At 45.0% G+C, this 288,358-nt stretch overlaps 1 protein-coding gene across 2 annotated transcripts; it reads left to right on the forward strand.

Annotated features, from left to right (window-relative positions):
• The first annotated feature begins 572 nt into the window (after nucleotides 1-572).
• On the forward strand, nucleotides 573-231,581 carry ARFGEF1 (ARF guanine nucleotide exchange factor 1). 2 transcript variants are annotated; one of them, XM_069731468.1, is made up of 39 exons: nucleotides 573-932; nucleotides 68,851-68,881; nucleotides 84,097-84,253; nucleotides 86,161-86,307; nucleotides 88,832-89,011; nucleotides 90,421-90,688; nucleotides 90,917-91,030; nucleotides 96,402-96,562; nucleotides 97,212-97,345; nucleotides 102,382-102,616; nucleotides 105,471-105,570; nucleotides 105,671-105,810; nucleotides 110,312-110,420; nucleotides 111,714-111,915; nucleotides 113,794-113,905; nucleotides 131,653-131,858; nucleotides 133,249-133,333; nucleotides 135,364-135,535; nucleotides 138,711-138,862; nucleotides 138,978-139,106; nucleotides 170,602-170,760; nucleotides 173,100-173,250; nucleotides 174,237-174,327; nucleotides 176,088-176,128; nucleotides 176,275-176,444; nucleotides 177,992-178,143; nucleotides 181,284-181,456; nucleotides 183,728-183,888; nucleotides 199,490-199,620; nucleotides 200,998-201,127; nucleotides 205,246-205,381; nucleotides 207,022-207,160; nucleotides 208,089-208,146; nucleotides 209,171-209,303; nucleotides 209,652-209,791; nucleotides 213,310-213,478; nucleotides 220,514-220,652; nucleotides 229,985-230,102; nucleotides 230,202-231,581. In XM_069731468.1, exons 1-39 carry the CDS (start codon nucleotides 836-838, stop codon nucleotides 230,433-230,435), a joined length of 5,556 nt encoding a protein of 1,851 aa, XP_069587569.1. In that variant the 5' UTR covers nucleotides 573-835; the 3' UTR covers nucleotides 230,436-231,581. The 2 variants fall into 2 exon arrangements, with proteins under 2 accessions (XP_069587569.1, XP_069587570.1); XM_069731469.1 differs by having other exon boundaries at nucleotides 574-880.
• The last annotated feature ends 56,777 nt before the right edge of the window (nucleotides 231,582-288,358 follow it).

Here is a 288,358-nt window from a genome sequence, read left to right on the forward strand (position 1 = left end):
TGACAGCGCTGACATCACAGGAGTGGATGCTTTTGTATATTTCTGAGGCTGGGTATATTGGCAATATTGCTATCGCGCCCTCCATTATGGGGACTGTATACGATGCTGATAGTTTGGGTGGGATGAGGGTCTCGGACAGGGGCTGATCATCCAATAGCTCAATCCCAAGTCTCCCGGGACTGTCCTGAATCTGCAATCTATGCCCAGAATCTCAGACAAACCTGGTGCCCAAACACTGCCCCCATTGTGTGTGCCCAGAGGAGCTGTGTGATTGCGGAGACCCCAGTGCTGGGCATGGTAGATGCCGGGGTCTGGCGGTCACTTCCCCATTACAGGACCCTGTGTTTCCATCCACTGACAGAGAGCGGAGATCCTGAAAATGGCGACGACAAGTGGTGTCACAGGGCGCAGAGCAGCGCTGCCCTACGTGTGACCTCAGCGCAGACACCGGCAGTCACTAGCGGAGGTGGCACGGGGGCCCCGGCCTCCCCTCGGCCCACCTCCCCCGGTCCCGGCCCACCTCCCCCGGTCCCGGCCCTCCTCCCCCGGCCTCCCCTCGGCCCACCTCCCCCGGGTGTTGCTGCAGTGTCTGCTCTGGGCGGGTCTGCTCCTGACGTCGCTTCCTTCCAACATGGCGAGGAGTGGAGCCGAGCTTCCCTGAGCACCGAGCCCCGTCACTGACAGCCGCCACCGGATCTGCCAGCGTCCATCCCGCCGGTGACAGGAGCAGCCCGGGCTGTGATGGGGCGGCCCCCACCCGGAGACGAGCGCACTGTCCGACATTAGCCGGGAGACAACGCAGCCGGAGGAGGCGATTACACAGCGGAATCACAACATGTTCCTGACCCGCGCCCTGGAGAAGATCCTCAGCGACAAGGAGGTGAAAAGGGCGCATCACAGTCAGCTGCGCAAGGCGTGCGAGGTGGCGCTAGGTGAGCAAAGGGGCGCAGGGCTGTGAGGAGGCGACAATGGGGGACACGGTGCCCAGTGCCCAGTGCCCTGTGTGACGGGCGGGAGGAGGGGCCGTGTGGGGCTGACAGGAGGAGAGGGCAGTAGTGTGATAGTGACAGGAGGAGAGGGCACTAGTGTATGGTAGTGACAGGAGGAGAGGGCACTAGTGTGTGGTACTGACTGGAGGAGAGGGCACTAGTGTGTGATAGTGACAGGAGGAGAGGGCACTAGTGTGTGGTGCTGACTGGAGGAGAGGGCACTAGTGTGTGATAGTGACAGGAGGAGAGGGCACTAGTGTGATAGTGACGGGAGGAGAGGGCGCTAGTGTGTGATAGTGACAGGAGGAGAGGGCGCTAGTGTGTGGTAGTGACAGGAGGAGAGGGCACTAGTGTGTGGTACTGACAGGAGGAGAGGGCACTAGTGTATGGTACTGACAGGAGGAGAGGGCGCTAGTGTGTGGTACTGACAGGAGGAGAGGGCACTAGTGTATGGTACTGACAGGAGGAGAGGGCACTAGTGTGTGGTACTGACAGGAGGAGAGGGCACTAGTGTGTGGTACTGACAGGAGGAGAGGGCGCTAGTGTGTGGTACTGACAGGAGGAGAGGGCACTAGTGTGTGGTACTGACAGGAGGAGAGGGCACTAGTGTGTGGTACTGACAGGAGGAGAGGGCAGTAGTGTGTGGTACTGACAGGAGGAGAGGGCACTAGTGTGTGGTACTGACAGGAGGCGAGGGCAGTAGTGTGTGGTACTGACAGGAGGAGAGGGCACTAGTGTGTGGTGCTGACAGGAGGAGAGGGCACTAGTGTATTTTAGTGACAGGAGGAGAGGGCACTAGTGTGTGGTGCTGACAGGAGGAGAGGGCACTAGTGTGATAGTGACAGGAGGAGAGGGCACTAGTGTGATAGTGACAGGAGGAGAGGGCACTAGTGTATGGTAGTGACAGGAGGAGAGGGCGCTAGTGTATGGTAGTGACAGGAGGAGAGGGCGCTAGTGTGTGGGGCTGACAGGAGGAGAGGGCACTAGTGTATGGTAGTGACAGGAGGAGAGGGCGCTAGTATGTGGTGCTGACAGGAGGAGAGGGCACTAGTGTGTGGTACTGACAGGAGGAGAGGGCGCTAGTGTATGGTAGTGACAGGAGGAGAGGGCGCTAGTGTGTGGTGCTGACAGGAGGAGAGGGCAGTAGTGTGTGGTACTGACAGGAGGAGAGGGCACTAGTGTGTGGTACTGACAGGAGGAGAGGGCACTAGTGTGTGGTACTGACAGGAGGAGAGGGCACTAGTGTGTGGTGCTGACAGGAGGAGAGGGCAGTAGTGTGATAGTGACAGGAGGAGATGGCACTAGTGTGTGGTGCTGACAGGAGGAGAGGGCACTAGTGTATGATAATGACAGGAGGAGAGGGCACTAGTGTGTGGTGCTGACTGGAGGAGAGGGCACTAGTGTGTGATAGTGACAGGAGGAGAGGGCGCTAGTGTGATACTGACAGGAGGAGAGGGCACTACTGTATGATAATGACAGGAGGAGAGGGCACTAGTGTGTGATGCTGACTGGAGGAGAGGGCACTAGTGTGTGATAGTGACAGGAGGAGAGGGCACTAGTGTGATAGTGACGGGAGGAGAGGGCGCTAGTGTGTGATAGTGACAGGAGGAGAGGGCGCTAGTGTGTGGTAGTGACAGGAGGAGAGGGCACTAGTGTGTGGTACTGACAGGAGGAGAGGGCACTAGTGTATGGTACTGACAGGAGGAGAGGGCACTAGTGTGTGATACTGACAGGAGGAGAGGGCGCTAGTGTGTGGTACTGACAGGAGGTACTGACAGGAGGAGAGGGCAGTAGTGTGTGGTACTGACAGGAGGAGAGGGCACTAGTGTGATAGTAACAGGAGGAGAGGGCACTAGTGTGTGGTACTGACAGGAGGAGAGGGCAGTAGTGTGTGGTACTGACAGGAGGAGAGGGCAGTAGTGTGTGGTACTGACAGGAGGAGAGGGCACTAGTGTATGGTACTGACAGGAGGAGAGGGCGCTAGTGTGTGATAGTGACAGGAGGAGAGGGCACTAGTGTATGGTACTGACAGGAGGCGAGGGCGCTAGTGTGTGATAGTGACAGGAGGAGAGGGCACTAGTGTATGGTACTGACAGGAGGAGAGGTCGCTAGTGTATGATACTGACAGGAGGAGAGGGCACTAGTGTAGGATACTGACAGGAGTAGAGGGCACTAGTGTATGATACTGACAGGAGGAGAGGGCACTAGTGTATGATACTGACAGGAGGAGAGGGCACTAGTGTATGATACTGACAGGAGGAGAGGTCGCTAGTGTATGATACTGACAGGAGGAGAGGGCACTAGTGTATGATACTGACAGGAGGAGAGGGCGCTAGTGTGTGATAGTGACAGGAGGAGAGGGCACTAGTGTATGGTACTGACAGGAGGAGAGGTCGCTAGTGTATGATACTGACAGGAGGAGAGGGCACTAGTGTAGGATACTGACAGGAGTACAGGGCACTAGTGTATGATACTGACAGGAGGAGAGGGCACTAGTGTATGATACTGACAGGAGTAGAGGGCACTAGTGTATGATACTGACAGGAGGAGAGGGCACTAGTGTATGATACTGACAGGAGGAGAGGTCGCTAGTGTATGATACTGACAGGAGGAGAGGGCACTAGTGTAGGATACTGACAGGAGTAGAGGGCACTAGTGTATGATACTGACAGGAGTAGAGGGCACTAGTGTATGATACTGACAGGAGGAGAGGGCACTAGTGTATGGTACTGACAGGAGGAGAGGTCGCTAGTGTATGATACTGACAGGAGGAGAGGGCACTAGTGTAGGATACTGACAGGAGTAGAGGGCACTAGTGTATGATACTGACAGGAGTAGAGGGCACTAGTGTATGATACTGACAGGAGGAGAGGGCACTAGTGTATGATACTGACAGGAGGAGAGGTCGCTAGTGTATGATACTGACAGGAGGAGAGGGCACTAGTGTATGATACTGACAGGAGGAGAGGGCGCTAGTGTGTGATAGTGACAGGAGGAGAGGGCACTAGTGTATGGTACTGACAGGAGGAGAGGTCGCTAGTGTATGATACTGACAGGAGGAGAGGGCACTAGTGTAGGATACTGACAGGAGTACAGGGCACTAGTGTATGATACTGACAGGAGGAGAGGGCACTAGTGTATGATACTGACAGGAGTAGAGGGCACTAGTGTATGATACTGACAGGAGGAGAGGGCACTAGTGTATGATACTGACAGGAGGAGAGGTCGCTAGTGTATGATACTGACAGGAGGAGAGGGCACTAGTGTATGATACTGACAGGAGGAGAGGGCACTAGTGTATGATACTGACAGGAGGAGAGGGCACTAGTGTATGATACTGACAGGAGGAGAGGGCACTAGTGTGTGGTACTGACAGGAGGAGAGGGCACTAGTGTGTGGTACTGACAGGAGGAGAGGGCAGTAGTGTGGTACTGACAGGAGGAGAGGGCACTAGTGTGTGGTACTGACAGGAGGAGAGGGCACTAGTGTGTGATACTGACAGGAGGAGAGGGCGCTAGTGTGTGGTACTGACAGGAGGTACTGACAGGAGGAGAGGGCAGTAGTGTGTGGTACTGACAGGAGGAGAGGGCACTAGTGTGATAGTAACAGGAGGAGAGGGCACTAGTGTGTGGTACTGACAGGAGGAGAGGGCAGTAGTGTGTGGTACTGACAGGAGGAGAGGGCAGTAGTGTGTGGTACTGACAGGAGGAGAGGGCGCTAGTGTGTGATAGTGACAGGAGGAGAGGGCACTAGTGTGTGGTGCTGACGAGAGGAGAGGGCGCTAGTGTGTGATAGTGACAGGAGGAGAGGGCACTAGTGTATGGTACTGACAGGAGGCGAGGGCGCTAGTGTGTGATAGTGACAGGAGGAGAGGGCACTAGTGTATGGTACTGACAGGAGGAGAGGTCGCTAGTGTATGATACTGACAGGAGGAGAGGGCACTAGTGTAGGATACTGACAGGAGTAGAGGGCACTAGTGTATGATACTGACAGGAGTAGAGGGCACTAGTGTATGATACTGACAGGAGTAGAGGGCACTAGTGTATGATACTGACAGGAGTAGAGGGCACTAGTGTATGATACTGACAGGAGGAGAGGGCACTAGTGTATGATACTGACAGGAGTAGAGGGCACTAGTGTATGATACTGACAGGAGGAGAGGGCACTAGTGTATGATACTGACAGGAGGAGAGGTCGCTAGTGTATGATACTGACAGGAGGAGAGGGCACTAGTGTATGATACTGACAGGAGGAGAGGGCGCTAGTGTGTGATAGTGACAGGAGGAGAGGGCACTAGTGTATGGTACTGACAGGAGGAGAGGTCGCTAGTGTATGATACTGACAGGAGGAGAGGGCACTAGTGTATGATACTGACAGGAGGAGAGGGCACTAGTGTATGATACTGACAGGAGGAGAGGGCACTAGTGTATGATACTGACAGGAGGAGAGGGCACTAGTGTGTGGTACTGACAGGAGGAGAGGGCACTAGTGTGTGGTACTGACAGGAGGAGAGGGCAGTAGTGTGGCACTGACAGGAGGAGAAGGCGCTAGTGTGATAGTGACAGGAGGAGAGGGCACTAGTGTGTGGTACTGACAGGAGGAGAGGGCACTTGTGTGTGGTGCTGACAGGAGGAGAGGGCACTAGTGTGATAGTGACAGGAGGAGAGGGCACTAGTGTGTGGTACTGACAGGAGGAGAGGGCACTAGTGTATGATACTGACAGGAGGAGAGGGCACTAGTGTATGATACTGACAGGAGGAGAGGTCGCTAGTGTATGATACTGACAGGAGTAGAGGGCACTAGTGTGTGGTACTGACAGGAGGAGAGGGCAGTAGTGTGGTACTGACAGGAGGAGAGGGCACTAGTGTATGGTACTGACAGGAGGAGAGGGCGCTAGTGTGATAGTGACAGGAGGAGAGGGCACTAGTGTGTGGTACTGACAGGAGGAGAGGGCACTAGTGTGATAGTGACAGGAGGAGAGGGCACTAGTGTGATAGTGACAGGAGGAGAGGGCACTAGTGTGTGGTGCTGACAGGAGGAGAGGGCACTAGTGTGATAGTGACAGGAGGAGAGGGCACTAGTGTGGTACTGACAGGAGGAGAGGGCACTAGTGTGATAGTGACAGGAGGAGAGGGCACTAGTGTGTGGTACTGACAGGAGGAGAGGGCACTAGTGTGTGGTAATGACAGGAGGAGAGGGCACTAGTGTGTGATAATGACGGGAGGTGACGGCACTAGTGTGTGGTAATGGCAGGAGGAGAGGGCGCTAGTGTGTGGTAATGACAGGAGGAGAGGGCACTAGTGTGTGGTAATGACAGGAGGAGAGGGCACTAGTGTGTGGTAATGACAGGAGGAGAGGGCACTAGTGTGTGGTAATGGCAGGAGGAGAGGGCACTAGTGTGTGGTAATGACAGGAGGAGAGGGCACTAGTGTGTGGTAATGGCAGGAGGAGAGGGCACTAGTGTGTGGTAATGACAGGAGGAGAGGGCACTAGTGTGTGGTAATGACGGGAGGAGAGGGCACTAGTGTGTGATAATGACGGGAGGAGGGGGCACTAGTGTGTGATAATGACGGGAGGAGGGGGCACTAGTGTGTGATAATGACGGGAGGTGACGGCACTAGTGTGTGATAATGACGGGAGGAGAGGGCACTAGTGTGATAATGACAGGAGGAGAGGGCACTAGTGTGATAATGACAGGAGGAGAGGGCCGTGGTTTTGCCGCGGCTTTTTCCGGACACTTCCCAATGCATTTTGGAGTGGGAAATCTGCAAAAAAAACGGAAAATTAATGAACATGCTCCGGTTTTTACAGCGATGCGTTTTTTTCGCGGAAAAAAACGCATCATGTGCACAAAACATGCAGAATTCATTCTAAATGATGGGATGCTTATTGTATGCGTTTTTTTTGCGGGAAAAACCGCGAAAAAAACGCAACGTGTGCACACAGCCTTAGGGGCTTATCTACACCATTCTGTAATGCTGTAGATAAGCCCCCGATGTATCCTGAAAGAGGAGAAAAAGAGGTTAGATTATACTCACCTGGGTGGGCGGTGCGGTCCGATAGGTGTTGCTGTCAGGTCCGGGGCCTCCCATCTTCATCAGATGACGTACTCTTCTTGTCTTCACATTGCGGCTCCGACGCAGGCGTACTTTGTGTGCCCTGTTTGGGGCAGAGCAAAGTACTGCAGTGCGCAGGTGCTGGGCCTCTCTGACCTTTCCTGGCACCTGCGCACTGCAGTACTTTGCTCTGCCCTCAACAGGGCACACAAAGTACGCCTGCGCCAGAGCCGCAGTTTGAAGACAAGAAGAGGACGTCATTGTAAGAAGATGGGAGGCCCCGGACCGGACCGCAACACCCGTCGTACCGGGACCGGTGAGTATAATTTATCCTCTTTTTCTCATCTTTCAGGTTACATCGGGGGCTTATCTACAGGATTACAGAATGCTGTAGATAAGCCCCTGATGCTGGTGGGCTTATCTCACCTTCGATGTTGGGGGTGACAGGTTCCCTTTAAGATGCCAGTGTCCACAATGTTTTGAATCAGTGTTTGGTCTTTTTTTACGAGTGTCATCAGTGCTTTTCACGGATGGATAAATAAATTGCAAAGCTTCTCCTATACTTTGCTATGTTAAAAACGGATGGCACAAGGATGGCGCACGGACTGTATACTGATGTCATTCGTGTGCTGAACGTGTTGTATATGGATCTGTAGACTTAGGCCGAGGTCACACTGGCGGCAAGTTGCGGAGTTGAAAAGCTGCAAGTTGCGGAGAAGGCTGATGGTCTCAGTGTGCGTATATCGGACTACACTCGGATGACATCAGAGTGCAGGCCGATGGTTTACATGTACCGATAGACTTGTATGGGTGCGCGTGATCTGAATTTCAGAGTCACTCGTAGCATTCTGCAATTTTTTTTATTTATACATAAAATAATCTTTATTTTTATATAGCGCTAACATATTCCGCAGCGCTTTACAGTTTGCACACATTATCATCACTGTCCCCGATGGGGCTCACAATCTAGAATCCCTATCAGTATGTCTTTGGAATGTGGGAGGAAACCGGAGTGCCCGGAGGAAACCCACGCAAACACGGAGAGAACATACAAACTCTTTGCAGATGTTGTCCTGGGTGGGACAAGGCTGCTGTGCTAACCACTACGCCACCGTGCTGCCCCTACATACATTTTTTTTTCCCCCCAGAATTGGCATGAGAAACAAAAATCCCATATCAGTTGCCCCATTTTATAACATTGGATCGACTGCTATCCGATAAACTTAGCAGATAGTATTCAGCCGTGTTATATGCTCATGTGAGCGAGCTCCAAGATGCTAGCCGTTTGCAATCCATGTGTTGTTCTTGATTAACATTGTAATGAATAGGAGAAACTTTGCAATTTTTTTTTCATACAAGAAAATCACTGATGAAACAAGGATCCAAAATACTAATCACGGATGTCTGAATGAGGCCTTAGGTTATGTGCACATGGTGGCTTTTAAACCCAGGCAAATGTGCTGAATTTTTCAAGCAGGAGATGATGAAGGAAGATTTTTCTATATATATATTTTTTTTGTTGTCTGTGAATTTTCTTGCAGATCGTACTATTGAGGCCGCGAGGCTCACGGCGGAGATCCTGAGTGCACATACCCTAATCGTTTCATGTTAGTTTGTGAATGAGTCTGTATTCATACCTGCGTCCACGTATTTATTTTCCCCAAAATCACTACTAAAAAATGTTTTAGCTAAGCAGTGATTGTTAAAAAAAACTGCAAAGCGGCCGCAACATGTGAGCACAGACTTGGAGCCAAGGCATCAGTTTTTCCCTTACGGGTGTTGTCTGAGTTTTTCGCAAGATGGCACTTTTCTGGGGCCCTCAATTGACGCCTCTGTCCAAATGCCAGTTTCAGGCCTTGTTCATACGTTTGTTTTTCACATACGTGTTCTATATGTTCACACAAGGAGTTATTGGTGAGTTTTTGACACTGTATTTTCAAAATTATTATGTAACCTAATTTACATAATGGATGCAGAAATGCTGCAGAAAATCTGGAACATGAAAAATGTACCAAATACTCATTGTGGGAGTGTAGCCTTATGCCACGTTCACACGTTCAGTATTTCATCAGTATTTGTAAGCCAGAATCAGGAGTGGGGTAACAATACAGAATTGGTGATGTGTTTCTATTCTACTTTTCCTCTGATTGTTCCTCTCCTGGTTTTGTCTTAAAAATAAACATCAAATACTGAATGTGTGAACGTGGCCTTATAGTCTTAGGAGCTATTCACACGTCCATGAAAAATTACAGAAGCGTATGATTTTCATCAAAGTTCATAATCATCAACCCATACAAGTCTACGGGTCCGTGAAAATCAGCCAGCAAATGGAGGCCAATCGTCAGTGTTCTATGCCATATTGAATTACTGCAGCTAGTGGAAGGTTTTTTTTTTTTTTTTGTTTTTTATATGCGCGTGAGAAAAATCACTGGCGGACAACCTCAAACCCCTTTTCGTCAATTTCTGCAAACGTCAAATACTTATAGGAACTATGTGTATGTGCGAGTGAGGAGCGGACAGCACTCGGCCCGAACATTGATTTATTAATGAGCCTCTTACTTCTATGTGTGATTTTCTGTGAAAAGAGGGCATTGCAGCCTTGATTTCTGGACTAGATTCCCCCCACCCTGGTCAATGGGTCCATGCTCAACATGGGCACTGACATAAAAACTGATGGACAATCCTATTTTATTTCTGAAGAAACAGATGAGTTTTGCCTAGCTTTTCAGAATGCAGCCAAATAGTTAATTTTCTGCTTAATTAAGCAAAAAACACAATGATGTATCCCTAACGAGAGAAGCTTTGCCTTGTGGTCCTGAGAAAATGTTTGTATGGACTAGTGCCATGTGGTGGTGAGCAGCGCGTCCCCACACCCTGCGTACAGACTGTGCGGATGTGACGTCCCGGAGGGAGTACGTTACCCTTCATAGGCCTGAGGTAACAGGTGGAGCAGGTTGTGGGATGAGTAATGTGCGGCTCCATGACGACGACGGCGTCTCCTTCACCTCACCCAAGACCTAGTTTCCTTTATGACCAAGCAGCTCTCCATACTGAGACATGACACTGCTTATGTCCTCACACTACCAAGTGCTTGCACAAGGTGTAAAGATCAAATACGACTTATTGGCTGTGCTTCACTTAGCCTTTCAGATCAGGTACAATACAGACTGAAGGCTATGTTCACACTGCGCGCCTTTTCAGCCGTTCAGAAACCACAAGCTTTCAAGCCGAAGCCGTCCAAGGAAACTCTCCCATTTTTCTTCTGTATCGATTTTCTACAGATTTTGGAAGAGTTTTTGTTTTGCAGCTACTGGACTTTGCTTAGTTCGGAGATCGTTCCTTCAGGAGCTTCTTCGGAGAAGTGACTCGCTTTTCTCTCACCAGGGCCCCAATTCATCAAAGCTCGTAAACAGCTGCAAAGTTTTGGCGTAATGTGAGGCTAAGGCTGTGTTCACGCGTTGCGTTTTTTTCTCGTTTTTTCCCGATAAAAACGCTATAAAACCGCAAAAAAAACGCATACAATAAGCATCCCATCATTTAGAATGAATTCCGCATGTTTTGTGCACATGATGCGTTTTTTTCCGCAAAAAAAACGCATACCGCACAAAATCCGGACATGCTCTATCTTTTTCCGTTTTTTTTTGCGGATTTCCCACTCCAAAATGCATTGGAAAGTGTCTGGAAAAAACCGCGGCAAAAACGCGGCAAAACCGCGGCAAAAACGCATGCGGTTTTCTTGCGGATTTCTTGCAGAAAATGTCCGGAATGCTCAGGAATTTTCTGCAAGAAATCCTGAACGTGTGCACATAGCCTAAAATTTCGGAGCTGGGACGGGAGCGTGACAACCCCTGCTCATCAAATTCTTAGGTTTTTTTTAGTTGCTCCAGTACTGCAAAAAATGCTGTAAGTAGAGATCAAAATGTTATATCTGTCCTAAAATGGTACGTGCTAAATAAAAACGTGTTTCCCCACAGAAAATAAGCCCTCCACAGCTCTATTAACCGAAAAATGAAACGTCTCGGGTCTTGTCGTAGTGATGAGGAGAATCATATTGCCTGTATATTTTTCCCACACCAAGTTTGCTATGAAAGTAATTCCCAAAAAATAATGTCAGAATTGCTTTTTTTTTGGGCAATTTTTCTATGCTTGGAATTTTTTTTCTCCTGTTTTCCAGTGCACTTGTGTGGTAAGAAATGAATGGTGTCAAAGGTACAACTCGTTCCTCAAAATACAAGCCCTTGGCTATGGCGAGAGGGGGTTAATGAATCAAAAACCTCTGACCCCAGCACTACTCCCCCCAACTCATCAAGACTGGTGGGAAAAATTCTGGACGGTTGGGATCCAGGTGTTTTTTCAAATTCCATAAACTTCTCAAATCAACCACAAAGTGCATTTCCCTAAGAAATGAATTGTAAGTGTTTTTGAGGGGGATTTTGGAGTGTCTCTTTTCACAAACTCCTCCTATAGCTTTGTTGCACACGATGTGATTTAGGCTACTTTCACACTAGCGTTGTTTGGCCTCCGTCGCAATACGTTGTTTTTTCTCCATAGACTTCCATTAGCGACGCATTACCACACGTTGCATCCGTCGTGCGGCGGATGCGTCGTGTTTTTGCAGTCCGTCGGGACTAAAAAACGTTCCATGCAACATTTTTTTTGTCCGTCGGTTCCGCTTTTTCCGACCGCGCATGCGTTCCGCCAAGCATCACGGTGGCTAAACATGGTTGTGTGGATCTTGCCTGACTTGATGTTCACCACAGATGTCATCTTTTGCAATACCAGGGTTGATGTCGCCAGTATCACCACAGCATTTATGCAGCGCCTCGGTGATACCAACACAATTTAGTGCAAAAATTACCTCATGATTTTGCTGTGGAAATCGCGCAGCGAGAACGTCCCATGTGAACATGGTGCCGTTGGGTGTGGTCAAGGGGCTTACCAGTGCTCCTCACTGCTTTTTAGAGGGGTCTTTATTCCCCATTGTGGTGTTCTGTGTTTCACGTGCCGCCATATCTATTTAGTGCCTCATTTGAGATATGGACGAGGTTTATAACGCACGGCAGGTGAATGGAATCAGGGAGAGGTCGGAAGAGGGAAGGAAACAAAGGGACGCTCCGTGCTGTACCTTCATTTAATATGCATGCTTGGTATCAGGTGTAAGAGGCCGAGGTGCTCTGTAAACTCGAGGGAGGCACATCAATGGGGTGGGAAGAAAAGGCTTTGTGAAGGCCGGAATTTGGGAAGGAGCAGAACAAACAATGCTGCTTTTATCAGCTGCTCTCATACCCAATGTGCAGCCAGATTGCAGTAATACAAGGATAAGGACGAGCGTGCGGATGAAATCTGGGGATGTTTGAGGCTGGCGTATGTAGGAGCGCTGCAGTAACTTGGGGGGGATATATATGTGTGTTTTTTTTTTCTTCTGCAGGCCCTAGAGCAGGAATTCTGGGAATGAATATAAGGTTTGCGCGCTCTGTTGGTTGGAGACGTTGATGTGATTTTTGTACAGCGCTGCAGATATGTTGCTGCTATATGGAGATTGTGTATTTTCCACAGTGAATAAGAAGCTGAGTGTCTCTGCTGCATGTGTGGATGTTGTATGCAGGTTTATTTCTAATCTGGTTGTGTTTCTTCCCAGCGGAGATTTATATTAACAAGTGCTTACTGTGTGCCCAGCCCTTCCTAATGCCGGTGATTATTATGAGCAGCAGACACAGCTTAGTGCCGTTCTGTGGCTCTAGTTTTACAATAAATTGGAGTTATAAATGGCCCTTTTCCGGTGTTAGGAGCAGAAAATAGGAAGAACCCATAGAACGTACACTGGGCATACAGAGACATGGTGTGAGGAGGAGAAACGCATCAATAAAGTCATATTGTGTTACCAGGTATTAGTAACATAGTTATTAAGGTTGAAGGAAGATGTTAAGTCCATCTAGTTCAACCCATAGCCTAACCTAACATGCCCTAACATGTTGATCCAGAGGAAGGCAAAAAAAACCATGTGGCAAAGAGTAAGCTCCACTTTGGGGAAAAAAAATTCCTTCCCGACTCCACATACGGCAATCAGACTAGTTCCATGGATCAACACCCTATAAAGGAATCTAGTGTATATACCCTGTAACATTATACTTTTCCAGAAAGGTATCCAGTCCCCTCTTAAATTTAAGTAACTAATCACTCATTACAACATACGGCAGAGAGTTCCATAGTCTCACTGCTCTTACAGTAAAGAATCCTCGTCTGTTATTATGCTTAAACCTTTTTTCCTGCAGATGTAGAGGATGCCCCCTTGTCCCTATTTCAGGTCTATGATTAAAAAGATCATCAGAAAGGTCTTTGTACTGTCCCCTCATATATTTATACATTAACATAAGATCACCCCTTAGTCTTCGTTTTTCCAAACTAAATAGCCCCAAGTGTAATAACCTATCTTGGTATTGCAGACCCCAAGTATTAATACAATGGTTATTAGTAAAGAGTTATTTCACCGATTTTATGTTGTTCCTTATCCATATATAATTTGTTGATCTCTGGAGTTATAACTGCTAGAACCCTGATAATCCTGAGATTGTGGCTCTGGGACCGTGTATGGATCTCTGCAGAGCCCTAGAAAGAGGATCGGAGGTGCGCACATGCTCGGTGCTCGGCCTCCCCTACATTCATTGCAGAGTGAGGTGCCATCTCTAGCAGAGCCATAGTGGAATCAGGTTCCCAGTGGTCATACCCCCATCGATCCATACGTTATCCCCTATGCCATAACCTGGGACTTGTTCTAGGATAACCTTCCTTCTGCAGCAGTCCCAAACAGGATGTCCAGGGGCTGTCAGTGCTTTATTGGAGATTTACTTTCCAATATCTTTAGTGTCAAAGGTTGTGGATTATGGTTCTCTAGTAAATTCTGTCCTCCAGATGGGGAAAATCTTCCTCTAATAGTCTAATGCTATGTGCTCCAACAACTTAATATGATGTGATGGAGCAGCTTGAAGAACACCTCTGTCTAAAACTGAAGGTGTTTAGAGAAGCAGTAAGGACCCTCATTATATTTTTCATAACTATAAAAAAATCTAACAGGTCTAAGGCTCCTATTAAACTATATACAGGTGCTTCTCATAAAATTAAAATATCATCAAAAAGTTAATTTATTTCAGTTCTTCAATATAAAAAGTGAAACGCCTATATTATATAGTCATTACAAGCAGAGTGATCTATTTCATGTGTTTATTTCTGTTAATGTTGATGATTATGGCTTACAGCCAATGAGAACCCAAAAGTCGTTTTCTCAGTAAATTCGAATACTTTATAACACCAGCTTGAAAAGTGATTTTAATATTCCAAATGTTGGCCTACTGAAATGTATGTTCAGTAAATGCGCTCAATACTTGTCAGGGCTACTTTTGCATCAATTACTGCATTAATGTGTCAAGCCACTCATGACCAATAGACAAGGCCAGAAGCGTCTTACCTGGGCCAAGGAGAAAAAGAACTGGACTGTTGCTCAGTGGTCCACGGTGTTGTTTTCAGATGAAAGTAAATTTTGCATTTCATTTGTAAATCAAGGTCCCAGATCCTGGAGGAAGAGTGGGGAGGCCACAATCCAAGCTGCTTGAGGTCTAGTGTGAAGTTTCCACAATCAGTGATGGTTTGGGGAGCCATGTCATCTGCTGGTGTAGGTCCACTGTGTTTTATGAAAACCAAAGTCAGCGCAGCGGTCTACCAGGAAATTTTAGAGCACCTCATGCTTCCCTGTTCCGACAATCTTTTTGGAGATGGAAGTTCCATTCTCCAGCAGGACTTGGCACCTGTCCACACTTCCAAAAGTACCAATACCTGGTTTACAAACAACAGTATCATTGTGCTTGATTGGCCAGCAGACTCGCCTGACCTTACGGCCCCACAATCCTTATATACGGTATAACACGGCCATGAGAGCGCACGGCCCCACAATCCTCATATACGGTATAACACGGCCATGGGAGCGCACAGCCCCACAATCCTCATATACGGTATAACACGGCCATGGGAGCACACAGCCCCACAATCCTCATATACGGTATAACACGGCCATGGGAGCACACGGGCCCACAATCCTGTTATACGGTATAACACGGCCATGGGAGCGCACGGCCCCACAATCCTCATATACGGTATAACACGGCCATGGGAGCACACGGGCCCACAATCCTGTTATACGGTATAACACGGCCATGGGAGCACACAGCCCCACAATCCTCATATACGGTATAACACGGCCATGGGAGCACACGGGCCCACAATCCTGTTATACGGTATAACACGGCCATGGGAGCGCACGGCCCCACAATCCTCATATACGGTATAACACGGCCATGAGAGCGCACAGCCCCACAATCCTCATATACGGTATAACACGGCCATGAGAGCGCACGGGCCCACAATCCTCATATACGGTATAACACGGCCATGAGAGCGCACAGCCCCACAATCCTCATATACGGTATAACACGGCCATGAGAGCGCACAGCCCCACAATCCTCATATACGGTATAACACGGCCATGAGAGCGCACGGGCCCACAATCCTCATATACGGTATAACACGGCCATGAGAGCGCACGGCCCCACAATCCTCATATACGGTATAACATGGCCATGAGAGCGCACGGGCCCACAATCCTCATATACGGTATAACACGGCCATGAGAGCGCACGGCCCCACAATCCTCATATACGGTATAACATGGCCATGAGAGCGCACAGCCCCACAATCCTCATATACGGTATAACACGGCCATGAGAGCACACAGCCCCTCAATCCTCATATACGGTATAACACGGCCATGGGAGCACACGGGCCCACAATCCTCATATACGGTATAACACGGCCATGAGAGCGCACGGCCCCACAATCCTCATATACGGTATAACACGGCCATGAGAGCGCACGGCCCCACAATCCTCATACGGTATAACACGGCCATGAGAGCGCACGGGCCCACAATCCTGTTATACGGTATAACACGGCCATGAGAGCACACAGCCCCACAATCCTCATATACGGTATAACACGGCCATGAGAGCGCACGGGCCCACAATCCTGTTATACGGTATAACACGGCCATGAGAGCGCACCGCCCCACAATCCTCATATACGGTATAACACGGCCATGAGAGCGCACCGCCCCACAATCCTCATATACGGTATAACACGGCCATGAGAGCGCACCGCCCCACAATCCTCATATACGGTATAACACGGCCATGAGAGCGCACAGCCCCACAATCCTCATATACGGTATAACACGGCCATGAGAGCGCACAGCCCCACAATCCTCATATACGGTATAACACGGCCATGAGAGCACACAGCCCCTCAATCCTCATATACGGTATAACACGGCCATGAGAGCGCACGGCCCCACAATCCTCATATACGGTATAACACGGCCATGAGAGCGCACAGCCCCACAATCCTCATATACGGTATAACACGGCCATGAGAGCGCACGGCCCCACAATCCTCATACGGTATAACACGGCCATGAGAGCGCACGGCCCCACAATCCTCATATACGGTATAACACGGCCATGGGAGCGTACAGCCCCACAATCCTCATATACGGTATAACACGGCCATGAGAGCGTACAGCCCCACAATCCTCATATACGGTATAACACGGCCATGAGAGCGCACGGGCCCACAATCCTGTTATACGGTATAACACGGCCATGAGAGCGCACCGCCCCACAATCCTCATATACGGTATAACACGGCCATGAGAGCGCACGGGCCCACAATCCTGTTATACGGTATAACACGGCCATGAGAGCGCACGGGCCCACAATCCTCATATACGGTATAACACGGCCATGAGAGCGCACAGCCCCACAATCCTCATATACGGTATAACACGGCCATGAGAGCGCACGGCCCCACAATCCTCATACGGTATAACACGGCCATGAGAGCGCACGGCCCCACAATCCTCATATACGGTATAACACGGCCATGGGAGCGTACAGCCCCACAATCCTCATATACGGTATAACACGGCCATGAGAGCGCACGGGCCCACAATCCTGTTATACGGTATAACACGGCCATGAGAGCGCACGGGCCCACAATCCTCATATACGGTATAACACGGCCATGAGAGCGCACAGCCCCACAATCCTCATATACGGTATAACACGGCCATGAGAGCACATGGCTTTACAATCGTATATGACGTGATGAAGCCAGTATATGGTGCAGAGATTTATCCTCGTTGTCGGCCATAGACCCGATCCAGTATGTTAGTCAGCTGCAGTCAATCCCAGGATCGGGTTTTCAAATTCTTTTTATGTTTTGTGTTCTGCTTCAAATACCTTTTTGCTCTTTGATTAGTGAAAGCTGCTTAAAAGACTGCCCCTTCATGATCTTTAGGATGACCCAGCCATAAAAAAGCAGGTAATTTTACCATGGATCGTCACGTTTTAATATTTCAAAGTTAAAGGGGTTGTCCACCTTTTGAGACCTTTTTATTTTTTCCTCCTTAAAAGCATTCGTTTGGGTTTAAAAATTATTTTGCATTTTGATTTCATTAAAAATTTGCTTTGTTTTGGCTTTTGCCTGCTCTTTGTTTCCTGCACATTCAACTTCAATGTTATCTATGGCAATTAGTCAGCTGAGAGGAGCTCAGAGAGACAGATGAGGATACAAACTGCCCATCAACTATCCTAGTGAACTGATAGATTCTCAATGGGCTCATTCTGCAGCCAGCAATACAGTACAACACAAAGGCTATAGACGGCCAACAGTGCAACATTTTAATGAAATTTAACAGCAAACCTAATTTTTAGCTCCAAAATTTACGAAGGAAAATGTTCCCCAAAGCTGTATAACCCCCTTGAAGACTGTATGATGTGGCAAAATTGCTTTAAACTCACCTTGCACATGGCCATTACTATCAATTCCTTTGGGAGTTTGTAGTTACGATTTTCAGTTGTCTTGGCCATTGCGCTTGTCTCTACTCTTGGGCTATGGGCTAATTCACACATCCATATTACAGTCATATTTTCTCAACCATGTTAGAGCATTCTAGACGTTACTGCAGGTCGCATTTCCCGAGGTCAGGCCAGTAATTGAGCCCTATAATATATGGCCGCTATATGGGCTTGTGAACTTTCCGTTAAGGCTGTAGGCTTTTTCTAGTTACTTTGCAACTTCTTGATTTTGTAATTCAAATCCAGTATTCTCTAATGGCTTCTGACTCTGCCCCCATAAGATCACTGCGCGGTATGGAAGAGCTGAGCGATGCTTCCAGCTTGGCCTGACGGCGCACTGCAGAAGACGTGTCTAAACATTCCAGACGGATAATATTCGCTTGGGTCGTCTTTACTTCACATTTAGGATTGGTGTGTCCTTGAGGCACAGCCATTATGATAATTAGGAAGAAGCTTATGAGACACCCATGTACAATGCTCACAGGTTTCGGGCAGTCAGACATATGACAGGAGAGTATCCTCTTGCATCTGGAACTATCTGGAAGCTTAACACCTGAATGCCTTTCAGAGAGCCACAAAATAAAGTATATGTGAAAGTCTGTCCTGGTGACACTGTATTTCTTGAAAGTATTTATCCATGCTTGGACTGGCCCACAGGAGAACAGGGAACTCCTCTGGTGGGCCCCTGTGCAGGAGTGGGCCACCACCCTCTTATATGAGCAGCACTTGGCACTAGATACTTGAATCAATATGTACAGACAAAGGCGGCATCTTATTCATGTAGCCATCCACGCAGTTCATGTTAGAGGAATTTGTGATTTAGGATAATGTCACATTTTCATTGTCCAACATTGTATTCATCTATAGGGCACCGTGCTTGCTGAAAGTCCGAATGCTGGATTGGTGCGTGATGAACTATCATACATAGGATGCTGTGATGTCCCATATAGATGAATGCTGTAAAAATATTCACGAAAGATGGGTGACAGACGACTTTTTGAGCAATCACACCGAAGTTATAGATCATCCAGCAGTTTCATGGCTCTTCTTCATTATTGTATTTTCTTCTTTTGTCTCAATGATGGACCCACTGTGATTTCAAAATAACATGGGCTTTTTTTCATACATGGTGTTTTTTTTTTTTTTAATGCATGTTTTTTTTTTCGTGCAGTGTCTCACAGTAACAAGATTAATGAGCTTTCTAAAATAACATTGATGCGTTGCATCACTTTTTTTATGTCTTTTTGACATGGTTTTTCTTTTTTTTTAAATGCGACATGTTAATTTCATCAACATTTTCACTGCCGTTTGTTTACATAAAAAATAGCTACATAAAAATAGCTTAGCATGAAAAAGAGGGACAGCATAGTACAACCCTTCTTCTCACTCCCCCCAGTACAAGATTTATTGATGTACAGATGCACAGCTGTCTACTGAGGCGCTTTTTGGTAAACAACAGTTTTAGTTTTACCTACGGGTACTTATATGAATAGATTTTTGGGGTTACCCACTCTAGAGCAAGCAACATAGAGTTGACCATGTGAAAAACACAGGCTGTCCAAATTAATGCAGACAAGCGCTTTCTAAACTTAAGTCAACCTGTCTGTGTCTTCACAAAAGTTGCATATGTCACATGCGGTCATTTTAACAAGTTTCATCCTTGGGTTCAGATGTTTCCCCGTCTTTTGATTCAGCCTGTCTCATCTGTTCCCTTTCAAGCCAGGACTCTCTTTGTTCACTTGTCTTGGCTGTTACAGTTTATCTTTCTTAGCTTTTGGATTAACTTGCCCAATAGATGGTTGTTGTTTGGGCTGCATTTTATAAAACCGTTCTTAGTATTATGACCCTTAGTAATCACTAATATATTATACTAGCTATTGAACCCGTTCTACGCCCGGGTGGCGAGCATTTATATTGGTATATGGTCTCCATCCTGGTATGTGCTGCTCCATCCTGCGTCCCCATCCTGTCATGCGCTGCTCCATCCTGCGTCCCCATCCTGTCATGTGCTGCTCCATCCTGCGTCCCCATCCTGTCATGCGCTGCTCCCATCCTGCGTCCCCATCCTGTGATGCGCTGCTCCCATCCTGTGATGCGCTGCTCCCATCCTGCGTCCCCATCCTGTCATGTGCTGCTCCATCCTGCGTCCCCATCCTGCCATGTGCTGCTCCATCCTGCGTCCCCATCCTGTCATGCGCTGCTCCATCCTGCGTCCCCATCCTGTCATGCGCTGCTCCTTCCAGCGTCCCCATCCTGTCATGTGCTGCTCCATCCTGCGCCTCCATTCTGTCATGTGCTGCTCCCATCCTGCGTCCCCATCCTGCCATGTGCTGCTCCATCCTGCGTCCCCATCCTGTCATGCGCTGCTCCATCCTGCGTCCCCATCCTGTCATGCGCTGCTCCTTCCTGCGTCCCCATCCTGTCATGCGCTGCTCCTTCCTGCGTCCCCATCCTGTCATGCGCTGCTCCCATCCTGCGTCCCCATCCTGTCATGCGCTGCTCCCATCCTGTGATGCGCTGCTCCCATCCTGCGTCCCCATCCTGTCATGTGCTGCTCCATGCTGCGTCCCCATCCTGTCATGTGCTGCTCCATCCTGCGTCCCCATCCTGTCATGTGCTGCTCCATCCTGCGTCCCCATCCTGTCATGCGCTGCTCCCATCCTGCGTCCCCATCCTGTCATGCGCTGCTCCCGTCCTGCGTCCCCATCCTGTCATGCGCTGCTCCCATCCTGCGTCCCCATCTTGTCATGCGCTGCTCCCATCCTGCGTCCACATCCTGTCATGTGCTGCACCCATCCTGCGTCCCCATCCTTATGTGCTGCTCCATCCTGCGTCCCCATTATGTCATGTGCTGCTCCATCCTGCGTCCCCATCCTGTCATGTGCTGCTCCATCCTGCGTCCCCATCCTGTCATGTGCTGCTCCATCCTGCGTCCCCATCCTGTCATGCGCTGCTCCATCCTGCGTCCCCATCCTGTCATGCGCTGCTCCTTCCTGCGTCCCCATCCTGTCATGTGCTGCTCCATCCTGCGCCTCCATTCTGTCATGTGCTGCTCCCATCCTGTGTCCCCATCCTGTCATGCGCTGCTCCATCCTGTGTCCCCATCCTGTCATGCGCTGCTCCCATCCTGCGTCCCCATCCTGTGATGCGCTGCTCCCATCCTGTGATGCGCTGCTCCCATCCTGTGATGCGCTGCTCCTATCCTGCGTCCCCATCCTGTCATGTGCTGCTCCATGCTGCGTCCCCATCCTGTCATGTGCTGCTCCATCCTGCGTCCCCATCCTGTCATGTGCTGCTCCATCCTGCGTCCCCATCCTGTCATGCGCTGCTCCCATCCTGCGTCCCCATCCTGTCATGCGCTGCTCCCGTCCTGAGTCCCCATCCTGTCATGCGCTGCTCCCTTCCTGCGTCCCCATCCTGTCATGCGCTGCTCCCATCCTGCGTCCCCATCCTGTCATGTGCTGCACCCATCCTGCGTCCCCATCCTTATGTGCTGCTCCATCCTGTGTCCCCATCCTGTCATGTGCTGCTCCATCCTGCGTCCCCATCCTGTCATGTGCTGCTCCATCCTGCGTCCCCATCCTGTCATGTGCTGCTCCATCCTGCGTCCCCATCCTGTCATGTGCTGCTCCATCCTGCGTCCCCATCCTGTCATGTGCTGCTCCATCCTGCGTCCCCATCCTGTCATGTGCTGCTCCATCCTGTGTCCCCATCCTGTCATGTGCTGCTCCATCCTGCGTCCCCATCCTGTCATGTGCTGCTCCATCCTGCGTCCCATCCTGGTATGTGCTGCTCCATCCTGCGTCCCCATCCTGTCATGTGCTGCTCCCATCCTGCGTCCCCATCCTGTCATGTGCTGCTCCCATCCTGCGTCCCCATCCTGTTATGTGCTGCTCCCATCCTGCGTCCCCATCCTGTTATGTGCTGCTCCCATCCTGCGTCCCCATCCTTATGTGCTGCTCCCATCCTGCGTCCCCATCCTTATGTGCTGCTCCATCCTGCGTCCCCATCCTTATGTGCTGCTCCATCCTGCGTCCCCATCCTTATGTGCTGCTCCATCCTGCGTCCCCATCCTTATGTGCTGCTCCATCCTGCGTCCCCATCCTTCTGTGCTGCTCCAACCTGCGTCCCCATCCTTATGTGCTGCTCCATCCTGCGCCTCCATTCTGTCATGTGCTGCTCCCATCCTGCGTCCCCATCCTGTCATGCGCTGCTCCATCCTGCGTCCCCATCCTGTGATGCGCTGCTCCCATCCTGCGTCCCCATCCTGTCATGCGCTGCTCCCATCCTGTGATGCGCTGCTCCCATCCTGCGTCCCCATCCTGTCATGTGCTGCTCCATCCTGCGTCCCCATCCTGTCATGTGCTGCTCCATCCTGCGTCCCCATCCTGTCATGCGCTGCTCCATCCTGCGTCCCCATCCTGTCATGCGCTGCTCCCATCCTGCGTCCCCATCCTGTCATGCGCTGCTCCCGTCCTGCGTCCCCATCCTGTCATGCGCTGCTCCCATCCTGCGTCCCCATCCTGTCATGTGCTGCTCCATCCTGCGTCCCCATCCTGTCATGTGCTGCTCCATCCTGCGTCCCCATCCTGTCATGCGCTGCTCCCATCCTGCGTCCCCATCCTTATGTGCTGCTCCATCCTGGGTCCCCATCCTGTCATGTGCTGCTCCATCCTGCGTCCCCATCCTGTCATGTGCTGCTCCATCCTGCGTCCCCATCCTGTCATGTGCTGCTCCATCCTGCGTCCCCATCCTGTCATGTGCTGCTCCATCTTGCGTCCCCATCCTGTCATGTGCTGCTCTATCCTGCGTCCCCTTCCTGTCATGTGCTGCTCCATCCTGCGTCCCCATCCTGTCATGTGCTGCTCCATCCTGCGTTCCCATCCTGTCATGTGCTGCTCCATCCTGCGTCCCCATCCTGTCATGTGCTGCTCCATCCTGCGTCCCATCCTGGTATGTGCTGCTCCATCCTGCGTCCCCATCCTGTCATGTGCTGCTCCCATCCTGCGTCCCCATCCTGTCATGTGCTGCTCCCATCCTGTGTGCCCATCCTGTTATGTGCTGCTCCCATCCTGCGTCCCCATCCTTATGTGCTGCTCCATCCTGCGTCCCCATCCTGTCATGTGCTGCTCCCATCCTGCGTCCCCATCCTTATGTGCTGCTCCATCCTGCGTCCCCATCCTTATGTGCTGCTCCATCCTGCGTCCCCATCCTTATGTGCTGCTCCATCCTGCGTCCCCATACTACCTCTGACCCGCTCGGCGCCGAGTGCTGGGGGGCCTGAGCAGGCGGGGACACCGGCGCGCTGTGGGGGTCAGGTGCCGGTATCGCCGCGAGCTCAGGCCCCCCAGCACTTACTATATTCACCTGTCCTGCGTTCCACCGCTGAGCGCCGCCATCTTTCCGGTCTCCTGGCTGTGACTGTTCAGTCAGAGGAGGGCGGCGCCTGTGCGCCATCGCGCCTTCTGAACTGAAGGTCACAGGCCGAAGACCGGGAAGATGGCGGCGCTCAGCGGTGGAACGCAGGACAGGTGAATATGGCCGATACTCGCCCTCCTGGCGGTCCCTGCTTCTGTTTTGGAGATCGCGGTGTGCGTTCAGTGTGAACGCACACCGCGATCTCCTGGGAGCGTCACTCTGTGAGGCCCAGACTGCGCCGGCGCTTGCGCCTGTGCAGTCTATAAAGGCTTCGGACAGAGTGACGATCCCAGCGTTATATTATAGATATATAGATAGATATGTATATATATATATATATATATACTAGATGGTGGCCCGATTCTAACGCATCGGGTATTCTAGAATATGTATGTCCTCGTAGTTTATTGCCCAGCCACGTACTATATTGCCCAGCCACGTAGTATTTTGCCCAGTCACGTAGTATATTGCCCAGCCATGTAGAATATTGCCCAGCCACGTACTATTTTGCCCAGCCACGTACTATTTTGCCCAGCCACGTACTATTTTGCCCAGCCACGTAGTATATTGGCCAGCCACGTAGTATATTGGCCAGCCACGTAGTATATTGGCCAGCCACGTAGTATATTGGCCAGCCACGTAGTATATTGGCCAGCCACGTAGTATATTGGCCAGCCACGTAGTATATTGGCCAGCCACATAGTATATTGGCCAGCCACGTAGTATATTGCCCAGCCACGTAGTATATTGCCCAGCCACGTAGAATATTGCCCATGAGCACTGCTGAACCTGCCGCATCGGTCTGGGACGGGAGTCATATCCCGGACCACCGAACACCTCTTGTGACCACGCTCCAACAGCACTGCCGACCCCCCCCCCCCCCAGTAAGATGAATTTGGATGGTAAGAGGGACCCCCATTTGACACATTTATTTTTTTTACCCTATTTTCCTTCTGAAAATTTGTGGTGCGTCTTATGATCAGGTGCGTCTTATAGTCTGAAAAATGCGGTATACATAGATGGATACATAGATATACTGTCCATTAATTAAGTTGTGTAATACTTAGAAAATTGATGTTTTCATTACTTATTTCACCCATGCCGTGTGTGTATATATTGTATGATACAAAATCCAAGAAAAAAAAACTGAGGATAAATCGGTAATAAATAGTAATAGTACATGTATATAATGTAGGGTACTTGGTTAACACTATTTTGATTAAAAAAATCCTAAAAGCCATCCCACCGCGACATGGTGTAGGTTATTGGAACAAAACTGTCCTATCCTGTCTCTGTATATAACCTCACCTTGTGTCAGCCGACCTCAATATAGATGGGTCAGAGCAGGATCCAGGCCTGACTGTTCAGACACCCGCTCATGGGAAGCTATATGGAGGAAATGTCTAGCTGGAAAAGGGGGAGCCAAGCCACTGTTTGTACAGAGTACAAGAAAACAACAGGAAAACCAAAGAAATGAGCCGAAGCATAGGTTGGTAAACGTGCAATGTATAGGAGCTCGTTCACACTGTGGCCATTTCAGAGACAAACTACAAGACAAAAACAAAACAAAATGAGCATGTACCCTGTAGTAAGTGAGCAGTAATAGTACATGATAAATTGGGTACTTGGTTTAACACTATTATGATAAAAATGAGTAAAAGCTATCCCACCGTGACAAGGTGTATCCAAATTATCTGATTTTAATTTTCAGTCTTTGTAGAGCCCCACAGTGAAAAATCATGTTCACATGGTAGGGAGAATGAGCGCAGGAGTTTGCACATGTTCAGTACTTGCAGCAGAAAAATTGATGTGTTGGCCGGAAAGCTGCAGCATAAGGTGCGTGCATTTTCGTGTGATTTTTGCATGCGCTCCCTCCCCCCCATTCATTGGTATGGATGAAATCTGGAGCAGAAACGCAGAGCGAGCTGATATGCTGCAGAAAAACCTGCTGCAAATCTGCAAAGAAAAAATAATCAATGTGAGCGTGAAACTTCAGGAATCTCATTTACTTTGCTGGTACTAGAAAGTCCTTCAGGATTTGACAAATTTTCACAGAAAAAGGTGACGGCCTCAGTGTGTGAACAGACCCTAACAATGAGGTATTGCTGGTAAATGAGTGTACTTTATGTCTGCTGCTTCCTAGGACCCTTTGCATTACGTCGGGGTCCCATTTGCGTATGGCATCCGATAATTCCTCTCATTTGAGAGCATCAGATACGATATGCTAATGATACTCGGCTCCAGCTCGCCTGATCCGAGCGTCAGTGCTCTGTGCTCCGATCCTCTCGCCTGAGAGAATCACAGCACGGGTATGGAGGAGATGGAGAAAGTGCGGTAATTTCTCCATCTCCTCTGCTGCCAGTGTCGGGTGATATCTGAGTGCAGTGCAATGTTTCACACGTGCCCATAGACTTATCGCATGTGGCAATGGGCCCTTACACTGAAAGTAGTAATTGGCCAAAATTTTTCACCTTTTTTTTAGGTCTTTTTCGGAGCTGTATATTCATGTCCAGAACAGGATCAGATGCCGTCTGGGGTGTGCAGGCAAACCTAATTTGATGCAAAAAAATATATGATTTTGGGGTTCGATATCTCCATCATACAGAGTAAAGCTGTCTGAATTTTGAACGACTGGTGACGCTGCCGGGCAGCAGTCGGCTCGGCCTTACAACTACTGTAACTGGTTAAGCCCTATATTTGGTCTACATATACAATAAAGAGAATCTATTACCCGAGTTGTCATGGCCCCTGCCATCCTCCCTAATATTTATGAGCAGTGGCTTTGCCACCCGTCCGTCCGCTGACTGTCAGCCTTCTCCCTGTGCTTAGAGTGCAAGCAGTCAGTCATCAGCAGCAGAGCCATGAATCCTGCATACAACCCTCTTCTCTCAAAAAACTGTTCATGAAAATTAGTAAATAATACAGCCCTGTAATGAGTGTTTTGTTTTTTTTTCTTTTTCCTTGAGATATGGATGCACTTGTCAATGGGTTGTCTGGGATTGGAGCACAGATGTACTGTAGTGACTGGAGATGAGCTGTAAGGCCAGACATTACCTGTGTACAAGGTGCGGCAATGTTTTGAAATAAAGCAGCCATGTTTTTCTTCTCCTAGTATGCAAGTGGCTTCTTCAGAGGAAGATAACTGGATCCATAGAGCTACTTAAGGTACCGTCACACTCAGCGACGCTGCAGCGATGCAGACAACGAGCCGATCGCTGTTTAGGTCGCTGTAGAGACGTCAAACACAGCAGCTCCAGAACGATGCAGGAGCGATCCAGTGACGTAACGGCGACTCACTTATCGTTCTCGCTGGTCATTAGCTCCATGTAAAACATTGCAGGCATCGTTGCTTTTGCTGTCAAACATGACGAATCACGCCGACCTGACGACCAAATAAAGTTCTGGACTTCTAGCTCCAACCAGCGATATCACAGCGGGATCCAGATCGCTGCTGCGTGTCAAACACAACGAGATCACTATCCAGGACGCTGCAACATCACGGATCGTTGTCGTTCTTGTTGTAAAGTTGCTGAGTGTGACGGTACCTTTAGACTTTAGGCTGACTTAATATTCTATGTGTGTACACATTTTTTGCAAAAAACGTATCAACCAAATACCCTGTTTTTTACATCTTTTACTAGCACTTGCGGATTACTGCAACATTTTTTCAAACTGAGTGTTTTTGGTTTCACTATTCTCTTTTGTGTCTTCAGGTTTCTTGGTGGTGTGTGAACATGGTCATACAGACTTGTTCACTGTGCAAGTAGCCCATGTGTTCCTGTTCCCTATGTGTGTACAGCTGTATGTGTGCTCTTACCCCTCATCAGTACAAAATCGGAGACTGGTTGGGTGAGAGGTCTTTGACGATGAGTAAAAGGGAAATAGTTAATCAACAAAACCACCGGTCTGCCATATCTGCCTCTTCCTGGACAACCCCTTTATTTAACTTTCATTAAGGTCCCATACACATTAAAGTCGTCAAACCCACCTATGTCTGCAAAGTCTGTGTATGGGGGCCACCCGACTTTCCACCGGCCCTGATATTGGCTGAAATAAGGGTCAGGCTGTTTGTCTTTTAATCCCCTACCTTTGTGTTATTCAGGAGATAAGCTGCTGCCAAAAATGTCTGACATGGGCTTTCTTCGCTTTCCCCATTAAAAACTCACGAGTGCTCGGCCGAGCTGAACATTGTGTTTGGGGCAGTTGGGAGCAATGGCCGATGGCCAAATGAGTGCGCGACTACCTGCTACCGAATGTGTGTCGTACCTTAATTCTTGGCATGGTTCCATGGCTTTATTACTGGTGTTATCTACTGGATCATGTCTCCACTATTCTGTGTACGTCTCTCTGTATTACACAGCATTTACAGTTTAGGTGTGGACAAGGCGTCTATTATAAACTTCTTCCCATAGAAATGTCGTCATTATTATCTACGTAGAAGTATCTACAGCTTGATCAAAGAATAATTTCCGCGCTGCCTCAAAGTCCACAGCGTGAGGTCACGTGGAGCCATCTTGGCTTCTGTTCTTAAGGTTGTGCCGAACTTTTATCTCAGTCGCTAATCTGTCATTTTGTTGCTTTGCCCACAGTAAGAGATTAATGTTCAACTGCGTTATGTGAGGGCTGATATCTGATTCCTATGTATAGCAGTTATTACCTTTGTCAGTCAGAAGATTGCACCCATTGTTAGCTGTTATATTCAAAGAACTTGTCTACGGAGGAAACATTTTCTAACAGTGCTACAAATCGGTTAAACAGGAGCCAGACTTGTGGTACATTTTTTTTTATTTGTGAAATAACACTAAATGCAAACTTTAGAAACATAATTATGTATCTTATAGGACGGATAGAGAGCTGCTTTCCCCCCCCCCAACTTTATCAGTTATTTTTGGTCTTCAGAGTTCTTTACTCACTAAAACTGATGAAATCTGTTTGCAGTGAGGGATCAAATTACAGCTGCTGCTGCCTATAAAAATCTATGGAGAGGGTAAGGCTACTTTCACACTGGCGTTTTTTGCTAGACGTCGCAATGCGTCGTTTATGGCAAAAAACGCATCCTGCAAAGTTGTTTGCAGGATGCGTTTTTGCCCCATAGATTAACATTAGCGACGCTTTGCCACACGTCGCAACCGTCGTGCGACGGTTGCGCCGTGTTGTGGCGGACCGCTTTTAACGTTTTTTGCTCCCGACGGACCGCTTTTTTCAACCGAGCATGCACGGCCGGAACTCCGCCCCCAGCTCCCCGCACCTCACAATGGGGCAGCGGATGCGCCGGAGAAATGCATCCGCTGCATCCGTTGTGCAGTGCGTCAAACGCTAGCATCGGAATCTTTGCCCGACGCATTGCAACGGGGAGATTCCGACGCTAGTGTGAAAGTAGCCTAATCTGGAGTAGAGAGAAGCAAAGGGAAAATGCTGAAGCTTCTAATAACTAGAAACTGCGTAGAGAAAAACTACAGGATAGAAGTCATATTGGCTAGAAATGATATTTCTCATGTGCGCAGTTTATCCTAATAAGTTACTTTAGGCTATGTGCATGCGTTCAGGTTTCCTCGTTTTTTTCGCAATTAAAACGCGATAAAAACTCATTAAAAACGCATACATTATGCATTCTATCATTTAGAATGCATTGTGCAATTTTTGTGCACATGATGCGTTTTCTGCGTTTTTCCCGCTATTCTATGCATTTGGAAAAAGCGCAAGAAAAAACGCATCAAAAAGGCATAAAAAACGCAAAAAAAGCGCATCAAAACCGTGAAAAAAAAACACACAAAAAACGCATGCGGATTTCTGGCAGAAATGTCAGGTTTTTGTCAGGAAAATTTCTGCCAGAAATCCTGACGTGTGCACATAGTCTTAGAAAAAGAGGGGGAAAAATTTAAAAAAAAAAAAGTAATACTGACCGCACCGATTCGCCATCGTTCTCATTCTGATCCTCCGCCAGTCTCTGCTGACACGGTACAATGACCTCAGCAGTCCTGGGAAGAGTTGAATTCATCCCTTCTTACACACGGCGTGATATCCACCTGATCTTCAGGGCTACTCATGACCTGTCGGGGTTTTATAGATGATGCCCTTTTCTTTTTTTTCTTAGTTGTTTTCTGTTCTTTTAATGTAAAAAATTACCATTTCATTACTGGGTATTACTGAATTAAATAAATACTTGTGCACATGGTCATGTTATGGCAACGTGTTTTTTTTTTTTTTTAGCTATAGGGCAGCCGTACAGGTGCAGGAGATCCCTTATTGATCTCTAAGTACCGTCACACTAAGCGACGCTGCAGCGATACCGACAACGATGTCGATCGCTGCAGCGTCGCTGGAGAGCTGTCACACAGACAGCTCTCCAGCGACCAACGATCCCGAAGTCCCCGGGTAACCAGGGTAAATATCGGGTTACTAAGCGCAGGGCCGCGCTTAGTAACCCGATGTTTACCCTGGTTACCGTTGTAAATGTAAAAAAAAAAAAAAATACTACATACTTACATTCCCGGTGTCTGGTCACGTCCCTCGCCGTCAGCTTCCCGCACTGACTGAGCGCCGGCCGTAAAGTACAGGGGTGACGTCACCGCTGTGCTGTGCTTTAGGGCTGGCCTGCGCTCACAGTCAGTGCGGGAAGCTGACGGCGAGGGACGTGACAGATACCGGAATGTAAGTATGTAGTGTTTTTTTACTACAAGCGGCCCTGCGCTTAGTAACCCGATATTTACCCTGGTTACCAGTGAAGACATTGCTGAATCGGCGTCACACACGCCGATTCAGCGATGTCAGCGGGTGATCCAGCGACAAAATAAAGTGCTGGACTTTCCCCAGCGACCAACGATCTCCCAGCAGGGGCCTGATCGTTGGTCGCTGTCACACAGAACGATTTCGTTAACGATATCGTTATGTGTGACGGTACCTTTAACTGTAGTTACTTCAACAAGAAAAAAAAATTGTGATCTTTTTCTCTGGAGATTATCTTTACCCAACTGAGGCTGTTTGGCAGCACACAGCGCGTGCATCTTAGTGCAGTCATGTACTGCCATACTGTGCACTGTGTACTAATCCTTTTGTATGTAATGACTCCTGTGGTGATGGCACTTCTTTCTCAAGTATTCACTATAGAAATAATCACCTAATTCTATAGACTAGGGCTTCCGGGAGATTTATCAGCTGGGGCAAAGGAAAAAATGGAGTGGTTTTCCATAATAACCGTTCCCCATTTCTCCTCGAATTTCCCAGCGGCCCAGTGAAATGTTAAAGCCTACGGTAAATCTAATTGGTTACTGTGGGCATATCTTCCACTTTGTCATTATACCTGTTTTGATAAATCTCCCCCAAAGTTGAATGATTTTGGCATAAATGCAGAGAAGTTTCTTTTTTGCCTTACTTGTGCCATCCCTTTTTAGTAAGCTTTTAAAATGTAAAAAACAATAAATCAATTTGGCCAGATTTTACACTCCATTAAGGCACTGGAGTACAATTGTGCCAAAATTATGCAACATTTCAACAAGTCTGGAAGCAGAGCTAAAAAAATTACATGGTCCTAAAAATGGTGCAAAAGCCATTATAAATCGGTCACTAAAATAAAAAATGACTTGACTTCCAAACTTGAATATAATGTTATCACCTTTGCATTAGATGGGGCATATACAGTTAGGTCCATATATATTTGGACAGAGACAACATTTTTCTAATTTTGGTTACAGACATTACCACAATTAATTTTAAACAAAACAATTCAGATGCAGTTGAAGTTCAGACTTTCAGCTTTCATTTGAGGGTATCCACATTAAAATTGGATGAAGGGTTTAGGAGTTTCAGCTCTTTAACATGTGCCACCCTGTTTTTAAAGGGACCAAAAGTAATTGGACAGATTCAATAATTTTAAATAAAATGTTCATTTTTAGTACTTGGTTGAAAACCCTTTGTTGGCAATGACTACCTGAAGTCTTGAACTCATGGACATCACCAGACGCTGTGTTTCCTCCTTTTTGATGCTCTGCCAGGCCTTCGCTGTGGTGGTTTTCAGTTGCTGTTTGTTTGTGGGCCTTTCTGTCTGAAGTTTAGTCTTTAACAAGTGTAATACATGCTCAGTTGGGTTGAGATTAGGTGACTGACTTGGCCATTCAAGAATATTCCACTTCTTTGCTTTAATAAACTCCTCGGTGGCCTGGGTTTATGTTTTGGGTCATTGTCCATCTGTAGTATGAAATGACGACCAATCAGTTTGGCTGGATTTGGCTGGATCTGAGCACACAGTATGTCTCTGAATACCTCAGAATTCATTCGGCTGCTTCTGTCCTGTGTCACATCATCAATAAACACTAGTGACCCAGTGCCACTGGCAGCCATGCATGCCCAAGCCATCACACTGCCTCCGCCGTGTTTTACACATGATGTGGTATGCTTTGGATCATGAGCTGTACCTCGCCTTCGCCATACTTTTCTCTTTCCATCATTCTGGTAGAGGTTGATCTTGGTTTCATCTGTCCAAAGAATGTTCTTCCAGAACTGTGCTGGCTTTTCTAGATGTTTTTTAGCAAAGTCCAGTCTAGCCTTTTTATTCTTGATGCTTATGAGTGGCTTGCACCGTGCAGTGAACCCTCTGTATTTACTTTCATGCAGTCTTCTCTTTATGGTAGATTTGGATATTGATACGCCTACCTCCTGGAGAGTGTTGTTCACTTGGTTGGCTGTTGTGAAGGGGTTTCTCTTCACCATGGATATTATTCTGCGATCATCCACCACTGTTGTCTTCCGTGGGCTCCTGGTCTTTTTGCATTGATGAGTTCACCAGTGCTTTCTTTCTCAGGATGTACCAAATTGTAGATGTAGATTTTGCCACTCCTAATATTTTAGCAATTTCTCGGATGGGTTTTTCTGTTATCACAGCTTAAGGATGGCTTGTTTCACCTGCATGGAGAGCTCCTTTGACCGCATGTTTACTTCACAGCAAAACCTTCCAAATGCAAGCACCACACCTCAAATCAACTCCAGGCCTTTTATCTGCTTAATTGAGAATGACATAACGAATGGATTGCCCACACCTGTCCATGAAATTTGGCACGCCCCCCGAAGAAGCCACATTGCGAAACGCGCGTCGGGGCCTCTTGTCCACACACGGCAGCAGCAGCAGCAGCAGGTTGGTACATGTTTTACATCGCACCGGATTTTTGTACAACCTTCTTTCCCCTTTAGCTATTTGGTAGGCATAGGCTGTGGCACTGTCCCCCTTGCTGTATATACAGGGGATCCTTTAGCATTATTTCTTCAGTATATCTGTGAGTATGCCAGGATAGGGTGAGATTGCACTCTATACCATCCGGATCTGAGCATTTGATTCACTCGCTTTATTTCTCTCTTGTACCACCTTGCTGCCTGCTTATACGCTCTTCTATATATTTATTTGATTCGGAGCCTTCTCCTCCCTCCCCTCGGTATAGTGGCCCATACTCTACTATCACAACTTTGTGTAATAGTCTGTGTTAGGTTCTTTTCAGGCCTTTAACTTGAAGTCTCTATACCCGGAGGATCACTCATGTGTATATATATATGTATGCATGGTTTGCTGATTTGATATTATTGATCTACTCCATTTTTCATTAGCTGTTAACCGTGTGTGGTACTAGGTTCACCCTTCTCTTCATTATTGCATCTTTTACTTGTATTTTTATACTTATGTGTTACATTTTAGAAACTTGGTTTTCAATAAAAGTTGTTATATTTTCGTAGCTCTGGTGTCCATTATTTTCTTGGTTGTCTAGTAGTTTAATATGGCGGAGCATATACGTTTTTTGCTCTTTGTATAGGTTTTCTGTCCATGAAATAGCCTTGGAGTCAATTGTCCAATTACTTTTGGTCCCTTTAAAAACAGGGTGGCACATGTTAAAGAGCTGAAACTCCTAAACCCTTCATCCAATTTTAATGTGGATACCCTCAAATGAAAGCTGAAAGTCTGAACTTCAACTGTATCTGAATTGTTTTATTTAAAATTCATTGTGGTAATGTCTATAACCAAAATTAGAAAAATGTTGTCACTGTCCAAATATATATGGACCTAACTGTAACTTCAGCTGGAACCTCCACCGATCCTGAGAACAGGGGCTCAGAAGGACCCGTGTGGATGGAGCGAGCGGTGGTCTATAATGCGCACTGCTGCTCATTCTAATGGGAGTGCTGAAGAGAATCTGACACGGGGCTCAAATGGAGACCTCATCTGAGACCCTGACCGTGACCTCTTCCCGCCACCTCACTGCTGCAGGGTTTAGATTGTTCCTTGGTTGTTTGTTGGTTGTGTCCGCCTAAGGCTGCTTTCACACATCAGGTTTTTTGTTTCAGGCTAAATCTGGCTCTGGGGGAGGGGGGGGGAACTGGAACCGGAAAAAATAAAAACCGGATCCGGTTTTTCCCCCATTGACTTGTATTTGCGCCGGATGTCCCAGCGTTCCTTCCGGTTTGATGCCGGATCCGGCGTACACTCGATTCCGGCGTCTGGGAAAAACGTCTGCTGTAACGTTCTTTGTCTCCAACTAAAAAGCCTGAAGTGCCGGATCCGGCGCTTCCGGCTGTTTGCTAAAATGGAAGACTATGGGAGCTGGAAGGTGCTGGATGCAGAAAATGGCGGGTCCGGCAGCCTGATCCGTTTTTTTAAACTGAGCATGCTCCAAATTTTTTTTTATCCAATAATCTAAATAGGCTAGCCGCTCCCGTCAAAAAAACGGATCCGTCGCATCAGTTTTCCACAATCTGCGCCGGATCCAGTTTTTCCAACATTCGCCGGATTTAGCCTGAATCAAAAAACCTGATGTGTGAAAGTAGCCTAAGTTTCAGGTCGTGTGTCCTAAACATGTTGCAGAATGTCAGTTTTCCACCTTGGGGTCTAAAGGTTTCGCTCACTGTTCTTCAGATTAAATGCTGCATATTTTGAGGCTTGATATGTTTCCAATAGAATTGGGTTGTTTTTGTCCATATGCTAAGGCTGCTCATCGGAGCAGAACGTTGTTACAGCCGTCTCTCCCTGGTTGTTTGGGTATTAGGTATGCATGGTAGGCGCTCTGGCAGGGCCGTCCGGAGAGGCTTCTCCTCCTCATTATTGTGTAGACCCCCAGCTTCTTATAAATATGCCGATTAGTGCTGGATAAGCATATTGGACCTGCAGTAATGTAGCGGCATGGCCAGCTCTGTTTATAGTGAGAACATTACCAATATTAGTCAGTGAGTGAAGCGCAGCACTACCAATGCCTATGATTCAGGAGAGCACAGATGGTGCTGCCACTTAGTAATGCATGTTGTATTAACACTCAATCCTCAGGAGCAGCGCTCCACGCCGGGCGCAGCTGTGGGCCACATTCTGCATGGAGTAGTGTGTATATAATGCACATAGGTTGGGATCCATCAGCGATTACACTGTGCATAGGTCCTGTTACTGCGTGTCCAGCTAATATGTCAGATGGAAAGACCCCAGCAATTGCCAGTTCTGCCTCATTTGCCTGTGTGTTCAATAGTACCAGGGTACCCAGATGGCCTTGAAGGCTTCCAGTGGTAACGCGGTGGCCCTGTCCGCTATCGCTGTACACCATACTTTTCTACATTTTCATGTCGGCAAGCAATATTATATTACATCTACAGTGCCTTGCGAAAGTATTCGGCCCCCTGAAACTTTTCAACCTTTTCCCACATATCATGCTTCAAACATAAGGATACCAAATGTAAATTTTTGGTGAAGAATCAACAAGTAGTGGAACACAATTGTGAAGTTCAACAAAATTTATTGGTTATTTTAAATTTTTGTGGAAATTCAAAAACTGAAAAGTGGGTCGTGCACTATTATTCGGCCCCTTTAACTTAATACTTTGTTGTGCCACCTTTTGCTGCGATTACAGCTGCAAGTCGCTTGGGGTATGTCTCTATCAGTTTTGCACATCGAGAGACTGAAATTCTTCCTTGGCAAACAGCTCGAGCTCAGTGAGGTTTGATGGAGACAGTTTGTGAACAGCAGTTCTCAGCTCTTTCCACAGATTCTCGATTGGATTGAGGTCTGGACTTTGACTTGACCATTCTAACACCTGGATACGTTTATTTGTGAACCATTCCATTGTAGATTTTGCTTTGTTTGAGATCATTGTCTTGTTGGAAGACAAATCTCCCTCCCAGTCTCAGGTCTTTTGCAGACTCCAACAGGTTTTCTTCAAGAATGGTCCTGTATTTGGCTCCATCCATCTTCCCATCAATTTTAACCATAGTCCCTGTCCCTGCTGAAGAAAAGCAGGCCCAAACCATGATGCTGCCACCACCATGTTTGACAGTGGGGATGGTGTGTTCAGGGTGATGAGCTGTGTTGCCTTTACGCCAAACATATCTTCTGGCATTGTTGCCAACAAGTTCGATTTTGGTTTCATCTGACCAGAGCACCTTCTTCCACATGTTTGATGTGTCTCCCAGGTGGCTTGTTGCAAACTTTAAATGACACTTTTTATGGATATCTTTGAGAAATGGCTTTCTTCTTGCCACTCTTCCATAAAGGCCAGCTTTGTGCAGTGTACGACTGATTGTTGTCCTATGGACAGACTGTCCCACCTCAGCTGTAGAACTCTGCAGTTCATCAAGAGTGATCATGGGCCTCTTGGCTGCATCTCTGATCATTCTTCTCCTTGTTTGAGATGAAAGTTTAGAGGGACGGCCGGGTCTTGGTTGATTTGCAGTGGTATGATACTCCTTCCATTTCAATATGATCGCTTGCACAGTGCTCCTTGTGATTTTTAAAGTTTTGGAAATCATTTTGTATCCAAATCCTGCTGTAAGCTTCTCCACAACAGTATCACGGACCTGCCTGTTGTGTTCCTTGGTCTTCATGATGCTCTCTGTGCTTCAAACAGAACCCTGAGACTATCACAGAGCAGGTGCATTTATACGGAGACTTGATTACACGCAGGTGGATTATATTTATCATCATTAGGCATTTAGGACAACATTGGATCATTCAGAGATCCACAATCCAGAGATCCACAAGGAACTTCTGGAGTGAGTTCGCTGCACTGAAAGTAAAGGGGCCGAATAATATTGCATGACCCACTTTTCAGTTTTGCAATTTCCACAAAAATTTAAAATAACCAATAAATTTTGTTCAACTTCACAATTGTGTTCCACTTGTTGTTGATTCTTCACCAAAAATTTTGTTTTTGCATGTTTGAAGCATGATATGTGGGAAAAGGTTGAAAAGTTTCAGGGAGCCAAATACTTTCGCAAGGCACTGTATATTGTTTGCGATGTTGGGCAGAGTCGGTATCTGCATGCAGGTATAACACAGCACGGGTTTCAGTTTGGAACAAACAGGCCATTCAAAGGAAAATGGCAGAAGAAACAATGCATGCTGGGGAGTGAGAGCAGAGTCATTTTAGCACCTATAGTGCTGGCAGTATTCTGTTGAAGTGGAATCACCCACCCAGAGTGACTGGCAAGTTAAGAGTTTTAGAATCAAGACCAGGAGATAGGGAAAGGTTTCTATAGCACCTTGTTCCTCACACCAAAACCGGACAGCTCGCTGAGAGCAATATTCAACTTAAAGGCACTAAACCGCTATATTCAGGTGGAGAGCTTCAAAATGGAAACTAAGAACAGCAATAAAGTACTTGACCCGGACTGTTACATGGCAGTAAGAGATCTTTCAGCTTACTACCATGTGCCTATTGCTGGCCCACATCAACAGTACCTAAGATTAGTGGTAAACATTGCAAAAATTCCCAGCTATCTGCAATACCAATGCCTTCCCTACGGGGTGGCTATAGCTCCGCGTATATTTACAAAAATTATTTCCGAAGTAGCGTCTTTTATCAGAATGGAAGATATAATACCGGTACCCTATTTGGACGATTTTCTTGTAATAGCAGACAACAAAGAAAATTATGTAAAAACAGTCACGAGAGTGCTGGAGGTACTGACCAAGCTAGGCTGGATAGTAGACCTAAAAAAATCAAAATTAGTCCTAGCTCAGATTCAAGAATTCCTCGGGATCCAATTAGATTCAGTCAAACAAGATTGTGTCCTCCAGCAGAGGAAAATTCAAGCCATTCAACAAAAAAACTGTTCCAACTAGGACAGCCCATTTTGCTACGGAAGGCAATGTCACTCTTGGGTGTTCTAACGGCAACAATCCAGCGACCCGGTGGGCGCAAACCCACACGAGAGAATTGCAATGGCAGATACTATCCGAGCAAACGAAAAATCCATACAACTTGAATCGGAAAATTCTTCTATCACCAAGAGTTCAAGACTTATTAAAATGGTGGCTGAGAACAGAAAGTTTAAACAACGCGATGCAGAATCCAGTGGTGCTAACTACCGATTCCAGCCCATGGGGGTGGAGAGCACGCCTAGAGGGTCAAGTCCTACAGGGTCAATGGGGGGCCTCAATGAGAGCAGCATCTTCCAATCTAAAAGAACTGTCAACGGTGAGACAAGCACTTCTTCATATAGGAGAAAAAATCCAGGGAAAACATGTGGTGGTGTTGTCTGACAACAGCACAACTATAGCCTACGTAAATCGGCAAGGGGGCACAAGATCAGCATCCCTTATGGCAGAGGCCAAAGAACTGTTCATATGGGCAGAAAACAACCTTCTTTCCCTAGCGGGAACATACTTGAAAGGGTCAGAGAATCTGGTAGCCGATTTCTTAAACCGTCACATATTAAATCAAGGAGAGTGGTCCCTGAACCAGGAAATATTTGGGAAAATCTGTGCCAGTTGGGGCAGTCCAGAAATAGACTTGTTTGCCACAAAAGAAAATTGGAAGGTGAGGAAGTTCTACTCTCTGAACCCAAGAGAACACCCAGAGGGAGCGGATGCACTTCTGTACCGATGGAACTTTCGTCTAGCATATGCGTTTCCCCCGATACCATTAATCTCAACAGTCCTAAGAAAATCCAGGAAGACAAGGCACAAGTAATCCTTGTCGCTCCCTTTTGGCCAAAAGGGCATGGTTCACGTGGCTCAGACGCATGTCTATCTCGGACCCATGGATCCTTCCGGATACTCCGAACCTCCTACACCAGGGACCAGTACAACACCCTCAAGTACACAGGCTCCATTTCACCGCCTGGAACTTAAGAGGGGGCTCCTACTAGCAAAGGGATTCTCGAACCCTTTGGTGACCACGTTGCTCGCCAGCGGGAAAAAGGTCACGTCAGACAAATAGCAGAAAATTTGGCAGAAATTCCTGGAATTCTCGGGGCGACAATTGTCCGAGCCAAGAAATTCCGGTAAAAGGAATTCTAGAATTTCTTCAAAAAGGGTTAGAAAGGGGGCTATCTACTAGCACCTTAAGGCTATGTGCATACGTTCAGGTTTTTATGCGTTTTTTCTGCACTAAAAACGCTATAAAAACACATACATTATGCATTCTATCATTTAGAATGCATTCTGCATGTTTTGTGCACATGGATGCGTTTTTTTTCTGCGAAAAAAACGCATCGCGGTAAAAAAATGAGCATGTTTATTATTTTTGCAGATTTTCTGCGTTTTTCCCGCAATTATATGCATTTGGGAAAAAAACGCACAAAAACGCGTCAAAAACGCGTGAAAAATGCGGTAAAATCACGGTAAAAACGCATGCGGATTTCTGGCAGAAACATCCGTTTTTTGTCAGGAAAATTTCTGCAAGAAATCCTGACATGTGCACATACCAGTAAAGTGCAAGTCTCTGCCCTGAGTGCATTGTTTGATCAAAAACTTGCTGACCACCCTTGGGTCTATAGGCTCATCCGGGCCTCCTTTGCAGCCAGACCCTCAAAATTACTACCTAAGGTGGCTCCCTGGGATCTAAATTTAGTTTTAAATGCCCTAACCTCCCCCTCCTTTGAGCCTCTCGCTTCCATTTCGATAAAGGCCTTAACCCTAAAAACGGTCCTCCTGGTTGCCCTAACTTCAGCTCGACGTACCTGCAAGCTGCAAGCTATTTCAGTAAACCCACCTTACACTACCTTTCACGATGACAAAGTGATTATTAAAACTGACCCGGCCTTCCTTCCAAAGGTCAACTCAAAATTCCATAGAGACCAGGAAATAATCTTGCCCTCATTTAGTCCTCAACCAGAATCCCAGGGAGAACAAACCTTCCATTGTCTTGATGTCAGACGCTGCCTGCTTCAATACATAGAAGCCACAAAAACTTGGTGTCAGTCATCAGCTCTTTTTGTCTCCTTCCAGGGGACAAACAGGAAAAAAGGCCTCAAGGTCAACTATTGCACGGTGGTTGCGTCCAGCTATTTCACTTTCATATTCTTCCTCTGGTCAAGTTCCTCCACTGGGTGTTACGGCTCACTCCACACGTGCTATTGCTACATCCTGGGCAGAAACGGCAAATGCTTCCGTGGAACAGATTTGCAGAGCGGCAGTATGGTCTTCACCCTCCACCTTCTTCCGACATTATAGACTAGACTTAGGTCTGTCAAAACTTTCTTTTGGGAGGAAAGTGTTATCTGCTGTTATCCCACCTTAAGAGTCTTTCTATTTCTTCCTCTCACATACGGTGCTGTCATGGTGAAGGGAAAAAATGATAATTACTTACCGGTAATTTGATTTTCCAGAACCATTGCAGCACCGCATTAATTCCCGCCCTATCTTGGTGATGGTTATGTGATGCAAAAAAAAAAGAAAGGAATATACATATATAGAAACAAATAAGTGACTATGCAAAATGAATGTAACATACGTGTGTACTAACAAGGCGGTCATCTTCCATACTCTGAAACAAACTGAGGAGGGAGGTGCAGCCCCCTTCTTTTATCTCTGCTGCAGTTTTCCTATTCCTGGGGGCGGATACCATCTCTCACGTACGGTGCTGTCATGGTTCTGGAAAATCAAATTACCGGTAAGTAATTATCATTTTTTTTCTCCTTCAAGATTCTCATATCTTCAGTTGCACATGCGGTGATCCTGTCAAGCCAAGCTGGACAGTCCTGGGCAAGCTTCTCCCATTCGTTGACGTTGACTCCCAGGTTTTTGAGAGAAACTTTAAGGCAGTCTTTGTAAGTTGAGGGACTGGTTGCTTTCCCTGACACCGTTCTCCGTACAGCAGTTGTTTAGGCATTTGACTGCATAGCATTCTGACCACATGTCCAGCCCACCTGGCTTGGGCTTTCAGCAGAAGAGTGTAAATGCTGCAGAGCCCATCTTATTCCACAATTGTCGTGGACATTGTCTTCCCACCTGATGTAGAGCAGTCTGTGAAGACAGCTCAGGTGAAAGTAATTGATTGAGCTGTTTGTCATACTAGCTGTAAGAAGTCCAGTCTCCTTGGCATAGAAAAGTGGTAAGGACCACAGCGTGGTAAATCTTCAGCTTAGTGGTAAGACTCAGTCCCCTTCATTCCCAGACATTCTTATGCAGTCTCCTGAAAGCGATGCTGGCTTTGGCAATTTTGTTGTTAACCTCAGCATTTATGGTAACTACACGAGAGTGTGTACTGCCCAGCTAAGTGATGTCAACCGCTTTGAGGTTGTGCTCCTTCACTGTAATGCATGGCTGCTGGTGTGATTATCCTGAAGCAGGTTGGTACATAACTTCAGACTTTCCAGTATTGATAACGAGACTGAAGTTGTCACAAGCTTGTGAAAAACGGTCCATTTCATACTGCATCTGTTGCTCTGTGCTGACGTTTAGTGCGCAGTCATCAGCAAACAAGAAATCTTGGATAACAGTCTTATGCACCTTTTGTAGCAGCCTTCAGGCGTCTGGTGTTGAATTGCTTGCTTTTTTTTTGTGTCCCTTTCGGGGGTTTTTTTGTGTGTCCCTTTCTTTTCGTATATTAGGGTGATATAGGGACTCTAGGGATACCGACGTTGAGCGGGGGCACCATATCGGCAACAACTAGGGTGCCAACCTCCGCAGTCAGCTAGGGAATCATCTAGGACCTACTAGGGTGAAAATAGTCTCCCCTCCCTAAAAAATAAAATTCTTAGTCATTTCACATTTTATATTCTAGGTTCTTCAAAGTAGCCACCTTTTGCTTTGATGACTGCTTTGCACACTCTTGGCATTCTCTTGATGAGCTTCAAGAGGTAGTCACCGGGAATGGTTTTCACTTCATAGGCGTGCGCTGTCAGGTTTAATAAGTGGGATTTCTTGCCTTATAAATGGGGTTAGGACCATCAGTTGTGTTGTGCAGAAGTCTGGTGGATACACAGCTGATAGTCCTACTGAATAGACTCTTAGAATTTGTATTATGGCAAGAAAAAAGCAGCTAAGTAAAGAAAAACGAGGGGCCATCATTACTTTAAAGGGAACCTGTCACCTGAATTTGGCGGGACTGGTTTTGAGTCATATGGGCGGGGTTTTCGGGGGTTTGATTCACCCTTTCCTTACCTGCTGGCTGCATGCTGGCTGCAATATTGGATTGAAGTTCATTCTCTGTCCTCCATAGTACACGCCTGCACAAGGCAAGATTGCACCACTGTGCTCTGCTTTCCGGCTGGCCGGCGCTCACAGCCAGTGCAGAGAAGCAGAGCGCCGGGGACAGACAGCGGAAGGTAAGTATGTAGTGGTTGTTTTTTTACTTTTGCGATGGTAACCAGGGTAAACATTGGGTTACTAAGCGCGGCCCTGCGCTTAGTAACCCGATGTTTACCCTGGTTACTAGTGAAGACCGCTGAATCGGCGTCACACACGCCGATTCAGCAATGTCTGCAGGAGATCCAGCGACGAAATAAAGTGCTGGACTTTCTGCAGCGACCAACGATGGCACAGCAGGATCCTGATTACTGCTGCCTGTCAAACTGAACGATATCGCTAGCCAGGACGCTGCAACGTCACGGATCGCTAGCAATATCGTTCAGTGTGACGGTACCTTTATGCATGCGTAAGATCTTCAAAAGAACCACTCAAAGCAAATAGTATCAGGATCCTAGAGAACAACCAAAAAACCAAAACGCAACAAGGATCCTTAAAATATAACTTTTAATATTTAAAGCTAAAAAAGTTTGTTCCAATATATGCAACAAAGGTATTACAAGTTATAACCCATGAAAGTCAGATACAAACTACCTTACCCTGTCTGGTAGCCTATTCTCAATCACTACCTGACAGCGGAGGTTGGCACCCTAAGTTTCTGCGGTAGGCGCCCCCGCTCCTCGACGACTGGCCCTAATAGCCCTAAATAGACCCTATATTCCCTAAAAAAGACGTGTCAAATCTATCCACCCCAGAAAAAATGAAAGAAATATAAAAAATCAAAACACTACACAAATGAAAGTAGAAAAAAATAAACATAGCAGAAAAACAGAAAAATTTTTTTTTCTTGATCCGTCGAATCAGAGAGTCCCTTAAATAGGGATATTTGGAAATGTCACTGCCAAAGGGGTAGAAATAACACCCATGTCTCTTTAATCCAGAAAGATATCAGCGGGCCACACCATCACATATATATACTTCAGGGTGATCATGTGCTTCTGTACATTCAATGATGTTTCCCAAAAAGGGACATATCCAGTATAAATACCCCCCAAAGAATGAAAGAAATATAAAAAATAAAAAAAACTACAAAAATAAAAATAAAAAATGAAAAAAATAAACACCGCAAAAAAACACAAAATTGTTGTCTGCCAGAGGAAAAAAGTCCCTTAAAGGGAAATAGTCCAAAATCACATCCCAATAAGTACAAATACCAATGTCTCGTTTATCCATAAAATATCAGCGAGCCACTCCATCCCGTATATTTTTACTTGCAAGAAAAAAATAATAATAAGTATAATCCAGAAAATAAATCCAAAATCAGTCCAATGACTCCCAAATAAATGGATTTCACAAGAGGACAGTGGCCCACCTCATACCAGAGACATCCCAGCAAAAAGAAAAAACAGAGGACCATCAAAGCCGGTTGAAAAAGTTGTCCCAAAGACACCCCATAGTTCAATACTGTATCCAACGCTTCTACTCATCTGCGTCCCAGAGGCGTTGTGGGTGGTAATGCGATCATCCAGCTCCGTTAAGACTTCTGCCGGGATGTCCTCCCTATTCTGCCCGACGCGTTTCCCCCCCGTGAAAATCCTGGGGGTTCATCAGGGGACATGGATCAATGCCACAGAGATATCAAGATGCATGAGCGTAAGATCTTCCTCTGCTTACTGTTACTGAATGAAAACATTGATTCCTGAGGCTGAACTGACCAGCAAATCTCTAATAAAACAACATTGACATAACCGGTGCTCTGTGATGGAAAAAGTCTGCCCTAAATAGGGCTGCTCAGACACCCAGGCGGCTGCAGAACTTGACTGATGCTTCAGTCCAGTGGGGAGCGACCCTATGCCCTGGGCCGCTTGTGCGCAGGTTAGTGACTACAGCTTCCAGTGACTCCACGCCAGCTGCTTTGCCTCTCCATCATCGGCACAGGACTTTGAAGCATGGTGATTGAAGTCATGACTTGCACTTGACTTAAGGTACCTTCACACTCAGCGACGCTGCAGCGATACCGAAAACGATGTCGATCGCTCGCTGTTTGATCGCTGGAGAGCTGTCACACAGACAGCTCTCCAGCGACCAACGATGCCGGTAACCAGGATAAACATTGGGTTACTAAGCGCAGAGCCACGCTTAGTAACCCGATGTTTACCCTGGTTACCATCGTAAAAGTAAAAAAAACAAACACTACATACATACCTTCCGCTGTCTGTCCCTGGCGCTGTGCTTTCCTTCACTGACTGAGCACAGCGGCCGGAAAGCAGAGCGGTGACGTCACCGCTGTGCTTTCCGGCTGGCCGGCGCTCACAACCAGTACAGAGAAGCACAGCGCCGGGGATAGACAGCGGAAGGTAAGTATGTAGTGTTTGTTTTTTTTAACTTTTACGCTGGTAACCAGGGTAAACATCGGGTTACTAAGCGCGGCCCTGCGCTTAGTAACCCGATGTTTACCCTGGTTACCAGTGAAGACATCGCTGAATCGGCGTCACACACGCCGATTCAGCGATGTCTGCAGGGAGTCCAGCGACGAAATAAAGTTCTGGACTTTCTGCAGCGACCAACGACATCACAGCAGGATCCTGATCGCTGCTGCGTGTCAAACTGAACGATATCGCTAGCCAGGACGCTGCAACGTCACAGATCGCTAGCGATATCGTTCAGTGTGACGGTACCTTTAGATTAACCCTGCTGTTCTGTTCGGTCTGGGGAGACCTATTTTGAACTTTGGTATTTTTTGGGGTGTTCAAGATGCGGTTCTGAAACTTGTGGTTGATTGACTTAAATGAGGATGGGTCGGTCAGCCACGGGTTTCAGAGCCGCATCTTGAATATTTTAAAGAATATTGAAGTTCAAAGTCGGTCATTTTTGACCAACAGAACAGCAGGGTTAAATGAGGAAAAGTTGCCCAAGTCTTCAGCCTCCCTCTCTTCCGTACCTATCGATTTCCAGTGGCAAGAGCTAGTTGAGACAACTGGAAATGGGTCAGGCCAATGCAATGGATGGCCAACAGTGTCCTATATGTGCCTCACTGCGCCCTCTCAGCGCTCTATAATGTTTTGCTGTTTGTTGAACCACTTTTCTGTCCGTTGAATCCTAGATAGTTTCTTTAGCACATTCCGCCAAATCTAGCGTTTATATGCACAGGTAGGCAAACCCTTAGTCACTGTGGGCTTCAAAACCAACAGCTACCCTCACCTGGTTTGGCCCGCCTGCCGAGATGGTGTTCCAGAGTGTACCCACTGTGGCATGCTAGCAGTTACTTGGAGGTACAGGTGAGCGGTCAGTACCAGATGACGACCAAAGACAGGTGAGCTGTACCTCCACCAGATGTGCCACCTCTATCTGGACACCCATTATACCCTAAGGGTACTGGTGGCAGCTTTGTTTCGCAGTCCCATGGCTAATGACAACGAGGCAATCTACCATGCATAATGCCAGTGGATTCAGACAAGGATAAAGATAGTCTTTCTAGAGATCTATTGGGATCTCAGATGTTGGGCCCCACAAATCCTATCTTTGTGAAGGATCCTCAATCCAAGGCAGTAGAGCAATCCAAAATCTATGGGACCTTTTGTCCTCTGATTTTAGGCATACCATCCTATAGTATGTTTTTGTTGGATGAAAATCAAAGTTTACGATTTTATTGAAGTGCTGCTAGTTTTTAGATTGCATTAAAGGTGATGTGCGACCCTCGGATGGTGTGTATAGTCTCCTCTGTGACTCCTGGTAGATTATCCATCACCCCTCTTCTGCCATCTCTGCAAATGTAAAATCGGTGTCCAGGTGGATCACACCGCCGCAGCTTCCTGCAAACTCAATTTACAGACACAAGTAATGGTGCTGACATTTCTTACAAGTTTTTAATTAAAGTGAATGGTGTGATGTTCTAGGGAAGAGGAATCAGAAGTTAATAACCGATCTGTGGAGACCTTAATTAAACCTGAGCTGATTTCAGTTAACACATCAGAAATGAGCAATTTGCTTATATTTACTGGATTTAGAAGGCCTTGCAGGAATTTTGGGGTTTAGTTACATGATGTCTGACACGGCAGTCGCAGGTGAACATGATATAGAATATTTAGGTGCCATTAAAGATTTGACGCAGAACCACTGCTATATACAAATCCATAGTCCAGATCTTTTCTCCATTGTCATCTTGTGGTACAGGAATCGCAAGAACGGTGGCACGAAATATCCTGCATGAGTGAAGCACTAGTGAGCATGTGTGACCTTCACTCCGTTAACTAAGTGGTAGAGTTCCCTGATTAAAATAAGAAAACCCTATACTGGCCTCTCGCATAGGTGCTGTTTCAGCCATGTTAGCCCCAGGTCTCCCAATTCTCACATTGGCTGCAGCGCTCAAGTGACATAGCAATCAGCAGCCTGTAATCGTTGGCTGCTTCCTAATGTTTTGTTGAAGCAGTCGTCTGCCCTGACGGGACATTGATTAGCAGCAGCTGATCAGCATCCACCAACTGGCTGCAGCGCTCACGCGACGTAACAATATGAAGCAAGCGGCGGGAAGCGCTGTGCCACCATCGTAGGACCGGTATAAGGTTTCCTTATTCGATTCAAGTCACTTGGGCAATTTAAGGTGGGATTGTCAAAGTAGTGAACAAACGTTGGCCATCTATCGAACGATTATTGATCTAGTCGGATGGCAAAAAGTAGAGGTCAGAAAGGTTCGGTGATTGCATGATCAGACTACATAGAGCTTGTTTGTTGTCTGTTACCTAGGAAACACATCTGCACTGGAGCTGTAGGAATAATACAAGAAGCCTTTACCAAATGGCAAAATTGCTTTATTTTTCACTTTAGAATGCATTATTACAATAAAAAAAGGAATTGTGTGTGTGTGTGTGTGTGTATATATATATATATATATATATATATATATATATATATATATATATATATATATATATATATATATATATATCTCTCTCTCCTAAGCTCACTTATAATACAAATAAAAAAGCCCAATGCAAAAAGGGTAAATGCTACAATATTTACTGTAAACTTGGTGCCAAAATTTGAATAGGATTTTGGCACAAAAAATATATATATTTTTAATGTGTCTATGCTTAGCCCTAAATATATTTTGTATATATGGAGCTTTAGTTTTTGTAGATGTTAATGTATTTTGGGTACCTCCACATTGGATGTATGTGTATCTGCTGTTTATTGTGAAAGGTGCTTTCTGCGAGGTTCTGCATCATATGTGGACATGCTGCAAAATTGTGATTTCGTGAAATCTCATCCACATTGCTGATACTATAGAAAACCTGCAGCAATATCCTGCTAGTGTGAACAAGCCCTTAGTGTTGCATGTGGGATCTAATTTCTTCCTATGGGAACAGGAGAGCATTTTTCAGAAAGAAAGGTTGTGGAACAGCCTTCCTGATGGATGGAGGCTTGTGTCTTTCCATGGCTCCTGCACAGTCTTCATCAGTGACCGGTCCTCTGCTCTGCCTTGTGAAATTCTAATAACCAAGCATTTAATTTCCTCTTTGCTACCTGCTTTTATTATCCGCGCGCTCCTGCACATGAAGGGAATATATTAATATACTGGGGAATTGCTGTTTATGTGCGGCGGGTACTATCAGGATGTCTGGGTCCGACTATATGGAGTCTTTATTTTCCTCACTGACCACTGGAGTTAGGAAAACGAATGGACATGATAACGAGTCCGCGTTGTTAATAAATGAATAGTCTTGTCCTATTTCCGGCGGTGTCTTTGTGGTGCGGTAACCGTACTCTGGCTTCTTATTAGCAGCCGTACAGGACACAGCCGTGGTGCATTATTCATCATTTTCCTTTTTAGCTTGTCACTTCTCATATTCGTGCTGGCATCCGGCTCTTTAGAAGCCTCTTTTCTATATGTTGATTGCATTGTTCTGTTTTACTATTGGCTTTTCTCTAGGAGAAACCTGAAATAATGACACTTAATCACTAGTACTAAATACAAGTCCTGTAAAATTGTTCCCATCCGTTTAATATACTAAAAAAACAATTACTCGTTGAGTGCTTGCTGTAATTTCTGGACCAAAGAACTAGAATGTTTGCCTGGGTGACCAGAAAAATGTAATTTCTAAAAATGTAAACTGTGCCACACTTGTCTATGGGTTGTGCCTGGTACTGCAGCCCGGCTAAATGAGCTGTATTAGCAAACGCAACCTAGTTATTGTAATCCCTGCACGCTGGGCGAGATCATCTAAGCTAAATACACTAGACATCTAGGAGAACATGTGGCAAGAAAAACAACAAGCCTTGCCCCACATTTGTTAAGGGTTATGGACTTATTTTTTTTTTTTTAACAGGTCATCGGAAAAGTGGGACTGCTTAAGAAGGGGTATGATATCACATAAAAGAGGCACGGCTCAAAACATCAAACTCTGCACATAAGCCAAAGAATAGATGGTGCAACAAACTTATCATCCAACATGAGCCACTGAGGTTAGCTTGGTGCATTTTCAGATAGTGTAGTCTAAAAATTAGGGTTCGTAAACCTGCCCCCGTGTGTCAATATTGAGTTTAGTCTATTACTGTATGCAGAAAAATAGTGCCTTCTAGCGATAGGCAGGGGTTGTCTCATAAAGGAATATCTACACCTGCTGACCCCTATTATCGTATATTACCTGTCCGCTAAAAAAGAAAAAACTGTATTCAACCCCAGTCATAGTGGTAATCTGCAGGTAGAAAAAAGTTTTGAAGATGCATTCCCATGAATATATATATAAATGTCTATGATGTGTCATGTGAGTGTCTTCATATTCATGCCCACTGCCTTCTCCGGGAACCAGGGCTGTTCTGCTCCTCTTCTCAGTGACATCACCACTCTTCAGACTCTTCAGGTCACATTGCGCTCAGTATGACCCAGAAGTGGCTTTATAATGTAAGTCTATAAAACATCAGAACGAGCCTCCATAGGATTGCATTGTAAAAGAGACTCCCGGCTCAGAGTGACCCGGAGAGCCTGCAGAGTAGTGACATCACTGAGAAGAGGAGCAGAACGCCGCTGTATCCCGCAGGAGGTGACGGTGGGAGAGTTCAGATACACATATACACAGAATTAATGAAGAAAAGTATTCATGAGCATTTCTTTAACGGGCCTCTATAAGTACAGAATGACTGTGCAAACCAAGTCCAGGCGCTCGGTACATCACGATTGGGCCAATCATTTTTGTACACCTTCCCAGCTGCTTGGATTCCCTCTGACTAGCACAATGCTACCACCATTGATTAGTTGTAGTGGTCACATGTCCATCCAGACAGACCAGGAGGTGCAGAGCTGAGGTCTTTCTACTTACTGCTCCTTTCAGATGGACACGTAGAATTGGTGACCAACACTTCACCATCACAACAGCTGAGATTGGCTGCAGTGTTCCCTTGTCCATCTTAATGGAGCAGTAAGTACAGACTAATGGGTCACTTAGGGAGCAGCAGCGAGCAGTAAGGTATTGCTGGTTTTACTTTATACTGTTCTAACAGGTTGTTTTTTTTCTTATGTAAGTTGGTGGACAACCCCTTAAAATCTGCTGTGTATACAGCGATAGACTGATGCAAAGCAACCTGTGTCTGCTGGTGTGCTGGCAGGAAAGCTGGGGGAAGTTTGGTTTTATGGAGCTCCCCTGGTACGTTCTACAATAACTCACAATAGAGTTGTACTGATCATGTACGATTATTAGGGAATTGCTATACATGCGATTTCCCCATCATAAATTCACATCCGCCTGCATTAGACTTCTACGCGCTTTTGTGATTTAGGCTACTTTCACACTAGCGTTAACTGCAATCCGTCACAATGCGTGGTTTTGCAGAAAAAACGCCTCCTGCAAAAGTGCTTGCAGGATGCGTTTTTTCCCCATAGACTTGTATTGACGACGCATTGCGACGGATTGCCACACGTCGCATCTGTCGTGCGACGGATGCGTCGTGCTTTGGTGGACCGTCGGGAGCAAAAAACGCTACATGTAACGTTTTTTTGCTGCCGACGGACCGCTTTTTCCGACCGCGCATGCGCAGCCGGAACTCCTCCCCCACCTCCCCACACCTCACAATGGGGCAGCGGATGCGATGAAAATCTGCATCCGCTGCACCCGTTGTGCGGCGCAAACAACGCTTGCGTCGGTAACCTCAGCCCGACGCACTGCGACGGGCCGAGCCCGACGCTAGTGTGAAAGTAACCTTAGCAGCTGCCAGTTTTTTTTTTTTTACCAAACTGTTGGATGGTAAAAAATCTGTGATCGGTGGATGTGAATCCAAAGTGTCCGCCTGCGTCTGGCTTATTTCCATAGTTAGTCTTATTAGGTGTCGGATGTGTGCACGGTTCGGGTTATGGTCCCACCCTGCGCCCTGCGGCAGTCTGCATTCTGCCAGGTACTCTCCCTTTGTAGCAATAGTGGGAGATGATGTTCCTCCATTCGACCAGCAGTATATTTGCCTGAGCGGTAAGAAAACTTCCATGGTTTGTATTGTCCGATAGTGGAAACACAGGATATTCCTGTTTTCTTAGAACAGGATCTTGCTTGTATATTCCATACATTACATGTATATTTAATCTGCTTCATCTCCCCTTATAATTGTATGGCATAATAATGAGGTTAATTAATTTGTTCTTACATCTCCAGGTCCCTTAACAATTCAGAATTTCGGCAATTACCATGGTGGCCCAGCCCTTGCTAATGCAGCCATCATGGAGGCCGCACTGTACAATTATGCTGCAGAACTCGCCTTCATGGTGTTACAGGGAAAAGGATGTTTATGTATCTGGCATAAATTTAGAAAACCGTTTACTGGGTCATACCGGGAAAGGAGCAATAAACATAGAAAAGAAAGCAGATTGTTTGTCAGTCTGCAAGGTTTTCTGCATGTTCCTGAAACAGTCTAAAGTCCTGCAGAAAACAGGGATTTCTAGATTCCCAAGGCTAAAAAGAGCAGTCATAGAAAATTATTTTTATTTAGGAGTTATTCAGATATTGTTGGAAAAGGATCAGTATATTAATGTGCTCTATACTGCAAATCAGACAGTGTTCACTGTGCGCGCAATTAGGCAATTTGTATTTTTCAAGATTGATTTTTATTGATCAAATTGACTACAGTGCTGTTGGTCAATCTAAAAGGTCAATAAAACCAGAATTCTGAGTATTTAAGAAGGCAAATGGTGAGGTTTTGTCTTTCTAAGGCCACGTTCAGTATTTTTAGGCCAGGAGTGGTGGAACAATACAGAACTGGTTATGTGGGCAGCACGGTGGCGCAGTGGTTAGCACAGCAGCCTTGCAGCGCTGGAGTCCTGGGTTCAAACCCCACCAAGGACAACATCTGCAAGGAGTTTCTATGTTCTCTCCGTGTTTGCGTGGGTTTCCTCCGGGTACTCCGGTTTCCTCCCACATTCCAAAGACATACTGATAGGGAATTTAGATTGTGAGCCCCATCTGAGACAGTGATGATAATGTGTACAAAATGTAAAGTGCTGCAGAATATGTTAGCGCTATATAAAAATAAAGACTATTATGTGTTCCTATGATAATTTTCTCTGATTGTTCCTCTCCTGATTTTGGCTTACAAATATTGAGCTAATGTACTGAATATGTGAACATGGCCTTAGGAGAATGTGTGTGCAGAATTATTGGACAACTAAATGTAAAACCTAAACTTTTTCGTCTGAATTGTTTATTTTCATCTGTTAACCTCTTAACGACCGACGATACGTCTTTTAACAGCGGCAGTTATGAGTACTTATTCCTCAGCGTCGCTTTTTAGCGCTGAGACAGTAGGCATGTGCCAATTGGAGCATATGTTACCTGTAGTGGTGTGCACGTGGATATCCCAGGCATCTCTCTGCCCCGACGCGCGTTTCGCACTGCTTCTTCGGAAGGCGTGATTAATTGGTATTAATTTACTTCTGGTATAAACTGTTTGGACAGCACCAATCACATCCTCCCAGTCACTGTTCAGAGAGCTGTACTTTTTTCCTTCACTGTAAATCTCCCATTTAATGGGAATCTATCAGCAGGTGTTTGCTATTTACCCGTTTACCCCCAAGGGTGGTTTGCACGTTAATGACCGGGCCAATTTTTACAATTCTGACCACTGTCCCTTGATGAGGTTATAACTCTGGAACGCTTCAACGGATCCTGGTGATTCTGACATTGTATTCTCGAGACATATGGTACTTCATGATAGTGGTAAAATTTCTTTGATATTACCTGCATTTATTTGTGAAAAAAACAGAAATTTGGCAAACATTTTGAAAATTTTGCAATTTTCCAAATTTGAATTTTTATGCCCTTAAATCACAGAGATATGTCACACAAAATACTTAATAAGTTACATTTCCCACATGTCTACTTTACATCAGCACAATTTTGGAGCCAACATTTTTTTTGTTAGGGAGTTATAAGGGTTAAAAGTTGACCAGCAATTTCTCAACACCATTTTTTTCTTAGGGACCACATCACATTTGAAGTCATTTTGAGGGGTCTATATGATAGAAAATAACCAAGTGTGACACCATTCTAAAATCTGCACCCCTCATGGTGCTCAAAACCACATTCAAGAAGTTTATTAACCCTTCCGGTGTTTCACAGGAATTTTTGGAATGTTTAAAAAAAATGAACATTTAACTTTTTTTCACAAAAAATTTCCTTCAGCTCCAATTTGTTTTATTTTACCAAGGGTAACAGGAGAAAATGGACCCCAAAAGTTGCGCCATGTTGCGTTTGGAGAGCCCCTGATGTGCCTAAACATTGAAACCCCCCACAAGTGACACCATTTTGGAAAGTAGACCCCCTAAGGAACTTATCTAAATGTGTGGTGAGTGCTTTGACCCACCAAGTGCTTCACAGAAGTTTATAATGCAGAGCCGTAAAAATAAAAAATCTTATTTTTTCACAAAAATGATCATTTTACCCCCAATTTTTCATTTTCCCAAGGGTAAGAGAAGAAATTGGACCCCAAAAGTTGTTGTGCAATTTGTTCTGAGTATGCTGATACCTTATATGTGGGGGTAAACCACTGTTTGGGCGCATGGCAGAGCTCGGAAGGGAAGGAGCGCCGTTTGACTTTTCAATGCAAAATTGATTGGAATTGAGATGGGACACCATGTTGCATTTGGAGAGCCCCTGATGTGCCTAAACAGTGGAAACCCCCAATTCTAACTGAAACCCTAACCCAAACACACCCCCCAACCACACCCCTAATCCCAACCCTAACCACACCCCTAACCCTAATCCCAACCGTAAATGTAATCCAAACCCCAACCCTAGCCCTAACCCTAATGGGAAAATGGAAATAAATATATTTTTTAAAATTTTTCCCTAACTAAGGGGGTGATGAAGGGGGGTTTGATTTACTTTTCTAGCGGGTTTCCTAGCGGATTTTTATGATTGGCAGCCGTCACACACTAAAAGAAAAAAAAATTTTTTGCGTTACCACATTTTGAGAGCTAAAATTTTTCAATATTTTGGTCCACAGAGTCATGTGAGGTCTTCTTTTTGGCGGGATGAGTTGGCGTTTTTATTGGTAACATTTTCGGGTACCTGACATTTTTTGGTCGCTTTTTATTCTGATTTTTGTGAGGCAGAATGACCAAACACCAGCTATTCATAAATTTCTTTTTTGGGGGGGCGTTTATACCGTTCCGCGTTTGGTAAAATGGATAAAGCAGTTTTATTCTTCAGGTCAGTACGATTACAGCGATACCTCATTTATATAATTTTTTTATATTTTGGTGCTTTTATACAATAAAAAAACTATAGAAAAAATAATAATTTTTGCATGGCTTTATTCTGAGGACTATAACTTTTTAATTTTTTCGCTGATGATGCTGTATGGTGGCTCACTTTTTCCGCGACAAGATGACGTTTTTAGCGGTACTATCTTTATTTATATCCGTCTTTTTAATCGCATGTTATTCCACTTTTTGTTCGGCGGCATGATAATAAAGCATTGTTTTTTGCCTCGTGTTTTTTTTAATTTTCTTTTACAGTGTTCACTGAAGGGGTTAACTAGTGGGACAGTTTTTTATAGGTTGGGTCGTTGCGGACGCGGCAATACTAAATATGTGTACTTTTATTGTTTTTTCTTTTATTTAGATAAAGAAATGTATTTATGGGAACAATATATATATTTTTTTAGGATTTATTTTAAATTTTTTTTATACATGTAAATATTTTTTTTACACTAAAACATTGCCCCGGCGGGCGGGGGGCTCGGCATCATGTTATAGTGTAAGATCGCTGATCTGACACTTTGCTGTGCACTGTGTCAGATCAGCGATCTGACGTGCACTCCTGGAGGCTTCCCGGCGCCTGCCACCTCTGTCTGCAGGACCCGGATGCAGCCCCGTGGCCATTTTGGATCCGGGGCCTGCAAGTACAAGACGGTAGGAGACCCTCGGAGCAACGTGATCACATCGCGTTGCTCCGAGGGTCTCAGGGAAGCACGCAGGGAGCCCCCTCCCTGCGCGATGCTTTCCTATACCGCCAAAATACTGCAATCATGTTTGATTGCAGTTTGCCGGGGGTTAATGTGCCGGGGACGGTCCGTGACCACTCCTGGCACATAGTGCCAGATGTCAGCTGCGATAGTCAGCTGACTCCCGGCCGCGCTCCTCCCGTGAGCGCGGCCGATCGCTATGATGTACTATCCCGTCGGTTTGCATACGGGCCCACCCCACCTCGACTGGATAGTACATCTAATGTCTGAAAGGGGTTAATCTGGAGACCACAGGTAGGAGCTGAGATACAGATTTCAGCAATGCCTCTTATTAAGCTCCGGGTTTTGTTAGCTTACAGTGATTGTTTTAGCACCAGTAACTTATCATTGCTGTGACTAGCTGGTCAGGTGAGCCCTGGTCCGACACAGCCCTTCCTGTGATAATCACCTCACTGTCTATGGACATTGTATATACAGAGCCTGGTGTGGGCGGGGGCAGCTTCCTTAGCTCTGCTTCACACTAAATCTAAAAGCTCTCTGTCAGAATGGACCGCAAAGTAAACTTAGTGATACATCCTTGGATTCAGCTTTTCTTTGTTATATCAGGCTGCTTTCAGATGAGGAAGCAAAAATCTGCTGACAGATTCCCTTTTATGAAATGCCAATTAGTTCTCAATAGGGTCTAGGTCTACATCTGTAAGGCTTTTACTGGCAGCAGTAGAGCCTTTGATGCTGCGATGGAGCATTGTCCTGCATAAAAATCATGGTTTTCTTGAAAGATGCAGAGTTTTCCTGTACCACTGCTTTAAGAAAGTGTTTTCTAAAAACTGGCAATATGTGGGTGAGTGGAATTGGAGCCCATCTTCAATCTGAAATGGTCAAGCTAGGTCATCTTTAATAATACCAGCCCATAGCAGTGCCCCACCTCCACCTCGCTGGCGTTGAAGTGAATATCTGTCTGTGCAAGTTACTAATCCAGCCATGGGCCCATCCATCTGGTCTGTCAACAGTCACTCCCGTCTCATCAGTCCATAAAACCATTATAAAATCAGTCTTGAGCTATTTCTTGGCCCAGTCTTGACATTTGAACCAATGTGTCTTGTTCAGTGGTGTTCAGGTCTTCCTTCCTTACCTCGGCCATGTCACTGAGCACTGACACCTTGTACTTCGGGTCCTCCAGGGAGGTCGCAGTTCTGGAATATGACAGTACGGTAGGATAATTGCTTCACATTTGGGTTCTTCTCCAATCCTTGGCAGTTATGCACATTTTTTTTCTCAACCCATTTTTTGCCACACTGTTCACTACCGTAGTTGCAGCAAAACTGTTGATGGTCCTGTTCTAAGATATTGGGGCATGATCAACTTTAAGAGTGCTGCATCCCCCCGTGAGATTTTTTTTCAACTTTTTGACTTTTCAGGGTCGGTGAAATCTTCTTTTAGCCTGTTTTACCTGAGAAAAACAAGCTGCCTAATAATTCTGCACACCTTGGTAATGGATGTTGTATCCTTAGTCCTCATGCCCCTCATCTCACAAACACATCACCTGATCTGCTTCACCCAATAAACATTCAGGTTTATTCAACTTGGAGTTGGAAAATCTGAATAGAAATGATGATCTGGTCAAAGTACTCATTCTAGGGGGGAGGCTCCTACTGCAGCTTGTTACCTCCGAGACAGACGCAGAATGCTGGGGAGAAGGGGAAACATGGCTGATCTGGGACATGAGAACGTTTCATTAGATTTTATATAAGAGATTGTTGTTGGGCTTCCCAGCAAGAGGACACTGATCAGCCTCATTGTTACTCTTCTAATTAGTGGGGGTGGTACAAAGCGGAGAACCCCTTTATTGAATGTCTTCGGCCGTAACCTAGTTGAGCCTGGTGGCAAAACATAGTTCACCACACACTGCTTCCTGCCTCCAATAGGCAAATACGACCAAGTACGTCAGAGCACATGGACTCCGCCTGCATCATTGCTGTCAGTGGCTGTATAGTGGCTTCTCATGGCAGATGCTTTTATACAGAAGCCCCCTTTGCAGATACACAGGACACCGGGATCAGGCTGGAGCGGAAGCTAGTTGTCTCGCAACATCTCTTTTAATAGATTTTTTCACAATCCTAGTTTTTATTTTATTTGTTTTTAATAATTGCAGTACTTTAGGTACTAGCTTTCATCACTTTTACTTTTCTTTTGCCAGAGTGGTAATTTTCCAAATATTGCTTTTCTAGCAATGTCTCAGTAAGTCATAGAACAGATTTTTTTTTTGTTCATGCTGCATATGCAAAAATGTTTTATTTTGTAGATTATATAAAAAGAAGGAACAGTTGTAAAATGCTGGTTTCTGTTAGATGTTACAGTGGGTATTAAAATATATTCTCAAGTTATTAAATTGATTTGGTTAACTTGAAAATAAGCAAATTGGCATTGCTTTTTTATCTGCTGTCATACTCCTGCTGTGACAGCCTTTATCTTTCATAATGTATTGTTGGTTTCCATGGAGCTCAGCCACCAGTGCCTGGGGAGACCCTGGCAGAGAGTGCATAGTTGGTACCTTCCAGGACAGGAGTCAACTCCTAACATCCCAGTCAGCTCTCACCTCCCTATAAGCTCCTGACAAGCTGCTTTTGTAAATCTTGCAATATCACTAGCCTGTCTTATTATGATTAGTTTTTGGAAATCGGTTGTCGATTCAAGTCTATGGAGATTTGTTAAAATGGCTGATATATGTTTAGAATCCTTTTTTCATAGATTCTTTGCTAAGTGACATTGAGAATAACGAGTTTAGAGTCTACCTCCTTTTAGGTTTTTAAAAACGGGTGAGAGAAAATCAAGCGAAACAGATGCCGTGAGGGATAAGAACTGAAGCTGATGTGTGGCCTGAATTCAGAGGTAAAGTTTGTGTTCAGTGAAGACAGATTGCTACATTACTGAGAGAGCTGCTACTGATTAGATAGAAGGGAGGAGCTCTGTGTCTAGATCCTCCCTCCTCCCATCTACATAGAATCTTATCAGTAGCTGCCATCATCTCCTATATAGATGGGAGGAGCTAGAGACAGAGCTCCTTACCTTCTATCTAACCAGTAGCAGTCGCCATCTCCTATAACGATGGGGGGAGCTAGAGACAGAGCTCCTTACCTTCTATCTAACCAGTAGCACCCACCATCTCCTATATAGATGGGAGGAGCTAGAGACAGAGCTCCTTACCTTCTATCTAACCAGTAGCAGCTGCCATCTCCTATAACGATGGGAGGAGCTAGAGACAGAGCTCCTCCCTTCTATGTAACGAGTAGCAGCCGCTATCTCCTATAATGATGGGAGGAGCTAGACAGAGCTCCTCCCTTCTATGTAACCAGTAGCAGCCGCCATCTTCTATAATGATGGGCGGAGCTAGAGACAGAGCTCCTCCCTTCCATGTAACCAGTAGCAGCCACCATCTCCTATAATGATGGGCGGAGCTTGAGACAGAGCTCCTCCCTTTCATGTAACCAGTAGCAGCCGCCATCTCCTATAATGATGGGCGGAGCTAGAGACAGAGCTCCTCCCTTCTATGTAACCAGTAGCACCCGCCATCTCCTATAATGATGGGAGGAGCTAGAGACAGAGCTCCTCCCTTCCATGTAACCAGTAGCACCCGCCATCTCCTATAATGATGGGTGGAGCTAGAGACAGGGCTCCTCCCTTCCATGTAACCAGTAGCAGCCGCCATCTCCTATAATGATGGGCGGAGCTAGAGACAGAGCTCCTCCCTTCCATGTAACCAGTAGCAGCCAACATCTCCTATAATGATGGGAGGAGCTAGAGACAGAGCTCCTCCCTTCCATGTAACCAGTAGCAGCCAACATCTCCTATAATGATGGGAGGAGCTAGAGACAGAGCTCCTCCCTTCCATGTAACCAGTAGCAGCCGCCATCTCCTATACTGATGGGAGGAGCTAGAGACAGAGCTCCTCCCTTCCATGTAACCAGTAGCAGCCGCCATCTTCTATAATGATGGGCGGAGCTAGAGACAGAGCTCCTCCCTTCCATGTAACCAGTAGCACCCGCCATCTCCAATAATGATGGGCGGAGCTAGAGATTGAGCTCCTCCCTTCCATGTAACCAGTAGCAGCCAACATCTCCTATAATGATGGGAGGAGCTAGAGACAGAGCTCCTCCCTTCCATGTAACCAGTAGCAGCCGCCATCTCCAATAATGATGGGAGGAGCTAGAGACAGAGCTCCTCCCTTCCATGTAACCAGTAGCAGCCGCCATCTCCAATAATGATGAGAGGAGCTAGAGACAGAGCTCCTCCCTTCCATGTAACCAGTAGCAGCCGCCATCTCCAATAATGATGGGGGGAGCTAGAGACAGAGCTCCTCCCTTCCATGTAACCAGTAGCAGCCGCCATCTCCAATAATGATGGGGGGAGCTAGAGACAGAGCTCCTCCCTTCCATGTAACCAGTAGCAGCCGCCATCTCCAATAATGATGGGAGGAGCTAGAGACAGAGCTCCTCCCTTCCATGTAACCAGTAGCAGCCGCCATCTCCAATAATGATGGGGGGAGCTAGAGACAGAGCTCCTCCCTTCCATGTAACCAGTAGCAGCCGCCATCTCCAATAATGATGGGGGGAGCTAGAGACAGAGCTCCTCCCTTCCATGTAACCAGTAGCAGCCGCCATCTCCAATAATGATGGGGGGAGCTAGAGACAGAGCTCCTCCCTTCCATGTAACCAGTAGCAGCCGCCATCTCCAATAATGATGGGAGGAGCTAGAGACAGAGCTCCTCCCTTCCATGTAACCAGTAGCAGCCGCCATCTCCAATAATGATGGGAGGAGCTAGAGACAGAGCTCCTCCCTTCCATGTAACCAGTAGCAGCCGCCATCTCCAATAATGATGGGAGGAGCTAGAGACAGAGCTCCTCCCTTCCATGTAACCAGTAGCAGCCGCCATCTCCAATAATGATGGGAGGAGCTAGAGACAGAGCTCCTCCCTTCCATGTAACCAGTAGCACCCACCATCTCCAATAATGATGGGAGGAGCTAGAGACAGAGCTCCTCCCTTCCATGTAACCAGTAGCAGCCGCCATCTCCAATAATGATGGGAGGAGCTAGAGACAGAGCTCCTCCCTTCCATGTAACCAGTAGCAGCCGCCATCTCCAATAATGATGGGAGGAGCTAGAGACAGAGCTCCTCCCTTCCATGTAACCAGTAGCAGCCGCCATCTCCAATAATGATGGGGGGAGCTAGAGACAGAGCTCCTCCCTTCCATGTAACCAGTAGCAGCCGCCATCTCCAATAATGATGGGAGGAGCTAGAGACAGAGCTCCTCCCTTCCATGTAACCAGTAGCAGCCGCCATCTCCAATAATGATGGGAGGAGCTAGAGACAGAGCTCCTCCCTTCCATGTAACCAGTAGCAGCCGCCATCTCCAATAATGATGGGGGGAGCTAGAGACAGAGCTCCTCCCTTCCATGTAACCAGTAGCAGCCGCCATCTCCAATAATGATGGGGGGAGCTAGAGACAGAGCTCCTCCCTTCCATGTAACCAGTAGCAGCCGCCATCTCCAATAATGATGGGAGGAGCTAGAGACAGAGCTCCTCCCTTCCATGTAACCAGTAGCAGCCGCCATCTCCAATAATGATGGGGGGAGCTAGAGACAGAGCTCCTCCCTTCCATGTAACCAGTAGCAGCCGCCATCTCCAATAATGATGGGAGGAGCTAGAGACAGAGCTCCTCCCTTCCATGTAACCAGTAGCACCCACCATCTCCAATAATGATGGGAGGAGCTAGAGACAGAGCTCCTCCCTTCCATGTAACCAGTAGCAGCCGCCATCTCCAATAATGATGGGGGGAGCTAGAGACAGAGCTCCTCCCTTCCATGTAACCAGTAGCAGCCGCCATCTCCAATAATGATGGGAGGAGCTAGAGACAGAGCTCCTCCCTTCCATGTAACCAGTAGCAGCCGCCATCTCCAATAATGATGGGGGGAGCTAGAGACAGAGCTCCTCCCTTCCATGTAACCAGTAGCAGCCGCCATCTCCAATAATGATGGGGGGAGCTAGAGACAGAGCTCCTCCCTTCCATGTAACCAGTAGCAGCCGCCATCTCCAATAATGATGGGGGGAGCTAGAGACAGAGCTCCTCCCTTCCATGTAACCAGTAGCAGCCGCCATCTCCAATAATGATGGGAGGAGCTAGAGACAGAGCTCCTCCCTTCCATGTAACCAGTAGCAGCCGCCATCTCCAATAATGATGGGAGGAGCTAGAGACAGAGCTCCTCCCTTCCATGTAACCAGTAGCAGCCGCCATCTCCAATAATGATGGGGGGAGCTAGAGACAGAGCTCCTCCCTTCCATGTAACCAGTAGCAGCCGCCATCTCCAATAATGATGGGGGGAGCTAGAGACAGAGCTCCTCCCTTCCATGTAACCAGTAGCAGCCGCCATCTCCAATAATGATGGGGGGAGCTAGAGACAGAGCTCCTCCCTTCCATGTAACCAGTAGCAGCCGCCATCTCCAATAATGATGGGGGGAGCTAGAGACAGAGCTCCTCCCTTCCATGTAACCAGTAGCAGCCGCCATCTCCAATAATGATGGGAGGAGCTAGAGACAGAGCTCCTCCCTTCCATGTAACCAGTAGCAGCCGCCATCTCCAATAATGATGGGGGGAGCTAGAGACAGAGCTCCTCCCTTCCATGTAACCAGTAGCAGCCGCCATCTCCAATAATGATGGGGGGAGCTAGAGACAGAGCTCCTCCCTTCCATGTAACCAGTAGCAGCCGCCATCTCCAATAATGATGGGAGGAGCTAGAGACAGAGCTCCTCCCTTCCATGTAACCAGTAGCAGCCGCCATCTCCAATAATGATGGGGGGAGCTAGAGACAGAGCTCCTCCCTTCCATGTAACCAGTAGCAGCCGCCATCTCCAATAATGATGGGAGGAGCTAGAGACAGAGCTCCTCCCTTCCATGTAACCAGTAGCACCCACCATCTCCAATAATGATGGGAGGAGCTAGAGACAGAGCTCCTCCCTTCCATGTAACCAGTAGCAGCCGCCATCTCCAATAATGATGGGGGGAGCTAGAGACAGAGCTCCTCCCTTCCATGTAACCAGTAGCAGCCGCCATCTCCAATAATGATGGGAGGAGCTAGAGACAGAGCTCCTCCCTTCCATGTAACCAGTAGCAGCCGCCATCTCCAATAATGATGGGGGGAGCTAGAGACAGAGCTCCTCCCTTCCATGTAACCAGTAGCAGCCGCCATCTCCAATAATGATGGGGGGAGCTAGAGACAGAGCTCCTCCCTTCCATGTAACCAGTAGCACCCACCATCTCCAATAATGATGGGGGGAGCTAGAGACAGAGCTCCTCCCTTCCATGTAACCAGTAGCAGCCGCCATCTCCAATAATGATGGGGGGAGCTAGAGACAGCTCACTGAATACAGATTTTACCTCAGAATTAGGAATATTGATAATGATTTACCAGATTTGGAAAAGGAAGCAGCTTTCTCTGATAAGATACTGTATATTACAAAGTTGCGTATTTTCATGTGTATAATTGATTTATGTGATAAAAACGATTGTAAACGATCTGGAAGTAGCAGCGCTTTGGACGCAGTGTATGTTTCCGTCTATAGAGCGCAGGTGAATCCGCATGTATTCACTGAAACGTGCGGATTTAACACATTCTATTGATGTAATTTCTCTTGCGAAGACTCGCGTCTCCGTAAGAGAAATTGACTTGCCGCGGTCCTGAAAAATGCCCGGCATGTCAGTGTGCGCAGGTAATCCGCGGGGTCTGTGGATGCATAGTGTACATGGAGTTCCTAGAAGTCCCATCCTCTCTGCTGTAACATCTGACCGCTGCGGGTTTGATGCTGCAGCTGGTATCGATATGTTTGGCTGATGGCCTAATGTGTATGAAGGGCACATGACAGTTGATCATCGGGGCAGGTAACCATCCAGAATATCTGATTTCGGACTGCCGATGCTTTTGTGCTACTGGTGAAGATTTGGTCCTGTGGCCAGTTGAGCCTTCCTGTGCACAGGAGAACTAGCCAAGATGGCTCCTAGCCGAATGATTGGCTGAACCATCGTGTCTGAGCCATCTAATGTGTATGGGGCTTACCTCTGTGTGGCGCCCTCAGAGCGGATGGTTGCAGGAACTACCTGTCACCACATGCACAGAGGACCAGAGTAGAGCGTGCTGGGATTCTTCTCAGGTCGGGGTGCCATATGTCTCATGTGCACTTGTATACCAGTGGCCATGCTCCAGGCTGTCCTTTAGCGGTGCATTGCATTGCACACATGGACATAAAATACACCTGTGTGAATGAGACCTAAACATATAAGGGCACTATCCATACGCACAGAATATTCAGGCTCGCCACTGGCGGAGTGTGGACGGTATTGCGGCTCATATCAGTGGGTGTTCTTATCCTGCCAGTTTCACATTAGTGTTCTGCAGGGCTGCGGATGGCAGCCTTCTTCTTCCGTTAGGCCCTGCCCACTGCCACACCTCTTCCTTCAGCTCCGCCTACGTCTGCATGCGTCCTGCGTACCCTATCTTTAACATTGGGTACACAGGCCATGCGGATGTATGCGGTTGCCTCTGCATGCATCATTTTGACGCTGCACTGACAGCAACAAAATGCAACACATTACGTTTGATGCAGTTCAGCTCAGCGTCAAAACGACGCATGCGGAGACATCCACATACATCTGCATGGCCTGCGTACCCAATGTTATAGAAGGGGTACGCAGGACGCATGCAGACGTAGGCGGAGCTGAAGGAGGCGGTGTGACAGTGGGCGGGGCTTAATGTAGGAAGAAAGCTGCCATCCGCAGCCCTGCTGAACGCTAGTGTGAAACCAGCCCAATAGAGTTGGTGTCTCCATGTTGTGTCTTGTTTACCTTGAGGAGCAATTCTCTCTGTGGCCTTCACAATCTCCGGCTGGAGTAGTCACTCCCAGGTACAGACTGAGGGCATTTGTTTGTGGCTAATCTGGCACACAAAAGGCCAGTTATTTTGCCCAATGTTATACTGACGGCGTGGATCTCCTCCATGTATAAGCAGAGCTGTTACTAAATTCTGTCTTTGCTCAGCCATGTAATCATAGGGGAAAGATTATTTTCTTATGACTTTGTTGTTCAGAATCAGCTGTAGTCAAATGCTGGACACTACATGGAAATCATGGGGAGCTTTATTCTTGGGGCTCCTTTATGGCTGCCACTTCTGATACTGATAAAGAACCTGACAGCGAAGACATGGTGGCCGAATCACAGGCAGCATATATTGCCTATATGATTTCAGCCTTTTATGTTTTGACTCTGAAATGCTGCAGAATTTCAATGTCAAATATAATGAGAATAATGTTATTTCTGTAGCACCAACTTGGGAAGGGCAATAAGTGAGTAGTTATATTAGTTATCTGAGCCCTGTTTGTTGGGCTCTCCATGCATGTGTTGTGCCTGTCACACAGCCGCGCCACATGTAGCTGCGGAGCCGAACAACTGATCAGCCGGAGTGATCCAGAAGCTGAGTTCCTTCTTCAGCTTATTCGGTAAGCGCTATATCTTGCTGAATAAGCCAGGACCCGAGCAATTTGCTCAACTCTAGTCCAGGGTAATGCTTTCCATAAAACTGGTGCAGCATGAGAGAAGCCTTAAGGTACCTTCACACATAACAATTTCGTTAACTATATCGTTGCAACGTCACGCTTTTTGTGACGTAGCAACGATCCCGCTAACGATCTTGTTATGTGTGACAGCGACCAACAATCAGGCCCCTGCTGGGAGATCGTTGGTCGTTGGGGAATGATCAGGACCTTTTTTTGGTCGCTGATCACCCGCTGTCATCGCTGGATCGGCGTGTGTGACGCCGATCCAGCGATGTGTTCACTTGTAAACAGGGTAAATATCGGGTTACTAAGCGCAGGGCCACAGTGGCACAATTCTGGTGTAATTTGTAACAAAAAAAACGGCATACGGCAGAGAGTTCCATAGTCTCACTGCTCTTACAGTAAAGAATCCGCGTCTGTTATTATGCTTAAACCTTTTTTCCTCCAAACTCAGAGGATGCCCCCTTGTCCCCGTTTCAGGTCTATGATTAAAAAATTACACAGGGAAAAAGTAATGACACTAATTTAACACATCATATAAAAGCCTTTGTTCGCGATGACAGCTATAAGACGCATCCTGTATGGAGAAACTAGTCGCATGCATTGCTCAGGTGTATTTTTGGCCCATTTTTCCACACAAACACTTTTCACATCCTGAAGGTCCTGTTGGCTCCTTCTATGAACTCTGAGCGTTAGTTCCTTCCATAAATGCTCTATTGGATTCAGGTCAGGTGATTGGCTGGGCCATTCTAGCAGCTCTGCTGCTGGTGCACAGGGGCGGCGCTGGCACTAGTTCAGTCACCATATGTATAGAGCAGCGGCTGTAACTGCACACTGATGGCCAGGCCTAATGCTGATCCTGCTGTCAGGGCCGGGGGTGCAGTTACAACCCCCCGCTCACTATACACAGCGGTGATTGAACCTGCGCCATCGCTGCCCCATGACTGAATCTGTTCTGCCAGGAGGAATAAAGATCATTTCCTTCCAGTAGCAGGGCTCTAAAGTGTGGATGCCAGGACGGTTCAGAATGCTATTATCCTGCAGATTAATGCATATATATAGGTTAATAGCATTATCTTAGGTGACTGGTTCCCTTTAAATGTTTGGCTACCTTATGAATCTTGTGCCTTACTACTGCGGTTTTTTCGTTAGGCTACATTCAGATGAGCGCTGGACATTGTAGACCAGTCATGTCCTGACATTATGGTCATAGCTGCCCCAAATGAAGCTCCGTTTGCTCTTCCACATAGTGGGCGGGTGCAGGTCCTGTCTACATGCACCAGTCTGGTGCGTAAATGTGAGAAGACTAGCACATGCTGCAGTATGTTTCCACTTGGTTCATGTCACTGCATGGTTAGGGCCCAATTCATCAAAGCTTTCATGCTGATGTAAAAAGGTTTCAGAAGTCGCGCCCACCTTCAGGACAGAGGTGGGGGGATTGCCATGATCAGTGTCGGTGTTTGCTGTGTCACAGATCTTACTCCAGCAGCGAATGGAGTAGGATTTGTGGTGAGGCGGGCAGAGAGATGCTCCTGATTCATGAAGAGGTGTACGTTTCTTCATGTATCGGGAACCTCTGACTCCAGCACATCTCATGAAGACCAGTGTGAATTGCGCCGGTGTAGAGGAATCTGGCCCTTATTGTCTTCATTGTTGAATCTGACTAAGATTCCAGCTTATTTTGTGCTCCTAGGGGTCATATGCCATCACTTATCACATACTGAGCCGGGAAGACCCCTTGTATCGCAGGCGCTATATGCACACAACCCATCCAATCTGGGAGTCATTCAATGCACCTAAAGCTACTGAAAAAATAATAAACCCTGGCATTTGAGAATTGTATTATTGAAGGTGTTTTCCCCGCGTATTGTGCAGATTTTATCTATGGGATCTGAAAGCCGAGTCCCTACAATAATAATGGAGGGTCCATGTTACTGAGATCTCCCTGGTAGATGTCAGACGAGGCCACTGACTCTTCTATAGGAGTTGTGGACATGCTGGATATGAGAGATGAGGAGGAAGCGCTATATAATATATTCTGTATCTATCATAGGCTCAGGAGCGTGACTCCTGGCGGTGAGCTTCCTGCCTGCGTAGTGATGGGCATGCCCCTGTATGCACTGAGGATGTATATCCTCTCCCTGCCCACCTTCCATAGGGGACACCGCCATCATCTTCACATGAGTTTTGCTTGTTGATCACATAGCAGCAGACAGTGCAGTGTAATCCCTGTGACGGCTCTGCTGTTAATTACAGATGATGCTGACAAGTGCGGAAGGAGTTTGGGATCATAACCCAGTGCCAGAACCACAGACATTTCTACAGTCTGAAGATTACTGTGATCGGGTGTGTGATCATCCGTTGACATGTCCATAGTGTAACGGCTCGTACACATGGCCGTATTTTCAGCCCAAGTTCGATCTGACAAAACATCGGCTCACACTCTCACCAATGTTATTCTATGGGGCAGTGCACATGTCCGTTTTTTTTGGTTCCCTCAAATCGGATTAATTAGATGTGATATTGGAATCACACTCTGCCATGCAAGTCATTAAGTGCTTGGAGAACATTGGATTGCACTTGGGTGTCATCTGAGTGCAGTCTGAAATTGTATTTCATAATCTTCTCCCCATCCGAGAAAATCTGATCAGAGTGTGATTTGCATAATCAGTCCGATTCTCTTGGATCAGGGTGTACTGTTGTCTGCACCTAACCTTAAACACCATATAGTCGGTATATTAACCAAAGTGCTTCTCTGCAAGCACTAAATCATAAAGCATTGTCTGAATAATACCACGGTAGTACCACTACATGGTGATAATGCCACCTTTTTTTTTTTTTAAATAATTTTGTCCTATATTGAAAGTCTTGAAACCTTGCAAATCACTTTATTTTGGTATTTGTCTTCATTCCGGTAAAAATAAATAAATAAATTGCATGTACATTGTCATTTCCAAACCCTTGCTGTTCGGCCGGTTTTCTTTGCTTGCTTTCAATTGGATTGCTACCAGGACACACTCATTTGGAGTACAGATGATGGCAGTGAAAAGTTCATCGCCTGTGTCTCCCAATGAGTCTTGCTCTTATCTGAGCAATGTTCTGCAGCAGCATATTCCCAGAGTCAGTGAGACGCCTGTGCTGAGCTGTACTGATCACTGCCATCATCTGTGCTCCAAGAAGGATATTATAACACCAGTGCCACTGAAGGCAGATAAACTGGGGAAAAGCCGTGATTATAAGCTACCCATATACAGGACTGGGTGTGCGGGTTGAGTACAGGGGTGGGCATGCTGGGGTAGGGGTGGGTGTGCAGGTTCAGTACAGGGGTAGGGATGGGTATGTGGGTACAGTGCAGGGGTTCGTCGTGAGGGTGCAGGTTCAGTACAAGGGTGGGTGTGCGAGTTCAGGGGTAGGGGTTGGGCATGTGGGTACAGTGCAGGGGTTCGGTGTGCGGTTTCTGTACATGGGTGGGGGGGTAGGGGTGGGTGTGCTTCTTCAGTACAGGGGTAGGGTTGGGCGTGTGGGTACAGTGCAGGGATTCGGTATGTGGGTTCAGTACAGAGGTGGGTGTGCGAGTACACAGGTAGGATTGGGTGTGGGTACAGTGCAGGGGTAGCATTGGGCATGTGGGTACAGTGCAGGGGGTTGGGGTGTGAGTACAGCGGTAGGATTGGGTGTGGGTACAATTCAAGGGTAGCATTGGGCGTGTGGGTACAGTGCAGGGGGTCGGTGTGCGGGTTCAGCACAAGGGTGGGTGTGCTGGTACAGAGGTAGGATTGGGCGTGTGGGTACAGTGCAGGGGTAGCATTGGGCGTGTGGGTACAGTGCAGGGGGTCGGTGTGCGGGTTCAGTACTGGGGTGGGTGTGCTGGTACAGAGGTAGGATTGGGCGTGTGGGTACAGTGCAGGGGGTCGGTGTGCGGGTTCAATACTGGGGTGGGTGTGCTGGTACAGAGGTAGGATTGGGCGTGTGGGTACAGTGCAGGGGGTCGGTGTGCGGGTTCAGTACTGGGGTGGGTGTGCTGGTACAGAGGTAGGATTGGTCGTGTGGGTACAGTGCAGGGGGTCGGTGTGCGGGTTCAGTACTGGGGTGGGTGTGCTGGTACAGAGGTAGGATTGGGCGTGTGGGTACAGTGCAGGGGGTCGGTGTGCGGGTTCAGTACTGGGGTGGGTGTGCTGGTACAGAGGTAGGATTGGGCGTGTGGGTACAGTGCAGGGGGTCGGTGTGCGGGTTCAGTACTGGGGTGGGTGTGCTGGTACAGAGGTAGGATTGGGCGTGTGGGTACAGTGCAGGGATTCGGGTTCAGTACAGGGGTGGATGTGCGAGTACGGAGGTAGGATTGGGCGTGTGGGCACAGTCCAGGGGTTCGGTGTTTGGGTTCAGCACAGGGGTGGGCATGTGGTTATAGTAACACTGCAGCCCCTCGGTCTGTGGTTGTACATGCAGTAGTTTGTGTGGCTAGCATTAATCTTTTATTTTGTGTTCCCATCAAATGAGGGAGAGGCGCACTACCTCTGCAGGAATACTCCTCTCCGGGGACAGATCTGCGGAGCTGGAAGCCTCGTGTTCCCAAGACGGCGCAGTAGTCTGAGTCACCGCACATAGTCCGTTATTCGAAGCCCTTATCCCTGGTGACACTGAGCGGTAACAGAAATAGTCTACATTCTCGGTACTGAGGGGATGTTTTCCAGTAGTAAAGGACAGATCACAAGGAGCATTGATTGTGTGATGAGAGCTGCGGCCGGTGTGGGCATTGTCAGTCGCAGACCTCCCTAGTGATCGATGCTTACACGGTATTACACCGGACAGATAGAAGTGGTGTCAGGCACAGGAGCTGACCAGTGATGGCTGACTGTCTCACTGATGTGGCTCTACCGTTGATCATTTTCCTTCCTATTTGATTGCTTTTTATATTGCTTCCTTTTTTTTCTAATTTTGTTCTTTTCTTTCTTTACAGAGGAGATCAAGTGTGAAGCAGAAAAACAAAGGTATTCTATACTGTTTGCACTTTACAAGTTTTAGGGCCCAATTCATTATTCCATTTGTGCCGGTCTTTTGTTGTCTTTGGTGGTTTCATCTTTCCATTTGCACCTTTTTTGAAGTCTGCTTTGGGTTCGCCTTTTTTTTCTTTTTTCTTTTTTTTGTGTATTTGCGGTTTAGAGTTTCCAGATATTTTCACCATATTCATCACAAGTCGCAAATGTTCTCCAGAACTATTCCACCCCAACCCCCTGGTGATTTTTGTGTATGCTAGTAATTTTTGATCAATTTTGAAAAATGGTTAAAGGCAGGTAAAAATTATTATTTTTTTATATATATTTTTTTTATTTGCGCAATATTCTTTAGGTTTGTGCAACATTTTGATGAATTTGGAGCAATAAATGTGAGAAATAAACACTGGATAAAAAAAAAAGTGACATAAAAAAACAAAAAATCAAAATGATGAATCCAGGCCCATAGTGTTTTTTTTTTCCCTAAAATTAAAAATAACCTCAAAATATCTGTCCTCAAGTTGTTCAATTTATTATTTAATTAAAGGGGTGAGGTATGCAGTATGCATACTCCCAGGCAGAACCTGACAAGTGGGCACACAAGGGTAAGGAGCGAGGCCGTATGCACTAGAAAGGTTCTGCCCCGGAGTATGTGTATCGCACACCCGACCGCCATTCCTGGGGCAGAGAACGGTGAATCCTCGCAGCACAAGTGCACGCTGGGAGGTTTCACAAGTCTGCAAGACTTTTCATTTTAGACTGGACAGCCCCTTTAATCATAAAGTTGGGAGCCATGCCCCGTACAGGAGTACTTTACCTAATGAATGGTAGGTCATACGTGGACTAACTGGCAAGGACTAAACATGGCGCTATTATGTGACCTTTGGCTGTACATGATGACAAGTGAGGAGACACGTGACCTGATCGGATTATGCAATGGTTATTTTATTGTGGTGCAGAACACAAAGGAGTAGTCATTGCTAGAGTTGAGCGACCTTGACCTTTTTAGAGTCGAGCCGGGTTTTGCGAAACCCGACTATGTCCAAAGTCGGGTCGAGTGAAATCGGCCGATTATGACGTAAAGTCGGGATCGACCGAAACACGAAACCCAATGCAAGTCAATGGGGCAGCATAGTCGGCAGTGAGTGGGGGCCAGGAAAACACCTAGAGTACCCATTTTAATGTCAAAACCATCCATTCTTCTTAATGAAGCTTGTCAAGCGTAATTTACGTTATAATAATTGGAAGGCATTTGAAATTGGGGGTCATTTGGCTAAAGTTGTGGGGGGTAGGGCTGGTTCAAGTAATTAGTGGGCCCAGGAAATCTGGACCACGTCACGGCAGTGGAGCAGGGAGAGGTAAGTATTTCAACTTTGCAAGTGCTGTGAACCTGAGCAAGCAGGGGGGGCCCACTCGTTGGCATTGGCACTGGCACAGGGCCCCTCAAAGTACAGCGGTGTGTTTGCACGGCGGGGGCGCCTCCCACCGGCAGCAACACTTTTGCGTACTATGAGAGGCCCTGTGCCAGTGACGTCGCCAACTAGTATTCCTCCCCCCACCTGATGAAGGAACCTGCACTTTCATCTGCACCTTCCTCTTTGTCCCCGTGTAAGGTGGTATGGTATGCGGGAAGAGCAACCTGACTTTCAGCAGGGTCACAATGTTGTTGTGTAGCGTGCACGGGGAATGTTGCGTTATGGGTCAATGTACCAGCAGACTCATCTATCACTGGCTGGGCAATGGGCACGATGAAGTGGAAACACAGATATAGGCCCAAAGAAGAAAGTGGGCTAAATGCAGTTCAAAATTGGTAACACAGGAATAACCAGGGGGCATTGCAGTGGAGGACAACTGGAATGAGAGGCTGACACAGAGAGTAGGGCCAAATCAGTAAGTAGTCGAAATGCAGTTCAAAATTGGCAACCGTAGTAAACAGGCGGCACAGCTTTGTTCAGTGGAGGAGAACAGCAAGGAGTGGCAGACACCGATAGTAGGCCCCAACCCAACTAGTAGGCCAAATGCAGTCTAACATTAACAACTACTTAACGAGCGCCTGAAAACGGAATTTCAGGACAGGAAACCAGGAGAACAGCAAGGAGTGGCAGACACCGATAGTAGGCCCCAAACCAACTAGTACGCCAAATGCAGTTGTTCCATTTAACCACAATTTAATGAGAGCCTGAAGATAGAAGCTCAGGAAAGGCAACCTGGGGAACACCTTGGAGTGTAACACACCATCTCTCTCCACCCCATACCCATTTTGTAGGCCTAATGCTGTGTACTTTTCTACAACTACTAAACGAGAGTCGGAAGACCGAAGCAATGGCAAGGAAACCTGGGGAACACCTTGGAGTGTAACACACCATCTCTCTCCACCCCATACCCAATTTGTAGGCCTAATGCAGCCTACTTTCCGACACCTACTAAACGAGAGCATGAAGATCGAAGTTCAGGAAAGGCAACCTGGGGAACACCTTGGAGTGTAACACACCATCTCTCTCCACCCCATACCCATTTTTTAGGCCTAATGCAGTGTACTTTTCTACAACTACTAAACGAGAGTCGGAAGACCGAAGCAATGGCAAGGAAACCTGGGGAACACCTTGGAGTGTAACACACCATCTCTCTCCACCCCATTCCCCATTTTTTAGGCCTAATGCAGCCTACTTTCCGACACCTACTAAACGAGAGCATGAAGATCGAAGCTCAGGAAAGGCAACCTGGGGAACACCTTGGAGTGTAACACACCATCTCTCTCCACCCCATACCCATTTTGTAGGCCTAATGCTGTGTACTTTTCTACAACTACTAAACGAGAGTCGGAAGACCGAAGCAATGGCAAGGAAACCTGGGGAACACCTTGGAGTGTAACACACCATCTCTCTCCACCCCATACCCAATTTGTAGGCCTAATGCAGCCTACTTTCCGACACCTACTAAACGAGAGCATGAAGATCGAAGTTCAGGAAAGGCAACCTGGGGAACACCTTGGAGTGTAACACACCATCTCTCTCCACCCCATACCCATTTTTTAGGCCTAATGCAGTGTACTTTTCTACAACTACTAAACGAGAGTCGGAAGACCGAAGCAATGGCAAGGAAACCTGGGGAACACCTTGGAGTGTAACACACCATCTCTCTCCACCCCATTCCCCATTTTTTAGGCCTAATGCAGCCTACTTTCCGACACCTACTAAACGAGAGCATGAAGATCGAAGCTCAGGAAAGGCAACCTGGGGAACACCTTGGAGTGTAACACACCATCTCTCTCCACCCCATACCCATTTTGTAGGCCTAATGCAGCGTACTTTTCTACAACTACTAAACGAGAGCATGAAGATCGAAGCTCAGGAAAGGCAACCTGGTGAAAACCTTGGAGTGTAACACAACCTGTCTCTACACCCCATACCAAATTTGTAGGCCTAATGCAGCGTAGTTTCCACCAACTACTAAACGAGAGCCGGAAGATCGAAGCTCATGAAAGGCAACCCGGGGAACACCTTGGAGTGTAACACAACCTCTCTCTACACCACGAAAGGGCTGATTCTTAGGAAGGAAGGCTGTTGTAAATAAGCATTGCGCGTCCGAGGGTGATTATATTCTTATTCGGTATCTACTCACCCTCGGACGCGCCATGCTTCTTGATTTGTAATTAATGTTTATTTGCAATGTGCTTTTGACTTACTCAATTATTTTTTTAATTATTGATTTTATTAAATTAATAGTTTAACATCTTATTGGAAATAATTTAAAGGAGACGCGACAGGACAACACTCGGTGGATGCCATATCTGTGTTAACAACTCCAAAAAACTTTCAGTTAACTTCTTGCAGGAGAAAGAAATTGTAGCTGTTGGACCTTTGTAGTACAGTTCCAGATATTTGTTGTGTGTTTGTTTTGATTGTTAAAATGTCTGCATTTGAGATCTCAACACGATCTTATTTTTTATAATCAAATTAATTTTTTAAATATTTTATTAGGTTGGTTCAAGGGGTACACGGGCCGCAGTAGACAGGTCAGTGGAGGCCTAGTGGAAGGAGGGACCGCAGATGCGCCACTGTTTCACCCATACACAATTAGTAGGCCTAATGCAGCGTAGTTTCCAACAGCTACTAAACGAGAGCCGGAAGATCGAAGCTCAGGAAAGGCAACCTGGGAAACACCTTGGAGTGTAACACAACCTCTCTCTACACCACGGAAGGGCTGATTCTTAGGAAGGAAGGCTGTTTTAAATAAGCATTGCGCGTCCGAGGGTGATTATATTCTTATTCGGTATCTACTCACCCTCGGACGCGCCATGCTTCTTGATTTGTAATTAATGTTTATTTGCAATGTGCTTTTGACTTACTCAATTAATTTTTTAATTATTGATTTTATTAAATTAATAGTTTAACATCTTATTGGAAATAATTTAAAGGAGACGCGACAGGACAACACTCGGTGGATGCCATATCTGTGTTAACAACTCCAAAAAACTTTCAGTTAACTTCTTGCAGGAGAAAGAAATTGTAGCTGTTGGACCTTTGTAGTACAGTTCCAGATATTTGTTGTGTGTTTGTTTTGATTGTTAAAATGTCTGCATTTGAGATCTCAACACGATCTTATTTTTTATAATCAAATTAATTTTTTAAATATTTTATTAGGTTGGTTCAAGGGGTACACGGGCCGCAGTAGACAGGTCAGTGGAGGCCTAGTGGAAGGAGGGACCGCAGATGCGCCACTGTTTCACCCATACACAATTAGTAGGCCTAATGCAGCATAGTTTCCAACAGCTACTAAACGAGAGCCGGAAGATCGAAGCTCAGGAAAGGCAACCTGGGGAACACCTTGGAGTGTAACACAACCTCTCTCTACACCACGGAAGGGCTGATTCTTAGGAAGGAAGGCTGTTTTAAATAAGCATTGCGCGTCCGAGGGTGATTATATTCTTATTCGGTATCTACTCACCCTCGGACGCGCCATGCTTCTTGATTTGTAATTAATGTTTATTTGCAATGTGCTTTTGACTTACTCAATTAATTTTTTAATTATTGATTTTATTAAATTAATAGTTTAACATCTTATTGGAAATAATTTAAAGGAGACGCGACAGGACAACACTCGGTGGATGCCATATCTGTGTTAACAACTCCAAAAAACTTTCAGTTAACTTCTTGCAGGAGAAAGAAATTGTAGCTGTTGGACCTTTGTAGTACAGTTCCAGATATTTGTTGTGTGTTTGTTTTGATTGTTAAAATGTCTGCATTTGAGATCTCAACACGATCTTATTTTTTATAATCAAATTAATTTTTTTTATATTTAATGATGTTGGTTCAAGGGGTACACGGGCAGCAATAGACAGGTCAGTGGAGGCCTAGTGGAAGGAGTGACGGCAGACAGGCATCAAAGGCCTAACATTGGGCTGGCTGTAGGCAAGTTAAAATTGGTTCCAGGGGAACACGGCCATCAGTGGCCTGGTCAGTGTAGTTGTAGTTGAAAGAACGGGACGCAGACAGGCTTCGAAGGCCTAACATAATAACATAGGGCTGGCTGTAGGCAAGTTAAAATTGGTTCCAGGGGAACACGGCCATCAGTGGCCTGGTCAGTGTAGTTGTAGTTGAAAGAACGGGACGCAGACAGGCTTCGAAGGCCTAACATAACAAACTTGGGCTGGCTGTAGGCACTTTTAAATTGGTTCCAGGGGTACACGGGCAGCAGTGGTCTGGTCAGTGGAAGTCTAGTGGAAGGAGTGACCGCAGACAGGCTTCCAAGGCCTAACATAACAAACTTGGGCTGGCTGTAGGCACTTTTAAATTGGTTCCAGGGGTACATGGGCAGCAGTGGTCTGGTCAGTGGAAGTCTAGTGGAAGGAGTGACCGCAGACAGGCTTCCAAGGCCTAACATAACAAACTTGGGCTGGCTGTAGGCACTTTTAAATTGGTTCCAGGGGTACACGGGCAGCAGTGGTCTGGTCTGTGGAAGTCTAGTGGAAGGAGTGACCGCAGACAGGCTTCGAAGGCCTAACATAACAAACTTGGGCTGGCTGTAGGCACTTTTAAATTGGTTCCAGGGGTACACGGGCAGCAGTGGTCTGGTCAGTGGAAGTCTAGTGGAAGGAGTGACGGCAGACAGTCTTCGAAGGCCTAACATAACAAAATTGGGCTGACTGTAGGCACTTTTAAATTGGTTCCAGGGTAACACGGCCAGCAGTGGCCTGGTCAGTGTAGTAGTTGTAGAAAGAAGGGACCGCAGACAGGCTTCGAAGGCCTAACATAACAAAAATGTCAAAACAATGGTATTGTCAGTGCCAGGCATTGAAGGATGTCAGCGCCTAGACTACACATTGGTGAAGCTGTGAGAGATAATTTTGCTAGTGGTAGAGCACTGTTTGAGCTGGGGGGGGGGAACTGTCTTGTGGCCGGCGGTACAGGCACAGGGCCCCTCATATTACAACGGTGTGTCTGACGTTGGGTGCGCACCACCACCGCCAGAGACACTTTATTGTACTATGAGGGACCCAGTGACAGTGCCGTCGACCAAAAGCGGCCACACCCACCTCTTCAGACAAACAGCACTCTCAAGGGTCCAAGCGCAAAGTGGCGATAGCACGGCCCCGTGTGGGGAGTTTGGCCATTTCGTGAGGTGGAAACATGTCGTATGCTGGACAATCAGGTGAAGAAAATTACGAGATTGGAAAAGTCATTCAGAATAGTCCACAGGCAAGACCTTTTCATAGGAAAGCTAGGTGTCAGCCGGGCAGGGTGGGGCAAAAGATTTTGAAATCCAGTTGTGGTTCATTTTAATGAAGGTTAGATCATCTACATTTTGGGTAGCCAGACGAGTCCTTTTTTCTGTTAGTATTGAACCTGCAGCACTGAATACTCTTTCTGATAGGACACTAGCTGCCGGGCAAGCAAGCTCCTGCAATGCATATTCTGCCAATTCTGGCCAGGTGTCTAATTTGGATGCCCAGTAATCAAATGGGAATGACGGTTGAGGGAGAACGTCGATAAGGGATGAAAAATAGTTTGTAACCATACTGGACAAATGTTGTCTCCTGTCACTTTGAATTGATGCTGCAGTACCTGTCCTGTCTGCGGTCATAGAAAAATCACTCCACAACCTGGTCAGAAAACCCCTCTGGCCAACGCCACTTCTGATTTCTGCCCCTCTAACACCTCTGGTCTGCTGGCCCCTGGAGCTCGTGTGAGAACGATCACGGGCGCTGTGTGCAGGGAATGCCAGAAGCAAACGGTCAACAAGAGTTGATTGTTTTGTTGCTAATATTAGTTCCAAGTTCTCATGTGGCATAATATTTTGCAATTTGCCTTTATAGTGAGGATCAAGGAGGCAGGCCAACCAGTAATCGTCATCGTTCATCATTTTTGTAATGCGTGTGTCCCTTTTGAGGATACGCAAGGCATAATCCGCCATGTGGGCCAAAGTTCCCGTTGTCAAATCTGCGGTTGTGCTTGGTTGAGGGGCAGTTGCAGGCAAATCTACGTCACTTGTGTCTCTCAAAAAACCAGAACCCGGCCTTGCCACGCCACCAATTTCCCGTGCCCCCGGGAAAGCTTCCTCATTAAAAATATACTCATCCTCCTCATCCTCCACCTCCTCTTCGCCCGGTACCTCGTCATGTACACTGCCCTGACCAGACAATCGCTGACTGTCATCAAGGCTTTCCTCTTCCTCTGGTGCAGACGCCTGATCCTTTATGTGCGTCAAACTTTGCATCAGCAGACGCATTAGGGGGATGCTCATGCTTATTATGGCGTTGTCTGCACTAACCAGCCGTGTGCATTCCTCAAAACACTGAAGGACTTGACACATGTCTTGAATCTTCGACCACTGCACACCTGACAACTCCATGTCTGCCATCCTACTGCCTGCCCGTGTATGTGTATCCTCCCACAAAAACATAACAGCCCGCCTCTGTTCGCACAGTCTCTGAAGCATGTGCAGTGTTGAGTTCCACCTTGTTGCAACGTCTATGATTAGGCGATGCTGGGGAAGGTTCAAAGAACGCTGATAGATCTGCATACGGCTGGAGTGTACAGGCGAACGGCGGATATGTGCGCAAAGTCCACGCACTTTGAGGAGCAGGTCGGATAACCCCGGATAACTTTTCAGGAAGCACTGCACCACCAGGTTTAAGGTGTGAGCCAGGCAAGGAATGTGTTTCAGTTGGGAAAGGGAGATGGCAGCCATGAAATTCCTTCCGTTATCACTCACTACCTTGCCTGCCTCAAGATCTACAGTGCCCAGCCACGACTGCGTTTCTTGCTGCAAGAACTCGGACAGAACTTCCGCGTTGTGTCTATTGTCGCCCAAACACTTCATAGCCAATACAGCCTGCTGACGTATGCCAGTAGCTGCCCCATAATGGGAGACCTGGTGTGCAACAGTGGCAGGTGCGGATGGAGTGTTTGTGCGACTGCGGTCTGTGGACGAGCTCTTGCTTCTGCAGGAGGACGAGGAGGAGGAGGAGGGGGTGCGAACGGCTACAGACAACTGTTTACTAGACCGTGGGCTAGGCAGAACTGTCCCAAACTTGCTGTCCCCTGTGGACCCTGAATCCACCACATTTACCCAGTGTGCCGTGATGGACACGTAACGTCCCTGGCCATGCCTACTGGTCCATGCATCTGTTGTCAGGTGCACCTTTGTGCTCACAGATTGCCTGAGTGCATGGACGATGCGCTCTTTAACATGCTGGTGGAGGGCTGGGATGGCTTTTCTGGAAAAAAAGTGTCGACTGGGTAGCTCGTAGCGTGGTACAGCGTAGTCCATCAGGTCTTTGAAAGCTTCGCTTTCAACTAACCGGTAGGGCATCATCTCTAACGAGATTAGTCTAGCTATGTGGGCGTTCAAACCCTGTGTACGCGGATGCGAGGCTAAGTATTTCCTTTTTCTAACCATAGTCTCATGTAGGGTGAGCTGGACTGGAGAGCTGGAGATCGTGGAACTAGCGGGGGTGCCGGTGGACATGGCAGACTGAGAGACGGTGGGAGATGGTATTGTTGCCGCCGGTGCCCTAGATGCAGTGTTTCCTACTACGAAACTGGTGATTCCCTGACCCTGACTGCTTTGGCCTGGCAAAGATACCTGCACAGATACAGCAGGTGGTGCGCTAAATGGTGGTCCTACACTGCCGGAAGGGATGTTGCGTTGATGACTAGCTTCATTGGCCGAGGGTGCAACAACCTTAAGGGACGTTTGGTAGTTAGTCCAAGCTTTCAAATGCATGGTGGTTAAATGTCTATGCATGCAACTAGTATTGAGACTTTTCAGATTCTGACCTCTGCTTAAGGAAGTAGAACATTTTTGACAGATGACTTTGCGCTGATCAATTGGATGTTGTTTAAAAAAATGCCAGACTGCACTCTTTCTAGCATCGGATACCTTTTCAGGCATTGCAGACTGAGCTTTAACCGGATGGCCACGCTGTCCTCCACCAGGTTTTGGCTTTGCCACGCGTTTTGGGCAAGATACGGGCCCGGCAGATGGAACCTGTGGCGATGTTGATGCCTGCTGCGGCCCCTCCTCCTCCTCTGCTTCAGAACTGCTGCCGCCTGCACCCTGTTCCCCCAATGGCTGCCAATCGGGGTCAAGAACTGGGTCATCTAATAACTCTTCTTGTACCTCCTGCGCAACTTCGTCTGTGTCACCGTGTCGTTCGGTGGTATAGCGTTCGTGATGGGGCAACATAGTCTCATCAGGGTCTGATTCTTGATCAGCACCCTGCGAGGGCAATGTTGTGGTCTGAGTCAAAGGACCAGCATAGTAGTCTGGCTGTGGCTGTGCGTCAGTGCACTCCATGTCAGATTCAATTTGTAATGGGCATGGACTGTTAACTGCTTCACTTTCTAAGCCAGGGACGGTATGTGTAAAGAGCTCCATGGAGTAACCCGTTGTGTCGCCTGCTGCATTCTTCTCTGTTGTTGTTTTTGCTGAAGAGGACAAGGAAGTGACTTGTCCCTGACCGTGAACATCCACTAACGACGCGCTGCTTTTACTTTTACCAGTTTCACGAGAGGAGGCAAAAGAGCTAGAGGCTGAGTCAGCAAGATAAGCCAAAACTTGCTCTTGCTGCTCCGGCTTTAAAAGCGGTTTTCCTAATCCCAGAAAAGGGAGCGTTCGAGGCCTTGTGTAGCCGGACGACGAACCTGGCTCCACAGCTCCAGACTTAGGTGCAATATTTTTTTCCCCACGACCACCTGATGCTCCACCACTACCACTACCCTCATTACCAGCTGACAATGAACGCCCCCGGCCACGACCTCTTCCACTAGACTTCCTCATTGTTTTAAAAACGTAACCAAACTAACGTTATTTGTTGCAGTCACACAACTTACACGGTGAGCTATAACTTCAGTATGATTTAGCTACCCCTTTACAGGTTGGTGAGACCACAGCGAAAATCAGGCCCAATGTTACACACTCTTTTTTTGGTGGCTGCAAATTAGAGAGATGCCCCACACGCAGGACTGTCACTGAAGCACAAATGTTAATATTAATGTCACACTATTATTTTTTTTTTATTTTTATTTTTTTCAGGAACACTTTAGAAACCCCAAAAAAAAAAAAAAATAGATTTTTGCAGGGAGAATTTAGAAAACAAATGTAACAAACTATATGCTTTCTATGGGCCACTGAGTGAGAGATGACGCACACAGGAATCAGGAGTGGCACACAAGCCCAGAGGCCAATATTTTTCTACCAATGATTGATGGAGTTATTTTCTCTGGTAGATTTTGGAACCCAAATCAAGGAAAAAAAATATAGGCTTTCTATGGACCACAATTGGAGAGAGAGAGAGAGAGATGGCACACCCAGGAGTCAAGACTGGCACACAAGCAGAAAGGCCAATATTAATCTCCCATTTTTTGGGGGGGTTTGTTTTTTTTTTTTCAGGGAGACTTTAGAAAAAAAAATAATAAAAAAAATATGATTTTATCAGGAATAATTTAGAAACCAAATAAAATAAAATGATTTTTTCAGGGAGAATTTATAAAACAAATAAAAACAAAAATAGGCGTTCTATGGCCCACTGACTGAGAGATGACGCACACAGGAGTCAGGAGTGGCACACAAGCCCAGAGGCCAATATTTTTCTACCAATGATTGATGTAGTTATTTTCTCTGGTAGATTTTGGAACCCAAATCAAGGAAAAAAAATATAGGCTTTCTATGGACCACAATTGGAGAGAGAGAGAGAGAGAGAGAGAGATGGCACACCCAGGAGTCAAGACTGGCACACAAGCAGAAAGGCCAATATTAATCTCCCACTGTTTTTTTTGGTTGCTTTTTTTTTTTTTTTTCAGGGTGACTTTAGAAAAAAAAATAATAAAAAAAAATATGATTTTATCAGGAAGAATTTAGAAACCAAATAAAATAAAATGATTTTTTCAGGGAGAATTTATAAAACAAATAAAACCAAAAATAGGCGTTCTATGGCCCACTGACTGAGAGATGACGCACCCAGGAGTCAAGACTGGCACACAAGCAGAAAGGCCAATATTAATCTCCCACTGTTTTTTTTTTTTTTTTTTTTTTTTTTTTCAGGGAGACTTTAGAAAAAAAAATAATAAAAAAAATATGATTTTATCAGGAAGAATTTAGAAACCAAATAAAATAAAATGATTTTTTCAGGGAGAATTTAGAAAACAAATAAAACCAAAAATAGGCGTTCTATGGCCCACTGACTGAGAGAGAGAGAGAGATGGAACGCTTAGTACTGGCACACAAGCCCAAAGGGCAATATTAATCTCCCTTTTTTTTTCAGGGAGAATTTCTAAAACCCCAAAAAAAAAAAAAAATAGGCTTTCTATGGCCCACTATTTGTGAGAGAGATGGGACGCTCAGGACTGGCACAGATGGCACGCTTAGGACTGGCACAGAAGCCCAGAGGCCAATATTAATCTCCCTTTTTTTCTGGGAGAATTTATAAAACCAAAAAAATATTTAAATAGGCTTTCTATGGCCCACTATTTGTGAGAGAGATGGCACGCTCAGGACTGGCACAGATGGCACGCTCACAACTGGCACACAAGCCCAGAGGCCAATATTAATCTCCCTTTTTTCAGGGAAAATTTATAAAACCAAAAAAAAAATTAAATAGGCTTTCTATGGCCCACTATTTGTGAGAGAGATGGCACGCTCAGGACTGGCACAGATGGCACGCTCACAACTGGCACACAAGCCCAGAGGCCAATATTAATCTCCCTTTTTTCAGGGAAAATTTATAAAACCAAAAAAAAAATTAAATAGGCTTTCTATGGCCCACTATTTGTGAGAGAGATGGCACGCTCAGGACTGGCACAGATGGCACGCTCACAACTGGCACACAACCCCAGAGGCCAATATTAATCTCCCTTTTTTTCAGGGAGAATTTATAAAACCAAAAAAAAAAATTAAATAGGCTTTCTATGGCCCACTATTTGTGAGAGAGATGGCACGCTCAGGGCTGGCACAGATGGCACGCTCACAACTGGCACACAAGCCCAGAGGCCAATATTAATCTCCCTTTTTTCAGGGAAAATTTATAAAACCAAAAAAAAAATTAAATAGGCTTTCTATGGCCCACTATTTGTGAGAGAGATGGCACGCTCAGGACTGGCACAGATGGCACGCTCACAACTGGCACACAAGCCCAGAGGCCAATATTAATCTCCCTTTTTTTCCGGGAGAATTTATAAAACCAAAAAAAAAATTAAATAGGCTTTCTATGGCCCACTATTTGTGAGAGAGATGGCACGCTCAGGGCTGGCACAGATGGCACGCTCAGGACTGGCACACAAGCCCAGAGGCCAATATTAATCTCCCTTTTTTTCAGGGAGAATTTATAAAACCCCAAAAAAAATAAAATAGGCTTTCTATGGCCCACTATTTGTGAGAGAGATGGCACACTCAGGACTGGCACACAAGCCCAAAGGCCAATATTAATCTCCCACTGTATTTTTATCAGTGAGAATTTATACACCCCACAAAAAAAAATACAGAAAAATGAAAAGGCTTTCTATGGCCCACTATGTGAGAGAGATGGCACACACAGGGATGGCACTCTAGCAGAAATGCCAAATTGCCAATCTTAATCTCCCACCAAAAAAAAAAAAACAGGGAATGTCCTACAATTACTATCTCCCTGCCTGCAGTAATCTCAGCCAGGTATGGCAGGCAGCAATAAGGAGTGGACTGATGCACAAATGAAATAAAAAGTGTGGACAAACAAAAAAGATAGCTGTGCAGAAAGGAAGGAACAAGAGGATTTGTGCTTTGAAAAAAGCAGTTGGTTTGCACAGCGGCGTACACACAGCAATGCAGCTATCAGGGAGCCTTCTAGGGCAGCCCAATGAGCTACAGCGCTGAGGAAAAAAAAAAAAAAAAACTTCCACTGTCCCTGCACACCGAAGGTGGTGTTGGACAGTGCAAATCGCTGCAGCACAAGCGGTTTTGTGGTTAATGGACCCTGCCTAACGCTATCCCTGCTTCTGACAAAGCGGCAGCAACCTCTCCCTAAGCTCAGATCAGCAGCAGTAAGATGGCGGTCGGCGGGAACGCCTCTTTATAGCCCCTGTGACGTCGCAGACAGCAAGCCAATCACTGCAATGCCCTTCTCTAAGATGGTGGGGACCAGGACCTATGTCATCACGCTGCCCACACTCTGCGTTTACCTTCATTGGCTGAGAAATGGCGCTTTTCGCGTCATTGAAACGCGACTTTGGCGCGAAAGTCGCGTACCGCATGGCCGACCCCGCACAGGGGTCGGATCGGGTTTCATGAAACCCCGACTTAGCCAAAAGTCGGCGACTTTTGAAAATGTTCGACCCGTTTCGCTCAACCCTAGTCATTGCAATAACCTCGAAATTGGTGATCCAAACATGGAAAAAATGTGTGATCTTAAAGGGAATCCGTCAGCAGCTGAAGATAAGGACGGAGACCGATTCCCACAATGTGTCGCTTAGTTTACGGGGTGCAGTTGTGATAAAATCGCTGTTTTTCTGCTGCAGAGCTCAGAATGCTGCACTGTGTATAACCTCTCACACACTTTCTGTGTATATTGACTGCTGCTCATCAGTGGAGGGGGCATGCTTGGATCAAGAGGCACGATGCACCTAGTCCTGTAGTGATAATCTGCAGAAAACCACAGATTTTTATTGCAACCGCACACAGCCTAGTAAGTGACACTTTCCCGGAATCAGGGTATCAGTCCCTACATTATGCTGCTCTTGGATTACATAGAACCTGCTGACAGATTCCCCGTTAAGATGTAACCTGAGGAATCCCACCATGTTTCCCTGCAGAATGTATTGAGACCTCTGGCTGTCTTCTGATCATATCTTGTACAGCGTTGGCTGACTGCACACACCACTGAGCCACAGTTCACACCACGTTGTTGTGATTTTCAGCCACGTCACATTTTTAGGACAAGTTCCCATGATTATACTTTTGGTCTGAGTGCTGCCTGTATTTAAAAACCACAATGGACAGCATGTGGACCAATGTTATTCACTGGAGCAGAGCAGATTTCTAATACACTAGTGTGAACGTAGCCTTATATTATAGGCAAAAACAACTGATGCAAACGGAGGCATTTTATAAAGCAGGTGTATCTGTGTGTTTTTGTTTTTCTTATACATGTACATTGTATTTGTTTTCTTTTTACTGATCACTGATCCGTTCTTTTTAAAAGACCAGTGCTGATGGGGGAGTACGAGGACCACGTGACTTGTTTAAAAACATGAAAAAAAAAAAACAGATGTAATCCGTTAGCCTCCATCTTTCAGTGCAATGTAATAAAAACATCTGCTTCTTTTTTTTATTTTTTTTTTAAATGGTGAAAACCCAGAGTTTATTTCATTTTTTTTTCTATCACCTGTTAAAACAAAATAATACGCCGAATAAAATATTTGCAGAAACGTATGTCATTGATACCCATGTGACTGCGTTTTCCCGTGATCTTTTATATAAATACAATCAAATCTATTCAAATATTTTTTTACAGTAGAAATGGATATGTCCAGATGCCACCCAAACGTGGTGTGAACCAGGCCTTCCGGGCCCAGTTTGGTAGCAGCTGGTGTATTGGTTGCCGGTTTGGCTTCTCTCTGTATTGGAGGCTTCCTTGGTACGGAAGCGCGGGTGACATGTTGGGCATAGACCGTGTGATGGCGCACATACAGAGGTGGGCTGCGTATTAATTGTCACTTATTTTCTTCCTATTCTCCCAGTCCTCCCCAAGGAGACGGAAAGGCCGGGTCTAGTACTCTCCCACCTGTGAAGTCCAAGGCAACTTTTATTGAAGCCGACAAATACTTTTTACCCTTCGAGCTTGCATGCCAGTCCAAATGCCCGCGGATTGTAAGCACGTCTCTGGATTGTTTGCAGGTCTGTATTTGGCTCTAATTTATTCTTCTGACTTTTTTTTATTATCAGTCAGAGGAGTCTGTCATTTTCTTTATGATCACAAGAGCAATTTCCGTGCCGGTTAGAATGATAAAACACAAGTGAAAATACACTCCAACCTCCCCTCCATATACACTTTAAGTTGCAGAGAAAAAGTAACTTTAATGCTGTATGCAAATGTGTTGTCAGGTGCTCTGAAGATGGTCCTAACTTGGCTAATGTGCGGGGTCTCCACGGAAAACTCCACCGCACGCCTCCCCATTGGCTTTGATTGAAGTTTGTACGGTTCTCATAGGTTGTGTTTTGCAATGAAGTCTGCTCAGGTAGTCACATCTGTGATGTGTCGGAGTCCTGCGCATGGACCAGGCAAGGTGCTCATGGACCAGGCAAGGTGCTCATGGACCAGGCAAGGTGCTCATGGACCAGGCAAGGTGCGCATGGACCAGGCAAGGTGCGCATGGACCAGGCAAGGTGCGCATGGACCAGGCAAGGTGCGCATGGACCAGGCAAGGTGCGCATGGACCAGGCAAGGTGCGCATGGACCAGGCAAGGTGCGCATGGACCAGGCAAGATGCGCATGGACCAGGCAAGGTGCTCATGGACCAGGCAAGGTGCTCATGGACCAGGCAAGGAGCTCATGGTGCGTGTATGGAAGTATGAAACACCTGGGGGAACTGCCCGTGTCAGACACGACCGAAGGCTGCCACTAGGCCTTTCAGCTCATTACATTCCCATATTGCTGCAAACTGCGCAGCAGAAGAACTGGCTAATTGTAATACACTCCCCAACATTGGAATCGTAACGCCAAGAAGGAAACGTTGTGGCATTATGAGAATCATGGGATGGCTAGACCTGATAATGATATGCAAATGATGAAGAAAGCAAAAGCAACATCTTCTTAACATCTCAGTTTATCCAGTATTGAGTCGGAGCGCCGTGTGCAGGAACATGACATTTCTCCAGGAGCTGTTCATCAGCATGACTACTCCAAGCCGCATGTTGCCTGTGCTCCTGCGAGCAGCCTGTGGGGCCTAAACGTGCTACCATGGGCTTCAGCGTCTGCAGACTCGACTCCCATCAAACATATCTAGGACGTAATAGACCAGCAATGCCAAAGGGAACTGCCATCCTGATGATTTGCCTGCCCATTTGCATTATTCAGCATTCCAACAGACAACCATTAGAAAAGCTCTTCAAGGACCTCTTTTTTTTCTTTTTTTTCTTTTTTTAACCTAAATATGTTTGTACTGTAGTGTGAATGTATGTTCGCCCACCGTCGTCTTCTGAGATCCAGCGCCGTTCTGCTTCACCTCTCGGTGACGTCACCGCTCTGCAGGCTCTCCAGGTCTCTCTAAGCTCTGAGTGAGCCGTAAGTCCCTCTTACACTGTTAGCCATTGGTGTCTTGTGCCCCTCCAGACACATCCATTATAGTCACCTCTGGGTCACACAGAGCTCAGTGTGACCTGGAGAGCCTGCAGAGCGGTGACGTCGCTGAGAAGAGGAGCAGAACAGCGCTGGATCCCGGAGAAGGCAGCGGCACACGAGTATGATAACACACAGACACTGCACTACATGTACAGATTTAGGGGGGGAAAGTTCAGTGTTCATGGGAAGACCACCCTAATAACCTCACTGATGGCAGCCATGGTGTGTAGGTATGGGGATTTCTGTGTGTGGTGCTCATACTTGATGAAAATGGGAACAACATTTTCAAAACCTCTCAATATTAAGTATCAATTCCATGTTGATTAACACATCTATTTACCCTGTGATTTCCACAATTCCAGGACTTTCCAGAAATTCATATTTTAAATTTCTCTATTCTAAAATCTGTACGATTTTACGCATTGTAGGGTTGAATGCTTACAATGAGTATTTTTTTTCCCAGAAACTTATTGCATATGGACACTTGACTGGCAATGCTCCCGATAGCACAACACCCGGCAAGAAATTAATCGACAGGATTATCGAAACTATATGTGGCTGTTTCCAAGGACCCCAGACAGATGAAGACGTCCAGCTGCAGATCATAAAGGTGGTGTACCTGGTGTAAATGCTGCGGCTTCTCAGCTCCGGTCTGTAGCTTATGATCGCCTAAAGTGAAGCAGCTTTTCCAAAAAGATTTTATTTTATTTTTTTTTTTCAAGAAAAGCTCAACCCGTTTTGCTCTGTCTCCTGGGAATCGTGGAATGAAGTGTAGTAATACATATTTCATAAGAATGTGTGTTTCTCTGTTCCACAGACATCAGGTGTGAGAACTGCAGCCGTGATGTGCTGTCATTTCATACACAGCGCAAAACCCCCTCCTCTTCTCCGCGTAACAGAGCTGCGGATATCATACAGACAGAAGCAAACGATTGTTCAACTCTGTTAGCGAGAGTTACGTTTTGATCACAGTCACAGAGAAGAGCCTCTGCATTAGCAGGGCAGTACAGCTGAGAATGCTCCTCTGGGGAAGGAAGAAGGAACAATATTATCAGCTGCCAGAGGGGGAAGGAGACTGATTTTGAACACAAGCTGTCAGAAACACTATTGGGCAAACATAGAAACCTTTTTTCTGTTAAAGTTTTATTTCCTTTTTACCGGAAACACTAGAAATTACTCAAAGATGGCTATTAATAGATGTTGGGTACAAAAATGATCATATTATACCCCCTTTAATGAATGCATTACTAATGATCCCCAGGATTGTGTGCTCTGAGGCTTATGGCCCAGTTTCTTGCTACAGTTGTGGCCAAAAGTATTGACACCCCTGCAATTCTGTCAGATAATACTCAGTTTCTTCCTGAAAATGATTGCAATCACAAATTATTTGGTATTATTATCTTCATTTAATTTGTCTTAAATGAAAAAACACAAAAGAGAATGAAGCAAAAAGCAAAACATTGATCATTTCACACAAAACTCCAAAAATGGGCCAGACAAAAGTATTGGCACCCTCAGCCTAATACTTGGTTGCACAACCTTTAGCCAAAATAACTGCGACCAACCGCTTCCGGTAACCATCAATGAGTTTCTTACAATGCTCTGCTGGAATTTTAGACCATTCTTCTTTGGCAAACTGCTCCAGGTCCCTGATATTTGAAGGGTGCCTTCTCCAAACTGCCATTTTTAGATCTCTCCACAGGTGATCTATGGGATTCAGGTCTGGACTCGTTGCTGGCCACCTTAGAAGTCTCCAGTGCTTTCTCTCAAACCATTTTCTAGTGCTTTTTGAAGTGTGTTTTGGGTCATTGTCCTGCTGGAAGACCCATGACCTCTGAGGGAGACCCAGCTTTCTTACACTGGGCCCTATATTATGCTGCAAAATTTGTTGGTAGTCTTCAGACTTCATAATGCCATGCACACGGTGAAGCAGTCCAGTGCCAGAGGCAGCAAAGCAACCCCAAAACATCGGGGAACCTCCACCATGTTTAACTGTAGGGACCGTGTTCTTTTGTTTGAATGCCTCTTTTTTTTCTCCTGTAAACTCTATGTTGATGTCTTTGCCCAAAAAGATCTACTTTTGTCTCATCTGACCAGAGAGCATTCTTCCAAAACGTTTTAGGCTTTTTCAGGTAAGTTTTGGCAAACTCCAGCCAGGCTTTTTTATGTCTCGGGGTAAGAAGTGGGGTCTTCCTGGGTCTCCTACCATACAGTCCCGTTTCATTCAGACGCCGACGGATAGTACCGGTTGACACTGTAGTTCCCTCGAACTGCAGGGCAGCTTGAACTTGTTTGGATGTTAGTCGAGGTTCTTTATCCAACATCCACACAATCTTGCGTTGAAATCTCTTGTCAATTTTTCTTTTCCGTCCACATCTAGGGAGGTTAGCCACAGTGCCATGGGCTTTAAACTTCTTGATGACACTGCGCACGGTAGACACAGGAACATTCAGGTCTTTGGAGATGGACTTGTAGCCTTGAGATTGCTCATGCTTCCTCACAATTTGGTTTCTCAAGTCCTCAGACAGGTCTTTGGTCTTTCTTTCCTCCATGCTCAATGTGGTACACACAAGGACACAGGACAGAGGTTGAGTCAACTTTAATCCATGTCAACTGGCTGCAAGTGTGATTTAGTTATTGCCAACACCTGTTAGGTGCCACAGGTAAGTTACAGGTGCTGTTAATTACACAAATTAGGGAAGCATCACATGATTTTTTGAACAGTGCCAATACTTTTGTCCATCCCCTTTTTTATGTTTGGTGTGGAATTATATCCAATTTGGCTTTAGGACAATTCTTTTTGTGTTTTTTCATTTAAGACAAATTAAGTGATGATAATAATAACAACAAAGAATTTGTGTTTGCAATCATTTTCAGGAAGAAACTGAGTATTATCTGACAGAATTGCAGGGGTGTCAATACTTTTGGCCACAACTGTATGTGTCTACCTTGGGATTTCACATCTTTTAAGGATTTAAGGACATGGTTGCAAGCTGTTGTAATTACCTTGATAAATTAATGTTGGCTTAGTTATGTTGAGTAATGGCAGCACTGGCACATCCAGACCACATTGGTAATATAGCGGGCGCTTTCTTGTGCAAATTCTATTTTATTTAATTTTTCTTTTTGCTTAGGCGCTGCTCACAGCTGTTACGTCACAGCACATCGAGATTCACGAAGGAACTGTGCTACAAGCAGTGAGAACATGCTACAACATCTACCTAGCCAGCAAAAATCTGGTCAATCAAACCACGGCCAAGGCGACCCTGACACAAATGCTCAACGTAATATTTGCACGTATGGAAAACCAAGCGGTAAGTGTCTGAAGTGGTCGTGCCACCTGCAGGACAACAACCCTGTTCTGCATCTCAGCGTCGACCCTCAGATCAGTTATTGCTTGTACGTCTCCGTTGCTCTGGATTCCTCGTCTGTTCTTCACAAGCGCTGAATTCTGTATAATCTGAGGACTGATCAGAGCAGGCGGATACTTGTTTACATCTCTTTAACTTCTGGGCAAAGAAAACCTTAGAAATCATGGTCTAGACAAAGAAGAGTTTCTCGTCTTCACATCTTGGCACAAAATGTCATTTTAGCCTCAAATTTAAGGTGTCTTCTTTAAAGGAGCAGTGAATCTCGTGACGAAAGATGAAAATATAGAGGATATCAGGATTTTTTTTAGTTTACCTGAATGAAAACCGAAAAAAACAAAATTTAGGATGTTAAATGGATTTTTCAAAAATGTTAAAATGTCTGAGGCCAGTGATTGGCTGCAGAGGTGATGTGAATGTATGGCCTGTCATCATCCCGGTGGGAGAAAACATACATAGCGCTACAGGAGGTAGTAGATATTATTATTATTTATTATAATAGCGCCATTTATTCCATGGCGCTTCACATATGAAGAGGGGTATACATAATAAAAACAAGTACAATAATCTTGAACAATAGAAGTCACAACTGGTACAGGAGGAGAGAGGACCCTGCCCGCGAGGGCTCACAATCTACAAGATATAGCAGGAGAGTTACTATAGTTTTTTTAATTTAGCTAATATCCGTGTTTTAGCCTAATTTTTGATAATTTTGGACACCACCGTTAATTTTCTCCAGCCCTTTCATTTTTCGATGACAAATGCCCGTGGGTACAGGGCTCATCCATGGGAGGCAAAGCTTCCCTCACATTCAGACTTGCTGGATTGGTTGCTGAGTTTCTCTGTGGATTCTCCACTATATGATTTTTGAGTTGTCACTTGGCGTTGGGCGTCCATAGATCAAGATAAAAAGCAGTGATGTTGTATTTGCCTCGATTTTACTAAAAGCGATTTTCACTTGACATTAAGGGAATGTGCACACGTTCAGGTTTTTTCGCGTTTTTTTGCGATAAAACTGCATTAGAAACTGCAGACATATGTATCCTATCATTTAGAATGCATTCTGCAATTTTTGTGCACATCGCGATAAAAAAAAAGCAGCATGTTCATTAATTTTGCGGTTTTTTTCCGCGTTTTTCCGGCTATTCTATGCATTTGGAAAAAATGCAAGAAAAAACGCATCAAAAACGCGAAAAAAACGCATGCGGATTTCTCGCAGAAATGTCAGGTTTTTGTCAGGAAAATTTCTGCCAGAAATCCTGACGTGTGCACATAGCCTAAAACATTTTATTTTGCCTGTGTCCAAAGAAGCTAAAATCCAAAAAGTGTGTGTAATATGTGACTTCCATTTTCAGCTCCAAGAAGCCAAACACATGGAGAAGGAACGGCACAAACAGCAGCATCATCTGCAGCACTCGCCGCTCAGCCACCATGAGCTGGAACTGCCGCAGATGAGGCACATCATGGAGCAGCCCGATCAGCTAAGCCGGGAGCAAGAAGCTGAAATGGACCGCCATCCCACCTATGTAGAAAGCACCCTCCAAGAAGAAGCAGAACAGGAAAATGGCTACCATACTCAAACCACAGAGAAGTCTGATGTGGATCAGTCTGCACACAATGAAGGTAGGAGGCCAAAACCTTCCTCCAGCCCATGTGTGTGGCTGTGGCCATGGGATGTCATGTATGTAGAGAATGTTTAGTAACTAAACTTTGCTATACTCAAGATTTACGGCAAGCCCTGTTCATTCAGTTACTAAATGTAGCACAGTTGGAGGCAACCAATCTGCATAAAAACCTACTTTGTGTTTTTTTAGTTGTATTTTAACCTCTTGCATGTATTTTTCTTCTTAGATCACGGAAAATCAAATCTGGTTGTAGCGGTAGATGGTGGTAATGAGCATGAAGAAAATGCCCAAACAGTCATTCAGAGTATAATCGAGGAAATGCTTCACGCCGTAGTAGGAGGTAAGATCTGATAGAACGCTGTTGTGTTAGTCTGTAAAGAGGACCTGTCACTTTCTCCCAAAAGTTGAGTTAAATACCTCGCAAAAATCCCTGAGCTTCCCTGATTCTGGCACTTTTTCCCCATTTTTCCTGCTCGTCATCGCTTCATTGTAGAGACATTCATATTCGCTGCTTTTGTAGTGCAGTATATGAAATCTAAAAAAAAATGCCTGGAAAGTCTTGTTAAATTGAGATATATATATAGATATACCGGTATATAGATATATATCTATATATATATATATATATATATATATATATCTATATACCGGTATATATATATATATATATATATATATATATATATATATATATATATATATATATATATATATATATATATATATATATATATCTCTATATATATATATATATATCTATATATATATCTATATATATATATATATATATATCTATATATATATCTATATATATATATATCTACAGTGGGGCAAAAAAGTATTTAGTCAGTCAGCAATAGTGCAAGTTCCACCACTTAAAAAGATGAGAGGCGTCTGTAATTTACATCATAGGTAGACCTCAACTATGGGAGACAAACTGAGAAAAAAAATCCAGAAAATCACATTGTCTGTTTTTTTAACATTTTATTTGCATATTATGGTGGAAAATAAGTATTTGGTCAGAAACAAAATTTCATCTCAATACTTTGTAATATATCCTTTGTTGGCAATGACAGAGGTCAAACGTTTTCTGTAAGTCTTCACAAGGTTGCCACACACTGTTGTTGGCCCATTCCTCCATGCAGATCTCCTCTAGAGCAGTGATGTTTTTGGCTTTTCGCTTGGCAACACGGACTTTCAACTCCCTCCAAAGGTTTTCTATAGGGTTGAGATCTGGAGACTGGCTAGGCCACTCCAGGACCTTGAAATGCTTCTTACCAAGCCACTCCTTCGTTGCCCTGGCGGTGTGCTTTGGATCATTGTCATGTTGAAAGACCCAGCCACATTTCATCTTCAATGCCCTTGCTGATGGAAGGAGGTTTGCACTCAAAATCTCACGATACATGGCCCCATTCATTCTTTCATGTACCCGGATCAGTCGTCCTGGCCCCTTTGCAGAGAAACAGCCCCAAAGCATGATGTTTCCACCACCATGCTTTACAGTAGGTATGGTGTTTGATGGATGCAACTCAGTATTCTTTTTCCTCCAAACACGTCAAGTTGTGTTTCTACCAAACAGTTCCAGTTTGGTTTCATCAGACCATAGGACATTCTCCCAAAACTCCTCTGGATCATCCAAATGCTCTCTAGCAAACTTCAGACAGGCCCGGACATGTACTGGCTTAAGCAGTGGGACACGTCTGGCACTGCAGGATCTGAGTCCATAGTGGCATAGTGTGTTACTTATGGTAGGCCTTGTTACATTGGTCCCAGCTCTCTGCAGTTCATTCACTAGGTCCCCCCGCGTGGTTCTGGAATTTTTGCTCACCGTTCTTGTGATCATTCTGACCCTACGGGGTGGGATTTTGCGTGGAGCCCCAGATCGAGGGAGATTATCAGTGGTCTTGTATGTCTTCCATTTTCTAATTATTGCTCCCACTGTTGATTTCTTCACTCCAAGCTGGTTGGCTATTGCAGATTCAGTCTTCCCAGCCTGGTGCAGGGCTACAATTTTGTTTCTGGTGTCCTTTGACAGCTCTTTGGTCTTCACCATAGTGGAGTTTGGAGTCAGACTGTTTGAGGGTGCGCACAGGTGTCTTTTTATACTGATAACAAGTTTAAACAGGTGCCATTACTACAGGTAATGAGTGGAGGAAAGAGGAGACTCTTAAAGAAGAAGTTACAGGTCTGTGAGAGCCAGAAATCTTGATTGTTTGTTTCTGACCAAATACTTATTTTCCACCATAATATGCAAAAAAAATGATAAAAAAACAGACAATGTGATTTTCTGGATTTTTTTTTCTCAGTTTGTCTCCCATAGTTGAGGTCTACCTATGATGTAAATTACAGACGCCTCTCATCTTTTTAAGTGGTGGAACTTGCACTATTGCTGACTGACTAAATACTTTTTTGCCCCACTGTATATATATATATATATATATATATATAATTTTTTTTTTTTTTATTTTTTTTTATTTTATTTATTTATTAGGAATTATATAAAAAATCAGGAAGTCAGGATGCTGAAATATATCTAATGCGTTTCAACCACTCGGTCTTAAAATACACATGACCAATTTAAAGCCACTCCGCAAAGATAACAAACAATTAGTCAACATATCTATAAATTATAGCAAACCAGTGAAAAATTGCACCTTACTAATAAATATACATTATATAATTGTGGAAACTCATGCCCTGGGGGCCTCTATACTTCATTTATTATTCATGTTGCTTCTATCTTTAGGTTTATTAACTCTCAAGATCCAAACCACTGGCAAGAACTTCTGCAGTCCCGGAAGTATTAGTAGACATTTTTCTTATAAATATCAGAGATCCGTCCTGCAATTCTGCTTTTCCATTTCCTATTAGTGCCTCCAATATACATTGAAGTTTATTGTGTGCAGATAATCCCATAAACATGAGTAGTATTACAGGTGATAAATGAGCTGATTTGGAATATTTGACATTTTTTTGTGGTTAGTTAGACCTGTTTTGGTAGTGAATTTGCCCACATTGCACTTATTGCCACTGAATTTAAAAACAAAAAAACCCTGCGTGACATAGCCAAGTTCTTATTATAGGTATTTGTACTAGCAAACAAACTTGGGGAGAACTATCTCTAAAAGACCTCCTTTTTTTGGCTAATACTCCTAAACTTAATTTGAGGATCTTTTCCAAAACATTATATCAGTGAATGTCGTAATAGAGATATGAATTGGGGAGCTGAAAACATTTTTTGCCGTTATGTGAAATCTTTGCTTTCAGTTGAACTGAGCATTTCTTCAGTCTTCTCTGAAGGTGATCGCTTTCACCCCTACATCCCAGATGCTGCTCGGCAGCGCCTGTGACTACTAGATCACCAGCGTAGCTGCCGAGCTTAGATTGGCAGTACCTGGGAGGGAGGGGTGAAAGCGTTCACCTACAGGGAATACTATAGAAATGCCTAGTTGGGCTGCAAGAAGAGATTCCACATACTGCGCTTCAGAACAAACAAATGTCAATATCTCTGCAGTGGAGTAACGCAGAGCAGAAAGCGGCGACACAGTCAAGGAGCCTGGACAAGTTTACAGGGTATTTTACGCCGCTTTTTTGTGCTGGTGACTGGTTCTCTTTAATATTGACTATATGTGGGTGCTCTTGTTCTCTTGAGGCGCCCATACATCTTCCGATACCGTTTCCTTCCCCCTCCATACACAGGAAGGCTCTTATATGCGTTCTCTATGAAGAGAGGGAATAAGGTGCTGTCAGACATCTCTGATGGCAGCTTGTCTCTTGTGGGAAGAATGGATCCAGTAACTTAAACCCCCAGCTGCCCAATTCATAAGTTTAGCACCAAACATTTCTGAATTTGGCCTACTTTCTGTTTGTGTCGGGTCACTTTTAAGGCCCATCACTATATTAATACCTTCGTTATTTGCAGCACATCATCCAGCATAGTCAGGGCAGATGTTAACAATAACGATGATATTTTCCGGGCATAAGTAAGTGTGATGAGCTGCCTACACGTGCCTTCTGCGACTGCTGATTGGCTTCTAGATTGCCGATTGGTTCTCCTTTTGTGGTGTAAATTTACCTTACGTACGTTTTTTTTTTAGTATTTTACTCTTTAGACCAGTTTCTCTTAATGTAACTGGAAATGAGAAGTTGCTTGTTACGGCACTTTGCCAATATGTGGTTGCTTTCTGCTCTCGCTCCCAGTCATAACGTGTCCTCTGCACCTAATTGGGTTAGTACATTTGGTAAAAGCCCTGACCAAGTGGGTAGTATCCACATGATAGCCCACAAACTCTCTGGACCCGCAGTGCAAACTTCACCTTGTCTGACCAGGAAGGTAACGATTGGGGAAAACAATCTGCCCCTGATAATATAAAGAACACTATATACGTCCTTGGTTAATGCCTGTGTTTGCGCTTCTGTTCCCTATGTCACTGCTGCAGGAATATGCAGTTTTTCAGTCATGGGATTCTAAGATCATTTAGATTATTGGTTGCTTACAGCACATTTTGTTCCCATCCATTTATTCCTGAGTGCACTTTGATGACCTATTCCAGGCCGACGGGTCCAGAATCCTGAGGACCTGGCCATTACCTGTCACTGCAGGTGTATTTGAGTTACACTTTGTGCGTTATTTTTTATTTGATGTTTAATAATGTTCATTTCTTATTTATTTTTGTTTACCCCAGTGGTCTGGAGTTTTAGGGATCTGAACTTGCTGTTGTGTTAAGCCCCCAGCATTCGATACTTTCTTCCTAGGCATACTGTCCCAAATGTGTTGCATCAAAATAATAGTTATGTTGCCCCCCGACACCCATTATAAAAAGAATGAATACTGAAAGCTTTCCGTTTGTTTGGCCTTTCTTTAACTTAATCGCCAACAGATTTTCCCAGGGTTCACATAAGGGCTATGACGCAGTAGTCACAGCGTAATATTATTATCCATGTTTTGAATCTTACAAATCTCTATTTTGCCATTTTAAATAGTATCTTGTCACCAGGTTTACCAATATAAGCTGCATACATTATTAAATCAGTCTTTTAGACCTGATGAGGCCGGTTTACTTACCGTTAAAGGGGTTTTGCGCATAGTGTTCTGGTTTTCAATTGCCAGCGCGTCGAGTTGAAATCATAAAATCAGAAGGTGCTCTCCCTCCCCTGGATCCAGCATCTGCTCTCCGCTGCTGCTTCAATCTTTATTTCATTGGCTGCAGTGAAGAATTCACAACTCCATTGCACATCACCGCTGCAGCCAATCACAAAGCTCAATGGATGTGCCGATATAGGGGACTTGAGTGTAGTTGCGCCAAATTTTGTGTGTTTTGGGAAAGTTGCTGTTTGTGAGAAGATTTCAAATCACTCACTAAACTGCACAAGCAAAATGGAAAACAAAAGAAAAAAAAGAAAAGGTGCAAATAGATTTATGAATTGGGTGTAAATAAAAAAGGCGCAAAACATACAAAACTAGACCTAAAACAGGCTCAAAGCCCATGATGAATTTGGGGCCTTGGACTTATGAGCGCTGACCATTTTTAGGTACAGCCTAGGATTATACAGTATTCCCATTTTGACACGGACTCACAACATAAGTACACGAGACTCTTCGTGTCTAAGAGATAAATATAAAAATGTATTCAGTTATATTGTAAAATCTGGTGAATTCATTAGACTGGCATTATTTTAATACACTTGCCTTTACTCCACTTTGTGCCCAGGTGATGAGACTGTCCATAATGAATGTACTGCAAGAACTACTGAAGACAGCAGCGATGGGGATGCTATTCATGCCAATGGCATTCCTGGCACGCCGATATCTATGGCATATACTCCCTCTCTACCGGATGACCGGCTTTCCATCAGCTCCAATGACACTCAGGCAAGGATGAGTTCGCTTTGCTGAAGTCCATATTCAGGAGACAGCGCTGCTGCAGATTTTGCTATTGTAGCTGTGCCATTTGTGGGATGTTACGGTAGGAGAACACTCAGTCACACATGCGTGCCCGGAGTAATTTCAGTCCCCGCTCATTGCACTGGGAGCGGCTGCTGTTGGCACACGGCGTGACTGACAGCGGGCACTACAGTGCATCAGCGCAGAACCGGCTGTCAGTCAGTGCTGTGACTGTCATTTCTCTTGGCACTCCTGTATGACTGAAAGCCAGCGCCTCATGCGAGGAATAAAGTCCATTTTCTCAGAGAGGCGCACTTTTAGCACTGCGGCCGGGTACCTTCATAACGCTATTATACTGCAGATTATCTGCATTATGTGACCTGACAGGTCCCAATTAAGTAAAAAAAAAGGGTCTCTAGAGGTGTCCATATCCTTTTATAGCATGTCTGCTGAGGCATTCCTGGTTATCTATGGGCCATCTTAGAAGATATTATGGCTGTTCTCTAACTAAGCCAAAGTCAGATTTTACCTGTAGCGTTAATAGTAAAAACGTAGTGGTCTGGTTAATTCTGATGTGCTGAAATCATAAGTGATCAGAGATGAGATGAAGCGTAACATGAGGCTTTCTTCTTTATAGGAATCTGGAAATACTTCAGGATCTACTCCTGGTGCTAAGTTTTCTCATATATTACAAAAGGATGCCTTCCTAGTTTTCAGGTCACTATGTAAATTATCTATGAAACCGTTATCTGATGGACCCCCAGATCCAAAGTAAGTATTTCTGTGATTTTGTGTACTGAGCCTAAAGATGTTAATCACTCACTTTTCTTGGCATCAATTGTATAAAAGTAAGTTATCCAGCGTTCATTGTCAGTCTTCTGCCAATCTGTATAGCTATGATCATCAGACTCCACACACTTGCCTATACCTTTGTAAAGTCAAACAAACAATGCAAAGGAAACATAAGGGGGGTTCCTTTAGTAACTTTAAGCTTCAATTACTTACAATTAAATAAGAAACCCAGAAATAAATTAAAAAATGCACTGTCAAAAAAACAGGCTAAAATACTCCAAAATACAATAATATACAAAAAGAAAAAGGCAGTACAACCATGCCAATGTATAAAAGTATATCAATTATTTATTAATTATCAATATCATAATAAAATCACTACATACATAGTTATAAAAAAGACTATTCCAAAGACAAAGAAATATATAATGTGAAGGGCACAGAACAGAAAAAGGTCCGACACAATTGCGTATATCACAGGACTGGGAACTCAGAGATCTTAGTATATATACCATATTATACTGCTATCCAACCACCATGAATCAAGGTAAAAGAAACATAATGCCAATATGGCTATATCCCCATACAAATAACAGAGGTGTAGACGGAGCAGATCTTTATATCAAAATATAATCTCACCCAATGTCGTCCCAGCAATAGGTCAGACCACGCAGCACCAACGCACGTTTCGCGTGGGCTTCCTCAGGGGGCTGTGATGTATGTTATGTATGTAGTGATTTTATTATTATATTGATAATTAATAAATAATTTACTTTTTGTACATTGGCGTGTTTGTACTCCCTTTTTCTTTTTGTATATTAATTACTTATAATTAGAAGTATGATGGCACTTAGAATTAATTGTCAAATGTTTAGTTTTAGATCTATTGTAGCCCCCTGAAGGTTCTGTAGATCAGTTGGGGTGCGGGTTCTCAGGACCCAGACTGCTTGCCCCACAGGACAGATTCGCTTCTGTATAAGCATGCTCACAGTGGTGTTTGGCCTATAGATTCTGTGAGTCCATACACCACTGTGTGCGTGCATGAGCCGAGCACTCCTGCTCTGTGGTTGGAGCAATCAGTACGGGTCCAAGGACTTGGGCACCCACTGATATATAGGACTTTGAAGGGGCTGCAATGTAGCAATAATTTTGCCTGAGTTTAAGTCTACCTTAAGTGAAGGGCTATTCCAGTACTGAGTTAGGATTGTACGTACCTTGTATGCCAGAGCCATGGCTCAGTTTCGGCAATTGTGTGTGTACATCTCGCTAATGTCGTCCTGTGTACCAAGGTGTAAAAAAAAGAAATCTGTGTGCTCCTGGTTAAGCAGAAAATTATTTGGAAAAATGAAGTAGTGGAATCTGTTGTGAAGTATTGAGTCAGTAATGTTTTGAGTATTTATGGTCTGGTGACTTGGTGGTATCTGGCTGTCCGTCTGGTTGTGGCATCATGTCTTTTTCCTGGTGGCGATATATTGGGCTGAGCAGTCATTACATCTCTTTGACAATCCCATACATCCCATACACTGTGATTGGGGCAAAGGTGAAGTATGAGCGACATCGGATTGGATATAAAGACTTTTTACTAATATTCACCGGGCAAGTGACAGCTAGTAAATCGGGGGTGGTGCGACCACTGGGTATAGTCTTTTTAACCCGAATAACTCTTTTATTTCAATTTCTTCATTTTCACTCTCGTCAATTTTTAACCATGACTTGTCACTATCATTGCTGAGGCTGCAATTTCATATTGGGAATTGATAAATGGTTTGTCTGCTCCTGGGATATTGGTAACCTGTCCTTAGGAGAAGTCCTCAATGTCAGGCAGGTGGGGGTCCGACACCTGGGGCGTCCAACGATCAGCTGATATTCGCTCCAGTGGTCTCAGGATGTAAATTTAAGAGTCGTTCGCTTGTTCCTCAGTCCCCGGCAGTGACCACTACACGTTGAAGTAGCGACTCATTGCAGCTTCGGTCATTGTGTTTAGTTCCGGCCATTGTTAGAGCTAATCGATCATATTTGTCTTTTTACGTTTGTCTGAGGCCTTATACAGATAGAAAAAATTCTGGGACGCCCCTATTTAACAATCCTTTTCCATTTTCCCTATGAAGCATATACATGTCAGAGGAGCCCCCCTATTCCACACCCCCTACCATGGGGTTTATGCTGTAGTTGCCTTTTCCCGGCAGTGCAGGCTGTTCTGATTGACAGAATGGGATGTAGTAAAATTGCAGTTATTGTGCCGCCGTTTATTACGGTGATTGCCGCTAATGCAGAGTTAGGCCGCGCTGCCGGCTGTGCTGTAAATAATAGGACGCGCTGATTGCAGGGTTATGGCTCTCACCTGAGATGGCACACCATTGTAATCATCACTTAGCAACCGCCATGGTCTAGAGGAATGTTAATGCATCTTTTATCATTAGCCTCGAAGATCCGGATTGCGTACACAGACGTCTGCCAGCCGCCTCAACGAAATACTTCAGGATCTACTCTCAGCAGAATATTTATTCTCGGCTATAATCATATCCAAATGTATCTACATTAGAACTTTGTTATAGGATCCACTAACGCCTGTTTTTTTTTGCCTCCTTGGTGGTATATACGGTAGGTTGGGAATATTTCCCTGTGTGCAGTCACTCTGCAGCCATATGCCAACCACTGACTCCACGCTTGTCTATGCACATAAAAGGATTAATTTATACTTCCACATGGAGGGGAAAAGGGCGCGTTTTCTACCTCCTTTAATGCATTGAGCCCTATGGATACTTGTGTATGAACCAAGAGTTTTGTTATTTCAGACTTCTCAAGCAAATGTAGATAAGAATTTCCAGATTGCCATAGATCCCGATAATTAGGGCTCTAAAGAGCCATGTTGAATGAATTGGAGCTTGATCATGAGCAGTGACTTTCCATTCATTCCTAAGGGTGTTTTCACTTTGCGTTCTGTATCTCCGTCTGAAATCCTCCGCAAAACAGGGTCTGGATGCATGTGCTGACATGTCCCATAGACTGTAATGGTGACGGCAGAGCGAATGTGAGCGCTGCCTGCACGTCTCAGGAGTTTGTCTGATTGTCCGCCTCCTGTAGGTGTACACTCCCATAAATCATGGACATCAGTGCGCACATTGGCTCTACCATCATCATTTTAGTCTATGGCACCGCCTGCGCATGAGTCTGTACCCCGTTTTGCGAGGTATTTGGGACTTATGCCCTGACGGGGAGACACAACGCAAGGTGAAAGCATCCTTAGGAAATGCCAAAGAGACCAAGCACACCAGCAGTCCCATGAGAATGAATGGAGCATCAGTGCTAATGACCTCCGCTCCATTCACACAGTTATTGGGATCGGTGGAAGTCCCAGCGATCAGACCGCCAACGATCGGGAATAGCATAGGGGTAGGGGATAACTTTTAAACTTGAGGATACCTCTTTAACAAAGGTTACTCAATAATTATAAACCAAAAGAATGCACAGTCAGAAAATAAAAACCTTTTTGGGAAAAAAAATAGGTAGAAATATCTTGCTATAATTTTTAATACAGCTGTAGGTGATCAGATTCTACCGCTCTTAGGCTGCCGTCACACTATCAGTATTTGGTCAGTATTTTACATCAGTATTTGTAAGCCAAAACCAGGAGTGGAACAAATCGTGGAAAAGTATATTAGGAACATATGCACCACTTCTGTATTTATCACCCACTCCTGGTTTTGGCTTACAAATACTGATGTAAAATACTGACCAAACACTGATATGTGATGGCAGCCTAATACATAAGGCTTTTGTCATTTGAAGATCCAGACCATTCCATTGGCACAATCCTCCTGACTATTATATAGTGCCGTATATCTGCTGTCTTACACACCTTTACCCGGTTCTTGGATTTCTTCACATCTGAATCTCTTCACACTTCAACTCGCCCAGAATTGTTCTTTGCTGAATAAATATTTCACAAGATGCCGCATCACTTTTCCTTTTACATAAAATTATACGCTACTTCATGGTTAACTTATCTGAAGAGTTCAGGACAAATCTAACAGGCATGTAATAGTTCACAATTCAATTATCTGAAATGTCTCCATGTTTCTATAGAGCGCTGATCATCGGTGAAGCAGTAGATCGGGCATCGGTTACTACACTAACTTACAGTGTGGTCGGTGCCACGCTGCGTACAGGGGATAAAGCAGATTTGTTATCTGATTCCACTATACAGACGGCAGACATTGTTAATTAGATCTCATCTGCCTGATGGTGCTAGTGTACTTACTATGGACATTCTATCAGAATGGCTAAATAGTACTGATGTGAAGATAAGCATTTAATGAGTTCAGCTAGACATAGACCCCTAAGATGCTGAATTCGATATCGGGCAGGAAAATGTTCAAAAAGGACTGTACAGCCATTCAGACATGGATTTTCAAAGCAAATATACCAGCCTCATCATGATTAAGAGTTATTTAGTAAAGTGTGTATTGTGAAAATTGGTGACACATCTGCTTTAAAGGGGTTGTCCACTTAAAGAAAATGTATTCTAATGAGGCAGTTTAGTAGGTTCCGTAATTATTTGGCTCTTTTGGTAGCATTTTCGTTTTTGGAGGCACAGGGAAGCTCTTTTGATGCTCAGGGACTTTTTCCAGTATATTGTGAAGTCTTTCTGCTGATTCTTCCCTTTTCCCACATTATCCTTTTGATGTGCTGCATTAGGGTATCTGTGTGCAGGAAAGCTGTGCGCGGTACAATGGATCTGTTCCGCACTGCTGGAAAGCCGCAGCGCTGTGATTTCTCTCATTTATATACAGAAATGTTGCTCTCCTTCTCCAGCATCACATTGCATTTAAACATTGGGCCCGTCCATTGGGGTTTGCGTAAACTCCTACCAATAATGGGCATAAATCACAAGCACCAGCGGCACTCGGGATGTGACCAAATAAATCAAATATGCTGTGTGCTGATGGATGCCAAGCCTTGGCTATGAGAGTGGAGTGTTTCTTAGGATGTAACCATACTTTGCTTCATCCTAGGTCCCATGAGTTGCGCTCCAAGGTTTTATCGCTGCAGCTGCTGTTATCGATCCTGCAGAATGCCGGCCCCGTCTTCAAGACCAACGAGATGTTCATCAATGCAATCAAGCAGTACCTCTGCGTCGCGCTCTCTAAAAACGGTGTATCCTCCGTCCCTGAAGTCTTTGAGCTGTCCCTTTCTATTTTCTTGACGCTGTTATCAAACTTCAAATTACACTTAAAGATGCAGATTGAGGTAATATGCTAATTAATACCGCAGAATTGGCAACATGGAGGCAAAAAACAATACTGTTCGTCAAATGTATCCAATAAACCATATTCACAATCACTGGGAGCTTTCCTGTCACATATAAGATGTGAATGGGGCCTAATGTGCAATTTCAACGTAAAATGACAAAATCTATTGAGGTGCAAAATTCTAATGCCCTCCCCCCCCCCCCCACCCACCTGATCTCCGCCCAAAAAACATTACCACTGTCAAATGAGTGGTGCCGACAATTTCCGCTTTTTGTTGGAGTGGGTAGCCCGCCCTAAATAATTCAGTCCCTGTATTAATAGTAAGAGCTACTTTTACGGTTTTACATTTTCTATCCTTAACTAGTGTTAGGGATAGAGTTAGGGATAGGTTTATCATTGGGCTAGGGTAATAAAATGGTTACAGTAAAAAAACAAAAAGTTTTATTTCTAATTTTAGAAAAAATAGAGGTTAAAGCAATATTAAGATCAGTATTTGTCCTAATATACTGTACTAGATTGTGGCCCGATTCTAACGCATCGGGTATTCTAGAATATGCATGTCCTCGTAGTATATGGACAATGATGATTCCAGAATTCGCGGCAGACTGTGCCCGTCGCTGATTGGTCGAGGCAACCTTTATGACATAGTCGCCATGGCAACCATTATGACATCTACGTCGATACTGTGCCCGTCGCTGATTGGTCGAGGCCGGGCGGCCTCGACCAATCAGAGACGCGGGATGTCTACGTCCTTTATGACATCATCATCGCTGTGCCCGTCGCTGATTGGTCGAGGTCTGGCGGCCTCGACCAATCAGAGGCGCGGGATTTCTACGTCGATGCTGTGCCCGTCGCTGAATGGTCGAGGCGTGGCGGCCTCGACCAATCAGAGACGCGGGATTTCCAAGACAGACAGACAGACAGACAAACCCTTAGGCAATTATATATATATAGATAATACATCTGCTCAGGGCAAAAATGGTCCAATACTGGACAGGTGGAAGAAATGGATGAACGGTCCATGGGTTAAGGGGCACAAAATATTTGCTTTGCTCCAGGCACTGGCAACCCACGCCACGCCACGGCCTGCTAGTGCATAGTGTTACCTGGACACCACCATTTGTAAAGGTCAAAATGGTCATCTCACTGCACGACATCTTGTTTTTACACACTGATATAGACAACTAATTGTTGGAGAACATTTGTAGTTTTACGACACATGAATAATGGGGGAGACTGGAGACTGGCTGTGATATGCCTGCTTTTGTATACGCACCGAGCCCCAGCTCCAGCCCACCACAGACATTGACCTCGTACGCCATTATCTATATATATAATTGTCTAAGGGTTTTTCCGTCTGTCTGTCTGTCTGTCTGTCTGTCCTGGAAATCCCGCCTCTCTGATTGGTCGAGGCCGCCAGCGACGATGATGTCATAAAGGACGTAGACATCCCGCGTTTCTGATTGGTCGAGGCCGCCAGGCGCGGGATTTCTACGTCGATCTAGTTTTAAATAAAAATTGTTCACACCCTTACATTTACGTCCTATTGCGGCTCCCTGACTTTGATGCCAGTTCACAAGGGGAGTGTGCATCATCCCCTCCGGAGAATGGCTTCAGCCACCATCTGCCTGTAACAGCCGTGGGTGAAGCTGAGCTCCATCTGTGGCTGTTAAACCTTTAAATGCCACTGTCAAACTATGACAGTGGCACTTACAGTCTGTCAGCAGGGGGCATCATTCCAAGTGCCCCTGTGATGCCATTGCCGGGAGCCGATGGGGGTCTGCTGAAGATCCTGGTACCTCTCATGACTGTCTGTCTGTCTGTCCTGGAAATCCCAGGTCTGTGATTGGTCGAAGCCGCCAGGCCTCGACCAATCAGCGACGGGCACAGCGACGATGATGTCATAAAGGACGTAGAAATCCCACGTTTCTGATCCAGCGACGGGCACAGTATCGACCTAGATGTCATAATGGTTGCCATGGCGACGATTATGTTATAAAGGTTGCCTCGACCAATCAACGACGGGCACAATCTTCCGCAAATTCTGGAATCATCATTGTCCATATACTACAGGAACATGCATATTCTAGAATACCCGATGTGTTAGAATCGGGCCACAGTCTAGTATATATATATATCCTCAACCTGTGGTCAAGGCACATGACTGCCAGGCAGCCTAAAGCACAGAGTTTACCTTATTTTATGAGTATTGATGTTGGGGGTGACAACTGTTCGAAAAATTGGGCTACGGGGGTTTATTGCTATGCATCCCCTTCATAGATGTCTCCATCTGCTGCTCTCTTAAATGCTTGTCTTTATACAGATCTGCTTCCATGTGTGATTCCTATTTTAATTAAAAGAACTCTGTCAGCACAGAATGACTGGTCAAGCCAAGTCCAGGCGCTCGTGCTCCACAGCGGGGTCAATCATTTATATACACCTTCCCACCTGCTTGTTTTCCATATATCTTCTCCCTTCTCTTGCCCTATTAAACCAGAGCTGTCAAAGAAGAGGGGGAGGGGATAGAGGGAAAACAAGCAGGTGGGAAGGTGTTTATAAATTATTGGCCCCACCATGAAGCACCTAACGGTACTTAGTTTGGACAGCCATCCTGTTTTCACAGTCCCTTTAATCTATCTTCTGCAGCAGCAGAGCCATATTGTGGGACTGGATTGTGATATAAGATGTGAAATGCAGACCATGAAGCCCTGTCATCGCTGGGCCTGTACTGATATTAGGTCGTTTCTGCATTACAATGATGTAATTTACTTTGTATTTCCATATGAAAACATGACGTCACTCTGGGTTACTTTGTAGGGTTTTTAAATGGATTTTTTTTTCACTTATTTCAGGTTTTCTTCAAAGAAATCTTCCTTTATATTCTGGAAACCTCAACTAGTTCGTTTGATCACAAATGGATGGTTATTCAGACATTGACAAGAATCTGTGCAGGTATAAAATGCCCGTTTCTCCTCCCCCGTCACTGATGTTATAGTGGTGTATGGTAAGTGTGTGACTGGTTCTGATCCGCTCTGCGCCTCCTCTCTTACAGACGCACAAAGCGTGGTGGATATTTACGTCAATTACGACTGTGACCTGAACGCAGCAAACATCTTTGAAAGATTGGTTAATGATCTCTCCAAGATTGCTCAAGGAAGAGGCAGTCAGGAACTTGGCATGTCAAATGTTCAAGTATGTAATTACTAGTTAATATATCATTTTTCCTGCATTTGATGGTTTTAGGCCAAACTCTCCAAATCTAAGGAATTCTGTTCATTTTCTCGTCATTTTTATCTGGATGCTGGCAGAGCATTTCCGTGTGGATTTTTAATTTATGTGGAGGTCATTTAATGATACATTTCTTGTGCTTTGTATATTCCAGGGAAAAATATGGTGTAAAGAAAAGTCTATGGCTAAACAGATAACTAACTACTAAAAGGCGTTGTGCGTCCAAACGGTTGTCCAACACTCTGTGTGCCTGCAAACTTATGAAATCCTCCAGCGTACGCAATGCTTCCAGGGTTCTGGCATTGCTCTGCTTCCAAAGCTGCAAGGGTCCCCCGACTTCTCTGGTTCCAAAGCTTCCAGGGTTCTCCCACTGCTCTGGTTCCAATTATTCGAGGGTTTCCCTGCTGCTCTTTTTCCAATGCTTCCAGGGTTCCTCTGCTTCTCTGGTTTTAATACTTCCAGGGTCCCCATGCTGCTCTGATTCCATTGCTTCCAGGGTCTCCCCTTCTTCTCTGGTTCCAAAGCTACCAACGTCCCCCCGCTGTTTTGGTTTCAATACTGCCAGGGTCCCCCCCGCTGCTCTGGTTCCACTGCTTCCAGGGTTTCCCCGCTGCTCTTTTTCCAATGCTTCCAGGGTTCCCCCTGCTTCTCTGGTTCCAAAGCTATCAGGGTCCCCCCACTGCTTTGGTTCCAATGCCGTCAGGGTACCCATCAGCGCTGGTTCCAATGCTTCCAGGGTCTCCATGCTGCTTTATTTCCCAATCTGTTAGTATCCATCAGCTGTTCTGGTTCTGATGCATCTCGGCTCCTCACTGCTCTCATTCCAGTGCTTCTCGGGGGAAGGCGGACCCTGTTTCCTACTGCTTTGGCTCTGGGTTCTCCCTGCTCCCCGTTGTTCTGGTTCTGGGGTCCCCCTGCTACCCGCTGCTCTGGCTCTGGGGTCCCCCTGCTACCCGCTGCTCTGGCTCTGATGGTTATGGGATCCCCTGCTTCTCTGGTTCCGATGCTTCTGGGGTCTCCCAGCTGTTGTGGTTCCGATACTTTTGGGGTCTCCCCGTTGTTCTGGTTCTGATGCTTTCTGTGTCCCCCGGCTGCTTTGGTTTTAATGCTTCCAGGGTTTCCAGGCTGCTCAGGTTCCAAAGCTACCAAGATCTCCCCCGCTGCTCTGGTTTCAATTCTTCCAGGGTTCCCCCACTGCTCTTTTTCCAATGCAATCCCCGCTGCTCTTGTTCTTTTGCTTCCAGGGTTCCTCTGCTCCTCTGGTTATGAGGTTTCTGGCATCCCCCTGCTCCTCTGGTTATGAGGTTTCTGGCATTCCCCTGCTCCTCTGATTATGTGGTTTCCGGCGTCTCCCTGCTCCTCTGGTTATGAGGTTTCCGGCGTCCCCCTGATCCTCTGGTTTTGAGGTTTCCGGCGTCCCCCTGCTCTTCTGGTTTTGAGGTTTCCTGCATCCCCCTGCTCCTCTGGTTATGAGGTTTCTGGCGTCCCCGTGCTCCTCTGGTTATGAGGTTTGTGGCGTCCCCGTGCTCCTCTGGTTATGAGGTTTCTGGTGTCCCCCTGCTCTTCTTGTTATGAGGTTTCCAGCGTCCCCCTGCTTCTCTGGTTTTGAGGTTCCCGGCATCCCCCTTCTCCTCTGGTTATGAGGTTTCCGGCGTACCCCTGCTCCTCTGGTTATGAGGTTTCTGGCGTCCCCGTGCTCCTCTGGTTATGAGGTTTCTGGCGTCCCCGTGCTCCTCTGGTTATGAGGTTTCTGGCGTCCCCCTGCTCTTCTTGTTATGAGGTTTCCAGCGTCCCCCTGCTTCTCTGGTTTTGAGGTTCCCGGCATCCCCCTTCTCCTCTGGTTATGAGGTTTCCGGCGTACCCCTGCTCCTCTGGTTATGAGGTTTCCTGCATCCCCCTGCTCCTTTGGTTATGAGGTTTCCGGCATCCCCCTGCTCCTCTGGTTATGAGGTTTCCTGCATCCCCCTGCTCCTTTGGTTATGAGGTTTCCAGCGTCCCCCTTCTGCTCTGGTTTTGAGGTTTCCGGCATCCCCCTGCTCCTCTGGTTACGAGGTTTCTGGCGTCCCCCTGCTCCTCTGGTCATGAGGTTTCCGGCGTCCCCCTGCTACTCTGGTTGAGGTTTCCGGGGTCCCCCTGCTACTCTGGTTGAGGTTTCCGGCGTCCCCCTGCTCCTCTGGTTTTGAGGTTTCCGGCATCCCCCTGCTCCTCTGGTTATGAGGTTTCCGGCATCCCCCTGCTCCTCTGGTTATGAGGTTTCCGGCATCCCCCTGCTCCTCTGGTTATGAGGTTTCCGGCATCCCCCTGCTCCTCTGGTTATGAGGTTTCCGGCATCCCCCTGCTCCTCTGGTTATGAGGTTTCCGGCATCCCCCTGCTCCTCTGGTTATGAGGTTTCCGGCATCCCCCTGCTCCTCTGGTTATGAGGTTTCCGGCATCCCCCTGCTCCTCTGGTTATGAGGTTTCCGGCATCCCCCTGCTCCTCTGGTTATGAGGTTTCTGGCATCCCCCTGCTCCTCTGGTTATGAGGTTTCTGGCGTCCCCGTGCTCCTCTGGTTTTGAGGTTTGTGGCATCCCCCTGCTCCTCTGGTTATGAGGTTTCTGGCATCCCCCTGCTCCTCTGGTTATGAGGTTTCTGGCGTCCCCCTGCTCCTCTGGTTTTGAGGTTTGCTGCATCCCCCTGCTCCTCTGGTTATGAGGTTTTCGGCATTCCCCTGCTCCTCTGGTTATGAGGTTTCTGGCATCCCCCTGCTCCTCTGGTTCCAATGCTTTCAGAGTCCCTCCTCTGCTCTAGTTCTGATGCTCCCGGTTCCAAAGTTGTTTTTCCATCTTATAAAGTGATAACATGTGTGCACCAATTTTGAGATGTCCACAGTGGACATTTTCCACCGTAGATTTTATTACAAATCTTCAGAAAACCTATAGCAATATCCATATACGGATGTTTACTGGTGATTTCACCTCCATCTATATTGAAAATGACAAAATGCTCGGTAGGAATATGTGACAAATCTTCAAAAGAACGAACATGTTGTTACTTCGGAAAAAAGTTAGGTGCATATGAATAAGATTTCCAAAATTTCATACTTACCTGCCGGCGTAATCCAGTGAGGATTTTACTAGTGTAAGGCTATGTGCCCACGGTGCGGATTCATGTGCGGATTTTTCTGCTCCGTTTTAGAAAAATCCGCAGGTAAAACGCACTGCATTTTACCTGCGGATTACATGTGGATTTATCGTGGATTTCCTGTGTTTTTTGTGCAGATTTCACCTGCGGATTTACACCTGCGGATTCCTATTGAGGAGCAGGTGTAAAACGCTGCGGAATCCGCACAAAGAATTGACATGCTGCGGAAAATACAACGCAGCGTTTCCACGCGTTTTTTTTTACGCACCATGGGCACTGCGGATTTTGTTTTCCATAGGTTTACATGGTACTGTAAACCTGATGGGAAAAGTACTGCGAATCCGCACCGTGTGCACATAGCCTTAATCTGCAGATAACACTGCCGCCCATTTCATGTCATGTGAATTTACCCTTAATGCCTTTCTCTGTTCAGCAGGACTGGGGACGTCTTCAGTTCCCCGCATGACCGGGAGCATGGCTGTGGTGCCACTCGGTCTTTTTAGGCTACTTTCACACTGGCGTTTTTTTTTAATACGTCGCAATGCGTCGTTTAGGGGAAAAAACGCATCCTGCAAAGTTGTTTGCAGGATGCGTTTTTGCCCCATAGAGTTACATTACCGACGCATTGCGACATATTGACACACGTCGCAACCGTCTTGTGACGGTTGCGCCGTGTTGTGGCGGACCGCCGGGAGCAAGAAACGTTAAATGTAATGTTTTTTGCAGCCGACGGACCACTTTTTCCGACCGCGCATGCGTGGCCGGAACTCCGCCCCCACCTCCCCGCACCTCACAATGGAGCAGCGGATGCGCCGGAGAAATGCATCCGCTGCACCCGTTGTGCGGCACAACAAACGCTAGCGTCGGAATCTCGGCCCGTCGCATTGTGCTAGTGTGAAAGTTGCCTTACTGCTTCTCTGTGGTGTGATCGCACAGTCCTCCTACTAGAGAGGATATCCTGTATAACCGATGGCAATGTCCAGGGATCACTGCCCCGAATAAGGAGGAGTCAGGTGGCGCCCTATACTAGAAAGAATAACATAATTCCAAAGCTTTTATCCTATTATATCTTTCCCCAAGGGAACTAGACAAAAAAAAATTTCTGAGAAATTGTGACAGATTGCGTTTCAGTAGAAATCCAGACAGTTTCAGCATAAGTTTTCCTTTCTGTGCATGATATCAGACAGAATAGTTATCGTGTAAATGGCAGCCTGAAGGGAGGTTAATGGAACGGCAGAGTGTTTTTTGCAGATGAAGATGACAGTAATGTGCATGAGTTTGTTACAGACTGATGGTGTTTTTACAACCTGTAATGCATTTTTTTCCTTTTTTTTCCTTTTTAGGAGTTAAGTCTCAGGAAGAAAGGCTTGGAGTGCCTGGTTTCCATTTTAAAATGCATGGTGGAGTGGAGTAAAGACTTGTATGTGAACCCGAACTCTCAGACGACCCTTGGTGAGGAAACCCGTACATGGGAAATTATATGTTGGGATAGATTATGCGGGACACATCTTTAATTTGGGTTTAATAGGTGTCGCTTTGATTGTTCTGAATGGCTAATCTGCCTTTGGAGGGTGTTCACAATGTATCTGGGAGAATAGGAAGACCACCACGCTCCAACAGGTGACCCTCTACCCGAAAATGCCTGTACTAGAGAATGGCAGCACAAATCATCTCTTCTGTGCAGGGTCTGGAGGTGAAGTCACCAGTCTCCCGAAGCGTGCGGAGACCATATCCTGGTGGAGGACAGGTCATCAGTGATCTGTTCGGTCACATCACATTTCTTGCATACACTAAATGTGTAAGTGGGGCTCCATTTACCTGGTAGAGGCCACCTATATTGGGTTTAGGTCAGAAGATGATGGTCATGATTGGGTAGTTATCACGATTCGTTTGGTTGATGGAATGATCGTGACATGATGTGCACGAAGCCTTCACGTTCCAGAAGGACAATGTCTTGGTTGCAAGAGTACAATAAAAAAAAAAATCCAAGATTAAATCAGATAAAAACTTGTCATTGACAAATAAAATTGTGGCAGAATTTACTTGTAAATGAGAGAAGTAGCTTTCTTGACCCTGCAGGCTTAACCTTTTCTAAATGCAGACCTTTTGGCAATCTGCTGGCTACCACTGAAATCCTGGAAAGCCCCACCATTAAAAAGCGCTATGTTATGAGACAGAATTCCCGATTTAATGAATCAAGTGGTGCAGGGAATGGAGCAGCCGGTCCCGGAGTATGTAGTCGGGATTGAGAAACCAGGGACAAGGGTTTGAAACTCCCAACAATCCATACACATGTATTTTTTTCCATTTTTGTATTGTGAGATTTTAGTTATATTTAATAAATAGAGCAATATTTTTTAATTGAGCCTTGAGTTCAGTGCTGGATACATCTTTTCTGCAAACACATTCTCTACCAATCTGATTACTCTTCAGTGTCATTTTATGTCTGTTAATGTGGAAGAATTCCACAATTTTAATGTCCTATATCTAGGCTTTCATTATACAGCAGCTTGAAAAATGTGTGCGATTTGTCTATTTATTTGGCTGTTACATGTTTTTCGTTTGGGACTTCTATGACCTAAAACTCTTTGCTGCAACAGTCTGTGTCTCTTGTAGTTTGCAATTTGCTCCCAAACATCTATCAGGTTTGGATCCTTCTCGAGTTCAAGTTGTCACGCTCCTTTCACATTGTTTGTGGCATTCAGTGGCGATATGTTTTTTTTTTGTAATCTTTTCATGTAACAGGTCAGGAGAAACCCATTGAGCAAGAAACGAACGAGAGCAAACACCCAGAGACCATCAATCGATACGGGAGCCTGAACTCGCTGGATTCCACCACTTCTTCAGGCATCGGCAGCTACAGCACCCAGATGTCTGGCACCGATAATCCCGAGCAGTTCGAAGTCTTGAAACAGCAGAAAGAAATTATAGAGCAAGGCATAGATTTGTGAGTGGCACTGGCTGAAAGTGATCTCGCTGCGCGCATTTTACTCTTTTCATTTCTGGCAGTGATTTTTAATGGCTCGTTTTCTTGGCAGCTAAACATAAAGTAAAATATGTCTTTTTTCAATCTAATTAGTTAGCAATGAATGAACTGCAGACTTGGGGGAGGGTCTGCTTTTATCCAGGGAGGGAAGATACACATACAGTATATTAACCTTTTTCTTATTACCATAGATTACTGCAGCTTTTAAGTTCCTCTTCATGTTAATAACATGTATGGTGCCAGAGTTTAGTTGGGAACAGATGCTAAAAAGTTTTCACCGATTCCTTTCACACTGCAGAAACTTGGGCTTTATACAGACCAGACGGTGGCCTAGAGGACACTTTTCTGGCCTCCCCCTGGTAAACTGGGCCCTATAGATCTGTCACATTTGGTAAATGTACACTGCAGAGAGTCTGCAAATATTACTTAACATTTATTAGATCTAAATATCAATTTACTCTAAGGCTATGTTCACACGCTGTGGATTTTGCTGCGGGTCCGCAGCAGTTTCCCCTGCGTTTACAGTACAAAGTAAACCTATGGGAAACGCAATCCGCAGTGCACATGCTGCGGAAAAAACACGCGGAAACGCAACGGTTTACATTCCGCAGCATGTCAATTCTTTGTGCGGAATCCGCAGGAGTTTTACACCTGCTCCATAATAGAAAACCGCAGGTGTAAAACCGCAATGGAATCCGTACAAAAACCGCGGTAAATGCGCAGGAAAAACGCAGTGTTTTTGCCCTGCGGATTTATCAAATCCACAGTGGAAAAATCCGTAGTGGACCATTCTACATGTGCACATACCCTAAAATGTGATGTTTTCCATATTCATACGCCTTATGGCCTCCATTGGTGTCCAGTACTGGTGAGAAGAAGCTGCTTCTAGTGTAGCCTGTGCGATAGGAGGAATCGTAGTGTGACAGCTGGTGTGCTGCAGGTTTCCTACCCCTTATCCCCAACAAGCAGGAAGCTCAGAGGATGGGGAGTGGTGCGCACCTGAAAAAGCACAATGCGAAACCCCTTGCCCCCAGGACACTACTTTTATTTCTTGCAGTACTTTTCATGAATTGTCTGTTTATTAACTGGTGCAAGCACAGTCAAGTCCTTGATTTTTGACTGCCTATGCACAGTATTGGAGATAAAGCACCAGTCATGATTAGGAGGCCTCGGCTGTGTGCTGGGGAAGGGCCAGATGAAAGCGATTCCAGCGGCTCTGTACTGTACATTCTTTAATGGGTATCCTGGTTTTGAGTCTTTATGTGACAGACCTTTCCTTCGTCCATTTTTTATATTGTGTATTCACCTCTGTGCTGCTGGTTCTTCACCGTCATGATGAATTTCACAAAAGTTTTACCTGTGAAGTCTATTTAGTAACAGATTTGTACAGATGGAAAGTGAATGTCTCACTTTTGAATTACACAAAACTACTTCAAAAGATTCCGGATAGAGGTCGGGGGTAGTTTTTACTTAAAAAAAAAAAAAAAAAAAAAAGTCAGCTGTATCCAAGCAACAAGATACGACATCGCCTGCAAACGAGGACTAAAAGCCTGGCAATGATTGATATCCTTGATGGCTGGAATGAGGCTCTTGATTTAATGTCATCTAGCTGAGTGCACGGCGCACGCTGCTCTGGAGCTGAACTATACAGCTTGTCTTCACATTCGGTTTTCTTCGAGTTATGTTCCCGGAGATTTACGGTTCAGAGACATTGACTTACAATTTTGCGTATGTCTCAGACTGATTGCGCCTGATCTGTGAAGTTTAGATGTGTTATTTGCAGCCCAGTCTGACTTTATTGTATGGACGTGAGCGTCTCCTTTCTTATTCATTTTACAGATTTAACAAGAAACCAAAAAGAGGAATCCAATATTTGCAAGAGCAAGGGATGCTGGGTAATACCCCCGAGGATATCGCCCAGTTCCTGCATCAGGAGGAGCGCTTGGATTCTGTAAGACTTTCCTTTTAATCCGACGTGTTTTGGAATTGTGTGTTACTAAACTAAATGGTTTCTGATAGTGTTAGCCCACTACATTGTCATCTAATCGGGGTGCGGCAGCAAACATGGTGGCGGGAGCTCAGCGCCGCTGATTTATTCCATTGCATCATCCTCTGTAAAGTACGGACATAATTGAATAAAGCAGTGATCTGTAAGATGCCAAATACAGTCTCCTGCTCAATGCCCTGATGTTATCATATCACCAGCGTCCTTCTGCATGAGAGCGGGCAAAATACTTGGCTGCTCTGAAGCATCCAATGCCAGGTGAATTTTTTTTTTTTTTTTACCTTTATGGATTTAGGTGCGCTATGTATATTTTGTAAGATTGCCCACTGACAAAGACATAAATAGTTTATAATTTTAAGGGTAGGCTAATTTTAACATTGAGAGATAGAATATCAAAAATAAAATCCAGAAAATCACATTGTATAAACTATATACGTTTATTTGCTTCTTGCAGTGAGAAATAAGTATTTAATCCCCTACCAAACATTAAGAGTTCTGGCTCCTACAGACCAGTTAGACACTTCTAACCTGCATTAAAGACAGCTGTCTTACATAGTCACTCAATCGGTCGAACTCTAACCTCTACAACATGGGCAAGACCAAAGAGCTTTATAAGGATGTCAGGGACAAGATCATAGACCTGCACAAAGCTGGAATGGGCTACAAAACCATAAGACGCTGGATGAGAAGGAAACAGCTGTTGGTGCAATAGTAAGAAAATGGAAGAAATACAAAACGACTGCCAATCGACTTCGATCTAGGGCACCAAGCAAAATCTCACCTTTTGGGGTATCCTCGATCAGGAGAAAGGTGAGAGATCAGCCTAAAACTACACGGGGGAACTTGTTAACGATCTCAAGGCAGCTGGGACCACAGTCATCAAGAAAACCATTGGTAACACATTACGTCGTAAAGGTTTAAAATCCTTCCGTGCCCACAAGGTCCCCCTGCTCAAGAAGACACATCTGCAGGCCCATCTGAAAGTTTGCAAATTAACAATTGGATGATTCTGTGAGTGAGTGGGTGCTGTGGTTAGATGAGAAAAGAATTGAGCTCTTGGCATTAACTCAACTCGCTGTGTTTGTAGGAAGAGAAATGCTGTCCATGACCCAAAGAACACCATCCCCACTGTCAAGCATGGTGGTGGAAACATTATATTTTGGGGGTGTTTCTCTAAGGGCACAGGACTACTTCACTACATCAATGGGAGAACGGATGGAGCCATGTACCCTAAATCCCTGAGTGACAACCTCCTTCCCTTCCGCCAGCACATTAAAAATGGGTCAAGTCTCGGTCTTCCAGCAAGACAATGACCCAAAACAGACAGCCAAGTCAACAAAGAAGTGGCTCAAAAAGAAGCACATTAAGGTCATTGCGTGGCCTAGCAAGTATCCAGACCTTAATCCCATAGAAAACTTATGGAGGGAGTTGAAGCTCCGAGTTGCCTCAGCCTCAAAATCTTAATGATTTAGAGAGGAGTGGTCCAAAATTCCTCCTGACATGTGCGCAAACCTCATCATCAATTACAAAAAACATCTGACTGCTGTGCTTGCCAACAAGGGTTTTGCCACAAAGTATTAAGTCGTGTTTGCCAGAGGGATCAAATACTTATTTCTCACTGCAAAATGCAAATAATTTGATATAATTTTTTGCAATGTGATTTTCTGGATTTTATTTTTGATTTTCTATCTCTCAATGTTAAATTAACCTTCCCTTAACCCATTATCTACCAATGTCCTTTTTTTGGGACACCCAATCTTTAGCTTCTAGCAACTAAGATTTTATAATTTTTATAATTAGGTCCAATTTTTATGTGTTGTGTTTGTAAAATGAATGTTTTCAAAAGAGGAAATCATGTCATTGTCATTTTTAATTAAATATTGGGACGCCCTTTCCTGAAAAATCCGTACTTGTAAAAATTTTAATTTGGCAAGTAATGGGTTAAAACTATATATATATATATATATATATATATATATATATATATATATATATATATATATATATATATATATATATATAAATATAAAAATATATATATATATATATATAATTTTTTTTTTTTTTTAGATCTGAGCTGTAGATATAATAAAACATTACTTTTAATGCATACACTAAAAAGCCTCCTGGGTAAAAGACAAGACATGAGCGAATATCTTTGTCTCCCTCCTTATTCGGCAAGCTATAGGGCTTACCGCATCCGGCGGCGCTGCTGCATGTGTCACGGCTGTGTGACAGTCACAGCATTCAGGCTCTCCATGCATGGTTTGTGTGGGTCACTGTTATGAACAGGTAATTCAGAACCACAATGGACATTGAAGTTCAGAGCACACAAGGTGACCTGACAATTACCAAAAACAAAGGACGAGCTCTGAGACGTGGAAACTCTGCTGACCGCAATCCCTAATCCTAACACACCACACTAGAGGTAGCCGTGGATTGCGCCTAACGCTCCCTATGCAACTCTGCACAGCCTGAGAAACTAACTAGCCCTGAAGATAGAAAAATAAGCCTACCTTGCCTCAGAGAAATTCCCCAAAGGAAAAGGCAGCCCCCCACATATAATGACTGTGAGTAAGATGAAAATACAAACACAGAGATGAAATAGATTTAGCAAAGTGAGGCCCGACTTACTGAATAGACCGAGGATAGGAAAGATAGCTTTGCGGTCAACACAAAAACCTACAAACAACCACGCAGAGGGGCAAAAAGACCCTCCGCACCGACTAACGGTACGGAGGTGCTCCCTCTGCGTCTCAGAGCTTCCAGCAAGCAAGAAAAACCAATAAAGCAAGCTGGACAGAAAAAATAGCAAGCAAAAAATAACACAAGCAAAACTTAGCTTATGCAGGATAGAGAGGCCACAGGAACGATCCAGGAGGAAGCAAGACCAATACTAGAACATTGACTGGAGGCCAGGATCAAAGCACCAGGTGGAGGTAAATAGAGCAGCACCTAACGACTTAACCTCATCACCTGGGGAAGGAAACTCAGAAGCCGCAGTACCACTCTCATCCACCAAAGGAAGCTCATAGACAGAACCAGCCGAAGTACCACTCTCGACCACAGGAGGGAGCTTGGCCACAGAATTCACAACAGTACCCCCCCCTTGAGGAGGGGTCACCGAACCCTCACCAGAGCCCCCAGGCCGACCAGGATGAGCCACATGAAAGGCACGAACCAGATCGGCAGCATGGACATCAGAGGCAAAGACCCAGGAATTATCTTCCTAACCATAACCTTTCCACTTAACCAGATACTGGAGTTTCCGTCTCGAAACACGAGAATCCAAAATCTTCTCCACTATATACTCCAATTCCCCTTCATCCAAAACCGGAGCAGGAGGATCAATAGATGGAACCACAGGTGCCACGTATCTCCGCAACAATGACCTATGGAACACGTTATGGATGGAAAAAGAAGCTGGAAGAGTCAAACGAAAAGACACAGGATTAAGGACCTCAGAAATCCTATTTGGACCAATGAAACGAGGCTTAAATTTAGGAGAGGAAACCTTCATAGGAATATAACGAGATGACAACCAAACCAAATCCCCAACACGAAGTCGGGGACCCACACAGCGCCTGCGGTTAGCGAAACGTTGAGCCTTCTCCTGGGGCAAAGTCAGATTGTCCACTACATGAGTCCAAATCTGCTGCAACCTATCCACCACAGTATCCACACCAGGACAGTCCGAAGACTCAACCTGCCCTGAAGAGAAACGAGGGTGGAACCCAGAATTGCAGAAAAACGGCGAAACCAAAGTAGCCGAGCTGGCCCGATTTATTAAGGGCGAACTCAGCCAAAGGCAAAAAGGACACCCAATCATCCTGATCAGCAGAAACAAAACATCTCAGATATGTTTCCAAGGTCTGATTGGTTCGTTCAGTCTGGCCATTTGTCTGAGGATGGAAAGCCGAGGAAAAAGACAAATCAATGCCCATCCTAGCACAAAAAGCTCGCCAAAACCTCGAAACAAACTGGGAACCTCTGTCAGAAACGATGTTCTCTGGAATGCCATGTAAACGAACCACATGCTGGAAAAACAATGGCACCAAATCAGAGGAGGAAGGCAATTTAGACAAGGGCACCAAATGGACCATCTTAGAGAAGCGATCACAAACCACCCAAATGACCGTCATTTTTTGAGAGATGGGGAGATCCGAAATAAAATCCATAGAGATGTGTCCAAGGCCTCTTCGGGACCGGCAAGGGCAAAAGCAACCCACTGGCACGAGAACAGCAGGGCTTAGCCCGAGCACAAATCCCACAGGACTGCACAAAAGAACGCACATCCCGCGACAGAGACGGCCACCAAAAGGATTTAGCCACACAATCTCTAGTACCAAAGATTCCTGGATGACCAGCCAACACCGAACAATGAACCTCAGAGATAACTTTATTCGTCCACCTATCAGGGACAAACAGTTTCTCCGCTGGGCAACGGTCAGGTCTATTAGCCTGAAATTTTTGCAGCACCCGCCGCAAATCAGGGGAGATGGCAGACAAAATCACCCCCTCTTTGAGAATACCCGCCGGCTCAGACAAACCCGGAGAATCGGGCACAAAACTCCTAGACAGGGCATCCGCCTTCACATTTGTAGAGCCCGGAAGGTACGAAACCGCAAAGTCAAAACGGGAGAAAAACAGCGACCAACGAGCCTGTCTAGGATTCAACCGTTTGGCAGACTTGAGATAAGTCAAGTTTTTGTGATCAGTCAAGACCACCACGCGATGCTTAGCTCCTTCAAGCCAATGACGCCACTCCTCGAATGCCCACTTCATGGCTAGCAACTCTCGATTGCCCACATCATAATTTCGCTCAGCAGGCGAAAATTTCCTGGAAAAGAAGGCGCATGGTTTCATCACCGAGCAATCAGAACTTCTCTGCGACAAAACAGCCCCTGCTCCAATTTCGGAAGCATCAACCTCGACCTGGAACGGAAGCGAAACATGTGGTTGGCACAACACAGGGGCAGAAGAAAAACGACGCTTCAACTCCTGAAAAGCTTCCACAGCAGCAGAAGACCAATTGACCACATCAGCACCCTTCTTGGTTAAATCAGTCAACGGTTTAGCAATACTAGAAAAATTAGCGATGAAGCGATGATAAAAATTAGCAAAGCCCAGGAACTTCTGCAGACTCTTCAGAGATGTTGGCTGAGTCCAATCATAAATGGCCTGAACTTTAACAGGGTCCATCTCGATAGTAGAAGGAGAAAAAATGAACCCCAAAAATGAAATCTTCTGAACACCAAAGAGACACTTTGACCCCTTCACAAACAAAGAATTAGCACGCAGGACCTGGAACACCATTCTTGTTGTGAGTTCTGTTTTTGGGCTCTCTCTGGTGGTTACTGATGGTACTGGGTGATTTGTGTTCTGCTGTCTCTGGTGTCCACCTGTTCTATTAGGATTTGGGAGTTTCCTATTTAACCGGGCCTTCTTGTCATTTCCTGGCCGGCTATCAAGGTTATCAGAGTGTTTTGTTACCTCAGCTTCTGGCCTCAGTAATCTTCAGGACAAGCTAAGTTTTTGATTTTGTTGTTCCACGTTTGCTTTATTTTTGTCTTGTCCAGCTTGCATTGACGTGTTTCTTTGCTGCTGGTTGCTCTAGCGGGCTGTAATTGCTCCTCATGTTCCATGAGTTGGAACATGAGTTCAAGTAATTACAGGATGGTTTTTTAAAGGGTTTTTTGCTGACCGCACAGTTTACTTTTGTATCCTCTGCTATCTAGTTTTAGCGGGCCTCATTTTGCTGAATCTGTTTTCATACTGTGTATGTGCCTTCCTCTCATTTCACCGTCATTATATGTGGGGGGCTGCTATTTCTGTGGGGAGTTTCTCTGGAGGCAAGAGAGGTCTGTGTTTCTTCTAATAGGGGAAGTTAGATCTTCGGCTGGTGCGAGACGTCTAGGATCAACGTAGGCACGTTCCCCGGCTATTGTTGTTTGTGTGTTCAGGTTTAGGGTCAGCTCAGGTTCCATCACCCTAGAGCTCGTTGGTGCTTGTCCTTTTGTGATTCCCTGCCATTGGAATCATGACACATTCTGACCTGCTTCACATGAGACTCCCAATCATCCGAGAAGACCAAAATATCATCCAAGTATACAATCAGGAATTTATCCAGGTACTCTCGGAAGATGTCATGCATAAAGGACTGAAACACTGATGGAGCATTAGAAAGTCCGAATGGCATAACCAGGTACTCAAAATGGCCTTCGGGCGTATTAAATGCTGTTTTCCATTCATCGCCCCGTTTAATACGCACAAGATTATACGCACCACGAAGATCTATCTTGGTGAACCAACTAGCCCCCTTAATCCGAGCAAATAAATCAGACAGCCGCGGCAAGGGGTACTGAAATTTGACCGTAATTTTATTTAGAAGGCGGTAATCAATACAAGGTCTCAGCGAACCATCCTTCTTGGCCACAAAAAAGAACCCTGCTCCCAATGGCGACGATGATGGGCGAATATGACCCTTCTCCAAAGACTCCTTCACGTAACTCCGCATAGCGGCGTGCTCAGGTACAGATAAATTAAACAGTCGACCCTTAGGAAACTTACTACCAGGAATCATATCGATAGCACAATCACAATCCCTATGCGGAGGTAGGGCATTGGACTTGGGCTCATCTAATACATCCCGGTAATCAGACAAGAACTCTGGGACCTCAGAAGGGGTGGATGATGAGATAGACAGAGATGGAACATCACCATGTACCCCCTGACCCTTCACATTTATAGCGAGATTATCCATCAAAGAGAACAGACCTTGAATGTCCATGTCCACACCTGTGTTCTGAATCACCCTGATGTAAAGGGGAAAAGAAAGACAGCACACAGTGCAAAGAAAAAAAAATGTTCTCAGAACTTCTCTTTTCCCTCTATTGAGAAGCATTAGTACTTTGGGCCTCCAGTACTGTTATGAACAGGTAATTCAGAACCACAATGGACATTAAAGTTCAGAGCACACAGAGTGACCTGACAATTACCAAAAACAAAGGACGAGCTCTGAGACGTGGAAACTCTGCTGACCGCAATCCCTAATCCTAACACACCCCACTAGAGGTAGCCGTGGATTGCGCCTAACGCTCCCTATGCAACTCGGCACAGCCTGAGAAACTAACTAGCCCTGAAGATAGAAAAATAAGCCTACCTTGCCTCAGAGAAATTCCCCAAAGGAAAAGGCAGCCCCCCACATATAATGACTGTGAGTAAGATGAAAATACAAACACAGAGATGAAATAGATTTAGCAAAGTGAGGCCCGACTTACTGAATAGACCGAGGATAGGAAAGATAGCTTTGCGGTCAACACAAAAACCTACAAACAACCACGCAGAGGGGCAAAAAGACCCTCCGCACCGACTAACGGTACGGAGGTGCTCCCTCTGCGTCTCAGAGCTTCCAGCAAGCAAGAAAAACCAATAAAGCAAGCTGGACAGAAAAAATAGCAAGCAAAAAATAACACAAGCAAAACTTAGCTTATGCAGGATAGAGAGGCCACAGGAACGATCCAGGAGGAAGCAAGACCAATACTAGAACATTGACTGGAGGCCAGGATCAAAGCACCAGGTGGAGTTAAATAGAGCAGCACCTAACGACTTAACCTCATCACCTGAGGAAGGAAACTCAGAAGCCGCAGTACCACTCTCATCCACCAAAGGAAGCTCATAGACAGAACCAGCCGAAGTACCACTCTCGACCACAGGAGGGAGCTTGGCCACAGAATTCACAACAGGTCACGCAGCCGTGACACATGCAGCGGCGGCGCCAGACACCTAAATATCGGGAGCGCTCCAGGTATCCGGGTTCCCGCTGCAGCTTCTTTGGTAAGCGCTATAGCTTGCCCAATAAGGAGGGAGCCGACGATGTTCGCTCATCTCTATAACAGACACAAAAAAAACACTCCAAATCTCAATATGCCTCTGGGTATAGCCTCCTATATTCAAAAATTGGTCTACAAAAGCTAAATACCAATGAATAAAAATGGAATAGTTTCACCGTGTATTAGGGTAATTGTATCTATTTTTTTGCCAGGGTTGCCCAAAGCCAAAAAGGTTGAAAGGGTTGGGAAATATCTCTAAAGCATGAGACGTGATGTTGAGATGAAGGTGTAATGTTCCATATTTATTCAAAAAACACCAAGAAAGACAAAGTGACGCAGAGATCTGGATGACCCGGGTGCAGGGGCGCCGCTATCATGGGGCAAGTTGAGCCCTTTTCTTCAAGTGGCAGTTGTTACTGAAAGACAGGGGGTGGCAGAGCGGCGGTCAGAACACCTGGTGCCGACTCTCCATAATCCCTGACATTTGCTGTCACTAGTGCAGTGCGCGCGCCCCTGCTCACAACCCACGGTGTGCCAATATCAGCCGGTCATCCCTGCACTCGCAGAACAGCACATATTGGGACCTATGATGAGGTCACAGGAGGGGAGGAGTCACGGGTCACATGATCGGGACCTCCATGGACTACAGGACTCTGCTGTGCTGGTTGCAATGGTAAGTGTGTATGAGGTGTATGGAGCGGAGCCGTGTCTGTATGAGGTGTATGGAGCGGAGCCGTGTGTGTATGAGGTGTATGGAGTGGAGCAGTGTGTGTATGAGGTGTATGGAGAGGAGCTGAATGTGTACAAGGTGTATGGAGCGGAGCCGTATGTGTACGAGGTGTACGGAACGGAGCTGAATGTGTACGAGGTGTACGGAGCAGAGCTGTGTGTGTATGGAGTGGAGCTGAAAGTGTACGAGGTGTATAGAGTGGAGCCGTGTGTGTATGAAATGTATGGAACGGAGCTGAATGTGTATGAGGTGTACGGAGCGGAGCCGAATGTGTACGGAGCGAAGCAGTGTGTGTATGAGGTGTATGGTGCGGAGCTGAATGTGTACGAGGTGTACGGAGCAGAGCCGTGTGTGTATGAGGTGTATGGAGCGGAGCCGTGTGTGTATGAGGTGTATGGAGCGGAGCCGTGTGAGTATGAGGTGTATGGAGTGGAGCCGTGTATGTATGATGTGTATGGAGTTGAGCTGTGTATGTATGAGGTGTATGGAGCGGAGCTGCATGTGTATGAGGTGTATGGAGTGGAGCCGCGTGTGTATGAGGTGTACGGAGCGGAGCCGCGTGTGTATGAGGTGTACGGAGCGGAGCTGTGTGTGTATGAGGTGTACGGAGCGGAGCTGTGTGTGTATGAGGTGTACGTAGCGGAGCCTGGTGTGTATTTAGTGTACGGAGCGAGCTGCATGTGTATGAGGTGTATGGAGCAGAGCCGGGTGTGTGCAAGGTGTATGGAGCGAAGCCACGTGAGTACGGAGCGGAGCCACGTGATTACGGAGTGGAGCCGTGTGCAAGGTGTACGGAGCGCAGCTGCGTGTGTAGGAGTAACTATGTGTGGCCATTATACAGTATGGAGCATCATGTGTGGCCATTATACAGTATGGAGCATCATGTGTGGCCATTATACAGTATGGAGCACTGTATGGCCATTATACAGTATGAATCATCATGTGTGGTCATTATACAGTATGGAGCATCATGGGAGACCATTATACAGTATAGTGCATTATGTGTGACCATTATACAGTATGGAGCACTGTGTGGCCATTATACGGTATGGAACATCATGTGTGGCCATTATACAGTATGGAGCACTGTGGCCATTATATAGTATGGAACATCATGTGTGGCCATTATATAGTATGGAACATCATGTGTGGCCATTATATAGTATGGAACATCATGTGTGGCCATTATACAGTATGGAGCATCGTGTGAGGCCATTATACAGTATGGAACATCATGTGTGGCCATTATACAGTATGGAGCATTGTGTACCCATTATACAGTATGGAGCATTGTGTGGCCATTATACAGTATGGAGCATTGTGTGGCCATTATACAGTATGGAGCACTGTGTGGCTATTATACAGTATGGAGCATTGTGTGGCCATTATACAGTATGGAGCATCATGTGTGGCCATTATACAGTATGGAGCACTGTGTGGCCATTATACAGTATTGAACATCATGTGTGGCCATTATACAGTATGGAGCATCGTGTGAGGCCATTATACAGTATGGAACATCATGTGTGGCCATTATACAGTATGGAGCATTATGTGTACCCATTATACAGTATGGAGCATTGTGTGGCCATTATACAGTAGAGCATTGTGTGGCCATTATACAGTATGGAGCATCGTGTGAGGCCATTATACAGTATGGAGCACTGTATGGCCATTATACAGTATGAATCATCATGTGTGGTCATTATACAGTATGGAGCATCGTGTGAGGCCATTATACAGTATGGAGCATCATGTGTGGCCATTATACAGTATGGAGCATCATGTGTGGCCATTATACAGTATGGAACACTGTGTGGCCATTATACAGTATGGAGCACTGTGTGGGCATTATCATTTTGGAGCACTGCGTGGCCATTATGCAGTATGGAGCATTATGTGGCCATTATGCAGTATGGAGCATCATGTGTGGCCATTATACAGTATGGAGCATCATGTGTGGCCATTATACAGTATGGAGCATCATGTGTGGCCATTATACAGTATGGGGCATCATGTGTGGCCATTATACAGTATGGAGCATCATGTGTGGCCATTATACAGTATGGAGCATCGTGTGGCCATTATACAGTATGGAGCATCACGTGTGGCCATTATACAGTATGGAGCATCATGTGTGGCCATTATACAGTATGGGGCATCATGTGTGGCCATTATACAGTATGGAGCATCATGTGTGGCCATTATACAGTATGGAGCATCGTGTGGCCATTATACAGTATGGAGCATCACGTGTGGCCATTATACAGTATGGAGCATCATGTGTGGCCATTATACAGTATGGAGCATCATGTGTGGCCATTATACAGTATGGAGCATCACGTGTGGCCATTATACAGTATGGAGCATCACGTGTGGCCATTATACAGTATGGAGCATCATGTGTGGCCATTATACAGTATGGAGCATCACGTGTGGCCATTATACAGTATGGAGCATCACGTGTGGCCATTATACAGTATGGAGCATCACGTGTGGCCATTATACAGTATGGAGCATCACGTGTGGCCATTATACAGTATGGAGCATCACGTGTGGCCATTATACAGTATGGAGCATCACGTGTGGCCATTATACAGTATGGAGCATCACGTGTGGCCATTATACAGTATGGAGCATCACGTGTGGCCATTATACAGTATGGAGCATCACGTGTGGCCATTATACAGTATGGAGCATCACGTGTGGCCATTATACAGTATGGGGCATCACGTGTGGCCATTATACAGTATGGGGCATCACGTGTGGCCATTATACAGTATGGAGCAATATATTGGGGTCGTTATTCTGTATGGAGCAATATATGGGGCTCGTTATTCTGTATGGAGCACTGTGGTGCCCAGAATACTGTATGGAGGACTATACTGTCTGATTTATGAGCTATTGTAGAATGTACAATAGTTACCACTCATGTAATGTATGGGGGGACTGTATATGAGATGGGAGCCCTATAGTGGGGCTGTACTGTATATGTGTTTGGGGGGGCGTCGTTTTGAAGTTCGCCTCAGGCAGCAGTGTGGCTAGGTTCACCCCTGCCCGGGTGGTGCCCATGTTAAGACAAGTTATGGGAAACATGTTTCTGATATTCCAGTTGTATTTTTCTCCATTCAAGTCAATAAGGAAAAAAGCTAAAAAATCTACTATATAAAGCTGTATGTGTGTGTGTGTGTGTATGTGTGTGTGTGTGTATGTCCGGGATTGGCATCTGCACCGTCGCAGCTACAGCCACAAAATTTTGCACAGTCACACGTATGGACCCCGAGAGCGTCATAGGCTATGTTGTGAGGAGAAATTTTAACCCCGCGCGTTCCAATTCACCAAACAATTTTGCCCCTATCTACATAATGGGGGAAAAAGTGAAAGGAAAAGTGTTGGAAGCGTCGCAGCTACAGCAACAAAATTTTGCACAGTCACACGTCTGGACCCTGAGAGCGTCATAGGCTATGTTGTGAGGTGAAATTTTAACCCCGCGCATTCCAATTCACCAAACTATTTTTCCCCTATCTACATAATGGGGAAAAGTGAAAGGAAAAGTGTTGGAGGCAAATTGACAGCTGCCAGATGTGAACAAGGGGGACTTAAAGAATGAGAGCGATGGCGCCAAAGAGTATATACCGTACAGTTGCTAAGGTGGGGCCCCGACATGGGATACTCACCACACACGGGGATATGAACACACACAAAATGCGCCACACACTACCACGTGCTTGAACACATATACCACCCTCAGCACACATTTCACCACAAATACACCAACCTCGCCACATAAAAGTCGAAACACTAAAGTCGCCGCTCAAAACTCACCACGCGCAAAACTCGACACATGCAAAAAATAGGCTCACGCAAAACTCGCCACAAGTGCAAAACTCACCTCATGGAAAACTTGCCACACGCAAAACTTGCACACGCGGAAAAATTGCCACATGCACAAAATTTGCAACACATGCAAAAGTTGCCTCACACAAAACTTGCACATACTCAAAAGGCACCAGACCTAAAACTCACCACGCTCAAAACTCGCCATGCGCAAAACTTGCTGCACACAACTTGCTACACTAACCTGTCACATGCAACTCGACACACAAAAAGTTGCTACACGCATGTTGCCACACAAAACTCATCTCACAAATGTCGCTACATGCATGTCACCACACACAACTCAACACACACAACTTGACAAATGAAACTCGCCCTAAAACACACACAAGTCTGGTATTAGCCTTCAAAAATAAAAATCTGATTAATAAGCAGACAAACTACAAGAGCAACAAATGTACCATATAGGAAATACGGCAGCTGTCAGTCACATGACCTGTCTATTATGTGTATGTGTGAGCTAATATATACTGCCAGGGGGGAGGGCTTCCTGTTGGCTGGGGATTTATCAGGCTGCCAATTTATCTTACAAATACTGAGGTAAAAATACTGAGCAAATAACGTGTTAACGAGGTCTAATACAGGAGATCACACAGGTATATACTATATACAGGGGAGATGACACACAGATATATACTATATACAGGAGAGATGACACAGGTATATACTATATAAAGGAGGAGATGATATACAGGTACATACTATATACAGGAGATGACATACAGGTATATACTATATACAGGAGGAGATGACACAGGTATATACTATATACAGGAGCAGATTACCTACAGGTATATACTATATACAGGAGGAGATGACATACAGGTATATGCTATATATAGAAGATGACATACAGGTATATACTATATACAGGAGGAGATGACACACAGATATATACTATATACAGGGGAGATGACACACAGGTATATACTATATACAGGAGGAGATGACATACAGGTATATACTATATATAGAAGGAGATGATATACAGGTATATACTATATATAGGAGGAGATGACATACAGGTATATACTATATATAGGAGGAGATGACATACAGGTATATACTATATACAGGGGAGATGACACACAGCAGGTATATACTATATACAGGGGAGATGACATACAGGTATATACTATATACAGGAGATGACATACAGGTGTATACTATATATAAGGGAGATGACAAACATGTTTATACTGAGGTGAAAATGAGAGGTGTGAGGTGAAAATGAAAAGGTGTGAGTGCAAAATGAGAGGAGTGAGGGAAAATAGTGTAGTGATCGGAAAATGACAGATGTGAGGTCGAAATGACAAGTGTTAGGCGGGAATGAGAGGAGTGAGGGAGAAAATGAGAGATGCGAGGGGGAAAATTAAAGATGTGATTGGGAAAATGAGAGGCGTGATGGGAAAATAAGAGAAGTGACGTGCTATAACTAACCACAGATATTTACTATGCCCAGGCAACACCGGGCTCTTCAGCTAGTCACTTATAAATCTACAACAAGCCCTAAGTCATATTTCCATCCTACGTCCTAAAATGTGTGACCTATTCTGTCGTAAGGGAGTGAGCTTTTTAGACTTTGATTAGCGTGTATTTCCAGCACGCAATATTTTTGACACATTTGGGCTTCTAAGTAAAAAAAAAAAAAAACTTGTCATTTTTTTCTTCAGTTCTCTCATTAGCAGTGAAGCTGGTGATTTAAGCCCCACACCCAGATTAGCACAACATCACACCCAGCAGATGTTCCAAGTAATGATGGAGAAAACTACGAGCTGGAGCATATCCTCTGCTACATTTCTACAGCACTAATTTAAAACTTGCAGAAAGTCTTGCAAATTAAGAAATATGATTTTTTTTTTATTTTAAATTTGCTTTTCTTTTGCTTTTTTTTTTTTGGGGGGGGGGGTGGGGGATTGCTATGCTATATAAAAGTCTGTCAACAGGACAGGTAAAAAGCTATAAGGTAATAATGCTGTTAATAGTCAGACAATGAATGAATGACTGAATGAATGAAGCTGTGCTGTGTATGTGGGTTCATCACTCCAACGAAATAATGGACTCCAGTGCCCCTTAACTTGAAAATTGGCCTTTGATCCAACCCCCGCCTCCGATGATTAAAGAAGTTGTCCACTACTCAGGATAGGTCATCATTGACTGATCAGCCGTGGTTCTGGCACTCGGCACCCTCGACGATCAGCTGTTATTGATGCCAGCGGCGTTGGCTGTCGGCCGGAAGTACTTGTGGAGCATGGCCGCCTACTTATAGTGGACTCCGTGGGATACTACACATGCACCTCCTATTCAATTCAATAGGAGGCAGTTGTGCAGTAACAAGCCCTGCCTACTACAAATAGATTATAAAGGCACGGATGATTGACCTTGTGGAGACCAAAACATCCAACACCGCGGAGACACCATCACGTGTTTCTCAACGCAGTGATCCAGAACACTGCCCCCAAATATGCAAATGCAAGTAGAGGAGCTGCGGAGACACCATCACGTGTTTCTCAACGCAGGCAGTGAATAGCCAGGCCTTTCACCGGGAAGGAACAACCAAGGGAAGGGCAGCATCCAATAAAGGAAAACATCCAATAAAGGAAAACCACCTATGCCAAGCATGTTATCCATCCACAGACAGCTGTTTCGGGGTTTTTGCCCCTCATCAGTGTGGAGTAGGAAACTGGCTATCAGGAGCAGTGCCTAGTAGAAAGTCTATAAAGGCACGGATGATTGACCTCGTGGAGACCAAAACATCCAACACCGCGGAGACACCATCACGTGTTTCTCAACGCAGTGATCCAGAACACTGCCCCCAAATATGCAAATGCAAGTAGAGGAGCTGCGGAGACACCATCACGTGTTTCTCAACGCAGGCAGTGAATAGCCAGCCCTTTCACCGGGAAGGAACAACCAAGGGAAGGGCAGCATCCAATAAAGGAAAACATCCAATAAAGGAAAACCACCTATGCCAAGCATGGTATCCATCCACAGACAGCTGTTTCGGGGTTTTTGCCCCTCATCAGTGTGGAGTAGGAAACTGGCTATCAGGAGCAGTGCCTAGTAGAAAGTCTATAAAGGCACGGATGATTGACCTCGTGGAGACCAAAACATCCAACACCGCGGAGACACCATCACGTGTTTCTCAACGCAGTGATCCAGAACACTGCCCCCAAATATGCAAATGCAAGTAGAGGAGCTGCGGAGACACCATCACGTGTTTCTCAACGCAGGCAGTGAATAGCCAGGCCTTTCACCGGGAAGGAACAACCAAGGGAAGGGCAGCATCCAATAAAGGAAAACATCCAATAAAGGAAAACCACCTATGCCAAGCATGGTATCCATCCACAGACAGCTGTTTCGGGGTTTTTGCCCCTCATCAGTGTGGAGTAGGAAACTGGCTATCAGGAGCAGTGCCTAGTAGAAAGTCTATAAAGGCACGGATGATTGACCTCGTGGAGACCAAAACATCCAACACCGCGGAGACACCATCACGTGTTTCTCAACGCAGTGATCCAGAACACTGCCCCCAAATATGCAAATGCAAGTAGAGGAGCTGCGGAGACACCATCACGTGTTTCTCAACGCAGGCAGTGAATAGCCAGCCCTTTCACCGGGAAGGAACAACCAAGGGAAGGGCAGCATCCAATAAAGGAAAACATCCAATAAAGGAAAACCACCTATGCCAAGCATGGTATCCATCCACAGACAGCTGTTTCGGGGTTTTTGCCCCTCATCAGTGTGGAGTAGGAAACTGGCTATCAGGAGCAGTGCCTAGTAGAAAGTCTATAAAGGCACGGATGATTGACCTCGTGGAGACCAAAACATCCAACACCGCGGAGACACCATCACGTGTTTCTCAACGCAGTGATCCAGAACACTGCCCCCAAAAACAGCTGTCTGTGGATGGATACCATGCTTGGCATAGGTGGTTTTCCTTTATTGGATGTTTTCCTTTATTGGATGCTGCCCTTCCCTCGGTTGTTCCTTCCCGGTGAAAGGCCTGGCTATTCACTGCCTGCGTTGAGAAACACGTGATGGTGTCTCCGCAGCTCCTCTACTTACTACAAATAGATGGCCAAGCTCCACAAGTAAGTACTTCAGCCGGCGGCCGCCTCCGGCACCGATAACAGCTGTCTGGCGCGGGGTTGTCGAGTGATGGACCCCGGCCAATCAGATATTGATGCCCTATCCTAAGAAAAGGACATCCATGTAAAAGTAGTGGACAACTTCAAGCATATGATAAGAACTTATCACCTATTAAAGGGGTTGTCCCCGTTAAAATAAAAATGCCTATACTCTCCTCCTGTGCCGCTGCCGTTCTCGAGGTGTGAGCACTCGCATTCCAGGAGCTCACCTGAGGTTATGTGTCAGCGTTGGTGACGCTTTCCCTAGAGTGATCAAGAGGACGTGAAGCCTGCGGCGCACCGTTAACTCAGTCTTGATTACTTCTTCATCTGGAGGAGGGGACAGTGACTGCAGTGCTGATTGGGTGCAGGTCTCACGTGACATCGCAACCTCAGGTGAGCCCCGGGAACTCGAGTGCCGACACTGATGGAGCAGCATCGGCACGGGAGGTGAGTTTGATTAGTATGAAATTATCACTATAGGACAACTGTCCTTGTGTCTCCTAGTCCCGCCACACCTCCAGCACTGATTAGCTGCTCACTGTCACTATGCAATGTACACAGAAAGCTGTGGTGCAGCGGGGTTATACACAGCTCAACAACTGATCTGCTGCACACAAAATTGTGACTCCATCATAACGGCTGCACCCAGGAAACTAAGTGACACATTGCTGGAATCAGGGTCTCTGATCTTCCCTAAGGGTACTATCACATTACATAGCATAACCCGCCGATAGATTCCACCATTGCAAACCCTTCCATTTTAGTGGGTCATCCACCAATAGTCTTCTGACACCATATGTGGGGGGCTCAGTAACTGTTCATGTTCCTTACAGTGCCAGCCCAGGATTAATGAAACCTTGCAGCGTTCTTATTGAAGGTATTGATCTGATGGATGGAAGGACCTGCAGAGCGAGAGTCTCCCTCCTGGCTAATAGATTAGGGTCCATATTAAATAGGAATTCACTAAAACTAGATCAGATACTTGTGAGAATCTGCCTCTGAAGACAGTATAACTCCTTTCCTTGCAGGAACTTGTGTCTGGCTTTGGAATAGATTACCGATCTTGGACTTTGGTTTTCATTTGCTCGGTGTTTTCTGTTACAGACTCAGGTTGGAGAGTTCCTAGGAGACAATGATAAATTTAACAAAGAAGTCATGTACGCATATGTGGACCAGCATGACTTTTTGGGGAAGGACTTTGTGTCTGCCCTCAGAATGTTTCTGGAAGGATTCCGCCTTCCTGGTGAAGCCCAAAAAATTGACCGACTTATGGAGAAGTTTGCCGCTCGATACCTGGAGTGCAATCAGGGGTAAGCTACACTATTCTTTAGAGATGGCGCAAATCGATTTTACTGGGTCAGGTCAATAATCTGGGACCTATAGAGAAAAGTGAGCATGTTATGCCGCCTCAGTAGGAGAGCCTGGATCCTCCATACTGTGTGCGTTAGTGTTCTGTGGCCATGCGATAAATTCCAAGTTATGAATATTCCTTTATGGCCAAAGATGGCTGCATCTATAAAGGTACGTTCACACAGAGTAAACTTCTTGTGGAATTAATCCAATGTGCTGACATCCTTGTGTACTCCATCTTCCATTGATTTTGTTCGGAATCCTTGCTCACATTTCTACACATTCTCGACCAAATACGAATTGTTTATGTGAATGTCCCTAACGGGTTAAATAGATGTACTAATAGGTTGCTTTCTAACGATTCCTTTTGAAAGGAAGCAATTGTCTACTGAAAAGTAAAAGAAAATATATAAGGTGGGGTCTGCAGGGGCGCAGGATCAGCGGCTTGTGACAATGTGACCATTGTTTGGCTTGGTATGACCGACGTTACTGGACCACACCGCCTGGCACCATTACTGTAGGATAAAGTACATGGATGTAGTCAGTGCGGCCGCTACGAGCTGCCGTCCTCCGTAGCTCACTAATGTCACGTGTGATTTATAGCCTCTCAGTGTCATTAAACCTCAGGGCACATATCTGGCTCTATGTGATGTCTTATCAGAGCCTCTAATAATTACCGTTAGGGAGAAATATAGCCGGTGCGCAACACAAACCGCAAGGACAGCGTCCTGATTTGTCCTCAGAGCCTTCATTTCCGCACTTAAGGACACTATACACATTAGACTAATGTCGGCCAAGGCATATCCGGTTTAGGATTGCAGATCCTTTTAGATATTGATCAGATCTGTGTTATTGTAAATAGTTTATATTGACGGTACCTTGTAATCTGGCAGAGGAGGGCCGGTGGTTCCTTATTATGGGTGCCCCTGAGGGATATGTAAAGCCTAGTGGCCTTTTCATTGTTTTTATTTTTTTTTTTTTAATGTTTCTCCAATAAAATTGGCCATTTTTAGGAAATTCCTATGTATTTGCTTTTTTTATTTTTCTTCTTTGATACTTAGTATTTTTAAGTGGATCCCAATTTGATGGTGCCTGCTTTGCTAGCATGTTTGTTCTCTAAGACATAAGCCATTGCCAGAGATAATTGGCAGCGACTTTCTCTTAGAATACAGGAGCTTGACCAATTGAATGCTTTTTTGTATGGGAGAGTCAAGAGAGGATAGTAACCAGCCGATCGCTATCTAAAATGTATGGGGGGCTTTTGCCACTTATCAGTGTCTCCTTTCCTCTCCCCCCCTTTATTTTAAGTGCAGTTTTATGTTTCCAATGTCAGATCTTTGTATTCCACAGACAGACCTTATTTGCCAGCGCTGACACAGCTTACGTTCTAGCGTACTCCATCATTATGCTGACAACAGATCTTCATAGCCCTCAGGTATGTGATTTCTGTAAATTACTACATAATAGTAATGCAGATCGGTGAGTGATTACAATAGTAATATATCCCAAACATGACGCAGCTCTTGCAGAAATCAGGGGTTTTGGAGCATGAGTTACGGCATAAAAAGTAGCCGCAGTCTTAGGCTTCTTTCACACTAGCGTTAACTGCAAACCGTCACAAAAACGTCTTTTTGCCAAAAAAACGGATGCGTCAAAAAAGTGCAAAATGTTTGCAACGCATACAGCATTTCGACGGATCCGTCTATTTGGGGATGTCTGGCCAATTAGTTAAAAAAATCCTGTTTCTGAGCATGCTCAGTAGAAAAAAACGTATTGCAGCGCTGCATTGCGTCGTACGACGTGTCTCGACGCATCCGTCGCTCATAGACTTTCATTGTAGCCAAAGACGCATGCCGATGGATGCGCCGAGACACGTTTTTTTGTCGGAGCCAAAAAACGTTGCAATCTACGTTTTTCCAGACGACGTGTAGCCTAATTTCGATGCATCCGTCGAAAGACGTATACCGACGTATGCAAATCCGTCGCCAATACAAGTCTATGGGGAAAAAACGCATCCAGCAAAATATTTTGCTGGATGCGTTTTTTCTGCAAAACGACGCATTTTAACGTATTGCAGTTAACGCTAGTGTGAAAGTAACCTTAAACGAAAAAAATGAGCTGGAGTTTAGGTTGGTACGCATGCAAAATATAGGAGCGTGTTCACATTGGCCATTAAACAGACAAAACCTGAGATGGAAGCAAAATGGACTTATGCCTTGCTGTAAGTAAATAAGTAAAATGAATAGTGCATCTAAATAACACAGGGTACATAGTAAACACTGTTTTTGATGGGAAAAAAAGTGTAAAACTCATCGCACCAACGCCAAGGTGTACCCAAATCGGGATGTCCTACCCTCTAGTATCAAGAGGTCAAGTTTTAACAAATGGTACGGTTTTAGTATTCGAGGTTAGGACCATCCTGATTTGGGTGCACTTTGATTCTTTTATTCCCAGAATGTCAATTTATGCAGATAAATTGCACCTTTATTGATGAATTTTCCATGAGATTCATTGGTAAGTCCAAAGTTACAACATAGCCATTTCGTTATAGATTTCTCTACAGATCACCTATGGGTCTACAGCAAAACCTGCAAGACAGAATTAATGTAAAAAAACCACAACTGCAAACAAAAAAGTCATCAAAAATTACCTATGTAAAGACATGATTCTCCCTTCTTCTGCTGATTTATTTTATCCTAGAAGACTTTCAGTGACGTTCTCCCTGCATTCCTGCCTCCTGTGGTGACATTGCGTCCTGTGTGAACGCTGCTGCCAGTCATAGTCTAGCAGTCACATAGGAGGCAATGTGGGGTTTATACTGAGTCTTAGAGGATGGAGACTGTCTCATTCATGTACTTATTAGTTCAGGTGGTATTCTTTATAGGCCCTGTTCAACACTTTTGAGGACACATTGGATGGTTTGTCAATAATGCAAAATGTAAGCAATAGTGATGCGCGACCGTGCTCCGATAAGGTGTTATCTGAGCATGCTCTGGTGCTAACAGAGTATGTTCTGGGTTCTCGAATACTATGTTCGAGTCCCCGTGGTTGCATGTCTCACGGCTATTCGACAGCTGCAATACATGCCGGAATTGTCTAGCACAAGCAAAAGCTGTGTGTGTTGCGGCTGTCGAACAGCCGAGAGACATGCAGCCGCGGCCACTCGAACATATTATTCCAGCACGCCGAAGATACTCTAATAGCACACGAGCATGCTGAGATAACATCTTATTCAATCACATTCGCTTTTCTCTAGTAAGCAAGCTTTTGACCATCTAAAGTCTAATAATTGATCACTTTAATAATAGCTATTGCCATGAAGGGTAATGTATGGATGCATATGCACTCTCACTCTGAGAGATATGGCCCAGGGTTCCTTTCCTAAATCCTTTTAGATATTGGCTGTGTGACTTTTTTGTGCTACTTATTCTGCATTTTTACCTTATGGCCTTTATTGTAATGTAGGTGAAGAATAAAATGACAAAGGAGCAGTATATTAAAATGAACCGCGGTATTAACGACAGCAAAGACCTTCCTGAAGAGTATCTATCTGCTATCTATAACGAGATTGCAGGAAAGAAAATTTCCATGAAGGAGACAAAGGAGCTCGCAATCACAACCAAATCCTCAAAACCAAGTGAGTGAAAAGAAACGCGTCCCACATGATCTCAACACGTACAGCCATCCATGCCTTCCATGAGCCGAGATGTCCATGCAGGCAGCTCCAGGTTTACAAATGGTTGTGACTTTCATTACTGTCCCATTTTTCTGACTGAAGCTTGCAGAAAACCATGTGCTTTCTTTAGAAACCACCTCATTCTGAAGTATAGATATCGAGCAGTCAGATCTGCCATGTGGGAACTTGCCCTAATAGTGTATCGGGTATTTGTCGTTCACAGTGGTTCCCATATTTAACCCTTATCCGGCTGAATAGGTACAATTGTAACTATTCCGTTTTAAAATTGCAATAACTTTTTTTTGAAAAGACGTAGAGGGCTGAAATTTCGTGACATCTCTACATTTTTGGTCCAGAATATATTGGCCAAATTTCAATAAAATATCTCCACCCGCTTCCGAGATAAGGGGTCGAGATCTTTTTGCATCCATAACAAGCTGCATAGGTACAAATGTACCTCATATATTTTGAATGAAGATAATGCAAGGGAAAAAGCATAAATTTTTTTTTAATGATAATGCTATTTAACTATTATAAACAAGTAAAAAACTGTTCATTTACATTATAAAAGAAAATGTAAGAAACTTTTTTTTATTGATTTTCTTTGCAAGTAATGCATGTTGGCTTTGCTACAGAGTGTTCATCGCAAATGGGTTTCACACAAACCACACAAGACTTTCTAGTCTTGCGTTGTTTTCGCCTCAGGTCTCTGCAGACATAGCAACTACCAACAACAGGGGAGGGTCCACGACTACCATGAGGTATTTTGGGGCCAGCTGCTGGCTGCGATGCTACCACAATGCATCGTCCAAGCACCATTTCTACTGCACCTCGAAGAAAATGGTTTCTCATTATCATTTTGTTTGTACTACGATCTTCAATTGCAATCATACACAGCTGATTTGCGAGATCTTTCAGGAACTTTCTTCGTTGATCCTTTGCCCTGAAGCTTGGATTGTGTTCTCTGTAGATGATGTAGGATGCTAACCCACTGACATCAATCATATTGTAGAAAAATGCCAAAGTCCAACGTGATGTTCGTCGTTTCACAGTGTACTCTCCCAACATTTTATCCATAACATCAACGCCACCTTTTGTTATGTTGTAGTATTTTATTATCTCTGGCTTGGCTGCTAGTGTCTCTTCAACTTCTCCCGTCATGTGCATAGATGATAGAAGCACGACTGATTTGTTCTTCTTTGGTACATATGAACAGACTGTTGCATCATGATTGTAGGCAAAATTTGTCGAGTATACAGGCCTTTCTTTGGCAGGCTGCATGTTGTTAGGTAGGAACCTTTTGTTTTTTCTCACTGTACCAACTAGTGTCATGTTCCAGGAGTTCAATACCTTAGCTAGTTCCATGGTTGTAAAGAAGTTATCGGTGGTGACATTTCTTCCAGAGCCTTTATACGAGCTCACTAGGTCCAATACTGTTCGTTCTCCAATGTTTACTTGTCGAGGACCATCAGTTGGTTTCCCAGTGTAGAGCTGACCTTGTAAAGGGTAGGCATTTGATGAGTCACAAGCCCAGAAAATCTTTATGCCATATTTAGCTGGTTTTGAAGGTATATACTGGGTAAATTTAGTATGACCTCTAAATGGAAATAATTGCTCGTCGACGGTGATACAATGATATGGCTTGTAGGCTCTCTCCAGATTACTGTTCAGCATTGTCCAGATGTCCCGTATTGGTGCAGCTTTATCTGTTTGCACACGTTCTGCACGTGTATTTTCGTTGTCAAACCTGATAAATCTGAGTATCATCTTGAAGCGGTCACGAGACATGGCTGCACGTATAAGAGGCAGAGCAGCAACATTCCACATTTCCTCCAGATTCTCTTTGTTGGCTCTGTGCACACCAGCAGCAATCAGTATGCCCAAAAATGCATGAAGTTCAGTTTCAGTAAATTGCTTGAATGTTTTTTGTGGTGGCCGTTTGGAAGAATCAGGAAAACGTTGTACCAGTTCGTTGTTGTAAGCATCACAAACTCTCTTGGCCTTTCGATTCGTTTCCCGTAATATGATGTCACACATCTCGGGAGTCATGATGGACTTGAATAGCTCTTTTGCTGTATATAGGTTGCTGATTGCTGCAGGGCCACCTCTTTGTCGTAGGACATTACGAGATTTTGTTTGTGCATTTGGCAGTGGATTACTGCACCATTGAGTTTCATCCTTAGCAGTCCAAATGTCGCCTGCACTTTGAGGCACAGAATCATCCTCAACACTTTCGTCTGATTCGTATTCATTTTCATGCTCTATGACCATTTCTTGTTCAATGTCTGAATCTTCTTCAGTAACATCCACTTGTGGTACATAGTTTTCATCATCAGATGGAACATATGGTTCATCCTCATGCTCAGAATCAGATTCTTCTAGCATTCGCATTAAATATGAAAAAATGTAAAATAAATAATTTTCCGAAATACTACATTATTGGCTTTTCACAAAATTATACTAACCTGCAAACACGTTTTCTTGGATTATGGCGGAAACTAGATCCAGCATTACTATTACTCATGATGACTTGCTAGATGAATTTTGGCTTCGTATTTTGTGCTGAATATAAATAAAACATCGTAAAACAATATGTAGATACTAATTATTATCCATTTTTCGTATAAAAATTATACCTATAGTGATAAGTTTCATACAAAATATATGTAAGCCAAGTCCAGGCTGAAAGACAATTTGACTGTTCTGTCCCCACATAATGAGAATAAAGGTATAACTGGCTGTTAGATGCTGTGAGACTTTCCTACCTTCGTTTCCAAGAAATTGAAGACTTCACAAGCCTAGAAATGTGTGCTCACAGCAATGAGATGAACAGCAAAATGGCTAATGAGAGGAGGGAGGCAGGAAGACAAGTAGAAGCCACTCCCAGTTTGAATTAACTTAATTGACAGCAACATAAGTGACCAGTAACAACACTGAACAATAGATATCAGCATAACATTTGTAGCTGAATGAACTTTAGTTTCTGAAACCAAGTAAAGTCTTCCCACAGTGGAGGTATATGTGAAGGTACAATTGTACCTATGCAGCCTGTTAAGGTTGTAAAATTATGCAGCCTGACAAGGGTTAATGATGTTTTTGTGGATGGTTTGGTGGTAAGATCTGATGCCTCTTCCAGGTGTTGCTAGTGAGAAGCAAAGAAGATTATTATATAACTTAGAAATGGAGCAGATGGCAAAGACCGCCAAGGCTTTGATGGAGGCAGTGAGTCACGTCCAGGCGCCCTTCACCAGTGCCACTCACCTGGAGCACGTCAGGCCGATGTTTAAGGTGAGACTTTCTGCTATGTAAATTGCTGTTGGGAACCTGACATTGTTCTCCTCGTTTCTTCCTTGGTTAGTGACATCTGTGACAATAAATTCCCACGTGTGCATTCTCTCTTCAGCTGGCATGGACGCCTTTTCTTGCGGCTTTCAGTGTGGGCTTACAGGACTGCGATGACACTGAAGTCGCCTCTCTATGTTTGGAGGGAATTCGCTGTGCGATAAGGATAGCATGCATCTTCAGTATCCAGGTAAATGCGCTCAATGTCTTAAAAAGATTTTCTGGGCATTAAACCAAACGCAATAAAGAAAAACAAAAAAAAACTACCTTGCGTCAAGTAATGTAATGAAATTAGATAAAAAAAATTATTGCTTGCTCGTTAAATTCCTCTACCGCTGTAGGTCCAATAATCCAGTCATTAACCTTATAGAGCGGATGTGCCATACAACCACGAGAATGGAGAAGCCAGTCGCTTGCCTCAGTGGTGAAGGCTGCATGTATGGTAAATGACCACTAAAGCCAGTGATTGGCTGCTTTGGTCATCTGGATGTACGTGAAGTCATCCTGCAAGACAAGTAAACAAAGACCAGTGGGTCCTCCACGGGGTCTGCTGGTGGTACATGACTCTTCACATAAACTCGTCATTGAAGACCCCTCTGCTTCTAGAGGAGCTGCATCTAATATGTATGTGCACCTTTATTTCTTACACATGGAGGGATAACGTGCACGTTCTGTGCCCTTTATTTAGCTCTTTGCCGTAGGTATTTCTGTACCCGGATAACGGTCTCCCAGAACCAGGTATAACAAACTGTTATTTGTGCAATGTAGGTATTAGTGCCAAGGTTCAGTCATCATTTTCTTATGTCACAGGGCACAACCATCTAACCTTGTAATATCTTATTCCCAGTGTTAATGTTCCTCGGAGCATTTTTCTGAGTTAATAACTAATCCGTTCTTACACTGTAGTCAGAATGTAATGGGAGGCGCTAACATTTTTACCAGCACCTGTTGAGACCTCTACAACATTAGGCCGGGGTTAATTCTGTGTTGTGGTCTATATCATGCTAGTATGTCCTTTAAATTCTCTTGTTTTGCATTTTTCCTAAATTAATGAATGTTAAAATTGTTGAGCTGATAAACGCAAGAATAAAGGAATTTAATGGGACAAATTACATTTTAAACTGAGCACACAGCTCATACTTTTCAGTACCTCCCTTGAGAGTAAGAAAAATTAACTTTATGCCATGTGCAAATTGGGTTCCTTGGAGCACCCTAGTAGTTCCTGAGAACTTGAATGCATCGGTCCGTCCACTGTTTTTAGCTTATGCCCTTGCCTCCACTCTGGTGATTGACTACTCCTGCGTTCCTGAAGTTAGAACTGTCTGCAGTCTCACCCATGCGAGTGTGTGTGAACACGGCCTTTCTCTGCCGCCTCTCCCATGCGAGTGTGTGTGTGAACACTGCCTTTCTCTGCGGCCTCTCCCATGCGAGTGTGTGTGTGTGAACACGGCCTTTCTTTGCCGCCAGGGCCGGTGCCGGGGCCCTGGCGAGACAGGGGGCCCATTCAGGGCCGGCGTTGGGGGCAGGCAGCTGCCTAGGGCCCCCGCTCCCCACAGGGGCCCTCAGCTAGTGGCACATCAGCAGCCGCTATGGGGCCTCTGTGAAGCAGGGGGGCCCACCTGTCGCCAGCGCAAACTCCCCCGCCGCCGCATTGAACTATACCGTTGGTGTCTGCCGGTAAAGTTCAAAGCAAATGATGGAGGAGAGAGTGTCACCTGACGCTCCCTCTACCATCGTTCCCCACTCTGCCTCTAACACCACTTGCTGTGTGTCAGACAGTGCAGCGGCAGCCACCAGAGCAGGGAGCAGCGCGGGCACGTTGAGAGGTGAGGAGTGTTTTTTTTTTGTAACTATAACATTGAGTACTGGACTATGGGGTCATTCTTGGGGGAAGGGGAGCTGTGCTGTATACTACATGTCTGTGCTATATACTACGTGGGCTGTGCTGTATACCAGGGGTGTCAAACTGCATTCCTCGAGGGCTGCAAACAGGTCATGTTGTCAGGATTTCCTTGTACTGCACAGGTGATAATTAATCACCAACTCATTATTTGTGTAGGTGATTAAATTATCACCTGTGCAGTACAAGGAAATCCTGAAAACATGACCTGTTTGCAGCCCTCTCGGAATGCAGTTTGACACCCCTGGTATACTATATGGGCTGTTATATGCTACGTGGGCTGTGCTATATACTACATGGCTGTGTTATATGCTACGTAGGTTTTGCTATATACTATCTGGGCTGTTATATGCTATGTGGGCTGTGCTATATACTACAGGGCTGTTCTATACACTACGTGGGCCGTGTTATATACTACATGGGCTGTGTTATATAATATGTGGCTGTGCTATTTACTATATAGGCTGTTATATGCTACGTGGGCTGTGCTATATACTACGTGACTGTGTTATATACTAAGTGGGCTGTGTTATATACTACATGGCTGTGTTATATGCGATCATTAATCATGGTATGTGTTAAAGGGGGGCCCACTGAGACTCTTTCGCCCGGGGCCTTCAAAAACCTGGAGCCGGCCTTGTCTGCCGCCTCTCCCATGCGAGTGTGTGTGTGTGTGAACACGGCCTTTCTCTGCCTCTTCCATGCGAGTGTGTGTGTGTGTGTGTGAACACAGCCTTTCTCTGCCGCCTCTCCCATGCATGTGTGTGTGTGAACACGGACTTTCTCTGCGGACTCTCCCGTGTGTGTGTGTGTGAACACGGCCTTTCTCTGCCACCTCTCCCATGAGTGTGTGTGTGTGTGAACACAGCCTTTCTCTGCGGCCTCTCCCATTCGAGTGTGTGTGTGTGTGTGAACACGGCCTTTTTCTGCGGCCTCTCCCATGCGAGTGTGTGTGAACACGGCCTTTCTCTGTGGCCTCTTCCAATGCGAGTGTGTGTGAACACTGCCTTTCTCTGCCTCCTCTCCCATGCGTGTGTGTGTGTGTGAACATGGCCTTTCTCTGCGGCCTCTCCCACGTGTGTGTGAACACTGCCTTTTTCTGCCTCCTCTCCCATGCGTGTGTGTGTGTGTGAACACGGTCTTTCTCTGCGGCCTCTCCCATGCGTGTGTGTAAACACTGCCTTTTTCTGCCTCCTCTCCCATGCGTGTGTGTGTGTGTGTGTGTGTGAACACGGTCTTTCTCTGCGGCCTCTCCCATGCGTGTGTGTGTGTGAACACGGCCTTTCTCTGCGGCATCTCCCATGCGTGTGTGTGTGAACACTGCCTTTCTCTGTGGCCTCTCCCATGCGAGTGTGTGTTTGAACACTGCCTTTCTCTGCGGCCTCTCCCATGCGAGTGTGTGTGTGTGTGAACACGGCCTTTCTCTGCCGCCAGGGCCGGCGTCTGCACCCGGCGTACCCGGGCAAGTGCCGGGGCCCTGGCGAGACAGGGGGCCCATTCAGGGCCGGCATTAGGGGCAGGCAGCTGCCTAGGGCCCCCGCTCCCCCAGGGGCCCTCAGCTAGTGGCACATCAGCAGCTGCTATGGGGCCTCTGTGAGGCAGGGGGGCCCACCTGTCGCCAGCACAAACTCCCCCGCCGCCGCATTGAACTATACCGGCGGTGTCTGCCGGTAAAGTTCAAAGCAAATGGTGGAGGAGAGAGCGTCACCTGACGCTCCCTCTACCATCATTCCCCACTCTGCCTCTGACACTGCTGCTGCCGTTGCGCGATGATGTCATCGCACACTTGCTGTGTGTCAGACAGTGCAGCGGCAGCCGCCAGAGCAGGGAGCAGCGCGGGCACGTTGAGAGGTGAGGAGTGTTTTTTTTTTTTGTAACTATAACAGTGAGTACTGGACTATGGGGCCATTCTTGGGGGAAGGGGGGCTGTGCTGTATACTACATGTCTGTGCTATATACTACGTGGGCTGTGCTGTATGTAAGGTTGTAATGTAATGTAAGGTTATACACATGGGAAGAGGGAATCAATATCACCATTACACACTGAACGGGAAACCACTGGGTAAATCTGACAGGGAGAAGGACTTGGGGATCCTAGTTAATGATAAACTTACCTGGAGCAGCCAGTGCCAGGCAGCAGCTGCCAAGGCAAACAGGATCATGGGGTGCATTAAAAGAGGTCTGGATACACATGATGAGAGCATTATACTGCCTCTGTACAAATCCCTAGTTAGACCGCACATGGAGTACTGTGTCCAGTTTTGGGCACCGGTGCTCAGGAAGGATATAATGGAACTAGAGAGAGTACAAAAGAGGGCAACAAAATTAATAAAGGGGATGGGAGAACTACAATACCCAGATAGATTAGCGAAATTAGGATTATTTAGTCTAGAAAAAAGACGACTGAGGGGCGATCTAATAACCATGTATAAGTATATAAGGGGACAATACAAATATCTTGCTGAGGATCTGTTTATACCAAGGAAGGTGACGGGCACAAGGGGGCATTCTTTGCGTCTGGAGGAGAGAAGGTTTTTCCACCAACTTAGAAGAGGATTCTTTACTGTTAGGGCAGTGAGAATCTGGAATTGCTTGTCTGAGGAGGTGGTGATGGCGAACTCAGTCGAGGGGTTCAAGAGAGGCCTGGATGTCTTCCTGGAGCAGAACAATATTGTATCATACAATTATTAGGTTCTGTAGAAGGACGTAGATCTGGGGATTTATTATGATGGAATATAGGCTGAACTGGATGGACAAATGTCTTTTTTCGGCCTTACTAACTATGTTACTATGTTACTATGTTACTATGTTATACCAGGGGTGTCAAACTGCATTCCTCGAGGGCTGCAAACAGGTCATGTTTTCAAGATTTCCTTGTACTGCACAGGTGATAATTAATCACCAACTCATTATTTGTGTAGGTGATTAAATTATCACCTGTGCAGTACAAGGAAATCCTGAAAACATGACCTGTTTGCAGCCCTCGAGGAATGCAGTTTGACACCCCTGGTTTGCTATATGGGCTGTTATATGCTTCATGTCTGTGCTACATACTACATGGCTGTGTTATATACTACGTGGGCTTTGCTATATACTATATGGGCTCTTATATGCTACGTGGGCTGTGCTGTATACTACATGTCTGTGCTATATACTACATGGCTGTGTTATATACTACATGGGTTTTGCTATATACTATCTGGGCTGTTATATGCTACGTGGGCTGTGCTATATACTACATGGCTGTTCTATATACTACGTGGGCTGTGTTATATACTACGTGGGCTGTGTTATATAATATGTGGCTGTGCTATTTAATATATAGGCTGTTATATCCTACGTGGGCTGTGTTATATACTACATGGCTGTGTTATATGCGATCATTAATCATGGTATGTGTTAAAGGGGGGCCCACTGAGACTCTTTCGCCCGGGGCCCTCAAAAACCTGGAGCCGGCCTTGTCTGCCGCCTCTCCCATGCGAGTGTGTGTGTGAACACGGCCTTTCTCTGCGGCCTCTCTCATGCGTGTGTGTGTGTGTGTGAACACGGTCTTTCTCTGCGGACTCTCCCGTGTGTGTGTGTGTGAACACAGCCTTTCTCTGCGGCCTCTCCCATGCGAGTGTGTGTGAACACGGCCTTTTTCTGCGGCCTCTCCCATGCGAGTGTGTGTGAACACGGCCTTTCTCTGTGGCGTCTTCCAATGCGAGTGTGTGTGTGAACACGGCCTTTCTCTGTGGCCTCTTCCAATGCAAGTGTGTGTGTGAACACTGCCTTTCTCTGCCGCCTCTCCCATGCGCGTGTGTGTGTGTGTGTGTGTGTGTGAACATGGCCTTTCTCTGCGGCCTCTCCCATGCGTGTGTGTGTGTGAACACGGTCTTTCTCTGCGGCCTCTCCCATGCATGTGTGTGTGTGAACACGGCCTTTCTCTGCAGCATCTCTGGTGTGTGTGTGTGAACACGGCCTTTCTCTGCGGCCTCTCCCATGCGTGTGTGTGTGTGAACACTGCCTTTCTCTGCGGCCTCTCCCATGCGAGTGTGTGTGGGAACACGGCCTTTTTCTGCCTCCTCTCCCATGAGTGTGTGTGTGTGAACACAGTCTTTCTCTGCGGCCTCTCCCATGCGAGTGTGTGTGTGTGAACACGGCCTTTCTCTCGGCCTCTCCCATGCAAGTGTGTGTGTGTGAACACGGCCTTTTTCTGCGGCCTCTCCCATGCGAGTGTGTGTGAACACGGCCTTTCTCTGTGGCGTCTTCCAATGCGAGTGTGTGTGTGAACACGGCCTTTCTCTGTGGCCTCTTCCAATGCAAGTGTGTGTGTGAACACTGCCTTTCTCTGCCGCCTCTCCCATGCGCGTGTGTGTGTGTGAACATGGCCTTTCTCTGCGGCCTCTCCCATGCGTGTGTGTGTGTGTGTGTGAACACGGTCTTTCTCTGCGGCCTCTCCCATGCATGTGTGTGTGTGAACACGGCCTTTCTCTGCAGCATCTCTGGTGTGTGTGTGTGAACACGGCCTTTCTCTGCGGCCTCTCCCATGCGTGTGTGTGTGTGAACACTGCCTTTCTCTGCGGCCTCTCCCATGCGAGTGTGTGTGGGAACACGGCCTTTTTCTGCCTCCTCTCCCATGAGTGTGTGTGTGTGAACACGGTCTTTCTCTGCGGCCTCTCCCATGCAAGTGTGTGTGTGTGAACACGGCCTTTCTCTGCGGCCTCTCCCATGCGTGTGTGTGTGAACACGGCCTTTCTCCGCGGCCTCTCCCGTGTGTGTGTGTGTGAACACTGCCTTTCTCTGCCACCTCTCCCATGAGTGTGTGTGAACATGGCCTTTCTCTGCCACCTCTCCCATGAGTGTGTGTGTGTGTGTGTGTGAACACAGCCTTTCTCTGCGGCCTCTCCCATGCGAGTGTGTGTGTGTGTGAACACGGCCTTTATCTGCCGCCTCTCCCGTGTGTGTGTGTGTGTGTGGGTGAACACGGCCTTTCTCTGCGGCCTCTCCCATGCGTGTGTGTGTGAACACTGCCTTTCTCTGCCACCTCTCCCATGAGTGTGTGTGTGAACATGGCCTTTCTCTGCCACCTCTCCCATGAGTGTGTGTGTGTGAACATGGCCTTTCTCTGCCACCTCTCCCATGAGTGTGTGTGTGTGTGTGAACACAGCCTTTCTCTGCAGCCTCTCCCATGCGAGTGTGTGTGTGTGAACACGGCCTTTTTCTGCCGCCTCTCCCATGCGTGTGTGTGTGAACACGGCCTTTCTCTGCGGCCTCTCCCATGCGTGTGTGTGTGAACACGGCCTTTCTCTGCGGCCTCTCCCATGAGTGTGTGTGTGTGAACATGGCCTTTCTCTGCCACCTCTCCCATGAGTGTGTGTGTGTGAACACAGCCTTTTTCTGCGGCCTCTCCCATCCAAGTGTGTGTGTGTGTGAACACGGCCTTTCTCTGCGGCCTCTCCCATGCGTGTGTGTGTGAACACAGCCTTTCTCTCGGCCTCTCCCATGCAAGTGTGTGTGTGTGTGAACACGGCCTTTCTCTGCGGCCTCTCCCATGCGTGTGTGTGTGAACACAGCCTTTCTCTGCGGCCTCTCCCATGCGAGTGTGTGTGTGTGAACACGGCCTTTTTCTGCCGCCTCTCCCATGCGCGTGTGTGTGTGTGAACACGGCCTTTCTCAGCGGCCTCTCCCATGCGTGTGTGTGTGAACACTGCCTTTCTCTGCGACCTCTCCCATGAGTGTGTGTGTGAACATGGCCTTTCTCTGCCACCTCTCCCATGAGTGTGTGTGTGTGTGTGAACACAGCCTTTCTCTGCGGCCTCTCCCATGCGAGTGTGTGTGAACACGGCCTTTTTCTGCCGCCTCTCCCGTGTGTGTGTGTGTGTGTGAACACGGCCTTTCTCTCGGCCTCTCCCATGCAAGTGTGTGTGTGTGAACACGGCCTTTCTCTGCGGCCTCTCCCATGCGTGTGTGTGTGAACACGGCCTTTCTCTGCGGCCTCTCCCATGCGTGTGTGTGTGTGTGTGTGTGTGAACACTACCTTTCTCTGCCACCTCTCCCATGAGTGTGTGTGTGTGTGAACACAGCCTTTCTCTGCGGCCTCTCCCATGCGTGTCCACGCGTGTGTGTGTGTGTGAACACAGCCTTTCTCTGCGGCCTCTCCCATGCGAGTGTGTGTGTGTGTGTGAACACGGCCTTTCTCAGCGGCCTCTCCCATGCGTGTGTGTGTGTGTGTGTGTGAACACTGCCTTTCTCTGCCACCTCTCCCGTGTGTGTGTGTGTGAACACAGCCTTTTTCTGCCGCCTCTCCCATGCGTGTGTGTGTGTGTGAACACGGCCTTTCTCTCGGCCTCTCCCATGCAAGTGTGTGTGGACACGGCCTTTCTCTGCGGCCTCTCCCATGCGTGTCCATGCGTGTGTGTGTGAACACAGCCTTTCTCTCGGCCTCTCCCATGCAAGTGTGTGTGTGTGTGTGAACACAGCCTTTTTCTGCGGCCTCTCCCATGCGTGTGTGTGTGAACACTGCCTTTCTCTGCCACCTCTCCCATGAGTGTGTGTGTGTGTGTGAACATAGCCTTTCTTTGCGGCCTCTCCCATGCAAGTGTGTGTGTGAACATGGCCTTTCTTTGCGGCCTCTCCCATGCAAGTGTGTGTGTGAACATGGCCTTTCTCTGCGGCCTCTCCCATGCGAGTGTGTGTGTGAACATGGCCTTTCTCTCGGCATCTCCCATGCGCGTGTGTGTGTGTGTGAACACGGCCTTTTTCTGCGGCCTCTCCCATGCGAGTGTGTGTGAACACGGCCTTTCTCTGTGGCCTCTTCCAATGCGAGTGTGTGTGTGAACACTGCCTTTCTCTGCCGCCTCTCCCATGCGCGTGTGTGTGTGTGAACATGGCCTTTCTCTGCGGCCTCTCCCATGCGTGTGTGTGTGTGTGAACACGGTCTTTCTCTGCGGCCTCTCCCATGCATGTGTGTGTGTGAACACGGCCTTTCTCTGCAGCATCTCTGGTGTGTGTGTGTGAACACGGCCTTTCTCTGCGGCCTCTCCCATGCGTGTGTGTGTGTGAACACTGCCTTTCTCTGCGGCCTCTCCCATGCGAGTGTGTGTGGGAACACGGCCTTTTTCTGCCTCCTCTCCCATGAGTGTGTGTGTGTGAACACGGTCTTTCTCTGCGGCCTCTCCCATGCAAGTGTGTGTGTGTCAACACGGCCTTTCTCTGCGGCCTCTCCCATGCGTGTGTGTGTGAACACGGCCTTTCTCCGCGGCCTCTCCCGTGTGTGTGTGTGTGAACACTGCCTTTCTCTGCCACCTCTCCCATGAGTGTGTGTGAACATGGCCTTTCTCTGCCACCTCTCCCATGAGTGTGTGTGTGTGTGTGTGTGTGTGAACACAGCATTTCTCTGCGGCCTCTCCCATGCGAGTGTGTGTGTGTGTGAACACGGCCTTTATCTGCCGCCTCTCCCATGTGTGTGTGGGTGAACACGGCCTTTCTCTGCGGCCTCTCCCATGCGTGTGTGTGTGAACACTGCCTTTCTCTGCCACCTCTCCCATGAGTGTGTGTGTGAACATGGCCTTTCTCTGCCACCTCTCCCATGAGTGTGTGTGTGTGAACATGGCCTTTCTCTGCCACCTCTCCCATGAGTGTGTGTGTGTGTGTGTGTGAACACAGCCTTTCTCTGCAGCCTCTCCCATGCGAGTGTGTGTGTGTGAACACGGCCTTTTTCTGCCGCCTCTCCCATGCGTGTGTGTGTGAACACGGCCTTTCTCTGCGGCCTCTCCCATGCGTGTGTGTGTGAACACGGCCTTTCTCTGCGGCCTCTCCCATGAGTGTGTGTGTGTGAACATGGCCTTTCTCTGCCACCTCTCCCATGAGTGTGTGTGTGTGAACACAGCCTTTTTCTGCGGCCTCTCCCATCCAAGTGTGTGTGTGTGTGAACACGGCCTTTCTCTGCGGCCTCTCCCATGCGTGTGTGTGTGAACACAGCCTTTCTCTCGGCCTCTCCCATGCAAGTGTGTGTGTGTGAACACGGCCTTTCTCTGCGGCCTCTCCCATGCGTGTGTGTGTGAACACAGCCTTTCTCTGCGGCCTCTCCCATGCGAGTGTGTGTGTGTGAACACGGCCTTTTTCTGCCGCCTCTCCCATGCGCGTGTGTGTGTGTGAACACGGCCTTTCTCAGCGGCCTCTCCCATGCGTGTGTGTGTGTGTGTGAACACTGCCTTTCTCTGCGACCTCTCCCATGAGTGTGTGTGTGAACATGGCCTTTCTCTGCCACCTCTCCCATGAGTGTGTGTGTGTGTGTGAACACAGCCTTTCTCTGCGGCCTCTCCCATGCGAGTGTGTGTGAACACGGCCTTTTTCTGCCGCCTCTCCCGTGTGTGTGTGTGTGTGTGTGTGTGTGAACACGGCCTTTCTCTCGGCCTCTCCCATGCAAGTGTGTGTGTGTGAACACGGCCTTTCTCTGCGGCCTCTCCCATGCGTGTGTGTGTGAACACGGCCTTTCTCTGCGGCCTCTCCCATGCGTGTGTGTGTGTGTGTGTGAACACTACCTTTCTCTGCCACCTCTCCCATGAGTGTGTGTGTGTGTGAACACAGCCTTTCTCTGTGGCCTCTCCCATGCGTGTCCACGCGTGTGTGTGTGAACACAGCCTTTCTCTGCGGCCTCTCCCATGCGAGTGTGTGTGTGTGTGTGTGAACACGGCCTTTCTCAGCGGCCTCTCCCATGCGTGTGTGTGTGTGAACACTGCCTTTCTCTGCCACCTCTCCCGTGTGTGTGTGTGTGAACACAGCCTTTTTCTGCCGCCTCTCCCATGCGTGTGTGTGTGTGTGAACACGGCCTTTCTCTCGGCCTCTCCCATGCAAGTGTGTGTGGACACGGCCTTTCTCTGCGGCCTCTCCCATGCGTGTCCATGCGTGTGTGTGTGAACACAGCCTTTCTCTCGGCCTCTCCCATGCAAGTGTGTGTGTGTGTGTGAACACAGCCTTTTTCTGCGGCCTCTCCCATGCGTGTGTGTGTGAACACTGCCTTTCTCTGCCACCTCTCCCATGAGTGTGTGTGTGTGTGTGAACATAGCCTTTCTTTGCGGCCTCTCCCATGCAAGTGTGTGTGTGAACATGGCCTTTCTTTGCGGCCTCTCCCATGCAAGTGTGTGTGTGAACATGGCCTTTCTCTGCGGCCTCTCCCATGCGAGTGTGTGTGTGAACATGGCCTTTCTCTGCGGCCTCTCCCATGCGTGTGTGTGTGTGTGTGTGAACACGGCCTTTCTCTGCCACCTCTCCCATGTGAGTGTGTGTGTGAGTGAACATGGCCTTTCTCTGCCACCTCTCCCATGAGTGTGTGTGTGTGTGTGTGTGAACATGGCCTTTCTCTCGGCCTCTCCCATGTGAGTGTGTGTGTGTGAACATGGCCTTTCTCTCGGCCTCTCCCATGCGAGTGTGTGTGTGAACATGGCCTTTCTCTCGGCATCTCCCATGCGCGTGAGTGTGTGTGTGTGTGTGAACACGGCCTTTCTCTGCGGCCTCTCCCATGTGAGTGTGTGTGTGAGTGAACATGGCCTTTCTCTGCCACCTCTCCCATGAGTGTGTGTGTGTGTGTGTGTGTGTGTGAACATGGCCTTTCTCTCGGCCTCTCCCATGTGAGTGTGTGTGTGTGAACATGGCCTTTCTCTCGGCCTCTCCCATGTGAGTGTGTGTGTGTGAACACAGCCTTTCTCTGCAGCCTCTCCGCTACACTTCTGGCCGTATTGAGCAACCTCAGAAGACAGGAGAGAAGGCCGTGTGTGTGACACTCGTAGGCAGGAGCTTAGACTGCAGACAGCGCTCGGTTCAGGAAAGCAAGCGAAGACCGTCACCGCAGAAGAAGGTGGAATGGTGCTCTCTAGCGCGCGCCTACGGTGTGATTGGAGAAGTGTTAGTCCCCTATCAGGCTATATGTTCAGTTTAACACGTACTTTGGGAATTACAGCAATTAGTTACCGAGATGACACCATTGCTCCTTTCCACCTACTTTAGTTAGTTCCTCGGGTCAATGTAGACTCCAGTCCCAGATGTCATTCACTATAAATGAATAAACTCACATTCTGCACTTATATACATACATGAGTGAAATTGTATCGTTCATTGTACAAGATAAATTGTACAATAATCATGTCGTAGACAAGTCATCCAGAAACTGTCGGGAAGCTATTTCTGGTATAGTTTTATTTTAGATCTCATTTTCAATTATTACCCAAACGCACTTACAGGATAAGAATTAGTTGTAATTAGTTCAGAGCTGGAGAATTGGACAAAAAACTCTGAAGAGTCTTTGCTGATTATTAATTATTAAAGCAACACTCCTTTTTTTGAATAACTGCATCCTCTCTGGATTATTTTTATCTTTGCTTCTCTTCGCCTACATATTGATGCCTAGCAAAGATGGAAATGATACCTGTTGTGAAGAAAAGCTGTTTTGCAGTTTTTGGGTAATCTTTGTCTGAAGTTTGAAGGGGTATTCCCATGTCCAAGGTCCTATCCCAATATGTAGTAGGTGTAATAATAATAATGTTAGTAAATACCTCCAATCATAAATGTAGTATAGTTCTTCTAATTCGTCATGTTGCTTACCCCATGCAGGGTATGAAGTAGCTTAAGTATCCATGGTTATAACCACTAAGGCCGGCTTCACACTCAGCGTATGAAAATACGGTCCGTATTTTACAGCCGTAATACGCTGAAAAGTCCCGAAAATAGTGGTCCGTAGCTCCAACGTAGGCAGGGTGTTTCAGCGTTTTTTGCGCATGGCATCCTCCATATGTAATCCGTACTGCGTGTTTTTATCACAGGCTTGCAAAACCGACATGCGGATATACAAGGGATCCATGTGTTAAAAAAAAAAATATATATATATATATATATATATATATATATATATATATATATATATATATATATATATATAATATTCACAGAAGAATGTCTTCACTTACAATCAGCAGCTGGAATATCCAGGGTCTCAACGCCTCAACCTTTGGATCTAAAACAAAGGACCCTGATTTTATACAAAGTATGAAAAATATAGACATTCAGATCCTCCTGGAAACATGGACCAGAGCCGAAAACGAATCCCTGGTGCCTATTGGATACAAGGAATTCTTGGTCCATGCCCAGAAAAATAAAAACATCAAACAGGGCCGGGGCTCAGGAGGAGTAGCGATCTGGTATAAAGAGGAGCTCCACCAGTACATCAAACCGGTGAAGAAAGGAGACAGCCACATATGGATCAGAATCAGCAGCTCCATCCTCACCTGCCAGTCTGATGTCCACCTCTGTGCCACCTATATACCACCGCCAGAGTCCCCCTACTTCAATCCAGACTGCTTCGAGATCTTACAAAGAGAAGCCGCCCATTATCAGGCCCTGGGCAAAGTTCTCATCTTTGGAGACCTCAATGCAAGAACAGGGAGAGAGAGAGACTTCCTGACCACGGATGGAAACATCTACATACTTGGAGCAGAGAATGACGGCCAAGACCCTGTACACACTGAGAGAAACAGCTATGACAGTACAGTCAACAAAAGTGGCAGAAAGCTCCTGAACGTATGTAAAAGTTTAGGACTTCATATCCTTAATGGACGAAGCAAGGGTGACTCCTTAGGAAGGTATACACTAAACTCCCATGTAGGGAGGAGTGTAGTTGATTACGCCATTACAGACCTGAACCTGGCAGATGTCAGCGCCTTCATAGTCACCCCACAAACGCACCTGTCAGACCACAGCCAACTTCTTCTGTACATAAAATCTACAGAGAAACCATCCACTCAGAAGCCACAGCAGAGCGGCCTCTTCACCCGGCCTCCATCCTATAAATGGTCCAAAATGTCGGCACTAAGATATAAAGAAGCTTCCAGCAGACCTGAAATACAGCGGATGCTCCACCACTTCTACAACCTTGAGTACATGCCAAACCCAGAGGGAGTGAACCAAGCAGCAAAGGACCTCAACAATATATTCTACGCAATGGCCAGACTGTCTGACCTTAAAAAAGTCGACTACAAGAGACCAAAAGAAACACAGGTCAATGGCTGGTTTGACAGAGAATGTAAAGCTGTACGGAAGACCCTGAGAACAGCCTCCAACAAGAAACACAGAGACCCCAACCACCTGGGTCTGAGGGAAGCCTATGACTCCATACAAAAGCAGTACAAAACCATCCTCAGGAGGAAGAAGCAGAGTTACATCTCTACCAAGCTCAATCAACTCCAAGACGCCCTCCAAGACAACTCCTTCTGGGAACTATGGAACCACATGGGCACCAAAGACAAGAAAAACAACAACCATATCCAAAATGGCAACCTCTGGCTCCAATACTTCAGAGACCTCTATAAAGACATTCCAAAGGAAGGACTAAGCCAAGAACAGGAAAACATAATGGCGAAACTAAAAGCAATGGAGGAAAAAATCAAAAACTTCCAAAACCCGGTGGATATACCTATAACACTACAGGAAGTAACCGAGAGACTCTCCTCCATAAGATGTAGAAAAGCCGGTGGCCTAGATGGAATCCTACCAGAAATGCTGAAGTACAGCCCACCAGAAATACAGGCTGCAATGGTTAAACTCTTCAATATTGTACTGAGTGCCGGCTACTTCCCTCGTACCTGGAACCAAGGCCTCATCACACCTATCCACAAGAGTGGGGACAGGTATGACCCAGCTAACTACAGAGGCATATGCGTCAGCAGCAACCTGGGAAAACTGTTCAACAGTATCCTGAACAAGAGGATCCTCACCTTCCTCACCGAGCACAACGTCCTCAACAAGAGCCAAGCAGGGTTCATGCCGAACCACCGCACCACTGACCACATCTATACTCTGCACAGCCTCATTCAGAGACACGTCTACAATACAAAGAATGGGAAGATATACGCCTGCTTTGTGGACTTTAAAAAGGCTTTTGATTCAGTGTGGCACCCGGGCTTATTCCTGAAACTGCTGGAGAGTGGAATAGGAGGAAAGACCTACGATGTCATCAAAGCTCCTACACCGAGAACAGCTGCAGCGTGAGTGTGAGCGGCAAAAGAACGGCTTTATTCCAGCAGAGCCGCGGAGTAAGACAAGGCTGCAGCCTAAGCCCAACGCTCTTCAACATCTACATCAACGAGCTGGCTACCGCCCTGGAATCCTCCTCAGCACCAGGTCTCACCCTCCACGACGCCCAGGTGAAATTCCTGCTGTATGCAGATGACCTGCTGCTGCTGTCACCAACCGAGAAAGGCCTCCAGGACAACCTGAAAATCCTAGAGAAATTCAGCTCCACCTGGGCCCTACCGGTCAACCTAAAGAAAACCAACACCATGGTGTTCCAGAGGAGAAAGAGAAGATCAGACCAACACCCATCATTTATCCTCAACAACTGCGACCTCACAGGAACGGACAAATATACCTACCTGGGCCTAGAGATTCACCGGTCAGGGAACTTCAAACAAGCCATAGAGACCCTGAAAGACAAGGCCTGCAAAACCTTCTATGCCATCCGAAGGACACTCTACCATCTGAAGCCACCAGTGAGGGTCTGGCTAAAAATCTTCGACTCCATCATCGCCCCAATCCTCCTGTATGGCAGCGAAGTCTGGGGTCCTCACACCTACCCAGACTGGTCAAAGTGGGACTCCAGTCCAACAGAAATATTCCACCTGGAATTCTGCAAGCACCTTCTCCAGGTCCATCGGAGCACCTCCAACAGTGCTTGTCGGGCCGAGCTGGGCAGATTCCCTCTACACCTAACAGTTCTAAAGAGGGCGCTGTCATTCCGGGCTCACCTGCATAGGAGCAATCCAAGCTCCCACCACCATAAAGCCCTGATACATGAAGGTGAAACAGAAAAACCAGAACCCCCGGAACAGCCCAGCCAAACCCAACCGGAGCAGAACACCAATCACAACAACCTGACAAAAGCCGGAATTAGGAAGATGGCAGATGAAGGCCAGGAGAGGTATGTCAGTGACTGGAAGAATGATATCATCAGCTCACAGAAACTGACCATGTACCGGAGCCTACAGAGAGACTACAGACTGGCCCCATATCTGGAGAAACTCCCGGACCCCAGAGACCGCCAGATCCTGAGCCGATATAGACTCAGTGCCCACAGTCTGGCCATCGAATGTGGCCGACACAGGCAGAGCTACAAGCCCAGGGAGGAAAGACTGTGCCAACACTGTGATCAGGAGGCCATAGAGGACGAAACCCACTTCCTGCTACACTGCTCCAAATACTCAGCAGTGAGGGAGACTCACTTCAGGAGACTCTCACATCTCTTCCCAGACTTCATCACCATGAAGGAGGAAGAGAAAACCTATATCTTGCTGGGAGAAGAAGAGAGAGCGGTGGAGATAGCAGCGCGGTATGTGAGCGAATGTCATAGACTACGAGAAAGAGAACTATGATGCCATGGACTATAGCCCCCAACCTGGACCTGCCCCATCCACCTCCCCTATGCCATGGACTATAGCCCCCACCCTGGATCTGCCCCATCCATCTCCCCTATGCCATGGACTATAGCCCCCACCCTGGATCTGCCCCATCCACCTCCCCCCACAGCTCCTACCCAACATCCCCTCAGTCCCTATCCCTATTGCCTCTATACACTTGCTTTGGCAAAACTGATGTGTATTTGGTCCTGCCAATAAAGCTTCTTTGAATCTTGAATCTTGAATCTATATATTGTCTATATATATATATATATATATATATATATATATATATATATATATATATATATATATATATATATATATATATATATATATATATATATATATATATATATATATATATATATATATTGTATATATATATATTGTATATATATATATATATATATATATATATATATATATATATATATATTGTGTATATATATATATATATATATATATATATATATTGTGTGTGTATATATATATATATATATATATATATTGTATATATATATATATATATTGTGTGTGTATATATATATATATATATATATATTGTATATATATATATATATATATTGTGTATATATATATATATATATTGTATATATATATATGTATTAGTCAGTAGACACATATATGTATATATATTAAAGGGAACCTGTCACCCCGTTTTTTGAGATTGAGCTATAAATACTGTTAAATAGGGCCTGCGCTGTGCGTTACTATAGTGTATGTAGTGTACCCCGATTCCCCATGTATGCTGAGAAATACATTACCAAAGTCGCCGTTTTCGCCTGTCAATCAGGCTGGTCTGGTCAGGTGGGCGTATTCACAGCGCTCTTTTCTTCCCCAGCTTTCCGTTGGTGGCGTAGTGGTGTGCGCATGTCCAGAGTTCCGACTTCCCTGCGCCCACGTGAAGACACAGCGCGCGATCTGCGCTGTAATCCCTTGCATCTGTGGGGGCGGCCATCTTCCTGGGGCCGCGCGTGCGCAGATGGAGTGCTCTGCTGCACGGGGCTTCAGGAAAATGGCCGCGGGCAGCCGCGCGTGCGCATTAGAGATCGCGGCGGCCATTTTCCCAAAGCCGAGATGCAAACTCGGCTTTGGGAAAATGGCCGCCGCGATCTCTAATGCGCACGCGCGGCTGCCCGCGGCCATTTTCCTGAAGCCCCGTGCAGCAGAGTACTCCATCTGCGCACGCGCGGCCACAGGAAGATGGCCGCCCCCACCGATGCAAGGGATTACAGCGCAGATCGCGCGCTGTGTCTTCACGTGGGCGCAGGGAAGTCGGAACTCTGGACATGCGCACACCACTACGCCACCAACGGAAAGCTGGGGAAGAAAAGAGCGCTGTGAACACGCCCACCTGACCAGACCAGCCTGATTGACAGGCGAAAACGGCGACTTTGGTAATGTATTTCTCAGCATACATGGGGAATCAGGGTACACTACATACACTATAGTAACACACAGCGCAGGCCCTATTTAACAGTATTTATAGCTCAATCTCAAAAAACGGGGTGACAGGTTCCCTTTAATATTTCATCCGGCGCGATATAGCAGAAAGCCGGTAATTCAATTACCGGCTTTTGCTATCTCCTTCCTAAACCCGACATGATATGAGACCTGGTTTACATACAGTAAACCATCTCATATCACCATTTTTTTTGCATATTCCACACTACTAATGTTAGTAGTGTGTCTATGCAAAATTTGGCCGTTCTAGCTAGTAAATTAAGGGGTTAACTGGCGGAAAAAATTGGTGTTTGCTCCCGCACAATTTTCTCCGCCAGAGTAGTAAAGCCAGTCACTGAGGGCAGATATTAATAGCCTGGAGAGGGTCCATGGTTATTGGCCCCCCCCTGGCTAAAAATACCTGCCCCCAGCCACCCCAGAACAGGCACATCTGGAAGATGCGCCTATTCTGGCACTTGGCCACTCTCTTCCCATTCCCGTGTAGCGGTGGGATATGGGGTAATGAAGGGTTAATGCCACCTTGCTATTGTAAGGTGACATTAAGCCAAATTAATAATGGAGAGGCGTCAATTATGACACCTATCCATTATTAATCCAATACTAGTAAAGGGTGAAAAAAATACACAAACACAATATTAAACATTATTTTAATGAAATAAAAACAAAGGTTGTTTTAATGTTTTATTGAACGCCCAATCCAATCACTGAAGACCCTCGTTCTGTAACAAAAAAAACATAATAAACCAACAATATACATACCTTCCGCAGATCTGTAAAGTCCAACGATGTAAATCCATCTGAAGGGGTTCAAATATTTTGCAGCAACGAGCTTTGCTAATGCAACATTGCTCATGTCTGCAAAACCCCGGAGAATGTAGGTAAAGTAGGTCATTGACCTATATTTACCTGCATTTGCGGTGAGGCGCCCTCTGTTGGTTGTTCCTAGATCGTGGGAACTTTCCTAGAAAGCTCCCTGGCTCGAGATCATAAGAGGGCGCCCTCTGCTGGTTGTCCTCATATGAACTCGAGCCTCTCCATTATTAATCTGGCTTAATGTCACCTTACAATAGCAAGGTGGCATTAACCCTTCATTACCCCATATCCCACCGCTACACGGGAATGGGAAGAGAGTGGCCAAGTGCCAGAATAGGCGCATCTTCCAGATGTGCCTTTTCTGGGGTGGCTGGGGGCAGTTATTTTTAGCCAGGGGGGCCAATAACCGTGGACCCTCTCCAGGCTATTAATATCTGCCCTCAGTCACTGGCTTTACTACTCTGGCGGAGAAAATTGTGCGGGAGCCCACGCCAATTTTTTCCGCCATTTAACCCCTTAATTTACAAGCTAGAACGCCCAAATTTTGCATAGACACACTACTGACAGTAGTGTGGAATATGCAAAAAAAATGGTGATATGAGATGGTTTACTGTATGTAAACCATGTCTCATATCATGTCGGGTTTAGGAAGGAGAAAGCAAAAGCCGGTAATTGAATTACCGGCTTTAAAGCGATCTAGTGCTGGAAAAAATATTAAATATATATATATATATATATATATATATATATATATATATATATATATATATATATATATATATATATATATATATATATATATATATATATATATATACATACAGTTAGGTCCATATTTATTTGGACAGAGACAACATTTTTCTAATTTTGGTTATAGACATTACCACAATGAATTTTAAACAGAACAATTCAGATGAAGTTGAAGTTCAGACTTTCAGCTTTCATTTGAGGGTATCCACATTAAAATTGGATGAAGGGTTTAGGAGTTTCAGCTCCTTAACATGTGCCACCCTGTTTTTAAAGGGACCAAAAGTAATTGGACAATTGACTCCAAGGCTATTTCATGGACAGGTGTGGGCAATCCCTTCGTTATGTCATTCTCAATTAAGCAGATAAAAGGCCTGGAGCTGATTTGAGGTGTGGTGCTTGCATTTGGAAGATTTTGCTGTGAAGTAAACATGCGGTCAAAGGAGCTCTCCATGCAGGTGAAACAAGCCATCCTTAAGCTGCGAAAACAGAAAAAACCCATCCGAGAAACTGCTACAATATTAGGAGTGGCAAAATCTACAGTTTGGTACATCCTGAGAAAGAAAGAAAGCACTGGTGAACTCATCAATGCAGAAAGACCTGGGCGCCCACGGAAGACAACAGTGGTGGATGATCGCAGAATAATCTCCATGATGAAGAGAAACCCCTTCACAACAGCCAACCACGTGAACAACACTCTCCAGGAGGTCGGTGTATCAATATCCAAATCTACCATAAGGAGAAGACTGCATGAAAGTAAATACAGAGGGTTCACTGCACGGTGCAGGCCACCCATAAGCATCAAGAATAAAAAGGCTAGACTGGACTTTGCTAAAAAAACATCTAAAAAAGCCAGCACAGTTCTGGAAGAACATTCTTTGGACAGATGAAACCAAGATCAACCTCTACCAGAATGATGGAAAGAGAAAAGTATGGCGAAGGCGTGGTCCAGCTCATGATCCAAAGCATACCACATCATCTGTAAAACACGGTGGAGGCAGTGTGATGGCTTGGGCATGCATGGCTGCCAGTGGCACTGGGTCACTAGTGTTTATTGATGATGTGACACAGGACAGGAGCAGCCGAATGAATTCTGAGGTATTCAGAGACATACTGTGTGCTCAGATCCAGCCAAATGCAGCCAAACTGATTGGTCGTCGTTTCATACTACAGATGGGCAATGACCCAAAACATAAAGCCAAAGCAACCCAGGAGTTTATTAAAGCAAAGAAGTGAAATATTCTTGAATGGCCAAGTCAGTCACCTGATCTAAACCCAATTGAGCATGCATTTCACTTGTTAAAGACTAAACTTCAGACAGAAAGGCCCACAAACAAACAGCAACTGAAAACCACCGCAGTGAAGACCTGGCAGAGCATCAAAAAGGAGGAAACACAGCGTCTGGTGATGTCCATGAGTTCAACACTTTAGGCAGTCATTGCCAACAAAGGGTTTTCAACCCAAGTACTAAAAATGAACATTTTATTTAAAATTATTGAATCTGTCCAATTACTTTTGGTCCCTTTAAAAACAGGGTGGCACATGTTAAGGAGCTGAAACTCCTAAACCCTTCATCCAATTTTAATGTGTATACCCTCAAATGAAAGCTGAAAGTCTGAACTTCAACTGCATCTGAATTGTTTTGTTTAAAATTCATTGTGGTAATGTCTATAACCAAAATTAGAAAAATGTTGTCTCTGTCCAAATATATATGGACCTAACTGTATGTGTGTCTCACTGACATATATATATATACCTATTCTATGTGTACACATTTATTCTACCTATTCTACTGTAAGCTGTCAGTGTGATTTTACTGTACACCGCACTGAATTACCGGCTTTTCTCTTTAACAGCGCTGCGTATTTCTCGCAAGTCACACTGCTGGTCCGTGTGTGATCCGTATTTTTGGGGCTTCCATAGACTTTCATTGACGTTTAATTTGCGCAATACAGTGACAAACGCAGCATGCTGCGATTTTCTACGACCGTAGAAAGCCGTATAATACTGATCAGTTTAATACGGCAGATAGGAGCAGGGGCATAGAGAATAATTGTGCCGTATGTTTTGCGAGTTTTACGGACGTAGTTTCTGCGCTCTTACGTCCGTAAAACTCGCAAGTGTGAAGCCGGCCTAACAGCTAACTAACGATCACCTGCGGTGAAGAAATCAGTTTTTTGTCGTTTATGTGCAATCTTTGCGTGAAGTTTTCATTTAATGATATCTTCGTACATTGGGACAGGTCTGTGGGCAAGGTCTTATCCTGGTGCTCTGGTCCCTTATTAAGCCTTCGGTCAGTGATCTGCCAAGCAACCGGGATAACCGCAGTCTTGAAAGGATTGTTAAGAAAAGGACATTAAAAAAATTGGGGGGAGATTCACAAGGAGTGGACTGCTGCAGGAGTCATTGCTTCAAGAGCCACCACACACAGACGTATCCAGGACATGGGCTACAAGTGTCACATTCCTTGTGTCAATCCACTCATAACCAATAGACAGTGCCAGCAGTGTCTTACCTGGGCCAAGGAGAAAAAGAACTGGGCTGTTGCTCAGTGGTCCAAGGGTTTGTTTTCAGATTAAAGTAAGTTTTACATTTCATTTGGAAATCAAGGTCCCAGAGTCTAGAGGAAGAGTGGAGAGGCCACAATCCAAGCTGCTGGAGGTCAAGTGTGAAGTTTCCACTATCTGTGATGGTTTGGGGAGCCATGTCATCTGCTGGTGTAGGTCCACTGTGTTTTATCAAGACCAAAGTCAGTGCAGCTGTCGACCAGGAAATTTTAGAGCACCTCATGCTTCCCTCTGCCGACAAGGTTTTTGGAGATGGAAATTTCATTCTCCAGCAGGACTTGACTCCTGTCCACACTGCCAAAAGTACCAATACCTGGTGTACAAACAACACCATCACTGTGCTTGATTAGCCAGCAACTCGCCTGACCTTAACCCCTTAGAGAATCTATGGTGTATGGTCAAGAGGAAGATGAAACACCAGACCCAACAATGCAGATGAGCTGAAGGCTACCATCAAAGCAACCTGGGCTTCCATAACACCTCAGCAGTGCCACAAGCTGATCGCCTCCATGCCACGCTGCATTGACGGAGTAATTGATGGAAAAGGAGCTCCGACCAATTATTGAGTGCATTTATTACTGAACATACATTTCAGTAGGCCAGCATTTTGGATTTTAAAATCATTTTTCAACCTGGTGTTATAAATAGTGATGAGCGAATATACTCATTACTCAAGATTTCTCGAGCACGCTCTGGTGTCTTCCGTGTATTTTTTAGTGCTCGGAGATTTAGTTTTTATTGCCGCAGCTGAATGATTTACAGCTACTAGCCTGCTTGATTACATGTTAATATTTAGAAAGTTAGGGAGCACCACAACTGGGCGACTACCATAATTTTAATGAACATATATAAAGGGGTGCAGCTCAATGCACAGCAAGGACATCATGAAAAAACAACAAGAAAAAGAGCCATGCAAAATGGTGCGCGCACGAAGTCTTCCATGACGAAGCTGCGTTCAGCAGTGATACGCGTGGGGCTCCCCCCACACTTTCTGTGTCCCGGGTTTGCCCCTCTTTACCCTTGACTATTGACTGCCGACGACCGATGCCACAGACTGGATGACCTGCTTTTGGTATTTATCTTTAACCCCTGTGTTCCTTTACATCATTGTGCCACATACTTTTATTCCTGTGGGTGCCTCGTCTAAACCTGGGTGGGTTTATCTCCCCACCAGGATACTCTGCTTGTCGCATTTCTTTACTTGGTCAACATCTTACTTTATTTGTATTGTTTCCTTATGCGCTTACTGGGGCCCCATTAGTGGTATTAGCCTTTTTTTCTCTATATTAGGGTACTTTATCTATTGCAAGGTTGTCTGGGGAAGCCCAGACTCATTATACTCATATTTGTTCATATTTGTGTAGATATTGTTATATTGTGGCCATTTGAAATATTTAACTATACCTTATCTATATAAGTATCAGGGGGTTCTTATTTATTTCCTATACTATAGGTCTTTCCCACATATTGTTCTGGGAAAAGTATGTGTATATATTCATGCATATATTTCTATGATGTAACAATCCAATTGTGGCATGTCTTTATTGCTGTCGTTTAACATCATCTATATTTGGGCCGTTTATATAGGGGTATCTTGGGACCAGTAGTGTGGTTGTTGTATTTTATATGCTTTTATTTCTCCATCGTCTCATTGGGGGACACAGGACTGTGGACTGTGGTGTATGCTACTGCCGCCAGGAGGCTGACACTAAGTAGGTATAAAAAAAAAAAGTTAGCTCCTCCTCCATAGTATACACCTTGCCACTGGCCCTGACAGCTCCAGTTTATGCTTAGTGTCCGTAGGAGGCACATCTCTGGGTTTTCCCAGATGCTTTTTTCTCTTTCTCTGAAGATAAGACAGGGGCGACTGACCCTTTTGAAGGGGTCCGATCTCCCCAAACCAACAACGGGCGAGCACGTGGAGTGTCGCCTCCACGTATCCTCTCCCGCGACGTGGGATTTTTTTGCCGGACTAAGAACCTGACCACCCTGAGGTAACGGAACCCTAGGTTGTACAGGCATTCATTCCTTGTCCGTGCAGCCTCCACTTCATCACCAATGCACGACTACGGTGTTTAAAGGAGGCAGACGGTCCCTCTCCTCGCCTTCTGAAGGGTGTAAGGAGTTAGGGTGCCTGCACCGTCTTTTAATATTTATATATGTATATATATATTTATATGTGGATTTTTTATGTCTAACCTTATGCGCTGTCAGAGGGCTGCACAGGGGGGGGGGCTCCTGCTTCATCGCGCGTTCTGCTGGCGACTATATCCGGCGCTGTGCTGGTTTCCAGCGTTTTTTCCCCACAAGCAAACTTCAGCAGAGGCATGGGCAGAAGTCCCGCCCCTTTTTTAGGCGGTTTCCTGTTCGCTGAGGCATTATGGATCTTGTAGTCTGAGCATGGGCGGAAGTCCCGCCCCTTTTTCGGCGGCTTCCTGTTTTCTCTGTACAGCCTGTGGCATTATGGGTCTTGTAGTCTGGGGGAAGTCCCGCCTCCATGGCGACGGTTTACTTCCGGTTTCGAGCACCCAGCTTTCCCAGGAGAGCAGGGGAAAGAGTAAAATCTAGATCCCTGCTTCGGCCTAAACCGGGTCCATGTGCGGTAACTCCTCCCACTTTTTTCAGGCATCTGCCCTGTGAATTAGTTTATATGTGTGGTTTGCACAGGAGACATGGTTCAGTGTTTGAGAGCATACGGGGACACAGGACTGGGGTAAGTGCTACTTCCCTCAGCCTGACAACAGTATTTGTTCTAGACCTAGTAGCTCATAAGGAGATACGGAGCATAGCAGCAGCAGCAGCAGCAATAGAGTCATGTCTAGAAAGACTAAGACTCACTCAGTTCTGTATACCTCATGCATTACCTGTCAGTCTACTTTTCCGCATGCGCAAAGTAACCATTTCTGTGAGGCTTGTGATTCCGAGCGCGTGCAGGAGCCCCCGTCTGCTACCCTGTCTGCTTCCCCGCCGGCTATCCTGCCGGGTGTGCCTGTACCTGGGTCAGCAGTGTCTCCCCCTGAGTGGGTCATATCATTAACGCAGTCTATGGCGTCTCTAACAAAGGCGGTTGAGTCCCCTTCAAGCCCCTGTCAGGGACATTCATCCGCCTGTTTTGGAAAGATCCTCCGATTTTCAGGATCCTCCGGCCTGCAGGGGCCGTACTCCCTCTAGGCAGACACAGGGGAAACGATCCCACACAGCGTCTCCCGGTCCGTCAGGTGCATCAGCATCTTTGAATCCTGTCTCTCGATCTCCCTCTCCTGCAGAATTGAGTGAGCACGGTTCGGACTATGACTCAGAGGGGTCTTTTGATTTAGAAGCTCCTGGTTATCAGGAATCTGTTGACAGTCTCATTGAGGCCGTTAACCAGACCTTGGGAGTAGAGGATGTGGCCACCTTACCTTCTGGTCATAAGGTGTCCTTTAAGAAATTCAAGCAACCTCATAAGGTGTTTTCTACTCATCCTGAGTTTGAGGATTTAGTCCAACGTCACATGGAGCGACCGGATAAACGTTTCTTAGGCCAGAAGGCTCTAGGTGCAAGGTATCCGTTCGCTCCAGAGCTTTGTAAAAAGTGGGCAGAATCCCCTTCAGTGGATCCTCCCGTATCCCGTTTGGCCTCTAGTACGTTGCTGTCTCTTCCTAATGGGTCGTCTATTAAGGATCCGACTGATCGGCTCCTAGAGAGTCTAGCTCGGTCTCTGTTTGAGGCTTCAGGGTCAGCCCTTGCACCGTCTTTTGCGGCCACATGGGTTGCCAAAGCTATGATAGCTTGGTCAGAGTCTGTAACTAAGGCTCTTCAGGATAAGGGGTTTCCTGTAGAGGTGATAGAGATGTCAAATCAGATATCTTTAGCAGGAAATTATCTGATTAATGCATCCTTGGATGCGGCAAATTGTTCAGCATTGGCTGCGGCAAATGCTATTGCTATCAGAAGGGCCCTATGGCTAAGAAATTGGCGGGCGGACTCTACTTCAAAGAAGTCCCTTACATCCCTTCCTTATCAAGGTGTCCGTCTTTTTGGCGAAAAATTGGATCCGCTTATATCTGATACCACGGGAGGTAAAAGTAATTTCCTTCCTCAACAAAAGGTTAAGCAACCTTTTCGTCGCCAATTTCAAGCAAGATTTAAATCCTTTCGTAACTCCCGGTGGTCTGCGGCACCAAGCGCAGGTCCCCCAAGTCGGCCTGTCCAAGACCGGGAGCACCAGGTCTCCTATAGGGCCAATCCATTGGCAAGAATGCGGTATCAACCGTCAAGATCTAGGGGATCTAGATATCCTCGATCTTCGGCTAAATGACTGGAGGCAGCCTCTCGTCGCTTCCAACAGAGTAGGCGGTCGCCTACTACTGTTCCATCAGTCCTGGCTGTCAGTTGTTCACGACAGATGGGTAAGAGACCTGGGGGTTTCAGGGTACAAAATAGAGTTTTCCTGTCTCCCTCCAGGCCGTTTTTTTCCGTCCAGTCTTCCCAGTTCAAAAACCCGTCTAAGAGCTCTATTCAGAGCAGTCGAGTCTCTTCAGTCCAACGGGGTCATTGTCCCTGTTCCAAAGGAAGAAAGGTTCAAGGGGTTTTATTCAAATCTGTTTACGGTTCCCAAAAAGAATGGGACCGTGAGACCCATTCTGGACCTAAAGTGTCTAAACAAATTCATCAGCACTCGTCGCTTCCGTATGGAATCTCTCCGCTCGGTCATTGCGGCTATGGAAAGGGGAGAATTCCTGGCTTCCATAGATATTCAAGACGCCTATCTGCACGTTCCTATATTTCCTCCTCATCAAAAATTTCTACGGTTTTCCATAGGCGAGCGACACTTCCAATTCACTGCATTACCTTTCGGGCTCGCCACTGCTCCCAGGGTGTTCACGAAGGTGATGGCAACAGTGGTGTCAATCCTGCACTCTCGAGGCATAGTCATTCTGCCTTACTTAGACGATCTCTTAGTCAAAGGACCAACTTTTCAGGCATGCAGGGACAACGTCAACATCTCTTAGGACACCCTAGCTCGTCTAGGGTGGCTGGTCAATTTAAAGAAGTCATCTCTAGTACCATCTCGGAAGATCTCTTTTTTAGGGATGATCTTCGACACCTCTCGGGGGCTAACTATTTTACCCCAGGACAAGGTGCTTTGTCTCCGGCAGGAGGTAAAAATTCTTCGGCAGCCAAGTTTCCATTCAATCCGGTTCTGCATGAAGGTCTTGGGCAGGATGGTAGCAGCTATAGAAGCGGTTCCATTCGCCCAATTCCATCTTCGTCCACTCCAACAGGCACTTCTGTCAGCCTGGGACAGGAGTCCTTTGTCTCTCAACCTCAGGTGTCGTCTGGCTCCTGGGGTCAGGCAATCCCTGATATGGTGGATGAGGAGTTCCTCCCTACTTCAGGGGAAAGCCTTTCCTCCAGTTCATTGGCTGGTAGTCACTACAGACGCCAGCCTTCTCGGTTGGGGAGCAGTGTTTCTCCAGCACACGGCTCAGGGTCGTTGGTCCCCAAGGGAATCAACCCTTCCAATCAATCTGTTGGAAATAAGGGCAATTTGGCTGGCTTTGCAGCACTTTCACCATCTTCTGGCGGGTCGCCCGGTGCGGATCCAATCGGACAATGCCACGGCCGTGGCCTACGTAAATCATCAGGGGGGCACTCGCAGCAGATCAGCCATGCGCGAGGTAGGACAAGTCCTCCGCTGGGCCGAGAACAATCACTCTGTGATCTCGGCAGTTTACATCCCGGGCAAGGAGAACTGGGCAGCGGACTTTCTGAGCCGACAGGGGCTTGCGCCCGGGGAATGGTCTCTTCACCCCGATGTTTTTCGGCAGATATGTCTACGCTGGGGAATCCCGGACGTGGATCTAATGGCCACCGGGTCGAATACCAAAGTACCCAGGTTCGTTGCACGGTTTCGAGATCCAGGAGCAATTGCCGTAGACGCACTAGTCCTATCTTGGAACCAATTTCGTCTTCCATATCTGTTTCCCCCTCTGGCGCTGCTTCCAAAGGTCGTCAGGAAGATCAAGTTAGAGGGAGTTCCGACAATTCTAGTAGCCCCAGATTGGCCTCGGAGGTCATGGTACGCAGACCTAGTTCAGCTGATCGTCGGGGTTCCTTGGCAGCTACCAATGCAGCCAGATCTTCTGTCGCAGGGGCCGATATTCCACCAGAACTTAGAGGCCCTGTGTTTGACTGCTTGGCCGTTGAATCTTGGATTCTGACCCAGGCCGGTTTTTCTCAGAAAGTAGCCTCAACTATGGTTAATGCTCAAAAGACAGCTTCAGCACGCATTTACCACCACACCTGGAAAGTCTTTCTCTCATGGTGCAGGAAGAAGGGTCTTCCTCCTCTTCGGTTTTCCATTCCTAATGTCCTAGCTTTTCTCCAATCTGGTCTAGACTCAGGTCTCGCTCCAAGTACCCTTAGGAGGCAAATATCCGCCTTATCGGTTCTTTTCCAGCGCAGGATCGCTACCAATCTGCAAGTAAAAACTTTTTTGCAGGGAGTCTCTCATATAGTCCCTCCTTACAAAGCTCCGATAGAAGCTTGGGACCTTAATTTGGTCTTGAGTGTTCTTCAGGAACCTCCATTTGAGCCCCTCCAAGATATTCCTTTAAGGTACCTTTCTTGGAAGGTTTTGTTTCTGGTAGCTATAACATCCATTAGGCGGGTATCGGAGTTAGCGGCCTTGTCCTGTCAGGCGCCGTTTCTACAATTTCATCAGGATAAGGTGGTGCTGAGACCAGCACCTTCCTTTTTGCCAAAAGTAGTCTCCTCATTCCACATTAATGAGGACATTGTCTTGCCTTCTTTTTGTCCTGCGCCTACACACCGGGTGGAAAAAGCTCTCCATACTCTAGATTTGGTGAGAGCTCTGAGAAGATACGTTTCTCGGACCGCTTCTTTTCGAAAGACGGATGTTCTGTTCGTTCTTCCTGCGGGTCATAAAAAGGGACTCGCAGCCTCTAGATCGACCTTAGCCAGATGGATAAGAACCACTATTCAGGAGGCCTACCATATCAAGGGTGCAGCCATCCCGGCTGGGATCAGGGCACACTCTACTCGGGCGGTAGGGGCTTCCTGGGCGCTTCGGGACCAAGCTTCAGCAGAGCAGATTTGCAAAGCGGCCACTTGGTCCAGCCTGCACACTTTCTCTAAACATTATAATATCCACACTCAGGCCTCTGCTGATGCAAGTTTGGGAAGGAAAATTCTTCAGGCTGCGGTATCACACCTATAGGCGGTAAGTGCCTAGGGGTTTTCTTCCAGTGAGTCTTCTTCCCACCCTGGGACTGCTTTGGGACATCCCACAGTCCTGTGTCCCCCAATGAGACGATGGAGAAACAGGGATTTTTGTGTTACTCACCGTAAAATCCTTTTCTCCGAGTCGTTCATTGGGGGACACAGCTCCCTCCCTATTCATTTTATTTGTCTATGGAGTTGTTCAGACTATAGTATTATTCTAGACATGTTGTCTTTGCTCTAATGCTGTTTTGTTTTCTCTATCTCCTACTGCTTGTGCACCAAACTGGAGCTGTCAGGGCCAGTGGCAAGGTGTATACTATGGAGGAGGAGCTTTTTTTATACCTACTTAGTGTCAGCCTCCTGGCAGCAGTAGCATACACCACAGTCCACAGTCCTGTGTCCCCCAATGAACGACTCGGAGAAAAGGATTTTACGGTGAGTAACACAAAAATCCCTGTTTTTGTGCATTTGTCTCTTTCTCTAATAAATCATTTTTTGTATTTTTTGCTATTTAGTTTGTATTTTTCTGGGTGTGCACCCTATTTTGCATGGCTCTTTTTCTTGTTGTTTTTGCTTGATTACATGTGGGGATTCCCTAGCAACCAGGCAACCCCCACATGAACTTATGCTGGCTAACAGATGTAAATCATTCAGCTGCGGCAATAAAAACTAAATCTCCGAGCACTAAAAAATACTCGGAGGACACCCAAGCGTGCTCTAGAAATCTTGAGTATTGAGTATATTCACTCATCACTAGTTATAAATTATTCTAATTTACTGAGATAATGACTTTTGGGGTTTCATTGGCTGTAAGCCATAATCATCAACATTAACAGAAATAAACACTTGAAATAGATCACTCTGTTTGTAATGACTCTATATAATATGCATTTTACTTCTTGTATTGAAGACCTGAAATAAATTAACTTTTTGATGATATTCTAATTTTGTGAGAAGCACCTGCACATGTTTTTGTCATCAGAATCTGGGGTAATTACCAAGGTGTCTATCACCAGATAAAGCAGCAGAATTTGCCTTTTCTAAGCACAGACGTCTTTTACTAACTACCACTGATGTAAAGCAGTACAATCACTCTATGAATACCCTACCTGTGGGTCGGACCCATGTTGTTTCCTTACCGTTTATTCCCCCTTCTTGTCCTCCATGTTGGAAAAATCTAACACTTTTTGGATTTCCATCTCTGAAATTTACAATGTAATTCAAGTGTTTAATAGCAAACAAAAAGCAAAACAATGTACCGGTAATTCAAGTGGAGGATTTCGTTACTCTGTTTTTTTGGTTACAAATTTAAGGAGACTCCAGAATGCTTAAATTAAAAAAATAAATAAATAAACAAGAACATTGTCTTTTCTCTTGTGTCAGGTGTGTGGAGCAGATTATAACAGGTATCCAATGCCTTTTATAAGTACTGGCAGCCCACTGCAGAATTAATCTACGGTTTTTCCTTTATTTTTTTTTTCTTTTACACTTTTATTATTTTCCTCATTCTTTCATATAAACCATTTTAGAGTTGCTATAAATATAATTTCAGACAACTTCTAAGGCTATGTTCCCATGATTAGGAAATAGCAGCACTTTGGACGCAGTTAAAAAATTCACTGATCAATGTGGATTTACCACAAATTGACATGCTGCGACTTGTAAGGCCGCATCACGGGTCAGTGTGCACAGCAGTAAATAGAAGCCCAGTGGCCACGTGATTCCTATAAATCCCATCCACTGTGCTTGTACTGTACAAGGGAGGGTTTTGAATGCAGCGCAAGTGCACTCCGTCCAACACCCTGCTATTCCTGATCGTGGGCACCTACCCTCACATGTTATAGAGACATGTCAGAAATTTGGATTGGTGGTGGTCCGGGTGTTGAGACAACAACCAATTGCTAAAATGAAGTGTAGACAAGCACTGATTTCCTCTGAGAATGATGATGGCACTTTTACATTGAGCCTGTCCTGATGTGTGGGCAGCTTTACCAAGCACGTAATGCGGGAAATTTATGCTACAAAATCAGGAAGACTTGTGACCCCAACACTCTGGTGTACAGTAATGTGTGCACTAAGGCTATATTGTCACATCCGTGTGACGCGTCGCTGTGCTGTCCAATTTTTTATTGGGACACCGCTAACCCTTTGAGTATGTTCTATTCTGTTCTTCAAACTTGGATCCATATAGGACATGACCTGAGGCTCACGGACCTGACTCTGAGCCCTGATTTTGATGGATGTATACGGGTCCATCTGATAAAACACCAGGCAGCACACGGACATTTTCGTGTGTAAATGCTGCCTTAGTCTGGGTAAGCGCAAGATCCATAACGCTATGTATAAACTGTATGACGCTACTTATTTCATATGTAGTGTCAGTTGTAGAATGCAGATTCCAGATGCTGAGTTTCTATGATACTGCCACTTCTAGAATCTCTTCCATCCCCCCCGCCGGTCTACGATCTAAAGTGGTGGCGTTGGAAACCTATTGATGTGGTGTTCTTTCCCTTCCAGCTGGAGCGAGATGCCTATGTACAGGCCTTAGCAAGGTTTACATTATTAACCGTGAGCTCCGGCATTACGGAGATGAAACAGAAGAACATCGATACCATCAAGACTCTCATCACCGTGGCCCACACTGATGGAAACTACTTGGGAAGTTCATGGCACGAGGTAATTGCCGATGTCACTTACTAATTCTAAGAAGGTAAGCTGGGAGCTTGTTAGACCTCGCAGTGTGATAATCCGCAGCTACGGAAATAGTCATTACACGTAAGGGTAGCAGTGTAGCTGCCGGTGACATTTCCATGTAGTATTTTCATTCCAATGGTGTTTCAATTTAGAATTAATGGGGAGTCAGTAGTGAAAAATATTTGGAATTGAGAGTCCTCAGTAGTTCTAAATATTTTTCTATCCACTGGCTAACACGGTATCAAGATATATATCTTTCCTATGGGGAAACTAATACAGTAAAACTATAAGCAATTGCATTTGGTTTTAGAAATATAGTTCTAACTATGCTTACAGGGAACGTATTATCAGAAAGCGCCCCCATGTTTAAATCAGGTTGTAGTTATTTTTTATATATTTCTCCTTCGCCTCATTGGGGGACACAGTACTGTGGTGTATGCTACTGCCGCCAGGAGGCTGACACTAAGTAAACATAAAGTTTAGCTCCTCGTCCGTCGTATACATCTTGACACTGGCCAAAGGTGAACCCAGTTCATGCTTAGTGTCTGAAGGAGGCACAGGTCTGGTTTCCAGACCCCCCCCATATTCTTCCTCTTCATTTGGAAAATGAGACTGGGGCGACGGACCCTTTTGAAGGGGTCCGATCTCCCCAAACCAGCAACGGGCGAGCACGTGTGAGTGTCATCTCCACGTATCCTCTCCCGCAACGTGGGACCACTTGCCGAACTCGGCCCTGTCCACCCTGGGGTAACGAAACCCTAGGCTGTACACAGGCATATGGACTGTCCGTGCAGCCCCTACTGCATAACCTATGCTCAGACAGCGGTGATGCAAGGAGGCGGACGGTCCCTCTCATCCCCTGAAGGGAAGATGGAGTTAGGGTGCCTGCACCTTCCTTTTATACAGCCCCCCCCCTTCTAACCTTAATCTCCACTCGCGTGGTGGGGGGCTGGGAGGGCTCCTGCGGATGTGCGTTTGGAGAGCAGGCGCTGCGGTCTGTCTGCTGCTGGGCACGCCGCTGACCAAGAACCCGGCGTTTACTTCTGGGTCCGCCCCATTCATCATCAGCCGGGCTCCAGATAATTTAGTCCCCGGCTTCTGACAAGGTTAGGCCGCCCCGCCCATTCCGGCTGTGTCATTTCCGGCGGGTCCGCCCCCCTCATCCTTGAACGATCGCTGGGGGGGAAAATTTAGGCCCCGGCCTCAGTCTCCTATAGGATACAGGCTGAAAACTCCACCATTTCCGGTGGTACCGCCCAGCAATTGAGCGCGCTTTTTGAAAGGAAAACGAGGTTACGTCGCCCTGTGACAGGTTCCACAGGACGGACGGGGACACAGGACTGGGGTAAGGTTCTGTTTATAGCAGCAGCAGGGTCACCATGTCTAGAAGGACCAACGTATTATAGAAGGAACGTATTATCAGAAAGCGCCCCATTGTTTAAATCAGGTTGTAGTTATATGTATATATATATATATACACACACACACATATATTACAATCTGTATTAAAAATAAATTTTAAAAAAGTTTTACATTTATGCAATTTTTACACTGGCCACCGGGCAGTTTTTAGACTCATGCTTCCTGTTCATTACAGAAGATTTAAAAAAAATTAGACATCTCAGTGCTTGATAGCCATTAAAAGTTATCTTAAAAGGGGATGTGAAATAGTATGGTTTTGAGACTTCGGTGTCTTCATCTGACTAATGGTATCAGAAGGTACCATATCTTCATGGCACTAAAGACACTTTTGAAGAAACGTGCACAACTGGATATTTTTCTTGAAGACTTTTCGGCATCCTCATTATCATCTAAGACAGGATGACCGTGATCGATAACACACCTATGCACGTCCGATACCCCAAGATCCACCATTTGCTTCAGGCGATGTCGCAGCTGCTTCCCCTCCGTTCACAACGATCTTTGCACTTGTTACTTCAATACAAACGATAGGCTCAGAGTCTGTTCATGTGGCTTTCCTGAAAAACTAGAAGTATAATTATAGAATTGCCTTAGAGTCCTATGTGAAAATTACACTGATATGAAAAACATTGACAAAAATAATGCATTTAGCAAAAACCCTTGATTGTGAATTGTCAGTTTCTGATAAAGCACTCCCAGCAGTGCTAATCGGAAAGGTTTCAGAGATATTTGATATCCCAGTAACATGTAGGAGCCAATCTAGAACTTAATATATTTGTACATATATTTAAAAGGGAAACCACTTCTTCCACAAAGAAGGTCACATGATGGTTTTCCCTGGAAAAGCAAGAAACATTGCAGAACCTACCCTATCTACTTGTTTACTTTTTCCTACACAGATCTTGAAGTGCATCAGCCAGCTTGAACTTGCGCAGTTAATTGGTACCGGAGTGAAACCTCGTTATATCTCTGGGACAGTGAGGAACAGAGAAGGGCCATTCACTGGAACCAAAGACCAGGCCTCAGATGAGTTTGTTAGTCTTGGCTTAGGTGTGTATAATACAATATCATCAAAACAGAAATCGTAATCACCTAATTAATTGAAAAAACGGTCCTATGCCTCCATAGCAGGACCAATAGTGGTGATTTATATGGACACTCCTATCAAGGATGCATACACAAAAGTTGAAGTATATAATCCAAAATGAGACATACAATTATTTCATTCATTATTAGACAAGCAAGGCAACAATTAATATAAAACATGTATCAAAGAACAAAGTAATTTTAATCAGAGAGCTGGTATAAAAAAAGAGGGAGAGCGTGCTTGTCACAAATATGGTTTAGAACAGGGAGAGTGTAAAAAATATAAATTAAAGGCTTAGATAAAGTGACAGTGCAGCATAGTAGTAATGAGCGGAGTGTGGAGCCATTTAAAGAAGTAGCAAGGTCATATTATAAATGGTTAGATCCTGAATCCCAATACTAGCATTGCTAATGGCAACACACACCTATCAGTAAAAGGCTCTTACTCATGTTCCAATTTGTGAGACCACGCGCTCAGACCCCTGAGGAAGCCAACGCGAAACGCACGTCAGGTCTGTCTAAGTGGTCTCACAAATTGGAACTTGAGTAAGAACCTTTTACTGATAGGTGTGTTGCTGGTAGTGGGATTCAGGATCTAACCATTTAATATGACCTTACTCCTTCTTGAACGGCTCCATACACCGCTCCTTACTACTATGCTGCACTGTTACTTTATCTAAAGCTTTAATCAATTTTTTTTACGCTCTCCCTGTTCTAACCCATATTTGTAACACTTACGCTCTCCCTCTTTTATACCCGCTCTCTGATTTCCATTACTTTGTTCTTTGATACATGTTTTATGTTGTTGCCTTGTATGTCTCATCATGACTAGAATCATTTTATATCTCATTTTGGACTATATACTCCAACTCTTGGCCTAGGCGAGTGTCCGCTCTGTGGGATGTAGCCGTGTGAGCTGAACCTAATCATTTTTCTTTTTCCTTTAAAAGTTGGTGGAAATGTTGACTGGAAGCAGATGGCAAGTATCCAGGAATCCATAGGGGAGACCAGCTCTCAAAGTGTGGTGGTGGCTGTGGACAGGTATGTATGGTAGGAGCATTCGCCATTAAATTAGGGTATATAAACCAATGTCCCCGGATGGAGCATGATATAAGGAGAACTCTGCTGCTCTCGCTGTCTGGCAGATCATTGTATCATTACTACTGTGTCCTAATGAGGTAGAAAAACATATTCTTTTCTCATGCAAGCAAAAAAAATGTTAATGAGGTTTTCCCACCAAGAAAGTACTTTTTAATCAATAAATCTTGGAAGAAGAATAATTTCCACAATTAGATGTGTTTAAAAATAAAATGTTCCTGTGCTGAGATAATCTTATAAATGTGCCCCTGCCGTGTCTGAACTGCAATGCCAGAAAATGACTATTGAACCCAGCTATAAAGTGTTACTGTTTTAGTAGTCTGTAGCTTTAGCTGTAAAAAGAGGCAAAACCAGAGTGAATAAAGCCCGTTACCAAGAGTCCCGACATACGGCATCTGTCACTAGCTCCTAAATGAGCTGTCCCCATTATTTATGCCCATTACCCATTGACGTCTGCAGACTTATTACAGCTTCACTGTAATATTTATCACAAATGAATCTTTCATCAGGACTGGATTTTCCAGATGGCTGCGCACAAGCTTGTAGGAACATTTTGTAAGTGTGTCAGGAAGAGGCCAGAGAGCGCGCACTGTGCGAAAGCTCCGCGAGTGCTAGCGTCACAGTAACACTTCCCGCTCCTCGACCTTTCCAGCTCTGCCTGTCAGAGAGTGGCCCGACTCCGTAAAGACAGAGGAGATTTTCCGCATGACTTGGCATCAAACGTCGGGTCAGGCTTTCCTGACTTTTAATGTTTCATTTTCCAAATGATTTCCGCTTACTAGGAAGCCACTGCTGATAATGGGCTCCGGGGCAGCACAGGTTAGGACTGGCAGGGTTTACCAAGGGTGTTCAGCGATTTAGTCTGTAGCTGATTAGTCAGGTTGTGAGAAGTGAGGACGCAGACCCTCAAGAGGGAATTTAATGGAAATGTACTTTTATATAGGATTGTTCCATAAACACGATCACCTATCCACCGGAGACATGACAAATGTATGATCGCTGAGGGCCCACCGCTTACAAAAACAGGGTGCTCAAAGTCCACTGTATGAATGGAGAATTACTGAGCATGTGCGACCACCAGTCCGGTAGACTCATGAGGTCACACGTGCTCACTACTGCTCCAGTCAGAGGACTTTGGAGCTTCTGTTCTAGCAATCTGTGGGGTCCCAGTGATCAGACCCCCGGTAATCATACATTTATCACTTATGCGGTTAAGTAATTGATGTTGTTTTATAGGACAGTCCCTTTTGAATGTGCTTAAATCGGTAAATTATGCAAGTTCTTAATATACCAGTAGTTCTGATCTGAAGGGGTTCCCCTAAACTACAGGTATTACTAAGACCATGCAAGTCCTGACTGGTACTCGTCTGGTGACCGGTTTCCCTCTATGGACATGTGACCAGGGCTGTGTGTAAATGTGCTAAGCCTGCCCCCTTCTCTATCACAGCCAGTGTATAGGCAGAGGGGGCTGGCCTCACTATTGAAATGAGCAGTTAGCTATCCTCATTCACACTCGGCTATGGTCACATGCCGACACAAAAAGATGAAAGATGCCATGTTTTGTTTGTTTTTAAATCTCACACTATCCATGTTACTGGGAATGTTACCAGGGTGGTGCAATGCTTGACCTTTGCAGGGTAAGCTATTTTTCGGTTGCTAATAAATGACGTGCAGAGTGTAACATGCAATACATCTCTTTGCAGAATATTCACTGGATCCACCAGGCTGGATGGCAATGCTATAGGTAAGTAGTTCATGGCCAGAACCCACCATCTTTGTGACCTCTATTCTTCTTCTCCACCCCAGTCCCGCCTCTTGCGTTCACCATTGTATCAGTTCACAGTTGCACTTGTTGTACAGCATTAAATTGACCCCATTCTATGCTTGCAGTGGATTTTGTGCGCTGGCTTTGTGCAGTTTCAATGGATGAACTGGTGTCCCCCACACACCCACGTATGTTTAGCTTACAGAAAATTGTAGAGATATCTTACTACAACATGGGGCGGATCAGACTCCAGTGGTCCAGGATATGGGAGGTTATCGGAGATCATTTTAATAAGGTAAGAGTAACATTGTGCACATTGTTTTTACACAACCGTACATTTAGCGTTGGAGGTCATCCACTACTTTGGCATTGATATCGTGTCCAATTCTATAAAATCTGGCCGAACAGCTGATCAGTCAGTCCCAAGAGTCAGACTCCCCCCCCCCCCCCCCCCCCCTAACGATCTGATATTAATGACCCCCTAGAGTACAGGAACCTGCACAATGCCGGTCCATGGGTTGCGTACATTGTTGCAGCTCAGTACTATTTACTTCATTGGAGCTCAGCTGCAATACTGGACATTATGGAGCCATTTTTGGCAGAAAACAGTAATATTTTTGTAGTTTTGTATACTTCTTTTGTTCAGTTTTAAACCTTACTGCAACCTCTGGTGCCCAAACATGTTCAGTAACTAAAAGCTTGTGTGTGCTGAGCTTGTAAGCGCTGCCCTGAGGCTAGCCGGGTTATCGGTGCATGTGTGTGCAGGGCAGGCTGTCAGTCAAGGTGCGGGGTGCCAGACATGATTGAACACGGTTTACCTTCAGATTGCCACAATATCTTCAGATAAATAGCATTTTTGTAGCTGACTGGTTTTCTTTAAAGCTTTGCTCCAGCGTGTTTTTTTAATTTTTTTTTATTTTACCGCTGGAGTCTTCTCACTAATGTTAGTTCCCTTCCCCTAGAAAAATATTTACCAGCCACCGTCTAGATCTATTACCTGTGCCGCTCCAGTGTATATCTATGAGAACCAGAATGCGGCTCTCATAGACATGCTCTGAAAGCTTGTGACCATTACCTCTGACTTCCGGTCAGTCAGATACTGCGGTCACAAGATGGCGGTGCGATACCGGAGCGACACCAGGAATAGTAGAACCCTGGATCTCGTAATTCTATTACTAGAGTCAGGGTATATGCTTTTGTGACATCACTCCAGAGGTGAAATATAAAAATGACGCCGGAATGGTGCTTTATATGGGTTGTCCGGTCTTAAACTACAAGTTTGCAGTCACTCTGTGTGACTGCAGACCTGTGAATCCTGACATTGTGCGCACTGTGCGCTGTGAGGACTATCTGTCATCAGGAGCTGCAGCCGTGTGACGGCAGGTATACGACATGCTTCCTCCTGGACACATTCCCAGTAGATGGCCGCCGCCTCGTTCAATGCAAGTGCATTGAGTGTGGCCGGAAACAGTCTAGTCAGAATGTGGCGTGTGCGTATTACATACTTGGAGTCACGTGATCTCTGCTTTGGACCCCGGCATCGGTGAATCCTCACAGCATGCAATGCGCACAATGCAAGGATTCACAGACTAACTGCAGGCTCGTAGTTTGACTAGACAATCCCTTTGGGCCACGGACCCGCTGTCAGTATTTGGTTTTGGCTTAGAAATACTGAGCGTGTGAATGCGGTGTAAAGCTCACATTTGCCTCCACACTGTGCTGTGGCTACAATGCAGCGCCCTCTGCTGGCACCTCTCAGCATTTTGCATTTGTCACACAGCACAATATTATAAGATCACAATATTTTAAATGCATTTTAATACAATTTCTCTTTTTTTTAAGGTTGGTTGCAACCCTAATGAGGATGTTGCCATCTTTGCAGTAGATTCCTTAAGACAACTTTCTATGAAATTTTTAGAAAAAGGGGAACTTGCAAATTTCCGCTTCCAGAAAGATTTCCTAAGGCCGTTTGAGCACATTATGAAACGAAATCGGTGGGTTTGCGTTACCTTCCTTATTTAATTTCTTTCGTAGTGTTGAGCTGACATACTGTGACCCTCCAGTCATCATTTGCTGATTTTCCACTTCCTCTGGGTTCTCAGACAAGGAACCACTATATCATGTCCACATGACTTAATATAACATTTGGGTTTGGGTATAACCGGGATTAGTGGAAGGCTAAGCACTGAACTGTGGCCACATGACATAAGACCGCAGTGGGGTGCTGCTCAGATTGCACCCGGTCAGCGCCTTCATAGAAAGCCAGCAGGAGTCAGGATAGCTAAGAAAATATAATATTTAGTGAAATCCCAACAAATTTACATTTTACAGTAACAATAATTGGTAGATATCAGAATCAGTAAATATTCGGAATGATAGGACACGGATCAGGTCAGGGTATAAAGAGATGAATAATCTCACAAGAAAAGTAATGTTGTAGTTTGGTCACAGATACAGAGAGGGAATGCCTATATATATATATATATATATATATATATATATATATATATATATATATATATATATATATATATATATATATATATATATATATACACACACAGTACAGACGAAAAGTTTGGACACACCTTCTCATTTAAAGATTTTTCTGTATTTTCATGACTATGAAAAATGTAAATTCACACTGAAGGTATCAAAACTATGAATTAACACATGTGGAATTATATACTTAACAAAAAAGTGTGAAACATGTGAAAATATGTCTCATATTCTATGTTCTTCAAAGTAGCCACATTTCGCTTTGACGACTGCTTTGCACACTCTTGGCATTCTCTTAATGAGCTTCAAGAGGTAGTCACCGGAAATGGTTTTCACTTCACACGTGTGCTCTGTCAGGTTTAATAAGTGGGATTTATTGCCTTATAAATGGGGTTGGGACCATCATTTGTGTTGAGCAGAAGTCTAGTGGATACACAACTGATAGTCATACTGAATAGACTGTTAGAATTTGTATTATGGCAAGAAAAAAGCAGCTAAGTAAAGAAAAACGAGTGGCCATCATTACTTTAAGAAATGAAGGTCAGTCAGTCCGAAAAATTGGGAAAACTTTGAAAGTGTCCCCAAGTGTAGTTGCAAAAACCATCAAGCACTACAAAGAAACTGGCTCACATGAGGACCGACCCAGGAAAGGAAGACCAAGAGTCACCTCTGCTTCTGAGGATACGTTTATCTGAGTCACCAGCCTCAGAAATCAGCCTCAGGTTAAAAGCACCTCAGATTAGAGACCAGGTCAATGCCACACAGAGTTCTAGCAGCAGACACAACTCTACAACAAATGTTAAAAGGAGACTTTGTGCAGCAGGCCTTCATGGTAAAATAGCTGCTAGGAAACCACTGCTAAGGACAGGCAACAAGCAGAAGAGACTTGTTTGGGCTAAAGAACACAAGGAATGGACATTAGACCAGTGGAAATCTGTGTTTTTGTCTGATGAGTCCAAATTTGAGATCTTTGGTTCCGACCACCGTGTCTTTGTGCGACGCAGAAAAGGTGAACGGATGGACTCTACATGCCTGGTTCCCATCGTGAAGCATGGAGGAGGAGGTGTGATGGTGTGGGGGTGCTTTGTTGGTGACACTGTTTGGGATTTATTCAAAATTGAAGGCATACTGAACCAGCATGGCTACCACAGCATCTTGCAGCGGCATGCTATTCCATCCGGTTTGCGTTTAGTTGGACCATCATTTATTTTTCAACAGGACAATGACCCCAAACACACCTCAAGGCTGTGTAAGGGCTATTTGACCAAGAAGGAGAGTGATGGGGTGCTACGCCAGATGACCTGGCCTCCACAGTCACCAGACCTGAACCCAATCGAGATGGTTTGGGTTGAGCTGGAGCTGGACGAGTGAAGGCAAAAGGGCCAACAAGTGGTAAGCATCTCTGGGAACTCCTTCAAGATCGTTGAAGACCATTTCCGGTGACTACCTCTTGAAGCTCATCAAGAGAATGCAAAGTGTGTGCAAAGCAGTCATCAAAGCAAAAGGTGGCTACTTTGAAGAACCTAGAATATAAGACCTATTTTCAGTTATTTCACACTTTTTTGTTAGGCATATAATTCCACATGTGTTAATTCATAGTTTTGATGCCTCCAGTGTGAATTTACAATTTTCATAGTCATGAAAATACAGAAAAACCTTTAAATGAGAATGTGTGTCCAAACTTTTGGTCTGTGTATATATATATATATATATAATATGGTATTCCGGTCACATGTTCCGATAATGGCCAATAGTGGTTGTCAATTTAGCGCTTGCACGCCAGAGCGACTGACTCCAAATACCGCCCATCCGGTTTGGGTTTCTGTTTCCTCACAAAGGAGGCAGCTTGCAAGTCACACCGAGGCTACAGGCACTGTGATTAGTTGTACTGTAGCAATGTGACCTCACATCCCCTGTAAACATGTAGCCCCCCAATCTTTAAGGGAATCTGTCAGCAGGATTTCACACCCCAAACTATTTATATGCACATGTAGCTCTTTGAAAGAAAAGTCCAGCAATACCTTTACATGGCCGGTCTCTTACTGAGAAATTATTGATATGCGAATGAGACTAAAGTGCTATGGTAGATCTGAAGCCTCTGGCTCTTTTTCCCTGGAGGGACACAGGCTTCAGACCTAACATATTCATATCAGTTCACACTCTGATTTTTCAGTAATGGAGGAATGGACTGGCCATGTAAAGGTGTTGCCATGAAAGAGCTACATGTAGATATGTATAGTATTTTGGGGGGAAGGATCCTGTTGATACATTCCCTTTTAACATGGTCTTTTAGTAGCACATTAGATCTTAATCCAGTGTGTTAGTCTTATAAATGGATAGCATACAGCGATGACGGCGATCTACTAGTAACCTTTTCATGTGTCCTAAAGAGCAATAGAGTAAAGTTTTCCGCTACTGTAATTCTATATCAGAATAATATAGCACATGCCCAATCCTTCCCATATATGCATTACTAATGTGCCTGCGGACATGTCTCCAGTCACTCATGGGTTAATGGAGAAGGCTTTTGATCTCTTTCTTCTTGCTGGACTGTATATCCTTGATGGTGCACACATAATGTATATCCCATGGCTTGAAGCAGCGCTCTCATGTAATCTGTGTTCTTTCTGTTAAGGTCACCGACCATCCGGGACATGGTTGTCCGCTGTATTGCACAGATGGTAAACTCCCAAGCTGCTAACATTCGCTCAGGTTGGAAAAACATATTCTCCGTTTTTCACTTGGCTGCATCAGACCAGGATGAAAGCATAGTGGAGCTCGCCTTCCAGACCACTGGGCACATAGTCAGTGAGTATCGGTTTGGTGTCTATATGTGACATTTCATGGAGATTTGTACATTTGATACAATAACATTGTCCTTAGATTTGTGCTAATGAGACACTAGAGGTGTAAAGAATACCTGTCAGTAGGCCTCTGTATGGGGCAGGAGACATCTCAGGACCTTTGTGTATAGCCCGAGACAGACAATGATTCAGACCTAGATAGGAGGGGTTACCACTGAAGACACGCTCCCTGGACACTTGGAGAGTAGCTTGCATGTGGCACAGGAATAGTTAAATTTCTTTATTTTCTGCTCATTTAAATGGATATATAACCAGAAATGTCTCTCTAGCCTCTGCATATAGCAGTTAATGTGACTTGTCAAAATTGAAAAGTGAAACATCAAGAATTATAGACTCTCTTCCTGCCCTCCATATTGTTCCCCCCGCTTTCCCCGCTCCATCAATCGTGGTGAGCTTGTGCTCCTTACTACTGATGAGTGAGTGTGCTTGTTACTCGGGTTTTCCAAGCATGCTACGGTGTTCTCCGAGTATCTGGGGCGTGCTCGTAGATTGTTTGTGTCTCCGCAGCTGCATGATTTGTGGCTGCTAGACAGCCTGCATACATGAGGGGATTCCCTAACAAACAGGCAATCCGTGCATGTGTTCAGGTTGTCTAACACTCGCAAATCGTGCAGCTGCGCGGGACACAAACATAATATACGAGCACGCCCAAAATACTCGGAGAACACCCGCGCATGCTCAGAAAACCCAAGTAACGAGCATACTCGCTCATCACTACTCCTTACATATAGTTACAGTAAACTTAAGGTCAGCTGTAAACCGAGAGAATGTCTCTCCACAAAGTGTCTGCTCCTCAAATGGGCAACTGTGACTATATTATGGTTAAAACAGACTATCAGCACTACCGTGTAAAGATCACCTGTAACTTGCTAAAAAATATTGCCTTTTTGTTTTATAAAATAGTCTGAGCTCCCCTTATTTTACTGATCTTTCCAAATTGCACAACATCTCTCCGTTGCAGATATATTCACATTTGTTGCTTTTGAAGCACAGTATGTGAAATCTCTGGAAAAAAATCCCAGTTGAACTATGCATTACAAGCAGAGTCTTTTCAGGAGGTGGGGGTGTGTACACTTTCACTACTCCCTCCCGCATCCAGGTTGTCAGCGTCTGAGACTACTAGACTTCTTGATCAGCTGTCAAGTTGTGTTAGGCGTTCTCTGGGACGGAAGGATGAAAGCGCACTTCCTCTGAGAAGTTGCACTACAAGCAGAGATTTCACATACAGTGCTCCAAAAGCATCAAATTTGAATATCTCTGGAATAGAGTGACACCACGCAAAATGGAAACAGTGGCAAATTCATGGGAGCTCTGGGATTTTTTTTTGTTAACAAGGTATTGATCTCAAATTTTTTCAGCAAATTGCAGAGCCTTTTTAAACTGTTATTCTCATCTTCAATCTCCAGGAATGTATTGTTCCCCAGCCTCCCGGCCTTCTGCTGTCCTGGAGAAACAATGCGCGCATGATTGATATTGTGGAGTAGTCGCGTGGTGGCGCTGCTGACCTTATTTGTGCACTCTACGTTGCAGCAAGCAAAAGCAGCTTTGCCTAAGAAGCACCAGAAAAGCGCTAGATTCAGAGCAGCGCTTACAAGCTCTATAGAAAAGAGCTCACAAGCACTGAACTCCTTACCTAGGAGACTGGCCACCGCTGATAGACTACAGTGGTGGTAGGTAACCAAGGCAACAGGCAGTAAATACAATTTAAAATTCTTCTGTTCTTCAGAATGGAGAATTTATAATAAGAAAACTTCAGTGTTTCTTGTTTTTACAAGCAAATTGCAATTTTAACCATTTATGATGTTGAGAAAACCCTTCCAAGAAAAAATCTCTTCACGTTCATTCTACGCCACCCACCATGGATTTCAGTGTGGTGTCCCAGTTTTCTAATGATACTGAAAATTCAGAGGTTTCTGAAGGCCACGTGCATCTACGGTAAAAAATGAAGCAAATTATTGAAATATTACAAATATTTTCCCGTTTCCACGATACAGGCTGGAGACCAAGCCTGTGCAGTCTGATCCTGCAGTATTACTCCTTTCCACTTGCCCACCACTTCTTGCGTTCTTCCATCCTTGTGCTGCTTACAGACAGAAGAGTACGCCAAGCCTGCAATTATTTCTAAGATCTGTTTTTGTTTTTTTTTATTTTTGTGACTTGTAATCGTAATGGCGGGAATATGTATTCAGTGCGTCCCTTCTTTTTCTTCCCACAGCTCTCGTGTTTGAAAAACATTTTCCCGCCACCATTGATTCTTTTCAAGATGCAGTAAAATGTCTGTCTGAATTTGCATGTAATGCAGCATTCCCGGACACCAGCATGGAAGCCATACGTCTGATCCGCCACTGTGCTAAATACGTCTCTGACCGGCCACAGGTAAGATACAGCAGTGCTACAAGTGTATAGTGGATGGAAAGACGCCATTGTCCTAAGGCCTCTTTCACACTTCCGTCTTTTTCCGTCACAATCCGTCATTTTGTGAAAAAAAAAACAGATCTAGCAAATGTTTCTGCTGGATCTGTTTTTTTCCCATAGACTTGTATTAGGCTACGTTCACATTAGCGTTCCGCTAATGTGCGTCGCTGTTGCGTCGGCGACGCAGCGGCGACGCGCCCCTATGTTTTACATAGGGGACGCGTGCATTTTTTTGGTTGCGTTTTTCGACACGTGCGTCGTTTCCGACGCTAGCGTCGGACGCAAGAAAATGCAACAAGTTGCATTTTTCGTGCGTCCGATTTTCGTCAAAAAACGACGCACGCGTCGCAAAACGCAGCGTTTTTTGAGCGTCGTGCGTTGCGTCGCCGGCGCGCAACGCTAATGTGAACGTAGCCTTAGCGACGGATTGTGACAGATGGTCTTCCGTTTCATCCGTCGTGCACTGGATCCGTCGTAAAATTGCTGTCTGTCGGGCGGAGACAACGCACAGAGGAACGTTTTTTCTGTACGTCAGAAAATCGTTCAGCGATGGATCCTGCGCTGTCCGTTGCTGTCCGCAGGATCTGTCGCTGACTGTCAAAACCAGGAATCCAGCAACGGATGCCGTCTTTTGAAACTGAGCGTGCGTGGAAGAATTTCCCATCAGGGAAATTCTCTCTCGCGCTCTCTCTCTCTGTTAAAAATAATTAAAAAAATAAAAAATTGTGATATTCTTACCTTCCGGCATCCCCCGCGGCCTTCCCGACGAGCATCGGGAAGGCTGCAGGGGACGCCGGAAGGTAAGAATGTCACAATTTTTTATTTTTTTTTTAACCTGGGTTGTGTTGTGTATTTGTTTTCTCAGCGGAAAAACGAGACGAAGACGCATACACAACACGTGCACATAATCTTGACGGATCCGTCAAAAAAACGGACCCAGTGCACCCGTTTTTTACAATCTGCACAGGATTCGTCCTTTCAACATTTTGACGGATTGTGACTGATTGTAAAAGACGGAAGTGTGAAAGAGGCCTAAGGGTACCGTCACACTATACAATTTACCAACGATCACGACCAGCGATACGACCTGGCCGTGATCGTTGGTAAGTCGTAGTGTGGTCGCTGGAGAGCTGTCACACAGACAGCTCTCCAGCGACCAACGATGCCGAGGTCCCCGGGTAACCAGGGTAAACATCAGGTTACTAAGCGCAGGACCGCGCTTAGTAACCCGATGTTTACCCTGGTTACAAGCGTAAAAAAAACAAACAGTACATACTTACATTCCGGTGTCCGTCAGGTCCCTTGCCGTCTGCTTCCCGCACTCACTGACTGCCAGCCGTAAAGTGAAAGCACAGCGGTGACGTCACCGCTGTGCTCTGCTTTCACTTTACAGCCGGCAGTCAGTGAGTGTGGGAAGCAGACGGCAAGGGACCTGACGGACACCGGAATGTAAGTATGTACTGTTTTTTTTTTTTTACATTTACGCTGGTAACCAGGGTAAACATCGGGTTACTAAGTGCGGTCCTGCGCTTTTTAGCCCGATGTTTACCCTGGTTACAAGCGAACGCATCGCTAGATCGGTGTCACACACACCGATCTAGCGATGACAGCGGAAGATCCAGCGACGAATGAATGTTCCAAACGATCTGCTACGACGTACGATTCTCAGCAGGGTCCCTGATCGCCGCTGCGTGTCAGACACAGCGATATCGTATGGATATCGCTGGAACGTCACGAATCGTACCGTCGTAGCGACAAAAGTGCCACTGTGTGACGGTACCCTTAAACTAGCTGTTTTTAAATGGGATATTTAGCTAGTGGCCCCAAATGCCCCCCATGCGCATAAGTTTAACCCTTTACTGAGCAGACCTGTGGGTCTAATTAAAGGGACTCTGTCACCTGAATTTGGAGGGAACAATCTTCAGCCATAGGGGTGGGGTTTTTGGGTGTTTGATTCACCCTTTCCTTACCCGCTGGCTGCATGCTGGCTGCAATATTGGATTGAAGTTCATTCTCTGTCCTCCATAGTACACGCCTGCGCAAGGCAAGATTGCCTTCCCCACCACCACCACCAATTTTGCCTCTCCTCTCCATCAGCCATCATTTTTTACATTTTTTCAGTGATGTGGCTGTTAGGAAACTTTGTTTTTTTACATGGGAAAAATGTAACATTTTAGCATTCTTTTAGGTTACATTTAATTTCCATATTTCCTTGCAACATATTTTTTTGTTTAAATGTTTATTATCAAATTTTTAACTATTTACCAAAGGGAGACATTAGGGTAAATCAGGGATTAGTATTAATATATAGATCTTGATACCCTAAAGGATAGTGGGGAGGGAAAAGTAAAGAAATGAGAGGGGAAGGGCGAAAAGGAGGGACAAAGGGAAAAGGTAAACAAAATCTTAGAAGAAAAAAAAAGGAGATATAGTTGTTATGAAATGACTTACAGCGGCACTGCAAAAATTACAGAACACAAAAAAAAAAACAAGACTAGTAGGTAGTGATGGGCGAGTTGCATTGTTGTTTGGGTGATCTCTGAGTATTTTGGCGTGCTCGGAGATTGTTTTCCTCGTCTCAGCTGTATGATTAGTAACTTGTAGACACACTGAGTACATGCGGGAATTCCCTAACAAACAGGAAATCCCCACATGTATTCAGGCTGTCTAACAGTCGCAAATCATGCAGCTGAGGCAACGAAAACTAAATCCCCCAGCACGCCAAAACACTCGGAGACCACCCGAGCAAGGAGTATTCTCGCTCATCACTTACTAGTAGGTTGTTAGCCTGATAATTTTTCCAAAAATGTAAGCCGTGGTTTCCATTTAAATAAGTATATTTCCAAAGTGTTATTAACAATTGCTAATCTATGCTCGTAAGAATTGTGTAATGACCTTTTCTCTATTATATCCTGAAGTGTAGGAATAGGAGCTCTTATCCAATTTAAAGCTATAGCTTTTTTAGCCACTGAGAAAATGTGTATTACAATAAATCTATATTCTGAGTTAATATGAGAAAGAAGAGTTAATTGCGGGGTGATTATAACGTTGCTACCAGTAACTTTTTTTTTTATTAAAGTGGAAATGTCACTCTAAAAACTCGGGGCTTTAGAGCAATACCAGAAAATATGGATCAAGTCCCTTTATTTCCGCATCTTCTCCAGCAAAGAGGTGTAAGATTCATAAAGGCTTTAGCCAATCTATTGGGGGTTAAATACCAACTTTATAACATCTTAAAAAATGCTTCCTGAAGAGAGGCACTGAGGTTAGATGTGCATGACAAGGAAATCGCTTTTTTCCAGCTTTCAATAGGAAATGATTTCTTTTAGATCTATACCAATTGCTTATCTGTGAACATAATATATAGAATATATCAAATCTGTGTCGGGAACTTTCTATTTTAGTTTACGTTGTATAAAAGGAAGAAAATGATTACCATCTTGAATTAAAATTAAATAAAAATGTACAAGTTCTTTCCAGGATAAGAGGATATTTTGGTTAGTTATCATATTTATTATCTCCAAAGGTAATTTTTTTTAGTTGGTCATATCTAGAAGTTCTATTTGGAATATTTGCAAACTTTTTCCAAGCTGAGAGGGAGGCAGAACAGTTTGAGACTCCGGTATAGAGTTTAGTAAAAAGGTTATTAATAGAGAATGAAGCGGAGACTTTTCACTTGTTCGTGATCTACCCAGGCGGCAGAGCAGTCCTTTTTGAACCAAGCCTGACTTTGTTTAACAAGATTGGTATAATAATACACATTCAAATTATGGAGTCCAAAACCCCCTGAGGATTTGCTTTTCATTAAGGTTGTTTTCTCCTTCACCACATTGGGGGACACAGAACCATGGGTGTATGCTGCTGTCGCTAGGAGGCTGACACTAAGTTGAGACAAAAAAAGTTCGCTCCTCCCCTGCAGTGTACACCCTCATGCTGGCTTCCAGAGACCCAGTTCAAGCTTAGTGTCCGTAGGAGGCACACAGGGTCTGCTATTCAGACCAGAATATTTCTTATTTTTTGATTTTTTACTATTTAATTTTTTACCCGGATGAAGGGACGACGGAACCTTGCAAGGCTCCGATCTCCCCGAACCAACAACAGGCGAGCACGGAGAGTGTCGCCTCTCCGTATCCTCTCCTGCGACGTGGGATGCCACTGCCTGGGCTGTTTTTAAGGACGACGGGCCCCTTCAAGGGCATCAATCTCCCCCCTCCCTTAACAGACGAGCACATGGAGTGTCACCTCCACGTATCCTCTTCTGCAGCCAGGCCTATTGCCGAACATTTTGCCCTGCCCACCAGGTTATACCCTCGGATGCTCAGAGGCACCCTCCATCGTGGCGTCCGTACAGCCCCCACTGCATCACCACTGAAAAAAAGCGGATGATGAAAGGAGGCGGACGGTTCCTCTCCACCCCCCTTTTAAGTGGATGGAGGCTCCCCCAACCCTGCACCTTCCTAACTACCCCGGGCACAGCTTTGACCTGCTGCATCTGCAATCCCTTTCATATCGGGGTAAGTGCCACCCGTGAGGGGTCGTTTTCCGGCGGTCATTGGAGGGCTCCATAGCGGCACGGACTCCACAGGGCTCCGCGGCATCTTTCCCGGCGGTCCGCGGGGGCGCGCCGGCCGAAGCCATAAATTTAGTCCCTGGCTTCGGCCTAGTGCGGGCCGCATCCCGATAGGTTCCGCCCACCGCTCGCATCACTCTTGCGGCTCTGCCCCCAGACCTGGCGCTTCTCGCTCCTTGCGAGACTACTTCCCAGCTCTCGGCAGCCATCTTCCCCCACTGCACAGCAGCTCTGGCTGCCTTCTGCACCATGTCAGCACTCCTGGAAGCCGGTCTTCCCTGCAGCTTTACCCCACATCGCTTCCACTAGCAGTGTTTTTACTTATATTGGGGTACATCATGTCACAGTCAAGGGCTAATAAGACTACAAAGGTACATACCACCTTTTTTACTGCGTGTACCACCTGCCAGGCTCCTCTCCCTCGGCCTCAAAGCTCCCCTCTCTGCTCAACCTGTGATGCCCAATGTGCTCAGGGGCCCTCCGCCACTATCGACCCCAGTATATCTAGCCCCCACCCCCCCGAGTGGACCTCGTCACTGTCACAATCCATGGCTTCATTGGCAAAAGCGATTGATTCCCTTCATGACCCCTCTGGGGAGCAGGGCACTTGTCTACCTGTGTTAAGAGACCCCTCCCTTACAGGGGAATCATCGGCCAGCCGGGGCCGCTCTCACCTGAAGGAGGTACAGACATCCAAAAAACGGATCCGCACTACCTCTCCTGAGCATTCATGCCATTCAGTCTCTGGTAGCTCCACTTCTCGCTCACCCTCTCCAGGGGCTCGCAGCGAACATGACTCCGAATATGAGCCTGAGGCATCCTTGGACCCGGATTCTCCGGAGTTTTAGTCGACTGCGGACTACCTCATTGAAGCCGTCAATCACGCGCTAAAGGTTGATAATGACCCTAATTCGGCTCCTGATCATGCGGTATCTTTTAAAAGAACCAAGCGATCCCATAGGGTGTTCGCCTCTCACCCAGATTTTTTAGATATAGTCCGGCGAAACAGGGATCGACCGGAAAAGCGCTTTACGGGAAAAAAGGACCTGGTAACAAAGTATCCCTTTTTCGCAGATCTTGTCAAAGATTGGACGAAACCTCCACTAGTGGATCCTCCGGTGTGGCGTTTGGCTACCAAAACGCTTTTATCACTACCTGATGGGGCTTCGATTAAAAATCCCACAGAACGTCAAATAGATTCCCTGGCTCGCTCAGTATATGAAGCCTCAGGTTCCTCTCTATGCCCTTCCTTCGCTGCGGCATGGGTCGCAAAAGCAATGGTTTTCTGGGCAGATGCCCTTGCAAAATCCATTCAGGACCAGGCTCTTCCGTCTGAGGCGGCGGATCTCGCCAATCAAATTGCTATGGCTGGAGACTATGTGATGTATGCGTCTTTAGATGCAGCAAACTGTGCTGCAATTGCTGCCTGAAACGCCGTCACCTTTAGGAGAGCACTATGGCTTAGAGAGTGGCGCGCGGATTCCTCTTCTAAAAAGTCTTTGATTTCTCTGCCTTTTCAGAGCGGACGTCTGTTTGGAGAAAAATTAGACCAGCTTATTTCCGATGCAACGGGAGGGAAAAGCAAATTCCTCCCGCAGCACAGGCCTACGACTGCTTTTCAGCGTCAGCAACATTTTCGCTTCCGGCCCTTTCGCAGTAGCCCATTCTGGTCCACCTCCACAGCCTTGTCCAGATCAGAACGATCTCCACGTACAGAGAGAGACCCTCGGCCCTTATACAGGCCGAATCAGTCCTGGCGAGGTAAGCCTAGGCAACCCCGAACCAGGGGATCCAGGCCCTCCATATTTCCTTCACAATGACTCGGGGAGTTTTCCGGTCGACACCACCAAAGTAGGCGGACGCCTGCTTCTCTTTCAACATGTCTGGCTTTCCGTCATCCACGACGAATGGGTCAGAGACCTGGAGTCTTCTGGCTACAAAATAGAATTCTCCGCCTTCCCTCCGGCACGGTTTTTCCCCTCTCGTCTCCCAAGTTCAGGAGCTCAGTCTCGCGCACTTCACCGCGCCATCGAATCTCTCCACCGAAACGGGGTCATTGTTCGGGTTCCAGAACACGAGAGATTCAGAGGTTTTTACTCAAACCTCTTCGTCGTTCCAAAAAAGGACGGGTCTGTGCGCCCTATTTAAGATCTAAAGCTCCTAAACAAGTATGTAAATGTCCGGCACTTCAGAATGGAATCCCTCCGATCGGTCATCTCCTCAATGGAGAGAGGAGAGTTTCTAGCATCAATAGACATCAAAGATGCTTATCTCCGTATCCCAGTCTTCCCGCCACATCAAAGGTTCCTGCATTTTGCCATCCAGGAGGACCATTTTCAATTCACGGCCTTACCCTTCAGCCTTACCACCGCGCCCAGGGTATTCACAAAGGTCATGGGGGCGGTCATGACCATTCTTCACTCCCAAGGAGTGGTCGTGTTGCCATACTTAGGACGGACCTTTGATCAGGAGGTTGTCTATCATGCCTGCGACGCATGCGTCCGCATTACCTTTGATACTCTTTCACACCTGGGCTGGCTGATAAACTTGGACAAGTCCTCCCCGTTCCAGCCCAACGGATCTCCTTCCTAGGCATGATCCTGGACACGTCCAAGGGGCTGGTCCTGCTTCCTCGGTCCAAGGCCCAAGCGCTCCAGCAGGGAACCTGGACGCTTTGTCGTCCCTTTCATCATTCCATTCGGTTTGCCATGAGGATCCTGGGAAAAAGGGTGGCCGCAATGGAATCGGTTCCCTTCGCCCAACTGCATCTCCGCCCCTTACAACAGGCTCTGCTAGACAATTGGGACAGGAGTCCCCTATCCCTCGATCGGCCATGTCCTCTGTCCCCGCGGATCAGGCAAGCGCTCAAATGGTGGACTTTGGAATCATCTCTCAGCCAGGGGAGGTCTTTTCTCCCAATTCACTGGCTGGTGGAGACTACCAACGCCAGTCTCCTCAGTTGGGGAGCAGTATTTTGCCACCACACTGCCTAGGGGCGTTGGACGATTCGGGAGTCGAGACTTCCGATAAACATCTTAGAGATTCGAGCGATCAGGTTTGCCCTGAGATGTCTCCATTTCCTCCTTGCGGGTCACCCTATTCGCATTCAATCAGACAACGTCACAGCGGTGGCATACATAAACCATCAGGGGGGTACCCACAGCAGAGCGGCGATGCGGGACGTCTCCCACATTCTCCGTTGGGCCGAGAACAACCGCTCCACCATTTCTGCAGTGCACATTCTAGGCGTTGAGAACTGGGCGGCGGATTTTCTCAGCTGTCAGGGTCTCGCCTCGGGGGAGTGGGAACTCCATCCGGAGGTCTTCCAGCAGATTTGCCTTTGCTGGGGGACTTCGGACGTGGATCTGATTGCGTCCAGACTGAACACAAAAGTTCCCAATTTCATAGCACGTTCTCAGGATCCCCAAGCCATCAGGGCAGACGCACTGATATCCCCATGGCATCGGTTCCACTTCCCGTACGTGTTTCCTCCGCTTCCCTTACGACCGAAGGTTATCCGGAGAATCAAGATGGAAGGGGATTCTTTTGATCCTAGTCGGCCCAGACCGGCCATGTCGCGCATGGTACGCGGAGCTAGTTTAACTCGTCTCCGACGTTTCCTGGCGGCTACCAGATCGCCCAGATCTGCTTCACCAATGGCCGATCTACCACCAGAGCTCAGGGGCCCTACATTTAACGGCTTGGCTGTTGAAACCTGGATCCTAACTCAAGCTGGTTTCTCCTAGCAAGTCATTGCCGCCATAAGTGCTCGCAAGGCGTCTTCCGCTCACATCTATCACCGCACTTGGAAAGCCTTATTCTCATGGTGCAGGCTCCGTGGACGTCCTCCTCTCATTTTTTCAATTCCCTCCATTCCGGAATTTCTCCAGTCCGGCTTGGATTCCGGTCTGGCGCTCAGTTCCCTCAAGGGTCAGATCTCGGCATTATCCGTGTTGTTCCAATGCAAGATTGCTGCTAACTTGCAAGTCAGGACTTTTGTTCAGGGGGTCTCCCACTTAGTACCCCCCTATAAAATGCTATTAGAGACCTGGGATCTCAATTTGGTCCTGAGTGTTCTTCAGTAGTCCCCTTTTGGACCTCTGCAAGATGTCTCGCTGACTGTTCTCTCCTGGAAGGTCGCCTTCCTTGTGGCAGTAACCTCGATCAGGTGAGTCTCAGAGTTGGCCGCCCTGTCCTGCCCTGCGCCCTTCCTTTCCTTCCACCAGGACAAAGTGGTCCTACGTCCATCTCCGTCTTTTCTTCCCAAGGTGGTTTCATCCTTCTACCTTAATACATAGTAACATAGTTAGTAAGGCCGAAAAAAGACATTTGTCCATCCAGTTCAGCCTATATTCCATCATAATAAATACCCAGATCTACGTCCTTCTACAGAACCTAATAATTGTATGATACAATATTGTTCTGCTCCAGGAAGACATCCAGGCCTCTCTTGAACCCCTCGACTGAGTTCGCCATCACCACCTCCTCAGGCAAGCAATTCCAGATTCTCACTGCCCTAACAGTAAAGAATCCTCTTCTATGTTGGTGGAAAAACCTTCTCTCCTCCAGACGCAAAGAATGCCCCCTTGTGCCCGTCACCTTCCTTGGTATAAACAGATCCTCAGCGAGATATTTGTATTGTCCCCTTATATACTTATACATGGTTATTAGATCGCCCCTCAGTCGTCTTTTTTCTAGACTAAATAATCCTAATTTCGCTAATCTATCTGGGTATTGTAGTTCTCCCATCCCCTTTATTAATTTTGTTGCCCTCCTTTGTACTCTCTCTAGTTCCATTATATCCTTCCTGAGCACCGGTGCCCAAAACTGGACACAGTACTCCATGTGCGGTCTAACTAGGGATTTGTACAGAGGCAGTATAATGCTCTCATCATGTGTATCCAGACCTCTTTTAATGCACCCCATGATCCTGTTTGCCTTGGCAGCTGCTGCCTGGCACTGGCTGCTCCAGGTAAGTTTATCATTAACTAGGATCCCCAAGTCCTTCTCCCTGTCAGATTTACCCAGTGGTTTCCCGTTCAGTGTGTAATGGTGATATTGATTCCCTCTTCCCATGTGTATAACCTTACATTTATCATTGTTAAACCTCATCTGCCACCTTTCAGCCCAAGTTTCCAACTTATCCAGATCCATCTGTAGCAGAATACTGTCTTCTCTTGTATTAACTGCTTTACATAGTTTTGTATCATCTGCAAATATCGATATTTTACTGTGTAAACCTGCTTCCAGATCATTAATGAATATGTTGAAGAGAACAGGTCCCAATACTGACCCCTGCGGTACCCCACTGGTCACAGCGACCCAGTTAGAGACTATACCATTTATAACCACCCTCTGCTTTCTATCACTAAGCCAGTTACTAACCCATTTACACACATTTTCCCCCAGACCAAGCATTCTCATTTTGTGTACCAACCTCTTGTGCGGCACGGTATCAAACGCTTTGGAAAAATCGAGATATACCACGTCCAATGACTCACCGTGGTCCAGTCTATAGCTTACCTCTTCATAAAAACTGATTAGATTGGTTTGACAGGAGCGATTTCTCATAAACCCATGCTGATATGGAGTTAAACAGTTATTCTCATTGAGATAATCCAGAATAACATCCCTCAGAAACCCTTCAAATATTTTACCAACAATAGAGGTTAGACTTACTGGCCTATAATTTCCAGGTTCACTTTTAGAGCCCTTTTTGAATATTGGCACCACATTTGCTATGCGCCAATCCTGCGGAACAGACCCTGTCTCTATAGAGTCCCTAAAAATAAGAAATAATGGTTTATCTATTACATTACTTAGTTCTCTTAGTACTCGTGGGTGTATGCCATCCGGACCCGGAGATTTATCTATTTTAATCTTATTTAGCCGGTTTCGCACCTCTTCTTGGGTTAGATTGGTGACCCTTAATATAGGGTTTTCATTGTTTCTTGGGATTTCACCTAGCATTTCATTTTCCACCGTGAATACCGTGGAGAAGAAGGTGTTTAATATGTTAGCTTTTTCCTCGTCATCTACAACCATTCTTTCCTCACTATTTTTTAAGGGGCCTACATTTTCAGTTTTTATTCTTTTACTATTGATATAGTTGAAGAACAGTTTGGGATTAGTTTTACTCTCCTTAGCAATGTGCTTCTCTGTTTCCTTTTTGGCAGCTTTAATTAGTTTTTTAGATAAAGTATTTTTCTCCCTATAGTTTTTTAGAGCTTCAATGGTGCCATCCTGCTTTAGTAGTGCAAATGCTTTCTTTTTACTGTTAATTGCCTGTCTTACTTCTTTGTTTAGCCACATTGGGTTTTTCCTATTTCTAGTCCTTTTATTCCCACAAGGTATAAACCGCTTACACTGCCTATTTAGGATGTTCTTAAACATTTCCCATTTATTATCTGTATTCTCATTTCTGAGGATATTGTCCCAGTCTACCAGATTAAGGGCATCTCTAAGCTGTTCAAACTTTGCCTTCCTAAAGTTCAATGTTTTTGTGACTCCCTGACAAGTCCCCCTAGTGAAAGACAGGTGAAACTGCACAATATTGTGGTCGCTATTTCCTAAATGCCCAACCACCTGCAGATTTGTTATTCTGTCAGGTCTATTAGATAGTATTAGGTCTAAAAGTGCTGCTCCTCTGGTTGGATTCTGCACCAATTGTGAAAGATAATTTTTCTTGGTTATTAGCAGAAACCTGTTGCCTTTATGGGTTTCACAGGTTTCTGTTTCCCAGTTAATATCCGGGTAGTTAAAGTCCCCCATAACCAGGACCTCATTATGGGTTGCAGCTTCATCTATCTGCTTTAGAAGTAGACTTTCCATGCTTTCTGTTATATTTGGGGGTTTGTAACAGACCCCAATGAGAATTTTGTTACCATTTTTCCCTCCATGAATTTCAACTCATATGGACTCGACATCCTCATTCCCTTCGCTAATATCCTCCCTTAAAGTGGACTTTAGACAAGACTTTACATAGAGACAAACCCCTCCTCCTCTCCGATTTTTACGATCCTTTCTAAACAGACTGTAACCCTGTAAGTTAACTGCCCAGTCATAGCTTTCATCTAACCATGTCTCGGTTATTCCCACTATGTCAAAGTTACCTGTAGATATTTCTGCTTCTAGTTCTTCCATCTTGTTTGTCAGGCTTCTGGCGTTTGCGAGCATGCAGTTTAGAGGATTTTGTTTTGTTCCAATCTCCTCACTGTGGATTGTTTTAGAAATGTTCTTACCTCCCTTCTGAGTATGTTTTCCTGGGTCGTCTTTGTTCGAGTCTAATGTTTTTCTTCCCGTCCCCTCTTCTTCTAGTTTAACGCCCTCCTGATGAGTGTAGCGAGTCTTCTGGCGAATGTGTGTTTCCCAGGTTTGTTGAGGTGTAGTCCGTCTCTGGCGAGGAGTCCATCATACCAGTAATTCACACCGTGGTCCAGGAATCCAAATCCTTGTTGTCTGCACCATCGTCTTAGCCAGTTGTTTGCATCAAGGATCCTGTTCCATCTCCTGGTGCCATGCCCGTCTACTGGAAGGATAGAAGAAAAAACTACCTGTGCATCCAGTTCCTTTACTTTCTTCCCCAACTCTTCAAAGTCCTTGCAGATTGTCGGTAGGTCCTTCCTTGCCGTGTCATTGGTGCCAACATGTATCAGAAGAAATGGGTGGACGTCCTTGGAGCTGAAGAGCTTTGGTATCCTATCGGTCACATCCTTGATCATCGCACCTGGAAGGCAGCATACTTCTCTTGCAGTTATGTCCGGTCTGCAGATGGCTGCTTCGGTGCCTCTCAGTAGTGAGTCTCCCACCACCACCACCACTCTTCGTTGCTTCTTGGCTGTACTTTTTGCTGTCACTTGTTGCTGTGTGCCCTTTTCTTTTTTGCTTGCTGGTATTGCTTCATTCTTAGGTGTGCCATCTTCATCCTCTACAAAGATTTGATATCGGTTCTTCAGTTGTGTGGTTGGTGATTTCTCCATGGTCTTCTTGCTTCTTTTGGTCACATGCTTTCACTCATCTGCATTTGGAGGTTCTCTGACACTTTTTGCACCTTCTGTGACCAGTAGAGATGCTTCTGTTCTGTCTAGAAAGTCTTCATTCTCTTTGAGTTTCAAAGTTGCTATTCTTTCTTCCAGACCCCGCACCTTTTCTTCTAAAAGGGCCACTAGTCTACACTTCTGACAGGTGAAATTTAATTCTTCTTCTGGTCGATCTGTGAACATGTAGCACATGCTGCAGCTCACCATGTAGGTTGTCACATCTGCCATGTTGCTCCTAGATCCTGCTGACTTGCTGTGTGTTTTCCTTCTTGTGTAATCTACTCAGCCAAGCTCTCTTGCAATAATGTCCTACAGGCAAAAATTCGCGCGCCGTAAGGCGCGCGGTTTGGTGATGCTTTCGAAGCAGCTGGTCCCGGCTGTACCCAACGATCTTCTAGCTTAGGGAGACTTCGCTTCTCCCAGAAGGCACCTGGAATATGCAAATTATGAATTTGAAGATATCATTCTTCCCTCCTTCTGCCCACAGCCAAGACATGGGGTTGAAAAGGCCCTTCACACCTTGGACGTGGTAAGTGTTCTCAGGAGGTACATTTTTAGGACTACCCCCTTCCACAAATCGGACTCCCTCTTTGTGCTCCCTGAGGGTCACTGAAAGGGTTTAGCTGCTTCTAAAGCCACGATAGCCAGATAGATCCGATCTGCTATTCAAGAATCCTATCGGGTCAGGGGCAGACCTATCCCGGCGGGGATTAGGGCACACTCAACTCGGTCGGTGGGTGCTTCCTGGGCCATTCGGCACCAGGTGTCAGCAGAGCAGGTTTGCAAAGCCACAACATGGTCCATCCTGCATACTTTCTCGAAGCACTGCAATGTCCACACTCAATCTTCTGCGGATGCAGCCCTTGGCAGACGTATTCTGCAAGCGGCTGTTGCGCACTTAGTCAGTTGGTACACGGAGTTATTTGGTTATATTGTTTCCCACCCAGGGACTGCTTTGGGACGTCCCATGGTTCTGTGTCCCCCAATGTGGCGAAGGAGAAATAGGGATTTTTGTGTACTCACCGTAAAATCCTTTTCACCGAGCCACTCATTGGGGGACACAGCACCCACCCTATTAGCCTTATGGCTCTTTTTTCTTTTTTATGGTTTTTGACCTACTCTGACATGTTATACTCTAATATTATGTTATATGTCTGTTAATGATCTCCTACTGCTTTTACACTGAACTGGGTCTCTGGAAGCCAGCATGAGGGTGTATACTGCAGGGGAGGAGCTAACTTTTTTGTCTCAACTTAGTGTCAGCCTCCTAGCGACAGCAGCATAACACCCATGGTTCTGTGTCCCCTAATGAGTGGCTTGGAGAAAAGGATTTTACCGTGAGTACACAAAAATCCCTATTTTGAAACTCTTGCTTTACCATTGTTCCAGATAAATTTGTTCAATAAATTCTGGAGGTTTTGAATATGTTTTAATGAGAAGGGCAAAGGAATTGCCCTAAAAATGGTAAGCTTACCCAACCAGGAAAATTCAGCAACGCATTCTTTAACGATCTTCTCCAAGTAATTATGGTCATATGGATACGTAATGTGTATTTTTTTATCTAGTGTACTTCATAGAAATAGTAGATTTTGTGGGATTTTTCACGTTATTACCGTGTATACTTGAGTATAAGCCGACCCGAGTATAAGCTGAGACCCCTAATTTTGACACACAAAACTGGGAAAGCTTAATGACTCGAGTATAAGCCTAGGGTGGAAAATGCAGCAGCTACTGGTAAATGTCAAAAATAAAAATAGGTACCAATAAAAGTTAAATTAATTGAGACATCAGTAGGTTGTGTTTTTGAATATCCATATTGAATCAGGAGCCCCATATAATGCTTTATATAGTTCATTATGGGTCCCATAAGATGCTCCATACAAAATACGCCCCATATAATGCTCCATAAAGTTTGATAGGCCCCATAAGATGCTCCATATTAATATATGCTGCATAAAAGTTGATCATTGCCCCATAAGATGCTCCATAGGAAATTTGCCCCATATAATGCTGCATAAAAGTAGATTTTGGCCCCATAAAATGTAGTTTATGCTGATATTATTAACTGTACAGTATATCTGCTGCAATTAAAAAAAAAATGACATGCCTCTCGTCGCTGCCTGCTGCTCCTCAGCGTCCTCCACAGTGACTATTCAGGCAGAGGGCGGTGCGCATACTTAACACGTCATCGCGCCCTCTGACTTGAACAGACAGAGGACGCGGAAGACGGAGCGGCGGTGGAAAGAGGAGAGGTGAATATCGCGCAATTCCCCCGTTATACTCACCTGCTCCTGGCGCGGTCCCTGCACGTCCCTGGTTCTCCGGGCACTGACAGCTTCTTCCTGTGTTGAGCGGTCACCGTTACCGCTCATTACAGTAATGAATATGCGGCTCCACCCCTATGGGAGTGGAGTCGCGTCCATATTCATTACTGTAATGAGCAGTACCATGTGACCGCTCAACACAGGAAGAAGCTGGCAGCGCCTGGAGAAGCAGGGACCGTGCCAGGAGCAGGTGAGTATGATTAGACAGCTGCCGCTCCCCCTCCCCTGCCGACCCCTGGGAATGACTCGAGTATAAGCTGAGAGGGGCAATTTCAGCCTTAAAAAATGGGCTGAAATTCTCGGCTTATACTCGAGTATATACGGTAATTATTTTTTTATTTTACGATATTTGGTCTCTATCTGTTCAAAGTCAGACAAATCTGCCTGTAGTGGTGATGGAACACCTTGTGGGTCTGTTTGTCTTCATCCCTTGGCAATGGCAGCATCAAACCCTGATTCTCTGTGGGTTACTTCCCTTCTGAACTTATAGCACATGCCCCTTAGGATATTCCCAACACAAGTTGAAGAACAATATGGCAAAGTTTTAGATCTTTATCTTTATGAACCGGTTTATATGCAGATAGAAGTCCATAGTTGGTCCATTGATGATACTTGCTGACTCTTTGCAGGCGTTCAAGGAGTACACAAGCGATGACATGAATGTGGCGCCTGAAGACCGAGTGTGGGTGAGAGGATGGTTCCCCATTCTGTTTGAGCTATCCTGCATCATCAACAGATGCAAATTAGATGTAAGAACCAGGTAACAATCAGTATTTGCAATTCCAGATTTAAAGGTATTTATTCTGTTCTGGTTATTTGTGTTTATAATGTCAAGGATCTTAAAGGGATTCTCCTGTGACCCTCATAGGAAGGTTAAAGTCTCTTGTGTGATAGTGAAAAATGTTGACTTTCATGAGATATTTATATGTATAAAAATCCATCACCGGAGTATAAAACCCATCTTTATATTATAGAAAAAGTAAACATCAAAAGACCGAGGAGGCTTGAACAGAAGCGAGGAAATGGCTGGTTTCATGCTGCCTGGTAGTGCCTTCCTGGCCTTTTGCTGTTTTAAAGTTTTCTACAATAACAAGATGGATTAACTACTTCGGTGATGGATTTTATACTCTGGCAAATGCCTACATTCTTACTGCACAGATTTCCCTTTTTGCTTGTTCACTGTAAAATGACGACCAGTTAATTACTTAACACTTTGTGACCCGGAGTTTCCACTGCAGATGGTCCACCACAGCAGTTCCATTGAAGATAGTGCCAAACCCTGTGTCTTTTTTCACTTGACTGTGTTCTTCAAAGGCTGTGATGCCATTGTGGCAACTGGTGCATGGCCACCAGATACCACATTCATTATAATTTATTTATTTTACTCACTTATATTGCACCATTAATTCCACAGCATTTCATACATTAAAATTACTGCTCCCATTGGGATCACAATCTAAATTCCCTATCAGTATGTCTTTGCAATGGGGGAGGAACCTGGAGGAAACCCACACAAGCACAGGACAACATACAAATGCAGTGGCTCTGTGATTCCCATAAGATGTACATTGCAAGTGTGAAAACAGTTCTTCTGTGCAGAAAATAAAATCTTCCATACAGAAAATATTACTTAAAGGTACAAGCCTGAGACTGCACTACAGAGTCCAATCAAAGGTTCCTTTTCCTGTTGTATGGACCGTGGGTGAATCCAAACCATCCATCAGATCTAGCAATGTATGTAGAGAAGGGTGGGCATGTTAGTCATCACAATCTCTCAGTAGTGCAGCCTCAGTCTTTGCGCTAGTGACCAAAAATCATCATCTTTCGGCATAGGAGTAAGAAATATATTAATGATGAGTTCTGACTGCTATTCTGTGGCAGAGGAATTTGTGGCATCATCTCTGTGGGGTGGATTTGGAGGATTGGATTCTTTGCCTTTTGGGTCGGCATAGTATCCAGAATGGAAGGCAGATACAGTGAATGTCTGCCGACAGGTCCCCTTACTATTGTGGCTCATACAGTTGGTGACAGCTTTTGTATGATGACAGGTGACAGCATTTTTATGTAAAGAGCTCATTTTTTTCCATGACACTGTGGAATGAAGATTATTCTCTCTAATTTGTCCTTTTGTCTGCAGGGGCTTGACCGTCATGTTTGAAGTAATGAAGACTTACGGACACACCTTTGAGAAGCACTGGTGGCAGGATCTATTCAGGATTGTCTTCAGAATCTTTGATAACATGAAGCTGCCAGAGCAGCAGACAGAGGTGAGGATGTCGGGGTGTCCATGGCAGTGCCCACATACCGCAAAGGTCTCGCTGCATCATCCCAGAGCGTTCTCCTTATCTGTCCATACTCGCCCGCTCAGGGACGCAACCAGTTTTATTTTTGTACTTTCAGTGTTTTTCTTCCTCCTAAAGCTACACCTTTTTACTTTCTTGTCACCATAGCCATATGAGGGCTTGTTTTTGGTGGGCAAAAGTTCTAATTAAGAATTACACAATTAATTTCATATAATAAATTTTGTTTTTTCGAGACTGAGGTGAAATCGTGAAAAATAAAATGCCGTTCCGCCTTTGTTTTTTGGGTTTCACTTTTATAGAAAAATCATGCAACGCATGACCTGGCAACAGGATTCCACTATAATTTTGATGGTTTTTTTGGTACTATTTTGGAGTACATTTGACATTTTTATAATTATATAGTGATTTTTTTTTTGGGGGGGTGGGGGGGGGGCGGAGGGGAGCTGAAAATAAAAAATGACAATTCTGGTTTTTCAATAATGTAATATTTTTAGAAAAAATTTTTTCCTTCAACTTTTTAGCTCCTGTTAGTACTTGAACCTTCGTTCAATTGGACTTTATTATACAATATCTTGTATTGCCGTATATACTAAAAGTTACGATCTCCTATGAAGCCCGAACTCTGTGGCCTTCACAAGACCACCAAGATGATATCAGTTAGTGCCTTCAGCAGGCTCTCGGCTGCTGTGGCCCCTGGTAGCCCATTGTCGTCCTGTGATCACCCCAACAACATGGCGCAATGTAGATGCTGTTGTCCGGTACTGAGCTGCCGCCCACCTGTACAATTACATCCTGGGGAGGGAAGATGGTAAAGAAGTTGTTCAGTGCCTCTTTCTGCCTCATGAGGTGGCTCTGATAATGTTGGGTTGAGAGGGCTAGGCTGGCCAGGGCAGCTGCACGTTTGGCAGGCATCATCCATGCTTTGTAGCCTAATGAATGCACAGTCCCTACCAGACATGAGCGATACCTGGCAGGCACCTTTGGCACAATATCCTCGACGCCTCTATCTCCCCATGTGGAAGTGAGAGGCGCCCAATGGACCTTTTATTCGTAGCCAGATTGGTGAGGTCCTAGTAGTAAAACAAAGAGCAGCCACAGTTTTCAGCCATTAGTTTTCATTTTGTGGAGATAAATGAATAAAGTAACAGCTATAACCATTCATGTTGTCAATGCTGTATTTACCTACATAGTTCACTGCCCAAACGGACGGTGTAGGGAGGCACCCTATTAAAAAGGGGCAATGGCTACACCCAGGAGGAATAACAGGAGGATGAGATAATGAAAGAAAGTACAAAACTATTAATCCAGGAATACAAGTATTTACTAATCCAGAAAGCTTTAATTCATTTCCGACAAAGGATTTAATTGTACGCTCCACACCAAGTCCATTTGTATGAAGCATCATACCCTGCATACACCAGAATTGCTGTATTATTTTTTTTATTTTTCTATTTCACCACTTGTTCTGCCTGCCTCCACGTATGATGCTGTGTGGCTTCCAGCATATGGATAAACCTTCATCCATTGCCTCAGTAAACAGACTGTATAGGTTCTTAAGTCTATATTTATTGAGATGGTGAATGATGAACAACAATAGTAGATGATATTGTGAGATATTCGATATAATGGATGATCAGGCAAAAACTACAAAGGAGATAACAGTGCATCAGCACTTGGCATATTACAGTATGTTACAAGATGCAATAGCAGAATAACAGAGATTACAGAGCGAACACTGAACACAGGATAAGGCAGATACACAGTTCTCATGGCTATCTTAGGACAGGTTCAGACTGTCAGCATTGTATTACTTTATACAGGCAAACATCTATCTGCATACAGAGGAGCAGCAATATGAAATACAGCACAACATGCCTAACTACACACTCTGCTACCCAGTGGCTGCAGAACTGTTCTAGCATAACACATACATGTAAGTACATTTGTGCCTCACCGGAACCTGCTTATCGAGAGCAGTGATCTGCAGGGAGAGAGAGCCAGGAACATGTGTGTAAGGCTACTTTCACACCTCCGTTGGTGCACGGCCGTCGCTAAGTGTTGGCGCGACCTACCGACGGACGTTGTTAAAATTCAGCACAACGTGGGCAGCGGATGCCGTTTTTCAACGCATCCACTACCCATTCTAAAGTCCCGGGGAGGAGCTAGAGATCTCTGCCCAGGCATGCGCACTCCAAAGTGCAGGATGCGACGTACGAAAAAACGTTCCCTTGAACGTTTTTTCGTGACGATGGTCCGCCAAAAAACAAAGCATCCAGTGCACAACGAACACGACGTATGGCCATACATCGCGATCCGTCGGCAATACAAGTCTATGGGAAAAAAACGCATCCTGCGGGCACATTTGCAGGATGCGTTTTTTTCCAAAAACGACGCATTGCAACGTACACACAAAAACTGAAATGTGAAAGTAGCCTTAGACTCAAGGTTCGGGGGAAAATGGCTACTTTGCCTGGGGAGTCGGGGGGGGGGGAGGGGGGGGGGGAGGGGTTCTAGTCAGAACACAGACTTAAAGCGATAAGCTCCTGGATACTAAACAGGATTAATGTGTACCTAACGACCTCTAATGGTGACAACTGGTACTATATTGTGACTTAACTTGCTGCACATTAATGGGCAGAACACCACTATTGGTTTACTCGATCGCCTCATTGGGGGACACAGGACCATGGGTGTTATGCTGCTGTCCACTAGGAGGCGACACTATGCACAATCTGAAAAAGATTAACCGTGGCTCCTCCTCTGCAGTATAGTGTCACATAGGAGGCAGACCTAAGATTTTTTTTTTACTCAGTTTTTTTCCGACGGATTACAGATGAAGAAGTAGTGGGTCTCCTGTGAGACTCCCGGCATGGCTCCTTCCTCAGCCCCCTATTATGGTGTGCCTGGTTGAAGTAGAGATGCCTATTTCCCTATTGGATTTTTTCCCCTGTTTGCCCTTCATTGTATGATAAAATGAATGGTATCATTCAAAACTACAACTCTTTCTCCAAAGAAACAAGCTGCGATATGACTTGGTGGTGGGGAAACTAAAAAAGTTATGATGCTTGGACGATGGAAGGAAAAAAACAAAGTGGAAGGAATGAAAATTGGCTCTAGCAGGAAGGAGTTAAATACCTTATTGTCATTTTGTCTTTCTTAGGCTATATTCACACTTAGCGGTTTTTACCGCGGAACCGCCGCGATTTTGATGCTGCGGGTCCGCAGCAGTTTCCATAGCGTTTACAGTAACATGTAAACCCTATGGAAACCGCAAACCGCTGTGCACATGCTGCGGGAAAAACCGCGCGGGAACGCAGCGGTTTACAACCCGCAGCATGTCACTTCTTTGTGCAGAATCGCTGCGATTCTGCACCCATAGGAATATATTGAACCGCTTACTTCCCGCATGGGGCTGTGCCCACGTTGCGGGAAGTAAGCGGATAATGTGCGGGTGGTACTCGGGGTGGAGGAGAGGAGACTCTCCTCCAGGCCCTGGGAACCATATTTGGGGTTAAAAAATAAAAAATCTGGTTATACTCACCCTCTGATGTCCGGAGCTCCTGGGCGCTGCACGCGGCCGTCCGGTCAGAGTTGCTGTGCGACCAGGACCTGCGGTGACGTCGCGGTCACATGACCGTGACGTCACGAAGGGTCCTTTCCCCACAGCATCTTAGGAACCGGACCGCCGGGTGCAGCGCCCAGGAGATCCGGACATCAGAGGGTGAGTATAACCAATTTTTATTATTTTTAACATTACTATTGATGCTGCATATTGCTGCATATGCAGCATCAATAGTATAGCCGGAAACCCGCAGCGGAAACCGCGGAACAAACCGCGATAAATCTGCAGGGAGAACCGCAGTTGTTTTGCCCTGCAGATTTATCAAATCCGCTGCGGGAGAACCCGCAGGGACCCGACGCAAGGTGTGAACATAGCCTTACAAGAAAAGTTCCGGTCTCAGTGGAGAGATGAGCGCACCGCAGACTTGTGACTCTTGAGCATCCGTCATCCAAGCCCAGCTGGTTTGGGATATTGAAATCTGTTTCTGCATCTGAGATGTTTTTGCTTTTCCCATTTTCAGAAAGCGGAATGGATGACCACAACGTGCAATCACGCCCTCTATGCAATATGTGATGTCTTCACCCAGTACTTTGAGGTGCTCAGTGACGTCCTCCTGGATGATATCTTTTCTCAGCTCTACTGGTGTGTACAGCAAGGTAAGATTGGTCTCCTACACGTGGAGCCATCAGCGCTGAAGATCGATATGGCCGTCTGTGTTACATGTATAAATATCCCTGTATATATGTAGACAGTCTGGTAACGGATGCTAATCTCCTCACTAAGAAGTGTTATAGACTTATTCTCATCTACATAAATGGGCATTGTCAGATAGTGCTTGTAAATACAATTTACTGGTTACTACAGTTTTCAGCTGTTCTTGAGATATTAACACTTTTTTTTCAGCTTGTTGTCTTGACAACCGACTACTACTACTAATAATCTTTATTTTTATATAGCGCTAACATATTCCGCAGCGCTTTACAGTTTGCACACATTATCATGCTGCTTCTATACAACAGCACGCAGTGCTTACCGGCTCTTTTCTGAGGAGCTTATAGTACCGTTTTGAGGCCAGGATCGCAGGAGCGCTCTGTTACCGCCAAATCCCTGCGTCTTCCAGTGCAGTGCTTACAAACTAAGCATCAGCGGTGGTCGGTCTCCTAGGCAACAAGTTGTAAGCCAAGGAAAAGGGTTAATGTCCAGAACAGCTGCAAATTTTAATTAACAATAAATTGCTAAAGTGCTGGGTTTTTCTGCTGTCTGGCAATATCATTATATGAACATGGTTGTATTAAGGTTTAAAGGATTATCCCCACTTTGTCCTCTGGTGTACATGTAATCCACTAATAATAGATCAGAGGAATCAATATTATATGGACACACATGAAATTTAGCCTTGTTGTTTAGGGCTTGTTAAAGGGTTACTTCTCCAGTTCATACATGTTATAACTGTTAGATCGTTAGGTGTCTGACTTGTTGGACACCCATTGGTCACCAGAACAAGGGTCCCAAGTCCCCTGTTCTCCCAGGACCTGGCTGTCCATGTCAGTGCCATAGGCTTGGTATATGGCGCGACACGGCATATGCCGACAGTGCTTCAGTCAACTCCACTTGGCTGCTGCCTTGTGACAAGGAAGAAGCCGAGGACATGGGACTCCTACTCTGGCGTTTGTTGGGGGCCCAGCTGTCTGATCTTCTGCAATCTAATGATTATTATTACCATTGGGTAGGTGATAACCTAGTTGAATCGAAATACCCTGATATTTAAGAAACTTTTTCCTAGAACTCATGGCAAGAAAACAGTATTAAGCAGCTGCCATTTTCTATACAACATATAGGGATTGGGTGTATTTCACATGTAAATTACATCTGGATGCTGACGTAAGTTGCCGTACACATCCAATAATGGTCAGCCGAATGTTCATCGGACCGCCATATTTCCTGACTCCTCTATGCACATAAGTGCTCTGCTTAGACAAGCGCCCATGTTTCTTTAGCAGGGAGGTGCGAGAAAGCTGCTGCTGGACACCTCTGATAAGGGCTGAAATTCCATGGAAACGAAAGATCGGATGTTGGAATTCCACCTGGCCGATCCTTCTCTCCCCCGATATCATCTGTCAGGAAACAGTTGGGAGACCCCCATACACATCAGATAGTTGGTTACTGGTTTCCAAATTGACAGGTTCAACTTACTGTAATGGGGGGCACTTGCTTGTTGGTATTTTTCTCGGCCAATGTAATGGTTAAATCCATTCTCTGTTTCTCAGCGATGTAATTGCATTATTTTCTACGGCAGACAATGAACAGCTCGCTCGCTCTGGAACTAATTGTCTAGAAAATGTTGTCATTCTAAATGGAGAAAAATTCACCCTGGAAATCTGGGACAAAACCGGCAACTGCATGCTAGATATCTTCAAGACGACCATCCCACACGCGTGAGTGCGCCGATCTGTGTCTCCTAGGGGGAACAGCAAGACCTTTCCAACCATTGATTCACTGCTATACACGTTTACATTTACTTCTATTTCACACGCGATATTGAACTACACAAAAATGGTATAAGTTTCTGTCTAAATAAATGTACAAACAGTACAATGTACGAAGCCGAATTTACACTGCAAGAAAATTTCAAGCAAGTGCTCACAATTCAGTGTAAACAGGCTGTCGATGAACGCGCAAAACGCTCCGTCTTCAAGTAAAATGATTTTTTTGTGCAGTGCTGCCAAAAATTCTGGCAGGCTGTGTGCCCTGAAGAATCTATTACCGATCTCTCAGTGCACATTGTTTAGTCTGCCGGTGTAAACAGGCTAATAAACGTCCGGCGATCGGTGGTCCTATCGTGCTGCTGGTCGCTCCGTGTAAACAGACCCTTTAAGGCCATGTTACCACTTTCATTTTCACCTTCCATCAAGCATATTTCCCAATGTATCACTGATCATTGCTGCTTTTTTTATGCAAGTTTTAAGCTGCACTTTACAGCACCAGCAAAATCTATGCGCACACATTGTTTTTCTTTCCTGACTGAATTAAAAAAAACTACGGCGTTTTTTAAAACTGCAGAATGTCACTCCTTTCGGCTTTTTTTCACCCATAGAAAGCAATGAGTAAGTACAAATAAACACAAGTATCAGGTTTTGCAGTGTTTTTGGTACAAAAACCTGAGGAAGTTGCATCATGGCTTTTTTTTTGTATGCACAAAATTATTATCAGCATGCACAAGAGACAAATGTACCAGACAAAAACACAGCAAACTGGCTTTTTGTAAGCAGCTTCTTTACCTGCCAAGAGCAGATTTTGCCTGCAGAAATATGCAGCACAAATGGTGTGAGCATAGCCTTTATCTTCTCTTCTCTACTTGCACAGGTTGTTAACGTGGAAACCAGCGGCTGGAGAGATTGATCCAAGCACTGAAAAGCAGCTGGTAAGTTTTGTATGGCCTCCTGAAGCTGCAATGCATCTGGTCATTCTTCTCATCTTCTCGATCAGCGATATGAAACCTACATTTTATGCAATTAAAACCACTGTTTTCAGATTAAAATCCATATTCAAGTTCATATCACATTCTTATCCTGACCATAGACATAATAAACCTCTCCACACCGGACAGAGTGTATATTCAGTTAGAGAAATAAAACGCTCCCTGCTCTTTTTCCTGGGCGCTGCAGAAAATTGACAGCCAAGCAGGAGCTGCTGTGATCCCCCGCCGTCAGGGGCATCGTGCAGACGCTGGCGATAAGGCAGAAGTGGTATATTTCACCTCCTGTCTTCTATCTCACCAGCTACATAGCAGCCAATCAGCACTCTGCGTCTATCGGCACCGCTGATGCTTTTGTAAGATTTTGCCATCATGACTGCTGGGAATCTGGTGGATCCTAGCAGACCCAGATCACCTCTGTCTGGGCACACCAGGGTGACTCTTTTTCCAAGTTTGACCTCCCCCACGCAACACATCACACACAGATCAAGTGTCCGATTTACATATTTAATGTGTGTGTATAATATGTATATGTGTAGATGTTCTCCAGAAATCTAGTGTGAATTTATTCAACAAATTATTTTGTGAGGAATGTGACCAGTAAAAAAAAATCTAAACAAAAGTAAATCAAAAATAGCTTCTTCTTGTTTTCTATATTTGCACAAAAAGAACATCAAATTATGCATCAATTTATATATACACCAAGACAACGTTACCATTAAAGTCCTCATACAGCCACGTCAGTTAAAAAAATTTTGGCTCTATGCGATGTTTCTTTTTTTTAATTCTACGGAGATATTTGCAGATTGGTCTATTTTATTTCATAGTTGGCATTTCGGCAAAGCCTTTTGAGGAAGGCCAGTGAGTTCATCAGTGTTTTATGTGTTGCATATGTAGAATTTTTTTTAATATTTTGTCAATTTTTGTGTAGAAAAAAAAGAATCTACTAAGTGCAATTTGTGTCTGTTAGGACTCCATATCTCAGAAATCTGTTGATATCCATGACTCCATCCAGCCCCGGACAGCTGATGGCAGACGCAGCACCCAGCCTGGCATTACAAGTGTAGCTAATGAGGACTTCTACCTCATCAGATCTGGAGCAAGTGAGTAGTACTAAGGGCAAGATGTGATGGTGGAGGGCCAGTGAAGCCCGGGCCTCACAACCGCACTATGTCAAGTAACAAATAATGGAGACTAATAAAGTGGCTACTTTTATTTCTGTGTCTCGCAGACGGCTCATGTCATAGGTTTCAGCCTCTGATTATTTTGTATTTTAATGTCCGCGAAACATAGCAGATTGTCAGTCATTAACTTGCGAGGGCGGAAGATAACAAGTGTCTTTATTCTTGAAAAGGATTTTGGCTTCTTCTAGGAGATGAATAATTTCATTGCCATTTTCTGTTTTTTTTTTGTGTTTTGTTTTTTTTTTTTTACATTTTTTTTCTTTTTAGGATTTCCAGAGCAGAAGCTTTTTTCAGCATTGTTAATTAAATGTGTGGTACAACTAGAACTCATTCAGACCATCGACAATATCGTGTTTTTCCCTGCAACCAGTAAGAAAGAAGATGCAGAAAATCTGGCTGCCGCTCAGGTGTGTTGTCTTATTATGGGGAATATGAAACAATGGTGCAGACCCCATACACCCGTGTGTTGTATTGAAGGCCGCGTGCAGATGGGTCAATTGTAATCCTATTTCATGCTGTGTATTTCGGATACTACAACAGAACAGATCTTGCAGACTAAAGGTACCAGACTAGAATTGCGGGGGTTGTAAGTGCCATATCTGGAATTGGGTGACAGTTTCTCCATCTGTTTGAGGTTTTGTATCTCACACATAGTGGGACCCCTTATTGTGGTAGTAAAATCGTCCACATGCCCTTTAATGAACGCTTGCTAACCTCTCTAATTAATGTTCATTGCATTTTTGCTGTGAACTTGTGACCATTTAGTTATCAGTTCACTGAATTTGCCCTGGATGTCATTAGGACTGCACACAATGTTACATGGCAGAGCCTGCCAGATAATGGCTCTGACGTCTAACCTGCTAGCGTGATTTTAAGGAACTTAGTCATGGCCAAAATTTTTGAGAATGACAGCAAAATTATATTTTCACATGATCTGCTGCCCTCTGGTTTTTATTAGTGTTTGTCTGATGTTTTTGTCACATACAGAAATATAATTGCAATCATATTATGAGTACCAATAGGTTATATTGACAGTTAGAATGAGTTAATGCAGCAAGTCAATATTTGCAGTGTTGACCCTTCTTCTTCAAGACCTCTGCAATTCTCCCTGGCATGCTCTCAATCAACTTCTGGACCAAATCCTGACTGATAGCAGTCCATTCTTGCATAATCAATGCTTGCATTTTGCCAGAATTTGTTGGTTTTTGTTTGTCCACCCATCTCTTGATGATTGACCACAAGTTCTCAATGGGATTAAAATCTGGGGAGTTTCCAGGCCATGGACCCAAAATCTCTGTTTTGTTCCATGAGCCATTTAGTTATCACCTTTGCTTTATGGCAAGGTGCTCCATCATGCTGGAAAAGGCATTGTTGGGCGCCAAACTGCTCTTGGACGGTTGGGAGAAGTTGCTCTTAGAGGACATTCTGGTACCATTCTTTATTCATGGCTGTGTTTTTAGGCAAGACTGTGAGTGAGCCGATTCCCTTGGCTGAGAAGCAACCCCACACATGAATGGTTTCAGGATGCTTTACAGTTGGCATGAGACAAGACTGGTGGTATCGCTCACCTCTTCTTCTCCGAATAAGCTGTTTTCCAGATGTCCCAAACAATCGAAAAGGGGATTCATCAGAGAAAATGACTTTGCCCCAGTCCTCAGCAGTCCACTCCCTGTACCTTTTGCAGAATATCAGTCGGTCCCTAATGTTTTTTCTGGAGAGAAGTGGCTTCTTTGCTGCCCTCCTTGAACCAGGCCTTGCTCAAAGAGTCTCCGCCTCACAGTGCGTGCAGAAGCACTCACACCATCCTGCTGCCATTCCTGAGCAAGCTCAGCACTGCTGGTAGTCCGATCCCGCAGCTGAAACAGTTTTAGGATCCTGGCGCTTGCTGGTCTTTCTTGGGCGCCCTGGAGCCTTTTTGACAACAATGGAAGCTCTCTCCTTGAAGTTCTTGATGATGCGATATATTGTTGACTGAGGTGCAATCTTTGTAGCTGCGATACTTTTCCATGTTAGGCCATTTTTGTGCAGTGCAATGATGGCTGCACGTGTTTCTTTAGAGATAACCATGGTTAACTGAAGAGAAACAATGATACCAAGAACCAGCCTCCTTTTAAAGTGTCCAGTGATGTCATTCTTACTTAATCATGACTGATCGCCAGCCCTGTCCTCATCAACACCCACACGTGTGTTAATGGATCAATCACTAAAACGATGTTAGCTGCTCCTTTTAAGGCAGGACTGCAATGATGTTGAAATGTGTTTTGGGGGTTAAAGTTCATTTTCTGGGCAAATATTGACTTTGCAAGTACAGTAATTGTTGTTAAGCTGATCACTCTGACATTCAGGAGTATATGCAAATTGCCATTAGGAAAAATGAAGCAGTAGATTTTTGAAAAATTAATATTTGTCTCATTCTCAAAATTTTTGTCCATGACTGTATGTTCAGAGTTTACCATATTTCCCTATACTAGAAAATTCACACTTTTAGCAAAAGCAAGAAAACATGTTCTGCCGTCAGGTGGGCTTGGCAGCAACAGATCCTCCTGGTCCGCTTTCTTATTGATCAGGCAGAACGTTCTGTTCAGCCTGATAATTATGACAGTCTTAATGTTTAAGTTGTATAAGGATTGGGTGTCCGATTAATACGCAGGATGTCAGGGGCTTCCTTTTAACACTTCATGGAGGAATTGGCTGGCCCAGCAGTTCCTCCAACCCCCTTATGATCTAGGGACCTGCTTAGTATGTGAGCTTGTCACACGTATCAGAAAGGCAGGCTGGAGCCTTCTTCAGCCCAGCTCTCCTTGCTGCAGCCCACCCTGGTCTGCAAGCCCTGAGCTTTTCCAGATAAGGGGTCTGGCATTTTACTGCAGACTGTAATCAGGGATGGAGGCTGGAGACCCCCAGGCTCACTGAACCGAAAATGGAGAAGAAGATACTGTGAGATAAAAACATCCTTGTACACTGAAGAGAGGAGGGAAAGCGGAGACCCTATGCCTTCAGTATAGTATCCTCTGGGGACAGGACTACTGCACAGTAATGGCCTTGCAGTGAACTGCTGATTTTCTGCACAGCCGCTTATTAATAATGTAAGTGCTTTTAGCTGCTGCTGTGTACAAGCCAGTCTGCACCCTGATACGGTTTCTGGCTGTATTGTGGCTGCACCTTCTTAGTGATGCTGCCACTGGTGTGAATGCAGCCTGGCCAATCAGCTATGAACTAAACTGACGCTATGGAAGAAAATTACTTCCATTCTGGTAAGAACATTGAGAAAAAGCCAAGAGCAAGGTGTCCATGCAAAAGTATCAAATCACACTAAAGACAGATAAATATTAGTGATGAGTGAGTCTGCTCATTTCTCGAGTTTTCTGAGCATGCTTGGGTGATCTCCGAGTATCTGGGGCGTGCTCCTAGATTATGTTTGAGTCCCCGCAGCTGCATGATTTGCTGCTGGTAGACAGCCTGAACACATGCAAGGACTGTCTGTTTGTTAGGGAATCCCCACATGTATTCAGGCTGTCTAGCAGACACAAATCATGCAGCTGTGGAGACCCAAGCAATCTACGAGCACGCCCCAGATACTCGGAGAACACCCGAGCATGCTCAGAGAAACTCGAGTAGCGAGCACACTCGCTCATCACTAGTAAATATCAATTATTACATCAGACTTGCCATAGACACAGAAATTACTTGCGTCTTCTGTGCTTGGTCTATCAGTTGTATACAGTCGGTATGAGCACTCATTATTGGTTTTACTGGAGAGGTTGTCTGTGACAATATGGCTCCTAACACTCATTACATCTAAACATACAGAGATGATATGGGGCTATATTGTATCCAAGCAGCCTTAAAAAATAAAAAAGAAACCTCCCTCGTTGTACTGAGTGACATTTGGAGATATAAGACTGGCACCTTGTGTCATCCGCAGAGAGACGCTGTTCATTTTGATGTCCACGTTGACACTCAGGATCAAGGCATGTACCGCTTCCTCACATCTCAGCAACTCTTCAAGCTCCTGGATTGTCTCCTTGAATCTCACAGATTTGCAAAAGCTTTTAACTCCAATAATGAGCAAAGGACTGCTCTGTGGAAGGCAGGTTAGTATCACTGATGTCAGTCTTGTTCATAGAGTAATTACCCAACACACACTGTACCAGTCATGAGCTAATTTGCAGAAATATTAATAATTGGCATATTAAAATTGCTGGTAAAAGACCTGTGCTGATGTGTTACGGTTTCATTGGCACCCACTAAATAGTTGATAAGACAGTGTACATAGCATCACATCTGTTAATGCAGAACATGTATGATGGCTTCTTTCAATGAGTCCGTTTAGCCCTTTACAGCATATTCCTGTCTCTGAAAGTTATGGATGGGTGATGACTATGTATATGAGCTCCCACTGCTGGAAGCCCTACTGATAGCCAGAACTGGCACTTGTGTTTCCCCTTCTCCCTTGTACACAACCTGCAATAGTTGAATGGAGCAAGAGGTCACACGAGCTCTGCCACTGTATTCACAGTCTATGACGCTGAGGAAAGCCAATCTCTGTGCTCCACTGTCTTCGTCCTTGCTGTAGACTTGAATTGGACACCATTAAGTGCGTTAGTCAGTCAGTGAGGTCCCATTGATAGTCTGGTCTCGGCAGACTAAGGCTACTTTCACACTTGCGTCGTTTGGCGTACGTTGCAATGCATCGTTTTGGTGAAAAAATGCATCCTGCAAATGTGCCTGCAGGATGTGTTTTTTTTCTCCATAGGCTTGTATTACCGACGCATTGCGACGTATGGCCACACGTCGCATCCGTCGTGCAACAGATGCGTTGTCTTTTTGGCAGTCGAGACGCACAAAAAAAGTTCAATGTAACTTTTTTGTGCGTCGTGTCTGCCATTTTCGACCGCGAATGTGCAGGCGGAACTCCGCCCCCTCCTCCCCGCTCATCGCAATGGGCAGCGGATGCGTTGTAAAACTGCATCCGCTGCCCACGTTGTGCTACATTTAACACACTGTCCGTCGGGCCGACGGTTTGCGACGGCCCCGTACCGACGCAAGTGTGAAAGTAGCCTCACTCTTTGGCAAAGTTAGTGCAAATGGATTTACAGGAGTCAGTTCAGCAGCCAGGTCAGTAATCTCTGTCCTTCGGATAGGAGCCTTGACCACCTACCTCCCAGCATCCGCACCCTTTTTAAAGAAGAAAGGGTTTGGTACTGTGTTAGCCAGTTGAACAAAATAATGCTCTTAGTGGGAAAAATAAGATAATCTTGTAGTTATCATACCTTTTAATGGCTAACAAAATAAATGTTATAAAACAGGCTTTTGAGACTTCTTAGGTCTATTCCTCAGGCATGGTATGGCAAAGTACCTGAAGAAACACAAATGTATATACAGAAAGAGCAGTGGCAAGGCATAATCAATGGACATCTGCATAAATAAACAAACTGAGCTCAGAGAATGAATCCTAAATTGGATTAGATTAGTGGTGTGAAAGTTTTATTGCTCCATCAAACCCTTGGCCTATTTCTGTTAAGGTACCGTCACACATAATGATATCGTTAACGATATCATTGCTTTTTGTGACGTAGCAACGATATCGTTAACTAAATCTTTATGTGTGACAGCGACCAACGATCAGGCCCCTGCTGGGAGATCGTTAGTCGCTGGGGAAAGTCCAGAACTTTATTTTGTCGCTGGATCTCCCGCTGACATCGCTGAATCGGCGTGTGTGACGCCGATTCAGCGATGTGGTCACTGGTAACCAGGGTAAACATCAAGTTACTAAGCGCAGGGCCGCGCTTAGTAACCCGATGTTTACCCTGGTTACCGTTGTAAATGTAAAAAAACAAACACTACATACTTACATTCCCGGTGTCTGGTCATGTCCCTCGCTGTCAGCTTCCCGCACTGACTGGTGAGCGCCAGCCAGCCGTAAAGCACAGCACAGCGGTGACGTCACCGCTGTACTTTACGGCCGGCGCTCAGTCAGTGCTGGAAACTGAAGGCGAGGGACCTGACCAGACACGGGGAATGTAAGTATGTAGTGTTTGTTTTTTTACGTTTACGCTGGTTACCAGGGTAAACATCGGCTTACTAAGAGCGGCCCTGCGCTTAGTAACCCGATGTTTACCCTGGTTACCCGGGGACTTCAGGATCGTTGGTCGCTGGAGAGCTGTCTGTGTGACAGCTCTCCAGCGACCAAACAGCGATGCTGCAGCGATCGACATCGTTGTCGGTATCGCTGCAGCGTCGTTTAGTGTGACGGTACCTTTAAGGTACCGTCACACTCAGCGATGCTGCAGCGATATAGACAACGAGCCATTTGCTTGAGCGTCGCTGTTTAGGTCGCTGTAGAGACGTCAAACACAACAACTCCAGAACGATGCAGGAGCGATCCAGTGATGTAACGGCGACTCACTTATCGTTCTCGCTGGTTGTTAGCTCCATGTGAAACATTGCAGGCATCGTTGCTTTTGATGTTAAACATGATGATACACGCCGACCTGACGACCAAATAAAGTTCTGGACTTCTAGCTCTGACGAGCGATGGCACAGCAGGATCCAGATCGCTGCTGCGTGTCAAATACAACGAGATCGCTATCCAGGACGCTGCAACGTCACAGATCGTTGCCATTCTCGTTGTAAAGTTGCTGAGTGTGAAGGTACCTTTATATCGATGACGTGTTAATTGAACGGAGTTTGAACAAGAACGTCTTAGGGTATGTGTCCACCTTCAGGATGGCCGGCAGTTTAGTCGGAGCGGCAAACCCGCTCTGCGCTAAGCTCCGCCCCCTTCTGGGACGCGATGATGCCGGATGTGTTCATTGCACACATCCGGGATCATCGCACCCCACACATAGAGCCCTGTGTTATACCTTGCGGCGACGCAGCGTCGCCGCAAGTGTTATGATCTGGTGGTTTAGGAACAACATGAGACAAGCTCTGAAGGAGGTGGTATCTGTACTGACCGCAGACCCTGAACCTAGCAGCGCAACTCAAAATAGCCGTGGGGGGTACCTGACGCTCCCTAGACCCCTCGGCACAGCCTAAGATCTCACTTCCCCTAAAGATGGAAACAGGAAACCTATCTTGCCTCAGAGAAAATCCCCAAAGGAAAGATAGCCCCCCACAAATATTGACGGTGAGAGGAGGGGAAAATAACATACGCAGAGATGAAATCAGATTTTAGCATAGGAGGCCAGTCTTGCTTGATAGATAGGACAGGAAAGGATACTGTGCGGTCAGTATAAAAACTACAAAACAATCCACACAGAGTTTACAAAATCTCCACACCTGACTAAAGGTGTGGAGGGTAAATCTGCTTCCCAGAGCTTCCAGCTAACAGAAAAAATCCATAATGACAAGCTGGACAAAAATAGAATGCACAGAACAATAAGTCCACAACATGTGGACTGAAATGAGCAAAGCCAGAACTTATCTTTGCAGAACTGGTCAGGAAACCAGGAGAATCCAAGCAGAGATGTGAATCCAGCCAGAGAACATTGACAAGTGGCATAGGCTGAAGACTAGAGCCAGGTTAAATAGCAGAGCCAGGAGAGACGATTAGTGAAAGCAGCTGCTAAAGCTAAACCCAAGGAGCGGCAGTTCCACTCAAAACCACCAGAGGGAGCCCAAGGGCAGAATTCACAAAAGTGCCATTTACAACCACCGGAGGGAGCCCAAGAACGGAATTCACAACACACAAGGTATACGGACATGCTGCGATCCTAAAAGACGCGCCGCATGTCCGGAGTCGCAGGGCCGCCGCGTGCGTGTTACCACGCATAGTGGAGACGGGATTTCATTAAATCCCCTCCACTATGCTGTAACATCTGGACGCTGCGTGTTTGACGCTGCGTCTCTATGCAGCGTCAAACACGCAGCGTTTCCTGCACGTGGACACATACTCTTAAATTCCATGACAAATTCAATACATTTCATCCCACCATAAATGTAACATCAAACCACTCAAAAACAGAAATCAACTTCCTGGATACCACCTGAAAAATTCCAAATTGTTCAATCCAGACATCGGTGTATCTGAAATCAATTGCCTATTCCACATACTTCAGATGGGACAGCTTCTACCTGAAACATATTAAAAAGTCCATCATCTCCAGCTTGGCCCTTACATATAATCGTATCTGTTCCATCTCAACAGATAGGGATGAACTCAGCCCATCTTTAAAAACACAGTTTTGAACCATGGCTACCACTCCAACTCCATTGATCAAATTATTAGAGCCACAAGGATCCCTAGAAGTGAATTACTTCAATACAGGGAAAACGAGGAAAATAATCATGTATCCCTGGTGGTGACCTACAACCCACAGCTTGAGGTACTGAGGAAAACTGCTGCACAAGTATGAACAGCTAAAAACAATACTCTAGGACCCCCTCCCATTCAGTGCTACAGGTAACATCCAAATTTAAGAAACATCATAGTCCTCCGTTCAATGCCCTCGGATACTCCAAGAGGAACTTATCCTTGCAATGTGAAGAGTTGTAAAACCTGCACTTATGTAGAGAACAAAGACAGGATACAGATTCCCAACACAGAGCAGGACTATAAGATTCCCAGGACATTCACATGTTGATGTACTTAATTCTGTGCACTATATGTCCTATTTGTGGGCCCTATGTGGGAGAAACAGGACAGAAACTGAAAGCAAGGAGGATGGGGGTCTCATTGCCATATGATAAACATTTACCGGTGGCCAAACATTTCTGTGGTCCAGGACACAACATAAACCATATGAAAGTTATCATATTAAAGGGCATCTGTTAAATCCCAAAAACATTGAAGGGTTGGGGAATACAAGCATATTACAGTCTTTGATACCCTCCACACAGGACTAATTCTGTCAGGAGGATGTATGACTTGCAGTACTACAGACTCTGAGGAAGCTGCTCCAGAGATGGTGAGGCCACCAGGCCTCTGATCTTACTTGGACATTGGGACTATAAAACTTTCACACCATTATTCTAATCCATTTAAGGATTCACTTTGTAAGCTCAGTTTGCTTGTTTTTGAAATGTCCATTTATTATGCCATGCCTTTTTTTGTACACTTATTTGTGTCTCTTTAGATACTTTGTCATACTGTGCCTGAGGAACAGCGCGAACAAGCCATTTATTTTATTTTTGTTAGGCTAGTTTCACACTAGTGTTTTGAGGAAGTGCGGACTTCCTCCGTGAAGCCCCGCCCTCGGTCGCTAGCTCCGCCTACTTCTGCATGCGGCCTGCATACCTATCTTTAACATTAGGTACGCAGGTCGTGCGGCTGTATGCGGATGCTTCCCCGTGCATCGTTTTGACGATGCGGAGGAAAAAAAATTGCTACAAGCTGCATCCTACGCTGGTCGCTGCATCGTCAAAATTACGCATGCGGAAGCATCCGCATACAGCGGCACGACCTGCGTACCTAATGTTAAAGATAGGTACGCAGGCCACATGCAGAAGTAGGCGGAGCTAGCGGCGGAGGTGCGGCTGAGGGCGGGGCTTCACAGAAGTAGTCCGCAGCTCCTAAAAACGCTAATGTGAAACCGGCCTTAGCCATTAAAAGGTATCACAACTACAAGCGTATCCTTTTTCCCACTGAGAGCATTCTCTTTTTGATTAGACTGCCTGGCATGACCTCATCGTTATAGAGTGTCGCACATCTGACAACACGCCAGTCCAGTTAATAAAAAAAAGACTCTTAGATGTAGGCGGGAATTCTTATGGCCCCTGTCTCTGAAACAGATGGCAGCTGGAACAGATTCTGCAAACCAATTCACACCAGCTCTACTGTTCAGGCATAGCAATGGTAGAAATACTGTATATTGTAAGGCCACGCTGAGTATTGGTCAGTATTTTCCATCAGTATTTGTAAGCCAAAACCAGGAGTGGAACAATTAGAGGAAAAGTATAATAGAAACATGTCACCACTTCTGTATTTATCACCCACTCCTGGTTTTGGCTTACAAATACTAAGGTAAAATACTGACCAAATACTGAATGTGGACTAACTTGTAGTAGAGCAGGTGTAGGGACATTACATGGGTGCAATAGGACCTGCATCTGCAATCATATTCTCGCAAAAATGAGAATATTCTTGGTCCTGATAATGATGAAAAATATGTATTTAAAGGGACTATCAGCACAGAATGACAATTGCAGCCAAGCACAGGCGAACAGTGCATCTTGGCGGGGCCAAACATTTAAGTGCACCTTCCCACCAACTTGTTTTCCCTGTACCTTCACAACCTCCCCCCTCTTTGATTGACAGCTCTGACTTTCTAGAACCAGAGAAGGGTGGATATAAACGGAAAAGAAGTCGGTGTGAAAGTACACAAAAATGTTTTGCCCCGCTGTGATGCCCCGAGCGCCTGTACTTTTGTCAGCACAGAATGACTGTTCAATGCGAGTCCCTTTTAATATAGGCTGATTGTAATACTATGCACAAAACTAGATGTGAAGGAGCACATGGTGGGTATTGTAGTCTTAAAAAGACAACATATTACCAGTTCCCCAATGTCCCTGTTATATGAGTGCTGTACATGTTAATGGTCTAGTCCTTAGGTAAAGTCTTGTTCAGAGAAAGCTCACCCAACTTATCGACAGTCAGGATAAAGCATTGAAAGTCTATGTTGTCTGTTATAAATGTATACAACTATACAACTAATGAAACTAAAAGCAGCACAGTGGGCAGCACGGTGGCGCAGTGGATAGCACTGCAGCCTTGCAGCGTTTGGGTCCTGGGTTTAAATCGCACCAAGGACGACATCTGCAAGGAGTTTGTATGTTCTCCCCGTGTTTGTGTGAGTTTCCTCCAGGTTCTTTGGTTTCCTCCCACAATTCAAAGACATACTGATAGGGAATAATTATCTCTTTATAATAATAATCTTTATTTTTATATAGTGCTAACATATTCCGCAGCACTTTACAGCTTTTTGCACACATTGTCATCGCTGTCCCCGATGGGGCTCACAATCTTAATTCCCTATGAGTATGTCTTTGGAATTTATTTTGTGAGCCTCAATGGGGACAGCAATGCTAATGTATGTAAAGCGCAGCAGAATATGATAGCGCTATATATAAGCAAAGCATAGTAAATAAAATAAAATGCATTTTCTTTTTTTCAATATTCCTACAAGGTTTCAAGGGCAAATCGAAGCCAAACCTTCTAAAACAGGAGACGAGCAGCCTCGCCTGTGGTTTGCGGATCCTATTCCGCATGTACATGGATGAGAGCCGCAAGAGTGCTTGGGATGAGGTTCAGCAACGATTACTTAAGTAAGTGTATATCAATAGGTACGTTGTATGTATGGTCACACTGAATTCGGGTTTTCCCTCCGTCTTATTACCCCCGGTGTTCAATTTGCATCATACGGTCTGCCTTTACTAACATGTGACATAATGGCTTGTTCCAAGGAGCTCACTGATAACCACATGGTAATATAATACGATTTCACTGATGTAACAGGTCTGTCTGGGACATTTCTTGCCTCCTAAATATTTTATGATCAGCTGTAAGTGGTATTTCTGAAAAGTGGAAGGAACAACAGCAACTCGGCCATCAATTTGGGATCAGGTAAAGTTACAGAGTGGAGTCGGCGAGTTCTGAGTCGCATAGTGCATATGTCGCCAACGCTCTGCTCTGCATGTAATCCTCACATCACCACGCACAATGCCAAGCATCGGATGGAGTGGTGTAAAGGCGCCACCCCTGGACTCTGGAATAGAACATGTTCTGCGTTGTATTGATGATCACACTTCTCTATCTGGCATCTGATGGACCAGTCTGGGTTTCGTGAATACTATGAGAACCATTACCTGCCTGGCTACGCTGTTCCTATTGTATCATTTGATGGAGGAGGGATAATTACATGGAGTTGTTTTTCAGGGCTTGACCTAATCTCCTTTGTTCCTGGGAAAATAAATTTTAATACTTACACATACAAGACATTTTGTAAAATTGTAGATTCCATCTTTGTGAGAACAGTTTGGTGAAGTCCCTTTTCTGATCCAGCATTACTGTGCCCAGTGCACAAAGCAAAGTCCATAAAGGCAGAGGTTGGGGGAGTTTTGTGTGAAAGAACTTGACTGGCTACACTGAACTCCATTGAATACCTTTTGGAATGAACTGGAATAGAGATTGTGACCCCAGGCCTCTCCTTCACTATTGGTGTTTGACCCCGGTCCTCTCCTCTAGTATCAGTGACTGACCTCACAAACATCATGTCATAAAAGCTCCGGCAGGTATAATATGTAGATGTCCCACTATGCCACATAGTGACCATAGATGCTGAGGTCAACAACAGAATTGCCAAAACCGCCTTTGAGAGACTGCTTAAGAACATCTGGGCCTCAGCCTTACCACCAAGCTGAATGTTTACTGAGGCCTGGTCCTTACCACACTTCTTTATCCCAGCGGGACCTTGACTGTCTGTCAGGCATGCCAAACAGCTTAGTCACTTTCACCTGAGCTGTTTTGGCAAACTTCTCAACATCAGGTGGCAAGACGATGTCCCCAACAGGACAATCATGGAACAAGCTGGGCTCTGCAGCGTTTACGCTCTCCTGCTGAAAGTCCAAGCCAGGAAAGCTGGACATGTGTCCAGGATGCTATATAGCCGATTGCCTAAACAACTGCTGTACGGAGAACAGTGAGGGAAAGCGAGTAGTGGGGGAGGGGGCAGAAGAAATGCTATTACAAAGACTGCTTTAAAGCTGCTCTCAAAAACCTAGGAGTCGATATCAATGAATGGGAGAGTCTTGGCTTGGATCATCAAGCTTGGTGAGGCATGATCACCTCTGCAGCATGTGCAACTGAAGATAGAAAAATCTTTGAGACAAAAAGAAAAGCGAACTGTGCACAAGGCACAAGCGGTATCTACTGTCCTGCCACATCTAGTTACTTATGTCATGTACAGGTGCTTCTCACAAAATTGGGATATCATCAAAAAGTTCATTTATTTCAGTTCAGTTCTTTAATGCAAAAAGTGAAACTTATGTATTATATAGAGTCATTACAAACAGATTGATCTATTTCTGTTATTGTTGATGATTATTTCAGAGGGAAAGATGTGCACTCTGTAGGAGTGAAGCTGGTGCAGGCTGAACCTGGAATTAATCCAGTGAACTCATAAATTCGGACAAACAACTGCACTCAGAAAATGTATTCAGATTGCATCAGAAGAGTGAAGTATTTATTGAGTAACACCACAGTGGTCAATGGGGTTCTGAGGTAACGCTTCGACCCGATGGGTCTTTATCAAACCTCACTTACTAAGTAGAGAATGATGGGGGAGAGAGGAGGACGCTTGTCCAATGGACGGAGACAGAGGCTCTACAAAGTATCCAAACTAGCTGGAAGGTGCGAGGGTCCGGTACGGCACGGACAGGATGCAGGGTGGTCCCTAGAGGCACTGTGGGTCCCGCAGGAGGAGGAAAGGCGGTAGGGTTTGGATAAAGCACTCTGTGAACAGCCAGCTTTTTTTTTTTTTGCTTCTTTAGCAATGACCTTTTGTGGCTTACCCTCCATGTGGAGTGTGTCAATGACTGCCTTCTGGACATTGTCACGTCAGCAGTCTTCCCCATGATTGTGGAGCCTACTGAAACAGATTAAGGGACCTTTTTAAACACTTAGGAAGCCTTTGCAGGTGTTTTTTGTTAATTATTCTAATTTACTGAGATAATGGCTTTTGGGTTTTCATTGGCTGTAAGCCATAATCCTCAACCAACATTAACAGAAATTAACACTTGAAATAGATCACTCTGTTTGTAATGACTCTATATAATGAGTTTCATTTTTGTATTGAAGAACTGAAAGAAATTCACTTTTTGATGATATTCTAATTTTGTGAGAAGCACCTGTATGTGGGTGAGCCTTCAGGGTCCAGAATGGCCTCATCAGTCACCTCCGGACCCACAGCCTTTGATCCTCCTCTTCGAGTACACTGGACGAGCAAAATCTTATTTATGGCTGGGATACACTATATTGCACATATGGCTGAGATGCACTACATTGTTCTTATAGCTGAGATTAACTGCATTGCACATATGGCTGAGATGCACTACAATGTATATATGGCTGAGATGAATTCCATTGCACATATGTCTCAGATGAACTACAATGCACATATGGCTGAGATGCACTACATTGCAGATATGGCTGAGATGCACTACAATGTACACTACCGTTCAAAATTTTGGGGTCACCCAATTTAGTGTTTTCCATGAAAACTCATACTTTCATTAATCAAATGAGTTGCCAAATTAATTGAAAATCTAGTCCAGACATTAACAAGGTTGGAATAAAAGATTTTTATTTGAAATAATAATTTTCTCTTTCAAATTTTGCTTTTGTCAAAGAATGCTCCCTTTGCAGCAATTCCAGCATTGCAGACCTTTGGCATTCTAGCTAGTGATGAGCGAATATACTCGTTACTCGAGATTTCTCGAGCACGCTCGGGGTTCCGCCAAGTATTTTTTAGTGCTCGGAGTTAGTTTTTCTTGCCGCAGCTGAATGATTTACATCTGTTAGCCAGCATAAGTACATGTGGGGATTCCCTAGCAACCAGGCAACCCCCACATGTACTTATCCTGGCTAACAGATGTAAATCATTCAGCTGCGGCAAGAAAAACAAACTCAGCACTAAAAAATACTCTGAGGACCCCCGAGCATGCTCGAGAAATCTCGAGTAACGAGTATATTCGCTCATCACTAATTCTAGCAGTTAACTTGCTGATGTAGTCTGGAGAAATTTCACCCCATGCTTCCATACGCCCCTCCCACAAGTTGGTTTGGCTTGATGGGCACTTTTTTTCTGTACCATACGGTCAAGCTGCTCCCACAACAGCTCAATGGGGCTGAGATCTGGTGACTGCGCTGGCCACTCCATTACAGTTCTTGCATAATTTGGAGGTGTGCTTTGGGTCATTGTCCTGTTGTAGTGTGAAATTGGCTCCAATCAAGCGCTGTCCACAGGGTATGGCAAGGCGTTGCAAAATGGAATGATAGCCTTCCTTATTCAAAATCCCTTTTACCTTGTACAAATCTCCCACTTTACCAGCACCAAAGCAACCGCAGGCATCACATTACCTCCACCATGCTTGACAGATGGCATCAGGCACTCTTCCAGCATCTTTTCAGTTGTTTCTGCGACTCACAAATGTTCTTCTGTGTGATCCAAACACCTCAAACTTGGATTTGTCTCTCCATAACTCTTTTTTCCAATCTTCCTCTGTCCAATGTCTGTTCTCTTTTGCCCATATTAATCTTTTCCTTTTATTAGCCAGTCTCAGATATGGCTTTTTCTTTGCCACTCTGCCCTGTAGGCCAGCATCCCAGTCGCCTGTTCACTGTAGACGTTGACACTAGCGTTTTGAGTGTACTATTTAGGCTATGTGCACACGTTCAGGAAAGTGTGCAGAATTTTCCTGAGCAAATCCGGACTACTTTCGCAGGAAATCTGCTTTCGTTTTTTTCACTTCTTTTTGCGTATTTTTCCGGAGGTTCCCAAAGCAATAATATAGCGGCAAATCCAGGAAAAATACGCAAAATTAATAAACATGCTGCGTTTTTTCCCCAATGGGCAGAAAAATTGCAGAATGCATTAAATTGATGGGATGCTTAACCCCTTTACCCCCAAGGGTGGTTTGCACGTTAATGACCAGGCCAATTGTTACCATTCTGACCACTGTCCCTTTATGAGGTTATAACTCTGGAACGCTTCAACTGATCCTGGTGATTCTGACATTGTTTTCTCATGACATATTGTATTTCATGAAAGTGGCAACATTTCTATGATATTACCTGCGTTTATTTGTGAAAAAAAAAAAACAGAAATTTGGCGAAAATTTTGAAAATTTCGCAATTTTCCAACTTTGAATTTTTATGCAATTAAATCACAGAGATCTGTCACACGAAATGCTTAATGAGTAACGTTTCCTACATGTCTACTTTATATCAGCACAATTTTGGAACCCAAAATTTTTTTTTAGGGAGTTACGGTATAAGGGTTAAAAGTTGACCAGCAATTTTTCACTTTTGCAACACCATTGTTTTTAGGGACCACATCTCATTTGAAGTCATTTTGAGGGGTCTATATGATAGAAAATAACCAAGTGTGACACCATTCTAAAAACTGCACCCCTTAAGGTGCTCAAAACCACATTCAAGAAGTTTATTAACCCTTCAGGTGTTTCACAGGAATTTTTGGAATGTTTAAATAAAAATGAACATTTAACTTTTTTTTCACAAAAAATTTACTTCAGCTCCAGTTTGTTTTATTTTACCAAGGGTAACAGGAGAAAATGGACGCAAAAGTTGTTGTACAATTTGTCCTGAGTACGCAGATACCCCATATGTGGGGATAAACCACTGTTTGGGCACATGGCTGAGCTCGGAAGCGAAGGAGCGCCATTTGACTTTTCAATGCAAAATTTACTGAAATTGAGATGGGACGCCATGTTACGTTTGGAGACCCACTGATGTGCCTAAACATTGAAACCCCCCACAAGTGACACCATTTTGGAAACTTATATAGATGTGTTGTGAGAACTTTTAACCCCCAAGTGTTTCATTACAGTTTATAATTCAGAGCCGTGAAAATAAAAAATCTTTTTTTTTTCCATAAAAATTATTTTTTAGCCCCCAGTTTTGTATTTTTCCAAGGGTAATAGTTGAAATTGGACACCAAAAGTTGTTGTCCAATTTGTCCTGAGTACGCTGATACGCCATATGTGGGGGGGGGGGGGGGCACCGTTTGGGCGCATGGGAGGGCTCGGAAGGGAAGGAGCGCCATTTGGAATGCAGACTTAGATGGAATGGTCTGCAGGCATCACATTGCGTTTGCAGAGCCCCTAATGTACCTAAACAGTAGAAACCCCCCACAAGTGACCCCATATTGGAAATTAGACCCCTCCAAGGAACTTATCTAGATGTGTTGTGAGAGCTTTGAATCCCCCAAGTGTTTCACAAAAATTATTTTTTAGCCCCCAATTTTGTATTTTCCCAAAGGTAATAAGAGAAATTGGACCCCAAAAGTTGTTGTTCAATGTGTCCTGAGTACGCTGATACCCCATATGTTGGGGTAAACCCATGTTTGGGCGCATGGGAGAGCCTGGAAGGGAAGAAGCACTGTTTTACTTTTTCAACGCAGAATTGGCTGGAATTGAGATCGGACGCCATGTCGCTTTTGGAGAGCCCCTGATGTGCCTAAACAGTGGAAACCCCCCAATTATAACTGAAACCCTAATCCCAATGGTAACCCTGACACACCCCTAACCCTAATCCCAACCCTATTCTCAACCGTAAATGTAAACCTATCCCTAACTTTAGCCCCAACCCTAACTGTAGCCCTAACCCTAGCCCCAATCCTAGCCCTAATCCTGATGGGGAAAATGGAAATAAATACATTTTTTTTATTTTTTTATTTTTCCCTAACTAAGTGGATGATGAAGGGGGGTTTGATTTACTTTTATAGCGGGTTTTCTAACTGATTTTTATGATTGGCAGCCGTCACACACTAAAAGACGCTTTTTATTGCAAAAAATATTTTTTGCGTTACCACATTTTGAGAGCTATAATTTTTCCATATTTTGGTCCACAGAGTCATATGAGGTCTTGTTTTTTGCAGGACGAGTTGACGTTTTTATTGGTAACATTTTCGTGCACGTGACATTTTTCGATCGCTTTTTATTCCGATTTTTGTGAGGCAGAATGACCAAAAACCAGCTATTCATGAATTTTTTTATTTATTTTTTTTTGGGGGGGGGGGGGGGGGGGTGTTTATACCGTTCCGCGTTTGGTAAAATGGATAAAGCGGTTTTATTCCTCGGGTCAGTACGATTACATCGATACCTCATTTATATCATTTTTTTATGTTTTGGCATTTTTATACGATAAAAACTATTTTATACAAAAAATAATTATTTTTGCATCACTGTATTCAGAGCACTATAACTTTTTTGTGGGACAAGATGACGTTTTCAGCGTTACCAAGATTATTTATATCCTTCTTTTTGATCACGTGTTATTCCACTTTTTGTTCGGCGGTATGATAAAGCGTTGTATTTTGCCTCGGTTTTTTTTTTTTTTTTTACGGTGTTCACTGAAGAGGTTAACCCCTTTCTGACCTCGGACAGTATAGTACGTCTGAGGTCAGTTCCCCTGCTTTGATGCAGGGATCCGCGGTGAGCCCGCATCAAAGCCGGGACATGTCAGCTGTTTTGAACAGCTGACATGTGCCCGTAATAGGCGCGGGCAGAATCGCGATCTGCCCGCACCTATTAACTAGTTAAATGCCGCTGTCAAACGCAGACAGCGGCATTTAACTACCACTTCCGGCCGGGCGGCCGGAAATGATCGCATCGCCGACCCCCATCACATGATCGGAGGTCGGCGATGCTTCAGAATAGTAACCATAGAGGTCCTTGAGACCTCTATGGTTACTGATCCCCGGCAGCTGTGAGCACCACCCTGTGGTCGGCGCTCACAGCACACCTGCAATTCTGCTACATAGCAGCGATCTGATGATCGCTGCTATGTAGCAGAGGCGATCGGGTTGTGCCTGCTTCTAGCCTCCCATGGAGGCTATTAAAGCATGGCAAAAGTTAAAAAAAAAAAAAAAGTGAAAAAAAAATATATAAAAGTTTAAATCACCCCCCTTTCGCCCCAATCAAAATAAATGAATAAAAAAAAATCAAAACTACACGTATTTGGTATCGCCGCGCTCAGAATCGCCCGATCTATCAATTAAAAAAAAGCATTAACCTGATCACTAAACGGCGTAGCGAGAAAAAAATGCGAAACGCCAGAATTACGTTTTTTTGGTCGCTGCGACATTGCATTAAAATGCAATAACGGGCGATCAAAAGAACGTATCTGCACCAACATGCTATCATTAAAAACGTCATCTCGGCACGCAAAAAATAAGCCCCCAACCGACCCTAGATCATGAAAAATGGAGACGCTACGAGTATCGGAAAATGGCGCAATTTTTTTTTTTTTTTTTTTTTTTTTTAGCAAAGTTTGGAATTTTTTTTTCACCACTTAGGTAAAAAATAACCTAGTCATGTTAGGTGTCTATGAACTCCTACTGACCTGGAGAATCATAATGGCAGGTCAGTTTTAGCATTTAGTGAACCTAGCAAAAAAGCCAAACAAAAAACAAGTGTGGGATTGCACTTTTTTTGCAATTTCTCCGTACTTGGAATTTTTTTTCCCGTTTTCTAGTACACGACATGCTAAAACCAATGATGTCGTTCAAAAGTACAACTCGTCCCGCAAAAAATAAGCCCTTACATGGCCAAATTGACGGAAAAATAAAAAAGTTATGGCTCTGGGAAGGAGGGGAGTGAAAAACGAGCTCTGAGCAGGCGCTGTGAAGCCACCTCCCTGCAGGACTTGGATGCAGCCCCGCTGCCATTTTGGATCCGGGCCTACAGGGAGGAGGAGGTAAGAGACCCTCGGAGCAATGCGATCACATCGCATTGCTCCGTGGGTCTCAAGGAAGCACGCAGGGAGCCCCCTCCCTGCGCGATGCTTCCCTATACCACCATAACACTGCGATCATGTTTCATCGCGGTGCACCGGGGGTTAATGTGCCAGGGGCGGTCTGTGACCACTCCTGGCACATAGTGCCTGATGTCAGCTGCGATAGTCAGCTGACACCCGGTCGCGATCGGCCGCGCTCCCCCCGTGAGCACGGCCGATCGCTATGACTTACTATCCCGTCGGTGGGCATACGGCCCACCCCACCTCGATGGGATAGTACGTCTGTCAGAAAGGGGCTAATGTAAGCATTTTTGCAGCGGAAAACCGCCGAAAAAAAGGGAAAAATCCGAAACGTGTGCACATAGCCTTAATGAAGCTGCCAGTTGAAGACCTGTGAGGCGTCGATTTCTCAAACTACAGATTCTAATGTACTTGTCTTATTGCTCAGTTGTGCAGTGAGGCCTCCCACTTCTCTTTCTACTCTGGTTAGAGCCGGTTTGTGCGCTCCTCTGAAGGGAGTAGTACACACCGTTGTAGGAAATCTTAAGTTTCTTGGCAATTTCTCGCATGGAATAAGCCTTCATTTCTAAAAGTTATTTTTTTCTGGCCATTTTGAGAGTTTAATGGAACCAATAAATGTAATGCTCCAGATTCTCAACTAGCTAAAAGGATGGATAGGTTTATAGGTTCTCTAATCAGCCAAACTATTTTCAGCTGTGCTAACATACTTGCACAAGGGTTTTCAAGGGTATTCTAACCATCCATTAGCTTTCTTACACAGTTAGCAAACACAAAGTGCCATAAGAACACTGGAGTGATGGTTGTTGGAAATGGGCCTCTATGCACCTATAAAGAGACTGCATTACAAACCAGACGTTTGCAGCTAGAATAGTCATTTACCACATTAACAATGTATAGAGTGTATTTCTGAATCATTTAATGTTCTCTTCATTGGAAAAAAAACTGTGCTTTTCTTTCAAAAATAAGGACATTTCTAAGTGACCCTAAATTTTCACACGGTAGTGAATATATGGCTGAGATGCATTACATTGCACATATGTCTCAGATGCACGCCAATGCACATATGGCTGAGATGAACTACAATGTACGTTTCTCGTTACAGTGTTTGCAGTGAAGCATTGAGTTATTTTTTAACCCTTGCATCTGAAAGTCACCGAGAAGCCTGGACTAATCTTTTGCTACTGTTCCTAACCAAGGTCCTGAAGATCAGTGATGAACGGGTACGTTAGCCCCTTCTCCCTCCTCCCCTACAATATCCACCATGTACCACCCCCGAACAGGACAAATTCATCAGATTAATATTCTTTTCCTTTTTGCAGTTTAAAGCTCATGCCTCCTTCTACTACCCACTGCTGTGTGAAACCATCCAGTTTGACTTGATCCCAGAACTGCGAGCGATTCTCAGAAGATTTTTCCATCGAATTGGGCTTGTTTTTAAAATCTCTCTACCCCCAGATCTGGACCAGGACAGATCAGGACAAAGTGCAGAGGCTACTGATTTTAAGTCCACAGAGGAGGACATTCGGAGGCTTTCCTCTCAAGAGAACCTTTGAATTATGGTTTTCTAATGCGGTTTTAATGGTACAGCTGCTTTAGATGACGCTGTCACTTCATTACACTCCAGACTGTCTTGTGGTGAACGCCGCCGTCTCTGTACAGATTTTTTTTTTTTCTCCAGCACAAAGCTGGATTGTCTCTTTCCATACCCTTGTGCTGTACAATACAGCAGGTCCAGGGATGTACAACTTGTATACAACATATATTATTACCTTGAGGATGTCGAAGCCTTTACAAGTTGTTTTTCAGTTGCATAATTGATTAAATGGCAAAATTCAGTTTTCCTCCCTGTCCTTGTCATGTGGAAGGATTAACCCTTTTATGGCCTGTGAAGGTTAAAGGATCCTGATGTTGCTATTTTATGTTGCACTCTGTTTATCGATAAAAATTTTAACATCTATGGGGTAAAATTTAGAGATGTGCAGATCTGTAATATAAACCATGAAACACTATATGCCGATCTTCCTGCAATATTTGATTTTCCTCATTTTCTCACTGATTTGCTGCAGATCCCATTATTTAATCATTTATGGAATGCACTAGGTTTTTTTGAGATTTAAGAAAAAAATTGAATATTTTTTTAGTTTTTCTGTAATACTCTTTTAGCCCTGGCGTTACTGCTGCTGACTTTTCAAAGCAGAAGCTGACCATGTCACATTTGACTTATCTGTAAAATAAGAGTAGGGCTTTGAATAAAATCTAGAGCAATTCCTCCGGTGACCTGGAACTTGAATCATCGTAACAAGTCTAGGTAGTGTCTGCTGTTATAATTATGTTCCTCTGTTTGATGTAGATTTCACTCTGTACAGAAATTAATGTTAAATATATAAAAAAAAAAAGAAGAAAAAAACAAATTTGGCTTGGTTTGGCCTGTGGGAAAATTAAGAGTTTTTTTTTCAGGAACTATATCACTACTGTGAATTGTGATTCAATGGTAACAAAGAAAAATGGATTAAAGTGTTCGGCATTCCTTATTGCAGTGGATGTAGAGTTATTGGACAAGATGTATATGGTACAGACCTGTAAAGTTTTCTATGTAAAATTCTGTACAACTTTCTGTACTATATTGGTTCTCATCTGGCATAATCTAATCAGATTATAGGTCAATAAAGTTTTTGAATTCTTTCATCATTGCAAACCAAGCTGGACTCGTGGCGCATGTCCTATGTTTCATCCGGGGCAGTAAATATCAACTAACTCAATCTACCATACCCCAAATAATTCATGTCCTGTGTGCCCATGCTTCAGAGATATCCAGTATTTTCCCTACTGTTATAGAGAATAATGAAAATCCATAAGACCTCTCCGAAGAGGGGACATATCACCATCACTTTGAACATATGGGATTATTATAGCTGGGGATGCGCAAAACAACTAACACAAACTCCATTGAAGTAGGACTTCACATTGAGCATATGAGATTAGTTATAGCTTGGGAAGAGAAAAACTAATTTATAACTGGGAAAGTGGGAGGGAGCTGACACTTCATCCTCCATTGAATTATGGGCCTCCTGCAAGGAACAGGAGATTGGTTCTGGGAAAAAGACATCAACTGAGCAGCTCACCGACAGTTACAGCGATTGCACGGAACTCCGTCCAGTCTTGACGTAAATGGCAATGAAAAATTGAAATGTTCCAGCTCCTTCAATAAGATCAAAATTTATTCAAATTGTGTTAAAAGATGTTCAGTGCTTCTGAACCTGACTCGTGAAGATGGAGTACAGCGACGCGTTTCAATCGCAAGGCTGAACTCTTGAGCTGTGATAGAGATCGCTTTGCGATCGAAACGAGTCATTGTACTCCATCAGCAGGATTTAACACGATTTGAATACATTTCAATTGTACTGAAGGAGCTGCAACATTTTTTTCAAAAAAACTCCAAGTCAGAGATTTGATTACGCAGGGGTGGGGCAATACACTTCCCAGACATGCTTTCTCTGATCAAAACCTGGCTCTCAGACCTTTTGAAGGCAGTTGTCAGTGATGAATATTAGGTAGATATATTTTTAGCGTCTGAAGACACAAAAGAGAATAGTAAAACCAAAAACACTCAGTTTGAAAAAATGTTGCAGTAATCCGCAAGTGCTAATAAAAGATGTAAAAAACAGGGTATTTGGTTGATACGTTTTTTGCAAAAAATGTATACTAAGCTGCTCTACCAATCTTCACGGTATACCCTTATCAGAGCAGTCCTAACTAATGTATGCAATCCCTATCTGATGTATTTAAAAACCTGATCATCTGTATATAACCTGTGTGAACAGGGTTCAGAGAGGAAAAATCCATGTGTGCATACAGGGTAGAACAGCTTTTGTGCAGATAGCCCAAGAGGAGTGGTGGAACTCCCCAGTCTTGTAGACACAAGAGAACAATTATGGAAACAGGAACACATGGGCTACTTGCACAGTGAACAAGTCTGTATGATCATGTTCACACACCACCAAGAAACCTGAAGACACAAAAGAGAATAGTAAAACCAAAAACACTCAGTTTGAAAAAATGTTGCAGTAATCCGCAAGTGCTAGTAAAAGATGTAAAAAACAGGGTATTTGGTTGATACGTTTTTTGCAAAAAATGTATACTAAGCTGCTCTACCAATCTTCACGGTATACCCTTATCAGAGCAGTCCTAACTAATGTATGCAATCCCTATCTGATGTATTTAAAAACCTGATCATCTATATATAACCTGTGTGAACAGGGTTCAGAGAGGAAAAATCCATGTGTGCATACAGGGTAGAACAGCTTTTGTGCAGATAGCCCAAGAGGAGTGGTGGAACTCCCCAGTCTTGTAGACACAAGAGAACAATTATGGAAACAGGAACACATGGGCTACTTGCACAGTGAACAAGTCTGTATGATCATGTTCACACACCACCAAGAAACCTGAAGACACAAAAGAGAATAGTAAAACCAAAAACACTCAGTTTGAAAAAATGTTGCAGTAATCCGCAAGTGCTAGTAAAAGATGTAAAAAACAGGGTATTTGGTTGATACGTTTTTTGCAAAAAATGTATACTAAGCTGCTCTACCAATCTTCACGGTATACCCTTATCAGAGCAGTCCTAACTAATGTATGCAATCCCTATCTGATGTATTTAAAAACCTGATCATCTGTATATAACCTGTGTGAACAGGGTTCAGAGAGGAAAAATCCATGTGTGCATACAGGGTAGAACAGCTTTTGTGCAGATAGCCCAAGAGGAGTGGTGGAACTCCCCAGTCTTGTAGACACAAGAGAACAATTATGGAAACAGGAACACATGGGCTACTTGCACAGTGAACAAGTCTGTATGATCACGATACATCATACAGACTTGTTCACTGTGCAAGTAGCCCATGTGTTCCTGTTTCCATAATTGTTCTCTTGTGTCTACAAGACTGGGGAGTTCCACCACTCCTCTTGGGCTATCTGCACAAAAGCTGTTCTACCCTGTATGCACACATGGATTTTTCCTCTCTGAACCCTGTTCACACAGGTTATATATAGATGATCAGGTTTTTAAATACATCAGATAGGGATTGCATACATTAGTTAGGACTGCTCTGATAAGGGTATACCGTGAAGATTGGTAGAGCAGCTTAGTATACATTTTTTGCAAAAAACGTATCAACCAAATACCCTGTTTTTTACATCTTTTACTAGCACTTGCGGATTACTGCAACATTTTTTCAAACTGAGTGTTTTTGGTTTTACTATTCTCTTTTGTGTCTTCAGGTTTCTTGGTGGTGTGTGAACATGATCATACAGACTTGTTCACTGTGCAAGTAGCCCATGTGTTCCTGTTTCCATAATTGTTCTCTTGTGTCTACAAGACTGGGGAGTTCCACCACTCCTCTTGGGCTATCTGCACAAAAGCTGTTCTACCCTGTATGCACACATGGATTTTTCCTCTCTGAACCCTGTTCACACAGGTTATATACAGATGATCAGGTTTTTAAATACATCAGATAGGGATTGCATACATTAGTTAGGACTGCTCTGATAAGGGTATACCGTGAAGATTGGTAGAGCAGCTTAGTATACATTTTTTGCAAAAAACGTATCAACCAAATACCCTGTTTTTTACATCTTTTACTAGCACTTGCGGATTACTGCAACATTTTTTCAAACTGAGTGTTTTTGGTTTTACTATTCTCTTTTGTGTCTTCAGGTTTCTTGGTGGTGTGTGAACATGATCATACAGACTTGTTCACTGTGCAAGTAGCCCATGTGTTCCTGTTTCCATAATTGTTCTCTTGTGTCTACAAGACTGGGGAGTTCCACCACTCCTCTTGGGCTATCTGCACAAAAGCTGTTCTACCCTGTATGCACACATGGATTTTTCCTCTCTGAACCCTGTTCACACAGGTTATATACAGATGATCAGGTTTTTAAATACATCAGATAGGGATTGCATACATTAGTTAGGACTGCTCTGATAAGGGTATACCGTGAAGATTGGTAGAGCAGCTTAGTATACATTTTTTGCAAAAAACGCATCAACCAAATACCCGGTTTTTTACATCTTTTACTAGCACTTGCGGATTACTGCAACATTTTTTCAAACTGAGTGTTTTTGGTTTTACTATTCTCTTTTGTGTCTTCAGGTTTCTTGGTGGTGTGTGAACATGATCATACAGACTTGTTCACTGTGCAAGTAGCCCATGTGTTCCTGTTTCCATATTTTTAGCGTCGTAGCAAAGGGACGAAAATAACGCATTCACTCACATCACCGTGAAGGGAATCTCCCCTTTATGTAAAATAATCTCTGGAGGCAGGTATCTTCCAGGCAGCATCCTCCCCAGAGCCTGGAAGAGGTCATTTATATAAATTGATAAAAGATAATTTCTTGGCAACAAGACATCTGATACGAGACATATTGGTAGGACTATTTTCAGCATTCTATAACGTGTACACGCATACTAATAGTTTAGATACCTCAAATGTGGTAACAGATTTTCTTTTAATGCCGGCAGAACCTCTCCAACTTAATATGGGTCCGATGGATGGTGCTATCTCTATAAACAGATATTGTGGTCATATTTCTTATCACGATTTTACCTTCCACCTGGGACCTCCTCCTAAGTTTGGGATCTTATAAAATTCTAACCGACCTGGCAGATCCCACAACCAGCTAACCCACATGAGCTCACCAAGGGGAGGTATGTATGCATAATCTTGACCTAATAAAAGCCAGAGTTTGGGTTTCTGTCAATTATCAGTTCAGGAAGGTACAGCCTGCTGTGAGCTTTGTCCGTTTTCCTAAGGAGTATCACCTTCCATTGTGCTCTGAGCCATTTCCGTGACATCAGGTTTAGTAATGTTCTTTTGTTATCCCTTTTACTTTGTGTAATTGTGTATACCGTATTGTTTCCATTTTGTATCATCAGTCTTTTCTGTGGGTCGGGCAATTGAGAGGGCGCATGAAAACTTGCAACCGGTTACTGCTGGCGACTCCATCACGCCCTGAGTTTGTGTTCCCTGAAGAACTTATCCCTGGGAAGACCTGGAATGTCACTGGGTTTGATGGTGAATGCCAACGTTTACAGATGGTCTGGGTTTTACTAGACTGGGGTGCTGTGAGGGGATTAAGGGAAATGGGGGTGTCAAAGAACCCACGAATTGGGTACCGATCTGGGACAGTTGGTCGCGCAATACATTCTTGACAACCCTCCCAGATCTGGTACTTCACGTGTTTCAAATGTTGATAATGTGGATGTCAATGTGATTCATGATGATACTGTGTGTCTTGGCACAGGAAATCTCAGCCATGTCACGCTGTGTGGTGATGTTGCTTAGGATCCCCTGAAAGGAGCAAACATCAGTGCTAAGGGTGATAGGAACAGGCACGGGAATTATGAAGCAGGTGGTCCCGTGCAGCTGACCAGTGTCACAATAGACTGACATGGCCGGTGGTAGCTGCCCCATGATTAACACTGCTCCTTAGGTATCAGGCTTGGTGCGGAAAGTTTTATCCCCCAGCCTGTCAGGATGGTGGGAAAATGTGTCCCACAGTGTCACGCCGTTAACTGCGATAAAGGGGCAGGACGGCGTACTGGGACCCGCACCTGTCCCTGCCACTATAATGGGGCCCTGGCTTTCCCTTATCTCAGGGGTACCTATGAGGGTTAGGAGACCTGAACCGCCAGCGTATCCCCATCTCATGTGCAGACCCTATCAGTGGCCCCCTCTCCCTCCAAGGGAGGTGGACTGCACCAGTGTAACAATACAACAAATAACAGGGTATACAGACCAGGTAAGTAAAAGTCTCAAACTCACCAAATGCTCACACAACCACAGAGGAAACACAGAGAAGGGAAGGAAAAAACTAGGAAGGAAAACAGGTTTAACATGCAACCAGAACAGTAGACACCAATCTCTGTAAATAAACCTCCAAACTCCAACACTACGCTCCTTCAACCTCCAAGCCAGGCAGTAGAACTGATCACTGACAATAGCTGAAGTGAGGACTGGGTCTATATAGAGGATCAGATTACAAAATCCACTTCAGCTGAGAGACCCAGCTCTCAGCAACTCAGCAGTAAGGTTAACTCCTACACTGCTGGCACAAAGCAGCCAGGTCAGAATACAGGAGAAGAGCTTCTGTTCACTGTGTGAACGAGGCCCAGAGCGCTGCGGTTCTCTGGAACATCTCTGTCGCGGTAGCCCCGTGACACACAGCCTGTCAGGGTGATGAGAAATGTTATCCACAGCCTGTGAACAAAGTGGTAAAATAGTATCTCCAGTCTGTCATGGTGAGGGGAGAGGGTTACTCACAGCCTGTCAGGCTGATGGGAAAGTGTTATCGTCAGTGAAGACTACCTGCATAGCTGCTGTCACCCACAGTCAGAGTGCCCAAAACTCAAGTAATGCGCTGCCTTCTGGACCCTCATCATCCAGCAGAATAGCAGAACCACTTACTGACCCCAGAGCAGGTCCAGAGGATTTCTATGAGGTTGGGGCCTTTTACATCGCTTCTGGCTTGGAGTTCCAGACTGCACTACCCATAGATGCCAGACTTGAGGCACCGAGAGACAGCACAGTGAAGCGCATCACTGAGTCCAAGAAGAAGAGGGTATTGTGAGATCCCAGGAGGTTTTGCCGTAAGGGGGGCTTGGGAGACGATCTGTAAATCCGTCTCCCATGCCACCTCTAAAAGGGGGAGGTGTCAGAAAAATTTAAATCCATAATACATCTCCAGAGTTGAGACATATCATCCTCACATTAAACATATTGTATTAATCATAGCTGGGGAAGAGAAAAAGTAATTATAACTGGGGAAGTGGGAGGGAGATGACGCTTCAACCTCCATTAAAGTGGGGGTGTCCTGCAGTGAACAGGTAATGAAAACAGGATATTTGTTCTGGGAAAACACACCAGACTGAAATTAATTTATGCAGAAACTGGGAAATGCACCTCCCAGGCATACACTTATTCTGACCAAAGCCCGCCTCCCAGACCTTTTGGAGTTCATGATTAATATTGGGTTTTCATCTATGCAATTTATATGGAAGATATATTTTTAGCATTGTAGCCAAGGAACTATCCTAACACACTCATATCACCGTAATGCCGGCAGAACCCCTCAAACGTAATATTGGTCCAATTGATGGTGCTATCCATACCATGATTCATCTTTATAGACAGGTAAAATTTCCATGAGAAGGATGATGGCAATATCTACCACCTGCGACCTCTAGGGGCGGATATATCCTGTAAGTTGGGGATCTCATTAAATTCGAGCAGACTTGGCACATCCCACAATCAGCCCCCACATGATCTCACCAAGGAGAGGTATGTGGGTGTAACCTTGATCTAATAAAAACCAGAGTTTATGTTTCTGTTATTTGTCAGTCCTGGAAGGTAGAGCTTGTTGTGGATCCTGTCTGTTTTCCTACGGAATACATCTCTCCGCTAAGCTGTGAGCCATTTCCGTGACATCAGTTTAATCATTTTCTTTTGTTATCCCTTTTACTTCATGTAATTATATATGCTGTATTGTTTTGTTCCCATTTTGTATCATCTTTTTATATTTTTTTTTATATACACTGCCTCACTTTCCAGAATACATATATAAAATGTAATAGCTCTGTTCCTCTTGTTGTGTAAACCACACCCCCGAAGCCATACTCTACCTGTAACGTGAGTCCAATCCTCCTGTATAAACATTTAGTTGATGGCAGCTACTAGTTCATTTTGATATTGTGAAGTTGGCAGTGAGTGTACCGGGGTGTGTGTGTGTATGAGTACGCTACTACATTTTTAAAAAATATTTTATATCTTTTCAATGGACAACACTGAAGATATCACAGTGCTATACAATGTAAAGTAGTCAGTGTACAGCTTGTATAATAGGGTAAATTTGGTGTGCCCTTTTAAATAACTCAGCACACAGCTATTAATATCTAAACCGCTGGCAACAAAAGTGAGTACACCTCTGACTAATAATGGCCAAATTGTACCCAAAGTCTCATTATTTTGTGTGGTGGCCATTATTTTCAAGCACTGCCTTAACACAGGTTGCCACTGGAATACTCTTCTACTCCTCCATGAATGACATCACGGTGCTGTTGGATGTTAGAGACCTTGCACTCCTCCACCTTTCATTTGTGGATGCCCCACAGAGGCTCAATAAGGTTCAGGTCTGGAGACATGCTTGGCCAGCCCAGTACCTCTACCCTCACTTTCTTTGGCAAGGCAATTGTGGTCTTGGAGGTGTATTTGAAATAGTTATCATGATGGAATACTGCCCTGTGGCCCAGTTTCCGAAAGGAGGGGAACATGCTATGCTTCAGTATTTCACAGTACATATTGGCATTCATGGTTTGCTTAGTGAACTGTAGCTTCCCACAGACTGAAGCTCTCATGCAGCCCCAAACCATGACCCTTCCACCACCATGCTTGACTTTAGGCAAGACACACTTTTTTTCAGGCACCCATGACAGCATCAAGAGATAGGGGATCTGCCCTTCAAAAACAGGAAACCTTCAAGATAAAAAGGGGGCTCCTCTCTCCGCATCAGTTAGTTTACTTTTGTTGATGGAAGCCCCTAAATTGTATGTAGCAATCTCAAGATCTCCAGGAGGTTCTCCCTACCCTTTGAAGATCTGGGTTCACTAAAAGACCCCTTAGACAGGAAGACAGATAGCTTTCTGAAAGCGACCTGGGAAGCTTCCACAGGGGCCCTGAGACCAGCAATAGCGGCAACTTGCATAGCCAGATCTCTAAGGATGTGGTTGGTTAACCTGAAGGATCAGCTGCAGCAGAAGGTCCCAAGGGATACCATCCTGGCATCAATCTCAACCATTAAAGGGGCAGCAGCCTTCCTGGCTGATGCATCAGCAGACTCGGCAAAGTTGGCAGCCAGATCGGTCACGCTGTCTAATGCGGGTCGCAGAGCGGTCTGGCTAATGTGTTAGCTGGGAGATATGCAGGTGAAAGTCAAGCTAGGTCCAAATACCAATTTGGACCTGCCCTGAAAGAGATTCTGGGGAAAGTCAGGGACAGCAAGAAGGGTTTCCCACGAACTCCCTTTCCACCCTTTCGGCAGTACTTTTGGAAAGGACAATACACTTGCAAGAAACCAGCCAGAGATCGGGATAAGGTGGAAGACCGATTTAGAAGGGGCAAGGGGTTCTTCTTGGGAAGGACCTCATGTCTCCCAGGTGGGGGGAAGACTCTTCTTACCAGCCTAAGAAAAGATCTCTTCCAGTGCCTGGATCCTCAACATCATAGAATCAGGCCTAGAACTAAGTTTTCATAACATACATGTTTTTGTACTCAATCTGGTTGCCACCACACATGCTTGACAACATCTGAACCAAATAAGTTTATCTTGTTTTCATCAGACTATTGGACATGATTCCAGTAATCCATGTCCTTAGTCTTCTTGTATTGAGCAAACTATTTTTGAGATTTGTTGTGCATCGTCTTTAGAAGAGGCTTCTTTCAAGAACGACAGCCATGTAGACCAATTTGATGCAGTGTGCAGCATATGGTCTGAGCAGTGACAGCCTGACCCCACACCTTTTTAAAGGGATACTGTCACCTGAATTTGGAGGAAACAATCTTAAGCCATAAGGGCTGGGTTTTCGGGTGTTTGATTCACCCTTTCCTTACCCGCTGGCTGCAATATTGGATTGAAGTTCATTCTCTGTCCTCCGTTGTACATGCCTGCACAAGGCAATCTTGTAAGAAAGGGTGAATCAAACACCCGAAAACCCCGCCCCTATGGCTGAAGATTGTTCCCTCCAAATTCAGGTGACAGTGTCCCTTTCACTTCTGCAGCAATGCTGACAGCACACCTACATGTATTTTGAAAAGACAATCCTCTGGATATGACACTTCACATGTGCACTGGATTTCTTTGGTCGACCATGGAGAGGCCAGTTCTGAGTGGAACCTGTGGAATCACTGTTTGGTCTTGGCACCATGTTGCAGCTAAGTTTCAGTGTATTGACAATCTTGTTATAGCCTAAGTCATCTTTATATAGAGAAACAATTTTTTTTCTCAGATCCTCAGAGAGTTTTTGCCATGAGGTGCCATGTTGAACTTCCAGTGACCAGCGTGAGAGAGTGTGAAAGCGATAGAAAATTTAACACAGCTCTCATTCGCACCTGAGATCTTGTAACACTAATGAGTCACATGACACCAGGGAGGTAAAATGGCTATTTGGGCACATTTTTACTTAAATTTTTACTAGTTACGTCACAGACAGCTCAACATGCCTCAGCATCTGATTGGGCAGCTAAACTGTCCATCACTATACTGACAACTCAGCACGCCCATTTCTAGATTGGACAGCAGATTTGTCATTCCCTTCATCCAGACACTCAAGAGGAATCCTGACAGTAATACCCTGGTTTGGAGTCTACTCTTGTTTTTTTCTCCCACTCCAAAGACACACTGATAGGGAATTTAGATTGTGAGCCCCATCGGGGACAGCAATGATAATGTGTGCAAACTGTAAAATGCTGCGGAAAATGTTAGCTCTATATAAAAAGAAAGATTATTATTATTACTCCATTTTTAAACAATGAGTTCAATTATGATAGCTCAGCTTCACTTACTTGATTGTAGTGGAGCTGTAGAACCAAATGATGATTTTGATCTGATCTAAGATTAAACCTATTATATAAAACTCTTCATTCTTTTAGATAACATTATTACAAGCATGAAAAAATACTTTACTATCTGGGACCAATGTTCTTCTTTTCATTCTATTGGAGTTATTTTCCATTTCTTCTGTTTTCCCTGCTGCTTGATGTTTTTGTGGAGGGTCAGGATTCCTGATCCTGACGCTTCATGAGAATCTATATCAGGTTCGAAATGGCAGCCAAGTTATTTTAGTAGAACAGAATTGATAGAAATTCTCGTTTGTTATGGCTTTAGAAAAACCTCCGCAAGTAATGTCAAATCTTCACAAGTAATGTCAAGCTTCAAGAGGAATGATTGCATTACATACCACGAATAAAATCCTTGCGAGAATGAACAAAGGATTGATTGCGGACACATTTATTATATAAGTGGCATACTTGAGGATTCTTATAAGGTTTTATTGAAAACCAGCTACCTAAAACATTGATGCCAAAACAAAGGGGTTCATGTACTAGGTCTGCTATCCTGGGCAATGAACACTTAAAACATACAGTGTGCCCTTAAAAAAGTATTCATATCTTGTGAACTTTTCCACATTTTTTACATTGCACACACAAACTTAAATGTATTTTGTTTGGATTTTATGTGATATACCAACACAAAGTAGTAGCATTTGTGAATTGTAAGGCTATGTGCACACAGTGCATTTTTGATGCGTTTTCTCCATGCGGAAATGAGCCAAAACACTATGGAATCCTTAGGTTATGTGCACACACTGCATTTTTTATGTGTTTTTGCTGGGTTTTTTTCCACACGGAAATGGGCCAAAGACACCATGGAATCCTTTTGCAAGCTTATTCAATGACAATCCTGAAGTGTTGTGCACATGATCAGTAATTTTCCTTAAGTATTTGCAGTGCGTTTTCTTTCTGCAGCAAGTCAATTCTTTTTGCGTTTCTACAGAATTTCTGCACCCCTTGACTTCAATTGAGTCAGTCAAATCTGCAGCAAAAACGCAGGTACGCTGTCATCTGTGTGCGGTGCGGTTGTTATTATCGGCGGTAACGCTACCGCCAGTAAGATCGCTGGTCAGAGCGCTGGGGGGGGGGCATGCTGCAAGATGGCAGCATGACTCCGCAGCTGTGACTGTCACTCGCGGTAACGCTACCGCCGATACTGTCGGTCACAGCGCTGTGGGATCAAGCTGTCAGACGTCAGCGTGACCCCGCAGCTGTGACTGACCCACAGACGTGGGTCGATGAGGCTACTGCTCCCATTGGGCTACATCTGCTGTCACTAATAACAGTGACAGCAGGTGCCGCTGATGGGAGAAGTAGTCTCATCTGCCGGCGCCTGTGCTCACAGTTAAAAAGAAAAAAAAAAATTCAACTAAAAATAAAAAACATTACACTCACCTAACACCAAATCCCCGATGCCCTCGTCTCCTAGAAATAGTGTAAAATAATAAACCAACATACACTCACCTGTCCGCTGTAGTCCAGGTAATCCTGAGTGTCCCACTGCGATGTCACACTGACAGGAGGTAATCACTCCTGCAGTGTATCACTGAACTGCCGTGTGAGAGTTCACCAGAGTTCATCAGCTCTGGTGCTCTCACGTCAGGGGTCCCCAACTCCAGGCCTCGAGGGCCGCCAACAGTGCAGGTTTTCAGGATTTCTTTAGTATTGCATCAGTGGTAATGTGATCATCTGCACAGGTGATGATTCCAACCCCTGTGCAATACTAAGGAAATCCTGAAAACCTGCACTGTTGGCGGCCCTCGAGGCCTGGAGTTGGGGACCACTGTCTCACGTCATTGCTGCGTGAGAACATTCCCACACAGCAGTATAATGCCATAATGAAGATCACCGGAGCTGATCAGCTGATTAACTCTGGTGAACTCTCATGGCAGCTCAGTGATGCACTGCGGGAGCGATTACCTCCTGTCAGTGTATTGCCGGCTATATTTGAGGGCAGTCACATAACTGATGTGACTGCCCTCAAAGTGATCAAGATTGTCATGGGACATTATGGATTATCTTCTCGGTGGCAGGTGAGGAATATTGTGGTTTATTGTTTTATTTTTGTTGCAGGAGATGTTGGCTTCGGTCAATTAGGCGTTCGGTGAGTATGGTTTAATTAAAATTCACTAAAGGAGTCTAATTATTTCAAATAAAGGACTTTATTCTGGGTGTATGTGTTTTTTTTAAATATCACTACGGGGTTACTAATGTATAGATGTCTTACAGATGCCCCTCCATTACTAACATGTCGGCTTGATGTCACCTGACAATACAAAGGTGACATCAACCCAATAAATACGAACCCCACTTGCCACCACTACAGTGCAAGCGGGAAGAGCAAGGCTAAGCGACAGATTTGGCGCATCTTATAGATGCACCTTTCTTGTGCTGCTGATAGCTGATATTTTTAGTCTGGGAGGGGTCAATATCCATGGCCCCTTCCTAGTCTATTAATATCTGCCCCCAGCTGTCTGCCTAGCATTTGCTGGTTAGATTTTATAGGTGGACCCTATGTCAATATTTTTCTGGGGCCCCCTGTAGCTAGCCAGTAAAGTCTAAGCAAACATCTGTGGGCTGCTATTAATAGCCTGGGAACCTTTATGGTTATTGGCTCCTTCCCAGATTATTAACATCAGCCGCCGGCTTTCCCTCTACTGGTTGTTAAAATTATGCGGGAGCCGACGCTTTTTTAAATACATTTTTTTTATTAATTTGTACTGTTAAAGCTCCTACATAGGCTGGTGACAATTTGTGTTTGTGTTTACTTATCGGTTTAGTAATGAGGTTGTCGGGCTGAGACCCTGAGGGCTAAAGGCCCCTTCACATTAAGCGACGCTGCAGCGATACCGACAACGATCCGGATTGCTGCAGCGTCGCTGTTTGGTCGCTGGAGAGCTGTCACACAGACGGCTCTCCAGCGACCAACGATGCCGGTAACCAGGGTAAACATCGGGTAACTAAGCGCAGGGCCGCGCTTAGTAACCCGATGTTTACCCTGGTTACCATCCTAAAAGTAAAAAAAAACAAACACTACATACTTACCTACAGCCGTCTGTCCTCCAGCGCTGTGCTCTGCTCTCCTCCTGTACTGGCTGTGAGCACAGCGGCCGGAAAGCAGAGCGGTGACGTCACCGCTCTGCTTTCCGGCTGACCGACGCTCACAGCCAGTACAGGAGGAGAGCAGAGCACAGCGCTGGAGGACAGACGGCTGTAGGTAAGTATGTAGTGTTTGGTTTTTTTTACTTTTAGGATGGTAACCAGGGTAAACATCGGGTTACTAAGCGCGGCCCTTAGCAGCACAGTTCTGGTCTAGGGATGTTTTTATAAGTAATGGATGTATGCTGGGGTTTAGCATTTAACTCAAAAAGTTCTAGTTTTGTGTAATCTGATAAGAGCATGTTCTTTGACATGCGGTGTCCCCTGCATGGCTTTTTACAAACTGAAAAGGGGGCTTTTTATAACTTGCTTTCTAAAATGGCTTTCTTCTTGACACTCTTCTATTAAAGCCATATTTGTGAAGTGTACGGCTGAGGTCACACTAGCGATGATTCCCTCAGATTATCGGAGATCGTGATTTCTGTTTTACATAGAAGTAATGCTGCTTTTGTATAGAACAGGTGATCAGATAATCGCAGCTTCAAGTCCCCTGAGGGGACTATAAAACAAAGTAAAATTTTTAAAAATATGAAAAAAAAAATATAAAAAAAAGTTCACCCCCGTTTGCCACCACTGAAAATAAACAATTAAAATAAAATACACATTTTGGTATCACTGCTTTCAGAAATGTTATATCTAACAATATTATCAAAATATAAAATAAATGAATCCAATAATAATAAACGGCATAATGAAAAATAAACTGAAAGGCCAGAAATATTTTTTTCAATGGTGTCATTCAAAAGTGCAAAAAAACAAGCCCTCATACAGTCATAATGACTGAAAAATGCAGAAAGTTATGGCTCTTGGAAGAAGGGAAGGAAAAAGCAAACGTTGAAAATGGCCCAGGGGTGAAGGAGTTAAAGAGTAAAAAACATTTTTTTCTTAATCATTGAATAGCCAATGTAACCTTATGAGTATTTGTCATTTACTTCATTACCTTCTTTTGCTTCCTTCTATCTTTATCAACGTCCTTTGATTTCCATGTATGTCTCTACATGATCAATATTAAATAATGAGCCCAAACATTTTTTATATTAGACCAAGAATGACCTTCCCAGTGGCAATAAGAAAAGAACGAATATTAATTTGATTTTATTTAAATATTCAGGAAAATTTCTCAACTATAGTTCCAACGAATAATATTTTATCGTGTAGTCTGTTGCCACCTAGTGTTCAGTCTGGAAATCTGTTCTATATCAGGAGGATGCAAAAATTTGTCACCAAATACAAAGTAACCAGGCTGGTTTTATAAAAGAAAAAAAAGCTTAATTAAAACATGGGTTCCTGGGCAATAAGCAAAGTAGATTTATTTGTTTCTTTTAAACATTTGTTTCCTGTATTCAGTCCACACAACAGAGATATAAAGCCATAAAATGACAAGATAAGGACGTAACCCACACTATATAATGCAGTTCCAAAAAATTATTTAGCATGCGAATGAGGCTCCTTTATCAAAGCAAAAACAATTTTGGCTTTTGTGGGAAACCACTTGCTTCACTTTTTTGTCGCGATCCAGAACTTTCTCATTGTTCAGGCTACAAAGCTGTTTCAGGACTTATTTGTTTGCAGAACGAGCTGTATATTTTGTAGGTATTATCATTTATTCTAAATTCTATTTAGAATAAAACCTAAATCCAAGTTTTAAGAAAAAAAATAATTTTATTAATTAATAATAATTAATAAAATTCTTTTTCTTAAAACTTGGATTTAGGTTTTATTATAAATAGAATTTTTTTTTGTAACATTAATTACTGGTCCCACAAAGGGCACTTAGACCTGTGATAATTATATTCCACAGTGCATTATCTCCATTGTCAGTATTTGACTGACAGCCAATCAGGCTACAACCGCGGCTGGATCTTATTGGCTGAGGGACATGGCAGACAGGGAAGATTTTGCGAAGCCTCCCTGTTGTCATAGAAACCGTACCCTGCGATTGTGTTGCAGGGGTGCCAATGGGCTGACAAAGGGAGTGCTCCATTTGTCAGGTTCCTCCCATACTGCTGTGTCACTACTGCATAAGTGAAATGTCCTCAAAATTAGGCTCACTACATGGACACAATTCACATCTTCACCAGACATACTCCAGATAACTAAAAAGAACATACCATTGCCTCTCCATTTGTGACAAAAACTCTACTTTGATTTCCTTGACTGTTATGACCTGGTGGTTAGGAGCACCCGACCTGATAGTTAAACTCATACAGGACGAGCTCTGGGATGTGGGAGCTCTGCTGACCGCAATCCCTAATCCTATCGCACACACTAGAAATAGCCGTGGAGCGTTCCTGACACTCCCTAGGCGCCTCGTCACAGCCTAAGAGCTAGCTAGCCCTAGAGAAGAAAATAAAGCCTACCTTGCCTCAGAGAAATTCCCCAAAGGAAAAGGCAGCCCTCCACATGTAATGACTGTGAGTAAAGATGAAAGTCACAAACGCAGAAATGAGATAGGTTTCAGCAAAGGGAGGCACGACTTACTAAATAGACAGGATAGGAAAGGAATCTTTGCGGTCAGCACAAAAACCTACAAAAGACCACGCAGAGTGTGCAAAAGGGTCCTCCGCACCGACTCACGGTGCGGGGGTGCCACCCTGCATCCCAGAGCTTCCAGCTAGCAAGACAAAATCAAGATAACCAGCTGGACAAAGAAACAAGAACAATAATAACAATCAGGAACTTAGCTTCTGCAGGAGAAGACAGGACACCAGACAGATCCAGGAGCGAACTGAACCAATGCTAAAACATTGACAGCTGGCATGGAGTAACGATCTGAGTGGAGTTAAATAGAGAAGCCAACTAAAGGATAAACCACGTCACCTGTGTAAGGAACCTCAGAAGCAGCAGCTCCACTCACAGCCACCAGAGGGAGCCCACGGACCGAACTCACCGAAGTATCATTCATGACCACAGGAGGGAGCTCGACAACAGAATTCACAACAGTACCCCCCCCCCTTGAGGAGGGGTCACCGAACCCTCACCAGAGCCCCCAGGCCGATCAGGATGAGCCAAATGAAAGGCACGAACTAGATCGGCAGCATGAACATCAGAGGCAAAAACCCAGGAATTATCCTCCTGACCATAACCCTTCCACTTGACCAGGTACTGGAGTTTCCGTCTCGAAACACGAGAATCCAAGATCTTTTCCACCACATACTCCAACTCCCCCTCGACCAACACCGGGGCAGGAGGATCAACGGAGGGAACCATAGGCGCCACGTATCTCCGCAACAACGACCTATGGAACACATTATGGATGGCAAAAGAAGCTGGAAGCTCCAAACGAAATGACACAGGATTAAGAATTTCAGAAATCTTATATGGCCCAATGAAACGAGGCTTAAACTTAGGAGAGGAAACCTTCATAGGAACATGACGAGATGACAACCAAACCAAATCCCCAACCCAAAGTCGGGGACCAACACAGCGCCGGCAGTTAGCGAAACGTTGAGCCTTCTCCTGGGACAATGTCAAATTGTCCACCACATGAGTCCAAATCTGCTGCAACCTGTCCACCACAGTATCCACACCAGGACAGTCCGAAGGCTCAACCTGCCCTGAAGAGAAACGAGGATGGAAACCAGAATTGCAGAAAAAAGGAGAAACCAAAGTAGCCGAGCTGGCCCGATTATTAAGGGCGAACTCAGCCAAAGGCAAAAAGGACACCCAATCATCCTGATCAGCAGAAACAAAGCATCTCAGATATGTCTCCAAAGTCTGATTAGCTCGTTCGGTTTGGCCATTAGTCTGAGGATGGAAAGCCGAAGAAAAAGACAAATCAATGCCCATCTTGGCACAAAAGGACCGCCAAAACCTTGAAACAAACTGGGAACCCCTGTCCGAGACGATGTTCTCTGGAATGCCATGCAAACGAACCACATGCTGGAAAAACAATGGCACCAAATCAGAGGAGGAAGGCAATTTAGACAAGGGTACCAAATGGACCATCTTAGAGAAGCGATCACAAACCACCCAAATGACCGACATCCTTTGAGAAACAGGGAGATCAGAAACAAAATCCATGGAAATATGCGTCCAGGGCCTCTTCGGGACCGGCAAGGGCAAAAGCAACCCACTGGCACGAGAACAGCAGGGCTTAGCCCGAGCACAAGTCCCACAGGACTGCACAAAAGAACGCACATCCCGTGACAAAGAAGGCCACCAAAAAGATCTAGCCACCAAATCTCTGGTACCAAAGATTCCAGGATGACCAGCCAACACCGAACAATGAACCTCAGAGATAACTCTACTAGTCCATCTATCAGGGACAAACAGTTTCTCTGTAGGACAACGGTCAGGTCTATCAGCCTGAAACTTCTGCAGCACGCGCCGCAAATCAGGGGAGATGGCAGACAAAATTACCCCCTCTTTAAGAATACCCGCCGGCTCCGGAACACCCGGAGAGTCAGGCACAAAACTCCTCGACAGGGCATCAGCCTTCACATTCTTAGATCCCGGAAGGTATGAAACCACAAAATCAAAACGGGAGAAAAAGAGCGACCATCGAGCCTGTCTAGGATTCAGACTCGAGATAAGTCAAATTCTTGTGATCCGTCAAGACCACCACGCGATGTTTAGCTCCTTCAAGCCAATGTCACCACTCCTCGAATGCCCATTTCATGGCCAACAACTCTCGATTGCCAACATCATAATTGCGCTCAGCAGGCGAGAATTTTCTAGAAAAGAAGGCACATGGTTTCATCACCGAGCCATCAGAAATTCTTTGCGACAAAACAGCCCCTGCTCCAATCTCAGAAGCATCAACCTCGACCTGAAACGGAAGCGAAACATCTGGCTGCCACAGCACAGGGGCAGAAGAAAAACGACGCTTCAACTCCTGAAAAGCCTCTACAGCCGCAGAGGACCAATTGACCACATCAGCACCTTTCTTGGTCAAATCAGTCAACGGTTTAGCAACACTAGAAAAATTAGCGATGAAGCGACGGTAAAAATTAGCAAAGCCCAGGAACTTCTGTAGGCTCTTCACAGATGTCGGCTGAGTCCAATCATAAATGGCCTGGACTTTAACAGGGTCCATCTCGATAGTAGAAGGGGAAAAAATGAAACCTTCTGAACTCCAAAGAGACACTTAGACCCCTTCACAAACAAGGAATTAGCACGAAGAACCTGGAACACCATTCTGACCTGCTTCACATGAGACTCCCAATCATCCGAAAAGACCAAAATGTCATCCAAATATACAATCATGAATCTATCCAGGTACTCTCGGAAGATGTCATGCATAAAGGACTGAAACACAGATGGAGCATTAGAAAGCCCGAATGGCATAACCAGGTACTCAAAATGGCCCTCGGGCGTATTAAATGCTGTTTTCCATTCATCGCCCTGTTTAATTCGCACCAGATTATACGCCCCTCGAAGATCTATCTTGGTGAACCAACTAGCCCCCTTAATACGAGCAAACAGATCAGACATCAGCGGCAAAGGATACTGAAATTTGACTGTGATCTTATTAAGAAGGCGGTAATCAATACAAGATCTTAAAGAGCCATCCTTCGTGGCCACAAAAAAGAACCCTGCTCCCAATGGTGACGACGACGGGCGAATATGACCCTTCTCCAAGGATTCCTTTATATAACTCCGCATAGCAGCGTGCTCTGGCACAGATAGATTAAAGAGTCGGCCCTTAGGAAACTTACTACCGGGAATCAAATTAATAGCACAATCGCAGTCCCTATGAGGAGGTAGGGCACCGGATTTGGGCTCCTCAAATACATCCCGGTAATCTGATAAAAACTCAGGGACTTCAGAAGGAGTGGAAGGCGAAATTGACAACAATGGAACATCACCATGTACTCCCTGACAACCCCAGCTGGACACAGACATAGATTTCCAATCCAACACTGGATTATGGACCTGTAGCCATGGCAACCCCAAAACGACCACATTATGCAGATTATGCAACACCCAAAAGCGAATATCCTCCTGATGTGCAGGAGCCATGCACATGGTCAATTGCGTCCAGTATTGAGGTTTATTCTTGGCCAAAGGCGTAGCATCAATTCCTCTCAATGGAATAGGATGCTGCAAGGGCTCCAAGGAAAAACCACAGCGCCTGGCAAACTCCAAGTCCATCAAATTCAGGGCAGCGCCTGAATCCACAAATGCCATAACAGAATATGACGACAGAGAGCAAATCAGAGTAACGGACAAAAGAAATTTTGACTGTACCGTACCAATGGTGGCAGACCTAGCGAACCGCTTAGTGCGCTTAGGACAATCGGAGATAGCATGAGTGGAGTCACCACAGTAAAAACACAGCCCATTCCGACGTCTGTGTTCTTGCCGTTCAGCTCTGGTCAAAGTTCTATCACACTGCATAGGCTCAGGCCTATTCTCAGAGAACACCGCCAAATGGTGCATAGCTTTGCGCTCACGCAAGTGCCGATCGATCTGAATGGCCAATGACATAGACTCATTCAGACCAGCAGGCGTGGGAAATCCCACCATGACATCCTTAAGGGCTTCAGAAAGACCCTTTCTGAAAATTGCCGCCAGGGCACATTCATTCCACTGAGTGAGTACAGACCACTTCCTAAACTTCTGACAGTACACCTCCGCTTCATCCTGACCCTGACACAAAGCTAGCAAGATTTTCTCTGCCTGATCCACGGAATTTGGTTCATCATAAAGCAATCCTAGCGCCAGAAAAAACGCATCAACATCACGCAATGCAGGATCTCCTGGCGCAAGGGAAAATGCCCAGTCTTGAGGGTCACCACGTAATAAAGAAATAATGATTTTTACTTGTTGAGCGGGGTCACCAGAGGAGCGTGGTTTCAAAGCTAGAAACAGTTTACAATTATTTTTGAAATTCAGAAACGTAGATCTATTTCCAGAAAATAAATCAGGAGTAGGAATTCTAGGCTCTAACATCGGATTCTGAACCACAAAATCTTGAATGTTTTGTACCCTTGCAGTGAGATGATCCACACAAGAGGACAGACCTTGAATGTCCATCTCTACACCTGTGTCCTGAACCACCCAAAGGTCTAGGGGAAAAGAAAGACAAAACAGTGCAAAGAAAAAAAAATGGTCTCAGAAGTTCTCTTATCCCTCTATTGAGACGCATTAATACTTTGGGCCAGCTGTACCGTTATGACCTGGTGGTTAGGAGCACCCGACCTGATAGTTAAACTCATACAGGACGAGCTCTGGGATGTGGGAGCTCTGCTGACCGCAATCCCTAATCCTATCGCACACACTAGAAATAGCCGTGGAGCGTTCCTGACACTCCCTAGGCGCCTCGTCACAGCCTAAGAGCTAGCTAGCCCTAGAGAAGAAAATAAAGCCTACCTTGCCTCAGAGAAATTCCCCAAAGGAAAAGGCAGCCCCCCACATGTAATGACTGTGAGTAAAGATGAAAGTCACAAACGCAGAAATGAGATAGGTTTCAGCAAAGGGAGGCACGACTTACTAAATAGACAGAGGATAGGAAAGGAATCTTTGCGGTCAGCACAAAAACCTACAAAAGACCACGCAGAGTGTGCAAAAGGGTCCTCCGCACCGACTCACGGTGCGGGGGTGCCACCCTGCATCCCAGAGCTTCCAGCTAGCAAGACAAAGATAACCAGCTGGACAAAGAAACAAGAACAATAATAACAATCAGGAACTTAGCTTCTGCAGGAGAAGACAGGACACCAGACAGATCCAGGAGCGAACTGAACCAATGCTAAAACATTGACAGCTGGCATGGAGTAACGATCTGAGTGGAGTTAAATAGAGAAGCCAACTAAAGGATAAACCACGTCACCTGTGTAAGGAACCTCAGAAGCAGCAGCTCCACTCACAGCCACCAGAGGGAGCCCACGGACCGAACTCACCGAAGTACCATTCATGACCACAGGAGGGAGCTCGACAACAGAATTCACAACACTTGACTTATCTTTGGGAGGCATCATCCCTTCCACCTCATGAACAAATGTCATGCTGTAATATTTCTTAAATATGGTTCTCTTATTAATTTATTTGTAAACCAGCCTGAAGAAGGAGCCCAAGAGTTCTGAAAGCTGCAAATATACGGTATATTTTTTTCTGATTAATCAATAACGGTACCACTACAAGAATACAAGAATACTTTTGTCATTTTTGTGCATAAAAGTATTTATATTGATAGTATGGGTTGATAAGGACACGGCCATAGAAATATGTGTAATTTTTGCACAAAAGCATTCTTGTGGGGGGGAAGGGGTGAAGAGAAATAATGTGTTAGTGGGAGGGGGAACTAAGAACTGATGCAGTGCAAGGAAAGTCGTGAAAGCAGGAGTGAGAACTCTCTCACGGCAGCTCAGTGATACACTATGGGAGCGGTTACCTCTTGTCAATATATCGCCAGTTGTCTTTGAGAGCAGTCACATCACTGATGTGACTTCTCTCAAAGTGATCAGGATCGTCATGGGACATTATGGATTATCTTCTCTGAGGACAGGTGAAAAATATTGTGGTTTATTATTTTATTTTTGTTGCAGGAGACATTGGCTTCGTTCGATTAGGCATTCGATAAGTATGATTTAATTAAGATTATGAAAGGAGTCTGTCATTATTTCAAATAAAGGACATTATTCTGGGTGTCTGTGTTTTTATACACTATCACTATGGGGTTAGTAATGGATAGGTGTCTTATAGACGCCTCTCTATTAGTAATGCATGGGCTTGATGTCACCTGACAATACAAAGTTGACATCAACCAAACAAATTTGAACCCCACTTGCCACCGCTCCAGGGCAAGTGGGAAGAGTGAGGCTAGGCATCAGATTTGGTGCATCTGTGACGCCCCAGGGTCCTGGTTGTTACAGTGATGTCATGCTTGGAAGCAATGGAAGATTCCTCTTAACAGGTAATTAGCACATACAACACCGTTCTGACTCCAGGCCAGAAGGGGGAGCTCTACACCCGAAATCTGGGGAGCTGCTCTCTCTTTGGTCTGGAGGAATTAGTTGCTAGGCAGTTGGGAAGATTTAGATAGTTGGTGCCAGACAGCAGACTGGAGCAGTCCGAGGTTGGGGTGAGGGGCCGTACAGCTTGAGGTGCTGTAGCCCCTAGATAGCGAGATACAAAAGGAAGAACAACCTTTAGCTAACGTGCCGGAGAGCGAAGCACAGGAGAGTGACAACAAGGGAGAATAGCTGTGACCAGAGGCATAGCTAGGGGTTCAGCCTAGGGGGAACGAGACATCTGAGTGGGCCCCTAACCTCTGATTACAACTATGGTGATGCACCCTAATAGTGGACGTAGGAGAACGTCAGCAGATGATCCTGCTGCAACTAAAAAAAAAAAAACATCTCCACAAGACCAATACTGATATTACCGCCATATTGTGACCATATAGGGGTAGATACCAGTCCTACAAAGCATACAAGTGATAACAGCACAGTTACAGATGATGACTTACCACTGACGTTCTTTCTGATGGAATCGTTCACTTTTCCCGCCTTTTCCATCTGGTCCAGACCGACATGGCGACTTCTCCACCCAGGACTCGTCTGCAGAAATTACAACAAAGACACATTTCACTTCTCATATTCCAGCCATCACCATCTATTCCCAACGTGCACAAACCCCTCATCCTGCTGATACCCCAATACTGAGCCTCTGCTGCCGTATGTGACCCTATTACTGCACCTGATACCCCAATACTGAGCCGCTGCTGCCGTATGTTTCCCTATTACTGCCCCTGATACCCCAGTACTGAGCTGCTGCTGCCGTATGTGTCCCTATTACTGCCCCTGATACCCCAATACTGAGCCACTGCTGCCGTATGTTTCCCTATTACTGCCCCTGATACCCCAATACTGAGCCGCTGCTGCCGTATGTGTCCCTATTACTGACCCTGATACCCCAATACCGAGCCGCTGCTGCCGTATGTGTCCCTATTACTGACCCTGATACCCCAATACCGAGCCTCTGCTGCCGTATGTGACCCTATTACTGCACCTGATACCCCAATACTGAGCCGCTGCTGCCGTATGTTTCCCTATTACTGCCCCTGATACCCCAGTACTGAGCTGCTGCTGCCGTATGTGTCCCTATTACTGCCCCTGATACCCCAATACTGAGCCACTGCTGCCGTATGTTTCCCTATTACTGCCCCTGATACCCCAATACTGAGCCGCTGCTGCCGTATGTGTCCCTATTACTGACCCTGATACCCCAATACCGAGCCGCTGCTGCCGTATGTGTCCCTATTACTGCACCTGATACCCCAATACTGAGCCGCTGCTGCCGTATGTGTCCCTATTACTGCACCTGATACCCCAATACTGAGCCACTGCTGCCGTATGTGTCCCTATTACTGCACCTGATACCCCAATACTGAGCCCCGGCTGCCGTATGTGTCCCTATTACTGCACCTGCTGTGTGGTACAAATGCAATGCTCCTCATACTGCATCACATAGTAATGCCACCACTGTGCCCTTACATAGTACAATGTCTCCTTTGTGCTCTCACAGTAGCCCCAAACTCTTTACAGGCCCCACAGTAGTCCCCACACTGTATATAGGCCCCTACAATGTATGATGGCCCGACAGCAACCTTCAAACTGTATAGTGACCCCTGCGTTAGCTCCCACACTGTATAATGACTCCTGCCTTAGGTCCCACGCTGTGTAACGGCTCCCACATTATCTACCACACTTTATAATGACCCCTCCATTAGCTTCCACACTGTATAATGACCCCTGCATTAGTGTCCACACTTTATAATGACCCCTCCATTAGCTTCCACACTGTATAATGACCCCTGCATTAGTGTCCACGCTGTATAATGACCCCTGCATTAGCTTGCACGCTGTATAATGGAACCCGCTGTAGCTCCCACTCCTTGGATTCTGGTCACTGTCTGTCCCTCTCTGGGGGCTGATACTTGCACAGCCCTGAAATATATGACAAAGACATAAATAGAAGAAACAGCCAGTGGGTGTGTATAGAGGCCATCATATAGGTATAGCTCCCTGAATGCGTCCAGGTAACCCTAAAGGAATACTCTTGTCTGGACAAGACCCCAAAGAGGGAAATGGAAATGAGGGAATCAGAAAAAAGAGGGGGAGGTAAAATATTACCCATCTAAAGAAAAAAGTACACCCCCTGGCTCTTCTGTTCCTTTTTCCTCTTCTCCCCCTTGGGGATCTTGTGGTGTAGACTGATTATATGTAAATGGACCCGCACCCATATGTGATTTTCTATATGCACCTACTTGCTGTTTCTATTTTCTTCTGACTGGCTATTTTTCATCTTAATATATACTTACCTTGTAATGTCTTCACATCCTGTTCCGTCCAGATTTGTCCAGATCCCAGAATTCTAAGAAGCGGAAGTTCACCGACCACCATATTGGGACACCCAAGTGATGGGTGTCTCAATTTGGAAACTGTTTACGATACCAGCCTCTTGCGCGGTACCACCAGCTGAACACCGTCCACCACACACACTGTATATGCCGTACGCACCACACACCCACTGTAAACGCCGTAGGCAGTACACACACACACACTTTATACTCATCCTCTTGAGCGGTACCACCAGCGGAACACCGTTGCAAACATGCCACTGCCGGGATCAGCCAAATGACTCACTGACCGCCGCCATCTTTGTACAAGAGGAGCGCAGAGCACATGGGGTAGACAGGTCAAAGAAGAGAACACAAACAGGGGAAAGAGAGAGTGGATAGGTGGGCGAGCACATGGGTGGGAGAGATTCTCAACGCTACAAAGCCTGACCCCATCGTGACATTACCGCCCTCCCAATGCGATAGCATCGGGTCTCCATATAGTAAATATATATTCATCCTCAACTTTTTTAATAAAAGGTTTTACCTTTTATTTTTCATATTTCGTGTTTTTTTATTTGTCATGTTTACCACCTTAGATTTACTGATATGAAATCATGCAGACACTGGTCTGATAGGATCCTGACCCAGGCTACAGGATAGAACATATATACAGTGGGGCAAAAAAGTATTTAGTCAGTCAGCAATAGTGCAAGTTCCACCACTTAAAAAGATGAGAGGCGTCTGTAATTTACATCATAGGTAGACCTCAACTATGGGAGACAAACTGAGAAAAAAAATCCAGAAAATCACATTGTCTGTTTTTTTAACATTTTATTTGCATATTATGGTGGAAAATAAGTATTTGGTCAGAAACAAACAATCAAGATTTCTGGCTCTCACAGACCTGTAACTTCTTCTTTAAGAGTCTCCTCTTTCCTCCACTCATTACCTGTAGTAATGGCACCTGTTTAAACTTGTTATCAGTATAAAAAGACACCTGTGCACACCCTCAAACAGTCTGACTCCAAACTCCACTATGGTGAAGACCAAAGAGCTGTCAAAGGACACCAGAAATAAAATTGTAGCCCTGCACCAGGCTGGGAAGACTGAATCTGCAATAGCCAACCAGCTTGGAGTGAAGAAATCAACAGTGGGAGCAATAATTAGAAAATGGAAGACATACAAGACCACTGATAATCTCCCTCGATCTGGGGCTCCACGCAAAATCCCACCCCGTGGAGTCAGAATGATCACAAGAACGGTGAGCAAAAATCCCAGAACCACGCCGGGGGACCTAGTGAATGAACTGCAGAGAGCTGGGACCAATGTAACAAGGCCTACCATAAGTAACACACTACGCCACCATGGACTCAGATCCTGCAGTGCCAGACGTGTCCCACTGCTTAAGCCAGTACATGTCCGGGCCCGTCTGAAGTTTGCTAGAGAGCATTTGGATGATCCAGAGGAGTTTTGGGAGAATGTCCTATGGTCTGATGAAACCAAACTGGAACTGTTTGGTAGAAACACAACTTGTCGTGTTTGGAGGAAAAAGAATACTGAGTTGCATCCATCAAACACCATACCTACTGTAAAGCATGGTGGTGGAAACACCATGCTTTGGGGCTGTTTCTCTGCAAAGGGGCCAGGACGACTGATCCGGGTACATGAAAGAATGAATGGGGCCATGTATCGTGAGATTTTGAGTGCAAACCTCCTTCCATCAGAAAGGGCATTGAAGATGAAACGTGGCTGGGTCTTTCAACATGACAATGATCCAAAGCACACCGCCAGGGCAACGAAGGAGTGGCTTCGTAAGAAGCATTTCAAGGTCCTGGAGTGGCCTAGCCAGTCTCCAGATCTCAACCCTATAGAAAACCTTTGGAGGGAGTTGAAAGTCCGTGTTGCCAAGCGAAAAGCCAAAAACATCACTGCTCTAGAGGAGATCTGCATGGAGGAATGGGCCAACATACCAACAACAGTGTGTGGCAACCTTGTGAAGACTTACAGAAAACGTTTGACCTCTGTCATTGCCAACAAAGGATATATTACAAAGTATTGAGATGAAATTTTGTTTCTGACCAAATACTTATTTTCCACCATAATATGCAAATAAAATGTTAAAAAAACAGACAATGTGATTTTCTGTATTTTTTTTTCTCAGTTTGTCTCCCATAGTTGGGGTCTACCTATGATGTAAATTACAGACGCCTCTCATCTTTTTAAGTGGTGGAACATGCACTATTGCTGACTGACTAAATACTTTTTTGCCCCACTGTATGGGTCGGGGTCTTATCAGACCAGTGTTATATATATATATATATATATATATATATATATATATATACTAGATGGTGGCCCGATTCTAACGCATCGGGTATTCTAGAATATGCATGTCCACGTAGTATATTGCCCAGCCACGTAGTATATTGCCCAGCCACATAGTATATTGCCCAGCCACGTAGTATATTGCCCAGCCACGTAGTATATAGCAGAGCCACGTAGTATATAGCAGAGCCACGTAGTATATAGCAGAGCCACGTAGTATATTGCCCAGCCCCGTAGTATAATGTCCAGCCACGTAGTATATTGCCCAGCCACGTAGTATATTGCCCAGCCACGTAGTATATTGCCCAGCCACGTAGTATATAGTAGAGCAACATAGTATATAGCAGAGCCACATAGTATATTGCCCAGCACAGAGCCACGTAGTATAGAGACTTAAAAAACAAATAAACATATACTCACCTTCCGAAGGCCCGTTGAAGTCCTGCTATACTCACCCTCCGCCGCCTTTCCCGCTTCTCTGGACGCTCCCGGGACCGCGCCATTGCAAGCGCACGCTTCCGCTCCCAGGGCTGGTGTGAGCAGGACCTATAATGACGTCGCGGTCACATGACCGTGACGTCATGGCAGGTCCTTGTCGTACACCAGCCCTGGGAGCGGAAGCTGCCGCTTGCAATGGCGCGGTCACGGGAGTGTCCAGAGAAGTGGGAAAGGCGGCGGAGGGTGAGTATAGCAGGTTTTTTGTTTTTTTTTATTATTTTTAACATGATCTATTTTTACTATTGATGCTGCATAGGCAGCATCAATAGTAAATAGTTGGGGACACACAGGGTTAATAGCAGTGGTAACGGAGCGCGTTACACCGTGGGCCGTTACCGCTGCCATTAACCCTGTGTGAGCGGTGAGCGGAGGGGATTACGGAGCGGGCGCCGGGCAGTGAGTGCAGGGGAGTAGGGGAGGGACTAATCGGACTGTGCCCGTCGCTGATTGGTCGCAGCAGCCATGACAGGCAGCTGCCAAGACCAATCAGCGAATGAATAACCGTGACAGAAGGACAGACAGACGGAAGTGACCCTTAGACAATTATGTATATAGATATATATATATATCTATATATATATATACATATATACACTGACAAGACTGGTCAGTAATGTGCATTGAAAGACGTGACCCTGGCTGCAGGACCCCACACATGAGGATAGTTGACTCTTTCCCATATATGGTATATATAGGAAAGACATATTGTATATCCTCATCTGTGGGGTCCTGCAGGCAGGGTCACTCACTCTATGAGTGCACATTACTGACCAGCCGCCATAAATCTTCAGTGCCTGTGCAGATACAGCACAGGAATCCTGCTGGGTGTTGTCAGGAGAGCAGCAGATAGAGTAGAAGTGTGTGAGCTGTACTTACACCACTGTGTACTGCTCCTCTCCAGTCTCACTGGGAAAAGATGCTCCTTCCTGTCTGCTCTGCAGCAGACATTGCATGCCCCCTCAGCGTGCACTGTGGGCGTGTCTTCAGTATACTGAGGCAGGCAGCTGTCAGGTACAGTGCTGGCCTGGAACTCAGCGTGTGCCGTGTATCAGCATGGGGGGAGGCTTTGGGGAATATGTTCCTCTCTCTTCAGCCACAGCCCGCGGTAGTGCAGGGAGAGATCATGTCTCCCTCTTCTCTACCGTGGGCTGTGCACGCTGATATAATTAAGTGTAGCATAGCTCCGGGTGGGCCCCTGTGAGCGGTGGGCCCGGGGCGACCGCACCCTCTGCCCCCCTGCTAGCTACGCTACTGGCTGTGACTGAGCTACATCCCTGATTGAGCGTAGACACCGGTAGCCGGAAGACCGAGGCTTTTGTGGGACTCTAAGACATAGCAGAAACTGGCAGGACAGCTGGATTATACATCATCTGTTCGCCCTAACACCCAGGAGACACAGTGACACATAGAGCCCGGGTCATGATAGAGACCCTGTAAAAAGGCTCGAGTCATGGGTTTGTGTCCCAGTTCAACAAAGGACAGAGATAACTGAGAGGACCTTGCTACAAAGCCATAGGCAGTAAGAGACTATAGCAACACAGCGCTAGAAGGAAGGCTTTTTACTCCACCTGATAATGCTGGACTCTGAACTCGCTTCCAAGCCAGCCGGACCCTGCCTGTACCTGTGATCTGGTATCATGGACTGTGGCCACCTGCTACCATCAGTAAACCAGGTAAAAAGACTGCACAACTGTGTCCTTCATTCTTTACTGCACCACTCACCATCCTCCATCTATTCGCCAGGAGCCCTGGGAACCTACTTCACCTGTGGGAAGTTATATCATCTGGCTGCCATAACATCACCCCAGAGGATCCTTTTAAGCAGCGTTGGTCATCCCTGACCGAATACCACAGGTGGCGTCACAAACTTTCTTTATTTCAAAAAACCCCTTTAAAGACCGTCCTATTAACATGGGCGTCCAGGGCCACGGACCAGGTCTCTGCCGCCGTGACACATCCCCTTAGAGTAACGGACCTGGAACCGAGTACCCCACGGCCTTGGCAGGCGATTCATTTCTTATAGATGCATCTTTTCTGGGGTGGCCGAGAGAGCTGATGTTTTAAGTCTGGGAGGGGCCAATATCCATGGCCCCTTCCTAGGCTATTAATATCAGCCCGCAGCTGTCTGCCTATCCTTTGCTGGTTAGATTTTATAGGGTGACCCTATGTCATTTTTTTTTTGGCGTCCCTTTGTAAACTAGCCATTAATGTCTAAGCAAACAGCGGTGAGCTGATATTAATGGTCTGGGAACCTTTATGGCTATTGGCTCCTTCACAGAATATTAATATCAGCCATCGGCTTTTCCTCTGCTGTTTATTAAAATTATGCAGGAGCCCACAAAACATTTTTTTGCCTTTATAATTAACAGTTGCTGTCTGGTTACAGCCTATGATTGTTCATTCTGTTAACTCTCCAACATAGGCTGGTGACAATGTATGTGTTTGTATGTTTGTGTTTACTTATTGGCTTAGTAATGAGGGTGTCTGGCTGACACCTTTTCATTACCTATAGCTAGGTGTCAATGACAACTGCTGACATCAAGCCCTACTACTGCATCAGCAAGAGAAAGGTGATGTTAAACCAAGAAATTACAGGGCAAAACTTTTAAAAAAAATATCTTTATTTAGTTCAAAACCGCATTCATTGCTGTGCAAAAATGCACACAAAAATACATACAAAAACACGGCAAAAGCACACATTTTTTCCACAATGTTTTTCCTGGTTTAATAACAAAAAAATTGTCATAATAAAATGCAATGTGGTGATGAGCCTTGATGTAAATACAATTTAAAACGGCTAAAAAAAATTATAAAAGTGGCACAAAAATTTGCATCAAAGTGTGCACTTAAGAGTGTCAGAGCTGGCATCAAAGTGGTCAAACAGACAATTTTCACTATTTTAATACGTAACTGGTGTATTTAACTCATTCATGACGTGGCTATTTTCCTTTTATTGTTTTCATTTTTTCCTCCCCTTCTTCTCAGAGCCAAATCTTTTTTATTATTCTGTCCACATAGCCGTATGAGAGCTTGTTTTTTGTGGGACGAGTTGCACTTTTGAACAACACCATTTTATCATGTAATGCACTGGAAAGTGTGAAAAATAATTCTACAATATTTTTGTCTTGTTTTTTACCAAATTCCTATTTGTAAGAAGAACTTGATTAAATATAGAATTTGAAGGTGATTCAAATGGGAGATGCAATCCCCAGTTAGAACATAAGGTTTCAGTCTGTGCATAGACCTTCCTCAGATGCACGGATTGCCACCAGAGAACAAATGTAAAACATTGCTTATGGAAGGCTTTAGTGGTATGTAGCGTAGTAAAGTAATGGAGAGTCCACTGTAGTTGTGGCTCCTTTGGAACCACGTAGGCTTCTTCCTACGTTTTTTCAACATTTATTGCTATGGATTGGGCTCCTACTTTGCACATATACACAGGAGTGTCGTATTCTTTCGCCATATGCGGTAAAATTGACTTGGCAATATGATTCTACATGTCAGTACAGGTAACATAGTAACTTAGTAAGGCCGAAAAAAGACATTTGTCCATCCAGTTCAGCTTATATTCCATCATAATAAATCCCCAGATCTACGTCCTTCTAGAGAACCTAATAATTGTATGATACAATATTGTTCTGCTCCAGGAAGACATCCAGGCCTCTCTTGAACCCCTCGACTGAGTTCGCCATCACCACCTCCTCAGGCAAGCAATTCCAGATTCTCACCGCCCTAACAGTAAAGAATCCTCTTCTATGTTGGTGGAAAAACCTTCTCTCCTCCAGAAGCAGAGAATGCCCCCTTGTGCCCGTCACCTTCCTTGGTATAAACAGATCCTCAGCGAGATATTTGTATTGTCCCCTTATATACTTATACATGGTTATTAGATCGCCCCTCAGTCGTCTTTTTTCTAGACTAAATAATCCTAATTTCGCTAAGCTATCTGGGTATTGTAGTTCTCCCATCCCCTTTATTAATTTTGTTGCCCTCCTTTGTACTCTCTCTAGTTCCATTATATCCTTCCTGAGCACCGGTGCCCAAAACTGTACACAGTACTCCATGTGCGGTCTAACTAGGGATTTGTACAGAGGCAGTATAATGCTTTCATCATGTGTATCCAGACCTCTTTTAATGCACCCCATGATCCTGATTGCCTTGGCAGCTGTTGCCTGGCACTGGCTGCTCCAGGTAAGTTTATCATTAACTAGGATCCCCAAGTCGTTCTCCCTGTCAGATTTACCCAGTGGTTTCCCGTTCAGTGTGTAATGGTGATATTGATTCCTTCTTCCCATGTGTATAACCTTACATTTATCATTGTTAGACCTCATCTGCCACCTTTCAGCCCAAGTTTCCAACTTATCCAGATCCATCTGTAGCAGAATACTATCTTCTCTTGTATTAACTGCTTTACATAGTTTTGTATCATCTGCAAATGTCGATATTTTACTGTGTAAACCTTCTACCAGATCATTAATGAATATGTTGAAGGTGCAGGTGCCAAATATGTATAGTTTTTCTTTTATTTAAGTAGTGAAAAATAATTCAGACATTTGTAAAAATAAAAATTAGCTTTTGTTGCCATTTTCCGAGACTGGACTTTTTTTGCACCTTGAGCTAACGTTTTTACTGATAACAACTTTGGGTTGATAGCTTCTCATTGAAGTTTATTGCAATATTGCGGTGGCCAACAAAAAGTAATTCTGGCATTTCACCTTTTTTTCTCATAAAAGTGAAAAAATAGCCAATTTTCACAAGATAGAATAATTAACTAGTGTTTTTAAAGGGTTGAATAACTTTGAGCCACTGATCTCACATAACACACAGGTCACTCCAGCCTTGCACAAACGGGTTCTGGCATCAAAGTAGGAAAATGAACAATTTTCACACACTTTAATAAGTAACTGGTGTTTTAACCCCCTTAACAACAGGCGCCATATATGGTGTTGTGGGAGCTGCGTTCCCACAAACCACTATATATATACTGCGTGACGATTGCGTGGGCTCGCGCTGAGCGCTGTTGTGATCAAATGCGGTTGTCAGCTCTATATGAGAGCAACCAATGCGGGTTTTTAACCCCTCTGATGCCGCTGTCAATAGTGTCAGCGATATCGATGGGCATCGCAAAGGGTGCTCTATGGTGACCCTGGGCCAAAATATGGCTGCAGGGTCATCCAGGGGCGAAGGCCTGTAAGCTCCTGCTCAGAGCAGGAGCTGACACTCCTCTTCCCTGCCTGCGAAGCACTGTTCTAATGCAAACGCATTGCATAGTATTAGATCAGCTATCAGGGCAGGAAAAGTTGATGTACCATCCTGGGACAATGAAAGAGTTTAAAAAAAAGTTTTAAAATATTGTAAAAATATAAAAGTAAAATTACAAAATGAAGAACAAAAAAAAATTAAAACTATTAATCAAATAAATACATTTATTTATGTATAAACAAAAATAAAAAATATATATATATAAATGTGGTATATCTGTAATCATACTGTCCCGAAGAATAAAGCTGCCTTATCAATTTTACCAAACGTGGAATGGCACACAACCCCCCCCAAAAAAACAATTCCTAAATTGATGTTTTTTGTTAATTCTGCCTTCCAAAAATCGGAATAGAAAGTGATCAAAAATGCTGTGTGCCTGAAAATGGTACCAATAAAAATGTCAATCGGGGTTTCCATGTAAATCTCTGAAATACGTGATTCAGATGTAATCCCCCGGCAGAAGAATCCCTATAATGAAGCAGATGGAAGCACTGTGGACTCTGCCGGGCTTATGATCCTGCAGTGTCCGTCTTTTTAGGTGTGCATAAAAGCTCAGTCCGCCACAGTTTTATGTACTTCTGAAAAGGACATTGCTAAACAGAAGCCAGACGGAGTTCAGAGTAACTCTTCTGCCTCATTATATTGCGTGGCTCCCTCGGAGTTTTCATCTGAATCGCGTCACTCAGAAATTTAGATGGAAACCCCAATGAGCAGTTACTCAGCTTAGAGTGTCAGATACATGTGATCCCAAATGTTATGTAAAATGTTCCCAATAAATGCTTCAACTCAATCCACAAAAAAGCAAGCCCCACTCAGGTCCATCATCTGTTAATGGAAATAATGGGGGCTTCCTTGTTACTGGTAGTAAAAAGGCTCTGAAAAAGCGCTATGGCTCTTTGCCCCCCCAAAGAAATTCAACAAATTCTGCACTCCCAAATCCAAATGCCACCTCCTTCCTGAGCTCCACATTGTGCCTAAACCACATTTAGTGTCCACTAGTGATGAGCGAATATACTCGTTACTCAAGATTTCCCCAAGTTTTCTTCGCCGCAGCTGAGTGATTTAGATCTGTTAGCCAGCATAAGTATATGTGTGGGTTGCCTGGTTGCTAGGGAATCCCCACATGTAATCAAGCTGGCTAAGAGATGTAAATCATTCAGCTGAGGTGAGGAAAACTAAATCTCCGAGCACTAAAAAATACTCGGAGATCACCCGAGCGTGCTCGGGAAATCTCGAGTAACGAGTATATTCGCTCATCACTAGTGTCCACATGTTTGAGATTTCTGTAGCAATGACAGTGTGCCTAATTTACAGGTGCATGTCTCCAGAAGCATGAGCTGGGCACTAAAACGCACTGGGCACTACAATATACTGGTGACTACAATATACTGGTGACAACTTGCTGGCCATCACAATGGCAGTTTGCAATTTTCACTCAGCAACATCCACTAATGCTTTTTCTGGAAAACACCCATGGAATCAAAATCATCACTACACCGGTAGATAAATTCCCAAAACCCTTAGGGCTCTGTAAATGGAGTTCACAAGCTATTCTAGGATAATCTGCGCTCCACAAGGCAAATAGCTCTCAGTCAATCTCAAGTCTCGCCATGTGGCTTAAGCAGAATTGGACAGCCGCATATGGGGTATTTCTACATTCAGCAGAAATTCTGGGACACATTTTGCTGCCATTTTTACCTATTTCCCAGTGTAAAAATCCAAAATCTGGGGCTACAACAAAATTTGGGTGGTAAAAATGTAATTTTTTTCTTTTCTGCCCAATGGTATAAAGTTCTGTGACATACCTGTGTCACTATGCCGATAGATGAATTGAGAGGTGTAGTTTGTAAAATGTGGTCACTTATGGAGCGTTTTGCTGTTCTGGCCCCTTGGGTGCTCTACCAATGTGACATGGCACCCAAAATCTGAACTCCAATATAGCGCTTCTTCCCTTCTGAGCTTTGCACTGTGACTTACAAGTAGTTTTTGACCCCCGTATGGTATATCGGTGTACTCAGAGAAATTGCACAGCAAATTTTGGGGTCCATTTTCTACTGATATCCTTGTGAAAATGAAACATTTTTTGTGGGAATTTTTGTTTCTTCATTTTCACAGATTATTTTCTGTGAAGCACCTGTTGATTCAAGGTGCTCACTACATATGTAGATAAATTCCTGAAGGGGTCTAGTTTCCAAACTGGAGTCACTTGGGGGTTTCCACATCAGGGGCTCTCCAAACGTGACATGATACCCACAGAACATTCTATCAAAATCTGCATTCCAAAACGTTACTCCATCCTTTCTGAACCCTGCTGTGAGCACAAACAATAGTTTTCTCCCACATATATAGTATATGAATAGGGATGGGTGAACCTGAACTGTAAAGTTCGGGACCATACCGAACACATAGTGTTTGGTCACACGGTCCTGAACACGGGTTTCCATTTTCTAGTTACCCTTGCAAAAATAAAAAATTGGGGCTTAAAGAACATTTTTGTGGGAAAAATATGATTTTTTTATTTTTAGGGCTCAACGTTATGAACTTCTGTGAAGCACCCTGGGGTTAAAGGTGCACACCACTCATCTAGATAAGTTCCTTCAGGGGTTTAGTTTCCAAAATGGGGTCACTTGGCGGGGGTTCCACTGTTTAGGCACATCAGAGGCTTTCCAAATGCGACATTGGGTCCGCTAATGATTCCAGCAAATTTTGCATTCAAAAAGAAGAAAGAGAAATTCAACGACAATTTGAGGGTCCATTTTCTTATGTTACTCTTGTGAAAATACAAATAAATGGGTCTAAAGTAACATTTTTGTGAAAAAACATGTAGGCTTCTTTTACACATACCGTATTTTTTGTGGCCCGTTATTGTGGGTCTTTTTTGAGGGCCGTATTGCTGCAATTTTCAATGCCTGTTGCAATAATGTGTGAATATATAGGCTTTATTTTTTTATTTAATAAGTCAGTACTTATAGAGGAATGTACAGTGGGGCAAAAAAGTATTTAGTCAGTCAGCAATAGTGCAAGTTCCACCACTTAAAAAGATGAGAGGCGTCTGTAATTTACATCATAGGTAGACCTCAACTATGGGAGACAAACTGAGAAAAAAAAATCCAGAAAATCACATTGTCTGTTTTTTTATCATTTTTTTTGCATATTATGGTGGAAAATAAGTATTTGGTCAGAAACAAACAATCAAGATTTCTGGCACTCACAGACCTGTAACTTCTTCTTTAAGAGTCTCCTCTTTCCTCCACTCATTACCTGTAGTAATGGCACCTGTTTAAACTTGTTATCAGTATAAAAAGACACCTGTGCACACCCTCAAACAGTCTGACTCCAAACTCCACTATGGTGAAGACCAAAGAGCTGTCAAAGGACACCAGAAACAAAATTGTAGCCCTGCACCAGGCTGGGAAGACTGAATCTGCAATAGCCAACCAGCTTGGAGTGAAGAAATCAACAGTGGGAGCAATAATTAGAAAATGGAAGACATACAAGACCACTGATAATCTCCCTCGATCTGGGGCTCCACGCAAAATCCCACCCCGTGGGGTCAGAATGATCACAAGAACGGTGAGCAAAAATCCCAGAACCACGCGGCGGAACCTAGTGAATGAACTGCAGAGAGCTGGGACCAATGTAACAAGGCCTACCATAAGTAACACACTACGCCACCATGGACTCAGATCCTGCAGTGCCAGACGTGTCCCACTGCTTAAGCCAGTACATGTCCGGGCCCGTCTGAAGTTTGCTAGAGAGCATTTGGATGATCCAGAGGAGTTTTGGGAGAATGTCCTATGGTCTGATGAAACCAAACTGGAACTGTTTGGTAGAAACACAACTTGTCGTGTTTGGAGGAAAAAGAATACTGAGTTGCATCCATCAAACACCATACCTACTGTAAAGCATGGTGGTGGAAACATCATGCTTTGGGGCTGTTTCTCTGCAAAGGGGCCAGGACGACTGATCCGGGTACATGAAAGAGTGAATGGGGCCATGTATCGTGAGATTTTGAGTGCAAACCTCCTTCCATCAGCAAGGGCATTGAAGATGAAACTTGGCTGGGTCTTTCAACATGACAATGATCCAAAGCACACCGCCAGGGCAACGAAGGAGTGGCTTCGTAAGAAGCATTTCAAGGTCCTGGAGTGGCCTAGCCAGTCTCCAGATCTCAACCCTATAGAAAACCTTTGGAGGGAGTTGAAAGTCCGTGTTGCCAAGCGAAAAGCCAAAAACATCACTGCTCTAGAGGAGATCTGCATGGAGGAATGGGCCAACATACCAACAACAGTGTGTGGCAACCTTGTGAAGACTTACAGAAAACGTTTGACCTCTGTCATTGCCAACAAAGGATATATTACAAAGTATTGAGATGAAATTTTGTTTCTGACCAAATACTTATTTTCCACCATAATATGCAAATAAAATGTTAAAAAAACAGACAATGTGATTTTCTGGATTTTTTTTTCTCAGTTTGTCTCCCATAGTTGAGGTCTACCTATGATGTAAATTACAGACGCCTCTCATCTTTTTAAGTGGTGGAACTTGCACTTTTGCTGACTGACTAAATACTTTTTTGCCCCACTGTATATAGAGGGATATGGGGAACATTCTACTGTATATGTGGAGCTGAGGGGCTTTCATTCTGTATGTAGGGAGCTATGTGGACCCATGCTGTATGTAGGAGATATGTGGGGAACATGATACTGTATATAGGGGAGCCATAGGGACAGCATATTGTATATGGAGAGCTGTGGGGGCATCATATTGTATATAGAGATCTGTGGAGCCATTACACCATACATAGGGACCTATGGGGCAAATACTGTATGTAGTGAGCAGTGGGGGGACATCATATTGATTTTTATATTCCCCCTGAAAATTATTTAAGTTTATTTCTCAATGGATTTGCACAGATTGTGAGCGTCATTAAAGTTGAAAATTATTCTCAAATGATTCTTCTTGCTATGGTTTTATTTTTATTTTTTACTTGACAAAAATCATCTGTCATTTTAAAAGGGGTGTATAGATTTTTTATATCCACTTTATGTATGTTACCAAATGTTTTCATTGCACTATGCAGGTCATTATTTTCTTTTATATTATATTTATATTATTTTATATTAAAGTTAAAATGGTATTTTATTTTCATACTTTAATAGCATAAAGGTTTGCTCTTGTTGATCGGCACAATACAAGCACTTTGCAATTTTGTCCACTTGGGGTGATGAAACAAGTCCTTTAAAGAACATAAAGGATGGGTGGAGTATCAGACACTCTGTGACTATAGGCTCCTGAGTTATAAAAAAATGTGTGATATAATAATAGGTTGAGAGGGAGCAAAGGTAGATAGGTGATCAGGAGTAATGGTGAAATGTGGGTCCCAATGGACAATTCATAGAAGTGGTCATAGAATCATAGAATGGTAGAGTTGGAAGTGATCTCAAGGGTCATTGTGTCCAACTCCCTGCTCTATGCAGGGCAAGATTTACTAAACCATCTCAGACAGATGTCTGTCCAGCCAGTGTTTGAAGACTTCCATTGAAGGGGAACTCACCACCTCTCATTGCAGACTGTTCCACTCATTGATCACCCTCACTGTCAATTTTTTTCTAATATCTAATTTGTATCTTCTCCCTTTTAGTTTCAATCCATTGCCTCTAGTGTTTCATGTGCAAACGAGAATAAGGCTGATCCTTCTACACTGTGACATCCCTTCAGGTATTGGTAGACTGCTATTAAGTCTGCTTTTTAGCCTTTTTTGCAAGCTAAACATTCCCAGACCCTTAAACCCCCTCATGACGCAGCCTATTTTGACCTTAATGACCTGGCCATTTCTTGCAATTCTGACTAGTGTCCATTTATGAGGTATTAACTCAGGAACGCTTCAACGGATCCTAGCGGTTCTGAGATTGTTTTTCGTGACATATTGGGCTTCATGTTAGTCATAAATTTAGGTCAATAATTTTTGCGTTTATTTGTAAAAAAATGGAAATTTGGCTAAAATTTGGAAATTTTGCAATTTTCAAATTTTTTATTTTTATTCTGTTAAACCAGAGAGTTATGTGACACAAAATAGTTAATAAATAACATTTCCCACATGTCTACTTTACATCAGCACAATTTTGGGAACAAAATTTTTTTTTGCCAGGAAGTTATAAGGGTTAAAATCTGACCAGCGATTTCTCATTTTTAGAACAAAATTTACAAAACCATTTTTTTTTGGAACTACCTCACATTTGAAGTCAGTTTGAGGGGTCTCTATGGCTGAAAATACCCAAAAGTGACACCATTCTAAAAACTGCACCCCTCAAGGTACTCAAAACCACATTCAAGAAGTTTATTAACCACTAGGTGGCAGCCCGATTCTAAAGAATCGGGAGTCTAGAATCCATATATACTTTATTTATTCAAATGTAAGAATAATACAATTAATAAATAATAGTAAGAAAGAACAAAAATAATAGGCAGTATATGGAGAAAACACCAAATAAAAGTTCAAAATTGGTGTGAAAATGTCACTGAACCACTTCACAACTAAATATATATAGTTTTGGTAAATGGTATTATCATTTTTTTGACGAAATTCGGCAGGAGCTTGAAGAGCAACGTCACTGGGCCCGTCTCCACGCAGTAGAAACTTGCTGTGAGGTAAAAATTCAAAAATCACACCAAAATGGCGGGCGGAGTGTGTCACAGTACGGCACGTTTCTGATTGGTCGCTCGCAGCAGGCGGCAACCAATCAGACACTGGACACTGTTGACGTCACTTATCTCCGGACATTAGCTCCGGACATTAGCTCCGGACAAAGCCACGGAAGTTGGCACAAATTGCAGGAAGTAGTATTCTAGGCAATTATATATTAGATGCAGGTGCTTTACAGCAGCAGAAGCAAAATGGAAGGAAAAAATGAACATTTAACTTTTTAGTCACAAAAATGATCTTTTAGCAACAATTTTTTTATTTTTCCAAGGGTAAAAGGAGAAACTGGACCCCAAAAGTTATTTTACAATTTGTCCTGAGTACGCCGATACCCCATATGTGGGGGGTGGACACCACTGTTTGGGCGCATGACAGGGCTCGGAAGGGAAGGAGCGCCATTTGACTTTTTCAATGAAAAATTGGCTCCAATCTTTAGCGGACACCATGTTGCGTTTGGAGAGCCCCTGTGTACCTAAAGATTGGAGTTACCCCACAAGTGACCCCATTTTGGAAACTAGACCCCCAAGGAGCTTATCTAGATGCATAGTGAGCACTGTGAACCCCCAGGTATTTTTACAAATTGATCCGTAAAAATAAAAAAGTACTTTTTCTTCACTGAAAATTTTTTTAGCCTAAATTTTTTCATTTTAACATGGGCAACAGGATAAAATGGATCCTAAAATGTGTTGGGCAATTTCTTCTGAGTACACCGATACCTCACATGTGGGGGTAAACCACTGTTTATGCACATGGCAAGGCTCAGAAGGGAAGGAGCGCCATTTGACTTTTGAATGAAAAATTAGCTCCAATCGTTAGCGGACACCATGTCGTGTTTGGAGAGCCCCTGTGGGCCTAAATATGGGAGCTCCCCAAGAAATGACCCCATTTTGGAAACTAGACCCCCCAAGGAACTTATATAGATGCATAGTGAGCACTTTGAGCCCCCAGGTGCTTCACAAATTGATCCGTAAAAATGAAAAAGTACTTTTTTTCACAAAAAATTTCTTTTAGCCTCAATTTGTTCATTTCCACATGGTCAACAGGATAAAATGGATCCTAAAATGTATTGGGCAATTTCTCCTGAGTACACCGATACCTCATATGTGGGGGTAAACCACTGCTTGGGTTCACGGCAAGGCTCAGAATGGAAGGAGAGCCATTTGACTTTTTGAATGAAAAATTAGCTCCAATCATTAGCGGACACCATGTCGCGTTTGCAGAAGCCCTGATGTGCCTAAACAGTAGAAACCCCCCACAAGTGACCCCATTTTGGAAACTAGACCCACCAAGGAACTTATCTAGATGTGTGGCAAGCACTTTGAACCCCCAAGTGCTTCACAGAAGTTTATAACGCAGAGCCGTGAAAATAAAAAAATCATTTTCCTTTCCTCAAAAATTATTTTTTAGCAAGCAATTTTTTATTTTCACAAGGGTAACAGGAGAAATTGGACCCCAAAAGTTGTTTTCGAGTTTGTCCTGAGTACACTGATACCCCATATGTGGGGGTAAACCACTGTTTGGGCACACGTCGGGGCTCGGAAGGGAAGTAGTGACGTTTTGGAATGCAGACTTTGATAGAATGGTCTGCGGGTCTCATGTTACGTTTGCAGAGCCCCTGATGTGCCTAAACAGTAGAAACCCCCACCAATTGACCCCATTTTGGAAACTAGACCTAGCAAGGAACTTAACTAGATGTGTGGTGAGCACTTTGAACCCCCAAGTGCTTCACAGAAGTTTATAACGCAGAGCCGTGAAAATAAAAAATCTTTTTCTTTTCCTCAAAATTGATTTTTAGTCCGCAATTGTTTATTTTCACAAGGGTAACAGGAAAATTGGACCCCAAAAGTTGTTGCCCAGTTTGTCCTGAGTATGCTGGTACCCTATATGTGGGGGTAAACCACTATTTGGGCACACGTCAGGGCTTGGAAGGGAAGTAGTGACGTTTTGAAATGCAGACTTTGATGGAATGGTCTACGGGCGTCACGTTGTGTTTGCAGAGCCCCTGATGTGCCTAAACAGTAGAAACCCCCACAAGTGACCCTATTTTGGAAAATAGACCCACCAAGGAACTTATCTAGATGTGTGGTGAGCACTTTGAACCCCCAAATGCTTCACAGAAGTTTATAACGTAGAGCTGTGAAAATAAAAAATCACTTTTTTTCCCAACAAAAATAAATTTTAGTCCCCAATTTTTTATTTTCCCAAGGGTAACAGGAGAAATTAGACCCCCAAAGTTGTTGTTCAATTTTTCCTGAGTACGCTTGTGCCCCATATGTTTGGGTAAACCACCGTTTGGGCACACGTCGGGGCTCGGAAAGGAGGGAGCACCATTTGACTTTTTGAACGTAAGATTGGCAGGAATCAATGGTGGTGCCATGACGCGTTTGGGACCCCCTGATGTGCCTAAACAGTGGAAACCCCTCAATTCTAACTCCAACACTAACCCCAACACACCCTTAACCCTAATCCCAACCCTAACCATAACCCTAATCTCAACCCTAACCCCAACACACCCCTAACCCTAATCTCAACCCTAAGCATAACCCTAACCACAACCCTAACCCCAACACACCCCTAAGCCTAATCCCAACCCTAACCGTAACCACAAGCCTAACCCTAACCCCAACACACCCCTAACCCTAATCTTAACCCTAATTCCAACCCCAACTCTAATCCCAACCCTAACTCTAATTCCAACCCTAACCCTAAGGCTATGTGCCCACATTGCGGATTTGTGTGCGGATTTTTCCGTACCATTTTAGAAAAATCCGCAGCTAAAACACACTTTATTTTACCTGCGGATTTCCTGCGGTTTTACACCTGCAGATTCCTATTGAGGAGCAGGTGTAAAATGCTGTGGAATCCGCAAAAGAATTGACGTGCTGCGGAAAATACATCTCAGCGTTTCCGCGCGGTATTTTCTGGACCATGGGCACAGCGGATTTGGTTTTCCATAGGTTTACATGGTACTGTACAATGAATGGAGAACTACGGCCAATCCGCTGCAGATCTGCAGCCAAATCCACACCGTGTGCACATAGCCTAATTCCAACCCTAACCCTAGTTCTAACCCTAGCCCTAACCCTAACCCTAGTTCTAACCCTAACCCTAGTGGAAAAATAAAAATAAATATATTTTCTTTATTTTATTAATTTCCCTACCTGTGGGGGGTGATAAAGGGGGGGCTATTTTTTTTATTTTGATCACCGTGATAATGTACCAGCATTGAATGAATGAAGAAAAACATTAGACTTGAACAAAGAAGATCCAGGAAAACATACTCAGAAGGGAGGTAAGAACATTTCTAAAACAATCCACAGTGAGGAGATTGGAACAAAACAAAATCCTCTAAACTGCATGCTCGCAAACGCCAGAAGCCTGACAAACAAGATGGAAGAACTAGAAGCAGAAATATCTACAGGTAACTTTGACATAGTGGGAATAACCGAGACATGGTTAGATGAAAGCTATGACTGGGCAGTTATCTTACAGGGTTACAGTCTGTTTAGAAAGGATCGTAAAAATCGGAGAGGAGGAGGGGTTTGTCTCTATGTAAAGTCTTGTCTAATGTCCACTTTAAGGGAGGATATTAGCGAAGGAAATGAGGATGTCGAGTCCATATGGGTCGAAATTCATGGAGGGAAAAATGGTAACAAAATTCTCATTGGGGTCTGTTACAAACCCCCAAATATAACAGAAACCATGGAAAGTCTACTTCTAAAGCAGATAGATGAAGCTGCAACCCATAATGAGGTCCTGGTTATGGGGGACTTTAACTACCCGGATATTAACTGGGAAACAGAAACCTGTGAAACCCATAAAGGCAACAGGTTTCTGCTAATAACCAAGAAAAATTATCTTTCACAATTGGTGCAGAATCCAACCAGAGGAGCAGCACTTTTAGACCTAATACTATCTAATAGACCTGACAGAATAACAAATCTGCAGGTGGTCGGGCATCTAGGAAATAGCGACCACAATATTGTACAGTTTCACCTGTCTTTCACTAGGGGGACTTGTCAGGGAGTCACAAAAACACTGAACTTTAGGAAGGCAAAGTTTGACCAGCTTAGAGATGCCCTTAATCTGGTAGACTGGGACAATATCCTCAGAAATAAGAATACAGATAATAAATGGGAAATGTTTAAGAACATCCTAAATAGGCAGTGTAAGCGGTTTATACCTTGTGGGAATAAAAGGACTAGAAATAGGAAAAACCCAATGTGGCTAAACAAAGAAGTAAGACAGGCAATTAACAGTAAAAAGAAAGCATTTGCACTACTAAAGCAGGATGGCACCATTGAAGCTCTAAAAAACTATAGGGAGAAAAATACTTTATCTAAAAAACTAATTAAAGCTGCCAAAAAGGAAACAGAGAAGCACATTGCTAAGGAGAGTAAAACTAATCCCAAACTGTTCTTCAACTATAACAATAGTAAAAGAATAAAAACTGAAAATGTAGGCCCCTTAAAAAATAGTGAGGAAAGAATGGTTGTAGATGACGAGGAAAAAGCTAACATATTAAACACCTTCTTCTCCACGGTATTCACGGTGGAAAATGAAATGCTAGGTGAAATCCCAAGAAACAATGAAAACCCTATATTAAGGGTCACCAATCTAACCCAAGAAGAGGTGCGAAACCGGCTAAATAAGATTAAAATAGATAAATCTCCGGGTCCGGATGGCATACACCCACGAGTACTAAGAGAACTAAGTAATGTAATAGATAAACCATTATTTCTTATTTTTAGGGACTCTATAGCGACAGGGTCTGTTCCGCAGGATTGGCGCATAGCAAATGTGGTGCCAATATTCAAAAAGGGCTCTAAAAGTGAACCTGGAAATTATAGGCCAGTAAGTCTAACCTCTATTGTTGGTAAAATATTTGAAGGGTTTCTGAGGGATGTTATTCTGGATTATCTCAATGAGAATAACTGTTTAACTCCATATCAGCATGGGTTTATGAGAAATCGCTCCTGTCAAACCAATCTAATCAGTTTTTATGAAGAGCTATAGGCTGGACCACGGTGAGTCATTGGACGTGGTATATCTCGATTTTTCCAAAGCGTTTGATACCGTGCCGCACAAGAGGTTTGTACACAAAATGAGAATGCTTGGTCTGGGGGAAAATGTGTGTAAATGGGTTAGTAACTGGCTTAGTGATAGAAAGCAGAGGGTGGTTATAAATGGTATAGTCTCTAACTGGGTCACTGTGACCAGTGGGGTACCGCAGGGGTCAGTATTGGGACCTGTTCTCTTCAACATATTCATTAATGATCTGGTAGAAGGTTTACACAGTAAAATATCGATATTTGCAGATGATACAAAACTATGTAAAGCAGTTAATACAAGAGAAGATAGTATTCTGCTACAGATGGATCTGGATAAGTTGGAAACTTGGGCTGAAAGGTGGCAGATGAGGTTTAACAATGATAAATGTAAGGTTATACACATGGGAAGAAGGAATCAATATCACCATTACACACTGAACGGGAAACCACTGGGTAAATCTGACAGGGAGAAGGACTTGGGGATCCTAGTTAATGATAAACTTACCTGGAGCAGCCAGTGCCAGGCAGCAGCTGCCAAGGCAAACAGGATCATGGGGTGCATTAAAAGAGGTCTGGATACACATGATGAGAGCATTATACTGCCTCTGTACAAATCCCTAGTTAGACCGCACATGGAGTACTGTGTCCAGTTTTGGTCACCGGTGCTCAGGAAGGATATAATGGAACTAGAGAGAGTGCAAAGGAGGGCAACAAAATTAATAAAGGGGATGGGAGAACTACAATACCCAGATAGATTAGCGAAATTAGGATTATTTAGTCTAGAAAAAAGACGACTGAGGGGCGATCTAATAACCATGTATAAGTATATAAGGGGACAATACAAATATCTCGCTGAGGATCTGTTTATACCAAGGAAGGTGACGGGCACAAGGGGGCATTCTTTGCGTCTGGAGGAGAGAAGGTTTTTCCACCAACATAGAAGAGTATTCTTTACTGTTAGGGCAGTGAGAATCTGGAATTGCTTGCCTGAGGAGGTGGTGATGGCGAACTCAGTCGAGGGGTTCAAGAGAGGCCTGGATGTCTTCCTGGAGCAGAACAATATTGTATCATACAATTAGGTTCTGTAGAAGGACGTAGATCTGGGGATTTATTATGATGGAATATAGGCTGAACTGGATGGACAAATGTCTTTTTTCGGCCTTACTAACTATGTTATGTTACTATGTTACTATGAATCTGCCGGCCAGCAGATTCGGTGGGCCTTCACATGCGCCCGCCATTTTGGTAGATGGTGGTGCCCATCGCTGAAGACCGCCGGCAACGGGAGGGACGCCAGGACTCAGGAGGCACAGAAGGGGTGAGATCGGACAGCGGGGGGTGGAGGACAGGCAGGGGGACGAAGGACACGACGGGGGACGGAGGACAGGACAGGGGGACGGAGGACAGGATGGGGGGGCGGAAGACAGGATGGAGGGGAGAAGAGGGCTAATGGCAGCGGCAGATCGCCGCTGTCAGTCGGCAGGGTGGACCGGGGTCTCCAGCCATGGCCGATGATATTGCAGCATCGGCCATGGCTGGATTGTAATATTTCAGCAGTTTGACTGGTGAAAAATTACAAATTGCTCTGATTCGCTGTTTCACTTTCAACAGCCAATCAGAGCGATCGTAGCCACGTGGGGGCAAAGCCACCCCCCCTGGGCTGAAGTACCACTCCCCCTGTCCCTGCAGATTGTGTGAAATTTTAGTTAACCCTTTCACCCGATCTGCAGGGACGCGATCCTGGCATGATGCCACATAGGCGTCACAGGTCGGATTGGCACCGACTTTCATGATGCCTATGTGGTGTCACAGGTCGGGAAGGGGTTAATCGTTCCTCGTAGGACATATTTGCAGTGCGCTCACAATCCTGGTATCTCTTCCCTGAAACTGCTCCAGTTTTTCAATGTCTTTTTTAAAATGTGGTGTCCAGAACTGGACACAGTATTCCAGATGAAGCCTGACCAAGGAGGAGTAGAGGGGGATAATTACTTCACGTGATCTAGACTAGGCTTCTCTTAATACATCCTAGAACTGTGTTTGCCTTTTTTGCTGCTTCATCACACTGTTGACTCATGTTATGTGCAGTCTGTGATAAAATTAGTATACCTTATCTTTTTCTCACATGCTGTTGCTTGGTTCTATTCCTCCCATTCTGTATAAGTAATTTTTTGTTTTTCTTGCCCAGATGTAGAATCATGCATTTCTCACTGTTAAATACCATTCTCTTAAGGTACCGTCACATTAAGCGACGCTGCAGCGATCTAGACAATGATGCCGATCGCTGCAGCGTCGCTGTTTGGTCGCTGGAGAGCTGTCACACAGACAGCTCTCCAGCGACCAACGATCCCGCAGTCCCCGGGTATCCAGGGTAAACATAGGGTTATTAAGCGCAGGGTCGCGCTTAGTAACCTGATGTTTACCCTGGTTACCATTGTAAAAGTAAAAAAAGAACACTACATACTTACATTCCTGTCACGTCCCCGGCGTCCGCTTCCCTGCACTGTGTAAGCGCTGGCCGGAAAGCAGAGCGGTGACGTCACCGCTGTGCTTTGCTTTACGGCCGGCCGGCGCTGACACTGGGGGACACAGGGAAGCTGACGCTGAGGAACGTGACAGGAATATAAGTATGTAGTGTTTTTTTTTTTACTTTTACAATGGTAACCAGGGTAAACATCGGGTTACTAAGCACGGCCCTGCGCTTAGTAACCCGATGTTTACCCTGGTTACCAGTGAAGACATCGCTGAATTGGCGTCACACATGCCGATTCAGCGATGTCAGCGGGTGATCCAGCGACGAAATAAAGTCCTGGACTTTCCCCAGCGACCAACGATCTCCCAGCAGGGGCCTGATCGTTGGTCGCTGTCACGCATAACGATTTCGTTAATGATATCGTTGCTACGTCACAAAAAGCAACGATATCGTTAACGAAATCGTTATGTGTGACGGTACCTTTAGTCGCTGCCCATTGTTTAAACTTATCTAGATCCTTCTGAATTTTTTTCTTTCTTCTGCAGTGTTAGCTATCACTCCTAGATTATCATCATCTGCAAATTTGATTGGATTTCCTTTAGTTACCTTATCTAGATCATTTATAAAAATGTTGGACAACACTGAGGCCAGGACAGAGCCTTGTGGTACCCCCCCTTAAAACACTTGAAATACTCTTCCAATTGGATGTGCAACTATTTATTACCACTCTGAGTATGATCAATCCCATATTTGGTCATATTTTCAATAAGGATAGTATGAGAAACTTTATCAAATTCTTTGATATATATATATATATACTTTATCTACCGCATTTCCCTGATCTACCCAGTCCGTGATTCCATTATAGAAGAAAATTAGATTAGTCTGGCATGACTTGTTTGCTTCAAACTCATGCTGGCTCTGGTTAATTATTGTATTCTTATTCAAGTACTTACATACATGCTGTTTAATAATTTGTTCAAAAATATTTCCTGGTATAGAAGTAAGGCTTACTGGTCTCTAGTTTCCTGGCTCCATCTTCTTTCCTTTTTTAAAGATAGGGACAACATTTGCCCTTCTCCAATCTTCAGGGACTTCTGTTCTCCCAGATTTATTAAAGATTCTGGCTAGTTGTTCTGCAATTTCCTCTGCTTACTCACTCTGTACCCTATGATTTAATTCATCCGGACCAGGAGTTCCATCACCTTCTCTCTGTTTATAGATAGTGTGGATTCTTTTAAATCCTTTGATGACACTGTGAAGAATAGTTGATGTTACAATTGCTTTCTTAGAGAACACCGATGCAAAATAGGAATTTAAACGTTCGGCCTTCTCAATATCATTTTTGACCACTTCACCCTTTTCATCCTGTAAAAATCCTATAGCATCTTTGACTTTTCTTTTGATTTGACATACAGTTAGGGCCAGAAATATTTGGACAGTGACACAAGTTTTGTTATTTTAGCTGTTTACAAAAACATGTTCAGAAATACAATTATATATATAATATGGGCTGAAAGTGCACACTCCCTGCTTGGAGAAAGGGTTTAGGAATCATAGCTCTGTAATGCATAGCGTCCTCTTTTTCAAGGGACCAAAAGTAATTGGACAATGGACTCTAAGGGCTGCAATTAACTCTGAAGGCGTCTCCCTCGTTAACCTGTAATCAATGAAGTAGTTAAAAGGTCAGGGGTGGATTCCAGGTGTGTGGTTTTGCATTTGGAAGCTGTTGCTGTGAGCAGACAACATGCAGTCAAAGGAACTCTCAATTGAGGTGAAGCAGAACATCCTGAGGCTGAAAAAAATGAAAAAATCCATCAGAGAGATAGCAGACATGCTTGGAGTAGCAAAATCAACAGTTGGGTACATTCTGAGAAAAAAGGAATTGACTAGTGAGCTTGGGAACTCAAAAAGGCCTGGGCGTCCACGGATGACAACAGTGGTGGATGATCGCCGCATACTTAATTTGGTGAAGAAGAACCCATTCACAACATCAACTGAAGTCCAGAACACTCTCAGTGAAGTAGGTGTATCTGTCTCTAAGTCAACAGTAAAGAGAAGACTCCATGACAGTAAATACAAAGGGTTCACATCTAGATGCAAACCATTCATCAATACCAAAAATAGACAGGCCAGAGTTAAATTTGCAGAAAAACACCTCAAGAAGCCAGCTCAGTTCTGGAAAAGTATTCTATGGACAGATGAGACAAAGATTAACCTGTACCAGAATGATGGGAAGAAAAAAGTTTGGAGAAGAAAGGGTACGGCACATGATCCAAGGCACACCACATCCTCTGTAAAACATGGTGGAGGCAACGTGATGGCATGGGCATGCATGGCTTTCAATGGCACTGGGTCACTTGTGTTTATTGATGACATAAGAGCAGACAAGAGTAGCCGGATGAATTCTGAAGTGTACTGGGATATACTTTCAGCCCAGATTCAGCCAAATGCTGCAAAGTTGATTGGACGGCGCTTCATAGTACAGATGGACAATGACCCCAAGCATACAGCCAAAGCTACCCAGGAGTTCATGAGTGCCAAAAAGTGGCACATTCTGCAATGGCCAAGTCAATCTCCAGATCTAAACCCAATTGAGCATGCATTTCACTTGCTCAAATTCAGACTTAAGACGGAAAGACCCACAAACAAGCAAGACCTGAAGGCTGCGGCTGTAAAGGCCTGGCAAAGCATTAAGAAGGAGGAAACCCAGCGTTTGGTGATGTCCATGGGTTCCAGACTTAAGGCAGTGATTGCCTCCAAAGGATTTGCAACAAAATATTGAAAATAAAAATATTTTGTTTGGGTTATGTTTATTTGTCCAATTACTTTTGACCTCCTAAAATGTGGAGTGTTTGTAAAGAAATGTGTACAATTCCTACATTTTCTATCAGATATTTTTGTTCAACCCTTCAAATTAAACGTTACAATCTGCACTTGAATTCTGTTGTAGAGGTTTCATTTCAAATCCAATGTGGTGGCATGCAGAGCCCAACTCGCGAAAATTGTGTCACTGTCCAAATATTTCTGGCCCTAACTGTATGGTCTCCCATGCAAGCCTCACTTCATTACTGGCTTTTGCTCTTCTAACGCTTGCCCTGCATTCCCTACAAACAGCATTATATTCTTCTTTAAATATTCGCCCCCTCTTTACATTTAATATACATTTCTTTTTTCCTTTTTAACAAGTGAATAAGTTCTGTGTTAATCCATCCTGGTCTCTTTAAATGCTTCCATATCTTCCTACTTTTGAAATTGTTACCGATTGTAATTGTTGATCTATCCAACATAAAGTGTTTATTCCAAAGAAGGTTAAAAATATATATCATAGCATGATATGGTAGTGTAAGTAGACAAAAGACATATTAAGGGTGGGAGTATACTCATTTCTACCTTATTCTTAATCTCTAATCGTTGTGACAAAGTCACTGGTAAGATAATAGAGGGGAGATATGCGTCACTGCGCTTAATGGGATCAGTGATATGAAAGCAGAGTATGTTCCCCCAAGCACACTACGTGTTGTGAGGTTAAGTTAAAGTTGCATAATGGGTTGGTTTCATGTGGACCTTCATAGAGCGGGTGAGAGGAAGTCCACTTTATCTCCATCTGCAGAGCTGCCAGGACCTGTGTGATGTCATGATTATGTGGTCAGTCACATGATGGAAATAGTTACATGGTCTGGGGTTTAAGTAAATGGGTTCTACAGGCAGTCTGGGTTCAGCAAGACTGGAGAGAGATGAGTCTCCAGTGTCTTTGTGTCTTGTCGAGCATAGACTGAACCTTTGCTGCTCCAGAGCGGGGTGCCATCCGCAATGTATGGACTGTGTTTCTGTTTTTCTTTGTTGCTTTCCTGTTTTAGCCAGAAAGGCTGAGTTTATTTTCCCTCATGTTGGTTTATGCCATTTAATAATAAACCAACCCAGGATTTAAGGAGACAGTTTTCCTATTTTTCTACCTCTGTATACTGCCACATGAGTTGAACTGCCACACTGTCTAAGTATTAATTTTACAGTAGGCAACTGAAAATAAGGGAAAAGCAGACTATCTTTCACGTTTTCTACCTGCAGAGCCCTATAGCTATGGGGTGACATCACTATGGCGGAAGTAAAATTAGTAGGATGTATCTACTAAGATTTATATGGTTTTGGAAAATTCCCAGTCATGCTACTTCAATGCAGATTTGCAAAATCATTGGCATATTGGGTGAACTGGGCAAGAAATTGATTGATTCAAAAACTTTTGTGACTTATCCAGGAAATTGACTTATTAGATACAGGTATATATAGTTATGAGCTCTATTCCACTACATCTGCTTCTCCTTAGTATATATTCCATTTACAAGATACCAGTGGAGAAAAGTCATAAACACATTTACACAAAATTGCATTAACAAATGTACCAAAGACAATTTTACATACATAAACTATGGATTGTTCTTCAAAGCTTTCACATAAGCAAACCTAATCATTTTAGTATAGATTATATGTCCAGTGCTAGATCCCTGTTGGTCTGTTTACTTGAAATTACTTTATCAAATGTAGTTCTGTCTCTTACAGTTACAAGGTTGAACATTGATGAAAACACCAAAAATCAAATTTAAAAAGACCTGAATGACTGGTAAAAGTGATGTAAATGCATATATACTAAGATGAATAGGGATATGTTCAAATGTATTGGAGCCCAACACTGGACTGGAGAAATGTAGAAGTGGAGGACCTGCAAAAGATTAGAAATGTTGCCATTTTTTTATTGCATGACTGGTCCCTTATCCTAGCTGACAGCAGAAAAGAACTAGCTTTTGTGTAATCTTTTAGACCTTCTAATGCAGCAGTGAGCATCACCACTTTAGTGCTTGTTGTAGAAGGCACATGGAGACCTAATACTAGGTGCCAGTGTTGCAAACACTGTAGCAGTGCCACCGTTTTGATATTGACAACCCTGTATATACCTCCTACATTGATCTGTGCTAGGTACTACAGTGACTACAGTATAAGAAAATTGTAGGGCACTTCTGTAAATATTGTAGATGTGCTTTGAAAAGAGGACAAAGAAGGAATGAATGTACCAGGAGGGGGAGATCATGATGTGAAAGCAGTAGTACAGAGGTGAGAGGCTATATATTAACTAAAGGTACCGTCACATTAAGCAACTTACCAACGAGAACGACAGCGATCTGTGATTTTGCAGCATCCTGGATAGCGATCTCGTTGTCTTTGACACGCAGCAGCGATCAGGATCCCGCTGTCACATCGCTGGTCGTCGCTGAAAGTCCGGAACTTTATTTGGTCGTCAGGTCGGCGTGATTCGTCCTGTTTGACAGCAAAAGCAACGATGCCTGCAATGTTTTTCCATGGAGCGAACAACCAGCGAGAACGATAAGTACGTCACTGGATCGCTCCTGCATCGTTCTGCTGTTGCCGAAGTTTGACATCTCCTAGCGACCTAAACAGCGACGCTGCAGCGATCGGCATCGTTGTCTATATCGCGGCAGCGTCGCTTAATGTGACGGTACCTTAACAGAAGAGTCAGAGTGGATTAAGGGGCACTACTCTGATTGCTTGGAAATGGGAGTCACTGTTTACACTAGTGGTAAAATTATGAATGTAATTTGCTACACACCTGTCCCAGATCCTGGCTTTGTTCCCCTCACCCTGATCCACTGAGCTCTGTTGTATTCCATGTCGGGCTTTACAGATAGCATGGTGTGATCCCATGTAATCATCAGCCTGGGCCTATATAAGACCTATATGAAGCATTAAGACTTAAGTGCTCCCGGTCTCTCTGCTACCTGTTCTTCCAGTACCTCTACTAGCTGTTTCTGATCTCTGACCTCTGCTATCTGTTTCATGTCTTCCAGGACCTTTGCAACCTGTCCCCGGGCTTATAGGATCTTTCATACCTGATTATAGTCTTCCAGGACCTCTGCTACCTATTCCTGGTATTCCAGGACCACTGATACCTGGTCTCAAGTCAATACACTACTATGTCCTATTTAACGTGGTGATCCTATTAAATTAGGTATCCACTCCCAAATTCTAAATTCAATTATACACAGCATCCAACGTGAATCAGGCACTACTGGATGAAGGAGTGACAGATAAATGCTTAAAAAATATTAAATTTTTATTGAGTCAGTCAATAATTTTTACAAAGGTAAAAATATGAAGAAATGTGCAGAAGTAGGAGAAGGAACTTAGGGACTCAAAATAGTATGATTTGCTGCCTGGTAAATAGCATGATCAATCCTTAAAATACATAATAATAAAGTGTGAGTCATATTAATGAAACCAAAGGGGATTAATACTAAGTGCTATAAATGCTAAAGAATCCATATACTTTTAGTAAATAAATAGTATATAAGCTATAGCATATAATATACGTGATTGTCTTGCAGAGATCAAGACCAAGATGAGGGCAGAGGGACGGGATTCCTTTATAATTGTGTCACGCTGCCAGGATCCAGGTAATAATGATGTTATGACTTTCCTTGATTGTTAAGCCATTGTGTGTGATTACATCTATGTATTTTTGTTGGAGATCCTGCTACTTCACAATGACATTTGTGTGGTCCCATAAGAGAGAGACCCGTTGATTTGCATTGCTCTGTACAGACCATCATACACTTAGTAAAGACTAGAGATATGAATTTGTTAGTAAGATCAGGAAAGAAATATATCTTGGTACCGTGTTAGCCAGTAGATAGAAAAATATTTAGAATTGAGAGTCCTCAGTGGTTGATACCTTTTAATGGCTAACTGAAAAAATGGTAACAAATTGCAAGCTTTTGAGACTACACAGGTCTCTTCATCAAAGACTAAAACAAATTCTGAAGAATCACATATTTATGCACAACATAGCACAGAAAAAAAGGGAAAACCATGGATAAGACAGACCATGGATAAGACAGACCATGGATAAGACAGGTGACATGAAGCAGAATTACCATGAGTGATAAACAGTTATGTCCATAAATATTGGGCCAGTTCTTAGATAAGGATTGTTTTATTGGGGTTTGGTTCTGTTGTGATGACACCTCATAGTCTGAGGGGCAAGTTCCTTAGTTGAAGTAAAAAGACATAAATCCATGCGACACATTCATTCCTGGAGGAATGAATGTGTCACTTAGTATTAATCCCCTATGGTTTCAGTAATAGGACTCACACTTTATTACTATGTATTTTAAGATTTGATCATGCTATTTACCAGGCAGCAAAATCATACTATTTTAAGTCCCTAAGTTCCTTCCTTTGTATTTTATAATTGATTGACTCAATAAAAATGTAATATTTTTTAAGCATTTATCTGTCACTCCTTCATCCAGTAGTGCCTGATTGACTTTGGATGCTGTGTATAACTATTCTCAAGTCAGCCTGCGGCTTCCAGGACCTCTGCTACCCATTCACAGTCTTCAGGGACCTTGGCTATATGATCTCAGTCCTCCAGGATCTTTGATACCTGTTCCCGGTCTTTCAGGACCTTGCTCCCTGTTCCCAGTCTTCCAGGACCTCTGCTAACTGTTCCATGTCTTCCAGGATCTTTGCTAACTGTTCCATGTCTTCCAGGACCTCTGCTGACTGTTTCTGGTCTTCTGGGACCTCTGCTACCTGTTCCCACTCTTACAGGACCTCTGCTACCTCTTCTATTGATCTTATGTCAGCCTGCGGCTTCCAGGACCTCTGTTACCTGCTCCCAGTTTCCCAGGACCTCTGCTATCTGTTACTAGTCTTCTAAGACATGTGCTATTTGTTCTTCTGGTCTCCTCACAGCCTATGCCTTCCAGGATCTCTATTACCTGATCCCAGTCTTCCAGGATGTCTGTTACCAGTTCCCCATCTTCTGCTACCTGTTCCCGGTCTTCCAAGACCTCCGCTACCTACTCCCCATCTTCCAGGACCTCTGCTCTCTGTTTCCAGTTTTCCAGTTAGTCTTTTACCTGTTTCTGGTCTTACAGAACTTCTTTTACCTGTTAATAGTCTTCAAGGACCTCTGCTACCTGTTCTCCTGTCAACCTGCAGATTCAAGGACCTCTATTACCCTCCAGGATGTCTGTTATCTGTTCCTGGTCTTCCAGAACCTCTGCTACCTGTTCCCGGTTTTCCAGAACCTCGGTTACCTGTTTCCAGTCTCCTGTCTGTCTGCGGCTTCCAGGACCTCTGCTTCCTTGTCTCTTTCTTTCCGGTCCTCTGCTACCTGTTCCCAGTTTCCTGTCCGTCTCTGGTTTCCAGGACCTTTGCTATCTGTCTGTAGTCCCCAGGAACTCAGCTACTTGTCTGCGGTCTCCAGGACCTTTGCTACTTCGCTGTGGACTCCAGTACCTCTGCTATCTTTTCCAGTTCTACTGTTGGTTTGCCTGCTCAACTCAACTGCCTGCTGCACTGATGCCTGTGGCCTTGGTGCCCACCCTGACCTTGCATTGAGGATCCACCTCACCACCAACATATTAATATTTGGCAAATACTATTGTAATTAATGATGGGAAAAGGCAGTACAATGTTTGGCTGTGGGACACTGTATTTGTTGTAATTAATGATGAAGGATCGTGCTTGGATAAGGTGTTATCCGAGCACACTCGTGTGCTAATAGAATACTTCTTGCTCTTCATTAGTGATAAGCCTTTTTATATACTTTTTATACAATGGCCCTTGGTGGTACACCATTTCCTCACTCAGGTATGGTAGAATAAATGCAGGTTGTAAACTTACACAGAAAACAGATAAGTAACACATTTTCTAAGAACAAAACACCAAGGTTACTTACTGGTAGCTGGTTTTTTCAGAACCCTTTAGGCTATGTCCACACTTTGCGGATTGTATGCGTTTTTGCCGTGGTTTTTTTGTCTTGAAAACGTGGTGAAAACGCATACACAATGCAACCCATTGAATTCAATGGGATTGCGCAATGCTGTGCATTTTTCCACAGTGAAATGAAAATACGCAGCATGCTCATTCTTTGTGCGGAATTGCGGCAATTCCGCACACATGGGAATGCATTGATCCGCTTACTTCCCGCATGGGGCTATTCCCACCATGCGCAAAGTAAGCGGATCATGTGCGGATGGTACCCAGGGTGGAGGAGAGTAGACTCTCCTCCAGGCCCTAAAAAAGAATTAAAATAAAAAATAGTTATATACTCACCTTCTGGCTGCCCCCAGATACAGCCCAGGCCTTAGCGATGCTTCCGGCAGCTCCCGTTCCCAGTGATGCCTTGCGACAATGACCTGTGATGACGTAGCAGTCTCGCATGATGTTACGTCATCTGGGGACATTGTCGTGAGGCATCACTGGGAACGGGAGCTGCCGGGAGCATCGCTAAGGCCTGGGCTGGATCTTTAACATTATATCTTTTTACTATTGATGCTGCATAGGCTATCCCATGATTACCCCCCTTTTTAAAGGTATCCACAGGGCTCTCCTCGGACCTGCCTCTGCTGGTCGCAAAAAGGCCCTTACCTCCTCCAAACCACCCCGGTCAGGATGTGCGGAGTCCCCATGCGTCCTGGCCGTCAATCTTGACAAGGTCGCCGCAATCTTGGTTCCAGTGCACCCTCTCTGACATCAATTGAGCACGCCCATTCCCAGTGTGCCTTGCCCGTGACGTCAGGGTGGTGCACCCCAGGAAGCACGACTCACCACAGAGTCTGCAAGTGGAAAGATGGAGGAGGGAGAGCGGCGCAGCAAATCCAGACATGCACCGCATAATCGTCTGTGTCGCCACATCTGGACCCATGAACGGTGCTTCCATCTCCTGAAGGTCGTCTCACAGGCATTCCGCCTGCTCTTCCAGCACTAGGACAGGAGTGGGTAAGTCATATAAAAAAACCTCTTCCTTGCCCAACTGACGCTAGGGAGAGGTACTGTCCTTATTTAAGTCGGTTTCCTGTCCTTGCTGGGCAGATCCCTCTCTCAGGTGTGCTGTCATCATGGGTGAAGGGAAAATAACAAGTTAGATAGCTACAGGAATGCTCAAGAGGCAATGTGCTTGGTGGTTATAAAAATCTCACAATTGGAATATACAGATATCTGCTATTACAACAACAGTGGACTTGCTCTTTCCCCACTTTACACAA

The sequence above is a fragment of the Ranitomeya imitator genome, chromosome 6 (genome assembly GCF_032444005.1).
Source record: "Ranitomeya imitator isolate aRanImi1 chromosome 6, aRanImi1.pri, whole genome shotgun sequence".
NCBI classification, from domain to species: domain Eukaryota; kingdom Metazoa; phylum Chordata; class Amphibia; order Anura; family Dendrobatidae; genus Ranitomeya; species Ranitomeya imitator.

Excerpts from the sequence above, each read along its gene's own strand:
- ARFGEF1 (XM_069731468.1), top strand. The coding sequence starts at position 836 with ATGTTCCTGACCCGCGCCCTGGAGAAGATCCTCAGCGACAAGGAGGTG. Across the intron at positions 102,617-105,470 it reads ACTTAAAGATGCAGATTGAG|GTTTTCTTCAAAGAAATCTT; the intron begins GTAATATGCTAA and ends CACTTATTTCAG. Across the intron at positions 113,906-131,652 it reads AGGAGGAGCGCTTGGATTCT|ACTCAGGTTGGAGAGTTCCT; the intron begins GTAAGACTTTCC and ends TTTCTGTTACAG.